At 46.6% G+C, this 232,425-nt stretch overlaps 8 protein-coding genes and 1 long non-coding RNA gene across 18 annotated transcripts; 5 read left to right on the forward strand and 4 right to left on the reverse strand.

Annotated features, from left to right (window-relative positions):
* Nucleotides 1–2,701: 2,701 nt before the first annotated feature.
* On the reverse strand, nt 2,702–5,529 carry DCLRE1B (DNA cross-link repair 1B). Its single transcript, XM_080568980.1, has 2 exons — nt 5,237–5,529; nt 2,702–5,156 (listed from the first exon to the last, which is right to left on the reverse strand). The coding sequence occupies exons 1-2, from the start codon at nt 5,391–5,393 to the stop codon at nt 4,282–4,284; spliced, it is 1,032 nt and encodes a 343-aa protein (XP_080425106.1). The 5' UTR covers nt 5,394–5,529; the 3' UTR covers nt 2,702–4,281.
* A 436-nt stretch (nt 5,530–5,965) lies between these two features.
* AP4B1 (adaptor related protein complex 4 subunit beta 1) lies at nt 5,966–13,769 on the forward strand. Of its 2 annotated transcripts, XM_080568976.1 has the most exons (10): nt 5,966–6,170; nt 6,283–6,507; nt 6,596–6,726; nt 6,990–7,137; nt 7,802–8,298; nt 9,032–9,115; nt 10,086–10,189; nt 10,407–10,614; nt 10,909–11,193; nt 11,461–13,769. In XM_080568976.1, exons 1-10 carry the CDS (start codon nt 6,058–6,060, stop codon nt 11,886–11,888), a joined length of 2,223 nt encoding a protein of 740 aa, XP_080425102.1. In that variant the 5' UTR covers nt 5,966–6,057; the 3' UTR covers nt 11,889–13,769. The 2 variants fall into 2 exon arrangements, with proteins under 2 accessions (XP_080425102.1, XP_080425103.1); XM_080568977.1 differs by lacking the exon at nt 10,909–11,193.
* Nucleotides 13,770–14,410: 641 nt separating this feature from the next.
* Nucleotides 14,411–18,640, forward strand: BCL2L15 (BCL2 like 15). Its single transcript, XM_080568981.1, has 4 exons — nt 14,411–14,656; nt 16,741–16,883; nt 17,706–17,921; nt 18,443–18,640. Exons 1-4 carry the CDS (start codon nt 14,551–14,553, stop codon nt 18,458–18,460), a joined length of 483 nt encoding a protein of 160 aa, XP_080425107.1. The 5' UTR covers nt 14,411–14,550; the 3' UTR covers nt 18,461–18,640.
* Nucleotides 18,641–19,750: 1,110 nt separating this feature from the next.
* On the forward strand, nt 19,751–40,240 carry PTPN22 (protein tyrosine phosphatase non-receptor type 22). Of its 2 annotated transcripts, none has more exons than XM_080568975.1 (21): nt 19,751–20,981; nt 24,801–24,909; nt 25,721–25,797; nt 26,716–26,811; nt 27,224–27,262; nt 27,739–27,810; nt 27,900–27,959; nt 28,376–28,518; nt 28,998–29,064; nt 29,939–30,016; nt 30,605–30,697; nt 32,155–32,231; nt 33,094–33,818; nt 34,724–34,807; nt 34,957–35,087; nt 35,622–35,649; nt 36,056–36,136; nt 36,447–36,550; nt 37,173–37,203; nt 37,929–38,006; nt 38,839–40,240. In XM_080568975.1, the coding sequence occupies exons 1-21, from the start codon at nt 20,835–20,837 to the stop codon at nt 38,901–38,903; spliced, it is 2,385 nt and encodes a 794-aa protein (XP_080425101.1). In that variant the 5' UTR covers nt 19,751–20,834; the 3' UTR covers nt 38,904–40,240. The 2 variants fall into 2 exon arrangements, with proteins under 2 accessions (XP_080425101.1, XP_080425100.1); XM_080568974.1 differs by having other exon boundaries at nt 19,755–20,981; nt 34,697–34,807.
* Nucleotides 40,241–40,389: 149 nt separating this feature from the next.
* PHTF1 (putative homeodomain transcription factor 1) lies at nt 40,390–72,460 on the forward strand. 4 transcript variants are annotated; one of them, XM_080568967.1, is made up of 23 exons: nt 40,390–40,828; nt 44,808–45,478; nt 50,529–50,666; nt 51,105–51,247; nt 52,113–52,280; nt 53,233–53,341; nt 59,831–59,887; nt 59,968–60,037; nt 60,492–60,650; nt 61,856–62,015; nt 62,830–62,955; nt 63,741–63,900; nt 64,690–64,860; nt 64,941–65,018; nt 65,787–65,996; nt 66,397–66,525; nt 66,900–67,172; nt 67,768–67,899; nt 68,032–68,118; nt 69,110–69,265; nt 69,685–69,780; nt 70,421–70,546; nt 70,990–72,460. In XM_080568967.1, the coding sequence occupies exons 1-23, from the start codon at nt 40,405–40,407 to the stop codon at nt 71,008–71,010; spliced, it is 3,864 nt and encodes a 1,287-aa protein (XP_080425093.1). In that variant the 5' UTR covers nt 40,390–40,404; the 3' UTR covers nt 71,011–72,460. The 4 variants fall into 4 exon arrangements, with proteins under 4 accessions (XP_080425093.1, XP_080425094.1, XP_080425096.1 ...); XM_080568968.1 differs by having other exon boundaries at nt 61,961–62,015; XM_080568969.1 differs by lacking the exons at nt 40,390–40,828; nt 44,808–45,478; nt 50,529–50,666; ... (1 more) ...; nt 52,113–52,280; nt 53,233–53,341 and adding an exon at nt 55,238–59,766.
* Nucleotides 72,461–72,570: 110 nt separating this feature from the next.
* On the reverse strand, nt 72,571–145,831 carry MAGI3 (membrane associated guanylate kinase, WW and PDZ domain containing 3). Of its 3 annotated transcripts, none has more exons than XM_080568966.1 (22): nt 145,433–145,831; nt 108,155–108,271; nt 106,145–106,264; nt 103,836–104,045; nt 102,391–102,565; nt 101,466–101,545; nt 99,293–99,350; nt 98,251–98,345; nt 97,259–97,447; nt 95,234–95,842; nt 94,198–94,229; nt 92,007–92,160; nt 90,739–90,830; nt 88,065–88,257; nt 86,672–86,857; nt 84,682–84,867; nt 80,974–81,076; nt 80,731–80,863; nt 80,100–80,243; nt 77,182–77,320; nt 76,176–76,265; nt 72,571–75,730 (listed from the first exon to the last, which is right to left on the reverse strand). In XM_080568966.1, exons 1-21 carry the CDS (start codon nt 145,752–145,754, stop codon nt 76,216–76,218), a joined length of 3,387 nt encoding a protein of 1,128 aa, XP_080425092.1. In that variant the 5' UTR covers nt 145,755–145,831; the 3' UTR covers nt 72,571–75,730; nt 76,176–76,215. The 3 variants fall into 3 exon arrangements, with proteins under 3 accessions (XP_080425092.1, XP_080425091.1, XP_080425090.1); XM_080568965.1 differs by lacking the exon at nt 76,176–76,265 and having other exon boundaries at nt 145,433–145,464; nt 145,713–145,803; XM_080568964.1 differs by lacking the exon at nt 76,176–76,265.
* Nucleotides 118,040–145,131, reverse strand: LOC308183218. The gene is made up of 2 exons (XR_013942344.1): nt 140,575–145,131; nt 118,040–139,579 (listed from the first exon to the last, which is right to left on the reverse strand). It is a non-coding gene; the product is annotated as an uncharacterized lncRNA (long non-coding RNA).
* A 28,874-nt stretch (nt 145,832–174,705) lies between the features above and the next one.
* Nucleotides 174,706–198,307, reverse strand: LRIG2 (leucine rich repeats and immunoglobulin like domains 2). The gene is made up of 18 exons (XM_080569031.1): nt 198,090–198,307; nt 193,789–193,860; nt 193,236–193,310; nt 192,614–192,748; nt 191,945–192,088; nt 191,678–191,821; nt 190,850–190,993; nt 190,470–190,613; nt 187,502–187,582; nt 186,612–186,683; nt 186,406–186,474; nt 184,798–184,961; nt 183,426–183,746; nt 182,218–182,499; nt 180,990–181,439; nt 180,351–180,500; nt 178,710–178,991; nt 174,706–178,085 (listed from the first exon to the last, which is right to left on the reverse strand). The coding sequence occupies exons 3-18, from the start codon at nt 193,304–193,306 to the stop codon at nt 177,856–177,858; spliced, it is 2,883 nt and encodes a 960-aa protein (XP_080425157.1). The 5' UTR covers nt 193,307–193,310; nt 193,789–193,860; nt 198,090–198,307; the 3' UTR covers nt 174,706–177,855.
* Nucleotides 198,308–214,493: 16,186 nt separating this feature from the next.
* Nucleotides 214,494–228,845, forward strand: SLC16A1 (solute carrier family 16 member 1). Of its 3 annotated transcripts, none has more exons than XM_080569216.1 (5): nt 214,494–214,622; nt 222,819–223,076; nt 225,373–225,516; nt 226,051–226,911; nt 227,237–228,845. In XM_080569216.1, the coding sequence occupies exons 2-5, from the start codon at nt 222,860–222,862 to the stop codon at nt 227,512–227,514; spliced, it is 1,500 nt and encodes a 499-aa protein (XP_080425342.1). In that variant the 5' UTR covers nt 214,494–214,622; nt 222,819–222,859; the 3' UTR covers nt 227,515–228,845. The 3 variants fall into 3 exon arrangements, with proteins under 3 accessions (XP_080425342.1, XP_080425343.1, XP_080425344.1); XM_080569217.1 differs by lacking the exon at nt 214,494–214,622 and adding an exon at nt 214,860–215,200; XM_080569218.1 differs by lacking the exon at nt 214,494–214,622 and adding an exon at nt 220,543–220,803.
* The last annotated feature ends 3,580 nt before the right edge of the window (nt 228,846–232,425 follow it).

Below are 232,425 nucleotides of genomic sequence, written 5' to 3' on the forward strand. Positions count from 1 at the left end.
TCTCTCTCCTCCTCCCCCATGTAATTTTGCAGCTCTTGTCTGTTGGTGGGGTGAGGAGCATAGCTCTGCACGTGGCCTGATCCCTACACTTCCACCTCTTACTGGCACTGAAGCCTGGAAAGCAAGCATAGGATCAGCTCCACACGGTACTCCATGCTGCATGTCTGTCATGCGTGGAGCACACATACAAAGTTAAAATGACGTCCTTATCTTCCCAGGCACCTGCTCACAAAGTCCCCAGCTCCCCGAGTCTGGGCCAACAGGCTCGCAGTCAAGTAAGGTTTGTCCCAAACAAGTTGCTGCATACCCATGGCTGCTTGTGCTGAGGCAGGCACTTGGCCAAGTGCAATGTGACAGTAGGGAAACTGTAGTAACTTCAGCAAAAGAGCAAAATTTTACCAGAAGGAATTGTGAATGCACATAAAATATCCAGGTGCAGACAGCAGCTCATATAAGGGACCTCACACGATCAGAATGACTTTGCCTTTTCTACATGTTCTATTATTCTTTCAGAAGGGTCCAAAAAAGAATGTAAAGCTAGAGATTTTAGGCTTCAAGTTAGCTTGGCACGAGTCCAACACTACAATATACCAGATAAGAAATTAAGTAAGCTCTCTGAATTAGTTTTCTTGGTGAAGATCTCCCTGTTACACGATTCTTTTTATCTAGAAAAATAGCAACGAGAACCTGTGCTGCAAAAATGCAAAGCAAGTCCACAGCATAGAAGTTGTCCTAAGTGTTTTAGCCTTGTACGATGGGAAGCAGAGTTACAAACACTCCTGAGAAGAGTGCTTTAGGGTGCTCCCTACAAGCCTGCATTATATACTTGTTTGCTGTGGAGCACAAAGTACGTTCTACCTGTGTCGCTTGGCAGCAACCTAAACTGAAAGAGTACGTTTCCTTCTCTCCATAGCATAGGGAGGGTACACCTTCAGGGTTCTCTACTCGGTTACAGAAAAGTTAGAACCAAACAAACAGTTTCATAGTATAGCAACTGGAATTCCACAGGCAGCTCTGTGGAAGGAGCTCGGCAGGGCAGCCCTGCTCCCAGAACCATAAACCTGCCCTGCCCTCATGACACACCAGTGTTTGATCACAGCTTGTTAAAACAGTTTTGAAAACTTGCCAAAGGGAACTCAGCTCTGTTCCTAGCTGCTCTGTAGGCTCTGCAAAGCCTTGGGTGAGTTGTTTCATCCCACTGGGGTTTGGTTCTCAACTGTGGGACAGAGATAAACAGCTCAAGCACGTTCTGTGCATATAGATTTGGGAGGGCTTTGGTCTGAACACTATTTTTGTTTTCCTGCAGGGATGACTGTAGCACACAGCCCTAGATATGCCATAGCCAAGCTAATACTTGGCTACAGCTTCTCCTTGTCACTGCTGTGAGCAAAACACACCTACGGTAGCAGTGTTGGCATAGTTCTGTGCAGCTGAGCTGGAAGCAGCATGACAGATGCTCCGGCTCTTGGCTGCACTAACACTTCCCATGTGAGCTAGGTTGCTGGTAGGAGGAGAGGAAAATTTTGGAAGCAAGCATGAAAGACAACAAAACCTAGAGGAGGACAGCTAGATACTACCAGACTTCAGGGGAAGCTGAATGATTCTCGGAAACCTTAGAGCTCAGCAATGCTAGTACCAGTTTTTCCCACTAGGCCGTGTTTGGTTTTCCAGGATTTTAAGATAATACACACAAAAAAAGTATTTCAACACCTAAGATTAAATGGAGGAAACACATCTGGCACCCTAAAATGCCTCATGCATTTTAAACACTGCATCTCCAACATGCTGACTGTTGGTAAAGTGTCTCCTGCTTCCACTGCCTTTTAAATCTGCGGAGACTTTAGTACTTTGGTTCTATACAAGTTGAATAATTTCTTTCTGAAGTGGCAGCAGTTACCATTTACGCTCTAGTAACAGAAACCAGCATTTCTTCAGTAGTTTTAACTAAGTGCTCAGACATGGGGAGCAGATCCCCAGCCTCTGAAGTCTTCGCAATTTTCACTTGTTTGTGTGTTCTAATGACCAGTTGCCTCTGCAAAGAATTAACATTGACAACTCCATTTTGCTCAGAGGTTCACCTGAAGGTTGTCTACTCCATTTAGGGTTGATAAAAAGAGGAAAGGCTGGATGCCACATAACACAAGCGGCAAAATGCATGAGATCTCAGAGGTCATTCGCAATATACCTAAATGGAGCAGTGACTCAGAACGCAAGCATTCATTCTGAGCAATGGAGAAGCTGCACGCTGAGAGCGGGATGTGGAATATGGGAGTGCAGGCAGCATTTCCCTCACCTGCCTGTCAAGCGAGTTACTTACATTTCAACAGCATGAAAGTACAGCCCGTGTCTCCAAGGCAGCCAGCAACAGCAACAACTGCAAACATAAGGCAATTATTTCCCTGTCAGTCTCAGATGTTACAAAAGATGCAGGTGCCTCCACTCGTGCTGACCTGATGGGGCTCTGCAGTTTAATTTTGACTGGCAAATAATCCACAGAGAGGCCTCCAAGAAACAGGAAACACAGACCACAAGAAGAAGTTTGAGTTGCCCTTGCTACCACTTTTGAAGTACATTTCTATGGTAAAATGCAGAACGCTGCTCCATCATTTCCAATATCCCATTTGCAGCTGGCAGGCAGAGTCAACAGGCAGTCCCACTGAAAGGCGCTGCTTTTATTATAGTGATCATGTTACAGTGCCTGGGAAGGCACAGGGTTAGGAGTTAGGACTCGTGTTTTCCAAGTAGCTTTGCAAACATACCCACTCTGGCAGTCATCATGATTACTGTTCACAACAGCCTTGTTTTTAAACAGGTGTGGCTGCTGCATCTATCTACATCTTTGCCTTTCATAAGCCCTAGCTTTCTTAAAGAGCAAACTTTTTTTTTTAATCTCATTTGATTCAGGAAATTCAACCAACCCATCTAGCTGACTGGCCTTGGGAAGACCTCCCAGGACACTACATTCAGAAGAGGCTCCAATCCTGATGAACGCATTTCAAACATTATTTTCAACACAATGAGACGGTTAGGAAAAGCTGAATAACAAATCAGTTTGTTACTCCCAGAAAAGTGCCTAGTGACCATTTCCACTTCACTGTCGCTGTCACAACCCTACAGCGAGCCAGTTTGTAATCTGTTGCTAGTGCAGTTCTGCAAGGATAACCACAGTGTCTTCAGACTACACAGAGGGTACCCACTGCCTAGTGACATTAGTGACGCTTCCTGACTGTGCCGGCCACGCTGTGGCTCCCTGCAATTGACCTGGAGTGGTGAAGTGCCGGGCCTCTAAGCTAACAGAGCCAATTTTGCTGTTCAGCCACAGTATTCCTTCCAAACAATGCTGCTAGGACTTAACGTTTTACACCAGTAAGCAGATGTTTCATTATCTTCCATCGCATTGCCTGCTAAGAACAAGAGGTGGATGGGGAAAGCAACGGGTCTAACAGAATGCTAACAGTTACCAGAAGCGCTATGCTGTCAAGAGGAAGAATTCAGGCTTGCAGGCTCGAGTGCAGAGGCTGCAGAGGATACAGCAATCCATTCCAGAATGTCCAGAGCACAGGAATTCACACAAGTCCTATTTTTGCCAGCCAGTGACCTGAAAAAGCTATTTACAGTTAATATGAAAGTGGTGCTTTCAGGAGAGCAGAACCGCATCCAGCTGCAGTTGGCAGGATGCAAAAGCAGTGCTGTCTGGAGGTATTACAGTGATTAACAGACTTTAAGGCACTTAATTTTCTACATTTCTTTAAGCACCAATTTTTGAACGTACCCTAACAAATAATATTTGTAATGCACCTTGAAGTGAACTGCTCATTGTCAATAAGGCATTACAGGTATGTAGAAAGAGGAATCTCCAGGACTGTTAGATTGCCCCCCTTCTTGCTTCTCTCATCACACACAAACCCATTACTTAAAGTGCAGGCAGCTCACGCCCTCTGCTGCTCAACTTGTATCAACCTGGCAAAATCTTTTGCCACGACAGGTAAACCACCGCAAAAAGCTGGTAAAAGGCACAGATGCAGTGGGACCACGCTGCCCGTATATAGCATGGGTACCCAACAGATGTAAACAAAGACATAAAAATAAATAAACAAAAAATAAAACATCTACAAACTACTTCTAGTTTTCTTTCTCCTCTAATAAGAGGTAAAGACAGTAAAGCGCCATAGCTGAGCTCCTCTCTCCTGATGGGAAACTTGAGCTCAAAGAATGGGATGCAGTATTAAGTTAGAATCACCGCTATCAGCTGCATTTGCCCTGGCAGGCACCATGCAATTTTCAGGATGCTTCTCCCCTCCTAATGAAATCTTCTACCACCTTGTCAAATTTCTGTGAGGAATTCCGCTTTAAGACATTTAAAGGAATGAGTAAGTATGACTCTGCAAACCCACTTGGAACGTGCTCATCAGAAACAGGCAACTGTCTAACAGCGCCAGGTGCTATTGCTGCTCCTGACTGTTCTCCACTCAGTTCTTCCTTCCCTTTTTCCTTGGACGCGTGACAACCAGTACAACCTTCTTTGGCGCAGAAAGCTGACTCACAGAAGTTCTGCTGAGGAACCTTAATGCCCCTAGACCCATCAGACTCCTCAGTATATTTTTCTGGGGACTCATAGACAACTCCTTGGGACACAGAGCGTCTCTTGAAAAGAGCTTGCTGGCACACAGTCCTCTGTGTCTTTGTTTTGCTTTGCTGCTGCAAAGACTCTTGCACAGGCTTTGGGATTCTGAGGTCAGGAAGTGCCTGGTGGTCAGAACTTAGGTATTTCTGAAAGTAAACCTGGCACATGTTGTCCCTTATAATTGGGATGATTGAGCAGGGTCTCAACCACTTCACAAACTCGCACAACTCTGAAAAGGATGAGTGATCTGAATATGGGATGGGGTAGATGTTGGGGTGGGTGACCTTCACGGGCCTGCCAGTGGGGAGGATAGCAATAGTAGGATGCAACGTGTTCCAGCTGACGAGGGTATCCCAGCGGATCTCAGCGACGTCCACCGCACGGATCCAGCCAGCCCCCTCCTCAGCGGTGAACACGTTGGGCAGCTCCAGCAGCCGCATCTGCTCCAGGCGCGAGGGGCTCACCACCACCCAGGTGCCAAACTCCACTGCCAGGTCCACCAGCAGCGCCTCCTTCCCCAGGCTGTACACACCTGCAAGGGAAACCGTGAGCCGCGTGCCGGGGCCGCGGGGGAGGCGCGCGCGCGCGGCCAGGGCACGAGGCGGCACTCACCGACGACAACGTGGTGGGACGGGTGCGCGCGGATGAGGCGGGCGGCCTGGCGCGTGGCACAGTGCCGCGAGGGCAGGGGCTGGCGCAGGCGGCAGTGCGTGTTGTCCAGGTAGAGGCGGTCGATGCGGCGGCCCCTCAGCGCCGGCTCGTGCTGCATGGCGCCAGTGTAGCGGAAGTCCCCTGCGGGAGCGGGGTGTGAGGGTGCGGCCAGCGCAGCGAGGCCGCGGGGGCCCGCCCCGTACCTGTGTAGAGGATCGTGCCGAAGGCGCCCTCGAAGAGGAACATGACGGAGCCGGGGCAGTGGTTGGAGTCCAGCAGCGTCACCGTCACCTCCTCGCCCAGCGCGTGGCTCTGCCCCACCTCCAGCGGCCGGATCCAGCACATCGGCACCTGCGGGCGGGCGGGGCCGTGACGGGGCCGCGCCGTGACGGGGCCGCGCCGTGACGGGGCCGGTCCCCGCGCACCTACCTGCAGGCGGCGGTGAAGCAGGCGGGCGGTGAGCGGCGAGCAGTACAGCGGCCGGCTCCAGGTGCTGGAGAGCCCCACCGTGTGGTCCGCGTGCATGTGCGACAGGAAGAAGAGCCGGGCGCCGCCCGCCCGCCGCACGCTCCAGAAGTCCACGGCGATGGGCGTGCCGGGGATCACCGTGCCGTTCATGGCGCCGGCCGGGCCCCGCCGCCCGCCGCTTCCCGCCGAACGCGGGGGGCGGTGCCGCGCAGGCGCGGGCGGGGCGGGGCGGGGGCGGCGCGTGCGCGGCGGCGGCGGCGGCGGCGGCGAGGGGCAGCTCCGCCCTGCCGGTCCCGGCCGGTCCCGGCCCGGCCATGCCGTACCTGGGCGGCGAGGAGGCGCTGCGCGACCTGCGCCGGGCCCTGGGCAACCCGCACGTGCAGGCGGACCCGCTGCGGTACCGCGCCGCCGTCCTGCGCGTCATCCGGTGCGGGGCGGCGGGGGGCGGCGGCGGCGGGGGGCGAGGGGCGGCGGCGGGGGGCGGCCGGCGGCGGCGGGGGGCGGCCGGCGGGTGACGGCCGGCGCTGTCCCCGCCGCAGGCTCATGACGCAGGGCGCGGACGTGTCGGGGCTGTTCGCGGAGATGGTGAAGGCCGGCGCGGCGGCCGACGTGGTGCAGAAGAAGCTGGTGCACCTCTACGTGCGCGCCCACGCGCCGCGCCTGCCGCGCCTGGCGCTGCTGGCCGTCAACACGCTGCGCCGGGACTGCGCCGACCCCAGCCCCGCCGTGCGCGGCCTCGCGCTGCGCAGCCTCTGCAGCCTCAGGTGCGCGCTCCCGCGGCCGGCGCCCCCCCCCCCGGCCCCGGCCCCCCCCGCCCCCCCCCCCCCATCCCTGAGCGTCCCCTCCCCGCAGGGTGCCCGGCGCGCAGGAGTACGTGCGGCAGCCGCTGCTGAGCGGGCTGCGCGACCCGGCCTCCTACGTGAGGCGAGCGGCCGTGCTGGGCTGCGCCAAGGTGCACGAGCTCCAGGGCGACTCCGAAGTGGGTGAGTGGGGCGCGGGGGCGCGCAGCTGCGGGCCCGGGGGGCGGGGGGGGACCGGCGGCACCGCGGCATCCCCCTGCCCCTGTCCTCCCCCCCCCCCGGGCCGTCGGTGAGGAGCAGCGCCCGGGTCGGGCCGCTGCAGAGCCGCAGTGCTCGCCGGCCGGTTCCCCCAGCTCAAGCCTCGTATTTGCGGTAAAGGCCCGTAGGCAGCGGTGAAACCGCGGCGTGCCGGCAGAGCTCGGTACGGGAGCCTTTGGTTTTTGCAGACGGCGCCTTGGTGAACGAGCTGTACAGCTTGCTGCGCGATCAGGACCCCATCGTAGTGGTGAACTGTCTGAGGGCTTTGGAAGAGATCTTGAAGAAAGAGGGAGGAGTCGTTATCAACAAACCCATCGCCCATCACCTCCTCAACAGGTTCGTTTTCGTCCGTGTTAGAGGTTGTGCTGGGACCTTCGTTCTACTTCTCCTGATTTGTATGCTGGTGGAGCGGGTGTCCCAGGGCTCCTGCCAAAACCTGGAGAGAAGAGTCAAGACAGACGTGCCTGTCCTGAAAAGAAGCTTTGTGCTAAGGTCTTCAGAGAAATCTTAGATGCCCTGCTTTTCCAGGGAGTCTTTGCTTCTGGTTCGTTTGGAATTGCAAGCTAATGTGATTGTTTTATCTTTTTTAATCGTGATAGCGTGCACGATATATTTGTGACATGGGTGTTCTAGTGTATATTTTCCAGTGAACTGAAAGGTATCTGATCCATTAGATATCTGTTACTTGAAGAAATTATTTATTTATTTTTTGCAAATAATTGTACATGATACAGCAAAAGCAAGGTAATTGCTGTGTCCAGGGATCTTTGTTTCTCTGGCTTAGAGCACAAGCAAAAGTGCACAATTGATACGAATTCAAGCCTACATCTGTAAATTGGTCAATCGTCTTGAGGTAAAATTGTGGTATCTACTTCTGAAATATAACATTTGATGTAGAATGGAGCCTGTAAGCAACTGAAAGGCTACGGCCACTACTCTGCACAGCACGGATCTTCATGCACTTCTTGACTCCTGCAAACTGTGTTCATTTTCTTGGCAGGATGGCCGATCTAGATCAGTGGGGGCAAAGTGAGGTACTTGCCTTCCTGCTGCGCTACAGACCCCGCACCGAGGAGGAGCTTTTCGACATTCTAAATTTACTAGACGGATATCTTAAAAGCAGCAGCCCCAGCGTCGTGATGGCAGCCACCAAGCTTTTCCTGGTCCTGGCCAGGGAGTACCCACATGTGCAGGCAGATGTTTTGGTGAGAGTGAAGGGACCACTGCTGTCTGCCTGCACTTCGGAGAGCAGGGAGCTCTGCTTCACTGCACTGTGTCATGTGCGCCAGATCCTCGGTAGCCTTCCTGGTCATTTTAGCAGCCACTACAAGAAGTTCTTCTGCTCATATTCAGAACCACACTACATCAAATGCCAGAAGATGGAAGTGTTGTGCGAGCTGGTGAATGATGAAAACGTGGTACAAGTGCTGGAGGAGCTGAAAGGCTACTGCACTGATATATCTGAAGAGCTTGCCCAGGGGGCGATCTCTGCTATAGGTAAGAGCTCTGCCTTGCCTCAGAAGCAGCTGCAGCCCTAGATCTTTAAAGTGCGCCTTTCTCTGCTAAAGTATATCCAGGCAAATGCCGAATAACTAATCTGTGCTGAAGCCCTAAGTAAATCACCCTTCCCAGGAGTGTTTCATGGGTGTTTCTAAACCATGATGATGTTGATTCTCTCAGAAGTCCTGGTATTGAACTGTTTCTGACTGAATATAATGTCTTTGAGTCTTTTTCAAGTGTCTGTTCTCTTATGAGATGCTCTAAAGAAATGAACTCTGGACTGAATTAAATCATTTCATCCCATTAATGAGTCTTAATGTTGAGTCTTATTGAAACTGTAGAGCTGCTATAATACCTGCTTGTTTGAGTTGTGATGAAGGCAGAGTTAAGGTGATTTGGGGCAGTTCAGTTTTGGTTTTGCAAGCTTTAATGTACGTAAGTTTTATAGTGTTCCTCAGGAGAAAGCCTGGGATGCTAAAATGCTTCTCTCGTGTTACGTTTAAGAAAAGTTCAGACTTCTTCTGAGGTAAAAGAAACCTTTTTCTTCAAAAAAGGAATGTATCCCTTACGTTGGGTATATGTGCTCATCTTACTACACTTCTGGAAAGTATTGTCAAAATAGAAGAGGGATTAGTTCTTTCAGATGAGATTGTGATGAATAGTTGGGCTCATGTTTCCTATTTCACTCTGATTTAAAGGTTGCCTTTTATGTTCTTTGGTGTCTCTGCAGGCAATATTGCCAGGACATACACTGAACAGTGTGTGGGGATTCTGACAGAGCTCTTGGGGTTTCAGCAGGAGCATATCACCTCAGGTAACCATCTGCAGGTTTTTTTACATGGCTTATGCTTTCAGGAAATGGCCTTGTTGGGGCTTGTGATTCCAAAAATTGAGGCTTTAGAAGGCATGTGGCATTTAATTTAATTGGGATCTTCAGGTGGACGTCTCCCTGGTGGGGTGGGAGTATGTAGTTTTCACTTCCTTGGGAAATGGTTATGGCTGTATTGATGGTCTGATAAGATATGGAGGCTCCCTTCTGTCTGCCATCTGTTGACTCGAGGAGTGAGGGACTCAGCAGAGGTATTTTAGTGGCTATTTGTGAAGACCTAGCTGGTTAAGAGTTCTAATCTTGAATTCTTTCTAACGGGGACCTTTGGCATGTGTCTTTTAAACTTTTGTGATTTCTCTTCAGCTGTCTGATTCAACTTTACCAAGACTTCTTTCTTTTTCTTCTGCTGCCTTCAAATCTAACTTCGTATCTGTGCTATTTCTGCCCCCCCTTTTTTTTAATGCTCTTGCTTTCAGCTTTCAAAGTTGCATGCCTGCAGTCATCTGTTGAATTAGGTCTTAGTAGTTGCTGTAGTTTGTACGTGTGCAACAGAGCATTTAGAATATTGACCTAAAGTTCATGAAACACATTTTGAATTGGTGTTAGTTTCAATTTGTTATTCTAACATCGTATGTCTGAGACATCATGAGTCAGTCTCTTTTTAAAGCCTAGGGAATGTCCAGAAGAGAGATTACTTTCCAGCAGCCAGAGGAACAATCTGAAGTTTCAGTGCTTTATTTTAGACTTTGTGTAACTTTGCACTGACAAGAGCAATGTCATGGGACTTTGAAGAAGGGTGTCTCAAAACATAGTCCTGAGCAATGCACCGACCTGTTTAGCTAAGACTTTGCAGTCTTTTGACTGTTTTATACATTTTTTATTTATTTAATTCTATTTGTTTTGCCTAATGGTTTTATAATTCTTGGGGAATGCTGAAAATTTTGTTTCATTGCAGCGGTAGTTCAAGCTTTTCGGGACCTGGTTTGGCTGTGTCCCCAGTGCACGGATGCAGTGTGTCAGGCGCTGCCTAGCTGTGAGGACACCATCCAGGACAGTGAGGTAAGGTGGCTTTATGCCTTGGGCTAGCAGCTGTTGAGGATGGGTGGAGTCTAACTCCTTGACTTTCCTGTGGCTTATGATTGGCATTACGAAGATCAGAAAGCTTCAAAAGATTCGTGCTCCTGTGTCACTTGATTCCATGTCACCACTGACTTTCTGGTAAACAGAGCATTGCTATCCTGGTAAGCCTAATATGTGCTTTCTGTGGTTCCTTCAGGGCAAGCAAGCACTGATCTGGCTCCTGGGGGCACACGGTGACAAAGTACCCAACGCCCCCTATGTTTTAGAGGACTTTGTGGAGAACGTGAAATCAGAGGTGTTTCCAGCAGTAAAGATGGAGCTTCTAACAGCACTGGTGCGACTTTTCCTGTCTCGTCCTGCTGAATGTCAGGACATGCTAGGGAGACTGCTCTATCATTGCATAGGTGGGTTTCCATTTTCAGCATTCTGTTTCATTACAGTGGTAGTACAGGCTTTTTAGGACCTGGTTTTGCTGTGTCCTCAGAGCATGGATGCAGTGATGGCATCCTAGCTGTGAGGAGACCACTGAGGATGGCAAGGTAAGGTGGCTTTATGCATGAGGCTGCTACGCATTCCTGGTTGGTGAGTGTAACAGCTTTCTGCTCTGTCCCTGGGACTCTGTTCTTAGTAATTAAGGGTTACTTTGGAGAAATCTGAATCCTAGAATTCTCCTAAAACTATGTTCCTCAAATTCCCAGAGGAGGAGAAGGATATGGCAGTACGAGACCGTGGATTGTTCTACTATCGCCTCTTACAGTCCGGTGTGGAAGAAGTGAAGCGGGTCCTGTGCAGCCCTAAGTCTGACCCCTCCTTGGGGCTCCTGGAAGACCAAACTGAACAACCTGTGAATACATGGGCTTCTGAGTTTAATAGTCTTGTACCTGTTTATGGCAGAGCACATTGGGCGCTTGTCACTGCTCAACAGCCAGTGGAATCCTGTTACGCTTTTTCTCCTTGTACCGACTCTGGGAACAGAGGCACAGGTAACCAGCCTCACCCACGTCTGGGTTTCAGTTTCCTCGTACATGGATTTCTTGTGAAAAATATCACAGTGCTTTGAGAGTGCTGTTTAGTGTTCTGAATATCTTGTACAGTGTCTGGCTGATCACAACCTCATTAGGCTAGGGAGATGCTGCAGAAGGTGCCATAATTCCAACCTTCTTCATCTGATGGCCTCCTGAAAGGTTCTGTGGGAAACTGGAAGTAGCGCAATATATGCTGCATCTCACATGTTTGTGGTTTCATTTCAGAGTCACTGATTTCTGAAGGGAATAAAGAAGTCCTCAAGGTTCATCCTGATACAGGCAACCTGACCTTAATTCCTGATGTTTACCTGACTGCAGAACAGTTTGAGAAGACCTGGCTGAGCCTGGACATTAGCTGCCAACACTCTGTGCCCTGGGGCAGAACTGTTCATCCAGATACCATACAGACTGCTTTTCATGTCGTCCACATCCATACTATTGCTATGAGCAAAGCTGGTGTCCAGCCATGGAAAGCTTATTTCAGTGCTCAGGATGACACTGGTTGCCTTTTCCTAACAGAGCTATTGCTTGAGACAGAAGATTCGGAGATGCAGGTTTCGGTGAAGCAGAGTGAGGCAAAGCCTGAGGCGCTGCAAGCCTTCATGTCCGTTTTCAGGACTGCCATGGGAGCAGTTGCTGGGCTGAGATCCTGATTCATCTCTGTTCCCAGTGGGATGCTTGCTCAGGGCACAGGCAGAGTTTACTTCTCTGGCTTCAGCTTGCTGTTCCTGATGCTCGTTCTGTACTTTTAAACTGTAGGAGTGTTATCAGCCTTTCCCTGGAGCAGTGTTAGGCACAGAAACCACATGCGGTATGAGGGTAGCTATGGTACAAACTACTGAGGCTGGTGAATGGGGTGAGGTAAATGATGTCTTTCCCCTGGGCTGGGGAAAAGACAAGATCATGTATTTGTTAGCCTGCTAGTTCTGATGTGAGTCACAGAAATGCTGGCACCTGTGGTGATTGTCACAAGACGCTAATGTGACTGATGGAACCAGAAGTGAGCAAGATTCAGGGCAGCGTTTTGGAGTTTTTTTCAAGAGAATTGTAACTAATTAAAAAATGGCTCTGAGACTCCAGGACTCTGCTGCTTATTGTGTATAGAGAGGCATAATGCGATGAAGGGAGAAGTACCCAGTTCTGTGTTCCCTTTGTATGTAATACAGTTTTCTGTCTGATAGATTTCGATAGTAGGCTTCACTTAAAAGTGAATGGAGCTCTGCTTTGTATGGGTGCATGGGGTACATCATGTTTACTTTTTTGAGAGAAAGAAGTGTGTTTTCTATTTGAAGTGGGTTATTCTAATCATGAATCACCCCCAGAAAAGTCTTTTCTCAGCTCCCTGTGGCAAGGGCTTCTTTAAGACAATGCAGGGGTGAGCAAGATACATAAAATGTATATGTGTGAGTTAACGCAGATTGAGTTTTATACCTGGCATCACTTTGACAACCTCAGTCAGCTGTCAGTCCTTACACCAGTAATTGAAGAATTGCTGTTTAGTTGATTAATCTGTATGGAATATCATTTTTTGATTATATTGTGACTTAATTTTTTTTACTTTTTGCTGCTGTCATTTGCAGAATTGTTTGTATTTCAACCTTATTTTTATTTGTAGTTGTGACTTACTTCTGTTAGTTTCCTGTTGGGCAACTGTCATTTCCAGGTAGTGATCACAGTCTTGTACAGGCTTATACTTCCAGACTGGACTGTATTTCTGTATTCCCCATCCCCCCCTTTTTTTTTCCCTTTTTGTGCCTAAATGTCTACTACCCCAGCTTTTTAATGTATGAGACTTTTTCTTTGTTTTTTATATACATACTTTCTGTGTTTCTTACAATTTAAGGAAAGCAAAATAAATGATCCCTGGCTATCTCAGGGCTTTCTCTTTCCACCAAATCTGTGCTTCTTTCTCTTTGCTTTATTTTCTGTTTGCTTAGCTTATTAAGTCTTTTCTGAGAAGAAAGTATCACTCACTGTAGCTGGGCCACTTTAATTAGCTAATGTGTTTTTTGCCAAGAATATTGTTACATAAACTAAACTCACCCATTTTCTTTATTTATACAAAAGAGTAATCAGAAATTACTATGACAGCAGTCCCTCTGCTCTACTGAAAGTTGCAGAGAGTTGGGCTTTGCATGGTGTCATGAAAAGTCTCCTTGTCACAGCCACGAAAACCCTCTCTGGCAGCGTAACCGTTGCTCTTCCCACTTCAGTAGCTTTCAACCAGGGCATGGAGAGAAACAGGAAGCGTTGCTCCAACTCTGCTCTGTGCAGAAGTCCATCGAGTGTTTTATACGACGGCAAAACCCTAGAGAGGGCTCCCTGGCTTAAGATTAAAGTACACTGGTTACTGTAAGTGCAAGGTGTGGCTTTGTTAATCTTATTCTGTAAAATACCTTACAATTTTTAATGACAGTATTGTAGCTGTAAATGGTGATATGCCTTTCATGCCCTTCACAGAAATGCTGCTGTCCCTGTTAAACAACAGGTTTTAGATTTTATTTTTGATTTTCCAAATAAAAACATTAATCATTCTTGACTGCTTTCTGATGTACTTATTTGCTGGTCTCTTGGCTGAAGTCTGTAGGGTGGATTCAGCCCGATGGTTACAGTGGATCCTGAGATAAGTGTACTCTGTCCTGCCTTTGTTTCACACAGGATTTGTACCTCAGCTTCCCTTGAAGCAAAGCTTTCAAGATTCCTTATCTTTAAAGATTAAATGTGCAATAAGTTATTTCAGTCTTGTACAACAAGTTACTCTAACAGGTGGGCCATCTAGGGGTGAATTCAAATGTAGTTAAGAAGTTGACTGTAGCAGGGCTCCTACTACCAGTTCCTATAAGCACAGGAATACAACATGCACATTGGGAGGTGCATTGCAGGACTCATATTACACAGTTTTCAGGAAAAAAATGATAGCTTGTTGGCAAACTGTCCTTTACTGACCAGCAGCTAGTCTGAATCTAGTATTGGTCTGGGACAGGGACTTCCAGTTTCCAGCCTTTTGTCCAGGTACCTTTCCTGAAGAATGAGCAGGTGAGCAGTGTTTGGCTTCTTGTAGTTCTTTATTTCAGTTAATCTTCAGGCTAATGGCTTATTTGAAACTAAACCACACCCATAGTTTGAATGATCACAGTTAAGAGAGCAAATATCTGCGTGCTGTGCTGTTTTGGGGAGGAGTCTTCCCAGAAGGAAGGGCCTGTGCAGTTACGGGGAAAAGGAAGCTAAAATTCAGAGACACCTGGGGAGAGGAGCAGCTACAGAGGTACCTGGTCCTGCCTTCAACTTCATTCAGACAGTTGGGAGAAAACCGCAATGACAACGTTTGAGGAACAGACAGAACATGTTGTGAACGCCTTATACTATGATCTCTTACATGGAGATGAAATTGATAATCGATGTCTGCAGACAGATTCAGGAGGTAAGACCTGAAGTTTGGTGGGAAATGGGAGAAAAATCTTGTCTGTTTGCTGAAGATGTTAGAGAAGTGTTGTGACTGAACGTTTAAAGGAAGGAGGTTGTAACTTGGCATTGGTTGTTGGGCTTTTTAAAATACAGACCTGTGATGACCTCCGAGTTAGCTCTGTTCTGGTGGAAGAGTTAGAGTGGGGTGGGGTTGTCTGAACCCCATGAAGGCCAAAGCTGTAGCCTGATTTATTGGGCCAGGGAAGTTTGGGGGGGGGGGGGGGTCCTGTTAGGGAATGACCACACTTCTCCCAGGCGATGGTGAGCACGGGGGCGGGCAGGGCAGGCACTGCCCACGGCTGGGCCCCACAGCTCCCTGCAGCCCGGTGAGCTCGCTGCCTGCTGGGGCTCCCATGGGGAGGGACAGAAAGTTACACCCGGCCAGCCTCGCGACTTCCTTTTGGAGGAGCGTGTAGGCAGCAGTCCCTCTGCTCTACTGAAAGTTGCAGAGAGTTGGGCTTTGCATGGTGTCATGAAAAGTCTCCTTGTCACAGCCACGAAAATCCTCTCTGGCAGCGAAACCATTGCTCTTCCCGCTTGAGTAGCTTTCAGCCAGGGCATGGAGAGAAACAGGAAGCGTTGCTCCAACTCTGCTCTGTGCAGAAGTCCATCGAGTGTTTTATACGACGGCAAAACCCCAGAGAGGGCTCCCTGGCTTAAGATTAAAGTACACTGGTTACTGTAATGGCCTTACTGTAAGTGCAAGGTGTGGCTTTGTTAATCTTATTCTGTAAAATATCTTACAATTTTTAATGACTGTATTGTAACTGTAAATCGTGATAAGCCTTTCACACACTTCACGGAAACGCTGCCGTCCCTGTTAAACAACAGGTTTTAGATGGAAGCTCTATGTCTGTTGTCTTGCCCAGAAAGTCTCCAGTCGGCCTGTTGCGAGTTTCTCTCTCCTGGATCAGGTGCTTTCACATCCCTGAGCGCCGTGCGATGCCCACCGAGGGCCTGCAGCTCTGGCCAGTCGGACGGAGCCGTGGGGCAGCGGCAGCCATGCCAGGGGCTGTGGGCAGAGGAGGGAGGGAAGAAGGCGGCTGGGTCAGGAAGCAACGCTGAAGATAAAGTTGCTCACTACTCTATTTTGAAAGATCCTGCTTTCAGTTCCTTATGGTCTTGTCAAACTTGGAAATATTTTTGCTGAAATTTTCAGTGATGGGTAGCTCCTTCTGGCTGAATATTCAGACATATTAAAAAATAGACTTTTTTTTTTTCTCAGTATTTTTAAGGAAAAATGCTTTAACTGAGGAAAAAAAACCACCACACGTAACCCCCCTATAAGTTGTTTAGCTGAGACATTCTAATGGTTTTTATATAAAATTTTGAAATTTGTGAAGTGTGTCTTCTGTTCCTTTGAAAACCTTCCCAAGTTTGGATCACTGTGTGACTTTGAAATGTTGCAACTCACACTTGCTCAGAAGAGACCTTGAGTTTGATATCTAAATTCTCCAATGCCTCTCCATACACAATGATCTGCAGCCTAGCAATGCTGAGGGAATATAAGCAGGACTTTGCCAGCTGATCGATGGGAGTGTGTCCCTGGAATCAAAGGAGGGAGAGACGAGGTGTTCCCCAAGCCCTCTTCTTCTTGCTTGCTTTTGGAAGCGCAGGAGGAAGGAGCTGCCTGAAACCTGGAAAGGGAAAAGAAAGGCCCTGGGGATGTCTTTGCAGCAAAACTTGGGCGTGAAGCATCTATGGTGAGAGGAGAGACCTGGACAAGTCGATGGTATGGAGCTGCCTGTGGAACCTTAATTTGATCACTCTAAATCTATGAATATTTGAATGACTGTACAGTATTTCCTAAGGACGTTGGTTTTAGATATCCTAATGTGTCTTGTCACAGGTCTACTCTGCATTATTGTCCCAAGTGCTTGAGACACTAACTACCTTAGCTCTCTTTTAAAGTAGCTTTGTGAATGGAGTATGCGTTAAATATGCTTGGTTGTAAGCTTATATTCTCCCTTTTTCTCTGCCTTTTAATAATATATTATGCCATAATCCCTTACCCTACTCTCTCTCTGCTCATTGTTTTAGGGCCTGTGCCATTTGCAGGAGAACCTCCAAGTGATTTTGACCCAGTTATTATTGCCAGTCGTCTGCGACAGATCGGGGACCAGTGCAACATGGATTTTGAAAGGGTTTCCTCAGAGGTTCTTGCTGAAGTACTCACAGGGAAGGTAAAGGATACCTTGTCCTGCCTGGCCCTGGGCCTGCTCTTTGTCTGTAGGGCAACCTGGAGGTCCTTTTGCGTTGGAGAATAGCAAAAGCTTGGGGAGAAGACCAATTTAAGCTGTATGAGTCAGAGATGTCTGAGGGAAAGGGACATGATAGCCAGCAGCCTGCCTCTGCTCATTTCTGTCTAGCTGGCAGTGTATGAGCCACCGGAACAAAAGCTAAGCAAATGACTGTAGGACCTGCTCAGTCCTTTGCCTTTTTCCAGGTGGGTGATTTCTCACAACTTTTCTCCTTGTCTCTTCCAAGGGAGCTGCCTTTTATCACCTGAGTAGCCCTGGCTCTGCCTGGGCTGATCTGTCATTGCAGTAGATAATCTGCAGTCTGGCACTGGTGGGGGGCAAATACTGTGTGCAGGAGGAAGGCTGTGATGGGAGAAGACCAGGTGCTCCAGGTGGTCTGGCTTGAGCTTGCCCTGAAGTCTTAGATCTCATGCCAGTATGGTTTTGGTGCAAATGCTGCATGTAGTTCTAGCTTAAGGTTTGTTGCAGCTCTGGCTACAGCTGTCCTCCCCAGTCCTTCAAACATGCTTCCTGATGCTGTAGTTTGCACAAGCCACAGTAAAGATAGAAGTAAAAGAGAGCCCTTTCTTGAACGTCCTATGCTGTATGGATATCACCAGGGAGTTGCGGGGCCCACCTGCTTTAGTCATAGGTAGAAGAAACAAATGCAGGAATTCAATTGAATGTTGGATGTTGAGCCAAGAGTCACTTATCCTGTGATCATTTAAAAAGGAAAAGCTCAGACTGCCCTCTTGATGCTTGCAGATGGAGAAGTTTGGGGCTGCTGTGGATTCTCTCAGCAGAAGATGGAGTGACCAGAACCCTGAGATGGTCTATGAGAGAGCTTTTCTCTCTGTTTCTGTGAAACTGATGATGTATGTTCTTAAGAAAGTCCCATCTATGTTCCATCCCAGTCAACTCATAACGGTGATTAATGGAAATGCTCAAGTGAAAAACTACATTGAGGCTTCTGGAGGATGGGTAAGCACACGAAGTTCGTTGTGATGTTTGAGCGTTTCTGGCTCTGTCCCTTTGTTTCTCTCAGCTTTCCCATGCAGTGTTCTGCCTGGCACCTATCTTGGCTGGTCACTGACATCCAGCCACCCAGTGTCCCCTCCTTGACCCGTGCATCAGCCAACTCCTCTTGTAGCTGTCAAAACGCAGCTTTGCTAAATACTTTGGTGAAGACTCACTGAAGTCAGTATCAAAATTCCCAACTGCTCCTCTGCGTCAGGATTTAATTCCTTATCTCAGTGCCTTGGGAGCTATTAAGGATTAGTCAAACAAAAAGCACTTTCCTGCTGACATAGCTCTATGGACACCACCTGGTACATTTTCTCTGTGGAACAGTGAAATCAGTCCAGAAGAGGGTCACAGTGGAAGACACAAAGCCTGTCTTGCTGTCTCACATCTTTCCCTTCATGCCAGCTCCTTTGAACTTACCTTGAATTCTTCCTCTAAAATACATACACATGGGTTGTTTTTTATTTGTTTGTTTTCAGGAGAAGTTGGACGACTGAGAGGAAGTGTTATACTACTTTCCAAAAAGTTTGGATTTCATTGATTTAAGTGGGACCATTGCTTTCATATTTATTCAGATTGCCAGAAGAATCATACAAATAAGAACTGTGTAAAAGATATTCTATATCACTACAACTAAAAAAACAATAAATATTATTTTTCTTCTTGCATCTCTTAAATGTGTCCATAAAAGTGGGCTTCACTCTTATTCAAAGGTTAAAGGCTTATGCTGCAGTACTAATTTCAGACTCATCAGGTAATATTTGCTTTAAAACGTTTCCATTAGTTATCCTAAACAGATCTGTGTTTTTTGGATCACCTGTCTCAGGTGATTCCAAGGTTTCTTTTGCAAAATTAATATTTGACGTTATTTTAACGGTGAGGGTTCTTTCAGGGTCCTTTGCCTTTTGACAGTTGGACACAGAAATCTTGTAGCTATTTACTGATTATAACTAAACTTGGTACAGATAGTCTGAAGTCTTTCTACAAAATGTGAGATATTGAAAAGATCGAGGTTGTGATACCCATATTTTGTTTTAGGTGGTTGTTTTCAATTTATTTTCATTTCATTTAGTTTTCCCCACCTATGCAAGTAGAGAAAATGGATGGCCTCAGAGAAGTTTGTATCTACTTCCCACTTCAAAATCATTTCCAATTTGCCCTGTAGGGTTTTTTTTTAGAGTACCTGTAAGTATTGCTGACAACAAGTGAGGCGAATTAGGATGGCATAGTTAAGTGGATTTTTATAGTCTTCTGGTACCAGAGGTGGGGAACTCTGGCTGGGAAAGCAGACCTGAGGCATGTTGATAGGTTTTCTTTGTTCAGGAACTGTTGTGCAAGTTCAGAAGAATAAAACGTGCAAGCCAGATTCACGTGCTCAGCATCTGTCTAAAGTATTCCTTCAGAATATTTTGCAGTTAATGTGGAAAGCAGAATAAGTTATAAACATGAAGGGGAACTGTGGATTTTGCACGTCGTTCCAGGGGCTCTTCTAGTTACACCTGTCCTGAGCTTGAAACCTTCCCCCTGGCTACTTGTCAGAGCCCCATGTGCTCGAGCACTCTGCTGACAGCTGCTCCTGATGTCCTCCTCTGCACAGGCAGCACCGTCTTGCTGGAAATCATGCTTGAAAGCTGGGAACGCTTTCTTTTTTTGGGGGGCACAATCCTAAAAGAATGTTGCACGTTGTAATTTAGCAGTTTCCCAGGTACCATTTTGCATCTTGTGCTGTGAAGCACCATTGCATTTCTGAACACGTCGGGGCTCTTTGCGTTGGAGTTGCTGTCGGTGCTGGAGCTGGGCTGCCGCTACGCACTGTGCAGAGGCAGGAGCAGCGCCTCCACCTCTCCAGGCTGGAGCCAGCTGCTGTTTTTAAGTAACTTTCCTCTTACTTTGTTGCCTGTTTCTGTATCTATTTTTCCTCAATAGGGAGAGAAATACTCAATCTAATTAGTCGGTATCCAACGCTTGTTCTTCCTGTGAAAGGGGCACAAACCTCAGCACTGGACTCTGAACCATCATAAGGAATGCTTTTCATCAAGTGTGCCAAAGTTAAGTGATGCGGGCACCTGAAGCAGGTTTTCCATCTGAATCTGTCCATTTTGCTTCCTGGTTCCTGATCTCTTTGCTCTGCGTACCTGACAGTTATTGTCTGAATCCAGGTGACAAGAGGGAATGGTGTAAGCATGTTCCAGCGCCATTGGGCTTCATGGAGCAAGCAAGCAGTGGTTCACTTCTGGCTGCTAATGCAAAAGGACCAGAAAGAATGAATTTGATGCTATTTTTCTTATGCCAAATTTAGGCAGCTCTACAAAGTCTGATGTTTTGCTCACACAGCTGTAAAGCAGCTTTATTTAAAGCTCTTGTAAAAATTAATAGATGATCCTGGATTGATATTCTGCAGCTGAGCCGATCCCAGGAAAGCAGGCTACAGCGTGGGCATGAGGAAAACTGTCCATTTGTGCCAACGCAGGATGAGGAAGACTTGTGACCTGCAGCATGCTATGCCTTGGACAAGTATCTTGGCAAAGATGATCTCATCCTGTTGGCTGCTTGTGAGACTCCGGGGGATTCTCATCAGCCTGAGGAGTCGGGCGTCAGGGTACCCAGCTCTGGTCTCCAACTTCCGACCCTCTCTGTCACGCGGGGCGCACAGGCTCTGACTCCAGGGCGGTGCTGCTCACCCTCTCCGTGGGGGCACACGTGGAGTGCGTGTGGTTTTAAAAGGAGGCGCTACGGCCCAGGGCTGTGTGTTTTGTTTTGTTATTTGGCCACGATATCTGTTACGTACTAATTTCCTTTAAGACTTGTGATGAAGTCAGTAAACCACAGCCTGCAGCGAGTGCTCTCCGGGCTGGTGCTTTCCGCTATGACATGCACTTGACATGTCCGTTCCTGGGTTCGGCAGGCCAGTCTCGCTCTGTCTCTTGCAACATGGACCAAAGGGAAATTCTGCTGCAGAATCTGGAAAGGACCCAAAGCAAGAAGCTCAACCAAGAAGCATTTGTAGAGGAGTTTTTGGTAAGTTTGCTTAAGGCACGGTTCTGTGTTTCCATTGATTTAAAGGGAACTGCTCAGTTGCCTCTCCCCAAACAGGGACATAATTTGCATGTGTTGATTAGATTTTCTATACATTTTGCAGCAGAAAGAGATGCAGGAGTTAACTAGAGTGAAAATTAAAAAAGGCATAAAGATAGAAGAGTGATTTAATGGTTTGCATTCAAAGTAAAACTGTTTTGTTTTTTTTTTTTAAATAATTAACCAAGTGCTTCCTGTTTTCTCCTTAGCGAATACATTTGTTAAGATATGGTTTCACTTTGCCTTGGTACTACAACGGGGTTATAGTAAGGAATACAGAGACAGAGCTGCTTGCTGCCTCTTCTCCCATTGCCACAGGTTACATCTGTGATGTGTTTGTTCCTGTTGGGAATCTCAAGATCCTGCCTGAGATATTTTGTTTCTCTTCTTATTTCACTAGAAATCACCCATCCTACCCCCTATACCACCCTGCAGAGTAAGCAACAGGTGTTCAGATAAATGATGTGTGGGCCTGAGGTTGTCCCGTGTCCCGTGGACATCTGGCACCTTGGCCAAGGCATGAGGGAGGCAGTGACCTGAGCAGCTGCGTCGGCTGCTTCTGCAGCCTCCAGCACTGTGCTAGGTTACGTGGAAGGGATCCAGCACCCATTTGGAATGAGTGCACATGCTCTAATGTCTGTTAGTGCTCCTTGCTCTTCCAGGAAATAAATTTCTTCTTCCATAAAAGCAAAACTAGCAAAAATTGCTGATGGCTCCCACCTTCCCCAGTGTTCTGCAGTGTCTGTCTGGTGGAGATCTGTGCAGTGCCCCAATCTGTTAGGCCTCTGCCAACTTTTGATTTGTTTGGGTGGCAGAGGCTTAGATGGCAATCCACAGTCTCCCAGATAGACCTGATAGCTGGTGACAGCTACTGATGTGTCAGCTGGAGGAAGGCTGTTCTAGCAGCCTCTCTGGGCTGCTCTGAGAAGCAAAGGCGTTGATCAGCTTCAGAAGACACAGAGAAAGGCAAAACTGGTGCAGCTGTAATATCTGAGATGTCTCAAACACCAGAATAAGCACTGCCACCCAGCCACCCCACCAGATAGGGGCTGCATCAGGCAGCGAGCCCTGGGGAAGTGCGGGGGTTACTTGGCAGTCCCCATGAGATCCAGCCCTGCTCTGCCATACCAGTGAAGACTTGCACTTCAAACGCTTGGGAAAAGCTTAGTACTTGACTTCCAGGTGTCTGGGTCAGAGGGAAGTGATTAATCTGAGCCTGCAGTAACAGTCTGTTGTTCCATGGAACAAAGCACTGTCACAAGCTGCTGAATTTCCCCCTTACTGCTGGGCTGGGGTTGTACAGTGCCATGTGAGGCAGCAGGGGCGGCGAGCCTGGGTCCACGTGCTAGTTCTAGCAGCCAAGTGTACAGCTAATTTTCTGACAAAAACAGCTTGTAGAAGTGGTCAGGGCAACGTTTCCTCTAGGCCTGGGAAGAAATCTTCCCCAAACGGCCCATGCTACAGGCCACTTTTGGAAGTGCAAATGCCTCAACAGGCAACTGAGACGGCTCGTGTTTCCAAGCTTGGTCGAAATGTTCAATGTTATTTCTCCATCCTACTGTTTCCTCTCTCTTTGTGTGAACAAGAACATGCACATACAAATTGTGGTGGTGTTACTGTAAATGACAGAGTTTTTTTTGTTTGAGTGTCCTTTTTCTGTTCATGCGGTCTCACAGCCAGAGTTTGATCCCTGCTGCTCTCACTTGCTTTGTCATATATAGTCATTTCCCAATCATTTTTATATCAGTTTATGCAGGGGCGGGAGTAAGGAGATTCAGAGCTGTAGCTATGAGAGGACTGGCCCCTGTGCTGAGTGATTCCAGCTCCTTCCATGAAAGCCTACCCCTGAAGGTGGGGTGGTGCTTGAACAAGACAGAGGGAGGATGCAAATAAACACCCGAGGAACCAGCAGGGTATAGGGATGTGCACTCTGCAAAAAACATCCTGCTGCTTGCCAGCTCCCACACCTTCTGTCACACAGTACATGCCCCTTGTTCTTGATTAATAAAGACTGGACACATGGACTGTCCAAGGCCTCCTGTGCCTTCTTCCTTACTCATTCTGACCCTTTAAAAACTCAAGTTTAATACTAAAAAACAGTGACTGACTTAGAACTGAACCTGTATTTCTGTGCACAGAAATACCGTGGAAATGAGATGTACGTTGCTTTTTATACCTCTCATCTGCAGTATTGCGCAGGGGCAGCATGGCTTGGTCAAATAAGCAGAGCTACAAAGCCCTTCATCGCCTGACGCGGCCTTATGGCAAATATCTTTGTTCTGCAGCTTCACACACGCAGGCCCTGCAGGGTGTCGCGTCCTGGCGATCGCTCGTCCAGAGCAGGCAAGGGAGCTTTTGGAAGAACTGGAATACAAGCGTGTGTGAGCCCCAGTGCAAAGGTCGCTGGTGGGCTGACCCCTGAGGCGGTGTATGTTGAGCACCCAAAAATCAGTGCCCTGAACTCCCACTGTTCCCCCTGTGCTGCCGTGTTAGAGCTCACTGCCTCCAACGCACTGAGACGGTGTTGCCTGCACCATCAGCAGGGCACGGCCATCTCCACAGCACCAACCCATTTGACCACTGAGCTATTTTGGCTCAGCAACCCTGAGACCAGCCTGTTTTTCCTCTGCTATATGGGCAGAGCTGCTGAACCACTGTTTCCACTTCCTGTTAAAATTCACGTGGGTGACCACGAAATACGTGCAAGGCACAAGACGTTCCATCACCTTGCAGCTCAGGTGTGCCAATGGTCCCTTCCCTCTGCTCCCCTGTAGAACTTTTGTTTGTTAAGGCACCGGGTGCTGAGGGTTTTCCTTGGTTAGCCTAGTTCTCTGGGCTGCAACAACAGTGTCCGAGAGGAGGTCTGTAATGGCGTGGCTCCAGGGTGGTGGAAAGTGAGAGACTTGCCCTCTGGAGTGTCAAACCATAGATACTAATTAGAGAAATGACCTTTTGTTTTAAATCAAAACCATCCCTTGTTGGTAAGAAAAGTGGCCAGGTAGACAATAAATTATGAAAGAAAGAATACAGCAAGAATGGTGCTTTCAAAGTCAATGGTCATTAACAGTGCTTGTTACTTAGGGGCTGATGTCAATGAATAAAATTCTACACTTTACAAGGAGAAATATGCTTGAACACTCCAGGAGTGCAGCAGCTTTACCCTAGAAATGAAAGAGACTGAAGATTCATATTTCTGTGGGCCTCTCCTAGGACGACTTCTCCTCCTTTCTTTGTCATCAGCACATATAACTACTTTGCTCTGATTTCTCGTGCCCCTTTTAATTGAGCATTGCTGTTTGCAGCCACAGATAGGAGCATCTCTAGTAAAGTGAGAAAAATCAATTAATTCATCTGTCCCTTCTGCTGTCGTTTATTAGAGGTAGTTTAATATTGTTAATCCTCTTATCTGGGTGCCATTTATACTGGGAAAGGTCCCCGTGTCTCACCTGCTCATGAGGGCGATGCTTTATGTGCTATATAAATGCAGCATCTCACTTCAGAAGCCTACATGCCTGAGCCTCTTGTGGGTACTGCCTCAGCACACACTTTCCATTCTTCAGAAGTTTGTGCTGAAGCTCTTAGGTGGCTTCTGTCTCTATTCTTGCCCTGAGTACCTTGAGAAAAGCCACTCAGGAAAGAATTAATGGTGCAGATCTTACTTTGTGGTGGTGAGCCTGACCCCTAGAGACCTTCACACATGCTCTCTAGTAGCGTGTTGTATGTAGCACATCTGCTGTAACTTGTTCCATTCTTCTATCACAGAAGCTGAAAAGGCAGTCAACAAAATACAGATCGGATAAAATCTACCCTACAGCAGCATCTGAGCACCCAGAGAACATCAAGAAGAACAGATACAAAGACATCTTACCCTGTAGGTTGGAAATGGCAAATGTTGTTATTCAGCCTTTCTTTTTTTTTCCTAGCTTGACTTTGCCCTCTTCCTCCAGTATCTGCCCGCATAATTGCTTGCATGTGAACATGTCACTGGCTGTCTCCTGGCCTTGAATTCAGCTGCTCAGATTTAAGGTTTTGTTTCTGACTGTTTCAAAGCATGCTCTGGAAGACTTTGGCATGTATTTCCCAGAGAATGAAGAATGTCAATTCAGTAGGAAACACATCCTCTGCTGATAATCCTTGCAGACTTTCTGGGTAGCATTGCAACCAAGACCTTGTAGAGGAATGGCTTTGGACAAGGACATCTCCATTGTGTACAAAGCAGGCCACAGGCAGGAACTGCTGTGGTTTGTCATTGCTTGGTGCTGGAATTGCCAAAGCAAATTCCGTCTTGGGGCCAGAGCAGACTGTCCCTTCCATCCATTCTAGCTTGAAAAGAAACCTAAATCCACAGATCTCACGCAGGGCAATTCTAGGTTTGGCTTGCTCCATGGTAAAGGAGGACAGTCTTGCCCCGTGGTAGTGGCAGCAGCTGCAGCTCTTGCCGGCTCTGAAGGAGAGCGTGCCGGTCTGCTGCACGCACACAGACAGTGGCAGCTCTGCGCAGGGCTTTTGTCAGTGCTGGAGGAGGCTCTGGCTGCTTGCACATCCACTTGTCGGCTCTGGAGAAGAGCTCTCTGATGCGTGTGCTCCTCCAAGGCACCTCATGCTGCAGCCCGAGGGGCCCAACTGCTAAGAGAGATGAACGCTAACTGTTGCTGCTGCTTCTCCTGCTTTTGTGCCTGCAGTTGACCACAGCAGAGTGGAGCTGTCCCTGATCACATCAGATGCAGATTCTCATTACATCAATGCCAACTTCATCAAGGTATTGCTTCTTTCATCATGTTTTGCAGTGCAATGGTGTTTGTGGCAGCTGCTAGAGCTGCCTGGTTGACTTGTGCCGGGAGGAGCAGGCCCTGTGCCTGTGGCAGTTTCTGTGCTGTGCATGAGGATAGCTGACGTACAGAAGCCGCACGCCATCAGTGAGCCCTTTAGAACACCTCTTGTACAGAGGCACGAGACAGCAGGGCAGGGGTCACACGTGTGCCGGGACTGGGGGTGGAACACTTTGTGGCTTGCAGCCCCCGCTTCCTGCCTCTGCTGGGCGATGGTGCAAAATTGCCCGCGGCCAGAGTCGCCCAGCCTGAAACCAGCAGGCAGGCAGGAAGCCTTGCACTGCAGCACCGCTGAGACCCGCTGCAGCGGCGAGCAACGGGGCAGGTCACTGTGGGCTCAGCGACCCTTCAGGAGCTCCATGGAGTTGGGACTCGCTGCGCCCAGAGCCCTTCTCTGATAGACGGAAGGTTTCCTTCGCTCTCCGCCACCGTGAGTGAGGGCTCTGTGCAACGTGTCTGCAGACGGACAGACCTTCACAGGGGATCACAGTTCTCTCTTTGGCCAGCGGCCACAGGAGTGCCAGGCTGCGCTCTGCAGAGCGGGGTCAGCCGTGGGGCCGATACCTGTAGGCTCTCCCAAACGCACTGCAAGGCAGGGGGGCCCCTGGGAGCAGATCTCGCCTCAAGCCCAGCTCCCTGGCTTTGGCTTTGCCTTTGGGAAATTTTCACATCTTGGTTTCTGGTTACTTAATTTAATTCAGGTGCCTAAAATTGAACTAGATAAAAGCCCTCCTAAGTCCTTATTGGGCTCATTGGGTAGAAGTAGTATTCAGAAAGAGGAATGATTTTTATTTCCTTTAGGGAACAATGCAAGTGTGACTACATATCTGATTTGAATGCTGTTTTAGGGCGTCTATGGGCCAAGAGCATACATCGCAACCCAGGGTCCTCTCTCCACTACTGTCATTGACTTTTGGAGGATGATTTGGGAGTATGAAGTCCTGGTAAGGTGCAGATTTGTATGTCTTGTTGCTTGTTTTGTTTTAATAAATAAAAGTTGTCTGTAAAACCAGCTAGAACTCCGTTGTGGCTAAAGAGACAGCGGTAGTATCTGGGTGGTACTCAGATGTTCTGTGTGACCTGCATCCTTCCTGTGAGCCTTTCCCTCACATACTCTGAGACATGACCGCTGCTTGTGGCTGTCTGCTTTTGGGCTCCAAGGGGGAAGGTCTTCGCACCTGGGCTGTGGATGATGTCCTCCTGGGTTTGATTTGCGTAATACTGTGGGACTCTGGGGAAGACTGTCCAAGTAGCTTCCTCATTGCTGATAAGTATCCCCAAACGATCAGTTTGATTTTTCTGCCTGGATAAGAAACTTGCCTCCAGGCTTTTCTAGCAAACCTTGTTTTTTTGCAGATCGTGATCATGGCTTGTATGGAGTTTGAAATGGGAAAGGTGAGTAACAAATCAGAGATCGCCCTGCCATGACAGTGACAAGGCAGGGTGGAGAGATGCAGATTTTTATTAAATCTCATTAGGGACAGTGAGTTTCCATTTAATACAAACTGTTTCTTGAGTCTCCTGCAGCAAATTCTTCGGCCATTTCTGGTAGTGTAACTGGCCTCTTTGGCAGGGGAGAACAAGCCAGACCCAAACACCCCGGCACCCGTTGTCCCCTCCCTTGCCACAAAGCCCTGTGCGAAGCTGCACCCAGAGACATGGTGCTGGCAGCCAGGAATGAGCACAGGTCACCTGCGGGTGAGAGCGTCACCGGCACGAGTGTGGCCCCGAGGACTCGAGGGAAGGGAAGGGTAGAGACTGGTCAGCAGCAAGAGCCGGGCCTCCTGGCGTGAGATTTGCTGGGCAAAGACAGACAGAAGATGCTGCAGGCAGGCAGCAGGGAATAACCAGACATCTGCTTCTTGCAACAGAAAAAATGTGAGCGGTACTGGGCAGACCTGGGTGACTCCTCCCTGCAGTGTGGGCCCTTCTCCATTGCCTGTGTGAGTATAGCTGCCACTAGCACCACATCATGTGCATTGGAAACTATTGTCATCTGCAGAAAACGTGACCCTAATTTATTGTTCTGCAGGAAGCTGAAGAAAAGAAAAATGAATATGTGATCAGGACTTTAAAAGTGACCCTGAATGAAGTAAGTAGGAAAGGTAGAGGCAGGAAAAGAATCTTGGTTAGGTTTGTTATATCAATATTAAAATATGGTGCATTTTGGAGAAAATTTTACACTCCTCAGAATGCTATTTTGGATTCAGAAGTAGCTGAAGGAATTAAGAAAGTAAAAAAATAATTAACCCAAAGTTCAGTTTCTGAAGCTGTTTATTAGTTGTGGCAAATTAGATCCTGGGTAAGCGAGGTTAACTGGTAATATCAAGAACATCATAAAGTGGCAAGGTGTCCTTTGCAGCAAGAACAGCCACAAAGTGCACTGCTAACCTGCAGCCTTTGCCTACCAACACAGCAGGGAATTAGAGATGTCTGTAGCACATCAGCTTGCGCTTGCTGCGCTGACAGTTAATTCGGTCTCCTGTCAGCACTTTTCTCCTCTTGCAGGAAATCCGCACCATCCACCAATTCCACTATCAAAACTGGCCAGACCATGATGTTCCCTCTTCCATTGACCCCATTCTGGAGCTCATCTGTGAGGTTCGCTGCTACCAGCCAGACGACAGCATTCCCATCTGCATCCACTGCAGGTAGGTGAGCGCTCCCGGCTCCTCCCTGCCTTCCCCGCGCTTGCTGAGCGCCCATGGGGGTGGGTGGCACAACCCGCGCAGGACTGGAGTCTCCATCCTCTCCTAGGAAGTCCTAAGGACGAACGTGTCCTCTGAGCCACTGGTATGGCTGGAGAGCAGGAGAGGAGATAGGTGACAGCAGGCCAGTGATAGCAGCTACAGCTGAGACCAAGAACACTGTGCATTCCTGGTCACCACAGGAGGACGATGTAGGAGGCCTAGGAGTTGTGCCTCCTAGCCTGCAGCAGAGCTGTGGTCAGGTGGAAGTTTATGTGCAGCCAGGTGGAGCTGCCACCAGGAGCGGGAGGGCCGTTGTGTGAGTCTGCACTGCCCAAGGTGTGGGATGCAAGGCTGTGGGTTTTTTGAAATATTCTTGTTGGAGAATACAGCGTGCCCACCACTACCCTCTACTAGCAACCCTGCTGTGACTCTCATTGCAGTGCTGGCTGTGGGAGAACAGGAGTCATCTGTGCAATCGACTACACCCAGAAGCTGCTGAAGGACGGAGTAGGTGTCAGTCCCGCCATGCATGCTCAAACGGCACGTGTGTAGCACCATGCGATTCCCTGTCTCTCTCCCTCGCCTTCTTCCTCCCCTTAGTCCCAGCTCTACCTCCCTCTGACTGCACGCAGGTGTATTTCAGATAATAACTGTGAATGAAAAGTCCCTGTAGCCCAACTGGCCAAATCGCTGATACCTGACAGCCAGTTTGCGTTGCTTCTCTGTCTGGGCTCTGCACCACCCATGCACTGCCTGTTGTTGGTGCTGCACTCCCTCCCTCTGCATCCTGGTGCAAATAGCCCCGATGCAGCCCGGGGTGTGCAGACAGGCTGGAGACCTTCCTGCTCTCTCTCCTCCCTGTCTTGGTCTTAAGATCACTGGGCTAACCTAGGTGCTGGCCTTCAGTCTTCAATACAAGTTTACTGCCTATATTTGTCTCTCCACACTTTAGTATCAGAAATCCAGTGTTTTCAAGTTAACACCTTGCTTTACTCTGACTCTTCATTAAAAATGTATGTTTGAATGTTTTAACAGTAAGTAATCCCTGGCCTTGTGCCAGATTGCTGAGATTCTGCAAAGTGGTTATTTCCTTTATCACAGTAATCCTGAATCCCCTGATCCATGAAATCAGTATCTTGTCCTTCATGATATTCCAAGCTGTTACCAATGTTATAAAAAAGGGTATTTTCTTGGAGTGCAATGCAGGAGGGAGGAGGCAAGACAGTTCATAAAGGTGGCTTGATAAGCAGGTCCTTTGTTAAAGACTCTTGCAGTAGCAGGTCTGAATCTGGGATACTGTTCTAAACATCTAAGCATCACAACGTGGAAGCTCCTTGGAATAACCTGCCTTTAATTTTTCATCTCTTCCCTTTCTTGCAAGATTGTTCCAGTGAACTTCAGTATTTTCAGTCTGATCCAGGAGATGCGCACACAAAGACCTTCAATAGTGCAGACCAAGGTACGCTCAGGAAATTTTAACAACTGGTACTGTTAATATTTCTGTTAATACTTATTGTTAATACTTCTTAATGTTCAGTACTGTTAACTCAGTACTGAAACCTCAATAGTTCCTCAGGAGGGCTTGCAGTAAGGAAGAACAAAATGGTTGCACTGCTGGGAACTAGGCGTGTAGATGTTCTGTAAGGTCCCTTTTCTGAGCAGAAGAATCATTTTGCAGAAATGGATTTCTGACTATTTCCTTGTAGACAGCTGGAATAGCTTAGTGCTTGCAAACTCACTTACTGAATGCTTATGCTGTGAAACAAGTGTCTATCCAGGAAATAAAGCGAGAACTCTTCTCGGCTGAGACAGAATGAAGAGGAAGCTTAGTGCAGAACGGTGTTGTTTGTGCAGCTGACAACAAAACAAATACTTCAGGCTCAACCCTTTGGAAATTGTAGCTTCTACTTCTGATAACTGGTCCTGCCAACAGACCGCAAAGTGTCAGCTTCTATAAGCGGCTGATGTTTGATTTGCGTAATACATGACCATTTACAAGCAATGTGAGTGCTGGCTCTCATGTCTGTTTTATTTGTCCGTGATGCAGGAGCAGTACAAGCTGGTTTATGATGCTGTTATTGAACTCTTCAAAAGGCAGATTAAAGCACTTGATGCCCAGGAAAATTCTGCTGCTTCACAGGTAAAGGTCACCAGGATAAACATACTGCCTTCTTGCAGGCTCAGGCACGCAAGCTCTAACCTAGATTCCTACTGCAGAGGTTTCCTCTGTAGACCTGAAATGAATCACCTTTTTGCCCTATTTATTCATAATTGCATTGTAACAGAAGCCTCCAATTTATGGAGGTGCTTGTGTGGCCCTAAGTATCTTACCTGCTATTTCATTTATACAACTACATTAATTCATTTCTATATACTCTGCAAGGAAGTGTATTAAAGTTACAGAGACAGGGCCCCAGCCCAAACTGAGACTCTCTTCAAGTTAACCATGAGAATCCAGCTGTTTCCTTGATCGCACAACACTTACCACAAGAGTTGGCCTCAAGCGAGAGCTAAACTTTCTTCTGTCTCAAAACCATTATATACTTTTATAATTGTTTAATGTAATGAGTGAATAGAATATTTTCAACCTTCTCCAGCAGTGGCTGATTTTCACGTGGATGTGCTCATGAAACTTGATTTCATGGAGTACTTGCAAGCAACAGAGTGAGATAATTAGCATCACAGACTGTCTGTGGGGGAGAGTGGGCTAAAACATCTTGAGAAAACCCATGTCAAAGTCTTTCAAATCTCAAACACCTTTGAGGAAGAACGACATATTCCTGGTATAAAGTTACATAAACAGGAACATCTGAAACATCCACCGTTAATCGTTTCTTTGTTCTCCTTATTCTTCTCTGACTGCTGGCACGAACGCTGCCTTGTGCACTGCATGTGTAGCTGTTTGCAATCTTGCTGAAGTAAACAGATAGCCATTTTTAAGGCTTACAAGTTAGATAATTTTGTCAGAAGCTTTTGTGTAAAGAATTGGGAACAGGATCCTGCAATGGGACTCTGCTTCAGTTTTGCCATGGTATTTGCCAGAGATCAGTGAGAAAATAGCTGGAAAGTGCCTTTTGTATGTGTTGTGGATAGGCTGTAAGCAAAGGAGATGCAAGACTAGAATGACACAAAATGCACAAAACGGTTCAAATCCGGATGTGGTTTTGTAGCTCCTGGCCAAACCTCTTGCTAAACCTCACTGCCCTTTGAAAGCACCTCACAGAGCATGGGGGGTGGTTGTGCGCCAAAGTGTCACAAATGAAACCAGTGCCTGCACAGCCATGCTGAATGTCCGAGCGGGGTCCTAAAGTCAGAGCTCTCTGCTTAAGCTGTTTTGAAGATGTTTGGCCCAGCTGGACTGTCATTTGGCCCTTGGTAATCTGATTTCAGGAAGGTGTGAACAGAAAGAGCAGTTCAGGGGGATCTGTCCTCAGTTTTCAGCTCCAAACTGGTGTTTTCAAGTTGGTATTTGTCACTCCCAAACTCCAGTAATAATTAAAAGTAGTTGGCAGAAATTCCGTCTCCTGAAATAGCATGTTTGTGTTCTTTGCATTCTTCTTCCTTACTCTGTTGTTTACTGACCTTTTCTTTCACTAGATTCAAACCAGGCATCCTGTACCCAAGCCACTTCTGACTTCAGTGGAAGATATTTATTCTCTGAGTTTACTAACCTGGTAAGGTCACAGCACAAGTATCCCGTGGGCTAGTATTTTCAGTTACCCATGTTATTTCAGGAATACATGAAATGCATATTTTGTGACACAGTTCTGTTTAAATTTTGCATTTCAATTGTCAGCAATCTCTGCAGCCTCCCTTGAGTCCCACTTTTTCTCTCACATTTGTTCCTAGTGTAATTCCTGCTCTTCTTACAGATGTGTCTCTGAGACTGAGTCTTAGCCTCTTCCCTGCATGCCAATATCTGTCCCCCTCTTTTGCCCTTCCGTCTGTTTCAAGTTGTGCTTAGAGTGTTTCACATACAAACTTAAAACACATCCAGGGCAGCATAAAAAAAAAAAGGCTAATGAACATGGAGATGAAAAACCCCCGTGCTGGTTCATCTCTGTGCTCTACCTGGAGCCACACGCCCTGTGGGGTGTTCCTAGCTGGTGCCCATCCTTCCTCTGTGTTTGCCGCACAAGTGCCTCCTGCCTAGGAATGGGGAGCCTGAGGAGCCCAGCTTCCAGACTACGGGTTCAGACTACCAGCTTCAAAGGGTGGTGAGATCCTTCCGTGGACATGTTTTGGTTTTCATGTGTGCACTTCCTGTAAATAATTTTATTTTTGAAGATAGTCTGCACTGAAGGAGCCGTTTAGCTGTGTAAAGCGGCTTCCTCTCTTCACCATTTAATGGTGTCCAAATAGGGCACCAGGGTGCATAGTCCTTTACCATGTTCATTGCTTGAGGCTAAACCAGGCTCTGCAATCTGGGGAATGTGCCTGCTCTTAGGGACAATATTGCGGGGCCTTGTTAACAGGCTAACAGAGATTTCTGAGTACTTGACATCTCTGACTTCATGCTGCTGTGCTTGATTGCAGCTCAGGGCAAGAGGACCAGAATGTGCATCAACATTTTTCTCCAGTGGTACGAAACGAAGCATCTTTGTCGTCTTCGTCTGCCAAGGGAGAGCACGGCAGCTCTGGGGGTAGAGTCCCTCCCATCAGACAGGCCATCTCCTTTGGCACTCTGAACTTCAGCAACAGCAGGAACGCAGCTGCTGCCGAGATGTGGGGCACAAGGGAAGCTCTCCAAAAACACCACAGTTTGGAGTTCAGCAGCAGGTCCTCTGGGCAGCTGCTTGTGGACCTGGAGCCGCAGAGAGCAGGAGGGAAAGGGGCTCATGGCAAAGCACCTCTGACACGGACCACATCGACCCCCTTTGTGCTGGAGCAGCACGTAGAAACCTGGGCTTGTGATGGAGCGGATGCGAAGCCCATTGTCAGTTCTCAGTCACCAAATGCCTGTTACTCAAGCTTCCAGGAGAAGCAGCAAGATGGATTTTCCCCTGTTGAGCTGAACCACTCAAGCCGAGTAGCAGAAGCCTCCCCAGGCCACAGGAACTGTGGGCAATGTCCTTATCGTTACTTCTGTTCGGCGGAAGACCCCTACTTCTCTTCACTTTCACCAGATGACCCGCTATCCCCGGAGCTGGCAGCGGGGCAGGACACACAAGGCCCTCCTTGCATGGTGGCTAGCTCCCCACCACCCAGGCCTGCATCCCACCACATTCACTACCCAAGTGCTGGGAGGACGTCCTCGCTGAGTGAGTGCTGCTGGAGCTGCTGGCTCCTGTGGGTATCGGGAGCTGGCGGGGGTGGCAAGCGCAGTCCTTCGGCATCCAGCGGGGCCCTTGAGCCGCCTGCCGGGGACCAGCTGGGGAGAGCCTTGCGCAGTTTCATCCAGCCTTACATATTTCCCATAAAAACAGACGATGCTTTTAGAACAGCATGATTCTGGGTTTCACATTATACTACTGTGTCACCTTGGTACAGCTCTCACAGGGAGGCAAGGACCGATGCTGACCAATTCTTAGAGCAGGGCAATCCGAGCAGAAAGCTCCCAAAAATGGTTTTCTTTGAGGAACCAAGGCCAAAAAACACTCCTTTCTGACAAGAGCCATGCAGGGGGATGCTGGCATCCCCTTGAGACTGAGAGAACCAGGACTTCAGTTAGTGTCTGCCTAGGTCTGTCACCTTAAAATCACCTTCCCAGTCTGGGTCTGGTTTGGGCAGACATTTCTCTGTCCGCACCTTCGGCACTGCTCAGCTCTGTCCTGCTCGGGCCCGTCAGGATGCGGTGTCATGAATGTTCTCGTTATCTAGATGCTAGAGACCTTGGGAACATCACAGGAGATGCAGTACAAGCCAAGCAGCAGTGGTACTACCAGCTGAGGGATTGTCTGTGTGCTGGGGTACATGGATAATCTTCCCCTGTGCAATAGGGAGTTCTTGTTAATGCTGCTGGGAGTGTGTGCCTGGGGCATGTATCCAGCAGCAGACGAGTTGGTGCTGAAGACTGGCTGGATTTTAGGTACAGTTTACATATGTTTAGCATAATCTCTGGTGTGCAGCTGGGTTGGAGCAGTTGGTTCTCAGTGTCTTTGCAGAGGTCTGTAGTTCTCCTGTTGTGTTGTGCCATCAGGTAATCTGACCACATCTCCTCAATTAGACATCCTGCCCCAGCCAGATGATGATGATCCTCCGCCCCTGCCTGAGCGAACCCCTGAGTCCTTCATTGTGGCTAGTGAATCGGGTAAGCGCATTTAACAGAGCAGTGACTGACACCTGCTATGAGGACCCCCACCCTTCTCACCTTTGTGTGGGATCACAGCATATGGCAGTTGCCTTTGCTCTGGCTGCTTGGGATGAGAAATGACCTCTCTTGTGCTTAATTGTTTCTAGGAGAATTTCCTCTAGCCACTTCTGATTTTCAGCTTCCATCCAGAAATAAAAATATTGGAACCTCTTTGGAGTGGAGTGGTGAGTCTCACTCAGATGTGTTTAATGACGCAGTGAGACTGAGACCATGTAAGGTAAATAAGGGACTTTTTATCTCTTCTCATTGTACTAATTTCCTTATCATGTTTCCTTCTGTGAGAAAGACCCTAGTTTTTGCAGTCTATACTTTCCATAAATTATTTCAGGGTTCAGGACTGGAAGGAAGATATGGTCTCAGTAAGGCTCCTCCTTATAAAGATTAGTTTGCTCCAAACTTTATTTCTTTTGTCCTAACTCCCATACAAGGTAGTAAAAATATCATCCCTATTTTAGAGAAAGATAACAAAGACGGGAAGTTAGTGGTCCACTGAGGTTCACAACACCCTGTGGGACAGACAGGAACAGAACAAAATTTAGGCATCTTTTGATCATCCCATGGGTGACTTATGGCTTTGTAAAGTGAAACAATAAGGTATAAGTCTGTTTTCCATTACATGAGCATGGAGGTGTGTGGGGGAGGGTGTTTGCATGTAACATCATTTCCTCATCCTCTAAGGCTTTCTTGAGTACAAGAGAACCACATTTAGTTATGTGGAATTTCAAATACTTTCCTTGTTTTTTGTTTCCAGAGTATGAAGCTTCGCAGCTCACGATCAGGTAAAGGCTTGATGTTGAGATAAACTTTCTTTCAACGTAAGGTCTACTTTTAACCTAACTTGCTTTAATTTTTCCAGATTTAATGAATGTCTCTGGGATCTTTGCTCAGTCCAACAGAAATCTTGTGTTGCTAAATACTTCTGCAACTAAATAGATATAAACAGTTCTGCAACCAAATGAAGTGGTAGTTTTATGTTTCCTAACCACCCACTGCACCACTCTGTATATCTTTATGATGATTTTCCCTGCACTCTCCTCAGGCTAAGGTTTGTCACGTCCTTTTACTGTGTGTTGTTTCCTTTGAGACAATGGAGATGTGCAGGTTAGAGTGCTGCGGCCCTCTTGGTGAACAGATATATATGTTTTTAAAGGCAGTTATCCAAACCTTCTGTCTTTTCTTTCTCAGAGACAAACCGGGATCGCTCTAACTCTCCTCCCCCGCTTCCTGAAAGAACCCCAGAGTCGTTTGTTCTTGCTGATACAGCAAGTAAGTGACAAGTTATTTTCTCGACATGTAACTGAGATTTTATACTTACACCTAATCCTGTAGATACCTGAGGTGATAGTGGCCCACTTATTCAAAATATTACCAATGTACTTAAATGTAGGAGAGTTCAGCAGGCAGGTAAGTAAGTTAGGTTCTTTTTTACTAAAAGAAGTAAATGTAACCAGGGAACACGCTGGAAATTTCTGCAGTTGCTGCATTAGAGGAAACAATAAGCAGCAACAAAGCACTTAGAAAAAAAGCGGGAGGATTCATTAATCACCACTGGAAATGTTCTGGTATATGTTCCCAGGTATGCAGCCTGCTCCAAGAAATTCTACTAGTTCTCTGGGTTTGAGCAACAATGCTTCTGAAGCATCATCAAAAGAGCCCGTGAAATGCTTTAGGAGAAGCAAGGTAAAATAAATAAATAAATAAATAAAAAATCACATAACAGTTATAGAAAAAGGAGAGGGTGAGAAGAGATCATTCTGGCTATAGCTATTGTTACTTTCTTACTGCTAACCTTGAGAAAATAACATGCTTTGAGACCATTCTCTTCTATTTTGTGCACAGAAACAAGGCTAGTAAAAATATTCTGTTGTAGAACTGTAGACAGAACTGGCGTGCAGGAGGAACACAGTCATGTCTGTGTGAATGTTTATGCCTCAGCACTCTGTTCACCCGAAGTGCTAATTCCTCTTGGAAAAATTTGCTTGAGTGGAGTCTGAATTCCCATGTAGGACAGACTCTGTTCATCACCGTGGCTCTAGTTAATTATGCTCTTAAGCAATTGTACTTTGAGATGTTATGGTTGAACAGAAAAGCATTTGAGGAAAACGGCAAGAATAAAAACTGGAGGCTTTACTGTTAGTTAGAAAAAAGCGAGAGACAAAGTGAAAGGCAGGAATCTGAAGTCTCAGATGCTAGACAAGATGCTTTTTATGAGATGTGTTATATATACATTTATCATAATAGCTGCTACAATTGCTTGCTACATTTTTTTCACAGTAGCTGCTACCTTTTTTTTTTTTTTCAGAGTTTGAAAATACTGAAAAACGTGAGAAAAAGTAAGTCTTTCAGACTAATGTGCATCTTCCTGATGGCTTTAAGCAAATATATAAAGATATATCTGGAATTTTTCAAGCACGGGCACTTGTCAAATGTGAAACTCCCTGCATATCTGCTTACTTGGGCATAGAACATTTATGACTGCACTTGCTAGTTGAGTGCCATTTCATCTGGACAGTAATAGTGTTTGTAGGAGTAGCATAATGATGCTGCAGTGCCCTTTGGTTACCTGAGGGGCAGTTCCAGTGTATACAAATTACAAATTCTTCAGGTCATTCAAACCAGTGGGACAAATACTTTCAAAATGCGGGAAAGAGGTGTTGATGGGAATATGATCAACTTGAGTCCCATCCTGGATTCTGCCCTATTTGGAGCAAAAAGAATGAGTTTCTCATTAAGTTCCCTTTGATCTAAAATTAAATGCTTATCTTGAAAATAGGACTGCGAAAAACTGTTTAAAGCACTTCTGAGCCAACGTTTTCCCAGTGGATTTTATTGCAGTAGTACATTCACTCCCTGCTATGAGCAAATAATGTCGTTAAAACTGTGTGGCTTTCAAGCTCTGGCAGTGTGGAAAGTACTTATCTTCATCTTATGCTGAAATAACATCTGTGCCAAGTGTGGTTGTACATGTGGAAGTATGTGTTTCCCCATGGATGTGTAGAAACCTAGTTTTTCAGGGAATTACGATGGTCACTGTGTCAGTATAATTTTGTATTTCTAGGCATCTGTAGTCCATCTTCACTGACAAAACCATCAGAATCTGCCCCGTCAAACCATCTGAGCTCTTTCCTTAATTTTGGTATGTTTTTCTCTTTGCATTTTGGAATAGGAGGTACCCGTTTTTTGAAAGTCTAAGTGCAGGTACCAGGCTGAATGTTAACTCTCAAATGAAGCGATACCCCAAAATAGCATGAAACTGTTTCATGCCTACATAATTTAATGTACCTGTATCCTGTCTGTACTTTTAAAAACATTTCATCTGTTATTGCAGCAATTATCTAACATTCTATCTGTAGAACATGCACAAGAAATACATCTTTGGATTTGTGCAAAACTGTGCTGCCATCTTATTGCAAAATTACAAATAATGCTTATTTTTTAAACATTTACGGCTTTATTCACAATCTGTTTAAGGAACAGGTAGGGTGGAAAACACAGACCCTGAAACCTGCCCTGAAAAATATTTCTCAATGTGTGAGATGCCTTAGCCTTTATGTAGCAGCAGAGACAGCAGAAGACATATACAAAGCTGTACCATTTCCATTAGGCTGCTGTCTAATGTTGTATAATATGGTGGAGGAGAAACACAGTTTTCCATTTTAAATTCTTCTACTTTAGAGAAGTCTTCTGTCAGACTAGGCATAAGATCTAGTTACATTCTTGATATTCATATTGTAATGGGAGTATGTGTGGATATATACAACGATAGACTGTATTCGCATAGTTTTTGCACCAGTTGACTTACAACTACAGGCTGTTGCTTCAAGTCGACTGTATCTTAAATTTTGGGAAAGCTGAAATTACAAGTATTTTCAAATACCGTGTTATTTTAGGGAATTATATGATCAACATCAATAACATACTGAATTTGCACTAAAAATAAAAAAAAAAACAACACAATTTCTTTGCAGGCTTTGCAAGTCGATTTTCAAAACCAAAAGGACCAAGAAATCCACCACCGGCATGGAATATTTAGATTTGGTGTTACAGATTTGTGAATACCTTCTGATATGCCTTGAGTGCTCATCCCAGTAAGGTTTCCATCAAAATAAATACATCAAAAGGTGTTGCATGATATATTGCAGATGAAGCACTACTTGCACATTCTTCATGAACTAAAGTTTTAATGTAAAGAAGAACAGGTAAACACGAGCAGCTAGGCACTTTCAGTTAATTTATAACAGGATGGAAATTAAAACCGGGAATAGATATTTTATAATAAATAGTGACATTTTTATTGTGTTTTGGAACCTATTCACTTCAAAATGATGTATTTAAGCTTTCTGAAACAAAACACTGTACATTGGGAATAGATTCCAGGGAGGACTGTTGACTGAAGGGACATCCAATTTGGTCCAAGTACAGACCGGACCAAATCAAAACAAGAAGCTGGAGATCCTGCCAACATAGCATCTGTGTTACTGCAATCACGTGCAGTTTTATTGTAATCAAACACCTGCATTTCCTTATACGTTTACATAAGTTGAATGAACAGAGAATTAGCATCTCAAATTTTAGAAAGAAATTATCTTTCAGTTAATTGAATGTTTTGTTTTTCCATCTGAGTGAATCCAGGTATTTTTTTCTAGATTTTTGGTTAACAAGTCTCAGATGCTGATGGGTCATACAGCAACTGAGCTCATGTAGCAAGCTGCACAATTAGCTGACCCGACCGTCCTCACTGTATGAAACAAACCAAAAAAACGCAGCAAGGGAAATGTCGATGCCTCCGAGGCGATGCTGTGTGTAAGGACGTGTGACCCTTCAGCAGACACACAGTGTGTAAGGACGTGTGACCTTTTAGCACAGACAAACGGTGTGTAAGGACGAGTGACCCTCCAGCACATACACAGTGTGTAAGGACGTGTGACCCTCCAGCAGACACACGGTGTGTAAGGACGAGTGACCCTCCAGCAGACACGCGGTGTGTAAGGACGTGTGACCCTCCAGCAGACACGCGGTCCGTGTGACGCGGCGGGCGCCGTTTCTGGACCGATCCGTGCGGTTCCCTCGCGCAGTCCCTGCGGCCCCCCGAGGCGGCCGCGGAGCGCTTTGACGCGTTGGACAACGCAGGAACTCGGCCAGCCGCATCCACGTCGGGGACCGCGCAACCCGCGGAGCGCCCCGTGACGCGCTGCACAAGCAAACGAAGTGCGCTGATGCGGCGCCTGACGCGACCTGCGCGAGCCGAGTTTATTCCCGACCCCCACGGGCCCCGCCGCGCGCCGCCACCCTCGATGCGCGGCCCCGCCCCCTCCCGCCGCCCGTTGCGGCCGTTGGCTCGGCGGCGGGCACGTGACCGGCCCCCGTGCCGCCCTCCTCGGCCGGCCGAACCGCGGCCCGCGCCTGCGCGCGCGGGCTGACTACGCTTCCCGGCACGCCGCCGGGAACTACAGCTCCCAGGGGGCGCCGCGCGGCGCCTGCGCGGTGCCTGCTGGCGCTCGGGCCATTTAAATGTGTGTGAGGGAGCCTGTGAAATGGCCGCGCAGGTCGCCGCGGTGCGCGCCGTGTCCCGGGCCGCGGAGGAGCCGCCCCCGCTCCCCTCGGGGGACCGGCCCGGCCGGCCGCGCGGCGCCGGGCGGCGGCGGCGGGGCCCTCCCGGCGAGGCGGCGGCGGGCGGCAAGCGGGCCCGGCTGAGCCAGCAGCTGCTGGCGGGGCCCGGCCCGGCGGAGCCGCTGCCCCCGGCCGCCCTGCCCGGCCTGCCCGCCGCCGCCGGCCTCTTCGCCTTCTCCCCGCTCAGCCTGCCGCCGCCCGCCGCGCTCGAGGAGCGCCGCCACCACCACCACCGGCATCGCCCCGCCGCCGCCGCCCCCGAGCCCGGCCGCCTGGCCGCCGGGCAGCCGCAGAAGGCGAGGCGGGGCAGCCCCGCGGACGGCTCGGCCGGGCGGCCCAGCAAGCGAGGTGAGCGGGGGGGTGGGGGGTAGGGGGGGGGGCGGCGGGGCCGTCCGCTGCCGCTCGCGGACCCGGGCCCGTCGGTGCGGGCGGTCCCCGGGCAGCCCCGGCGGAGCCCGCCCGCCGCCGCGGCCCTCGGAGGCGGCCCCGCGCGCCGCCTTCGGCCGGTGGGGCTCGGCAGCGGCGCCCCCGGTGCGCGGGCTCGGCCCGTCCCGCCTGGGCGAAGGCGGGCTGAGGGGCAGCGGCTCCCGTGCGTGCTGCTCGCTGAGGGCTCGCGGCGTGTGTGTGTGTGTGCAGAGCAGGCAGCGTAAGCCAGCCGTAGCTCCGGGAGCCCTTGTTCCGTCCTCTTGCAGTGATGCACGGCCCGCTTCCACCTCAGGGCTCAGTGCCGAGCCCGGGTGCGTGTGGCAAAGGGACCCGAGCAGCAGGCTCCGTGTGAGGAACGGGAGCGCTTGTGCTGCTCCGAGCCTGCTGTTATGCCGCTGCTGTTCAGAATTGCCCTCGTTGCAGCTTCAAAATACGAGTGCTTTGATAGTAAAGCTTCCTTCTTACTGTGCTTGCATTAACATATACTAGAAGCGAGAAGCTGCTGGTTTTTATTTTATCTTTTAAATAAATGCCTCAGTTCTTCGGACAGGAGCCTGGATTTAAGGTCCCTCTCTCTCTCAGTACAGTACAGGGTAAGCATTTCACAGAAAGCCTCTTGGTATGAGCACACAACGCGATCAGAAGCAATAAAGTTAATATGTTGTGAATTATGCTCCAGGAGTATACATGAAGGTTTTGTGCCAAAGAAACCTAAAACGTATGTTACAAAGGTTAGGTCTGTAGTGTAAACTTGCTAGTGCTGTCTGAAGAATGGGCAAAGCTGTTGTGGAGATGGAGATAGAAGTTGCTTTGTTGATAAAGACTAAGTGATCATGCAAAAGCGCACTTCTCACTGTTGTTCAGTGCTGCTAAACCACTGTCTTTGAATAATAGCTTTAAAAGCTATTAGAATGTAATTTTCAAATTTTAGCTTGATGAGTGTTGATAAAAGCTAAAGCAGTGCGAGGAGCATGCCGTCTTAGCCTGGGAATGCTTCTGCGTGTCAGTTCTGGGCCAATAACCAAATAAGACCTTCTTTAATGAAGGCTTAAACAGTAATTAAAATTACCGTCTGAATTCCAGATTTGCAAAGGAAAGCTGTTTGCTAACAAAGTCTAAAGCTCTTCATTATATGTCCTAGACTGCATATATAGTGGGTTTGGGGAGGGGGCTATTTTTTTTCCTTTCACTATTTTTTTCCATGCTTAATTAAGCTGCCTGTTTCTTGCTTATGTTATTCTTGTCTTTGGCCACAGGTGACAATAAACATCTCCAGTGTTTTTGCTGGTACTAGTGGTGATAATGACTAGTGCGTTCAATTACGTGATAACTTCAGACTAGCTGAGTTATTGGCAGTGCTGTTATTCTACCTCACTGTGGGAACCCGTAGTCTGCTGATGAGGTTTTTCAGTATATGAAATACTGAAGATTTTCCACTTTTTTAAAGTAAAAACTACTGTCACGACTGTTGGGCATTCACCTAATGTCACTGTCAAGCTTCCTCTGATACAGTGGTTACTTCGACTGTAATACTGGGACCCTGTTGTGTTCAGAGGATGCAGCAGTGGAAGGGGGTCTGGGTGGCTTTTATCCTGAAAATGGACCAGTGTTTGATGGATGTTCCAAAATACAGGGTGCTAAGCGTATCCCTGTTATTAGGGAATATCTTCAAACAGGAAGACGTTCTGAATTAGAACTTGTGCATATTTGATTTTTTTAAAAATGTATCTATAATTAGAAACCTTTAAGACACCTTTAATATCTAAAAATTAACTAAGAAACACCTGCAAGGAAGTGTTCCCAGCAGCCCTGTGGTCACTTGAAACTCTTTTGTAGTTTCAGCTTGGACTTGGACTCTCCGGACACATCAGGTCTAAGATCACGTCTGCTTGTTGCAGCTAGCAAAGCAGTATCTATACTTTGTAGCTCAGTGACTGAGTAAGCTTGTGCAAGCTTGACTTCTGAGACTTCCAGAGAAGCTTATTCAAAGAACTGTACCAGTTGTTTTGGTGTCTCAGCTGAAACTTCCTTCTCAAGGTTTCCATGGTTGTAATGAAAAATAAGGGCACTTGCTGTCTGTACGAGCTAAGGCATAACAGCAGTGCTGTGGAAAACTTGTATTTCAGGTCCTAGAACAATTGTATGAAGTTAGCATTAAGCAATCGACTATTTCTTTGCTTCGTGAGTAATTCTGTTCATTACACCAGGCTGTTGTGAAGGTCAGCCATCTCAAGTAAAGAGCACCCAGACCAAATTATTAATGATACAGTTAAACACTGTGGTTAAACTAAATAACTTGAAGCTGCATGTGTTTATTACAGCTTTTCCTCATAGATCAGTGTCATACAATTTTTTCTCTAGCTTCAAGTTACAGCAAGAGAATAAAGATGGAATAGAAACTTTATTGCTTTGTGGGCAAAGAAAGGAAATTGTTAGCACAAGATTTTGTGCTATGGGAAACTGGTGAAAGCTTAGGTATTGCATGTTCTAGTCAGCTATTACCATCAGCAGCGGGTTGTTCTGATCCCCATAATGGTCTTGGCAGTATGGCACTTAGTTATCAGATTAAAACTTTGACAATTGAGCTTTTTAGCAGCTGAGCATCAGCTTACTATCTCTGTCACTTCCTACATTATTTGAATTATTTCTTAACACTAAAAGATAAGCAATTAAGCTACTACATTTTGCTTGACAGAACTGATTCTTTACACTTGTTGCCTGAACCTTTTCAGTCTTTTAACTTGGAAAAACTAAAAAAAAAAAAAAAACTTAAAAAAAAAACCCAAGAACTAAGAAAAAACTACACATTTTTTAGCCCTGAGTTAACTAGATAGTTAACTGTAGAACAGGCTAGGACAAGGTGGCTGAAAATATGGATGTGATATTTTGATACTTGTGTTCTGATACAGGCCAGTATGTGGTCTCTCTGTGGATGTATGGGGCCTTTCAGCAAGCTGTTAACTGAGGACTGAATACCTTGGGATAGTTCTTGAAGAACTGCAAAGTCTATTGGCAGTTTAGCAGAGCAGACTTAAAAACACATCTAATCACTAGTATATCTAATAGGCTTCTGCAGTCAGAATAACCTCTTTTTGCCATGTACTTTGCTTTCTGCCATGCCTTGTGCAGCCTGGTAACTGTCAAACTAAGCGGGTTGTGAGAGTAGTGCTGCCAGTGAAAATCCTTTTTTGGGCATTGTCAGACAAAAGATTATGTATTAATGCACAGCACAATTTTATGATGAAACTAGATACCAACTGTGTTACAGATAGCTTTATATTGTACTTTATCTGAAGTGTCAGCTGGATATGAAACTTAATTTTGTTTAGCAATAGTGTCTTGGAAATATCAGTTCTAAACTTCAATAAGAAAGATCAGTAGCAAAAGATTTTTTTTGCCAGAAAGTTAACTGCTCTAAGTTTCTGTTTCTTCTAAATGTTAATAACGTTTGTACATCTTTGGCTGCATTCTCGTTTGCTTCTATATTTTGTATCCAAAATCAGGGAGGTATTCTGCAAGGAAAGTCTAAATGTTATGCATAGTTGTTTATCCTCTTCCCATTCACTGCCTTAAATGTCAGAAGTTAATGATGCATCTTAATTTAGATGCTCTGAAATAAGCATTCCTTTTAAAGGTATTCTAATAAAGTTGTTACAAATTAAAATATTTCCAAAATATTAAACTTGAATTTGGGAGTCTTCCTTAATTCAAAGCTTCCTTGCATAACAGAGGTGTACTGCATGTTTTTATTCTATAATTGTCTTGTAAGCCAAAAGACAAGGTGTTACCATTGGTCAGTCTTTGTGGGAACAGATAGCTTTAGGAAATGAGGGCTTCATTCATTTTGAATGAATATGGTACAATTGCAGAGCTCTAATCTCCTCTCTGTTCTTGCTGCCAGAAACTCAAGACGAAAATGGCAAAACCCAGCGAGCTGACAGTCTTATTATGAAGAAGATAAAGAAAAAAAAGAAAAAGAAACACCGGGAAGATATGAGGGGAAAACGCCTGAAGATGTACAACAAAGAAGTGCAGACGGTGTGTGCTGGACTCACTCGCATTGACAAAGAGACTTTGTCTCAAGGACATTGTGATAACTTAGAAATAAACAAGGAATCCTTCAGGTATCTTAAGGATGAGCAGCTCTGCAGACTGAATTTGGGTATGCAGGAATATCGAGTGCCCCAGGGAGTACAAACGCCATTTGTGACACACCAGGAGCATTCTGTTCGCAGCAGCTTCTTGAAAACTGGCACTAAATTTAGTAACTTCATTCACGAAGAACATCAGTCTAATGGTGGCGCTCTGGTCCTTCATGCTTACATGGATGAACTCTCATTTTTGTCTCCAGTGGAGATGGAGAGATTTGCGGAAGAGTTTCTTGCTTTGTCATTCAGCGAAAATGATAAAAATGCAGCTTACTATGCTTTAGCAATAGTACATGGAGCAGCTGCTTATTTACCAGACTTCCTGGATTACTTTGCTTTTAACTTTCCTAACACTCCAGTGAAAATGGAAATTTTGGGCAAGAAGGACATTGAAACAACAACTATTTCAAATTTTCACTCTCAGGTAAGAACTGCCTTAAAGGCATGCAAGTTGCGTAACACCTGGATTTGAGTAATTTCATTAATACAGAGTGGGGATGGCCTAAAATAGATGAGGCACAATTTTTTCCTTAGCAGGTGAAAAAGATGGTGTTGGGACTTCTACTGTGCTTGTTTCTGCTCAGAGTTCTCTTGTGTGCACAGTGTATCACATTTCAGATACCGCTAACCCTGACCTGTAGACAGATCTCTACTGGTCTTGCAAGGTACTGATTTATTTTCTGAGCTGGGAAGAACACTGATGCTGTTCAAACAATAGGCAAGTCTGTATTAAGAGTTGATTACTTTGCTTTTTCCTTCAATAGATCTTTTTTGGTTTGCAATCTTAGTATTTACAGTGACAGTGCCTTTCAGGTTTCAGTATGTCATGCACAATAGATGAGGGTTTTTTAACATCAGTAGCTGATGCAGGGTGTTACTTGGTACTTGCTTTCCAATTTCAGAGAGATGAGTGGAATGGTTTCTAATTTTCATTGAAAAAGATTTTCACTTTACTATGAACATCAAGGTAGTGTATAGGCTTAAACTACCTTAAAATCTGTAGAAGTAAAACCTTTTCATCACTGGTTTAGGGGAGAGAAACTTAGCTCTGAAAGCTAGTCACAAGAGTCAAGTTCTCAAACTATCTCATGCAACTTAACTGGATGCAACAATAGTAACAGCTAACTTTAAGACTCCCTTATGAAAACCCTTTACATTTGACTCCTGTCATGGAGCTTGGAAAAGTCTTGAATATGCAGCAATGTTACAGTTGAGATAAGTTTGTAACAAGTGGAATTAAAATCTTTTCTTGCTCAGTCTAGACTAAAAACAGATTCAAACTGATGCTTCTTTCTAAGCCCTTGGAAGAAGTTAAGGTCTCAAATACTGGTTCATCAGTTGGAAGGAGAAATCTGAAACTCCGCAGTCCGTTGCACTTCAGCACTGCTGGAACAGACATCCTTTAGCAACAGACTTTGAAACTGTAATACTTGTGGTGGGCTGTCTGGATCTCTCTGAGGATTACCAAATAGTTGTAAGCTAGATTTGCGTTGGAAAAGCAGTTACTGCCTTACCGAGTTACTGTATGGTAATATGCAGAGTCTTTTAATACTTTCCAGCACTTAGCATAGTAACCATTAAATTAGTAATTGTACTACTTAGTTTATGAACTTCTTTGACAATTGATAGCTGTGTAGCACTTACTTTAGAACAGATTCTACTTCATGGGTTAAGTAATTCCTTGATCTGACAGCTGCATCAAAGTGCTTATTACTCCAAGATCAGCTCAATGTATGAGCATACAAACAGCTGCTATCAGCAAAGAGCACTTCTACGTAATACACATCTCTGCATGTGCTATACAGATGTGAGACTTGTCTACAAGCTAGGTTTCAAAGTCTTCTGTATTAGTTACTTATACTGTGTTCTTTGATGTCATGATTACATTCTAATTTACTTTGAGTATATGTGATGGTCCCCTAAAATAGCTAAGTGGTGCCAACTGGATATTTAACAATAATACTTTTTCCTGGTGAATGTCTTGGTCTTGTGAACATGAATAGCCTGTACTATAAATATATGTGAGGAATGCATGGTAATGAGTAAGAGGCTTCCCTGGGTTACAGAGTATGCTGGTATTTCAATTCTATTTTAAGTACTCTCTAAACTTGAGTCATGACACTAGGTTCAGTTAGGTTGAAATGCCTCTCTAAACCCAGCTTTGGCATGTCTGGTTAATCTTCCCTGGCTGAAGTATGTTAGTGTGGTTCACACACTGAACAAGCATATATGGAAATAGTTGTCACACTTTTAAGACAAATGAAACATGAGTCTTTAGAGAGTATAGGCAATGCTATAGTAGTTTAAAGATTCACTTAAATGCTTGATGGCTTCAACTATGGCAGATGCATTCTGCTGAAGCTCAAGTCTTACAAACTAGTTTATCTTTAGAGGTGGCTAAAATGCTCTGCTTAAGAGAACAGGGGGGATAAGTCAGGCTTACTGCTATTCCTTGGCAGCACTAAGGAATGACCAGTTTGTTTAAGTTACGCTTTTGGACCTTCCTGTATGAGAAAATATACAAAATAATTGTACATTATAGAATGTCATGCCTTTGCAGATTAAGCATATTACAGGAAGACTGTATGCTCTAACACTGATTTTATTGTCAGTTGAGGATGCTCAATTAAATCACCTCAATTTTAAGGTGAACCTTTGGTATGTGTGAACTTGTGTGCTGTACTGAACCATACTGTGTTGTGTCAAGAAATCAAAACTTTGATCTGCAAATTGCAAATTAACTGGAAGTTAACTTGACTGCTGGCTTGTACAACATTCAGCTGGTTTTGTACCTGTTCAGACAAAATGAGTATCAATAGGGAGTGTCTTCCATTTGAAGGAAGGTCTTGAATCTGGAAGACTTCACAAAATCTAATGGTTAGCTCATTTGCAAGGTGAATTTCTCTGTCCTCAGGGCAGTGAGAATAATGCAAACTGAATAATTAAAGCAAATCACTCCAACGTGAATTTATACCATATCATTTTTTGGTTTCTGTATATTAAAATATTTAAGATTGAATGTGCTCTGATTTTTTTTGCTTGTATTGGCTCTGGCTTACTTGTTCTAATACTTAAATGCCTGTTCTTTCAGACAGCGATGAACACATTTCTTATTATGCAAGGTCCTAGTGTAGTCCATATTGTTAAGACCACAAATACTAATACCACTGAATTGGGTTAGTGCGGCTCTGAAGGAATTGAGGAGACACAAACTACATATTTGGGAATTTTTTGACACCGTTAAACTGGTGAACTCAATCACTGATGATTGAGGGGCTTGAGATGAATACCCCAGCCTGCTGGGGACTGCAGTGAGTTGGCAGATAGTTTTTAATAACTTAAAGGAATATATACACTTGAGAATTAAAAACAGGATGTGTTTACACTGAAACTGACTAAACAGAAATCTGAGATTTCCTAAAAGTATTTTTAGTGTTTTCTTTCTAGCTCTCATTCTCTTCTATTTCTTGAAATTAAAAGTAATGTCAAAGCTCCTAGTCTTCTATTCCTTTTGAAAACACTTCTTAAAGGAAAATCTTGCATATGGTGTTTACCAATTTTGACTTTCATGACAAACACCTGTGAAGTACTAGTGAACCTCTACAAGTCACTTCAGTAGAACATAACTCAGCTCGAAATAGTCTATTTCTCATTTACTTCAATAGCAGCAGGCAGTTAAACTTAACTGGCTTAAGGACCAGGGCATTTCAGTCCTTAGTTCCCTTGCTGCTGCATAGACCCAGACTAATGCAATGTTTTTCCTATACTTTTGCTCTGAATTTCATTCTAGAAAGCTGGTGAAATCATTCCACTTCAGTGACATTAGATATGAACCTTTTCCAGTAATGTTCTAATAGGATTTGAAGTCTTAACTTTCACTGGGGGTAACAGCCCCTGAAGAGCATACCTAGTTCATAAAATCTGTATGGTCAGTACCAAAGTTAGTATATGCTGATTCAGCTTTTAGTAATAGTCTTTATGGACTTGAACTCCATTATCTAGCTGAAGCACTCCGCTTTCCTGTGAGTGACTTAGGGTGTAAAGCTCTCTATCTGCAGGTAGAGGTGATGTGGTATAGCAGTGAGCTGTGGGCTGAGGAATAAAGCTGTATGTGAAATCATCTTTGGCTCCTGCTTAGCTTTTCATTGAAGTATAAATGTGTACAATCAATACAGAACTGCCAACTGGCTATACACAAAGCTAAAGAAAGAAAACTCTGGAAGAAGGAGTGAATTGAACTCCTATAATTATGCTAAGTATCTGTGGTTGCTGCTACAGGACAAAATTGCAGCAGTAGCTTTAAGTCTTTATTAATCTATCCTAATTTAGTTTTAACAACTTTACGGAGTAGTTTACAATTGTTTTATTGGCTGAAAAACAAAGTGCAATGCTTTAGAAGTAATTACTTCATACATGTCTATAAATGGAGTTACAGAAGGTATCATGCGTTCTATAAATGGCTATAAAATGCAAATTTACCTGTAGTGCTCTCCCCTATGCACCTGTCCCACCATTTTAGTCATGGAGCTGGGCTGCGACTTTTCACCACTAGAACCATGTGATGAATATAGGGAGGCTGCTGAAGGGTGATGGAAGGTTGGAGTTCAGATGAATTTGAGAATACAGACTAATTATTGCAGAATTGGTGATCTTTTAAGACTGAATTGCTGCAGCATCTACATACAATGTACTCTGTGGCAATGTGGCATGTTATATATGGCTGCAGTTCATACAAAAAGCCTAGAGAAAGATGGAATCTTGCTGGTGGTTCTCCTCTGAGAATGGGAAATTGGCAAGAAAAGTATCCAGATGACCTGAGAAAGTGGGACACTCTCTGCTGCACAAATTTTGTAACAATTTTACCATTGTTACAAATGGTAATCCTAAGATTGTAGATAAACACTGAAACATACACCTGACCACTGGATTTCTAGTTAGACCTCTCAGTTCCCAAAGTTCATTGCTGTAGCAATGTTGTCAGAACCACTACCTGCAGGGGACACAGATTTTTCACTAGTCATAGGGGAAGACCTATAGGACATGACTGAAATGAAGAATGTACGTATTTCAGTAGTATACGTTTTGAAATGTAGAAGCAATACTCAGCTGTGCTAATAAATAGGCTTTTACCAGCAAGCTTAAACTGAGTTGCAAAGAAACTTTGCATGTCAATTTTCTCAAGTCAGCCTGAAAGCGCTGAATTAGTCAAATACTAACTTGCTATTATTCAACCCATAGAAGCATGTGCTATCAGTCATTTAAACAGGAGTTATTTTCCCCTGGGATACCCTACAGATATGGATGTTCTAAACAGTCTCTTTGCATATTCTTAGAGACATCTCTAATGAAATAGATGTAGGTGAATCTTGGATTTGTATGAACACTGGGCTATGGCCTAGTGCATTATATTAAAAATTAATCTCTTGAAATTTAACTAAAGCAGTGGTGGTGTTTTTTCCTTTCTGGTTACTCAGGTCAATCGAACATACTGCTGTGGAACCTACAGAGCAGGACCAATGCGGCAGATCAGTCTTGTTGGAGCAGTTGATGAAGAAGTTGGGGACTACTTTCCAGAATTTCTAGATATGTTAGAAGAATCTCCGTTTCTGAGAGTAAGCAGTAACTTGTGGTGTTTTCTTTAAAGACCTATAGATATTTAAATGATTACTAAGTTTCATATATTTCAAAGCAATTAGAAACCTTGCAAATATTTTCTCCATTGATGTGTTTATAATTGGAGCTACCAAAGATTGAGGTACGTTCTTTCCTGTGTCCAAATGAAAGATGTTGAACTAACTCGCTACAGTTTTGGAAATAATTCAAAAATCAACTGAAGTTTATTATCATATCTCATATATACAAACATACTACCTAATCATTTATCTACTTCCCTAAAAACTAAGTTTGGTAAAGGTAGCTTGCAATATATTTTACCTCTCAGAACGTCAGTTTTTATACTATTTCTTTGACAGTAGGTTCAAACTAGTTTTACCAAAAGAACACTGTTTAATATATCCATCTCATCCAGTGCTTTGTGCTCTGCTTTTTAGATGACTTTGCCCTGGGGTACTCTTTCTAGTCTCAGACTTCAGTGCAGGTCACAAAGTGATGATGGTCCCATAATGTGGGTGAGACCAGGAGAGCAGATGATCCCAACAGCTGATATGCCAAAATCACCATTCAAGCGACGCCGGTAACGCTTTTTTTCTGTATTAAAGGAAAAACATTGCAGTTATGTATGTTTTAGATTTGAGAACAAAACTGCTCTTTTATATATAATTAGTTCTTTCAGAAGGCTAATTCACAGGCTTACGCTTTACATTTTCATTTTTCTTTAAAATTTGCTCAGTGAATTAAGCCAAATATGTTATTTATGATGGTTATTTTATTTCATCACTTTTTATTGTAATATGTCCTTGATCAATGCTTCGTTAACACTGACACCTGTTTTGATTGTCCTTCAGGAGATATGTTTATTCAGCTAACTTCTGTGGAAAGAACTAATTGTGTGGGTGAAATGCTCTAAAACAGATCAGATCCTTAACACCATTAGAGTTGGATTTTAATATTAGCGCTAAAACAGTTGTGATACTGTCTTCCTTCTCAGGAAATACTATGGTACATATACATAGACTTGCTATCTTTCTCAGAAAGAGCATGCTGTAGAACTAATTTTAGGAGATTAAGAATTGGAAGCATATTTTAATCATAATTTCCAGCAGAATTTCTGGAGGTACTTCTAAATAACTAAATAACTTAATATCTTTAAAAATAGCTCTATTCTACTTGCCATTAAATTTCTGGAAGAACATTTTTAGCACAGGTGGAAAAATATATTTTTTTAGCAATTGGATTTGTTATTTTATGAAGTTTGATCTCATAACCTGAATTGTACTTAGTTGTATTTGATTCAATCTTTTATTGTCAAATACCTAGATTAAGTCAGTCTTTGATTTTGAAGCCTGCTGTATACAATACTTTAGGAGGATTTTAATACAAGCATTTATTTTCTGAGTAGTCTGCCATAATTTTTAGTATGTCTTTTAATCATGTTATAGGTCAATGAATGAAATAAAGAATCTCCAGTACCTACCTCGGACCAGTGAGCCCCGTGAGGTTCTGTTTGAAGACCGAACAAGGGCTCACGCTGATCATGTGGGTCAAGGATTTGACTGGCAGAGTACAGCTGCTGTAGGTGTTCTGAAGGCTGTGCAGTTTGGGGAATGGTAAGTGCCACTAAAATGCAACTATTACCATGGGTGTGGGCAAGTCTAAATATTTTTCTCTCTTAAGAAAAGAAAATTCATTGGAAAACGAGCCTAATTAAAGAAATTGTCTAAAGCCTGTAATGAAATAAATGCAGTCTAGAGGTGAGAAATATAGGCTATGTATCTATTATTTTCCCTCTTGTTGAGGCAGTACAGGAGTTGTAACAGCAGTCTGCAGAAAATTTTAGTGACATACAAAAAAAGCCTCAGGATACCACGCCTGCACCATCATCTGTGATTGTTCTTTTCCTGAGCAGGTATATTAGTGCAACTTTGGTAAACAGTAATCGAAGATCTCAGTGATGTAATTAACTTCATAGCTATAATGCTTTTTCATTTTGTGTACTTAAGGCATTGCTGTTGACCTTGCATAGAAACTACAGACTTGCATGGTTATTTTGGACAATTACAGTAGAATTTTGGTAGCATCATTAGCAATATTATTAGATTTTCATATAAATAAAAGCTGCCAGAACTTCCTTTACTGATTCACAGCCATTAGATGAAAAACAGCTGACTAATATTGTCCTTATTACAGTTTCAAAGTGCTGCATTGTTACATTTCTTTAATCAGAATTACTCTGTATAATCGTACAATAGAAGAATTGAGGTAAATTTTGGCTCCTAGGATGTACAGGATACTTCGGTATAGCGGCAATTTGAACCTCCTTCTCTGACATGTCAGTATAGCATTTGTCCACAAAAATCATCACTTCTGTTGTGCGTGCATCAATAAAGTAAAATGAAAAAAAAAAACAACCTACAAATAATACCTACTTTCCTGAATAACATACCTATTTATTGAGGAGTGATTAGACTTTATGTCCAGAAGAAAACTGCAGTAGTTTGTTCAATGAAGCAATTATCTATGTCAAGTTGTTTAAAAATTCCTGTAATTATCTCTTTCTAGGAGTGACCAGCCTCGTATAACCAAAGATGTGGTTTGTTTCCATGCTGAAGATTTCACTGATGTTGTGCAGAGACTTCAGCTGGACCTGCATGAACCGCCAGTGTCACAGGTATTTAATCTTTCCTACTGACAACTTGTTCTTAGTATTTTGGAGATAGCTTCTGATAGTTTTCAGGTTTGCTCTATAGTCAGCCCTTCTGTATCCCCAGTGGCTCTCAGTTCTTGCCTCCCTTAAGCAATTTTCCTTGTTTCCTTTCCACCAAGCTGGGATCTGTGCTGTGAATCACTTTGTGTTCTTCTGCCAGTCTCATCTTAGTTTTACAGTTATGATGACTGAAATAACCTGAGACCAGCAGCCCTCACAGAGCAAAATCTACTGATCTGGGATAAATGCATTACAAAAAGTATACTGTAGAGAAAAAAATATACCACTGATATGCCTCCAGTATGAAAGTAACTTTTTTGCATAAAAGATTCTGGCAGGTATTTACTTGTAGTTGAGTCCAATGGGAATTACTTCCCAGCTTCATCTCAGATACCCAGGTTTTAACTATACACTTCGGAATTCTTGATGGGTGTCTCAGGTGACTTTTCCACAAGGTCTTTCTTTTTTTAACTTGTCCTAGGGGTTGCAGTGATTGGCACCTTGCCATTGGGACTGGAATGTCAGCTTTTATACTGTATCAATGCCTTTAAACATTCATCTCGCATCTTGACATCTCACATCTCGACATAATGCTTGTGGAATGTTTCATACTTTTAAGTAATTTTTCAACAATGTGTGGATTTTCAATTGCTCCAAGTAATAATTTTGAAGATAAGAAATGGCAGGTTATCTTTCACAGAATCACAGATTTACTGAGGTTGGAAGTGACATATTAAGATCGAGTCCAGCCCCTCTGCGCAAGCAGGTTCAGATAGGGCAGGCTGCCCGGGACTGTGTGCAGTCAGGTTGGGTTGTTATCTCCTAGCACTATTTCTGGGTGGAGGTATCTCTGACTTTAATGTTACTCATTTTCCTTCTTTCTCCTTTGGGTTCGTTTGTTTGTTCTACCTCCTGTTGGTAATAAGAGGTCTATGCAGTATCTAAGTCCGGGAGCCTGCTGGGTAGGTAGCTCCCTGTACTAGCTAGTAGTAACGAACAGTGTCTAGAATGTATATGCTATAGAAATGATTTTAAATTGATTAAAAATCACGTATGCCTCTTTCTGTCTTTTTAATACCGTGATGTTGCCTTAGGATATGAAGGCATCTAAACTCAGTCCTGGCAGCCAAAATGATGCAGCCTTGTTTCAAATCTGCTGTTTTCAGCTATGACTGTAGAGTGTTTTCAGCTGTTCATCGTCCTCTCAAAGATGTACACATTAGATAAATGAGAATTGGATTTTTTTAATGTAATTTAAAAAAATGAACTTTTACCTGTTTAAATAGCTGCATTCTGATCCAGGTACAAAGTATGTTGAAAATAGGTGGATACTGAATTGTTTACCCTGAACAGAGTATACCACTAACTTTACCATCTTTCCTTCTCTCAGTGTGTTCAATGGGTGGATGAAGCCAAACTAAACCAAATGAGACGGGAAGGCATTCGCTATGCTAGAATTCAGTTATGTGACAATGACATCTACTTCATCCCTAGAAATGTCATTCATCAATTCAAAACAGTGTCAGCAGTCTGCAGCTTAGCTTGGCACATAAGACTTAAACAATATCACCCTGTGGGGGAGACTTCTCAAAGTACAGAAAGCGATTCAAACTTGAACAGTAGCGTTCCTGGGAAGACAGAGTCAGAAGGGGAATCCCAATGTGTGAGTGTAAAAATAGAGTCTGAAGAACCAGGTACAGAAATGCAGCTTACAACAGGGGTGCTTTCTTCCTCTGTTTCTTCAATATCAGGACTTGTGCAACCAGATCAGGTGGCCCAGCCCCTTCCAGGTTTTAAAGTAGAGTCTAATCAGCAACACAATCCACAGGATCATACAGGCTCTTCTGTGTGATATGTATATAATCAAACATTTTTTAACAACTTTTTAAAATTTTGATGTGAAGTTATAGTTTTATAACTGGCTTATGTTTTATTGGAGAAATCTTGCCTATAATTCTATAGAGAAAGGTGACATTCCAAAATGTCAAGCATATCTTTTTTACACAGATTATGCAAAATTCAAGTTGTATTTTAACCCCTTAGTACAACCTGTAACAGTGGTCTACCACTTCTTTCTGTTTCAGTAAAGAGATATTGAATATCTCCTCAAAATCAGAATGAAATTCCTCCAGGAACATAAAATGATTGAACTGTATTGGTCAGTGTTATTTCCCTGTTTTTACTTTATTCTTTGCCAGAAAGTGATGTTTTTGTAGAAGGCTTGCAAAGAACTTTCCCATCTCATTTTAATTGCTTAAAAAAAAGAGAAAGCACAGCACTTTTGTTGATGTTTTGTGAAATTTTTGGTATGTCTGTTGTTGACATGTTGGTTTATATGCAAGTTGGTTTATATACAAGCTCTAGAAATTGATCTGTATTTCTTACAGTTCCTACAAAGGTGATCTGTAAAATTAACTGAAGAAAGTGTCTGATCCTGTTGAAATGCAATGACTTACTGACCTAACACTTTTCATAGCACTGCTTATTACTATTTGGTATGAGGGTTTTGCTTCCAAAGTACATCTTCCCTGAACATGATTAATACTAGTGTCAAAATCAGAGAATCTATTGGTAGTCTTACGGAGGAAACTGCTATCTTTGAGCACTTTAAGGCTTTAAAATGCTAACCAACTTGGCAGCTTGTTTTGATCAGGTCGTAATATATGTCCAATGGAACCACACTTTCCCTTGTACTGATGCACTTAATATAATAGCGTTGAGTTGGTAACTGACTTACACAACAAGAATGTCCTTATTCTAGGAAGTTCTGTATTACTGTTTCACAATAAAAAGTATTATGGCATTGGACTGCTGTTTCCATGTGTAGCTTTCGGGTGCCCAGGTACTGTGGAAAAATCAGTGGCACGTGCTAAATATGTAGAGTGTCAGCTATCAACAGTTTTTGAACAATCTTTCAATATTTCTAAATGTTAACGTGTAATCTGTATTTGACTTTTCACTTACCCCATTTATTATTGCCCTTTCCAGTCATCAAAAGGAAGAGTCCTGTCCCTCTCACCCTCTCCCTTCCCCCTACCCACATTTAGAGTACAAGTTGGGTTTTGGTGTAAGTTAAGCTGTCTCCAGATAACTTTATTTGTCCTGATCCTCAGTGGGGTAGGAAAGATTTGAAACACTATGTTAGACTAGACAAAAGCAAAGATGCTGTGTTAGTTCTGGATGCATCTTTTTAATATCAATTATTACTCTTCTCTTTATAAGGGTCTCTAAAATATGTTACTCTATGATAAATCTTACTTTGTGCAATATTGTTTGTGTAGGCTTTTATATACATATTAGCACCTCAATGTAGAGGTCACTATTTTAAACTGATAGAAAAATAATCATCAGAAGATACTGCAGTGATTAGTTAGAACCTGTATTACTCCTTATGTGTATGTATGTATTGTCTTCGGTACAAAAATGAGGACTAGGAAATATTTCAATTTAAAACTAACTTACAGATTGAAGTGGTAGTGACTTGTTTAGTAATCTGTGTAAATAAGGTGTTAGAATGGAAAGCTTTTATGATAAAATGTGATTCATGCAGGGGTGTAATTTAATCTTAGCAGAAATTCTAGATGATCCAGACTGGTTCATAAATGAGCAGTCTGTTCTCTGGTGGGTTTTTTCCACTTTTTATGTTGAGAGGAATTTCATAGCTTTAAGGGTTGTGCAAAGTAAAATTCCTCACAGGCAATAGTGGTTTCGGTTCATCCTTCACATTTGAAGATTGTATTACCCAAGGGTGTTCTTTCCTTTTAAGAAGTCTGCTAGTCTTCCAAGTGCCCGTTTTCCTTCTCACATGTGCTATTCTTTGGTTGTGTCAGTAGAGGTACATAATAAGGTGGGTGTTCTTTGACAGCCAGCACTGTACAATCACTCAGGAATGGACAAATCTGCAGATACTTCAGTGATTCCACAAACATATCTTTAATGGCACAATAAACAAATTAAGAGCCCCCATACAACAAATTGTCTACTTTATATTAAAAGCTGAAATAGAATGAAGGGGGAATCAATTTGGAAGCCCTCTGTAAATTCTAATAGCATGTTTTAAATGGATAAAGGAAGAAGACCAGAGTGGCTCATGTTGCTTATAGAATTCGAGGTTTAGTGAAATCTGTGCCTATAGCCTGACATACCACAGAAACGCTCTGGCATCTCTTTGGATGGAGGGAAGTGATCCATAGTATCACGCTCTATTTACATTCAGTTCAATTACTAATGTGATATCTATCTAATATCAAATTTAAATATAGAAATGTACCTTCAAATGGCTTGAATGTTGCCGATACTGTTCTAGCATGCTTGGAAGACTGAGGAAGAGAGGAGCAAACTGCATACAATCTTTATAAAAAGCTGTTTCCTACGTAAATTATCAGCTTTGTTATGCTTTAACCAAAAGCATAGTTTACTGCTTTCAAACTCCACCTCAGATCTGGATGTGTAGTAAGGGAGAGATTGCTTATGAAGCTGGTCACCAAACTCTCTACCCATTACTTCAGAAACACTTCAATTCCACTGAAATCAATAGAGCATAGTTAGAACAATGCCTTGATGTGAAAGATGCAAACATTTTCCACAATAATATGTGGAATGTTGATTATTTTTTTAAGCTATGGCTACTTAGAAATGAAGTAATGCATTGAAACCATTTAGTGTACAAGCAAAACAAATCTCTGGTTAAGTCAAAGTAATTATTTCTGAATATATCACACTAAGTAGCTGCTTGAATTTCTCTAAGATTTCATAAAACAGCCTATATGTAGAGATAATCAAACTGGCATATTTCATGAGTTGTTTTAATAGATCTCAGGAGTACCACCAGGAGAGATGCAGAACAGTTCATAAATACCAGTGCTGCTCAGTTACTATAAACTGCCAATTCTCCATTTATATGGCTCCTGTGATGTTTGTCTAATTTCTTTTTAGCTTATGTCATCGGCAGCTATCTAGAAAAACCCTCCTCCTTTGTACTGGGGACAACTACTCATTGACCAAGTATTCTGTCCACAAAGAGTGATCAGACAGACCTCAGGCTTAGGGTTCTCTTTTAAATACAGTGCTGTTGATAAAAACAACTGTCAGGATAAAGATGAGTGGCTCAGTTGTGCAAGAAGTGAACTAGCAAAACACAGTTTAAAGATGAAGTATCAGTTATCTTCGCTTTCCTCTCTCCTTCAGACATGCTAGAAGTCGTTCTGTGCAGATACTTGACACATTCTCTTCCAGGAAGGTGGGACACTCACTGGAGTGTTCTCAGGGGATTTATAATAACCTTTTTTCATAGGTACAGATCTTGCCATACAGAAAAAGGGCTCTGTACTGTATTCTGTCAGATCTACACATTACAGTTTAGTTCCCCTGGAGGATGCTAATTGTCAGATCTTCTACCACAAACAAAAGTTAAAGTCCATCTCCTGGCATGGCCTGCCATTTTCAGGTCTGAACCACCTGAGTGATAAACTCCTGAAATCCGCATTTCCTAGGAATGCTAAGTGCTTGTAGGCGTTTGCCTGTCTAAGGGGTGCAAGAGGAGCATTTGTGTTTACTCCCAGAAATCAGCCTCTCACCCGAAGCCCCGCGTGCTGTACTTTCGTCAGTCCGGCCAGAAATCCCCCCGTTTGCCCCTGTCCTTCCCCGGGGCAGGGCGGCCCTGGGCTGCCATAGCACATGGCCTTGAGAAGGTGTCTCACGGTGGCACTCCGAATTGCGTTTAAAGGAATCCATATGCTTCTGGTTTCTTTGTACAACGTGTAAAGAGAGTTCTGTATTGCTGTTTTTGTGGTTTGATTTGGATTGGCAGCTAAGATTTTTTTTCTGTGGTTTTAATTTATCTAAGGTCTTTGCCTACAGAGGACGTGTACAATTGCCTGGAAGACTGTTTGCTTTGTGCGGCCTTAGTATATTTATTGACATTTAGCAAGTGTTTTAAAGAGGTTTTTACGACGAGTGGTGTAAGCGGATACAGCTCCACAGCCTCTGTGTGAATACTCCTCTGACGCAGTGCATTTCCTTTAGTAGCTGACTGTACAAGAGTGTCAAACTGTTAAGCTATTTCTTTGTAAAATAGTCGAGCGGAATGCATAGATTTTTTTCCTGTAAAGTATTTTTTTAATAAACAAAGTCTGATTTTGTCCCTTCCCTGCCTCGCTCCTTGTTGCGCCGCTGAGGGGGCGGGCCGGGGCCGCTCGGCGCTCCCCTCGCGCTGCCTGCCCGGGCCGGGGCGGCGCCAGGCGGCGGCAGTCGAGCACCGGGCGGGCGGCGCGCGGCGGTCTCCCGGGTAACGGCGGCATCGGCGGGAGCGGCCCGGGGCCGGGGCCGGGGCCGGGCCGCGCCCCATGGCCGCGCGCGACCGTGACGCGATCTCGTGGTACCAGAAGAAGGTGAGTGCGGCGCGGCCGGCGCGGGCGCGGGCCCGGCCGTGCCCTCAGCCTCGTCTCCTTGCAGGTCGGGGCCTACGACCAGCAGATATGGGAGAAGGCCATCGAGCAGACCGAGATGAAGGTAACGGCGGCGGCCCCGCCGCGCTGCCCGGCGCCGCGGCGCTCGCCGGGGCTGACGGGCCTTTGTTTTCGGCTCCGCAGGGCTTCAAAAACAAACCTAAAAAGAAGGGGCACATCCAGCCCGACCTGATCGACGTGGATCTCATCCGAGGTGAGGGGGTGCCGGCGGCGGGCGGGTGCCTCGGCGGGGGCCCGCCCGTCCCTCAGCGCCGCCCGGCTCCGTCTGGGCGCCGCCTTTCGGAGCGGCAGCGCGGCGGGGCGCTGAGGGCCTGCTGCCGAGCTCCTCTGCCGAGCTCTTCTGCGGGCCTGCTGCGGCCCCCGGCGTGCCGCCGGGCGGGGCCGTGCCTGGGGGGAAAGCCGCGGGCAGCGGCAGGAGGGGTTGGGCTCGGCGGGAAGGGAGGGCTCCGCGGCGGGGCGCGCAGGTGAGGTGAGGGCCTGCCTTGGGGCGCACCTGCCCGAGCTGCGGAGGCTGGGACGTCAGGCTGTTTCCCTTTTGAATTGCAGCATCCTGGCGGAGTTTGGCCTTGGCCAAAGAGGAAGTCACAAGTAAGAAAATTCTTATAGTTCACCTATAACGACTTGTTTATTTTTCCTTTCGTTTCAAGGTTCTACGTTTGCCAAAGCTAAGCCTGAAATCCCTTGGACATCGCTAACTAGGAAAGGAATTGTGAGAGTTGTGTTTTTCCCACTATTCAGCCAGTGGTGGATACAGGTTACTTCCCAGCGTATTTTTATGTGGCTCCTGGTACTCTACGTTATGCAAGGTAAGGAGCAGCAGTAGCCTGTGCCACGATCTTTTCTTCTGCAAGGCGCCTGATACTCTTCTGTAGTCCATAATATCAAGGATAAGGCTCCTATCTGAAATTTCTTGTCCGAGCACTGCCTGCAGACACAGGGCAAAGTTTTACCCTCAGTGTGTTTGTGGGTTCCACGCTCCCACCCTTTAAGGTGATGGGCTAACTTCTTGTGCGGTGTTTGCTCTGCCCTGTCTTGCTGATAAGGCACTGGATCAAAACTCAAGAGCCACACTGAGTCCATGACTGCCGTCTTTCCTGTGGAACCTTAGCCAGCTGTGCTTTGGCATTCTGCTTTTTTGTGAGGTTGTGATGGCATATCACTGGTGTGTACAGGACGGTGGAAGATGGGGTAATCATCTAGGTGAGAAGAGTTTTGAATTTTACTTTTGTTATACTGAGGCACCCCTCTTCAGACAGCTTGTTTGTACTTACAACTCTGAGCTGCAGTGGTCTGCACCAGATGTGGATTTGATGTAGGAACATTTAGGTAAGAAGTCTTTGCTTGGTGTTGCACAGATCTGTTTGGAGAAACGTGCTTGGTCCTTTCTGACAGTAAAATCTATTTTTAGGCAGCCTCTTACTATCTGTTGGGCATTAACATTTTAACCAGTGAAATCACAAGCGAATGCTTCTCTGCAGTTCCGCTGTCATCCAGTAGCTGATTGTTTATGCTGTTCTTGATTTGTCCTTTGAAGTGATCTTTCAGCTTCCTTTTTCTCTTTGTCCAGTGTTTATTCTGTACCGTATAAAAAGTTACTTATCAAAGGTGCTTTATGTCCCAGTGTACTGGAGCATTTTTAATGTAGTGTGAGGATTTATTAGCTCAGGTTTCTTCTATCAGTCCCGGTTCTTTCATTGTTCTTTTCTGAACAGATGTGGAACTTCATCTGCTACAGCTTAGGAGTAGGTCTTTCACAGAGCACAGCGAAAGTGTGTTCTTTCAGTGCATCCAGATTCTTTTCATATGTATTTTTAATTTCCTTCTTTGTGCTTTTTCTTCCTCTTTTGGGAAGACCACTTTGCAGAATAAGCAATTTCTATGAAGCGATGCCTATTGAGATCTATGACAGTAGTATTTGCAGAACTTATAATACAGAGTAAAAATAAGTAGTTAAGACAGAAGTAAAAACTGGGTCATGCTTTTGCATTTGATACAATTTTCTCTTTTTCAGTCATAGCAGTTGTATTGTATTTCATGATACCTGTTGTGAATGCAAGTGAAGTCATGGGACCAATGTGCCTTATGTTACTGATGGGAACTGTTCACTGTCAAATAGTGTCCACACAGATCAGCAAAACTTCGGGAAACAACGGACTCAGCAGGCGGAGGAGGTGAGAGAGGTAATGGGTTTATTTGTTGGGATCAGAGCATATGATGGATTGCTCATGGGAGAAGTTAATAAGTAAATATTTTCTCTTCAGTTTTTATGTCAATGTTATTTAACTGCAAGTGTAAAAAGGAGTATTTTCTGTCTTGCATGTAATCTTCTCATAATGAAGACAAATGCTGCAAAGTTACCAGGCTGCGATAGGTCTGCTTTAGCTGGCATTTGGGCCTTCTTTTCCTAAGGTAGCTTTTTAATATAGTTCCTTTCCGTGGCCAGAGGAGGGTATTCTGCATAAAAAGGCACCCTCAAGGTTTTGCAAACCAAACCGGTGTCCTGCTTTGGTTTTAACTACACCAAATTGCTGATGTTTATTGAGAAGAGGCAAATGATGATGGATATGACTGGTGGATTCATTGTTGGCTATTTTCTTTGCGTGTGGGAAATGTTACAGGTCATCTGCTAGGTATTTGACTGTTAGATGTGTTACTCAGTGCAAATGCAACTGTCATATCTGAACAGAGAATAAGGGATGTGGTTAGATTTTTGCTGCCATTAGATTTCTACAGTAAAGACTCTGTCTAGATATTTGTCTGTTGTATCCTTTTCAGTTCCTTTACTAGTGACGCTGATGTCTTGTGTATGCATAAATTCTGCTTATCCATGTAAAATTTATTCTGTTTGGAAGTAAGCCTCCTGTCTGCATGACTCATGTAAAATAGCATCTAAAATGCTGTTCAAATCTGATTCAGATCTTTTAAGAAAGACCTAAAACTAGCTTGCTATGCAAATTGAATTCTCCTTTTATTTCTTCTAATCAGGAAATTACGCAAATCTGTGGGTGTTGATGGGAACAGTGGGTCTTCTCCTGAGAAAGCCAGTAAAGAACAGCAGTCAGAATCTGCATCCATTCTTAACAGTTTATTTGGCATGCTTTTCCGAAGGAGGTATGTGATCTTCGCTGGGTTTGGTGCGTTTGTAATGACACTGCGAGAACAATTTGATATTTGGAAAATGAGTACAAAATGTGTGCTGTCACTAATGTCCCCAGGGTCTGCCAGCTTTTGAACTAAAAGCATGTTTGGTATTGTAGGAGTCTTTATAATGTCCTTATTAGGAGATTGTACTATATCTCATGCTGTAGCTGAAATTAAGTGGTAGGTGGGTTGCAGAAAGTGACAGAGCTTATTTTTATTTATCAAATAAGTAACAATTCTTGAATGTGTATTCTCAAATTATATTACAGTTTTACCTAATTTTCAGAAGCAATTGTGTCTTCTAGTTAAGGTTGCTCGAATAGTCATCCCACTACACTGTCTTACTTTTTCTCTAAAAATAACCTGGGGGAAAAGGAGAATAGATTGTTTGGGATATTATTTCATTGTCTTTTACTGTTTTCTCAAGCAAGTTTCTAGATGAGTTTTCAATTGACAGATCCTTTCCCTTGATGCAGACTTCTTGCCTTCTGAGTTGCCCTTAGCTAGTTTTTTGAATAAGAAAATATTTCCCTCTTGATTTAGAAGTTTACAGTTACTAAAATGGTGAGAGTGAAGCAGATTTAAGTCTCTTCAACAGAATCAGGCCACAAAGAGCCTGTCAGAAGAAGACAGTTATGTATTCCCTTAGCTATTGTTTAATGTTGTACCTGCATGGCAAGTGACAGAGACCTTGACGTTTTCCTCAAAGAGCTTTTCTCTGACATAAAAGCACTTAATTTTGTTTTCTCTCACAGGGTCAGAAGGGTAAAGATGGTAGCTGAGAAAGGGACTGAGACAGAAAACGGTGTGAATGCTGTGAATAATGGCATAAAGCACAGACATGCCAGATCTGAATACAGGCTGTTGCACTTGAAAGAGAAAAATAAACTTTCCGATGCAGAAAAGAGCCATCAGGTACTGGCAAGAAACATCCATTTGAAGTGGCAAGTTTCAGTATTTTCTGTGTGTGCCCAAAAGTTTGTTGGTCCTTAAGTGTATGGATGGATCCAATTCAAGGTACTCTCTTTCCCAACAAATCTTTGCTTACATGTAGGAAACCTAAAAACCCTTTCTGCTTCTGGACTGAACAGATGGCATGTTGCTAATATTCACTGTGAGCACCTTTTCATGTGTCTGTTACAATAGTCAAGTGTGTTAATCACAGACAGTCCTGGAAAACGTCTGTTTTACCTAACTGCTTATTTAGTTACAGAGATCGCTGATCGTAAGCTGCTCAGTTAAGGAATACTGCTGATAACAATTAAAAATAAATAAATTAGAAATTTTCAAAAGCAGTTCTGTAAAATATTTTCCTTGCAAACAATTCTCACGTTATCCTCTGGAGGTTGGAAAACGAAGACTGAAATGTCCTGGGGGGGAGAGAGAGACTAAGTTAAGGCATCGTGATTGTTGTTTAAAGCTCTAAAACAAGCAGCTTTGTGGAGTTACTTTTGAGGCTCCTCTGGGTCAGTAGGGTGTTGCCTCCAATATGAAGAATATAGATTAGAATTTGTTCAGAACAAATTTCTTGAGTCCTACAGGACTGTAGTACTGTGCCGTTCCAACTTCTCTATTTCTAGGCATTTGTAGATAAGAGATTACTGTGTATCGTGGCGTAGTTGGAGCACTTGCTCTGAACCTGCGGTTTGATGCAATTCAGGTTGGTCCTTTTGGTGCCTTCATCTTATTTTGCTGCATTTCTAGGATGATTGCACCAACAGAGATGGTATTTCTGATGACCTTTCAAGTGAGGAGGATGCTGAAGCAATGGCACAAAGGATCTTACTATGCCAGAATGCAGAAGGGGCTTCCAGTGACAATAGCTATGAAGAGAAGAAAAGGCCTCTTGTTTCCCTGAACCAGGCTGTCTCACAGGTACTCATGTTGAATTTATGCCATTTTCCACGCAACTTTCTGCTATGGATCATGGGCTGTTTTTCCTTTGTTTTTGGCAGGTCAAGGAAGCCCTTAAAGGTGCCAGAGACTCGGATAGTGTCGTGGAATCTGAATTGGAATCCACAATATATAGTCAGGTATGGTGGTAAATTCACAGGCTTAGCTTTTCTGAGCCTGACCAGTGCGGGGATATCCCTCCCATCAGAACAGACCATTACTAAATAATAGTGCTTCAGCATCTTCAGGTGTAACGTGTGGCCTCCCTCCCTGCATGTTTGCAGCTTTGTGGACTTCATTCACAATTGTGACTATTCTATTTTTTTAACAACAATAGCAAAAAAAAATCATTCTACCAGCAGCACATTATGGTCCAAGCTGCCTTGAATTGCTTGTATTGTTGTTTGGGAGGCAGCACTGTATTGTAGCTTTTATGCTAATAAATTCTAATTCTTGAAGAAATAAATATTTTATTCTGTGATATATACTCACTCACTTAATTACTTGTTTATCTTCCCGACCCACCACTCCCACTACATAAAAATAAAATATAGATGAAATGTATGGATATAAGTATTTAAATAAATAAAATCTTAACATAGGTTATGCAGAAACAAGAAAAAACTTTGCATTAGAATTAGTGAGTCAGTTTTTATTTTGAAAAATTGAGAATGGAGGTGGGGAACTTATGCTATCCGTGTGACTTTCCATGTAGAAATAACAATTGCAAAAACTGTCACTAAGTAAGATTGCCCTTAGCAGCTCACTCATCAGTCTGTATCAGGTGGGTGTCACTGTAAGTTCTCAACTGAGACTGAGCCGTGGAAGCTGATTTGTCTAATCGCTTGGAGAGGGGAATGCAAATTGGGTGTGGGGCTGTACTGTGTAACTTTTGTTCACCTTCAAAGGACTCAAGATCCTGCATTAGCGTGGGATCCCGGAGCTGTAGTGTGACCCGGAGAGACTCAGAAAGTACTCGCCATGACTCTGAGACAGAAGACATGCTTTGGGATGATCTGCTTCATGGCCCAGAGTGCCGCTCATCCTGCACCAGTGACAGCGAGGAAGTGACTGTGAAAGGTACCAGGCGAGACCTGAAGGAAGATGTTTTCCAGCAGGTTTGTTGTTTTGCATGCAGTAGAGAGTACTGTGAAAGTTTTTGTGTTTTTCTTTCTTTCTTCTTCGATTCAACTACCCCCTCCCCCCCTTCCTCATTTGTCTGCCCAAATAATACAAAAGATGCATCTGAATGCTGTTGGTGTAATGTAAGCAACCTACTGCAGGATGAACCCATTCTGTCAGCTGTGCTAATCACACAGAAGGCTAGAATGATCTAAACAGAATCAACAAACTTCCCCCCACTATCAACTAGACCACTGCTACTCCCAAAACAAAGTGTTTCACTCAAAGACAACTTTGGAATCCCCTTTCGATTTAAATACTTAATAGGAAAAATAATTATTTAGTAGTAAGATAAAAATGCATCATATGCCTGTTGCATTCTTTTTTCTTTTATAGAATCATTTGTTTTGGCTACAGAATACAAGTCCAGCATCTGCAAAAGTGAGTGCACTGATCTGGGAAGGGAATGACTGTAAGAAGGTGGACATGTCTGTGCTGGAGATCAGTGGGATTATCATGAGCAGGGTAAGAGAGCTGTAAAGCATTGCAACCTTTCCCCCTTACACTTTAAAAAACAACAAAAACTGAAAATAGCTACACTGGCAATCAGGGAATGCAGTATAAAACTAGGTCCTCCCACAGCTGCAAATACAGTTGTCCTAAATGTACTTAGGAATTGCATAAACCAAAATTTATCAAGTCTCGGTAAAGACTGGTGAGCATTTTTTGTTTTTAAATTGTGGTGTTTGGACTGAAATGGGTGGAATTACTTTATGCTATGTCCTTTGAGGCAGGGGGGAAAATGAGTGCTCAATTAAATTAATGCTGCCACAGCAGTGTATGTTTCCTTTGATGCAAAAAACCTGGTTGATCATGCTGTTTTTGTTCCTGCCTGCCAGGTTAATGCCTACCAGCAGGGAGTGGGGTATCAAATGCTGGGAAACATCATCACCATTGGATTAGCATTCCTACCATTCCTCTACAGACTCTTCCGCACAGATAACCTGGAGCAGTTGTGCTCCATTTCTCTAAAGGAGCTTTTGCACATCTTTTGTGGAGCACCTGCTAGCATCCCTGTCATTGTTTTGTCTGCAATCAACTTCCTTGAACGTCTTTGCTTAACCTGGATGTTTTTCTTCATGATGTGTGTTGCTGAGAGAACATACAAACAGGTATGCTTAAATATATTGAAACTAAAATATTTCAAGAACCATGGAGCAGTGGTTCTTCCAAAACTATGCTACCAATCAGACAATGGCAAGACAAACATGTCTCAGCAAGCAGAAGTGTTGAATCTGGTAAGATGTGTGAGAAACTTAGGTAGGTGAGTCTGGTAAGACTCTATTTATCAGACGTAAGCTTGTCGATACACTTGCTACTTAGGAAAAAGCATACTTAGCTGGCCCGTTCTAAGGTGTAGCATTAGAGAGTTGGCTACATCACATTCAGCTCTGTCGTGACTGGGCAATAGCTTTGTCAAAATGGTTCTAAATATTGCATGCTATGAAGAAAGGTGTCGTCATTTGCTGGTTTAGCAAGAGCTTTGTGGCTACCCTTGTGTAGCATCAGCAGTTCTACCTCTGCCATGCACAAGATGAAGAAATGTCTGAGAGGTCAAGCCCTGCAGTTAGGCTTTCCCAGAGTGCAGTAAAGCTAAGTCTTTCTGCCAGTTACCACTAAGCAAACCCTAGCAATGTTTTTTCTTTTTATGTTTTATTATGTTTTCTAATTTATGTTTTTGTGTGTATGTGTGTTTCTAATTTGCAGAGGTTTTTATTTGCCAAGCTTTTTAGTCACATTACATCTGCTCGGAAAGCTAGGAAATACGAAATTCCTCACTTCAGACTCAAGAAGGTAGAAAACATTAAGATCTGGTTATCCCTTCGTTCTTATCTAAAGGTGAGTTCTAATCCAAGAATGGGTGCGTTTGGTTATTACAGTGAGTATAAATGAAGTCTCTAGGTACATTACATGTCTCTGCAGATCCTACATCCAAACCTTAGACCTGACTCAGTGTCTTTATTTCTGCAGAGGCGAGGCCCCCAGCGATCTGTGGATGTTGTTGTATCATCCATCTTTTTACTGGCTCTTTCAATTGCTTTTATATGCTGTGCCCAGGTGAGATTTTTTTAAAGTAGTTAAAAAAAAAAAAAAGATTATTTTCTTTTGCAGAACCTACACAACGCTTGCGTTGTAGCTGTTGGTCTCCAAAATAGTATGGGGAGTGGAGTTCTGTGTTTTTAAAAACTTTGTGATGTTTAGTTGGTAATAGATGTTCATTCTCTACTTTTGTGGTGGAAAGCTTGGATTTTGTATAATTAGGATTTCAGGACAAAGGCTTTTTGCACAAAATAAAGGACTGCCTAAACACCTCATGTGCTCACAGGACATTTTATTTAAGAGGGCTGATTGCAGCGCCATCTTAAAGAACCCCTGTGGTTGAAATACAGCTCAGTAACTATTACACCTTTTAATTCTTCACTGAACCTTCTGTTACAGTAAGTAGTGTTAGTAAAGGAGCTGTTTCTTGGTTTCTTTGGTTTTCGCAAGAGAGCAATTATGTTTTTTAGGAAAGTTCTTAATACCAAGAAGATGCAGTTGTGATGGAAATAGGACTGATGATTAGTAGATACTGACTCTCACTGCTGTGATTGCTTTTGTAAGCCACAGGTTACTGGAGAAAGCAATGACAATCCCCATCCTGCTGTAATAGACCTGATGAATAAATGCACTCCTAGGAAAGGCAGAATCAGCTTAGCATGGCTAAGGTAGTCTAAGGCCGTGTGAAAAGCACACACAAGGAAAGACATTTAATTACTAGTTAATTGGAAAGAGGGAGGAAAGAGAAAGTACAAGCTTTCAGGCTAACACATATTCTTCTTGGTGGAAAAAAAAAAAAAGGCAAATTCCAAGCTAAAACAACGTTGTAAACAAGTTTTTTTACTTTAACCTTGTTACGTGAACGAATTATACTTCAAAGGAAAAAGCATCAGTCACTATAGCGCATGGATAGCTGTTCAGAAGAGGAACGAGGGCAAGGCTTTTGCATCTCTCCAAAGAATAGGCATGTTAGTTGTTACTGATGTAGATGTTTTTGTTTTCAATACAGGTCCTGAAGGGTCACAAAACATTTCTGAATGCAGCTTACAACTGGGAGTTCTTAATCTGGGAGGCAGCACTTCTCCTCTTTTTACTACGCCTAGCATCCTTGGGATCTGAAACCAACAAGAAATATAGTAATATTTCCATCTTGCTTACTGAGCAGGTACCTCCATGCACTTGTTCTCCCTTTGGCTTTATGCCGTTTTTGGCTATAACTATCGCATTTCAAACCATCTTAAAAAAAATACCAGAATCAAATTTTAAAATTTAAAAACCAACATTTGCGCTGCACTGTAATAAAGCAATATAACTGTATAGCTAGGGAGAGACAAGCTGGTAAACATTAGACAGACTCAAATTTTAAAGTTTTAAATTATTTTTGGCGCGGGCGTTAACGCATTTGCCACGTCAATCAGGAAAATAATGATATATCACTGTTAAAGTCCTCTGCCTGTCGATGTTATTATCACTTCTTTAGGAGTGAAATTGCAAAAATGACTCTACTTTTTCCGAAGTCAGAAATTGTTTGGGGGGCTAGTGTTGGAATATTAATCTCCACTCTGTAACGTTTATCTGTCACAGATAAACTTATACCTGAAGATGGAGAAGAAGCCAAACAAGAAAGAACAGCTGTCTCTAGTAAACAATGTTTTGAAACTCTCTACAAAGCTACTGAAGGTAAGTTCATCTCCCTAAAAACAGATAGTTGCTCAGCTTTATGCAAACAGTGGCTAATGACAACAACCGCGTGGTTTTGCTCTTTCCAGGTCCATTGTCTTTTGATTAGATAAGTTAGGTTTCGCAAAGGGAGTTTTGTCTGTACTCTGACAACAGTGGTATAAGATCTAGTAATACAAGATTCATGTAGCTAATTATGTTGCAAACATTTGACTAATAGTGGCTTGCTACAATTTAGAATGTCATTGTCCTTCAGCAACTTCAAAGTGGAAGTTTCTTGTTGACAGGGGCAGGCTAGCTATTTGAAAAGAAAGGGCATAGTCTAAAAGCCACCTAGAATAGTCTAGACAAATTGTGCAGTCTGTTGCATCAAACTCTTGTTATGAAGCTAGTATTTATACAAAGGAGGTTTTTCAGATCCAGGATGGCTGTTAGAAAACATCTGAGCAGGGAGGCCTGAAATCCGTAGCAGGAATTTTTGCATGAATGTATAAGTAAGGCTACAGAGGCAGCAGAAAGTCTGCCAGAAAGCCAATATTAAGCTAAAAAGCAGATTAATTGCTTCAGGTATGGGCTAACTAATGGCATGTTGTGGGTTGTGTGGTTTTTTTTTCTTTTCTCTTTCTTTCTCTTACTGTAGGAATTAGATACCCCATTTAGGCTGTATGGGCTGACCATGAATCCATTAATCTACAATATAACACGTGTTGTAATACTTTCTGCTGTCTCGGGTGTTATAAGTGATCTGCTGGGATTCAATATCAGAGTAAGTATAATTCCCACATAAAGAAGAAAACTCTTGGGCATGCGGGTATGTCACTCTTACACCATTGCCAAATTCCCCTTCACCCAAGCAAAAAGACTTGGTTTGAATTAGGCTCCCTCTGCTTGGTAATTCAGAGAAGGGACCATCCTGAGTCAAGCTCTACCTCCCTGAGCCAGCTGGTAGCACAGGGTGGGGGAAGGACAGCCCTGTCTTAAGTTTCAGCCTTGTTCAGGCTTGCTTAAAGCCGTTAGTCAGAACCCTAAGTTCTGTCTCTTCAGAATACAGGTATGGTCCTCCTGTAGCTCACACTTTTAAATCGTAAGCTCACTGAGCACAGCATTCAGTGCAGGATGGGTGAAGGAGATGGGAGTCTTACCTGTAGATGAAAAGCATTCAGCCCTATGGCTTTCAGGTCTATACTCATTCTCAACATCTCTTTTCAGTTATGGAAGATCAAACCATGAACTGACCAAACATCAGCACTCAGCCATCTCCTCCACCAGAAGGACAGACCAGAGACCAATGGCTTGGGCAGAAAGCAGAGGCGCTCCCACATTACAGAACGATGTAACTGACGAGGTCTTCAACAGAGTCTCAGTGTATGTACTGAAAGTTGTTCCTCTGCTATACTGTTCTATAACTCTGTTGGGCTAATTAATGGTCATCTTATGGCATACGCATGTACAACAGAATAAATGGGGCTACACAGTAGTAGATGAGATTGAAAATATCAGGAATTGCATGCACATACTGTGGGGCAGCGAACGCTATAAAAGTCATGCTACTGCTCTTACTGGAGTGGCGCGATCGGTGCCTTGTTTCTTTAACGAACATCAATCCTGTGCATAAGCTAAACAAAGAGCCCTCCTGTTTCAGTCTGCATCATCATTTTCAGAGAGCTCTGGAGCTACACTGACTTCAGAGCTCTGTTCAGTTAGCCAGTACTTACTGGCAGTTACCTGAATGCGCTGAGGAGTATTTTTCTTAGCATCTCAGTGTGTTTTAGGCTTTGCCTCTTTATCCTGAGCTACTGCAGGATGCAGTGAAGTTCAGTCTGCACAAGATGAACGCTGCCCCTACACTGACAGTTGTTAAGCTTGCAGCTGCATAGTAGCTACAACAGATTAATGCTGGTTGGCTTACATTAGGCTTACTGCAAATAAATTATTGTTTTTTTGAAAACATCAGTTACGTGAGAACAACCTTACAACACAAACTACATGTAAAACAGCTATCAGCTAAAAGTATTTTGCTATGTTCATTCCCTCTAACATCTCCATTATGGTTAATCAGCGGGCAGTTAGTAGCACGTGCTATGTGCAAAGGGCATTCTGCTGTAACTTCTGACAACCAGCTTAACTCAGTGTTCTGTGAAGCTGCTGCAGCCACGCACTGCAATAGTGCCTTACACTGGAATACCTAAGGAAGCGTTCTGTTGTGTGGTCAGGTCAGTGGAAGATAAGTTACAAAGACCTTCTCACTTAAAAACAGATTGTTTAGAAAAGGCATAGGAGAGAAAAAAAAAAAAAAAAGCTATCTGTTAAACTTGCATTTTCCTTAAGTTTTGTGACTATTATCTTCAATTATATTAGCGATGGAAAAAAAAACCAACAACAAAAGAAAACCAACCTTCCCATAGCTTCATTCTTTCACTTAAGGAGTAAGAGGGCATGAGAGTTTTAGGTAGCAAATTGTTTATAGCTATTTTCTGTACAAGGAAAGGTTGTAAGGTGGAAAAGGAAATGACATTTTTATATATCAAAATGTACAAATAAACCTACAGTACAAGTATTTCATCATAAACAACTGTTTCTACATGACTTCATGATTTTTATATTACCTTCGTTGAACATTTGTTATTTGAACCGGGAGTCCAGAAAACTTCCAATAATAAATGGCATTTGTTTTCCAGAAGAGTATTATGTTTGTGGGTAAAATCTGGGTTATAGATTTATCTGTTTAAAGTATCACGCTACTGAAAGTCAGCAGACAATCTATTTTATACAGTGCAGAACCAACAAGCAATGAACTGGACTTTCTTTTTTAATATCTATATAAAAAATAATGAGCGATTTACAGGTCTCTTTCTAGTCAGAACCTCAGAAGTATGTATAAAGGTGCTGTACATTATATAAACATTTACACCCAGTACATCCATACATTGCTTAGCATTCCAAGGCCACATTGCTAAGTCATCTGATACAGTAAGTACAGATACAAGTTCTATGGAAAGAGAATTCACACACAGATAGGACAATAAATCAGGTCACATTAATATATAGAAAAAATAGAGGGGTAGTTGATGACAGGGAAATAATTTCAGTGGTGCTATTTCATCTCTGTACTAAACTTCTGAATCTGTTTCAGCATTCAGTGGTTAGGGCAAGTGCATACAACAACAAAAAACAGACTCTCTTGTTAAGAATACATGGTTAATATCTACATAGACTAACTTTGAAGTATTAAATATTTTCACAGTCATACTCCATAACATGGAGTACTTGTTCATGTTATGCTACACAACAAATCAATGGATCATCCAATGTGAAGCAGCAGAGCACAGTTCAGATCTGCTTTAAAGCCAATGTCATTTTCAAAGTGTTTCTTTAAAAAGCTGTTTGAGTAGTCATCTGTACTTCTAAAGAGTTCTTCAACTCAGAACTGAATCACTGTGCTTCAATTACGCTTTAAAAACATTACATGTTTCAAAGCCTAAACAAGTTTGAATTTTCATGAGTAAGTAACGCTTGACCTGCTACACTTCTTTTTCCTTCTGCAACCTGGACCAATACATTCCTTTTACCACCTTTTTTTTTTTTTTTTTTTTTGCAGTAATTACAGACCTATCACATCAGGAAATCACCTCTAAAACTATCATGGAAATAAAACCCTTCAATTTATGCAGTCTGTTGTTCTTACTGCTATAGGTCTAATATATGTCAGAAGATTCTGGTGGTAACATTCCCCAGTATTATTTTTTTAAAAAAATCTGTATTATAGCCCAAACAATAGATACTAGGACTCATGTACCCTGTATATCATACTATTTAGCACTCTTAGACACATGTTTAAAATAAAATATGGGAGACCTAATACACACAGGCAGGAACTTCATTTAAGGAGCTAGTATGGCAGTTGGTTCTGTCCTAAAGATCAATTGTTAGCTCTACAGAGGGAAAGAAAAAATCCAATTCTTAACTAGCATTAAATAAGTAAAGATGTGACTTTTTAGTATACAGCACCACAATGAGGCTGAAAATAAATGCACACTCAATGCTTATGTTTACAAAGAATGCTAAGGAGGACATCGTGCCACAAGTGAAACCAAAAGAATTATGCTATTTAACAGAAACCAGCATTTTCTCCTTTTTGACAGATGTTTGCAAACAGTTGTTATAAGCATCTTCATGAATCAAGAAAATAAAGCAATTTTGTTGTGTTCGTAAAAGGCAAAATTACAAAACATTGATTTATGCCAAATATAATTTTTATCTACACGATTTTATATTAGGTATAAAAATTTAAGAAAAAGACATCAATTGAAACAGCATCAGTGGCTCATTTGCTGCCCTACAATTGATAGAACCAACCCACCCATCTTCTTACTGAACCAGTAAGACATGGGTATTTCCTTATGTAAACATGCAACATGCTCTTGAGAAAATACCCATTTCGACAAAACCTTGACTTTCCTGTGACTGGAATACATATGAGAAGAATTAGATTGACTGGATACAGTAGATAACTTGGCACAAGAACAAGAAGTGAGTCATGATCACATTGGCAATATAGGCATTAAATAATTTTGTTCAGAAACTCACAATACTATCTGAGAAAGCCGTAGCAGTGCAACGTTGAGAGCAGCAGAACACCGCCTTCAAAAGGACAAGGGGACAGCAGCTTATGGAGGCATTTCATTTAAGCAATCCAAACGGTCCTTCATGCAGCTTAGATAATTTAAGAATGAATCAAATACTTTCCACCCTCTAACCAGTTTCTGAAAAATATGACAACTTTGTGAAAAGAAACAATGCTTTTAAATGATCATTATTAGAAACTTGATTACATGTTCTAAAAAAAGTGTCAGTCAAACCCGTTTTTCAGCCACACCTGCTGTATTGGTGACTTTACATGCACTTGGTACCCTCCAAGGTCCAGGAGTTATTGGTGTTTTCTTGACCGGAGAACTATTTTCAGATTTGGAAATTCCATCATCTTTGGTTTCATCAGGCAGCTCCATGTGTCGCTCTCCATGCCGTCTGTTCAGAATATCAGTCTCCTGTGCGTCTAGCCTTCTTTGTTTCTCCATGGAAAGCAGTGGAATATTGGAAAGACTTGAAGTTTTGAATCTGCTGGAACTCAGTTCTCCAGAGTTTGACTTCCTTATTTTTTCATCTTCGGATGTGTTTCTCTTAGAGTCACTGAATGGAAGGTTGCTCTCCTCAAATGCTGCATATTTTCTCTCTGGAGACCACCCTTCCTTCTTTCCAGAACTCTTCTGCTTCCCTTCTTTCCTTGTGACTCCTATTTTACCATTTCCACCTTTCAGTTGCTCAACAGTCATCTTATCACCGCCAGTTAAGTCAGGATATTCTTGTAACTTGCAGGACGCTTCTATGTTTCCTTGCTTACTGAGATGCTTTTGAGGACTGGCAGACCTGCCTTGATTTCCACTGGAACACTCTTTTTTGCTACTATTGTTCATCCCTATTTCTGTGAGTTTACTCTCACTCTTTCTGGAACTGTCAGGTTTATGTGAGAGATTGACGTAGTTTTTTTCAGGATCCCCCTTTCTAGGGCTGTGCAAACCTGTGTGATGGTGTCCCTCAGCTGCCCCTAACTTTTTTGGACTTGCAGATCTGTCTCTTCTGGTCCCTAATTCCAAACTACTTTTTGTGATTTCAAAGCCAGGACTGGAGGAGAGATCCCATCTGTTCTTTGTTCTCTGGGGAGAAGACAGAGGCTTCATCTCAAACTGGTTTTCAGTTAAAGTGCTTATCTTTTCAGGCACAGTGTTCTTTGCTTGTTCCAGTTTCTCAGACAGTTGAACTTTCATTAAAGCTTCTCCTGGTACTGGTAAATAACACACTTCAGATGGGGAAGCAGAATGTGAAGATGAAGATAATGGTGACTGTTCTTCATATATTACAGTTGATGAAGATGGATTATAACTATCCCAATCACCTGGAAGTAAACAGAGAGAGATTTGATTAAGTTTTTTAAGACTGTTTTAGAAACGTGCATGCTACTGAGGTATCAGGATATTATGTGAAAGCTTCAATTTAAAAAAGATACTGTAGTGGCATCATCTAAAAGTTTTATTTAGTCATTTTTCCATATTGCATTGTTCTACAACCTACAACAATTGTAAGGAAGTGACTTTGGAAAAAGCTTGTGCTTATGCTGGCTGGATTTCTGTGGGACTGACATGGTCTTTTATAAGCATAATTTTAGAGCCTATGCAGCCAAATTGCAAAACAAGTTCCTGACCTACATTGGTTACAAGAAAATCAAATGCTAAAATGCTTTTTTTGCTAAAAGAAAATTGAAAATAATGAGAAGTTGAGGTTATTCATAGCTTTGCACTTTAATAATAGGAAGAGATGAAACACGAGACATGCAGATTTACCAAGTCTTTAAGGAAAACCCAAGAAAAGCACTGAAAGCCCTTAATGTTGCTCAGGTTTCACGTAGGGACACAAACTGGAGGGAGCCAAACCTGAAGGAGGAAGAGAAAAAGCCCAGAACTACATACCAAAATCATAGAGTACAGCAAGCAAGAATTCAATCAGGAACGTATGATTAACAGCAAGACAAGAGGCAAAACCTTTCCCTTCTTTACAGTCACTGATCTAGTAGTCTAACTTGTTTAAGCTATCTCAGGACCTGACTTTGGCAGAGGCCTGGACCAGATGGTCTCTAGAGTTCCTGCCTGACTTTCGATGATTGTGTGTTTCTATGTCAGATTTAAGAAATTTCCATGCACGAGAGGGCCAGCAGTGGTTCCAGATAGCTCTTGTGCTGTCCTCTTGGTGCACGGTAAACATTATTTAGCATTGCTGAAATTACACCAAGCTTAAACAGCTGTTAGTAAGGAGAGAGCTAGAGGTGAACCTCACACTGGTTCCCTCTGTTCTCGCTTGTAAATGCTGATTTAAGAGGACCTCAACAGAAGTTCATCAGAACACAGAGGACTCTATTTAACTTTCACACTTAGTGACAAAGTAATTCAGTGTGAAACACAAATGAAGCCAGTCAGGAAGCTAGCAAGATGGCACAGAACAGATCTCGTAGGTCACAGATGGGCTGTTTCCATGCCATGCACTAATTCACTCTGATTTTACTGTGATGTGCAATTTGGAACAGTAAGATGTTAAGAACCATCTTCTAGCTCTCTGGAGGAAAGAAATGGAGAAACTTCTGAGCAGATTTTATCCCTTGAGCGGATGCCAGTTGCTGCCTGTAAATGACTGAACACAACAAACTATTTGGTAGTTCAAACTGTGTGTTTTGAAATTTTCAAGGGATAAACTCATGGTTAGTTAACTATTATTGAAAGGCTCTTCATCAGAAAAAGTGACCTTACAATTTTAAAGAAATTTACACAAAATGAAACCACACTTCAGATGACATACTGTGATCTGGTATCAAGCCAGTCCCTGGTCTCAGCAGCAGCAAAACTTTATTTCCTCCAGCCTGAATCAGCTCAATAGCTCGTGTGTGTGTGATTCCTTGGGTGGGTTCTCCATTAATTTCAACAATTTGGTCACCAACCTGGTAAGAAAATAACAACCAGTTCAGTTTTTATGAATCACAGCCACCATAAAATAATTTTTAATTTAGAAAGAAAAAACAGAGACAGATGCATCTGTTTTTCCTCTCTCATTAAATCCACATGAAATCAACAATAACAATACCACCCCAGCTGATTATACTGGGGACTGCTGATCATACAACACAACACAACACAACAAGGTGGCAGTTCAGAACTCTTCATGTCAGGTCTCCTATTCAGCCAGCTCAATAAAAAGTCTCAGCTTACTTTAAACATATCTTCCACTTATTTACAAGTGATGAGACAGGTACAGCCATGTTCCTGAGCTTATTTTCATTCTGGATCATCTTACAGAGGGAGATTATTGACAAACCATGAAAAACCTGGCAACATGCATCCGTATGTTTAATAAAAAACTGACTGTTACTATGGCAGAACAAGTTTCATATAAAGGGATGGATTCATTTTTCCAAGTAGGAAAGATCACCTTTATGCAGTTACCTGGGTCTCTGAGGCCAATTACCAACTTATGTAGAAGTTGGGTGGATAATTATACTTCACACCGATTTTGCAGGCTACCAGAACGGGGCTCAAATGGTATCTGTACAAAGCATCGTGAAACCTATTTTGCAATACACGGGTCAGCCAATGGATGTCACCAGTGTTTAAATTTAGCAGTTTAAAGAAACTGGGCTTTGTTAAATAAAACGCCTCTGCCAAAGAAGGTCACTAGCTGGTTACGCATCTGATAGGACAGGGCGCTCTGCACCATGCTACGTGCCTCGCATCATGCTCAGCTGCCATTAACTGGGTGAGAAATTCCTCTCCACTGTTTTAGAGTACAGCCAGAAAAATGACAGCATTTTACAGCTGCAGGAGGGACAAAGTGAACGACACAAAACCCACGAACAATCTCACACTGAGTGAGCTCAGAGCTGCGGGGGCACGCAGCGCAGCACTTCTGGCCCTGCTCCACTGCTCCCACCAGTGCCTGACCTGCAGCTGACTGGCTGCGGACGGGTCCAGACTGCACCCACCATCAGCAAATATATTCACTACGGAATAACAAAAGCACTCATGTGGCCAAAACCCGTGTCCTGAGTGATGCAACAACCAGGGCAGAAGCGGTGCAGACAGCAGCGTGATTTACTTACATTCATATTGTACTAGCACTTTGCCTCCTCTTGCCCCTGACACATCTGAATTAAGCAGCATTTTATTCACACAAATGCACCACCAGAAACGAATGAGGATGAAACACGTTAGGATTCTCCCATGCTGGTGGGACAAGCAGCTGACTCTGTTCTGAATCCACTTTTCAGATGTGATTGCACTACTGTTACACACAGCTTCAGCACAGGAATGGCGTGAGTCTGCAGATGAACTCTGCTCTACTGTACAGTCCATTTGTCTACTAGTCAAAAGTAGGACTTCTGGGAAACAATAAGATGAAACTTGAGCCTGTTGTTCATGTAGGTTTGAATCTTGCTCTCAGCACCTTTGCCACCTGTGATCACAAGGCACTCCTGTTTTACTGGCCAAAAGGTGATCAGAAACAAAAGAGTAACAAAAAAGATCTGGATGTGACTTTATGAGAAAAAGCATGAAGCTCCAGGTTTGTTTTTATTATTTAATCTGTCTGCTAGGATAGGACTCCTTTCTGTTAAGAGATGAAACTGGAAAACTCAGAAACAGGCAACAGGATGTACTTCACTGTACCACGCTGGACTGAGGAGGAAGAAACTGTGAGCATTTGAGGAGCCTCCTATATACATACATCCTTGGCACAGAAAGGTGCCTGGTGCCAAGTGGTAGGGTGGGCTTTAAAAGACTGCTGAGGAAGCTCCCCGTGGTCCCCCCTCCCTTGGGATCTATTTCTGGGCTCTTTCTTGAACACAGCTATGTAGGCAGAGACCATCGGCTCCCATCATGCTTGTCTTCTCCCCTGGTCAAAGACAACATGCAGTAAATCTTTATCTCTCTCCGAAATTTAATTTCTGCAAAGAATTAGGATAGTGGAAGTTAACAATACATAAAATGTCACATCCAATTGAGAGTCAGAATAGCTCCAGCAAGTATTGAGTGTCAGCTCCATCCTGGTAGACTATGGTACAAACGGAGGCAGAGACGTGTGTCAGTAGCCACGCACAGAGCGAACCACCAAGGGGCTGCATTTCACGGTCACCTGACTCAGTTTTGTGCTCTAGACTGTGAAAGTTCAGCTCTGAACGGAAGTCACAGATATCATGTACCATCAATTCTTTGCTATTGTACCTATATATTCTGTTTTTCCTACAATAACAGAGAGTGAATTTCTTACAAAAACATAAGCATCAGCAGAGTAATCTTTGAAAAAAATATTAGGCTTATATCTTCAAATAATGCACAGAACATCAATAGCACAATGTACACATAGAAACTCACTGACTTGGACAGTGAGTATACTTTCCGTTTTCTGCTCCACCGTGCAATTTCTTGTCTGGAGTATCCTGATTTACTGCTGCTAAGCCCAGGGACATTATTATAACTCAGGCACATGGATAGACAGATAGGTCATTTCGGATGGCCAGAGTTACATTTTCTCCTTTAAAAGCCTAGCACCACAGCATTTGCTATCGCTGCACAGTAATAGCTGAAAGGACAGCTGTCCAGATGTTTTTTTGCCTGCTGGGATCCTGAACTCATGAAAAAACAAAGTTTGTTACCACCATAGGCAAATTAAGTATGTCAAAAGGCTGACTTCTGTGCTAACAAACTGATTAGAAAAGACAAACTCACATGTACTCTCCCATCTTTGACAGCTGGTCCATCTTCAGCTAGTCGAAGGATAAATAAGCCCATGTTGTATTCCTTTCCTCCTCGAAGACTGAACCCAAACCCTCGAGGGCCTCTCTCCAATTCTACTGGGAAACAGCCAGAATTCTGTGCAGGAAGTGAGACCAAAGAGAAAAAAAAAAGATGAGGACCTATAGGCAGACATAAATTTTTGTTTCTCTGGAAAAATGCTTTACAAATTTCTACATTTTGAGAAACATGCAATATACAATTTAAAATGAATTCATCACAACTCATGTATGATTAAGTGCAATGGTTTCATTCTAAGTCTAAATATAAATAACATCTTTCTTTCTAAGTTTTAGATATGCGTAAGACTTCTTTAGGAAATGTTGCCAGAGCGTCAGTAGTAGCCCTGTTCCAAGGATTTTGTCTGAGTATTCACCTATGATAAGCAAATAAATATAAATTATTAGCAAAAACATTCTGTGAAATGCTTTAGTGCATTTTTATAAGCAACCTTCTACCCATGTCTGACATGGAAACATTTTACTGTTCTCATTTTGAATACTCTGAGGCAATTTCACTGTAGCGTCTTGATGAACCAGCATTTTGCGTGCCTCTGCATGGTTACCTGCACCTGCGAATGACGACTACCAATAACTGAAGCAATGCCAGCATCCGGTTGTGTCAAGTGCTTATGCTCGGGCCACGAAAGCCTGTAACTATTTGAAACTTCTTTTCCAGCTTCAGCTTCGGTAGCTACCCTACAGAAAAGTAAAAGGAAGCGGATGTTACCTTCGCATTTAAACAATCCCACCAGTCAAGCTTTTCTAGTTGTTTTCAGTTCCTTTTGCCAAATACAAAAGCTCTGTACCTGTCTGTGCTGGAAGGGTTCATCTGTGCTGATCCCAGAGGTCGGTGCTGTGGAGCTGGACTCTGCTTGGCAGAGTTTGTTCCCGATGGAGGACCACGATGTTCTAATAATTCAAACAAAAACAACAGTCAGAGATAATTTTCCAAATATAAAGCGAGGCACACGCAACAAGAGACCACAGTGACCATCAGTGCTATGTCTGCTGCTCTCAACTGCCTGGAACAAAACAGAAGGTTTGCATCTGAAATTTTGGGAAAAACAACCACAGCTTTCAGAGGGTGAGCTGAAAGGCAGGTCTGTGTAACAGCTGATGGGCTGCTCACAGTGATGCTACTGCCACAGTCCCTCAGATTGAGCCAAGCTCACACCAGTTACCAGGTGCAGAGGATTTCCCTAGGTTTAGTGCTGTAAGCCAGAAACCAATGGCAGTTCATCAGTTCCACAGCGTACGTTATATAGAAATTTTACTCTTACTTACACTGCTTTTTCTCTGAAAGAAATACACAATTTTAACCAAACCCAACATGAACAAAATGCTTTTAGACGGTCTGCAAGTTGATAAAGAGCAGAAGGTGTTAGAGCCAGTCAGATACACAAGGTTGGTTCAGATGCTCAATATAACAGTAATTTGTAAGGGATGAAGAACAATGACCATTTGAGAACATATCACTTTTATAAGGTAAGAGGAGAATGAGGATTTGCAGGGGCAATTAGGATTCACCGATGAAGGCCTGAACAACAGAGGCAAACTGTCAACTCTTTTAAGCTGCAACACAGAGTCTCCTATAGGCCACCTGGAAGAAAGTTTATGAAACAGTCCCAGAGCTACACTGGAGCGACCAGGTAACTGGCATGTATCAACAAGCATTTTAGTGTTCGGCTTTCTCCCAAAGGCTAAGTAAAAATTAAACTGTAATGACGCTTTAATAAAATCCTTTAAAATAACATGATTTTCTTTACCACACAAAGTAGTGACTGTGCATTTTACAATAAATCCTTTGCATTTATAAAGTAAGACGTTTCAGAATACAAAATGTCTCTCACTTAAAAGAGTAATGAACCATAGTCTATGCAAAAAGCTGCCTCTTAGCTAGAAACTTAAATGGCAAATTGTGGCCCAAGATGAACTTATGTACTGAATTATAAACTAATAGATTTATTTTCCTTATACTGTTTTTAAAAAAATCCCAAACAGTCAAAGTGCAGTTGTTCCAGTCCTCTGTTAGGTGCATCTCATTATTCATTTCTGAGTTAAAAACAAAAAACCAAACCCTAGTAAAATATATAAAGCGCTCAAGCATCTTATGGAAAGGAAAACATAATGCGTATTATTAAACTGAATTTCTCAGTTATGCTAGACCTCAGAAATCCTTCATAGGACTTGTTGGTGCTATTACTATGATGCGCCTTAAAGAGGTTTTTCTCTAGAGACAAAATGTCAACTTTTACTTCTGGTTTATACTCAGAATTTTAATTTAGAAGCACAGGCAAAAGAAATGCCATCTGTTTGTACAAATTTTCCAGTCCTCTTTCAGCTTTCTTTCTTGTGTTTCTAGCTAATACATGACAGAAGCTGACAGGCTCCTGCTTTTGTGAAAAATGTTAAAGAATGTCTTCTGGAGCATGAAGTGGAATTCGTTTATTCATATGAAAAGCAAAGACCACAGATCTGTGAAAGCCAGGAGGGAGAGAGGAGTGCTACATGGTAGCATTTTCATTGCCAGTCTCAGAGGACAGCACTGAAGATGAGGCACTGGGGAACATTAAGCTCCAGGAGAGTTTATGTTTTGTGATGCTGTACAGCTTTTGGCAAAACAGGCGTTTTTCTCTTTGGAGCTGCATATTATATTCATCCTTGGTGTTATCCACCACCTTGTGAACAATCCCTGTAAAGCTCAGCTCTCTCCCTGGCACCCCAACAGGGGGAAAGGACTAAAGCCCTGACGAATTTATAACCACTCTGGCTTCTTAAGGGATTCTGCTGCATGGAGGGTTATGCTGTGAGCTAAACTCTATTTTTCCAAGTAAATGAGAGAATTTTAAAACAGGGATTTATTCCCATTTCTGTGGAACAGGTTCTGCTTCTCTCTTTCATTGTCCCAAAATTCTTTACATCTGAAACATGCAAACTTCAGCTGTTTTAAGTCCCCCACATTTTCTGATTGGTCTCCTCAGTCTAGTGTTATCACCTTCCCCCCCCCCCCCCCAATTCTCCTCAGGCTCTTGATTTACCTCTACGTTTTGGCTCCAAATCTCTAACTGAAGAAAGGAGAAAAGCTAAGTTCTTATACACTGTCCAGGTAAGGTCATGCATAAATGAGGGAAAAAAGATTATATTCAGAAAGCTTATTGTAAAGACAAAGAGCCCCTGAGAAACAGATCTAATGCAACAAACTCAAATTTCAATTGCATTATAAACATTGCCCTGGGCAACTGCTTTGAGGTACATCCCTTCAAACTGCAATGAATTAGATTTGATAGAAATGAAAATCTTAATAGAAAAATAACAATTTATAGAAATCTCTCTGCTTTAAACATTAACAAAACGGGAAATTAAGTTTTTGAAATTCTGTATTACGGGCTGAGATAGCACGTTAAATATTTGCAATGAATGTGAAATTAGAGAACGATCTGTTGGCTGTATTCACATTCTGGCTTTAGGCATTAATTATTTAAAAGGTGACAAAAGCCAACTTTTTGGCAAAATAATGATAGCAAGTTTAATTAAACCCACAAGCAGCAATCCAGAAAAATGCAGTGGTAAGCAGGGTTAGAAAACAGCTTTTCAGTTCAAATGATTGAATTTTACATATTTATAGTGAACTGTTTGCGTAGGAACAATACCATATTGAACGCAACACTGCATGGGAGCTTTCATTACAAATATCATCTCTGAAGATGGGACTTAGCAGTCACAAACATTCATTTCGCTGCTTAGATGATACAACAGTTGTGTGTGAAGAATTTGCTAGCAGCCTGGAAAACGCCAGACAGGATTTCTGTGGTGGGATGGGACCATTTTTCAAGCTGTATTTTTAGCAGGCAAGAACTACAGGGTGTTTCAATTGTATCCTAGGGATGCAGTACTAGTTCATTTGTGTATTTTAAGACAGCAAGAAGAAAAGACTCAGACTGCCTAAGTGGAGGGGATATGAAACGCACCCAGCTCCCGCCCTGTAGCTGGGTCCTTGCACAGCCCTTGCAGAGCCGTGCCGGATGCTCCGCAATGTTCTGACAGACCACGTCTGGCACAAAGCTTCCTGACAACTACTGCAGCGGCAAGAGACACACGTACCGTCCCATGGGGTGAGGAGGTTTTCCTTCCCAGTGCAGTCCTTTAGTCTGATGTAACTCCCCCAGAAGGGACAACTTCAGTGCAAGAACACAAGGTCTGGACAGGTCGTATTTCCATGTGAGCAGCAGGATCTCTCTCATACGAGAAACCATGAGGGAAATCCCTTACCCCAGATCATGCTGGTATTACTTGTATCTTATTTTTCAATATAACCATCTCAGCAGCTGTCTCTTTCTGCCCCACCTGTGTTCGGTTCTTCCAGAGCAAACAGATGAGCCTCATTCTCCTTCCTTTCATTCCCAAACACCTTAAAATACTCCCTTGTAAGTGAATTGACTTCAGAAGTTACAAACATCAGATCTGGCACGTGTGGTAGGCCACATTCACTCAACTGGGCCGTGCATCCTCCTTACCTTCCTCAGCAACGACGGTCAGAGTCACCACATGGCCTGCATCTTTGATCAGCTGCACTATGCTGTCGTGCGAGAGCTCCACGATGGACTGACCGTTCACCGCGGAGATGCGGTCTCCCACTTTCAGCTTCCCGCACTGATCAGCTGGGCTCCCGTCTATAACACGGCCAATCTTGTGAGGAATCACTAGGGAGTCAAGAGCAGGCACATCAACTTTTTCAGATCACAAATACTATTTGTGTTCAACAAGCACCATACAGACCCAGAACTGCCACAACCATCCCAGAGACTGTCCCTGCCCTACAGGCTGTCATCGAGGTGATGATTAAGAAAATAAAGAAGGATTTGCAGCAGATTCTCTGTCAAAAATGTTGTCTGTAATAGTTATATAATAATGCCAATTCTGTTTATAACATTTTTCTTAATATCTGACTGTCCAGAAAACACACCAACAACCCACAGCAACTCTAACCCTGAACACAGGCATCTGTGCAGCATCCTGCACCAGAAGGCGACAGTTCATCCTGCACACTGCCACGGGGACCGGCCCCGCAGCGGGCATCTCCGCGCACAAACTGCGCGCAGCAGCGCTCGCTCGCCGCTGTGCCGTCTCCCACGGCACAGGCTGGCACCAGGCACTTTCAGAATGGCTGTTTTTAAAAATTCTTGCAAAGGTAGCATCTGAGCCAAGACCGCATCATGCACTAACTATATATTGGATGAATTCAGCACAATGTTAGTTAGAAACACCGTCTTCTTCTGTGTTCCTGCTGCTTTTTGTTGTACAGTAAAATGAAGTGGAAAAACAGAGGAAAGTGTTAAGCCCCAGAAGAAAGATTCACTTTCAAGCCATCATTGTATCCATCTGCAACCACTTGAACAAGTTCCAGAGCAGTGATTTCCAATAAGGAACTAAAGGAATTGACTATGGATTTCAGGAGTTACACATTTTTAATGTCAGCTTATGTGTAAACTCACTGAGCTGGCTTGTATTTTGAGGGCTGACACAGACAACCCAAACTTGATGGACAAAAGGAGTGAATCTCAGGAAGAGCATCCTACTCACGATCTCATGCAAAAAAAGTTCAAAATTTCTTCTTGGCACTGCTAGTGACTAGCAGCTATGAGCACAGGGAATACAAATCACTTGATTACACAGAGCAAAACTGATCTTGTGCAGGGGGTCACTGACCTTACCATTACTTAATTTGGACTCAGAGCTTCCTAAAAGAAGCTTCCAGCTTCTCTCATTCACTTCCGCTCACAACATGTATTTTCCTTTTAACCTTGGTTATTTTGCTGTTTATCTTTACAACTATGCCTGAAGCCGTGCTCATATACCAGAATTGTAATAGCACAGCATGCTACTTTTTCATTTTGATGTTCTAGACAAACACTATCTATTTCTAAATGTCTGACAGTAACAACTTCATTGCTTTCCTCCAAGTGCTGCAGTCTCTACTTTCTCAGATTCCCAAAGTAAGAAATTAGATAATATAAAACCAAGGTTGAAACTAGACTTCCATTTAAATACCTATGAATCAATGCAACGTGGAGAACATACATCACAAACAATCCATGTCCTGGAGACATGTCCTGAAGACATGAAGAAACCTGAAAACAATCTACGTCCTTAAGACTACCCTGTGACAAGTACTTCACAATCCTGTGTACAGACAGGCTGACCGTGCTTTATTTCCCGTGTTCCCCACTTATGTCACAGTAGGATGAAAAAGATCATAAACATGAAGCAAGACAGACTAAGCTTCAGTTGTTTGGTTTGTGGAAAACTGGGAGTGAAAGACGACTGTATCTATACAGAATGCTGTGCACATAGCACAGCCATATCAAAGAAAGAAATCACTGAAGAAACTGCAACCCTTAGCACACATGCTAGTGACAACAGCAGCTTTGGTATAAGGACCGTGATAAAACAGTCAGGCACCAGTAATGCCAGGCAGTGACAAAACCACCAGCTCATCACACTTACCACCAGGAGGAGGTTTGTTTTTTGAGGTGAGAATGACAAAGCCAAATCCTTCATTCTCCTTCCGTTGCAGACGGACATCATAGACCTCTGGGGTCTGCTGGTTTGCAAACTCTACCCGATTTAGTCGGGGAGAACCATCCTGTGTCACGACAGGCTGTGACTCTTCCTCCTCTGGTTGCTTTTCTCCTTAGAAATAACAGACAAACAACAAATAAGGAAAAAAACCAATACTGCTGTTTTATCAGGTAAATACAACGAAGCTGTACATCTCGGTATCAGCGCTGGCAAGAGGAAACACTGCCTGCCTTGGAAAGTAAGGGACAAGTTCATAAACAACAAAATTTATATCAAATGGAAATCAGATGATGCATGAAGGCCCAGAACCCTACAAAGGTGTATATAGCTATGCAAGGAAAGCCCACTGCAGCCTGATTTTCCACATCAGAACAGACCTGGCAGTTTGTAGAACAAACTTTGTCAGAGTGATGTGATGCCTTTTTTGTAGTAAAATAAAATAGTGACTTTTCTGCAAGCTACATGTACAAAACCTACAGCAGAGATCAAGCCACAGACTAGAACTATTGCTATGTTAAGCGAGGAACAACTGTTTACTTGGAATGACAAGTGTTTTTTAAAGTCTGAAACCCGGCTTTCTAATGGGAAACCCACAGAATTTTGGTCCTGAAACAGTCTGTCCATCTATCAGAAGGCCCCTTAAAGAGACTGAGACTTGATCTTAAAAATAGTTTTCCTTTTACTTGTATATATTCAGAATGAATGGTTGACTAACACATTGGAAAAGCAGTACTGGTTACTAATCAGAGCAGGGGACCATATCAGGATTCCTGAGCTCTATTCCAGCTGTCGTTCACATGATCAAGCACTATTAACTCAAGGATAAATACCCTTCCATACACTGCAGATCTGGACACTGATCTAAAACTGCAGAATTACAAGATGCTGCACTGAACCATCTCTGGTTTGAATGCACTTATCCTTGCTGCACACAGATGCCAACAGACTTCAGAATATAGCATGTTGTCCAGAAAACAGGTTGTGTTATTACTCAATTTGCATAGCATTAATGGCTGTTCTAACTAGTATCTACAAAACGGTTTGAAGAAAACGGCATTGCCATCTTAATTTTCAGAATCTTATCTGTGTGAGCAGTGCTATCCAGCAAGTGCCAAGGCGTCAGCTTACTAAATTCTGCTTTTCTCCACTTACTCAGAATTGTAGCTGACACTCCTTAATCTCAGGTTGCTCAATTCTAGTGCAGTAACTGATATGTCTCAGAGCAGCTTTAGTTGATTTGATTACAGCAATGAAAGTGCTCCTTTAGTCACATCTATTTCGTGTGGTACACTCTCCAGACAGACAGACAGACACATACCACCAAAGAAGATCTTCCTCCGGACTGTGAGCAGCACCTGACCATTCCGTGCAGCACTGGTCATTAAGTCCAAAACTTGTTTGTGTGACTTCCCTTTAACAGGGACTCCATCAATACACATCAGTTCATCAGCAGCTCGAAGCCTGCCATCTTTTTCCGCTGCTCCCAGTGGGATTATGGCTCCAATATAGATCTATCAACAGAGCAGAGTCACTGGGTTTGAATGGCAGAACATCAACTCATTAGAACACGTAATGGTTGGAAACTAGGTGAATCCAGACAGAAAAGGTCTTTTGGGAAGATATTTTAAAAGATTATTTGACTGTCCAATTCTAGCAGAAACACAGCCAGTGAGTTTGCTTTGCACTTTTGACATAAGCATAGATTACGTACTTACTACATATACACGATTTACAGACATTATTGAAATAAAAGTCTCTGTTGTTCATTCCACTTTTTAGAATTTTTACTTATTTCTTTAACTAAGACAAGCCCAGAATACCTAGGGAAGAAGCAAAAGCATTCAAAAGAACTTGAATTTATTTCTGAAAAGCTGCTCAGTCAGTTCCATGCTTCAAGTTCTTTCAGTGCACAGCTTTTGGTGATTAGATAATGAATTCAAACAGCTGCACTCCCCTTATCAATTTTGTCTACCCTCACCTCTTAAAGTGCTACTAAATATAACCCAGATAAGAAAAACACACTATTTCATATGCTCGAATCACATTCAGGTTAAATGAAAGGTTAAGAATAATCATGGCCGGCAGCTGTCTGAGGTTAAGCAATGGAGAGCAGCTTGCCTGTACGCAGCAGTCATGGCATCAGCTCAGCACCAACAGTTATGGTTGTTATGGAAACAAAACACGAAAAATGCTACGAAGTGCAACAGAAGTAAAACTCTTTGGTTTTGCTCAAGAGAGGCACTGCTCTTCCCTTTCTTTAAATGCATGTTTAAAAAAACCAAAAGGCTTACACTGGATCATAGATGTGAACAGAAAAAAAAGACACCTCTCTTCAACTATAATCAGAAAGCAATCTATAATTATCTACTCCAAAAGTTTTTCTCTCGACAGCTGAAGCAACAGCCCCTGACATATGGTATTAGTCTTACTACTTCTTTGTAGAGAAGAATGTTTGCCTTTTAGGAAATTGAGGGGAGTCTCCTAAAGCCTGCCATAACAGGAACAGACAGCCCAGGGGGTACCAGAAGGGCATTTGCCAGCCTGCCTCCAACTTTGCCATTCCTCAACAATCACCACTCACATCCATGTGAAACTGTGCAACAGCTCTGTAGGCTGAAGCCAGGAAACACTATTACACTGATGACTTCAAACAGTAATTGAACCCTAATCACTGACCAGGTTAAAGCAACCCAGGCTCTAATGAGTATGCTTCCTCTGGAGCAAACATTAGAGCTACATTTTGATGCCACTTATGAAGCAAAACAATACGTACATCCATTTGCAGGAAGAAGCCAATTTTAATAGCTTCTGCTTCAAGGCTTTTATGCAAATTCTAAAGCACCACATTTTGTATTTTCTGAGATGAGAGGGAAAAACACAAGGCAAATATTAGCCTGAAAGAGTGCACTGGAAAGGCCATGCTTGTATCCTCAAAACGAATCCACCAGAAGCGACGCAGGCTGACAAAACAAGATTTTTTTTTTGAAAATTTGGTGGAGCTGGGGGGTGGGGTGAGGGGATGGAAGGGAGGGTGACATCCTCCCAGAACTTGCCTCATTTCATCAGGTTTCAGTCAAAAGAACAGCCTGACAGAGTTTTTCCAGGGTAAGCAACAGCTTTCTTCTCATCTGCTCCCCAGAAAGCACCGACATGCACTGTAAACTGAGCACTGCCAGCGCACGTTCGGTGCCAAGACCACTAACAGGATTAGGTGGCAAACGTGCAAAGGCTGAGCGCCAGCGTGATCCTTCAAAGCATTCCCAAAATGCAACAACAGTTACAGAAACACACACCTGATGTCAAAGAAAGACTTTGGATAAAGGAAAGGGAATGTGAACCCTGCAGATTAAAGCCAGCCATGAAGAAGAAAGAAAAAAAAAAGGTAACCAACCATTTTCTTCCTTTCATTTGGACTTGAACTAGTGAGGTAGAACTGTTTCCCTGTAGCCTCCCATTCAGCTCGTGAAAACCTCCATCCACCCTGCAGCTCTTCAGCTGTGGGCTTCTCACAGACACCCAACTGATCAGAGCCCAAGGCTACCTGCTGGAGTCCTCAGGCTGTGGTCAACGCCTTCGTGGCCTCTGGGAACACACAGTGCTAGCACAAATTCCACCCAAGTGGACACTCTGACAAAGAAACACAAAACTGAATATACACCACAAAGAGTTAGCTTGCTTTCCTAGAGCACTGTTCATGCCCTCTGGCTTTAACCAGGGCTGGATTACACCTTCCAGCTTTAACTAGATTACTCAAAACCATCTCACTGACCGAAGACGAGACTATTCTCTTCTCTTAGGAACTGGAATTAAACTCAGCATGAACCTGGTAATCTGAATCAAGTTTTGATCTTAAAAGGTAGTTACTGAACTGATGATTTTTTCCATCACTAAACTACTTAGAAGGAGAGGGAAAAGTTGATGACAGAGTAGGAGTCATTCTAACAGTAACAAGGTAAGGCAACATGTAAGCAACTACAAACAGTTTCACTTACAGGCTGGTCTGGTCCATCCCCTCCAAGCACCCGGAAACCGAAGCCTGATTCTTGTTTGCGCAGGAAAACGTCCAAATCTCTTGTGTTTGGAGCTGAGAGAAAACATTTCCAAACATGTAACGAGCTATCTTTGATTATTGAAAGATTATTCCTATGTTGTGTATTCCAATTCTTTTTATTGACAGAATGCGGTAACCAGAAGTACGGTGACCAATTTGAACAGCTAAATCTTCAGTGAAGTTCTATTTCCAAAATGGAAAAAACGGTATTCAAGAAAATGCTAGAACAGGAAAGGATAGATTGATGAACACCAAAGAAGAAATCACAGCTGCATTTGTGTGGTGGGCCAGGATGAAATCCAGTCTGCAACACAACTCAGAGCCACCTTCTATAAACACTGAAATTGTCAGGTTTGAATCACAGAATCACAGAGTATCTTGAGTTGGGAAGGACCCAGAAGGATCATTTGAGTTCACCTCCTAGACTTTGCTTTGGTTTACTTCAGAATTAGGCCAGCTTAGAGACTGAAGAATTGTCAAATGGCTGTGAAAGGGTGCAAGTTCCCTCTTTAATGATCTCATACTAATTTGTAACAAATATAAATCTCCTATTGTATTCAGTGTAGTTACTGTAACTGAATTTTGGCATGTCAAGTTATTTAATGTGTCCAGTTTGCATAATTTTATTTTGCTCCACTTTCTGATGTTACAATCCTTAATTACTTAGGCTAGTTATTTACGAACTTTTTTTTAAATTGTCTGCAAAGTTATTTTATGGGCCTATTTACATATACGTATCTGTAGCAAAGCCCACCCACTTACAAACAAAATGTTCTTGGAGAAAATGTCTCAAGGATTTACACAGGTCAAACAAACGTTTCTTGATGCAATTCATTAAGTAAAGATGATGCTACAATATGCCATATCTCCCAAACTCCCATCTGTTTTGAAAGAGGAAGTCACATTTGCTTTATCATGTCCACAAATTGACCAATTTGTTCAGAAATTTCTGGACAGGAAATATCATATTAGAACACTATACCATTTCTATGATTATGTTATTGAAACTGGTTGAAACATACTGCATCTTTAAAAAAAGGGCTCCACAGTTCCCTAATTTCTGTATGAATTATGCATTTGTTGAAATATTCGTATCCATACAAGGTTAAATGAACTCAATATGAAAGTCACAGCAGTTTTACTACATATATGACAAAGAAAAAAGCCTGTCATACTTGATTATTTCCAAGCTGATGTTGAAATACTCACGTTTGTCCTCATATATAGTCTTGGACTTCAGGTAGACTTCTGAAGGGTCCAGTTTTGGAGAGCCCGATCTTACAGCAGCGGGTGGGAAAGGCATAGGTTGTGGAATGGGATCGTTGATAGCTTCCAAACTCCCTGAACTGTCCTGCTTATCCTTCTGAAACAGAGCCCCACCCCCCCAAAACATGTATTAAATCAAAAGCCTGACGGAATTTGTGTGTGCAAAGACAATAACCATCATACTGAAGTGACATGCATGGCAAAACATGGGAGTAAGGGAACAATACTGCAGGTGATCTTAGCTTTCCCAGCACGTGAGCTCTGTACGCAGCTTGCATCTGCCTACGCTGCTCAAGTCCTCCAGACAGGTCACAGATTTCTGCCAACCACCGGGCTTAGAAACAGGGTTTGAAATGACTGATGCTCAGAAATGTGTAAACCTTGCAAAGCCCCTGCCATTACCGACTCAGCGTTACACATGGCACGCTTGGCGGACCAGCCAAGCCGTTAGGGCAGCCCAGCAGCAGCACAAGGGCATTATAAAACACTCAACAGGAGGGAACAGCTGAGTATCATGAGGCACAGATAAAACTGGGAATAATAATTCCGTATTTGCATTTTTTTCTTCTGCTGTCATAGCTGCAACACTACCATTTCAAGAGGAAAGGACACCAAGTATCCTTGTGGTCTCCCATCCTAATTTCCAGTGGATTATGCACTAACATAAATCTGGAAAACTAGAACATGGTGGTCTGCATGTGTCTGTGCACGTTAAACAAAAGTACAAGCAGAACAGGCTTAGATATGCCCTTTTAAGAACAGTGGAAGAAAACCCCTCGAAGGAGTTTAGCAGTTTCACACTTCTTGTATGTTTATAAACACAAGAACTTGCCCTTTTTAACTGAATTCATTTGCCATGTTGCTTAATGCCACTGAACATTGAGTGCTCCATGGGAAAGCTGCTACTGCCTGTGTGCGTGCTGGAACGCCATTCCCGGGCTCCTAAGTACTTTTAGCATGCCTGCAGAGAGTGTGTGGACACAGGAACCAGGCTGACAAGGCTTGCACCCTCAAGTTGCACAGATTTATGCAACAATTTATTTACTGTAGGCAGCTGTATGCTTGCAAGGAACTGAATCTTCAAATCTTATTGAGTGCAGCTTGTTTCAACCATACACTTGCGCGCTCATGCTATCCCACTGCTTGGATGTGACTACGATATTTGAACTGCACAACACAGAAAAATAAACCATGCCTACATTCTAACAGGATTTTCCTAAAATGAAATAATTTGTTGTGTACAAGGAATATTTTTGAAGCAGCAGCTCTTTTCTTAGAGGTGTTCACTAACGGGCATTGACTAGGCTATTTCATAAGAGAAGCGCTCATGACAAAAATATGCATTATCATTCACATTATGAGGCTACTTTATTAATCCCAACGATTCTTTACTGAACTAATATATATTAAAGATATCCCAATGGGTCAAACTTTACAAGAATAACAAACATCCAACTAGAAACGCAAAGCTACAGACAGACTTTCCAAAAATATGGATTTGAAGATAAGCAAGCAATTTAAGAAGGAAATACGAACCAGTCCATTTTATGTGGAGATCAAGAAATATCAAAGTAGCTTAAACTTCTTTTAGAAACCCCATTTCACTTTAATACAGGTAATTAGCAATGCATTAAAAAAAAAAAAGTTTTAGATACAGTACTTTGTTTCCCCTTTAACACATACTCTGACAACATTTAGCTATGACAATGGATTTATACCAGCTAAGGGGACACGGCTTTGCTAAATCATCTTGCAGATTACCACAGGGACTAAAATCCAGAGAGGATGAGAGTAAAAAAGCAGGTCTACGTATGTACACAGATAGCAATTTCAAGTATAGTGCAAAAAAGAAGGAAATAATGAAAGAACTTAAGGAACAATGTCCTATTTAACATCACAACTGAGCAGCAATACTTCATGTATTTTCTTACAAGATCTTTGCTCTATTCTTGGTATTTCAGTAGTAGTAAGAAAGAAGAAATCCACTGCATCCATCAAATTACCCAAAAACCCTCAAAGGATTCTGTGGAAGAACTTCTGTGCTAAGTAGATCATATTAATGAGTTTTTTTGCAACTAAAGAAACCTCAACATTCTTCATCAGAAACAAATTTAAATACACCATTAATACTCACCACTCTGCCAGTTTTAGTAGGTGAGGGTGGACCTGAAGAAAATAAAATGTAGAAAGCAATTTCAATTCTAGGTCACCACAAGTTTAAACAGTATTAAGGTAATATAATCGGTTTCTCCTGAGCCGAAAATGATAACTGCTTATTCACGCCTTTTAAACTGCAAAGTGAATGTTCAGTTGACCAAATCCATTACTTAAGTCTCAAATTAGAACTGCTAGCTTTACAACAATGGAAAATGTGTATTTCTCTTTTTGCTAGACACCAAAGCACACATCAGTTCATTGGATAAGGACTCTATGAATTTGCCTGGTGGCATTTCACTTGCTACCAAAGAAATCTGATTGTTTCCTTAGCCGATTAAGAAATAGTCGAATTTATACAGAAAAAGACCTCGTTATGTTTGCAAATATGGATGACTGAAGTGACACTCTCAGGACTACAGTAAATGCTTAAAGGCACACTAAAGCAACCATGTGTCACTTCATAATTCATTCAGTTCCTTCTGGCAAATGCACACTACCCTACTAGTCAGCTTCTGGGGAGAGAATGCATTCTGGTCTCTAAAAGAGTCAATGAAGAGGTATAAATATGCAAGTGTGAAAATAATAATTTTTCTAGTCTTTTCAGCAATCAGTTCCACCTTACTACTGATGCTTCTTGCCACCTGTAATCACCTGTCCATTACAGCTACAGTTACTGGAATACATTTGTAGAGCCTCAGAAAACTATCTATTGTACCCTTCGGATTATGCTAGAGACTGCATTTTTGCTTTAGCATTCCCCAGACACTCGGAAGAGCCAGCGTTTAAACATACTACTGTAAGATTTTTGTTTAAAAAAATCCCTAGTAGCGTCTTCTCACCCCAAATACGCAGGGATATAGATTAAACCTAGAACATAATGGCTTAGAGGCATAATAAACTGCTAGTTAACTTTCAACGCTGGACGGGTTTTAAATATCACACTAAAAGGGGACTTTAAAAAAGCATATAACCATATATAACCGTATATAACAACTGTAAATGTATGTATATACCTCCTCTTAAGATAAGCAGTGGCACCTCTGTTCCTACTGGAAACTGCTTCAGTACCTCCACCACCTGCAGATGTGTCAAGCTCTGTACGTTCTGATGGCAAATCTCCTTGATTACATCCCCTTTCTGAAGTCCTTGGCACCACTGGCTGTCTAAAATCATTTTTACCTTCTGCCCTGTAGGACTGTCTGCAATGGCAAACCCAAAGCCTTTAGGCCCTTTGACTAGAGGAATGGTGACCAGCTCTGGCTGAGAGCCTCCCGAAGATGCAACAGAGATCCTCTGCTCATTTGTATCCACGGAAGGGCCATTCAGACGACCATTGACCAACATAGGGCCCGTTTTTCCATTCTGGTCCAACACGACTGTTCCTGGTATTAAATCCTGGCTGGTCAGACAAACATCTCCTTTAGTCCCAGGTGGTCCATTGATAATAGGTGTAGCTGTCACTATATCTACAACAGGGTCTTCATTGTCGTCAGGAAGAGGATAACCACGACACAAAGTCATGTTTACATATTGGTTGACAGGAACTAGCTGAAACATCTGGACAACATCTGCATGGGTATGGCCAAGGACACAATTTCCATTTATGTCTACAATGACATCACCTGTTAAAAGAGGAAGTTCAACAACATCAAAACCAAAAACAGAACCACCCACACCTTTCCAGTGTTCTGAGGCTCAGAAGAAAAGCCTAAGTGGACAAAATCTCAGTGCAGTCTTCAAAAAATAATAATCTATGCTGGCTGTGCCATTACCTGTTGGCTATCTGGTGCCAAAAAGCATAAAGGGTTTCCTCTTTGCATTTTTTTTTATGTCATCTCAGAACACAGTGTGCTAAATATATAAACTTTAATCTGCAGCAGATTAAAAAAAATGATACTGTACAGCCACAAGAGATGAAGCAATGTGCGCACACATTACTGCAAGCAGATGTTTCTGCTTTAATTCATATTGTACAGCATCCTAATCTCAAACCAAAAATAAATCAGAGTTTTGAGGGAGTTCCTATGTTTATTTTAGGACTGGCTGAACTTAAGCTAGGATTGTGCCCATGTATATTTCATACTCTTGCGCTGTTGACACTTGGTTAAGTGTGTATTTTCAAAATGAAGTGGAAGTACATGTCAGATCCTGAAACTTTGTTTCATAATCTGCATCATGAAACTTTGCACATGCAATACAATATTCCTCGGGAGTTAACTCTCTTGCCATCTAAATGCCTAGGTGTTAGTAAAATTTAGTAAAATTCTCCTACTCCACGAGGTGTAACAGGAATAGATATGCATCGAACATATGTATGCACCAAAACACAGTGCTGCACTATTGTCTTTATTTTTACAGAGGATGAAATTGAACTATGTACAAACAAAGGGAAACGTCAGGGAAAAAAACAAAAAAAACAAAAAAACAGAAAAAGGTTTTATTTCATAAGTAAATAGTATTAAATCATTGAAAGCATACACCATTCTTACTTGAAGCATTTTGCCTTTTCTAGTATGCAAACCATATGCTACATTAAGCATATAAATAACTTAATTAAGCATATAATAACAATGAAAGTGTCCAATTCTTCATGCATTGCAGGTTCTCTCATCCCTCATTTCCTCACTTGCCCACTTCCTACAGCTTTGCTTGTTCATTCCTACTGTAGTTTTTTTGTTTTGTTTTTCCAATTTTTAATATCTGGTGCTTTTTGATAGTAACAAGAGACCAAGATTCAAATGCACTGTTTTTACTTTACATGTGGAGAGGGAACAAAAACCATTCAGTAAATGGTTATGAAGCCCAAAGCTAAGACAAAACTACTGAAGTCTTCAAAAGTGGCCTCAAAATAGATTTGTCCCTAGAACATTGCTTTTTTGCACTTCAGATACTGCTCTGCACGGATCTTTCAAAAATCTGACAACTAGTGAGGTATTCATATTCAGAATCAGCGGATGGCATCATCTAACCTCCTGCATGTCAGAAGCTGCACTCTCTAAAAGCACAAGAAATGGAAGTTTAGAGAAATTGTAATTTACCTGGTGCAATTCTCCCATCTTGTGCAGCAGGTCCGTCTTTTAACACATTCTTCACCTGGAGAAACTCATCAGGCCTGTCTCCTCCAATGATTGTAAAACCAAAACCCATTGTACTTTTTTTTAGTGATGTCCGTATGAGGGCTCCTGTAAGCTGGGATGGATCTCTGGTGAAGAGAGACTTCTCTGGTCCTGTGCATGGTAAGATCCAACACAATCCACCATCAGCAATGCTGCTGTGTGGTGGCATTAAATCCCCAAATGATGCTGACTACAGGCTTGTATAGGATGGATAACCACAGAAAGAAGGAAGGTGTTTTAATGGCTGAATACCGAACCTCTTTAAGTGACTTTTGAATTATGGACTAAAAAGACATGAAGGAAGAAGGATTAGTTTTGATAAGAAAAAAAAAAAGAAAAAAAAAGAAAAAAAATTATTTTTTTTTTTAAGGTGTCATAAAGATTAATGCTTTGGTTAACTTTGGTTAACTTCCGCAGCACCCTCACAGAGTAAAGCAGACAAAATAATGTTGCTCTCATTTCACAGCTGAGTTAAGTGAATGGAAAAGTTACAGTTTTTCAAGACTGTATTACAAATTAAAACAGAACAGGAACTAAAGCTCCTACCTGTCATTTCCAATTGTACTCTCTAACTCTTGAACGTCAAGCTCAAAGTAGACCAAAAGCATAAAAATTCAAGGAGTGGCTTACCCTGCACTTTCCAACTGGCTCTTCTAACCCTCCATTTATTGAAAAACTGCTTATGACAACCAGCTTTAGAATGATTAAAATTCTTTTAAAGCAGTCTCAGGGTCTCAGTTCAATTTTAACATCAAAAAAATCATTCCAAAAATCTTACAGATTCTGGAGGGCAACACCACAATGGCCAGCAGAAAGACAAGGCTAATGCCTTCGTGAATTCCAAAATAGGTTGCATACAATGCTTACTTTTAGATAAAGATATTAGTGACAAAGAACATAATATTTACTGATACCTGATTTTGAAGGGCCGACATCAGTCTGTCCTAGCTGTTTTTTTCTTTTGGCTTCTAATACCGGGTTTTCAAACTGAGTTTTCTGGTTAATATGACTGTAGACAAAAGGTAGAATCAGGAGTTCAGAAGAAAGCATCCTGCCTACTTCACAGAAAAGAAACCACAAAAGACACCCTACAAATACTATTTTTTGTATTATTTATCTCGGATTAATACCCCAGAGGAATGAATGCTAAACTATCATAATCAACATGGAAAGCATTTTTTTTCCTTTCAACAACTTGATTTACTTTAAAAAACAATGTAATTATACTTCTTGCAACTATTAAGTAGAGTGCACATTCATTCCACTCTGCAAACTTCCAAAAGTTTGTACTAGATTAAATAGAGAAAACTTATTTCTTCTCTTGATCCCAGCAATGTGTTGCTTCCATCTACTCATAACGTTTACAAAACTAGCCGTCATCTTTTTAATAGTAGATACTGGAGTAGTATAGCAGAATGGGGAAAAAAACTGTAAGTCTGAGCAGGACTTAAACCTCTGTGTTGCCTTTGCAAAGTCAAAAAATGTTAGCTTGTTCTGTGAAGCTAATATTTTCAACTCTGCTAATTTTCCATCCCATGGTTAAAGAAAGGTGTCATTTCCTCTGACCTGAATTAGACTGAGAAGAGCTCTTACAGCAGTTACTTACTTGTGACGGGCCTTTGGAGACAGCAGTGAGATGTAAGTTACTCTTGCTCTTTTACATTTAACAGGTGCCACTCTTAAATCAAGTGACCCCATTTTTATTACAGCTAAGAAAAATGACATGAGCTCATTCCCATTAATTAGTTATTTTGGTTGCTACTTGCTTTCCTTCCCTGGAAGAAATACACTCCAATAAGTCAGTATGGTCACACTAAGGATCTTCAGCGCTTCAGAAATGTGCGCCATGGCCTTTTGAACTGTTTCTACTCAAGATAAACTATATATAATGCTAAACAAGTGCTTCGTTACTTTCTGCTCAATTTATGACTACATCAAATTATAATCAGCACTTACTCAACATAATATGTTCCATATTGTGGGTCTTCTATTTTTTCCCATCCATAAGGAAGTTCTACAATCAGAAAGAACAAAATTATTCATTACAGTTGAAAACTGTATCAGAGCTCTGCAAATATCAGAGCTTTTAATAAAGAGAGGACAGATTACAGGCTCATGAAAAACATTAATTATATAGGGGTAACTTTTTTCCCTTTATTTGTTTGAGGCTGGTCCTTCTGATGAAAAGATATTAGTCTCTTCCAGGGAATCTGGAACCTTATACATCTCACTCTTTCTTCCACTGGATGAGGAAACTTGTATTTAACAAAATCACATCACTTTAAGCCTATAATAAACTTAAAGACAAGGTACAAGTTAACGTATTTAGAGAAGAAGAAACTCTCTAAAAAAGAAAGGGGAAGAAAAATACCTTATTTTAAAATAATGTAATTATCAATCATCAGTTTGATTTGATAGCTGTTGACTTTTCTAACTAGGCAATATAAGTATGGTTGCACAGTCTCTACCCAGAAACACACAAGAAAGAACTATAAATGCCTCAGTATCACATCTCAAGCTTGTAAAACAATGCACCTCCACTCCTCTTTAACTTTCAATTTAAGACCACCTTGCAGAAGAAATGCCATCTTTATTTATTCTATTAATAACATCAACATATTTCACTGTATTCTGACAACATTTCACTTTGGAGTCAACTCAAGTAACCTTCAGCCAGAAATGTAACAGGCATAAGCGAACCTGATTGTTCTGAGGTTTACAATGTAGTGCCGACACCCCAAAACCAGCCAGTGATTGTTTAGGTCTGTCAGCATCAAATTCAGCACAGACTGCAAGGCCTGCCAAGACAACGAGAGGCAGTTCTGTACTGCTGCAGTTTGACTGCTGCTGCAGCTGTGGCAAGCTAGCTGGTAGTGCCTAGTGCTGGGACTGCCTTACACTTCCCTACATTTGGGGTCTAAAATAAAAAAAATACTATACCTTGCAAAGATTTTTTTTAAAAACTATTATAGATTTCAGAAAGCTCCTTTTCATGGCAAATACACAATCTGGTAAGACAGTGCCCAGCAACTGACCATTACCGACCAGAGGTGACAAGCTGTTAAAACTGGGGTCCCGTTATTCTACCTTTATTGTTCTAGTTATTTTGACCGTAGAAATTTAAATATTAGAATACCAGACAGAGTCAGGTAGCTAGACATTTTGAAGGATAAAATTTGTCTAATCTTGTTTGAGGCTGCCCTAAGTTTGAAGGTAACAACAATTTTCCAAGCATATGACAGCATGTTACCTCTTATTAATATCAGCATCACTCCACAGGATTTGACAAAACACCCATTGGGACTATTCATTTAAATGTTGTTCACTTGGATATCCTGCATCTCTCTCTTTAAAGTGCTCTTTTTATCCCGTGGTGAGCTGCACGTATGTTTAATAAGCAGCAGTATGAGTCCGTTGCTCCAGCTGGCTTGATTATGAATACATGATTGCTAGCCTGTGCAATTTAAGAAGACAGGCCATTCTGAGTCTGCCTCAGCTTTTGCAACATATCAGGCATTTGCTGAAGACAGAGCTATTTGGTACTCTTGATTAGCTGACTAAATTGCATGACTATGTAGGAAATGGTTGCAGGAATGTCTGTAGGTCAATCATGAACCTGACCTGTAAGTCTTAAAGCAGCAGCATGAAGAGTTGTTCCCTTTGCTTACACATTCAAATATTACATCGCAACACATGCAAGATGTGTTACTAGCAATAGGCACTATGCTGCATTTTCATTATTCATACATTCTAATACTTATGGACCTTTTCTTCCTGACATATTCCACTCACATAAAAATTTCCAGTGAGATCACCCACTGATATATCCAGCTTTCTCCTTAGCGATGATACTTATTGGAACAAAATATACCATTCTCAGGAATGCAGATATATCCATGATTCAGTCAGATTCCACTGCTCCAGGGAAAATATACTACAGTCTTTCCCAGTCTTACGTAAACTCTTATTGCCACCACACTATGGACACTCAGTGCTATACTCTGTTTGCTCCAGAGAGTCAAGTGTCTCAGGAAGAAGCTTCTACCACAGCAGTAATGGATCTTATCCAGCTCTGATAAACTCAGACATTTATCAATCAGAGGTGACAAATGAATTCTGAATATCTCACCTCCATCTTCACAATCTTCAGGAGCTTTGGCTTTCTTACAAAGCCGAGGATCAAGCCAAGTGGTTGTCTTGGTGTTGTGACTGTGGAGCAAAATGCAGCCCATTAAAAGAAGAGGATTTCCACAGACTGAAGAAATGTTGGTTTTCTTTAGCTTTTAAGTATTTACTACCTTGGGCAAACTGTAGTCTTTAGACAATTTGACCTTTATTTATGCCTCAGCCACATCATAAAATGCTAAACAGAAAAGACAACAATGCTGCTCAGAGGTACCAGCACGCTGGAGATCTCCAGGACAGATGTGAAACATTAGTGCTACAAACACCATCCCCTGCCCCTCAAAGCTCATTTGGGAATATTAACTGTTTCAACCTGAAAGGAGAAAACATTTTTAGCCTTCTCTTATGCTTAACGCTCAGTTAGGAGTTTGTTTCTTTTGCCTCAGAATTCATAAATGAGAATTCATAAATTTCACGTGAACTGCTTTCCTATCCTGATCTTTAATCTGTGCTGCTTATCTTTTTAAGCAGGCATTCCAAGCCAGGGAACACATGTGGGGAAGAAAGAATAAACAAACTCACAGATTTCAGAGAAATTTGTCATAGTAAAAGTTTGTACGGTGTTATACCTTACCTAGCAATACCCACCCAGCTTTTCACTTTGTGAAATACGTAACTCATATCACAAACAAACTGACTACTCATGTGGAATCATAAGACTTTCCTGCGCGAAGGCAATCATATCAAGTATATAGTATAATGATTATCAGTACGGAACAAAACAGCAGAAACATTCAGAATTCCATGCAGAAATATAAGGAATAAGAAGAGGAGAGGTGTAAGAGCAGTAGGCAGCTTCCCAGACTGCAGCTCATCAGCACGTCTCTCACAATGGCACAGTAACTCCTTGGCGCTGTCGGGCTACTCACTCGATGAAGTAGATCATGCCAGTGTCGGTGTAGGCCATCTCCCAGTTCTTGGGCAGAGGTTCCAGGGTCTCATCCCTTGACAAGTAATTTCTGAAGTCCATGGAGCTGCTTGTCTGGTTGTAACTGGGAACAGGTTTCATCCAGTCAGAAGAATCTGAATGTTTTTCTTTGTTTTCTGCAGTTGTTCAGGGAAAGTGTTACTATTTGTCAGATGCTTATGGTGTTTCTCACTAAGCACCACCCTCTTAATCTGGCTATGAGAGAATGTCAAATACATTCCTGGATGCGATGAGCATTTTTCCACTTTTTTTTTAAGCTATGAACTTTGAAAAGTTGACATGAAAACACTGAACTCCGTTCTGCCCCTGCCAAACAGAATTAACCTTGTATTATTCGTCTGAACCTAGGCTGAAACATCAATGCTGGCAGAAATCCAAGTTGACTACTTGGTTTCCCTTCCCACATAGTGTTTGTAATGCCACTGAAAATAAATTAAAAAAAATCCTGCTAATATTCCTCAAAGCACCAAAACTGAAGTGCGGAAAAGACCCAAACTGCCAATAAAATAAACACAACCCTCCTGCAATCCACAAGAAGAAAAAGCTCCCAAAAATCCCTGTAGAAAACTCTTAACTGCAAGCCTTGGCCCTGCAGTTTAGAGGTTATGCTCGGCGTTCTCAGCTACACGACTATGTCCATGACTTTCACACAACCACCAGCCAGGCCACCGGGCCTCTGCGTGCTGTGGTGCTGCCAGCCCTAAAGCTCGCAAGGCTCGGGCAGGTCCGGTCAATATAAGTCTTACACACACGCAAATGCAGTGTGACGGCTTCTCTCCACCGTCACTTCTTCCCCCTCAAGATGAGTAACCGTGACAGCAGAAGGAAAAGGGTGTCCTGCCAATCTCTGAAACATCCCAGCGGACACTGGTCCAGTCTCAACGTGCTCTGCTTTACTTCCCTCCACAAACACCCCCTTAGGCAGTTTCAGGTTGTGTGACAGTTCCCTTAACCAGAATAATATGAAAATTTTACAGTATGACTTAGTGTTGCCCCTTAAACTGACTGCTTCACTAAAATCTCCTGCATGCAGTAATCTTACCAAAATGAAATGATTAAATTTACAGGGTATGAGTTATATTCTGCACAGGGATTCTGTCCTACAGATAAATTTTTCCTTCCCTGTTGTAACTGGCCACTACCCAGCACTACATGTTCTCTACTGAGCAGTGCATTTTATGATGCAATTGCACATCTGGCTGAGAGAACAGCTGTTTCTTTTCAAAATCTAATTTCAAAAGAGAGTAAAAACACCCGTCTGAGTAGAAAACCACCTTCAAACTTTACCAAAACTAAGGAAGCGCTTCAAGCAAGCATGAATGCTATCTGTAATGCTTCTTATTCATTCATGAAATACTTCAGGGAATTTCTCCCTTTGTAACCAACCTATCCCTCCGCTGCCATTAACTGCTTCCTTCTCCTCCTCTTCCTCCTCTTCAGGGAGAGAACTGTCCATCCTTTGCATTTTGCTGACTGATGTGGTTCTTTTCCTTTGTGATTCAGTATCAAAGTCATTGTCAAAAAGAACTTGGTCCACTGGATCGGGCTGAAAGGGGCTGGGCTCTGCTGGAGGCTTCGGAGTACCATAAAAATTACCTGACAATGAGACAGAAATCACGATAATGAAGGCACTGGTACTTGCTGAAAGTACTGGCAATTGTAGTGAATGTTTTATTGCCCATGTAATGTCTCTGGTGTCAGGCCTTAACTCTAACTTCCTAAGGAAGACATCAGCACCATGAAAAACCAATCAATACTCAAAAACTATTTATTCCTACAATGTGGTTTTGCTCATGATTATATTGTACATCAGAGAACAAGACGTTTAATTCAAAATTTCTATCCTGCCACAGGTTTTGAAAGAAAATGAATGATTTGTTATTTTGCACGGAATTCACTAATGCTCCAGAAAGAGACTTGGGGAACAGTCTTAGAGAAGTAAAACACTGAAGATCGATTGCTCTTATTCTGTATACTGATTAACTGACTTAGGGTAACGTACATTAATAGAAACATGCTGAAGTCAAAAAACAAAACAGTATGTGCAGAAACATAAAATATCTATTTGCATTAAAAAAATACAACTGATTTTTAAAATACAGTTCTACATTTTTCTACTGACAACATACACGCTGTTAATACAGCTCCATCTAAAAATGATTTGCAGTTAACAAAAATAAACTGATTTTTTCTTCAGTATTTTCTTTCGAAACACAAAGATTGAGAATCATCTGTTGTTTTCTGGAAAAGAATTTCAGCAACTGACCTCTCTCCTGACTGCTCATATGATTTTTATTAGGGAACTGAGCACACAGCAAGAGAGCGTCCCAGAATTCCTGCTGGGTTCACATTTGGTGGCTGGATTTTGATTTGACCGTATTAAAAAAAAAAAAAAAAAAAGAAAAGAGATAACTCAGGAAAAAAAAGTACCAGTTTACCCCAAATTTTCTTAGGAGATTTTCCCAGACAAGGCAATGTTATCTGACAGCATGCAGCATGAGATACACAAAACGAGGAGGTACAGAGCGTTTCACACAATCTTCTACTTCAGACATTTGTATTTTTTTGTTTTTTGACACATCAATCAGATTAATTCAAGTGCCATTAAAACCACCGCCTACCAGAGAAGTCCTCTAGCAGCATGCTTATAGCTATTTGTATTGTATGTCAAAATCAGGCAGCTTTATAATCTGGTAAACTCAGTTTAGCATCAATGAATGCTGCACATGCTCAGCATTTCTGAAAATTTAGTTGATTTCAAATACAACTACATATTTGAAAAAACCTTAAGCCAGATCATATTTCAGGATTTATAAACTTACATAAAAAAAAGCAATGTCATTTCTTCTGTTTAAAGTATCAAGAGGTAAATTGCTCCATAGTAAAAAGCAACAGAACACAGGCAATCATTACTTGAAACACATCTGCAACAGGGGAACGCTCTATAGCAGTGCAAGGCTTCTGAGGGTTGAGCCAAACTTGTCCCTCCTCCCTCTTACTGTAAACAAAGATGGGTTTTGGGGCCAGCGCCCCCACCCCCACAATACAGCGATGTGAGGAACCTTAAAGTTATCTCTGGCTGCTATCTAACACTTTAAAACAAAAGAAAACAAAGCAAAGCAAAAGCCCATCACATGATGGCAGTTCCAGAACTCTGGATAATTGCTTCCTGATGGTTCAGTCCCCATTACATTTAAACCAACTTTGCTACAGATTTGGACAACAGAGTCTAGTGCTGTTCAATTTTTCACTGCAAAATCCTTTCTTCCTATGTATCAAGATTTCTCCTGCCTCCCGTTCTTTTGATGCATGCCTCTGAGAAGAATGTCTCTGTTGTCAACGGTTAAAAAAAACTGACTATGAATTCCTTTATGACAAAATTCTACTAAGTACAGGCAAATATTTTCAGAACACTTCCTCAGAAATGCAACATGGAAAATAATCAGATCATGTAAGACTGGGCAGTAGGAGCAGTTGTGATGCAGTAGCAAAAGCAACGAAGAACCCAAAGAGAGTTTCAAAACAAGACCTATAGTCCTCTCACAGGTACTCCAATATTGCCTCTCTACTACTCTGAGAACCATCAAAGCGGGCAGGAAAAGCGGCATCTCATGTGTGTGGGGAGCTGTGCTTAGACCACGATTTTGGGTAAGAGCACTGGATATTTATTCCTGTTCCAACAGTCATCAACATACCATCATACGTTCCACTTTCTAGCAAGGCTCCACTTTCTTCAAGTGCTTTGAACTGCTCAACAGGAATAAAATTATAGTCTACCCCAGGGACCTCCCCATCTCTGGGAGCCCTTGTAGTGCCTGGAAAGACAGAGAAAACACACTTGTAAGATACTTAAAATCCTTCTTGCTTACCAAATGCAGCCTGCTATCAAAATAAGTAAAATCAAGATATCTTATTTATTTTCAAGTTTTATACAATGGTGACCTCATTCCACTACGGTAAGAGAACATGCAAGTAAGTGAACAATAACGTATAAAAACTAGGCCAATAGCCTGCATAGGAATAACAGTTACGATATGGAGAAAGGAGCAGGAAAAAAAAGCAGGATAAGGCGGTAATTAGAATTTTTTCTTATGCTCATGGAACTGAAAACTTATGCTGTAGATGCTGACAGTGACCCGGGCCAGGCAGCAGCAGTCTGGGATTGTAGGTAGCTGTTTCACACCTGTGGTATTTTAATGCAGTTGTAGGGGTGTTTCATCTTCCCACTGTCTTGTGACCACCCGTACCCATTCAGTAATTTTTGATGAGGTCAGTGTGACTAAGCATACTTGATTATTGGGCCACCAAATCCATAACTGGGCACAAGAACTATTTTTTTAACCTTACAGTTGCAAGGACAATTCATCTGTACTCCAAACCCTGGCTATAGGTAAGCTTTTTCAAAATAATCAGTAAATTGCTGTATTAATGCAGAAGTTCTCAAAGTTTTTATGTTTATAATTAAGGGACACACATAGTTATAACAGCTTAATTAAAGCTCTCCCGGTAAGGAATTTACTGATTCATTAAATTGCTATTAGGTTAAAAGCAATAAAGGGATACATCATTTGTTTCAGGGAGCAGCATGAACAAGAGCTGCTAGTAAATAAATTGCATTTCAGCACGATTATCTTTTAAGAAATTCAGAAACTCTTGGGCATGCTCAACATGGTAACGATACTAAACTGAGAACAGAATTCCTGTAGTTACAAAAATGTCAGCTGACAAACTTTTATGTTTTTAGTGCAATTAATATTTAAACGCAATCAGCGATGTGCCTTTCAATCAGTGAACCTCCGAGACAAAGTAAAGGATGGTTTCATGGTAATTTACAAATGAAATGGCACATTAGAGTGAAAACCAAAGACAGGACAGTCGGCAGCTGTCAGAGCATCCTGCGCCTTGCTATAAAGGTGCTTGCTATAAACCCTCACTCGTGGCAGCAGTAACCTTTAGGCACCTAGTTAAAGACAGGTTGGCACCTGCGCTGCTTGGACTGGGCGACGCTAGCAGATGCTCAGAGCAGAAGGGCTGGCACGACTGACGAGACCTAGGCCCACCCAGCTCCCTTGGCTAATTCAGTCTTGCTGTGACACCGAAGGCCACGCTTGCCCTGGTCCGTCCTCTCCTTCCTTGGCCAGATTCATGCTCCCTCTTGCTGCCACCTCCTCGCGCTTTCTTCTCAGGATTAGCAAACAACGGGTCCCCTGCACCTCCTGTCACTGCAACCCCTTCTGTATGTAGCCCCTCCTGCACCTCCCCACAGCTGTGCTACCTTGCCTAACTACATGCGGCCCTCTCCAGGTCTCAGATGTGTGCAAAAAAAACAACACGTTGACAGAAAGCATGATGTGTTTGCACTGCTTGATCGTGCTGAGGAAGATCTGTTTCCCAAGTGGGAAATAATGTGGCCATTCCAACCCCAGCAATAACTGACAAACTTCCAATGAGCTAAAGAGAGGTATTCCTGAAATACTCTAAGCTTTGAATTCTCTATTTTTTGTTGTTCTGTTAGTCGATATTGGGAGTTACTTTTCATCACAACTTTAAGATACGAAGCTATTCTATCTAGCAAAGTCTTTTAACAAAGTTCCTGCTGAAAGGTAAAACTACAAACCAGATTAAGAAAGAAGACGTTTAAATCTCTTGAATTATGCGATGGTTAGCACAAACAGATCAAATGAGGCTGACCTTTACATACTTACAAGGGATGGTTCTCAAGTAGAGGTTGTCTCTGATCACTTGCTGGAGTTTATGGTCTATTGAGCCCTTCTGGAACTGAAGGCTCAAGTAGTGACGCAAGTCTTTGTTGATGACTTTTCCTTAAAAAATTAGAAAAAATAAAATAATAATAACAACTTGTAAAAATTAAGCCAAAATTGCCAACAATGACATTTCACTACTATAAATATGTCAAAAAAAAAAAAAAAGAAAGAAGCAGCAGCAAGCCTTGGGTTGTTTAAATGCAACAACTTCAACGGAAAATACATTATTAAAGCCTGATTCTCAGCTGGTGTAAATCAGGCCGAGTGATTTTAAGCATAACTGAGCAACAACCACCCAACCTCAGCATCTCCTAAACAAGACAGTGCCAATATTCTGGATGTGTTTTGAAATAAAAAGTATTAACATACAAAATCTATTACCAAAATTAAAACTCCCTACAGATAGAAAATTGCTTCAAAACATACACATAGATAATATTTTCCATTCGATTTACTGCTATTGTCTAAACACCTGAACTCGGTATTTTGTCACACGTGAGTCTACGTTCTTGGTATTACAAAAAGAAAATATTTTCTTTTTAAAAAACACCGCATGACAGAAGATTTTTTTACAATTATTCCTTTGCAATACTTCTGTCAGGTATCATTAGCAAATCTGTCATATCGCTAGATAGCCACGGCCCCTTTAGCACACAAATAACTGAGCTCTTGTGTTACTGCTTCATCCCTCTGACAGAAGGGTACAAAACAATCTTTTGTACCCTGTCATCTTCCCAGAAAGCACATTAAATAGGGTTCAGTGACCCTGATAAATTTAAGTTACGTACTATAGCAGAACACTCAGGGCTTCGGGGAAAAAGGCTTTTAGTCTTTGTCTTTAAGAACCAATACAGGAGATGGCCAGTAGCATGCCTATGCTGGTGTATCTCAATGGGAACAAAAATTGGAATGGTCCGTACTTATTTTAAGTCAGCAACAGGTTATGAAACTTAAGAAAACTGCCATATGAGTGATTTTAAAAGGGGCCTCTGAAGTCTGCTGAGACCCAGCTGCTGAAGAAACCACTTCAAAGTGCCGAAGAGAAGGGGATGGGGCATCAGACACACGTCAGTCTTAACACAAAGCTCATCTGCACCTTAAAACCAGGCTTATTGTTTATACTAAATGTCAATCTGGTGGGTGCGCTGCACAAAAATCCCTTCCACTACTACCAACAGTATTTGCCCAAACCATGTTGTCACTACAGCAACGTTCATTGCACATTTTCATCTTGCAAGTTTACACCCCCCTTCTCCATACATAACACATCAGTAATTCTACACATCACCTACTAGTACCAGCATTGTTGGGTTTGTTTGTTACATTTAAAAAAAAAAAAAAAAAAAAACTTAAGCAGTTTTAAGTCCTTAACAACTTAACAACATAATGTGGTGATCTGTCTGGAAGAACAAATGACACACAAAAGAATACAGTGGGTATGACAAAATTTATGTGGCTGAACTTCGAACAAAATGCTGAAAAATGTGGTAAGAGAACAGATTATTCTTAACACTGAATCTTGTTCAGTAAAGGAGAACTTACGATTTAAAAAAAGCTAAAATTGGTTCTGTAACATCATCAAGAACTAGTTAGAAAATATAGGTAACATGCGGGGAAATCTAAAGTATTCACACGTCTTGACATTTAAGGAAACACCTTGCCTACAGTACTGAAAACCGATTTCCAAACAATCCTGTGTTGAAAATAATCTTCAGCAATTTTCCTGTTCAATTTCCCCACGTTCTACTAAATACGTAATTGCAATGCCAGTAAGATCCCGGGACATCTCAACTCCAGGACCCGACAGGAGCAGTGCCTGGGAGTTCCACGGGACCTTCTCGCCACGCCAGGGGCAGGCAGGCACCTTGTAAGCGTCTCTCAAACGTCGCCTCGTCTGTCACCATTCGCCAACAGCCAACTGCCCGTCAGGTAGCGTCCCCTCTTCCATCCAAGCAAAACAACGGAATGGAGGAAAACATTCAAAAGGAAAACCGTGCCAGGTTACCTACCAGCCCTCCCTTTGCAGAGGTCTGCCATACAATGGCCTAAACCAGAAAGCGACCGAAAGAGACCCGAAGCCCCCAGAGGAACGAGCAGAAAGCCCACCGCACTCACACCTCCCGCAGCACACGGAGCTCAGGCCGTGCTCGGCTCTAGCCCTCAGCTCCAAAGTCTATTTCTCACCCTCATTTAATTCAGTCATTTATTTTAAAACTACATTCAGAAACATAAAAAGCATCCTACAGCATTAAGAAGACCCCACAGCATAATCCTCACAGCTTGCCAGGAGTAAAACAAATGATAAATAATTACCGCTAATGGGGGCGGAGTGAGCAGCACAACCCTCTGTGCCCTGCTCCTTCCCAAAGAGGAGACCCGCGGTAACGTGCAGTGCTCCCCTGGGTTACGCGTTCTCTGCTGTTAGGACAGCAAGCCCTGAGCTGAATTCCCCATTTTGCCATCACGAGCCTTTCTTTACAAAGCTTTGGGTTTGCTTCCTGCAGCATAATGAGCAAAACATGTCATGGAAAATGAAAACAAATGGTGTAATCTCCAGCAAGAAAAATATTTTCCATTTGTTACCACAAATCTCCTCATTGTTTGTGGACAAGATGGTTTCTCAACATTAAAAAATGTTTTACCACTGAAGCGGTCCATCCGTCTCCCTGCCAAAGCCAGATCTATAGCACTGCACTTGAACAACACGAGCACATCTCACTTAGGCAGATCAATACGCGCGTATTTCACTACGGCAGATGAATCTGGTTGTTAACCATGTTCAGAGTGCTGCATGTAGAAAAAACTTGGCAAAAGGTAAAAATCTGAAATGGACGTAGACTTGCAGAGGCTTATTCACTGATCTCCCCCTCATCGTGTTTTAAAATTTAAGAGCTCATAAGCCCTTTTCAATAAATACAACTCAGTCCCAAAAAAAGGAAAACCAAAGCTGTTAGTAAGGCTATGCCGACATTACGGGGTTAATCTTAACACTAAAAACCTTGCACATCAGACTGCATTCTGAGACCAGGAAGACTAAGCTGAAGATTGAAAGGACTGCCGAAGGAAAATAGGAGAAAGTCAAACAACATACTAGGCAGCGAGAAAATGATAGGAGGTCACGTGGAGAACCGTATGCATTAGAAAGTAGAAAAATAAAGTAACAGCGAGGATGCTTTAGGCAACCTCTAGGGCTTGTTCTTATGTAAAAGGCAGTTATTTCCTCCTTCTGGAGTTTAACATGCTGCTTTACATCGCTTCACATGGGCTTCTCGGAAGACCTCACGTATCAGACTCTGAAACGACCTAATAAATGCAAGGTTGCTGCTTGTTGTGCTGCTCAGCTGTCTCTTTTGGATGACACATGAAACACAGCGGCCAGTCGAGAGGAATAATGTACTTTATACCATTCGGCTCTCTAAGATGAACAGGCACAAGCCTCTTGCTTTCAGATTTAATTTAAATTAACCACAAGGGAACTGTTTACGTGAGGATATACACACTGCAGTTCAGCAAGGAAAACTAAGCTACTATGAAGGACAAAAAAAGGCTTGAGTAGCACCGCAGCAAAATAGAGTGCTGCGAAGCACAGACGCAAGCATGAGCGAGAGAAACAGAAGAACAGGGGCAGCGGCTTTCATTTCGCTCGTCTCCTCACAAACTGCACAGGTGAGAGCCGCTGTTGCTGCTGACCCGAGCAGGGCGACCAACTGGGAGCCGTGGTTAGAGCCAACCTGCCATGGCAGTGATGAAGCGTACCCGGTACAAACAAACGCGTACTGCTACTGCACTGCTAGAAGTCCATACAAAGAAGTCCAGTTCTGAACTACCAATGCTGGTAAAACAGCTAAGGTGAAAGTTTTAACAGGCAAGTAATTGCTAAGAATTCAGTCCGTGAGGATTTTATGTCGCTGCCCAATGATAAGCGACAGCAAAATAATTTCACAAGCATTTCTGAACAGCGCTGCTAATCCACGGAACACCTGACATGCGCCCGCACAAGTCACTTTGAAGGCCTCGTGGAAACGCCACGCTTCCTCTCAAAAGACACCGAGAACTATAAAAGCAGATTTCCACGGCTGCAGCTCGTTCGAGGCACGCCACTTCCCCGCTAGGTCGCAAAGCCGCCGGGGCTGTGCCCTCACCGCGAAGTCGGGCCTGAGGGGGCGGCTGCGGAGCGGGGATCGCGGCCCCGGGGCCCGCAGGCGCTCGGCGCGGGTCCCGCGGGCGAAGCGGAGGGGCCCGGCCCGGCCCTGCCCGACGGGGCCCGGCGGCTCCGGGCCGCCCCCTGCCGGCGGCGCGGGGCCCGTCCCGCCGGGCCCAGCCAAGCGGGCCCAGGCCGCCCGCCCCTCGCCGCGGCCTCCGCGGGGTCCCGGGGCCGCTCGGGCCGAGACGAGGCGGCGGCAGGCGGCGGGGCCGGGCCGGTGGAGGTGCGCGGGCGCCCGGTCACAGCGCCTACATCCCCTCAGCCCCCCCCCGCTCCCCGGATTAACCTCACGCAGCAGCGCCTAAGAGGGTTTTGGGGGGCATTAAAGAATGACAACGGTGCGGATTAGGTACCGCCACATAAATTATTTTGCTGCATGGGCAGCGCTCGCCAGAGGCTTCGAGCAGCCCGTACCCGCCAGAGCTCCAGGTGAAACACACCGAGGGGCAGCGACACGGCTAAAGGGCCTTGCTCAAAGGCAGCCAGCTGGAACAGGAATTGTCTGGGCTGATCAAGTGGAAAACTTCCTATTTAATTAAATCTAGGATATTATTACATAAAGTAAGATTAATTGATCTTTGACTTGAGTATGCAAAAGCCATTTAAAGACACTTGCAGGTACACAAACCAGGTACGTCGCTCTACGACACCGAAGTTATAATTAGTGTGCAAGACATTAAATGTATGATACACCCCGGCAACTATCACAGCTGATAATCCAGCACGAGTTACAGATCCAAATACATGCATTCACTGCATACAGTGTTCTTCCTAAAAGCATGAAGAAGAATCACAATATTCACAGAACAAGCAAAACAAAAGACGGAAAAGCTCAGCAGTAACAGCAGGTTTAGTAACTCGCATCACAAGGCTGCCCACCTAGCAAACATTCTGCTGCGTTCTCAGCACAACACGTAGGAGGTTCAAATTACTTCAATTAAAGATGAAAGAGAAGGCAAAATTTTGAGAATGTCTGACCTACTTAGCAGGTGCAGCTTAGCTAAGATTGCGGGGCAGAAATACAGATAGAGTGCTGTGTAGAAATCGGCTTTTCCTTCATGGCAGAAGAGGAGGCAACAGTCCTGGGACTGCCACGGAGCATGGCTTGGCAGCTGCAGACCACTGAGAGCTCCACGCACACACCTCCACCAAGCACTTCCCCGTCCCTCATCAGGGCAGTTCAAACCAGACACACGGACCAAAGGTTTGGACACTGCCTGACACAAAGAGAGGAGCTCACTAGAAAAATTCAGGTCAATAAGAAAGTCAAGGTGGCAACCAGATCTGGAACAGCAATCAGTCCGGAACAGATATCCTGGTCCAGATATGGGCTGATCTCCAATCGAAGCAATTTCTGCTTATTCACTAGGTAACAACAACTTCTTAAAAGAGCAATCAGCTGCTGCATTATTTTCTAGGGGACAACGAGAATGAAAATCACTGGGTTCAGTAGACAAAACTTAATAAGCACCTATATGCTACCCAGCAATTACAGGCTGCTTTGGAGTTAGGTTGCTGCAGGACATTCAGAAGACTAAAAGCAGATAATCACCTCAGGAATGTGACATGTGCGCTTCTGCTTGTTTGCCTTTTAACGAGACTCAAACAGCAGTAGGTCCACACTGCTCTGCTCGGAAAGTCTAAATTAATCACGTCTTTTGATTGCCAGATCTGACATCAGAAACTGTCAACCACTTACTGATGCTGAGTATTCAGCTGAGATTCTCCGAACGGCTACAGTGGGCAGGCTTTTTGGCTGAGATATCATAAGGGCATCTTGATTTGCTGTACCACTTCGGTTACGGGTAGTGACATTTAGGTTAGGTAGTGACATTTGTCCTAAAACAGAAATCTGTCAAAAGACCTAAGTTTTCCTTTGCACAATGAACAGAATAGACAAGGTAAAGAATGGAACTTGATTTTCTAGAACGAGAGGAGAGAGAAGATGTGGGAGAAGAGCCAAATACATAAAAAGCATATATATATATATATTTAATTTGAAGTGCAATTGATGTATTTACAAACACAAAACAACAACAACAAAACTTAGATTATTAAAGGCCATGAAAAAAAGAGCAAAAATATATTGTAATCTGTTCTGGCAACAGACTTTTCACCTTCTCCCTCAACGCAAGACTTTCTGGAGATTTAGATTGGGAGCAGACATAGAGGAGACATCAAGAGCTGAGCTCTCCTGAAATTATTGCCACTGCTATCAGCAGAGGGAGAATCAGAGAAAGATTTGGGAAAGTTGTTGGATAGGAAAAGGAAAAGCATCCTGAGGAGACCGGTTCAGCAGCGGCTTGGGGCCTCGCCATAGTGGTGGCCTCACTCCGCGCCCTCATCATGTGGCAGCTCCGCTGCACTTCTCCCTTGGGTCTGCACGGCGGAGGTGCGACGCGTGCAGCAGCCCTGTGCTCTGTTCAGGATACAGAAGTGCCGCTCCCACCATCTTCCTGGGCAGCACGTCCAGGATCCAGCCACCTCATGAAATTCTGCAGAACTGCAGCAAATAGCTACGTTTACAAGATTCATTTTACAAATCCCATCAAAATAACAGTGCAAGACGAGGCTGGAACAACTGGCAAGGTTGGGAAGCCCCAAAGCATCGGCACAGGAGGGAGGAAGCAGGATGGGCAGAGAAGAAAGCTGGATGAGAAGCTGCAGGACCTGCCTGTGCAGCACAGTAGGGAATGTAATTCCTCCCAGCAACACAACTAATCCATAAACTTTAACTACAATAGCAAACCTTGTTTCTTTGCACTATAAAGAAATCATGGTGAAGAGCATTTGCTGATTACCTGCTGCGTGAATGTTACTAGTGTCAATCTTCTTTAAGGAAAATTGAATTAAGGATCTTTCATGGAACTGAACTATGGCCGTGTCATTAAAGATATTCTGCAAATTCAGAAAAAGTACAGGGTAAGCATGTCAGATTCATCTAATTACATGCACATGATAGATGTACAACAATTCACAGAATAATTTACATAGGGTCTTTTGTATATAAAATCTTAAGACATGTCATAGCTGCAAGAGCCCACTAAACTAGACTCGTTTACTATTTGAAAGCTGAAAAAATATTAAAAGATTTATTTTGAAAGGCTTATTTAATTGGACTTTGTTACAGGCTGTCCAACAAAATCTTGATAATATATTTACAGAAATTATGGTAGAGAGAAGCCTTACAGTCTTAATAAACCATTTAGCATAGCTTTCAAAATACTTAGAAGTTTGTTGTACAAACTTCTGAAATAAACGAAAAAATTTTTCTCCAGATTTAAGAAATAAGGTTGCCACAAACTCAAAAATATGTACATCCCACTTCACTTTGGCTCCTCCAATTTTTGTTAGTAACCTGGCATTAATTTCACTCTTTAATTTCTACTAATGTCTGCCTGCAAAACCAGGAACCAGAATAAGCTACTTGCTTGGATCTGAAGGCAAAGCACACGTTTACTGAAGGTACTTTGGCTTTTCCAGGGCATTTTCACCTGAGCTGCATCACACCACCCCTTTGAAAGCAGCATTAAGTATCAAAACATAAAATGCGCTCAGAAAACACCAGTAAATTTGAGTTTTGACTTGTTAAGCCTACAGATTTAAGAGATTGCTCATCGCTAAAAATGATCTAAGGGGTGATCAACACAAGCCTTTGCTGAACATTGCCTTAAGATCTTCAGTGAACGTGGTGACTGACTCAGGGAGACTGTTTCTCAGTTCTCATTCTTGACCATCATGACATATACTGTGTTGTAGTGCTTCCTTGAAATCTTATAGTGGTGGAAACATTCCACCCAATATACGAGTCCCGTGTTGGGAAACCTATGCAAGAATAATTTGACTTTGTGTTTACTTATGAACTTTTTCATTAAAAGCATTTTAACTTCTGAAGATAACTAAAATATGGTTTGAAAGGTACATCCCTAAACAATCTTTAATAAATACAAAAAGCATTGGCAAATAATGCATGGTTTATTCTGAAACAACAAGCAGAGCTGAAAAGGACAAGTGATGAAATGTGAACAGCGGGAGCCTGTATTCTATCCTTCAGTTTTTTATTTTTGGCAGTATAGGAACAGCAAAATCAACTGTAACAGAAGCCTCTAGATAGTGAATGTCTGTGGCTGGGATCCTCATCTACCACGAGAAAAATCCATTGTTTAGTGCAGAAGGAAGAAGAAAGAAAATACTGGCAGAACATAATGGCATTTACAGGGATTCTTTCAGTGCCATTTGGTTGGTATATGAAAATAACACTTGTTACCCAACTAACAATTGCCTCAGTTTGCAAATAGATGTGTCATAGTTGACAATCTTGGAAACAAGGAATAAGGACCCAGCATTATGAATCCAAAAGGTTTTTCACAGATGAAAGAAGCATCTGCTACCATCTACCAAGCGCATCCTCTGCCCAGCTCCACACAGGATGAAGTCGATGGTGGGAAAGACTCCTCTGCCCCTGCCCACAGCCCGGGTGGCAGCTCCTGTCTAACCACAAACAGCAAGAAATACAGCTTTTCCTTAAACCACCTGAAGGTAAAAGCATTTACCTCACATTCCAGAACACATACCAAACGAATACAGCATCAGTAAGGCTCGAGTTAAAAGCCTTGCACTGCAGGGGCTCTGGTGGCAGAGCACCAGTGGAGCACCTTCCTCCGACCTATTCAGGTGCTGCCAGCAGCTCTTGCAACAGCGTAACGCGGCTTGACCGTGATGTGCGCCAACTGTAAACTGCAGAAGAAGTTGTAAATTAAGTCCAGCTGTATCTGGAAACATGTAGGTAGGAAATCAACATATAAATGCACTACCAGACTCAAAACCTAAACATTTTGAAATACACTAATATAATTACCTGACTCTCCTTCATCACAGCCCAGCACACTTTTGTCAAGAGGAACTCACCTCTTCATGAAAGTAAAGTATATTTAGTGGGGTTAACATGAAACGTGTATTTCAAAAAAAATGAGAGCTGATGAGAAATGCTGGTAATTACTGGTGGACAACACATTCAATTCATTATTTTTCAACGAATGCTATTTTTTCTTTTGCACATCTCATTAAATCTACAGACATTCTCAGCCTGTGCATGGTTTCCGTGAAATGACAGCAGGCATCATTTTAAGTTTGTTCTACGTGATGCACTGGTAGCAAAAGCATAGCCTGATACATTGTCTGCCTTGCCTACAGCATTAAGGATTTTTAAAATGAAAATCCTTTGAGTGAAGAACTTCAAACTTTCAGATGCCAGCTTCAAATATAATATTATCAGATATAATTACAGTAATACATTGCACACACACAAAAATCCATTAACGATGGAAATAGAGTCAGGAGAATTACAAATGGGTAGGCTTTTCTCTGATAACGCCAAGTATTTTAGTGTAGCTATTATTAAATAGGAGAATGGCAAAGCACAAAGAACTGTACAGCTGTTTCTGATATAAGATCAGAAACTGAAGGAGATATGAGTAGAACTCAAATGATTTAAAATAATGAATGGGTTTCAAATAAAATGCAAACATAACCATTTCCTTCAACTTAACAGTGGGGAAGAAAAATGCAAAAAGAACTTTCCACAAGAGAACAGTTTGACCTTTTACATAATGTATGGAGACTTTCTTCTCTCTTTGATTTCGTATTTTCTTTAAAAAAAAAAAAAGCCCTGAACAGATCAACAATCTTTCACCTATTTATAAAGATTTGCTCTTATTTGAATACATATTTTAATTCTCTATTTTTCTCAAGATGCTTCCCACACTTTACTGGGAGGCAGCATGTATCACACATCATTCATGGGAAAGATAGAGTGTTTTACAACTTTCTGAAACAACCACAATTCAAGAGAATTTGCTTTTAATTACTGTAGGGTAATACCTAAAAGCAAAGACGTACATCTTTCCTACTGCTCCCAGCTCTCAGAACAGTATTTTGTATTTTGATACTACAAGATGGTTGCGGGGCAAAAAGTCAGTGGAAGAGTTTCTGTGCGGAAAGTCACCCCTGAGATACTGCTGTTCATACACCAGATTAAGCCGTACTTGCAGGTCAGCAGGGAAAAACCATGATTCTCTCTGGCTACTGCTGGAGCTGCCCTTTTCCCTCGCCTCCAGCACTGCTCTGCTTGTTCCTGTCCTCATTTTTAGCAGTCCCCACAGTACTTCATCTGCTGAAATGGCACATGATTTCCATCTCAAATAAGATGCGTTCGCACTGATGACAGAAAACAAGAATCCAGATAAAGTGCCTCTGTCACTGTCCGGTTTGAAACAGAGAAAAGGACTTACACGGATATCCAGAAAGATCAATGAACACAGCTTGAGAGCTTGAAACACCTCACAATGCAAAACTTAGATTCGCAAGATCTAACTACGCTTCTGAAAGACAGAAACGCAAAGCGTGAGAGATGGCAGGTTTTTGACTTCTCCACAGAAGGTGAATACAAGGCACAATTAGCAGGACAGAATGCGATGCGCTGGGGGGATCGTGCTGCTGATGAAGCCTGTATGGTGACACTGCACAGGGCTGAAGCATATTAAAGGAGCACGCCACAGAAACGTAATGGGACATCACAACAACTAGAATTGGTAATACACAAACTTGTTCAAAAATTTTATAATACTGGGTTGTACTAATAATAGCACTGACTACTTTATTAAGGCTTCCTAATCACACACTCAATCTCTTGCTGAGTTTTAATCAGTGCATAAATGACTACACCTACAGAGGCTGTCTGGCAGGAGTAGTATCTGTCGCTGCTACTCTTATACTGTGAGCTACAAAATCAGAATCCTCTGTAGCTGTTAGAGGTTATAATAATACGTTAAAAAATATAAAAAATAAAATAAAATAACCCCCCACCCCATACGCAAAGACAAGCACCCAGACAGAAGTGAATTTCCTCAGGATAGCTGTGGCTTGTTTTTCCCAATTTATAAACAACCTGCCACTCATTTCCTTAAATTTCCAATGTGTGGGGTTTTAGTATATTCACACTAGAGAAAATGATTTATTGAGACTGCAAGGAAACAATTTGCTCTGGAAAGCAGAGTTAACATACACAACTGAACAGAGCGTTGTCTCAAAACTGTTCTAATGCTAATTCTTCCCTTTGATAACCTGCAGCTGATGTGTAAATTTAAAGTTACCAAGCACTTAATGAGTGTTGTTTAAATAGCCCACCCTAAGAAAGGATTCCAAACAGGGCACTTTTACAGGTTAACCTATTGCAGCGTTGGGCAACAGCTGTCTGCCCTGGTGTTTGCCCTAAGTGAGCGTCACATTTCACATACAGACATATATATAACATACCATATCTTATTGCTTAAGCAGCGTGAAGTTCTATAGAATGACACATTTCAGTCATGTCCCCAAAGAAAAATGTCCTTGCAGCTGCTCTGTGTTACACAAGCGATTTAATCTGTTTGGGACTTGGCATTGTTTTCCCAGCAGAAGGGTACATGTTCACATGCCAAGACTTTTTTTTTTCCTTTTTTTTTTTTCTTCCCAGCGTGCTCTGATTAGAACTTATTCAAATAATATACAGGCTTATTTTTAGCCTGCTTTTCATAGGAAGCAAGACGTGCAATTATACTGTGCATAATTTCTAGGCCCACTAACCTATTTCAGTCTGGAGATTGGCGGAGCAGAGTTTGACAGCGATACCGTGTTTCTGTTCTCCTGAGACACAGCAAACCCCTCCGGTGACTCAGCACCGCAGCCAGCAGCAGCTCGCCGCAGAGCTCGCCACTCGGCTCCGGCCGCGAGCAGCAGGGCGAGCTCCCTCCTGCCTGCCCTCAGCCCGGAGCCCACGGCAGCCCGGGGACACCAGACCCATCCCAACGTCCCCGCTTCACGTCGCTTTAACACAGCTGTTCTCGTTGAGAGCCCAGTCCATTTCCACAAGCTAGCTCATGCCGCTTACGTTTCCTTGTTGAACAGACAGCTCTGTCCATACCAACTCGGGCTAGAGATTTGCTCTCTTACCACAAAAAAACTATTCGCGTACAGTTCAGCTTTGCACACTGGGATCAGATCGGCCACAAAAAATGAAGAATCACCATGAACCGCATCCAAAACTGGCATTTTTCATCCTCTCAGCTTCCTCTCCCTACTGTCTCCAATTGTTCCTCACTCATCACTGACCTTTGTGGAGCAGAGCCATTTACACAATTTTTTTTTTTTTTTTTTGAAAAGACAGGGATAGCAGCTACCTTATTTTCCATCTGTTACACTCTGGTCTTCTTCCTCACTTTTAAACCAATAAAGCCCATTTCAAGCTATGTGTACCCAAACCCCAGGGCCAGGGGGGCAGCGACTGCAAGACTGTGAGCACTGCCCTGGGCTCGGACAAGCGCAGAACGGGCAGGGTCTGCCTGCCACGCACCCACCACAACTCATGTGGCAAGCAACAGAGCCGCAACGCGGCTGATGGGAGAGAACTCAATCTTCTCAGACAGGCTTTTCAAGGAATTCAGGAAATCCCAGCATTTCAAAGCACAGGCTGTGACATTCCCTAAGGATAGCTGCTGCTATGCCAGAGAGAGGCAGTGCAGCAATAAATTCAAGCTCCAGAGAACACCGCGGTGCCTCGCTGCGCTCCCAAGGACTCCCAGGAATTTAAAAATATCAGCGTTAAGTTCTAGGTCAGCCCTCCTCTGCATCAAATGAACAAACGTGCTGTGGTCACAGCCGTATTGATTACAGACATCTCAAAGTTTAATTGGAAAACAACAACAACAACACCTCCCACAAAAAGCTCCCTTTGTCTAACGTGTACACTCAGCAAAATCCCTTTAACTCCAGATGTGCACTGGCCATTACTAACACTAATGCCTGACTCACGCACATTTCACATTTCTCTCAATTTTGGAACTGAGGGAAGCGTTATTCAGTCTGCCACAGCAACTAAGGATCAGGATACACCAGCGTGTACTGTAACTCTTGGTAAGAAGCGAAGAGCATCTACCAAAGCAAAGTCCCTACAACCGCCCGGAGACTGAGCATACGGAAAGCCAACACGCGCTGCCGCAGGAGTGAAGGCTGCGAAGTGTTTCTTATAGATGTCCTCTTTTACATAAGCCTGGTTGGAAGGAAACAGGTTTGTGTTTCTCACAGATTGTTCAACACATTTCTCTGCAAAAACAAGCCGGTTAGAGGAAAGTATAAACGGTGACATTTTAAAGTTCTGGCATAAACAGCACTGCAACTTTTAGATTGCCTAAGTCATACCAATTTCATAAAAATAAAATAAGAAAAAGACTTCCTCTCAAAACACAACCTACAAAGCAGCATTTAGTGTCAACTGTAGTTAAGTCAAACCCGTAAGGAATCCAAAAAGACTTAAATTTTTTTCCCCAGAATGCCTCTGCAAATGTACTGAACATCCACTATCTAGCTTTATTGCAAGTGTATCCAAACCACACAGTGTTACTAACAGTAACCTAAAAGACAGAAAAAACACAAGACCTACCAGCATCTTTCAAAATACTTCCAATCTGGGAAATAAGGCAATTCTCTCTTTCACCTGTATGCAGACTTCAGCCACGAACACTTTCCGTCATTTCCTCGGCACCACGTCTATGGGGGAAGCTGCAGCGGCAGAGCCAGGAGGCAGCCCAGGGCCCGTGCCACCAGGCTCACCGGGGTCTGCTCCGGTTCAAAGCTCAGCCCCGGAGCAGCCACAGCCACCCATCACCCTCACAAACCTCACCGACTTCATTCAGTGAACTAGAATTTGTTCTAACTTAATTTTGAACATCTTCTGCAAGGAAAATTGTGTTTATGATCTTAACAGCATGTTGTCAAAGTAATCATGTAAGGAAAGAACATTTCTCTATGCGTTGATCCTTGTGCAGTGTTAAAAATGAAAGGAATTTATCTTATCCCTCACACAGTATATCCTATTATCTCATCACTGTTCATTTACTATGATTTATTTTCAGTTATGGCACCCAGGATTTTCAATTAAATAAGAAATACTGCTTTCTCTGGAAAGAGCATGCAAGAAGAGCTAAATGCCAGCAAAGAGGACCTGCTCAGCTTTTGGGATTCCGTTGCTTTCTAGCAAAGTACAAACAAGAACTGAAATATGACAGACTCCTAGCTCATCCTAGCACAACACTTCCCTGCAGAAGTCCAACTACGATGCAAGGCGCAGATCGGAGCAGTCAGCCCGGTGCAATTACACCGAAGGTGCTGACTCGTGACCTCCAAAGCAGGTCGGGAGCAGTGCACATCATTGCTGCTGACAGCTACTGCCTGTTCAGAAGAGCCGCCAGAAGCGACTCCACACTCGCCTCCGCAGTTCGGCCTATTAACTGGAATTACTAACAAACGCAGGCAGGTGATACAGCCCTACTCCCTCCTGCCACCCACCTGTGCTGCGGGAGAGGCGAGGTGAGGCAGATACCTGGGGTCAGCTCCTGCCGTGAGCACCCACTGCCAGCACCCGCTGACAGAATCGCGCTACGGTGAGGTCAAAGGGACCCGACCCTGCAGATCACCCGGGCTGGCCCCCTGCCCAAGCAGGGTCCCTTAGAGCAATTGATTCAATTTAAATCTGTACCTATGGAAACTTCCAGGTGGACTGTGCACAGGACTTCAGTGCAACATGCTCAGTATGTCTGATTCACAAAACCACACTCCGAAAACATGGGTTAATTCCTTCATTTAACTTTAAAATCTAAAGCACTCTCCTCCCATAATCTATTTGCATGAAAACACATCTAAAGATCAAGCAAATTGCCAAAGTAGCTATTGTGGAATCTCATTTGTTCCTCAGCACCGCTGGACAATAACTAGAAGATATCTGCAATAGCAGAAGCCAAACACAAGCTAAGAAGGACCAACAGTACTGTGCTGTCACCACTTGATTTCTGTGCTTCTGCAGGGAGGAAAATTAAGTTGTAAGTAATTACGCAACCCATTAATACCACAAACCACACAGCACATTAATTATGACATTTCAAAATACATTAAAAAATTAGAAAATGCATATTTATTCTAAACCAGGATTTTGAAGTTCTCTTCCACAGTTATTCCAATGAAATGCTCAAATTTAGCAGTATCTTAACCTGGCATGTCTGGGGAAATGCTGACACTAAAAACCATACCCTCTGAACAATGCAAACAAAAGGCTCTCTCCTTTTTCTAGAGAGAAATGTAATTCAGAACTAACATTCAGAGATTTCTGTAAATACTTCTTCAACCTAATAAATTCCCTCATACCCAACTGCTAAAAAGCAGTGTTATAGTTTCTGAAGTTGCTTAAAAGCAACTTACAAGCTTGCTATAAATTTGCTCTCCAGACTGTTATAACCTGTGATGAGTAACCCGTGAGAAAAACAGGTGCAGGGGGTAAAAATGGAAGGGTGGCAACATTCATAGACTAGCGCAAACTAAATCATTTCTCTAACGAGAAATAAAAGGCACTGCAGAAAAAAATATTCCAGAGGACAGACTACTGTACCTGCAGCCACAGCTCTGCTATATATATAGCCAGAAGGTCGTAACGATCTTTATCTTCCTCCTTCACACGCGCTCACCCATATAACAATGGCAACACGGACTTCACCTCAAACTTCACAAGTTAACTTCAGGTGGCTGCCTGTCTTTTTGTCAGTTCCTGTGTTTGCTGGTGTTAACTAAACATCTTTACCTAACAGCAAGTAAAAACTCTACAGTACTTATTTTCCCTTTCTCACAGTCACTCTGTCATTCAAATGAGGATGCACCTCATGCTTAGGAAACAGAAGCGTTACGTTTTACTAACAAAGGGTTAAGGACTTTAAGTCAGTTCAACTGACCTTGGTATGACTTACCCACAACAGTCAGCTCTTCACTAACACAGATGGTTGAACTGATGCTGCCAATGTTTTAAGCTCAGAAAATGCTTTTAATTTTTTTTTTTATTATTATTATTATTATTTCCTCATGCTGTGTTTACTGTTTTACATATGCCTCTGACTGCCAAGGAATTGTTAACTAATCACCATGAGATTCATTTTGTTAATGCACAGCTGGGTACTTGGTCATGCAACATCTGCTTCTCAGCATTTCTGCTTTTCCTTATCTATTAGGAGTTACTAAGAAAGCAGCCTCAACAGAGCATGTGAAAGCTGAAAGTGGTAAATGAGTTTATCAACAAATGGTGATTAATATTGGAACCTTCGGACTACTAATGAGTGCGTGTGTCTCACAGACTGAAAGGACTAACTAGAGCAGACAGACAGCAGGTAAGAGACATTCTCATTACCCCCTCCCCAGGCATTTATTTGAGGTTACTTCAGCGGAGGAGGAGAGCACGAGGCAGAATCGTGCAAGCTGCCCTCCCAGCAGCGGCCTCACGTTCCCGAGCAGTCTCGGCCGCAGCAGGTGTTGCACCCGCAGCCAGCGGCAGCACCGTCGGACGGGCAGCGCCAGGACGAGCCGCCTCGATGATGTGCCTGCTGCAGAGTGTGGCAGCGGCTCCTCTCCAACACCCAAGCCCCCTCAGCGACCGCCGGCACGGCTGCCTACCTTACAGAATGTGGCCCGCAGTGCTCAGCGACTTTGAACAGATTTAGCTGCTGCCTCTCATCTGCGCTTTTGCCTGCTAAATATTATCAAAAGAAGCTAAAAGAAAGACCTGTAAGATTTCCAAAGGGAGACTTTTACCAGATAATCTTTTAAGAAGTATTTCTGCTATAAAGTTTCAGAACATCTGCAATTTGAGAGACTGGCAGATTAAAAAGGGCAAGTAACCCATTCATTAAAAGTATAAATCTGGCTTTAATAAACAAAACTTATGAACATTAAATAAAACTCACTCTTTCATTACTACCTACGTAACCTTCTAAGCACAGACGCAGATCAGTTCTACAGAAGATTAAATTCTAGCAAGCTGTGTTAGCGTTCGTTCATTTATAGAGGGGTCATTCTACATAGGAAACATGGTACGAGTGTCAATTATTTTTATCTTCAGAACAAACTTCCGCTACTTGAAAACATCTTTAAACTAGAACTACCTGAAGAAGAGTGGCTGAACAAAGACAGCAATTTCACAGTAAGACAACTGTCACTTTCATTTTTACCTAGTGCTTTCTATCATAAGAATGAGGCTATGTAAGTCTTATACAACCTAAACAATCTGATTTTAAAAGGTCCTTATCACCCATGACTGTAGTCAAATACAAATAGCAACATATCACCTCACTTACTGGCAACTTCCAAGCCACTCATTCTCCCTTCTTTGTGTACAATAAATGGCCACAAAATTGACGTAGCAGCAGTGAACAAGAATTAAAACCTAAAGAAGAGAACAAAAAAAAAACCTGATCTCTGGCAGATATCTAAAATAACTGTGTGAATGATTATCTACTAGATCATCGGTGATCAACTTTCACCAGTTGATTTCAGTTTAATTTTTGCCTCCAGAAGTTCTACACATGGTAGATGTCTTAAACAAAATAGTAATGCTTGTATAGACTATGCGACAGGAAGGGTCATTCAGTTACAATCATAAAAGTTTCACATTGAGAGAGCTTAGCTCTTGGATTGTGGTGCATTCAGTTCGGGAAGCTTGCCAATCATCGTCTTCATGCAGCTGTCTCCAAAGGCTGGACTCATTTATATCTGCTTAAAGAGCTCACTAAATTCAAGACTGACACAGAAATGGAATTCTCATAAGAAAGCACTTCAAATAACAAGACAGCTTTGAAGGCAAAGCCAAATCTAATTTCTGTTCTCAATTCACAATCAATCAGAAGGCAGCTATGTATATACACCCCAATAGGAAAACCAAAACTGACAGCACAGTAGTCTTTTCCTATATTTATTGCATCATTTGCTTTTCTGTCACCCTTGTCTGACCATATAGATTCTGGAGTAATCTCTTTGAAATGCTTTAGTATTGCCAGAGTACGGTCTTTCACAGAGCAGATATTTCTGCTACCCACAATAAATACTTATTAAAATGCTTCCTTATTCAGAGCCTGTACATGGTACTTTCAGATTTACTTGCACTATTTACTTTCAGATTTACTTGCACTATTTTCTCAAGACAAATGAACTCAAGATTAAAATAAATAAACAAATAAAAATCAGCCTTGAATTGTGAATGCTCCAAAGGTTTTATCACCTCTGGAAAAATTCCATTGCCTGAACCTCATGCCTTGCTGATCTCTCCCTCCTGTCAAAAACGGACAGTGTTAAATGCAGCCTCTTCAGTTGTACAATCCCTCCAGACCATGACCTTAGCACCCAGGCGTCGCTTTGGAGCAGCCAGTCAAACAGCATGGCAGAAGTGGGATTTTGAGTTTGGTCTTGAAATGAACAGAGTCAAAAGAGCACTGCCACCTTTATTAGAAATGCCAAACTGGAGGAACTGCCGTAACTGCTTTCCAGCTTTAGTTGACCTTTAGTACCAAATTTGCATTTCAATCTATGTAATATCTATTTAAGCATGGCAGAACTACAGAGAAGAACACGGAAAAAAAATCCACAACTATCGCCACCTCCATAGGCCAGAATGAAGTGAAATATTAACAGCAATCCTCAGAATATTTCCTGTAATTTCAGTAATCCCTTCAGAGGTTAATGGGCTGCTCTTTCTTATTCACTCTTTCCTGACAACGGTTGTTTTCCAAAGTTTGTAGTGGATTTCTGCTGTATTTGAAACACTTCCACCTGGCTCTATCCTGATGTCAGTAAAAACATTCTGAACCACCATTTATCTGCGAGACTTCTCAAGATGCCCCAGAGCTGAGGCCCGACGGCCGCAGGCAGCCAGGATGGGCAGGCAGCGCTGTGCAGCTGTGCCCGCACCTTGACAACGGCTGAGGAAAGGCAGCCAAAAGGGACACAATCATAAAGCATTAGCAGCTGCACCTACAAGGTGAAAACAAACCAAATACACCGGGTGAGATCCTGTTTTCACTAAAGATGGCAGAAGCTGCACAGTAAATCCAAAGGGGCCAAAAGCTCACCTCTCCGTTTTGGGGTCAGGCCGCCCAGCACGACGGGCCCATGGGCGCAGAGCCCAGGCCTGGCTGCTGCCCGCTGTGCCGGCTCACAAGGCCTCACCCGCCTCGGCTCTCTCCAAAGGAACTCATTTTCCCTCCTCCGAAGCAATCGAAGGTACCAAGAAAGGTACAGAATTTGGAGGTTTATTTATATATTTCTCTTCACAGAAGTCAAATAACTCTTTGTGGGCCTCTGGAGCAATCTAAACAGAGTTCCCTGTCCCCTGTTTCGTAACACTGACACGTGTGCCACTACTTCCCCAATACAGTCACTCTACTTGACAGGTTTTTTCCCCTCAAAGGCTGTAAGAAATTTCCATCTGTTCACATACTTAGGCAGAAAATATGCAGGAAATCCAAATAAGATGCAAGAGGGTAAATACAGTTTTTACCAGAAATTAATACACTACCCAGATCAAAATCTGCCAAAAGGACAAGTCCTGATGAAAAATACCCAAAAAACTGCAAGTTGCCATTTTATTTGGCTGTAGAATGAATTTGATGCATGAAAACAAAGACTAAATGCCAGCCTGCAAGTTTAAAAGCCATCGACCTGGGCAGTTACACCAAAGACGTGGGACAACCTTCAGGCAAGCTCAGCAGGACTTACTTTGGGCACAGAAACCACGGCTTCAAAATGGCAACAGCTTTAGGTCAGGCATTTTGCAAGACTAAGCAATGCCCCAGTAAGTGCCCCAGAAAACACCCTACCTTTCTTCTCCTAACAATTTTCTCTTCCTTCCTAATTTTACTCATCATATCGATTCATAATCAGGGAGTAGTTGCATAGCTAGTACTTCCTTGTTATTAAACAAAAGCATTTGAATTCCAAAATTCACAGCTCAGTCCCTACTGGCAGCTATACAGAAACAGCAAAGAGAAGAAAACAGATGTCTTGCTGTTCAAATAAATAATGTGCTGAAACAAAGACTAGCTTTTCTTTGTCTGCCAGTTTAAATTCTTAATAAGAATCTAACTGGGCTTTCCTGAAGGCACTGTCAGAACATGCAGGTGAAATCAACGCTGTATGTGTTTGGTACGATGGACATCAATATATGCTGCGAAAGCTCAGCACCTCTTTACACTGTGCACAGTGGAGGGGTTTACTGTGTCAGGAGGAATATACCTGAAAAGAGGCAAATGCCTAATTTCTTACTGTTATAAAAAAATCCATGACCGACACATAGGTTAAGAATAAATTTTAAAGTGCAATATTTCAAATATCCTCTGCTTAAACAGCAGATTTTATTTTTATCTCCACATAGTTATTAAATATAAGAAAATCTGCACACCTGGCATTTACAACCTCTACTTCCAGGCAACAGCGAATACTAAATCTTTCGAGATCACTGCAACTTGCCAGAAGTAAGGGCCCAGTGCATGTCTGAATTCTAAATTCCTCAGGTAAGATTCAAATTTTTGTCAAAGACTGCCTTAAAAAAAAAAAAAAAAAAAAAACACTTCCTCATTATTTTTTTTAATTCTACATCTTTTATATATTCTTTTTTTTTTTTGCTATGAAATGCTGAATATTGATTTTCCATTTTCTCTTCATAAACTCTTTTGCAGAGTTTCTTGGTTCTGTGTAGGATTTTTTTTTATTGTGGCTGTCTTAAAATCTCTCTCAAAACATCAGGTCCCATACTGTGGGTATACTTTACTAAAATTCAGTTTCAAAAATTTTGAGGTACTAAAAAGCTAAAAAAACAGCAAGCCTTTAAAACTACTTTCCCATTTTCCCATAATGATTAATTCTGGAAATAGAAAAACTCGTCTCTCTCCTCTGTTTTTAAACAAACTTTAAACAGTTTTCTTATGCTTAAGTAATAACTGTAAATACTGAACAGCATAGAAGTTACCATGCATGAACAGGCATAGTTTTCCTTTGCAGTTTCCTTAATATCCAACATCTCTGAAACCCTACAAACCAGAAAGAGCAACAGACCTCTTAACAACATAGTTCAATTAAGAAAAAAAAATCAGATGTATTTGCCAAAAGGCAACAAATAATGATTTCAGAACAAATTGTATGCCCCCTGAAGGTGATTCAACAAAGCAGAAATTGATTTAAGTCTTTCTTTTTTTTTTCCTGCACTTCACCCAGTGCAAGAAGAAAAACACAGAAAGAACTTCCTCGGGTAAAAACCCTTTTACTGTTCCTACAGTATGACATTCCACATTATGTATCAGAGATTGATGACTGAATGGAAGAATATTCCATTTTAGTAAACTCTTAACTTGAAAGAAAAAGCAGAGAACGGTTGGTAGTTTCTGAATACTTGAAAACTTCCCTGTGGATGTACTACACACACTCGTGTACAAATACAGACAGATAGAGAGGTTACCAAAAAAAAAAAAAACAAAACAGGATACAGTAGCACGGGGCTCCTCCTGGCCCCAGAAGGGACCACCAAGATCCCTGAGTACTCTGACAGATGTGCTACTTGCATCAGTCCTACTCCTCACTGTCTGAACAGCGGTCTGCTCCCAAAGGCCAACATTCAGATTCTTGGACCCTTCAATTCTGCAATTAAGCATCCCCTCACGCTCATTCCGTCTCTCCTTTGTTATTTGATACATATTTTCTTAGCCTAAGACTTTTTATGTTTATGGTCATCTTCCAGGACTATAATGTCTTCCCTCACACTTTTCAAAAATGTTGAAATAATTTGATTTTACATAGCATTCAGCACTATATATTAAATAGCAGCCCATTCACAAGCAATTCTATAAACGTTCGTGTTTGTTCCTGAGCAGCGTAGTTCCATGCCTATGGATGAACCAGGAGAAAACCATTACTTTCCCCCTTCCTAACAGACACACTCATGTTGCCATTTTTTTCTTCTGGAATTTGTGCTAAAATCAGAACTGTTTCACAGCTAATCACAGTTTATTAAATCAAACCAAATTACAGGCACAGTACTAGTGATCTCCAGTCACCAGAGAGCTCCAAATCTCAGTAGATAAGGAACCATCTGAATAGCACAAACATTTCTGATGCTCTTTTCAGAAAGGAATTCACAATTCCAATGGCAGACGACTAACACTGGGAAGCAGCTTTACTTCACTGATTCTTCTGGTGGTTGTCCTGTAACAGCATCTGCTCTCTTTAATACAAGAACGAGAGAGGATGAAGATTTTCATTTAAGCAAGTGTCTTCCAGTACCAATGTTCTCTCAAGGCTCTTATATGTCTATGATCACAAATAGATTCCAGTTTCCCTTGGATCTCACATCAAGTTACTTCAATTTACATTAGAAAGGTGGATTTTTTTTCTGGTAATTTCTGCTGGATATTGAACTTGAGTTTACAGGTACCATAATTTCCGCATAATAGTTAGGAATTTACCCTCTTCAAAATGAAGGTAACACAGAAAGTTCAAAATTCACGCAAACAATTTTTCTAATAGAAGTAACGCGATAGTAGAAATTCTATAGTCTAGGAAACACAAGCAGAAAAAAAGGCCAGTGTGCAAATGCATTCATTATCATATGCAAGCAGACAAAAAAGAGATCTAATGCAAAGTTAGATAAAGTGCCAGGAAACATCAAGCAATTAATCACTACATGACCGCTACATGACCAGTATTAAATTAAGAACTGTGCAAATCACTTATCCATGCTCATATCTAAAAAATGTACTAAGAACGTTGTTACAACAAAACAAGTTATCTGTAATTTACAAATATTCATTACTGAAGGTTCAAACCACAAATGTGCATGTTCCACTAAACCCAAAGCAGACCCTGACACAGACAAGGCCTTATAAATATCCACCTACGGGAAGACACCAAATGCAACCCGAGCTGTAACCGCAGTGCACCTAACCAGCTTTTCAAACTGCTACACTTCACTCATCATTTCATTTACATGCGAGGTTACATGTGGGTGACACAATGCATCTGTACTAGTGGGCTGTAGATTACCTAAACTCATATTTATATGATACAGAGACCCTGAGGCAGAAGACAAGTAGTCCACCACTCTCCCACTGCCTTTTGCAAGTTATTTACAAAGGTAGAAAGATTAATATGAAAGATTCGTATTAATCAGACACCAAACTAAGTGGCAGCAACGGTACCTTAAGGCTGAATAGAAAACATACCTTTTTCCCTTACGTTATTCGGTAGCACAGTGACAAAACAGAGAAAGAAATTTAGAGATTTATGCTCAAAACCCAGAACTCATTTTGAATCCATACACTTTACATAAGTTAGAAAAGATGTTACTGGCTCAGGGAGATCCAGATGTCCTGAAATATTTTGGAGAATGGAGCACAACAAAAAGATATAACATGCAGTATAATATAAAACCATACAGTCCCCTGCAATTATTCACTGTTTTTATGAACATTAAGTGTCCTACCCTAATGAATTCATTTAAGTGCTAGTAACATCTCCTAATGGGCATTAATTAAACTTTTCCAGCACCTCTACCTTCACTGGAGAACAGTAATTACTCACTGCTGTCCTACAGAGAGGGAAATAAAATCCACAAGATTAGGTATTTTTACACTGAGTAAGTAGGGCAGACAGGAAAGCCTGCAGTTCAGAGGCAAATTGCTATAGTCAGTAATTTCACTACATGAGCAATACTTCAGGCCTTGCACTGAGAAAAACAGTTTTCCTGCTGCCCTTCAGTGAGCCACAAACTAGGGTTTGATAGCACATCGGTCTGTCAAGGACATAACTGTCCATCAAAACATCACATAAAACAGTTGGCCATCATCCCAGCTTTTTGATGAAGTTTAACCACAAGTCAGGTAGACACGTCAACCTTTCATACCTATCAATGAATACATTTTAAAATTATTTATAAATATAGCATATTAATACTTCTACAGTAAGTGATTTAAAACAGGAAAAAAAACCACATACATGAGTAGCAGTTGAAGATGTCAGATCTTGAATAATGGACCAGAGTAATTTTTATTTATCCATACAAAACTGTTTTACACAACAGGGACTAGCTCTCAACCTGAAATATAATCATAGCAATTTTGTCTTCAAGCTTAGGTCATTTGTATTTTTTGTCATATACCAAATACATTGCATTAAAGCTCACATTACAAACATTATCTTCCAAAAACATTGCAAATGTGAAGCACGGTCAGGGTAATACAAATTTCAAAATATTACTCAGCAATGGAGTGACACAGCTTTTTACACATGGGCACTTCCACCTGATGGTACCCACAGCACCAAGCTGTTTTCACAAACACAGTTCTCCCAGCATCAAAGCATTTACAATCTAATCTCACTGCAAAGAAGATTAGTGAAATTACTGAGCAGTAATAGTTCCAGCAACAGAGGTAAAAATACTTCACTGGCACTTTTGGTCAGCTGATTTCTGAGGAATTCTTTAGACCAATAAAGGACAAAACAAGCCATTAAACATCATTCCCCTGGATTAATGTGGGACCCTGCTTCCCTCTTACATAACGGGATTTTGAAATTCCTCTGAAGTACATGCATTAGGAGGAAATCGTCTCTACAGACCTAAAACTTTAGGGCTTAGTTATTTCCTGATAGTTTTGTGGTTTTAGAGGAAATAAACTGAACGTTAATCCTCTTGGATTTAATGAGTAGTGCCAGCAAACTCTGCTTCTGCCTGTTAGCAAACCTTCAGCCTGGGAGAAGGTCACTGTAAACTTGGCCTATAACCAAACCAAAGTTGCATCTATTGGCAATGAAATCTTAAAGACAGGGGGAAGGCTTACGTGATTTGGGTGTTCTTGTTCTTTATTTCAGCAAAAACTGTGTCAAAATTATTTAAAAATTCACCTATGTCTAGACTTTTTCATACAAATCACTTAGCACAGTAGAAAAATACCTCATCAGCATGCTGACTTACACTGAGCTCAAATTATTTGTCAATGGTTTTATATATATATATATATTTTTTTTTTTTTAATAATTTCAGAAAAAGAAATAACTTACATAAGTGCATCTCTGAATTCAGCTGCAGGATGAAGCTGGTAGGCCACCAGCTGTGCAAACATAAGAAATGTGCCAAACAGAATAAACCAGCCCTCATTCCTACTTCGATTGTATTTACGTTGCGATCTTCCACTAAATCTTGCAGGAAAAACGAAAATTTATACTGAAGCAGGCGCTTTTGCTTTCTATTTTGATCTGTTTTCCTGCTTAACGCTCACTGAAGTTTTACTCTTGACACTACCCACCTCCTATGCACTTCTTCCTTTCAGAATGCAGTGTATGGGCAAGACACTATACAAATGACTTTTTCTAAAGACTACTACAAGTAGAGCAACTATTTAAGATAAAGAATGCCTTTTAAAGGGGCTTTCTGTACTGAAGGAGACAGCGAACCAGCTAGTCATCTAAAGATTAGCTACACTTCATTTTGCTATCTTTAACTTTTGTTAAAAACATTATGCAAAACAAAAGCACAAAGTTGCTCATCAGTTGCTTTGTCTATTTCTTTTTAACTTTTACTACTAGTCTTAACCACTACAAGAAGTTTATTTTCCAGGATCTTACACAAATAATTTATTTGTGCTTAACACTGAATCAGATTATTTTTTTCTTAGGATATCAAAAAGTAGAACTGGTTTAATTATCTGGTTTCTTCCAGTAGCCTGATTTCATGAGTTAAGAGAACGTTGCAGATCCCCTAAGATCTATTTAATTGCAGATCCAAATACCTTGGGCCATGTTTTAAACTCTACTGGGACCACGTTGGTCAGTCGTTAGCGGCCGCACCACTCTCCGCTACAGATGCTCGGCAGGAGGGGTTCTCAGCTCACGGCCACTGAAGACTGAGACTCCCTGAGTGACTCTTGCAGTGTTCACAAAACGTTTCAGTAAAGCAAACAGACCGAAAAGGGGCTTAACTTTGCTATACGAGATTTGGTGACACTAGAAAATAATGAAGAACCCACAGAGATGAACAAGTTGAAAGTTGCTGCTCTAGAGCAAACACACTTTCTACCCTAAGATTATTTCCACTAACAACTTAATTTGATAAACTACATCACCATATCAAGCCGTAATTAAGCAGCTACTTCAGATGGAATTTTTCTTCTCATCTGTTCTTTCATCATCAACATGAAAGAAGATTTTTTTACAAACATGTTTCTTCTGGCCAAGCACAAAACTGCTGCATATTTTACTGGGCGCCGCTCCCATCTCCACGCGGGCAATCTGCTGGCACGGCAGCGGCGTGTCCGACCTGAGTGCTCCTGGCTGCAGCTGAGCCGGGGCTCGGGCAGATGCTTCTCGCCCCAGCACAAGCGCAGCATTTCCACACCACGTTCCCTCTGCACGCAGCAGCGCAGCACTCGTGCCCGCGCCCCGCCTGCCACAGGTTGAGAGAGACGGCTTTGGAAGACCCTCCGTCCCACCTCCCCGCACCTTCTCCAAGGCGAGGGGAAGACGGCACCTGGAAGATGCCCGTAGGCCGCAGCTGGATAGGATTCCAGCACAGTGCTGCAGGGAGAAATCGGCAGCCACAGACCCACAGAGGAAAAGCCCGGGGCTGGTCACAACAGCCACCGCAGGCCCCAGTGCAACCACCCCTGATTATGCCCACAGAACATGCAAAAGCTGATGAACCTTTCAAATGGCGAGCAGATGAATCCTGGCAAACTGGTCTGCATCAAATCACATACTATGCCCTCCCCTGCATACTAAAGCAGTCCTTAATAGAAGGGACACAATTTGAATCCCAAAATGTAACGAACGCTGAAACTCTCTCAAAACACAACTGTGAAATGATCCAAGTCCAAGGGAAATGCAATTTTCCCTAAACGCTTTGTCAAAATTCCTCTGACAAAGGCACTGGGGACATTTCAGTAGAAACTCAGCTCTAAATCTATTCTTCCATATTTCTACATTCATAGCCTGATGTGCAGGCTACACTACCAAGTATCTATAGCTGCTTTCCAGGGCAATTTTTGGCAGATGACTGCAGAGATCTCCTGCCTTACATTGTAAAATCCAAAAGGGCCTTCAGTGTTCTTCATAGCTCATAGATAGTGGCAGACGTTGCATACCTTAAACTGAATTTGCTTACCAGAAAGTAAACAACACTGGAACATACCAGCCATTCATTTTTATTTCCATGACATGAGATCTTTATTCAAATTTGCACTACAAAGAAGTGAAATGTCTAGTGGCCAGGCTTAAAAATGCACGTGGGTTGTTTGCTGGGTGGGCAAGGAGGGGATCATGGTTGTTCTTTCAAGTGACTTCAACGTTTAGTCTGTGATGGATCTTAAATCAAGAACTTCTAGAAGTGTTTTTATGTAAACGCATAATAGCCTGCGGACAGCTACTGAATGTTGCAAACCTACAAGCCAAGAATACGGGATGGATTAAATGTCACTCAGATTCATATTTTCCAGATGCAATAACATGCATTTGGTTAAACAATCATTTAAGAAGGCTAGTTTATTTAAAAAAAATAATAAATCCAATTTCCTATTCTTTACTTCCTGTTAGCAAACCTCACAAATCACCCTCAGAAACAGGCAGGTCTCCACCTGGGGTTGCCCTCTCCGCCACAGGACCGGCCACAGTCTTGGGGCAGTTGCCAGAAGCAGCCCTGCACAGTGCCCCCGGGTGCTGCGAGGCTGCAGCCCGGTTCGTGGCTCCTGCAGCAGCACCACAGCCGGGCAGCACCAAGGACGAGGAACCGGGAGGTGAACACCTGGGGCCTGCTGCAGCCCTGGGGCCCTGCGCCCAGGCTGCCCTTGCCCCTCAGCCCTGAGCAGCTACAGAAGGCCCCTCCAACAAAACCAAGGTGGAAGGATATCACATCCCCACTTCACCCAGGAAACCTCAGACACACATATGAATGTTGAGGGCTGCGGTGGTTTCTGGGCGACTCTGACAGACATTTCTGTGATCCAGCCCCAAGACTTGGGGAACAGGTTTTAAAACATCGACACAGAAGCAGCCAGGCTCTGCTCTCTGCTCAGTGCACTTCAAGAACTTTACCCAGGCACAGACGTGTCCGTATGTGTGGGGATCCCACAAGTTTCTACAGCTCCCACTTGGCTGACAAAACGAAGAAGTTGTGAATAACAGTGCATGGGAGGGAAGTGTTCCCAAGTCTTCACTTTGAAGAGTAAACAAAGCAGGAGATATACAGGAATCATAAGAAAAAAGCTAAACATCTGTGCCTTTCTGTACAGTGTTCTGAATTAGCATGTACAAGTCAGTAAAGCTGTAAACGTTACAAGGCTTAGCCAAAGTTCAAACAATTACTGAATCTCGATGAACCCTACTTCAGTGGCTGCTCTAGGCACAGTAACACCTGTAAAAGCATTTTCTGTTATCACCAATTATTTGCTGTCGCTTACCTCCTTCTATTTGTGTTGCGAGAGGAGCAACAAACCCCTAGTCCTGCTCTTCTACACTGCACGTTCCCGTTCCCCGCATTTGTTTCCTTCATGCTCTGTTTCCACCCTTCTCTGTCTCACGGCATAGGGCTTTTTCCACGCGGCCGGCGATCCTTTTCTTCTCATCTCCTCTACCCGTGGCTATCTGCGGTGAGGCGAGCAGTCACCCTCCGAGCGCCCCATGCTCCGACAGCCGCTCGCGCCTTGCTCCGGCCGTGCCCCTGCCAGACCCAAGGCGCCCCACGGACATGGGGCTGCTGCTGGGCTCCTCCGAGCAGTACCGGGCAGATCGCGGCCCGGCCCGGCCGACCGAGCACACCACACACGTAGGAGCTTTCTGGCAACCGCTGCTGTAGTAAGCCTTTGGTTTAGGTTCTCGTTAGGACAATGCTAGTCTGGATTTATAAGAAAGCATTTTCTCTCTTTCCCAGTGGAGTGGGTTCAAGAAGACAACTTTAGTAATGGGTAATTCACATACAATCACATTAACCTCATGGATTGTCTTCACCACCTTTTTGAAAGAATAATTACCATGCAGGTAGAAACAACATTTATAGACAGCCATACCAAAAAAAGAGGATAATTCTGATACTTATATAGCATCCACAATCCATATTCATAATACATCAGCTGTTAGTCTGATTGTATTTATTACCAAAAGCCAGTAATGAAGCAGCACTGAAGTAGAACACAATAAAAATCAATATTCAAGTGTACCATGATCTGACAGACCTGGAATTCAAGTTTTACTTTTTTAATACAGGTAACTGAAGAGAGATGGTTATCCAGAGCTTAAAGGAATTAACGCATTACTTCCATATTGTAAATTATTTTCATGAGATGAATCAACTTACACTAGCTAGACTACTATTCAGCAACTGAAGAGCGACACAGGATTGATAATAAACACACTAGTGATTTTCAATTTGAGGAAGTTACATTCAATTAAAAGCAGCCAATAATTCACAAAAAAATTACAAGCTCATGAGACATACATATTGAAAAATAGCTTCAAGCAAGCATTTTTGACAGCTCACTCGGAGAAAGCCCACTGTCGTATCTAAAAGCCTTGGTGTGCTTTGCAAATGAAATTACATTTCCACATAAGATCATTACTTTAATACATTGCATTTGTATATGACAAAAGCACGGTGACATAAGTTTGAACAAAGGATTGCTATGATTTTATTTCATCTTGAAAGCTACACCTGAACTAAATCACCCAAATTCGCATCAAATAGCACTGATGCAAATTAGTATAGCTTGTACAGAGGTTTTGACTAGTATGGAAAAATTAAACTCCAGTGTCCCTGCACTCGCAGCACCCACAGTAGCAACCCCTTTCTTCCCTCAGTGCCTTGACAACAATCTCCTTGTTACCACGCAGACGAGCGCCCTTGCTGGATTACTCCCCTTTCCACCAGAAGAATACGCTCTTGATTTTAAGACTGATGAGCTTGGAAGCCAGCCCAACATATTCAGCTACTGCTCGCATGTCACCTGGGAGCTGGTCCCATTCCCACCGCAACCCACTAAGGGCCCAAACCAGAATAATTCAGCACAGACTCTAATACCCATCAGCAGCAGAGAAGGTGAATTATGGAGAATTCTGGTTTCGAAGACTGGTATAGCAGATCAATACAAATCTGCAGTCTTCCCACTGCATTTCCTCTCACCTCCTGTTCAGCTGAACTAAATAAGGAATTTACTCTCAAATACAAAGTGCTCATATTTTTCTTAATCCAAATCCAGTACTACCAGGAATACCATTGCCTTAAAGAAGAAAACTGTTCCCATTCAGGGAACAATGTGCAATTTAACTCACAGTCCATGAACATTATAAGATATTTCTTAAAAGGAAGCATCTTGAATTAAAAACAAGAACCAGAAGAATGAATTCAAAAGACTTTAAAGCAGAGCAACAATCAAAACTAGAGTAATTTTTTCAGCTGTCAATTTGAATGCATAATCCTTTTTATATTTTTAAGACATTTTAAAGAACAATATCTTGAAGCAGATGTTATAATAATAAAGGAGCATGGTGCAAAGCAAGTTAAACAAGCACAGCTTGTTTATTTTGGGAAAATTCTAAAATGACAGTTTTGTTTTGAAGCGCCTTCTAAAAGTAAAAAAAAAAAACTTCTTTGAAAAAATTAAGGAAATTGAATCTTCTAAGACAATAAAAAGAATAAAAAGACAGCCATTTTCTACAACTGACTAGCATTTCATTAAAGCCAGCCAGGAATTCAAGAGCAATACTTAGACAAGAACTATGAAGTAATCTGTAGTTGAAATCACAGCTTCTAACAAAGATTCACGTTTTATTTCATTCTTGGCTTCATTCACATAGAAAATAAAGTCTCCTGCTATTGTAGAATAGTGGCAATGGACAGTTTCAAGGATTTCAAACAAGTTAGTTCTATGCCAACGTGTAAACCTAAGCTGCTTTTCTTTTTTTTTTTTAAAGGAAAAAAACCCTCTCCTTATTGCAACCAATAAACATATGTGCAAAAACTTCAATCAAAGCTGTCTACCTGAATAAGAAAATTTTCCTTCCAGGAATAACTGGAATACAAGTGCTCAGTTGTTCAGTTCTAGTGTAATTCCCATGCCCCACAAGGAGGAGACAGGGACACTGGTGGCAGCTTTGAAGCTCACAAACTGGGAGAGCAGACGCTGCGCTACCGGCTCCTCCGCCAGCTCAAGGTAAATGCTGGTCTTACTCTGTGCTGTTCTGCCAGGTCTCTCCTGAGAGACATCAGCGAACAAACAGGGAACAGAATGGCTCTCCTGAAGGGAACAAAAAAGTACAAATTAAAACCATGGTGTTAAGCAGCACAGTAGCAAAAACCACATGAGGCCTCGTTATCATTTGAAACTAACACGCTAAGAAAGAATAGAATAATGAGAGCCAGTGAAATCACAGTACTTATTGCAGTGAGATTTAAACAAAGGAGCATGTGAAAGGGAATGGCAGCACGTTCTATGCCAAGAATAACATGTTTATATAAAGATGAATAGGAGAAACAAGACTACAAATTACATACACATACTAATGCTAATACCAATCCCTTGGCAAGCGCTTGATGGTCCCCTGCATCCACACACCTGAGATGCAAACTAAGAGCTTTTAGTGCAAGGTGGCTCTCGCAAACTGCTACGTGATGCACCATTGCTCTTGCCAATGCTGGACGAAAGTGACATCGCCCAGCTGAAAGTTTCTTATTCAGGTTTCTTTATAAAGATAGCACATCTGTCTTCTGCCCACTTTCACTAACCTGAGATACCCTACACATTTGTTATAGGGAACAACATGTATATTTATTTTTTATGTTTTTACCTCCAAGTGTGGTAAAATGAATCAACCTTTTCTTTTTTATGGGTCTTTCTCAAACAGGAGGGACCGTTTTTCAGACCAGCACCCAGAAGACCACTGCCCGGTGTGCACGAAGCCTGAAGGACCCGAGCCGACTTCCTCATCTCCCCGGACTAGCACAGTAACACACTGGTCTGTTTAATCACCAAGCTGGCCTACTGCCAGCTTTCAGAGAAACACAGAATTAGGGTAATGCCTTTCCTCAGAGAGGCAAAATTATCCTAGTGTGTATTCTGATCTCTGTTTTAACACGGCACATTTAGAATTCATCAGATTTTGTGAAAACAGCCTCTCAGTGCTGTGTGCGCTCCTCTCTGCCTTAATTGCCAAACATGCAAATGTTTACCCCCACACAGAGGCTCAGCGCCTACCTCAAGCACAAAAGAAAATGTAAATCAATCTTACGTACTCAGCTGCAAGTATTATGTCTGAAGCGCCGCATCCTGGCCTGAGTCACTGCACTGTCATCTCACGCCTCCGGCTTCAGGGGAAGGACCCCGCGCACAACTGGCCTCTGAACGCTTCCCTCCACTCCTTTTGGTAACGGGCACTTCACAGATTAATTACTACACAATTTCACAGTCACGTGAGAAAATGCATCTTACTGTTTTCTGGTAAATCTGTAGTAGACTTTGATCCGGAGAGCATTTTGGTTAGGTAAGGCCTTGATATCCTCAAGATTCCTATATCCTGAGAACGTTACATGATTTAGTGAAAGATATTGACACAAAAACCAAATTAGTTCGGTACCGAGAACTTCAGAGTTCTACATCCACCCGTCGGTCATCTCACTGTCTGTACAAACGCATCACAAGCCAGAGTAAAGCAACAGACCCGAAGCCGCAACGGACATCGAGAGGCTGCGGGCTGGCTGAGTGCACGCAGCAGCAACGCGCCTTGGCGCCGCACCGGGGGGCAAAGGACCGAAAAAGATCCCATGATTGTGAACGGGGAGGTCCTCCAAAAGCCCCATCTGGTAAAAAAAAAAAATATATATCCTAACCTGAACTGAACTTACTGCATATGTCAGAGAATCCCCAGTGGAGGTCACCGATAATGCCCCCGCTGGAGAAAAAGTCTTAATCACAGCTGAAGCTGTGACAGTCAGCTATGAAATAAACACATAGGAAATCAAGGTTTAGTAGTTTCAGGAGCACCGAGACTTTAAAAAAAAAAATAAATCAAAAGATAGTCTGAAGGGGACTTTTAATCATTTGGAAGCTCACTGCGTTTCTTGATTACAGACCAATTTAGTTACAACAGAGTTGATATCCGTTCTCCAATAATCAAGGGACAAAACTCCACAGGGTTTGGAAGTGGAAGAGCAGCATGACTCTGCTTGTTTCTTCCCAGATGCTAGTTACATGAAACCATAATAATTGCCACAGAGTAGCTTTATGCATCGAAGCTCCTTAGTTTGGAAGGAAAGCACATTCCTTCCTACATAGTATCTGGCAACTCAGGCTCCAGAAGGAGGAACTTGCAGATAACCAGTAATGCTTGCTGCTTTACAACTTTAAGTCTGCAACCTACTTTTGATGCATTTTAGCCACCATGCTGCCATAAAGAAAAAACGCATTCAAAGTGAGATTGTTAAGTATTTTAGCAAGTAAGCTCAGCTTCACGTACAAATATTTTTCAGGCTAAACCTGAATGTCGCATGCAACCAGTCGGTACATTTACAGGATGAGCTGAGCAGTCGGAAAGATGATGGACTGACTTACTGCAAGCAAAATGCTTCGGTTTTTCCATAATGCGAATAAAAAAATCAGAAACAGTGCCAGCTGCTTACAGGGCTAATACAAGTACTAATCCAAGTGACATTGGACAGGGAAGGTCCTTGAGCCACCTGGCAGCCATCGTTTGGATGCACATAAGCAGGTGATTAGCTTGAAACCAGCATTTAACAAGTGTGGCTAAAATACAGATGCGCTCATTATGATGAGCCTGCTCATGTTAGCACGCATGCACGTACACACAAACACCACGTAGCACAAAGAGCCTTACTGCTCTGTACGGCCGTTTTTCCTCATCTGATCAAGATGACCAACGATACAAAAATAACAGCACGGTTGTAATCTCAAGCACCAACTAGAATGAAGCAATACCTAACTTTCATTTGAACAACTCCAATCCCGACATCGGTCCAGGAATACTGGCAGGAAACTCGAGAGCAGCCTTCCTGCAGGCCTCACTGCACGGCCCCTGCTGCCGAGGGGCTCCCAGCCCCAGGGCTGGGCATCTCCCACCGCCTGCGGCCCCGGCCCAGAGCGTGGCTGTGACACCAGCACTGAGCCCCGGTCTGCAGCACACTGGTCTTGTTCTGCTTCACGAGGAAGAACAGAGTGAGAGGGAAGGAAGAACTTCATCAACAAAATGGTCCTTCATTTGTGATGTGCAGTTAACAGATGGTGTTCAATTTAGCATTCATATCTTTCAAGTGTCTTATCAAACAAGACTAAACAGCATCTTGAAATTTCCATTTTAAATTTTCTATGAGATTGCTAGAAGTATCACAGACAGATTTTACTGCTGTCAACTAAAGCTGTTGCTGCCTTCAACGAAGGATGCTCAAAATAAAGCACACGTCCAGGCTCCTGACGTGCTGTCAGAGGCCACTGGGACACCTGCACCAGATTTCACCGAGAAGATGGAGCCAGCTCTCAAACACTGAGGTTGCACTTCTAAGATGTAGATGTAGGCACCGAGCATCAAGGCCTCACACTCTCCCCAAGATCAAGGGATGAGGCGACAAATTCCTCCCTGCCAGGCGGGCGGCAGCAGGACGCGGCACGGGCCCGATGCAGAGGTCACCCAGAAGCAGCGCGCTGCCTGCCAGAGGCTCTCCCTGCCTTGCAGCGCATTCGAAAGACAGCATTTGGGGCTGGAGAGTAACATGGAACACGGGACCTTAAGAAGTCTGGCAACTAGGGTCTCTGAGAATTCAGCCATCCCACAAGCACCACACACCACCGCCCCCACAGCCCCTTAGCCATCGGTGCCCGTGGAGCCACCTCCACCGTTCGGGTCAGCCAGCTTGGACCACCCCGGGGCCGCTGTGGATAGAAGGGAAGCCAAAGCCAGAGTCGTGGTGCTTCTCTGAGAACGCCTTGCCAACAGCTCTCATCACACATGCCCTAATTGGAGTACTTCCACCGAGTGCTACTGTGGCAATTGAAAAAAAAAAAAAAGCAACAAGAAAAATAGTCTGCTTTAAAATACCGCATTTAAGGACACTGAGTCTAACACCGAAAATGACTGCCAAAATCATCTGATGTGGTAAATAAGCTTGCAATATGTTCTAGTATGGAAAAACTGCTGGATCTGAAGCATGAATTTGATTTGTTCCAAAAGTTACATAAAATCAGCATAAAAATGCTACTTCTCTTTACACAACTCAACCCAGTGTTTAGTGCACAAGCCCAGAATGACTATGCCTAGTAACACCGGTCTTTGCAAGACACCAGCAGGAGTTTCCTTCTGCTGAGAAAACCGCTTCTACCTTTTAGCCAGTTCGTAATCCCCAGGAGAATTCTGCTCTCACCTTCCACCAGCAACACCGGCACGCAACAGCTCCACCCGCACCCGATTCAGTGCCTGGTGATACCTCACCGAAAGCCTGCCCGAAAACCCAGCTACACCAAATCACGTCACTGAACCAGCTGGAGAGCCTTTGAAAGCTAAACGGACTTCCTCCCACAGAAAGAACATACACTACTCACTACGCAGCGTTTATTCACGCGCCCGGTACCTTCGTTCTTCACCATGGCTTTAGCCAGCGTGCTGGCATCAGCCATCGGTGCTGCCGGTTTGCTGGAGCCCAGCACCACCGTCCAGCGGGCACCATGCTCTTCACCTTCTATCCCTCTGCTCCACAAACGACTTAAGGAACAGAACCACACTCCTGTTTAGTGCCTCACGTTTACGACTCCTAAGGAGCATCATCTGGCTCTGGCAATTTTCTGCTCTTCATTGCATGCATTTATTTCAAATCTTTTCTGCCAGTTTTAACTTGAAAGTTTGAGACATCTCTCTGTTACGGAAAGTCCCAGTACGGGAATATCCCATTTCCCTCCACAGTAAACACACGAGAATTTCATTTGATATTCTTAATATGGTTTCATCTTCCATTAAGGTTTTTTTTTTTTAAAAAAAAAAGATTTATTATTGTCTTGTCTTTAACAATTTGTTCCTTTATTTATTCTTTTATTTAAATTTAGCTTGCAGCAGTTTGTTCTTTTCTAGTTTCTTCATTCAGACAGGATTTCCAGTTTTTGAAGACAGACATCTCTCAAAGCCTAGCAGCCTTCTGTAGGTGCTTTTAGGTGCTGCAGGTTTCATTTTTTTAAACAGGCGATACACATCAAGACTAAGTGCTCAATCTCCGTAGCAAAGATAACTTTTAATTAGCGGTCAAAGGAGGAAACTCTGATTTAAGATACGTGTTACCCAGAGTCAAAGAGCAACCCGGGTGTTATGAAAGAAGCACAGAACAGGTGTTACACAGAGAGGCTGTAAAAGAAGTGTTTCAGGTTTCAGCCACTGAAATACTGCTATCGGTTGGGATTCAGACAAGAACAGTTTTAAGACAGCTTCCGCAGAACGCATCGAGCTCACCCCTGGATTGTGAGCAGGAAAGCAGCAGGTCTGCAGCTCGTTACGCTGTGAATCATTAACGTGTGCGATCGCAGGCACTGGTTAGCGCTCAGCACTAACCTGACGTCTGACAGACGCGTTGATAAACGGGGCTTTAGCAGCGCGATCTGATGTCACTCATTAACCGAAGCGCGCTCAGAATTAACCCGAACCCGCGGGGAACGCGAGCACGCGGACCAGGAGCTCCTCCTCGCCCCCCGCTACCGCCGGGCCCCCCCCGCCTCCAGCCGGGCCGAGGGCGCCCGGGGGCCGCGGCCCCGTCCCGCCGCGCTCCGGGAGGCGCCGCGACCCCGGCCCCGGCCGCGCCCCGCGCCCACGGGGGCGGCACCGGGCGGGACGCGGCGGGCCCCGGGGGGGGGGTTCCGAGGGGCAGCGGGAACCCCCCCCCGACCCCGCCCAACCGCCGCGCTCGCCCCGGGGCCCCCCGGCCCGCCCCGGGCCCGGCCCCAGCTCCGGGCAGCGCCGCCGGAGGGAGCCGCCCCCCGCCGTCGGGGAGCGCGGCCGGGCCGGGCCGCGGGGCAGGGCCGCGGAGGCGGAGGCGGGCACGGCCCCGCCGCTGCCGGGCCCCGCGCGCTCCCCCGGGCCTGCCCGCGGCCTGCGGCGCGGCTCACCTGGGCGCACGGTCTTGAGGCGCACGGGCTCCCTGAAGTGCCGGATGACGGCCAGCGCGTCGCGGTGCGTGAGGCCGCTGACGGGGGTGCCGTTCACCTCCAGCAGCACGTCGCCCGGCGCCGGCGCCTTGCCCGAGAGCAGCGCGGGGCCCGGCGCGCCCTCGCCGCCCGGCGGCAGGCGCCCCGCCAGGTACGGGAACTCGCCGCGCTCGGCGCCGCCGCGCAGCAGCTCCGGGTCGGGGCCCGCCGCGCCGCCCCAGGACACGACGCACTCCTGCACCTTGCTCAGCCAGTGCCGCTTCTTCCGCAGCGTCTTGGACATGCCGCACCTCGGCCGCCGCCCGCTCCGGCCGCCGCTGCCGCCCGACTGCCGCCCGGCCCCGCCCCTCCCGAGGCCCCGCCCCTCCCGAGGCCCCGCCCCCTCCCCGGCCGAGCGGACCCCGCCCGCTGCACTCGAGGGGCGGGGCCTGCGCGTCACGGGCAGCGCGGAGGGCGGGGCCCCCACGGAGCGAGGCCCCGCCCGCGCCCCCCCACCCCCCCCCCGGCCGCAGCGCCTGAGGGGCTGCCCGGGGCTGGGCTCTGCGGGGCCCGGCCCTGAGGGGCTGCCCGGGGCTGGGCTCTGCGGGGCCCGGCCCTGAGGGGCTGCCCGGGGCTGGGCTCTGCGGGGCCCGGCCCTGAGGGGCTGCCCGGGGCTGGGCTCTGCGGGGCCCGGCCCTGAGGGGCTGCCCGGGGCTGGGCTCTGCGGGGCCCGGCCCTGAGGGGCTGCCCGGGGCTGGGCTCTGCGGGGCCCGGCCCTGAGGGGCTGCCCGGGGCTGGGCTCGCTGCCGGCCCGAGGGGGAAATTTCCTCTCACACCTGCAGAGTGGAAGCGAGAAGGCTGAGAGCTCTGTGGTGCCCAGGACCCGGACGTTATGCTTTAGGCCCCCAGGGTTGCCGTGTATCTGTCCCGCCCAGCAGAAGGCTCGCCTGCGCTTCACCTCATGAAAACGCAACTCGACCCTTTGGAGTCAGAAAACTTTAGTCGCCCAGTAAACAGTGTTGCCAAATGTATTTGTTTTCCCAACGTCGTTCCGTAATCACCAGTCTCCTCCATAACACCCGGGGTGCAGACGCACGAGCGCGCTGTGCAAATTAAACAGATGTGCAAATTAAACAGATGTGCAAAGCCTCTCTCGGGCAGTGACCACAGCCCCCAGGTCTCCCTGTGGCCCTGCCCGGGGATTCCTGCTGCCAGGGTTGGTGCTGGAGGCACCACAAGCCACAGGACTACGTAGGAAAAGTGTTGAATTTTTTTCACACCCAGCTCCATTCTCTCCCAAGATTCTGTTTATCCTTTTGCTCACCATGGCATGTTAGGAAAGGCTTTGTCTGGCCATCTACAATGACTCTCACATCATTATCTTTTGCGTTATACTTAATCATTCATCCTGCTGTACGTTCCCTCAAGGTTGCGAGCGTTCAGGGATGCTGCCATTGAGCTGTGCCGGAGGGTTTCTTCCTTGCTGCTTCTTCCCCACTGCCCGCTTCCCCTCCCTGTTTGCAGGCAGACAAACTACTGAGAACGGAGCACTGCCAAGCAGTCAAACATTAACCCTCCCCGAGTCCTACACCGATGTAGTCGCATGTGTCTATATCTGTGTGTGCGTCACAATATATTCCGTACATGTGAAAGAAAACAGTTAATTTATCATTAAGTACATGAAGATTTTTATATTCTCACTTCTGACTTCCAATTTAATTGCTAACTGAGACACATTGCAATATGTTAACAAACCTCATTAGCCACACATACACAAAACTGGCTGGCCTTACCTCACCTCCCTACCAGGAAATGAAACCAAACCAGGCGTTTTCAAAACTAAAAACGTGACAGGGAAGTACAGAGCAGAATGATTAGACTGGTATTTTGTGGATTTGTGTCAGTCTGCCACCTTTGAAGAAATCTGCCATGGAAGATATTCAGGGAATGAGTTCCTAGACAGAAACTAATACCTCAGTGAAATCCAAAGTAATTTAATGAGTCTGAATTGCTATAAACCGAAAGCTTTATTTACTTCATAGGTATCAGCAAAGACAGCTCCAAGAATCTGTGCTAAGATCAGTGCTCTCAAACCCACTTCCATTATAGCCCTTCATTTTATGCTTTGTGCGTGTGACATTTGCCTTTCTGAATTTAGCTCTGCTTCTGTCGCTAACAAACTTCAAAACGTGAGCAAACTGCTCAGAGAACTGACTGACAATTTTAATTCTCATTTATGCCACGTGACGATGAGTACGTTCGTCCTGCATTCTTTCTCCCCTCTAATTACTGCAGCTCACAGACGTGTGAAGTGTCTGCACCGCCTCGCAGTGATCAGAAGGAGCGGGCTGCGCACTGCCGCCAGCCCCAACCTACTGCGGTGTGAAGAATTAAGTGTTTACTGAGCGCTAGCGTTTGAAATCTCAACTAGCTAAAAGGGGCCATCAAAGCAAAAACAGCGCTCCAGCATCTCCAGTTCATCACATCACGCCATGGCAGCTGCCATCCTTCTCTGCTGTTGGCATTAGCTCACAAACGATGCCATGAAAACACGATGCTGAGCTCTGCTGTATCAGAACTAAGGGAAGAAACTGCTTCAAGAAGCTGCATCTTCCTGGTAGGCAGGGAAGCAACGTTTGTTTATCACAGTGCCAAAGTTCAAAGGCAATCAAAACTGCAAAAACATGTCAAACTGCTGTTTAATTAGAGTGTGAAGACGCTTTATTGGAGAGGACATAAAGGGAATTGTGGTGCTACATTTGGACTCCTACAGAGTCGTTCTCCTAGTGCGCAGCACTTGCAATGCAACTGCCTGTGCTACATGCAATTCGTCAGTCCTGTGTTTAAAGGGAAGACACCCAGACAGAGACAAATACTCATGCAACACTCACATACACAAAATAGGAACAGTTCCACCTCCAGCAAGGACAAAATGAAAGCAAGTTGCACCCATACAGAGCTATTTGTCTGTGTAGAAGTGTGATGCTGTCTGTCCTCCAAGGGACTGGGCACACAGGAGCTCCGTTTCACAACAATATTGTCTGAGTGCACTGCTCTTAAAACTTTTGGAAGAACCAGCGATGATGGTTGACTGCCCTGCATCAACGGAAAACAAAAATAATTGTCAGGGAGGAGCAGCAGGCACAGTGCTCCTCTCTAGGAGAAGCACTCATCTCAAGCATGGGGTAACAAATTATTCAGTAAGCTAAGTGTCTCTAAGGAAGCCTAAACAAATCACAGTTGGATAGAGTGGTTCAAAGCCAGACACTTGCTATTCTGTAGGCAGACAAATCCAGGATTGTCTATTCGAAAATTGCATTACCCTAGGATACAGTTATCTGATGGTAAACTTTTAAACACATCATAAATTAACTCGGATGGCAGCAAAAGCTGCTTTGCAAGCAAATCTTACCAGTGAATTTTGTCACAATTCAAAAAAGCCCAGAGAATAAACCCACGTCTTAATAGAGATCTGTGTCAACCAGGGCTGACTAAGCCCCGGTGTCTGAACCGCTCACCTGAGAACAGAAAATGGATCAGCCCCAGCAGGCTGCCGATCAGCATCAACGAACGCCTCACCAATACAAAGCCGCTCTGTCATTCTGTGTTTGGTACATGCCACCACCACAGCATGCAAGCAAGAGGCAATACCAGCAACAACAGCATTCATGCATCGTTTTGTCTTTCTCTCTTGTCTCTGCCCCCCTTCCGAAAATAAAAAACACCCTTGGGCATTGCAGATATTAATTAGTGATCATTACATACAATAGGCACTGAATGACTCTCATAAATAACCACGTTAAGTTTTCAAACAACAGGAGCAGTGGTCTGGGAATTTACTGTGTTTTGGCTAAGATGTTACAGTAAATTAATTCCAGTCATATCTTCACTATGCCTCAATTTCCCAGCCGCATATTCACCCCTATTTCATTCCTGAAAGACCGCGAGTTCCTCTAAACTAATGCTTATAAAATGAAAGAAGCCTCTATGAAAGGAGGCTGTGTATAGGCAGATCATTGCTATGGGGAACGTTTAAAAAACCAATAGTTGGTGTGCTTGCTCAATACGGGCATTTTTACCAGCAGGTGAAAAGCGTGGACAACTGACGAGTCTGCTCCTGCCCTGTGCTGCAGACGCGTTGTGCAGTGACAGCTTAGCTGTCCTCCATCTGGCAAAAAAAAAAAAAAAATGGGGGGAGAGAACAACAAACAAGGCACTGCTGCAAGAGGGGAAACAATTCCCATCAGCACCTGTAATGGAGATACGTACAGAGCATGCAGCGATATGCTCTCAAGCACTGCTCATCTACTTTGCTGTTTCCTGTGCAGCTCGTGCTGAAGTCAGAAGGTACAAAACAAAGAAGAAATTACAGAGATCGCTCCACATATGCCTGCTCTAAGTGCAGTTGGCTGCCGCTGTAGCTTTCTGTATAGCAGAGTTAAAGAAATGAACTAAGAGGACTTGTCAATGTGAATAAAGCAGCAGCCTATGCAAATACCCCTCTGCTGCTCGCTCTGGGACACACGCTAAATGTCTGCGATGCAATGTGATCAAGCACTGGGGATGCCGACAAATGCAAAGCGGGGATAAAGGCCCAAGCAGTGAACCGAGAGAGTCACGCAGTCGCACAGAATCACAGCTAAGCACGGGTTTGAAGTCTGTGTGCTGGATTTAGAGCCTAAAAGTAGTAATGGAGTGTTTAAGTCTGGATCTAGAGCTTAGTGCTTTGCAGAACAATCGGGACTGGAAAAAACCCGTGGGATGCTGAGAGATGACTCTAAGGCAAGCAGGACTGAGGGCTGCAGGGCGGCCTGAGGGCTGCAGTGCCTGCCTGCTCCTGAGGGTCACCCAGGCACCTGCAGCCGGGGCACGGCCAGGAAACAAACGTGATCCCGGCTCCTAGCGAGACCTGACCAGATCTCAGCTGTCCCCATCCGTCACTCGGTGCTCTCCCTTCAGCCTCCCTGGGGGGAGATGTCCCCCTTTTGCCTTGCTGAGGCGCTGGGACCATTTTGCAAGCAGCTACAGGCTTTCACCCACTCTCAGGCCCTTCCTCTGCTGCAGCAGAAGTCCTCCTCACCTTTCCACACGTCATCAGCACAGAGGATGCATGGCTTTTGCTGAATCCATTAACTGGCAATTGGCTGTGCCGACAGCAGGATGTAAGCCCTGGCTCCTGGGTGCTCCAGGCTTGAAGAGCAGCTCTCCCCTGCACCCAAGCCTTGCCAGCTCACCACAGACCAGGGCGGTTTGCAGTGGGTGCCCTCAGGCCTGAACACTCTCAAAGCCTGCTGCACGCTCAGCCTGCTAGGCAAAGGAAAGGCAGATCTTTACTCCCTACAGCATTTTCATATGCTGTATTGTTTAGACTACTGCAAGATCAGGAAGTACCTTTGGACTCGAGCGAGACAATTTAGGCATTGGGAAACCTGGTTGGTCTCTTGCTCTTTCAAACTGGGCTCGCTTGTTTGTCCACTTGCATACTGGAAGGAGAACTTTTCATCCGTGACCCCATAATCATTCACAGGAACAGAATCAGCTGTTGCAAACATTGCCTCGTAAGAGCTTACCTAAAAGAAATCAAACTTCAGAAGCTATCGGTTTTATTGAGTATTACTGTGTTTACCAATTCAGTCGTTACACTCCATTTCTGCGTGTCTCTGACGATCACTTGCTCAAATCCTCTGCTTGAACCTTCTCCCTGGAGTCAGACGACTTCACGAGAAGCCGGGTTAGCATCCGTAAGCAGTTCAGCTCTGTCAGTGGTTTTACATCTTTAATGGGATCTGAAATATCTGAAGCTGACTTGTCAAGTTTCGTAGCCCCATTCACAGGGATTTGGGATAGCTGACACGGCCCAAAAGCCTATCCCAGTCTCTGCCTGATAAATGTAATCCCCAGCTCCTTTCTGATTCCTTTCCACCAGACACTTTCTCTCTCATAACTGGGTATCAGCTGCATGGGCAGCTGGGGAAACGAAGAGGAGCAGCTCACGGTCGCAGAGCAGCACTGCAACCTCTCTGTTATACACGCGATCTTCCCTACAGAATGCAGAGGGAAAAGCCGGTTTCTTGAGCATGGGTGCCCACTCCTACAAATCGCTGCCTTCCAGGCATTGGACCCCAGTAGTCCTACAAGTATTTAAAGGCTGTACTGCAGTCTGTTCCCGTCTCTGAGAGACAACTATTGCCATCACAACAACAAAGCTGGATGTGAAGTAGAAATGGGGGGTGAGCAGCCCACTGTCCAGGCCTCTCCAGTTACACCGATCCCACTGAAAGAAGAGCCGTCAGGGAGGAGAGGGGGGTTAAGCTGCAACAGCAGACAGACAGCTTTCTTTTTTTTTTCTAGAAGACAGGATGAAGGCAAAGCAATGGCTGGCTGGGAGCAGAGACCCAGGTCTCCTTCCCCTCCTGCCCTCGGGAGGACCGGCTGCCTCCTCTGCCCGCGGCTGCGGGCCCTGCAGCCTTCTCCGGGGGTGGCTCCCTGGGAAAGGTGAGCTCTGGCCCGACACAACCGGCCTTTTGTGAGGCTGCTGCCGAGCACGTAGCTGGCTCTGTCGCTGCAAGGATCTCTTCCAACAGCATGGACATTTCAGAAAGGCTCATCTGAGCCAGCAAACCTTGCCCGGCTGAAGAAGGCTGGCCGTGCTGGTTATTCCTAGCACCATAACAACTCATACCTGGCTACATTATTCTGTACGAGGTTATATGATTAAAACATTTCTTGTTTTTCCATGACTAGTATTTAAGCAGCAGCAATGCCATACAAGATTTTTTACAGGCATATTTAGAAAAGGCTGTCCCCATTGTTCTTTTTTTTTTTTAATGTTAATAATGTAGTTAGAGTCTCAGTAGATCTGTCACAAAAAATATTATCAAAGGAACTAAGATAAGTGCAGAATTATTTGCTGTTTGGAAAATCCAGACACATCACAGAAAGCAATAACAACACAAAATAACTTTGATAAAAGTTTTAAAGATTTTTTTTACAGCCCTTGAAGTAATTACAGCTTATACTGAAATAAGCTCCTTACACCGAGTTTAAGTTAATTTACATTTTAGCAGAAGAGATCAAATAATGTTCTGACAGAATAGACTTTTCCTTGAGGGAGGGGTCATCCAGATAGAGCTATTGTAGATGAAGAACTTGGCAAAAAATATACCTAGGGCTCAGCAGAGATCCGCAGAGAGATGTTTGTCCCCTCCGTTTTGCTCCTTAGCAAACGGCAGCAGATGGCAGAACAGGGGCTCCGAGGACCATGCCAGCAAACCCTCCCCAGGGCCAGCGCTCGCCTCTCGGTGGCTGCTTGCTGTGGGGCCGGGCGCTGAGCACCCGCTGGCAGCACGGGGAGCGGGCGCCTTCCCCTGCACCCTGCTCGCAGCGGGCCCAGGGCCCTCCACGTCCCCGTGGCCTTCGGCAGGCTTAGGAGGCCGTCCCGCTTCCAGAGGCCATTCACAAATCCCACCGTTCCTCAAGGAGCACCGGTGAGACACCTTGCTCTAAGATTTTTTTTCCTTCCCTTCCTCTCCATTAGGACATCTGTAGTTCTTGAAGTCCTGTTCTATTTTAACTCAGTGTTAGAATTATTGCTCAAAATACAACAAGAACTATTTTCTAGATTCTTTTTTTTTTTTTTCCCCGGTGGTGTTTGTATAGCGATACATGTCACTGTGGGCCAAAACCTTATTAGTACTTCTGGTTTTTGTTATCAAGTTAATAGCAAAGGACTCCTTTGGAATAAATGGGACATAATAGCAGCTTCATAGATTTGCCATTACGCTTTACCATTATCATTTAGAGCTAGTTACTTTTGTAGTCATTAATGAATAATGACAATATAATAATCTTCAAAGCTCACTATTCCAGCACCAACCTTTCCTCCAACTTATAATTAAGATGTCAAAATTAATTTCCCTATCAGAAAGCAGGGCCTTTTTCTCCTTTTTGATGGATATTTTGCAGATATCGGTTCTCAGCTTCACCTCCCTGTAAAGGACTGCGTGGTTGAGTGCATGGTTCTCCATTTTTCAGTCTGTCCTCCAAAACCAGCCTCATAAAGAAAGAAGGAAAAGAGAAGGGCCTGTTGGTCTGTGGCCTCCCTGGGCTTTGGAGGCTCCACCGCCACAGCAAGTCCCGTTCTCTTCTCCCACATGCACCGTGAGCATTGCAATTACCTTAGCATCTCACGGGGCAGGGGGGGGCTGCAAAGCTTAATTAATTTGCAGGGCCTCAGTGGGGCCCCCGGGGCCCAGCCACCCGTACTCCACCACCCGCCCAGCCCACGGGGCACGAGGCTCGGGGAGGCCGCATCGCGGCCCCCAACGCCTGCAGGCATCGCTGTGAGGAGGACCAAGACACCGGTGTGTGACGGTCAGAGCAGGACGAGGGGATGCAGCACCTGGAGGTGAAGCCAAACCTCTCCTTATCGCACTGCAGCCTTCGTGCTCAGCTGCTTATTAAAGACCTATCAAGACAAAAATGAAACAGGCCATTAAGCAGCACTCCGGTGGATTAACGTTAGTCTGTCTCCCTTACGCTGCAGGATTTCAAAATTCCTTTGAAGTCTGTGTATTAGAAAATCACTTTCCAAGCCACATAACTTTGAGCTTTAGATGTTTCCTAACAATTCTGGGGCTGATGAACAGCTGACTAATCCTTTAGGATTTAATGAGGTTAACTAACATGCACAGCTTTGTAGGGGAGCTGTAGGTGGTATTTTGGTAGCAAACAGGAAAAACAATGACAATAAGTTGTGCTCTGTAAAGAGCCATTACAGGATTGCAGTATCGATCAGTAACTTCTGCCGAAGCTCCTCTTTCCTTCAAAAAGCACAGGTAGGGGGTTCTGGTCTTGTTCAATCACAACAATTAAGAACGAACAGCTCTGTTTGCTTGTAACTCTCACTGAAGACAATAGGCTCACGCATTTCTGCGCTCTGGGTTAGTTTCTGCTTTGCTGGCATGCTGATGGAGCAGCAGGGGCATTTTGCTAGCAGACGGTAACTTTTAGCAGCTGGGGCAGGTGGCAGAGCACGCCCGGCCCGGGGCTCCGACCGGAGCCTGTGCCCCGCTGGTTGCCCAGCCGAGCCCCAACCTGCTGCCCTGCGAGGCCTGGCACCGAGCCCGGCTCTTGGCAGAACGCTTAGCACGAGGAAGAGACCGCAGCAAGGAGCCCAGGCTGCCTCCGTGCTGCTGCCCGCTGAGGGCTGTTTGTGAGGTTACTGGCACCCCGTGCGCCCTGCTGCTCCTGTGTTGCGGGAACACAGCTGTGCTCGGCTGGGGCTGCGCGGGGGCACCTGTGCCCTGTGTGCCTGAAGCCTGAATGGTGAACTTAATTGGGTATTTACAGAAGATGCCAGAGTTTACACACAGATTCATTAGGATGCAATTACAGAGATCAGAACTCAGGCTACTCAATTATTCTTAGCAAGAACGTGTAATTAACTGCAGGTTCACGTCAAATGCGACCTAGTGCCTTGGATCAGGTTCAGAGGATTGGCTTGCACAGAAACAACCAGCAATGGCGTTTTTCTAAGTACAGCCCCCTGGCTGGGGGGCAGCAGGTTAGTGGGAAACAGCAGCGGGCCAGGGAGGGGGCTTGCTCGGCGGGAGGAAAGCCTGAGCGAGGAGAGGAACAGAGCATCTTGTCCGCCCCCGGCAGCCTCCCCCCGCGGGAGGGCTGTAGGCACCCCAGGATAAACAAGGCTCTTTACCTGTGAAGGCACAGCTCCTGACGGGTGTGTACAGCAAAACGTGTGGGAATGACAGAAAGCGTGAGCCTGCCCTGATGGCACTGCTGCGAGTCCCCAGGAGGGACTTCAGGTAACAGGAGGCAAAAGAAGAGGCACTTGCTGCTCATCGGATTGTTCTGACAAACCGGCCCACACTGTGTTCATAGAGACCAGCAGAGGGAAAGGGTGTGATATGCAGGCTGGTGACATCGTAAAAGCTTAAATTGCTTTCCTGACTGAATGCGCATTAATGAGATGCTAACCAGAACGGACGGACGAATACTCCAGTAGAAAAACTGCTCTTAGCTGAAACATCCTCATCACTTCCAAACTGCTGCTGCTCAATTACCATTTCAACAAAGGCACTCAGCCTCAGCTCACAATGTAGATTTCAAGGCTAATTTTCCTACATGGAGGAGGCTTTGTGTAGCCCTGCTGCTCCATGTAACTGCTGCACCATCAAAGGGAGCTGCAGGGACTGGGGCCGTGAGAGCACACGGGTGCATGGGGCTGATTCTGAGAAGCCCTCGGGAGGGAGCTGTTCCACCCCGGCCGCACGGACACCTCAGACATCTCTTACCTGGACACGAGCAGGACAAGGAGCAGAAAACCAGGCGAGTCCCAATGCTTGGGATAAGCAACAGACCCATCCCGGCTACTCCAGGGAAGCGAACCAAGGGTACTGTAAGTGGGTCGAGTATTCTTGCCTCTGCAATTTTGCTGCCTCATGATTAAACACCATAAGTATTTATGATTTATTGCTGCTGCTTTGGAAAGATCTGCCTGCTACAGCTCATAGATCATAGTAGCACTAGTGGAAAATAAAACTCCTTAAAACTGTTTGCCTGTTGCTCATTTGTAACTCTCCCCTTCAGCTCACAGGAGCCTAGAGACAGAGGCTGTTCTGTACAAGCACTGTTTCCTCACCATCTTCTCCACTCATGAATTATTTCACGGGAAGATTTCTTTTAATAATAGGAGTGGAAAATTCAGTGCATCCAATTAATATCTCAGTCACCCTCAGGCCTTCACAGTCCCTGAAAAAATATAAAATACCCAGGTAAAAATCCCTTACAAAGCAGTAGCCAGGCAGGTGATTTTTTAGGGCCTGGACATGAAAAGAAGAAAAAAAAAGAAAGCAAATCTTTCAGGATTTACTGGATGCATAAAGCAGGAAAGTAGTGTGGGCGTGAGCAGCGTAACAGGACTTGGGAGATGGGCGCAGTGCCTTAATTTGGTTAATTGTCCAGCCCTCCATCCCCACGGCCCTACCTCGGGGCGCAGAACTCCTCTCCCCCCACTCCTGTCTCAGCTGCTCAGGAGGAAGGCTTCTGCAAAGAGCCCAATCTTCTCACATCTTATTTGCAACTGGACTTTTAACAGACTCCTACCGTCTGGCGAACAATAAATAACAAGCCTTTACACTGCAACATCCCAGTTATTGTGGAGAGCTTTAACCAAAGCCTAAAGAGAAACTGATTTAAAGACGGTTGCGAATGCAGCGCTGCTGGGAGCCACAGCACCTGGGTGAGCGCCTGCAGGAACACACCAGAGCGCAGTGCACAGGCAAGTCCTCAAACACAGAACTTATTTCCAGGCTTAAAGCCATCACTGGAGAGCTTTCATGTGCAGCGATGAAACGAAGGCATGCGAAGCGTTACAGAAAATACCTTATTACAGCAAAATCACGCAGCTCTGGATTTCATCATTTCCCTTACGCTGGGGAAAGCTCTGCCAGGAGGCAGCGGGGCAAGGGCAGGGCGAGTGGCGGCAGCACCTGCGCCGCGTCCGGGCGCAGAGCCGTGGGCAGCCGTGCGGGCAGAGCCAAGCAGGCCCGCAGGCGCCGCGGGGCAGCGATGGGGCACCGGCCAGCACCAGAGCAGAGCGGAGCCGAGCCCGCGCGCCCACCCACGGCCAGCCCCAGGCAGCTTGGCGGCACCCTGCTCCTGTGGGAGAGCCGTCAGTTCGGGCACCGCTAGCTTGTGCGCGTCCCTGCTGCATAACCCACACCTTTCTAGCAGAGGATGAAAACTTCACAATTGCTATTGTGCAAGTGCCCATTAACGTGGGGACTGTCAGACGGCCCTTGGATTTGGGAAGAGCTTTTGAGAAAGAGCCAAAGCCTGTCCTCTGTAAGCAGAGTTTTGAAAGCTGCTGCCTGGTAGGTAACAGGCTCCAAGCAATTCTCTGGTGGCTGCTGAGCTGCCGCTTCATCTTGGAGTCTCTGAAGAACTTGGAGCTTCACAGAAGCAGAAATAAAGAAATAGACCATTCCCTTTATGTGAAGCTGGGTGCTGGATGTGCTGCATTGTTCCTATTCCTCTCCTTCACAGAGCCGTAAACCAAACACAGAACGGATGTAAGAGCATTCATTCCCACAAGTAACACAGGATGAAAAACAACCTCAGAGTTGTGTTCTGTGCAAGGTTGTTTATAATGCCTGTAACTATTTTTAAACCTGGGCAATGAAGGGCTGCTAGCTGCAGAGAGCCCTTCTGGGCAGGTACGTGCGCTGCTGGCAGCACAGGAGCGGGCGCTGGGTGCGGGCAGGGATGGCCGTGACACCAGCAGGGCAGGGTGACACCACGTTGACCTGCCTTCACGGGGACACCACCACAAAACCCTTCCCAAGGACACCACTCAGGGTCAAAAGCGGTTTCTGGAGCTCAGAGGAGAGGAGGAGCGTGGAAAATCCTGCCAGGTGATGCCATCTGCTGCGCACGACCATCCGGCAGGAGGGAGGCAGGCCGGACAGGGCGGCTGCATGGGGGGACAAACACGGCACGCGATGCGCCGGCTCCTTGGCAGGGCAAAGAAGAGGGCAGGACGGGCAGCCAGCCCCTTCTCTCTGCATCGTCCACACGTCAGCTCCCAGATGCTGACAGCAGCTATTTTGAACAGCCTCTGGCACGGGTAAAGCGAGAAATCAATTCCCAGAGCCAGAATTCCTGTCTACGGCGTTTTGGAGAGATTTGAGGCCACCCAAGCTCAGGCTGTGGATACCACTGCAGAGCTGCAAGCTCTGTGACGGCCCTTCCCACCGCCCCGGTGAGGGCGATTCCCCACCACCGCTGCAGGGCTTTGCCACGGAGAGGCTCAGCAACCGCGGCGAGGTTCTGGCTTACCGGGGAGTCAGGAGCTGCTTGCAATCTGCTGTCACCTCCTGAAGGCTTGGTGTGTGATCATCAAACTGAAAGGGATTAAAAGAGAAATGAATATCGTAAATATCCTAAATGAGTTGGATCTATAAATGCTTTCCTAGCACACTGTCAATATATGTTACAGTATTTAAATTATAAGTTAACAACTTTTGCCTATAGATTAAAATATTTTATTGAAATGTATGCTGATTATGAGGCAAATATCTTTGTTCTAATTATCTTAATTACAGGCTTTTAATGGCAAGAAGCTGTAGAAATAAAAACACACATAAATGGCAGCTTATAATGATGATAGCTGCACCTGCTAGCACTTCTACTGTGTTGTCAGGGTAATTAATGCACTGATTCCCACCGAGGCCGAGGGCTGCGCCGGTCACGTGCAGCCAGGGCGGCAGCTTGGGCTCAGCACCCCCACGGCACAGCGCGTGCCCACGGGGGGATTCGCTGCGCGGAGCGGCTGCTGTGGAGGGAGGGCAGGGGAGGGAGCGCGTGCCGGTGCGACCCACGGCACCACGGCACCCCGACACGATCCCGGCCAGGGCCCTCCCCGCTCCCCCCGGCACGGGCAGCAGCGGCGTGCCCAGGCGCCCGTCCTGGTTCTTCGGCCCCAGGGTCTCGGCCGGGCCACGTCTGAGTCTGCTCCGCTGCAGGCAGCGGCAGCGCCCAGCTTTGGCAAAGGCACGGAGAGGAATTAATTTCCATTTGCTCTGCTCCACTGCTAGTGACTGCATTCAACCTTCCGGGCTCCTGACTCCACTCCCATTGCCTACGCCTGACAAACTAATGAATTTCCTTTGATTCTATGTCTGTGCTGCGTCTACCACCTTCGCTTTATTCTCATTTTACCTCCTTATCTTTCTTCATGCTCCCTTACCTTCAGCCTGTGAATGGCTGCAGCCTTTCTGAGTCGAGGCTGCGTGCCTTGCTCAGGCTCTTTCTCATCTCCGAGAGCACAAGCAGCGATCGCCCCATTGCTGGGTGCTGCACAGCGCCCCCGGAGAGCCAGGACTGGCCTCAGCTGGGGAACACCACCTGGCTGATGAGCAGGGAAAAGAGCCCTTGCGACGCAGGCCCAAGCTGAGGGCTGTGCCTGCAGGCCCGGCTGGCTGCACCGCTGTGCTCAGCAGCTCGGCCGCTGCAGCTGGCTCCAGAGGCGCGGCGGGGAGCCAGCAAGCCGCGCACGGGCAGGGGCTGCGCTCCCGCACCCGCTGCTTGGAGCCACACGAATAAACGCAAAGCGCTGGGAGCAGAAGCGCCCAGGGGGCACCCACCTCTCGTTGGCTCCTGATGGCAGAGCATTCTGCAGGACCAGCAGGAGGGCTGTGCCACCTCCTGCTGCTGCAACTCGTAACGGTGCGGACACGGTTTCTGAAAAGCGCAGACCAGAAACAGATCAGAATCAGGTTTTATTTACCTTCAGCTTTATGCAGGCATGGCCATTTTTGCTCTCCAGCTGTGCATTAACCCGCACAGCCTGGGAACATGAAGTCCTGGCCAAACTATTGAAATGGTACAATTTCAAACTGGATTCCCTGTCCAATAATTGCAGATTTTCTGACTCCTTTTCTTACACTTTTGGGCAACCTGCTGTCTTGGCCCAGCTTAGGTTTATTCTCATATTACCAGAGGTACTTAACATCACTCAGAAAAGCTCAGCGCCACCTGTTTACACTCAGTTGCAGGGACATTTTACCTGACAAGGTATTGAGCAGCGCTAGAACCCAAACATGCAAAAGGTTAACTCTGCTGTTCAGAAAAACCCAGCCACCCAAAGCACCATGGGGAAACAAACGCAGCGACAACACTCAAGGCCTGGGTAGCCACAGTTTTTGTCCTTGAGATGAACATGAGAAACCTATTCAGAGGGTCCCACAGCTCATTTATGGCTGGGGAGAGGCGCCCCAGCGCTGTGCATGGCAGAGCCTGGGCAGGTGCCAGGGCTCCTGGGCCCCGGAGCTGGGCATCGGCCCCATGCTGTGCCTCGTGCCCAGCGCAGGATGAGACCAGCCGACGAAGCACCAGCCGTGTCAAGGAGGAGCTTTATGGGCCAGGTATTCGCAGAGGAAATCACCAGTTTGGAGTTTCTGAAATACCATGGAGAGTTTTCAAGTTCCTTTCCCAAAACGTCAGATGACAGGTTTCTTAATCAGGGAGACAGCCCCGATTTCTGGGTACCCATGATGTTTTGCACAATCCCGTTGTTCACTTGGATGGTGAGCGTCCTGCCAGGTCCTCCAGCACAGCGTGGTGCTCGTTTGTTTTGCTTGCCTTCAGATATGCCCCTGAGAAGGGTTCCTGTCCTTTGCACGCGGCTTTGCAAAGCGTTCTGAAGAAAAGCAGTATCGCAGGAGTAGAATGGCACACAGACTTCAGGTTGTTTTTCTTTTCTATCTGGACATATTGATGGAGGAAATCTTTGGAGACCTTGAAAAAGAAAACTGCCTCACTTTGAATTCCTGAACCAACAGCAAGGCTAAGAATAGCCTCCGAAGGGAGCGACGCAGGAGGAATTCAGCACCTTTTCTTACTGTCTAACGTTCATGAAATTTAAAATACCATACAGAATGAAAGAAAAGGAATAGCCAGTCACGTTGAGGACATTTGGAGGAGTGTGCTATTATGTAAAGCGAGCCAAGGAAAGGTTAGTAAATACCACTCCTTCCCCTGGGAGCTCTTCCCTTGCAGGAGTCGTTAGTGCACTGGCAGTATAACAGATCCTCTCCGCTAACTCTCTAGGTCATAAGCAAATTAAACAGCAAAGCTGATCGTCTCTCAATCTACATTAGGCACGGCTGACCAACTCACCTGCCTGCTAGCTGCCACTGTTACAGCAAGGTTAGGGCTAGAAATATCAAGCTCTTGTCATCAAACCAAGCAAATTTTGCTCTTAACTGTCAGGTAGACCAGGCCAACGGGGCCTTAGAAGACTACAGGGTGCTTGTCCCCATGTGCTCACACCACGATCCGGTCCCTCACGTAACCTCATGGAGGTTACACTTGTACTAAAAAGGCAGTTTTATTCCAAAAAACTGTGATTTCAGTGTTTGCACCATCAGCCTATGTATATAAAGATGTTCATCATGCCACAGCGGCTAAGGAGGACGTTTAACTTTAATAATGTATTTTTTCACCTTTCTGTGAAGCTCTGCCCATCAGCCCACGGCACTGCCCTCCAGTACTGAGGAGCAGCAAAGCCGATCGCTGGAGCGAGCTGGCACGGGGCCAGCCACATCCCACAGGCTGTGGCAGGTCTGACCGCCGCAGACCCGGGCTGCCCGCAGGGGTGTGCAGGGAGCTCACACGGCTCGTGGGAAGGATTACGTGCAGGCCTGGCACATCTCCCCCACAGGAACACAGTGCTGCTCGCTCCGCGAGGGCACCCAGGAGGGCAGGGTGCCGAGCCGGGGGCTGCCGGGCCCCGTGGCTGCAGCCCACCCGGGAACTGCCTGCGAGACGCCGTCGGTGCTGAGTGCCGCAGGGCTTCTGTCGCGCTGGCTCAGCAGGAGGGAGGTGGGGCCCCTCCTGCTTGCGCTACCTTTGCTCCTTCCCTAAGCAGTTTGGTGCAGAGCCCACGGGTGGCTCGGTGTCTGGCCACCCGGCAGACCCCGGCCAGCACCGCCCCACGCTGCGTGCACAACGCTGGCCGTGATCCCTGCGAGCCTGGGCAGCACGCCCAGCCCCACGGTGCTTGGAGAGGCTTGCGCGAGCACTTTGCCGCATGGCAGCTTTGGGGAAGAAGCATCCTTCTTGCTACCTTTGCCTCTGCAAGTAACCTCCTGTTCCAGCTGCTGCAGGACACCGCACAGATGCGCCAAAGCCTATGGAGCAGCAGAGCCAACTTCAAACAGAAACGCTGCCTGTGAAACCTCTGGAGCCGTATTTGCAGTGAACAAAACCACCCACCTGCATGCAACCCACCGTCTCAAATCCTGCCTTTAATCTCGGGTTCCAGCAACAGCCTTCTCTCCATCCAATTACTTGTCTTACAATTGACATCGCAATATTAAATTCCTAAGAAGTAAAGCACTTTGAAAATATAACCTACTTTAAAGCAGACAAGATTTATAGCAGAAGTATTTACTTTCTAGTCCTTGACGCTATCAAAGTCGCTGCTGCCTGATCAGCAGCCCCTAAGCGAGGCCCCCAAGTGCACAGGCTGCAGAACACGCGGCCGCCGAGCACGCGTCCCACGGCAGGCAGCGTCTGCCGAGGCGCCCTGGGGGCTCTGCTCCCCCAAAAGGCTGCGGCGTGGTTTGTGGCTGCGCTGCAATTTTAGCACTTGAGAGCAGCACAGAAACCACACAGAGAATGCCTTTGCCATTGCAGTGAAACGAGGTCATGGCAGCAAACCTCCGGAAGGGAGGCTCGGAAAAGCCTGCAGCGAGGTGCCGGTCAAGCAAGAGGGTGTCGGGCATGGAAAAGGACTGAAGAGGTGCCCAAAGTGGGTGAGGGGGGCAGCGAGGGCCCCCCAGTAATCACTGGTGGCAGGAGCAAGACAGTGGTTTCCCTCTGCTGCTCCCAGGAACTAGTAAAGCAGCCCAGAGCCACAGCTCTTCTTGCACTTCTCTCCTGTGGCAGCAACGTGTGTCGGGGCTGAGCTGGCAGCCTGAGCGCCACATCCTGCACGGTGCGAACGCCTGCGAACGCCCGGTCCTTCTGACCCTGACAGCCACACGCCGCGGCAGCGTGCCCCCGCAGCCCCTCTCCTGCTGCCGCAGCCGCCAGCGCCTTCCAGCCCAGGGGCGAGGGCGGCACCGCGCTGCCCCACCGTGCTGGGGTGCAGGGGCTCTGGCACCGCAGGCCTGTTACCACGCAGCTGTGACACCCAGAAGCAGCTCAGACGTAAAATGGGAAATCTTTCTGCTGGTGCAAGCGGAAAGTCTCCAGCCAGCAAGGCAGACGGTGGTACTCCTGGTGCACTTTTCTGCCTGGCCTCATCCCTAATCATATATTGCTGCGCTAACCTAAATGGAGTAACATTAACTTTCACTCCTGAAGCAAGGTGCAATTAGTTGGGCATAAAAGAACACTGAAGTGATGCTAATTACCCTCTAAAAGATGAATAGTATTGAGCCAGAGAAGCAGAAAATTACCTTTGCGGGAAATCAGTCTCAGAGTCTATACTGAACCAGTGGCAGCAGCAGGACAGGCACGGCACGGCGCGGCGCAGAGCTGCTTCTCCTCCACGTCCAGCCAAGCCCTGAGCAGCCGAGGAGCTGCAGCAGCAGCCGCATCCCACCCGCGCTGCCCGATAGCCCCAGAGCGAGCCAAGACCCCCTGGGCACAACGCTGACCGGACGGGGTGCTGGGAGCACCCGCTGCTGCTGGGTGGAAGGGGCCCGGCCACATTGCCCCTGTTTCACATGGCACTGCTCTCTAAAGTATACGGAAGAAAAACACATCAAGCAGCAGCTCAGGGAGGCCACAGCCCTGCAACTTTGCCTGCAGCAGCTGCAGGAACTGCAGCTTACCTGGCGAACACACGCGGGAGGGGCTGTGCCACCGCGGCTGCAGCAGCGCCTGATTTCCTTAACCAGCAGCGCAGGACTTGGCGTGGTGCTGGGACACCGCTCATACCGGTACTGCCATCCCGGCAGCGGGATTCACTTCGCAAAGGCAAACGTTGGCAGCAACCTTACATGCCTCCGTCCCAGCTGGGAGCACGCACAGGGCTGCAGGGCATTTGCAGAGCTGGTTTCTACTTCCCCGTTTATAACAGAGCTACCTGCGGGGCTGCTCCCCGTCTCCCACGGCGCAGCGAATGCGATGCAGCAGCTGCTGTCAGCCGCTGCACGGAGGTCGTGGCTCCGCTCTGCAGGAGATGCACAGGCATAGGAGGCTGATCGGGAGGGATTGGGAGCAGCCGTGGCTGCCCAGGGAGGGGACATCTGCTCGGGGGGCACTGCGCCCCTGGCCAGGAGGATGCAGCGCGGCGGTGGCACGTCAGCTCAAACCCCTATGTGAAAAAGGTCTTGTAACAAGAGTTCCCTGTTTTGTTTGTTCCTGGAAAGCATCCAGGTTTTTAATTAGACATTAACTATTCCTTACCCATTTAGCAGCATTCAAAGAATCCAATGCATTTTTTTCCCCTACCATCCAGCAGGTTCCTCAGTTCTGCCTCACGGCGCTTTGCTGAGCAGCACTTGCTTCCAGTAACAGAACGTAATTCCTCGCCGGCAAACCCCTCCTTCCAGCCTGCTCAGAGACGGACAGCGGCTCAGCGGATGGGCAGAAACCCCACGTTATGGGACTCCTGGGGAAGAGGAAGTTCCTCCAAAGCACCGCACAGCTTTGCCACCAAACCACCCCACAGCAGCCCAGTGCCCCAGCTCCACATCCTGGGGTTTGCTCGGGTGCTGCCCCGCGACGGGCTCGCCTGCTGCTGGGGGGCTCCTGCTGAGCAAAGGGCCCCGATCCCTGAGCACACGCAGTGGTGACAGGACTGACAAAAACTGGGATACGCTCCCAGGCTTAATCTCTCGCAGACACTGGGAAATCTGTCCTTATGGCAGGAATCCAGCCACACTGGAGTCTAAGGCACCTTTCTGATCTTAAATCCTTTTTTTAGAGAGGTCTGCATGGTGGCCGTGTGCCCAAAGCAGCCCAGGGCACCTGCCCGGGAGCTGGAAACCTAGCGGGACAGCCTCGGGGCTCACACGAGCAACACAAGGTGCAGCAGAGCCGTGCCACAAGCAGCTCCTGCGGTGGCCCTTTGCGCATGTGCTTTATGCAACTTCCACGGCTGAGCAGCCGAGGGGTGGCGATGCTTTTACCCTTCAGACTACAGCAGTGAGACTCGTGGCTGCACCCAGCTCCGCCGGGTCTGCAGAGCGGGGAAGTCCCCAGCGTGCAGGACAGGCCTGCCCAGCACGTCCCGCTCCGGACTGGGCCCCCCCAGGAGAAAGCCTGGGGGCAGGGGGCCTCACCTAGTGCAAAACCACCTGCACCCGAGACCTCAAGGAGCTTCACCCCCATCTGTTCCACTGCAGGCAGGCTGCATTCGATACTCTGCAGCTCCCAGGACTTGTAATAGTAATTAACAGTCTGTTCTGCTCGAGTCCCAGTGGTAAGGGGAGGCAGCCTGCTGGGCTCTGAAGCACGGCACGTACCAGGACAGCTCTGACATGGCTGAAAACGCTCCTGAGAGGGGGCAGAGACCTGTCTCCCTCCGAGGGATAACACCTCGGGAGCCTCCTGCTTTCCCTACTGCTCTGAGTTCATACATATACAACCTGCGTGTTCCCATCAAAGCCTCTCCCTGATTTATGCTTAGGGGAGAAGCTCACGGAGTATGTTGTGGGAACTAAAAATTTAAAAAGGCAAATTGAAAAGCAGTTCAGAAAGCAATCTGCTCCCAGGTACCGTTGCCGTCTGCTCTCCCTGCTCCACCAGACTGGCTGTACCTGCAGCACAGGCTGTTTGTTCCAGCCATGATGTGAACGCTGTTTTCATTTATAAGATGCATTATTTACCAGTCTGACACGCAGCTAATTTAAAAACAAGATTTATCAGCCAAAAAGCAGTGCTTGCTATGGCAGCTTCCAACAAGCGCAGCAGGGCTCTTCGCTGGCCCGCTGCTGACCGTGCAGATTCCTGCCCCATCCACCACCAAACCGCCCTGGCCCGGTGCAAAGTGGCCCCAGGGCTCATCCCCCCGTGCCCAGGGCTCCCCACGCGGTGCCACCGGCCTGCAGCCCCCCTGAACTTGGGATTTAAACAAACGGGTCAAGGATGCCTGCACCAAGGGAGTGGCTTCACAGCGTCGCAGTAACTCCCATGCTAGCAAAGATCCCAGATCCGACAGTCCGGCCCTTTTGGGGGAGCTGCAGCTTGAGCCCGAGGGCAGCGTCACCCTCCTGCAGCACTGGCGAGGCAGAGGGCAGCCCACAGCGCACCAGGGCTGCCGCACAGGGGGAGCACCACCTCACCACGGGGGTGCTGGCCTCTGCCAGCCCCGGGGAGAGGGGCTGTAGAAACAGCCGAGCACGGGCCACGCAGTTACCTGACAAGCGAGGGCATGAAACGTGCGTGGGAAGGTAGGGGCGCTTCCCGCAGAGCTGGGGTACCCCCACCACTGCTCCCCGCCTGCCCTGGCGCTCCGAGCTGCTGTGTTCCCGGTGGGATCTGCCCTGCTCCACTGCTGCCCGCCCCGCGGCGACTGGGGCGTGCTTGCCTTTTGTACCCTGCTTTGCTGGTAGAAACAGCTCCCTCCAGCTCAACAAAGCCGGAGGAACTGCTCCGGTGCCAAGGAATTTTTAGCAAGCCGTGGGAAGTGTCAGTCGCTTTGCAAAGGTGCAACCGTTCTCAACGAGCAAAGCGTAACCAGAGCTCATCGACAGATCAGGATCTGCAACAGGAAACCGGTACTCAGAGGACCAACGTCCTCGCCCTGCGTGTCCCCTTCCTGGCCAGCACCCCACTGCTCCCACTCCTGTGCGCCCAGCTCCTGGGGCCACAAACTTCCCCCCCTCATCCCTCTCCTCTCCCTGTCCTTGCATCGCTAAGCCAAGGGAAGACGCCACCCTGCTCGCTGGGGTTCATGCTCCCCGCACTGGTCCGAACACCCCGGTGCTGTGCCCGCTTTGAACGGCCGCGTGCCCCGAGCAGCCGGGGCCGTACCTGGGGCCGGCGATCCCGAGGGACCCGCTGCCCCCTCCGACACCCCTGCACAGTCACTCGGCCACATGCACGTGCTCGATCCTGGCACTGCCGCCCCTCCTCAGCAGCCCGGAGCTGGAACATGCTGTAAACACAGATAAATGTTTAATGCTCAGAGCAAATTTTTTGCAGTGACCTGGATTTCCTTCCCCCAGACTCCACGCTGGGGCCCGAGGGGATTGTGTGGGGCAGGAGCACGGCACAACCCCCAGTGCTCGTAGCAGCCCCCAGCCCACACAACAGATTTGCCCTCCCTGGTGCCCGGTCCTCTCGCAGCTCCAGCCTGAGCCAACGCTGGTGCACGCCCACGGGTGCTGCTTTCTGTATCTGCAACGGGTGAGCACAGAGGAGGGAGGCGAACGCCCCACTTCCTCGCAGGAGCGAGAGGAGCAGCCGGGATGCTCTGGGCAGGACCAGGCCATTTCCCACAGCGGGGGGCTCCCAGGTCAGACAGAGGCCCGCCAAGAGCATCCTGCTGCTCCCTGACTGCCAAAGCCGGGGACGGGCTGACCCCGAGGAGCGCACGAACCTTGTGCCAGGGCGGCCGCAGGGCCCAGGGCTGCTGCTCCTGCACATCGGCACGTGGCCGAGTCACATCCTCCAAAGGCAGTGCTGCCCTATCAATAATAAAAAGCAATTTCCCCGGACAGAGCCGGGAGATTATGCAGGCATTCGCGCTCCTCATCTGCTGCTGACAGGATGGGAAGAACTTTAATAAGATGTGATTTGACAGTAACACAAAACAACAACAGCATTAAGGGAAGAATAATGGCAAAGGCAGCTGTCAAAAACCTCATGTTCTCTAACCAGGAGAAAGAAATCAAAGCTGTCAGGCCTCGGCGGAGGAGCAAAGGGCAGCCAGGACAGGAGCGGGTGGCCAGGTAGAGCTGGCGGCCCCAGGAGGAGGCGTTGGGGCTGGGGACGGGGAGGCTGAGGGGCCCCACGGGGGAGCCCCAGCCCCACCACTGCCTGCTGCCGGGCTGCAGCAGCTGAGAGCGGGGAACGTCCCCACGCACAAGGAGCGGGGCAGGCGAGCAACACTGCGTGCCCCCCATCAAGCCGGCGCTCGCGTCACCGTGCACCCACCTGGAAGCTGAGCACCGGGGCCCCGTGCGCTGTGGCCGCTGCGGGGGGACAGGCCCTGAGGGGCAGGCTGGCTGCGGAGGGGGATGGAGCAGGGCCAGACGCTTCTGCGCCAGCCTCTGTGAGCACGAGCCAAAGGACAGCTGATGGATTGAAAGACAGGGAAATGAAACGCATCCAGGAGCCAGGCTCTGCCAGGCTGCGCCAGCTCACCGGCTCCAGGAGCTCACAGCGAGGATTCGCAGCACCCCAACACCTGCAGCACAGGGAGGTCCACCAACACGGCGGGGACACACCAAAGCCCATGGTGGGAAGGAGACCCTGCTCAGCTGGCAGCACCAGCAGCCCCTGGACCACGGCAGGGCTGCAAGCACTGAGCAGCACCCAGCAGTAATTGCTGGCAACTGGGAGGCAGCTCCCGGGGCTGCCTTCCTCCCTGGGCCGCGGCTGGAGCAGATGCATCACCACTGATAGCGCCGAAGCACAGCGCCGCACGGCTCGAGGCAATTAGACCTGCCCAGGTTAGGCATGGGGCAAGAGTCCCCATAACAAGGTCACTGGATTTACAGATGCTCGCCGATTTCCCGTACTTAATTTGAGGTCATGCTCAGTAATTCAATTTTGCTCACAAAAGTTCAGATTACATTAACGGCTGCTCGGGAGAAATCTGCCCGGCGCAATCAAAGCTGCCAGCTGCTCATCAGAGAGGAACCACCGGGCACTGCTGCGCTCCTGGGGAATGCAGATTAGCGGGCGTCACCCACACAGAGCAGAGAGGTTCAGGCCAGACGAGATCTCATTAAGATTCCATTGTGCCTTGATTCTTATAATTAAGAAATGAGGGTGAGAAACTGAGAGGCCCCGGTAAAGACTAGACACCCCCCTCTCCTTTTAATACAGGCTGCGTTTTATGAACCACATTAATACAAAAAACACAGAAATACAACTCTGAGACCTTGGAAAAGTGCCCTGCCCATGAAAAGCAGCACTGCTAGAGCATTTCTGCATGCTATTAGCCTCCTTTAAGTGAGAAAATCCCGGCGAGAGGTTTCTGGGCGAGAAAAGCACAGAATCCATCGCTGAAGCTCACCCCAGGCCTTGCAAGGGCCTCTCTCCGCTGGACCGGGCGTCCCTGAGCTTCGCCAAGGAGGCTGCGACACCCGTAGCTGAGGATCCCGCCCCAACACCCGTAGCTGAGGATCCCGCCCCGAGCGCTGCGGGGTCCCTTCCGCAGGGTCCCACGGGTGGCTGCCAGGGGGGCCTGCCCAGGCCCCAGCCCCAGGGGCAGCTCTGAGCTGTACGGACGCACGAGGCCAGCTGCCTGCAGCCCCACCAAGAAACCCCTCGGCCAAAGCAGCAGCACAGTCACAGCCCCGTGACACGGCTCCCCGTAGTGAAGAGAGCATGGGGAGGACAACCAAAGCACGGGTAAGAAAACCTGGGGTTCCACCCGGAGGGACGGCAGGAGCCTCGAGAGCGCTGCCTGCATCAGAAGCGCTTCCCTGAGCAGGAACAGCCCTGAGGAGGACGCCGGGCTCCGATCAGCAGAGGCTCCACCAAAAGCTTCCCTGTTATCGCCCCAAGGAGCGGGGGCTGCCCCGTGCCGCACGCCCCTAACGCAGCCCCGCGGTGTCTGCTCCCATGCGGCCGTGCCGGAGCAGCCGAGGGCAGAGGCCAGAGCCTGCCCGAGCCCGGGGAGCCGCTGCCAATCCCAGAGACGTTCAATACAAACCAGTGAAGGGTTTTGATCACGTGTGTGCCTGGAAACACAAACAAACAGGGCTTAATGAAACCTTTATTTTTAAAATATGTTTTTTAATTTAAATGCAAATTTGGTGCTGTGTTATCTGTAAGGTCATTTGAACTGACATACTGCTTAATTAGCAGGGATGAGTCTCAGGAAGCAAAAGCAGCTAATGGCTGGCCCTTTCCTGTGCATTTGTTTTAAGTTAATTAAAATTTTTCAGAAAGGGATCCATCCTGCTCTGCAGAACGGCTCCTGACTCCGTCCAGCCAGTCCTTCCCTAAGCCAAGCGTGCTGCCAGGGATGCTCTCAGCAGGCCATTAGCTATTAATCAAGCAGAGCACATTTATTTCTGCATCCTGAAATCCCCTTTGGCGAGTCACAAATCACAGCCCACCGCTCGATAAACGCGCCTGCAACATCCAGCACCAGGCAGAGCGGTATCAGCAATACATCAGAGCAAGGATGGGGGAGATTTTTCTTAATGCTGGGATGAATTACACGTATAAGTCTTCAGAAGAGACATTAAACCTAATATGAAATTGAACCTTCAAAGCGATGAGCAGAGCAGTTACCCCGTGTTACACACAAGTTATGCGCAAGAGGATCTCATTTAGAGAAAATCTGCCTTTGCCAAGAGAGACGAGCTGGAATCGAGAGCTGCGATCCGTGCCCGTCAGGGACCTGCGTCACAGCTCTGGGGACGGAGTTTAACCCTTCCCTCAGCCCGCCTCTGCCTCGTGCCCCCGTAGCCCGCTGGCCGTGAAGGGTTACAAGCAGAGATCGGGGGCCTGACTGGAGGTGGGAGACGGGGGAACGGCACCGGGTCGGCGGCCACAGCTGAACAGGAGCTGGGCCCCGGGACACGGCTGGGCCGGCCCTGCTCCGCCGGGACACAGCCTGGCCTCTGCAGCACCGTGGGGAGAGGTGCAGCGAGCTTCCCCTCCCTGCGGGATGAAGCGGCTGCCAGCTTGCGAGATAAACCCCGAGAGGAAACGCTACGGGCAGAAGGTAGATGCAGAGCGGGAGCGGCCTTGCAGCAGCGACGGCTCTGAGGGTGCACAGAGCGTGGCTCTCTGCAGCACGCGGCGCGGTGTGTCAGCCCTCCGTGCTTGCCAATAAACGCTTACAGTTTAATCAGCATAAACCCCTTCACAGCGCAGATCGATAGCCTCTCATTGGGAGAAAATGAGATAAACGGCGGCCTTAATAGCGCTCCATTTCCCTGCAAATAGGGATCCCAATCAGGGTCTGCCTCCCAGATGCAGGAAGAAAAGGCCCTTAATTAAAAGCCCTGCTCGGAGGTTGCCCGCTCTCCGCAGCGCTGCGTTTCATCCCATCTCCTGTCCTGACCCGCTCCGTGCGGCGGAGCAGACACGGAAATATCTGGGTTCCAGACAGAGGAAGGAAAACCAGGCAGCCCTTACGGCTGAGCAGGCAGAGCACGGGGCTGAACCCAGGGCACACATTTGCTGGGTTTCTGGACAGGCTTTGTGTGTCCATCTGCAGCAGTAAGCTGGAGGCTAGGAGCACACCCGCCCTCTGAAATCCCTGGAAACCAGATGTCAAACACACAGGCAGGAGCTAATAACCGCCTCGCTCTGCTCGCCTGGGATCCAGGGGCAGGTGGGCTCGAGGGACAACGAGCACTGTAACGGAGGGAAGCGGGACGGGCTCGCCCGCTGCCCACCCAGCGCTCCCACGGCCCCCGCACCTGGCTTCAGGCAGCCGCCTGCGTTCTGGAGCGAGGTAACCTGCTTCCACACCGCCGGTTTCCCCAGCTAGCTGTACTTCGGGGCAAAAGCCTTAAAAACTAGGATTTAGATTTCATTTGCTCCCCGTATTCTTGGCTGCCTACAAACGACTAGTTTCACTCTGAAGAAGGATCCCGCATTTCCTCCCACTTCCGACATGTGGCAAGCAGCAGCCCACAGCCCAGGGAGGGCTCCTGGAGCAGCCACAGCTGTGCTGGCACCAGGGTTCCCCCTGCCAAAGCCCTCCCAAGGCTGGGGCTCCCACAGCCCAGGCCATCCTGTCCTTCCGTCTCCATTACTTGCTTATTCTCTTATCCAGCACGTGCCCTAAGGACACAAAAGGCTGGGCTCAGAATCCTAGAACACCCTGAGTTGGAAGGGAACCGCAAGGATCATCGCGTCCAGCTCCTGGCTCCACACAGGACCACACAAAAAAAATAATAAAAAAAAAACCTACAGCTGAGAGCGGTGCTCCAACAGTTCTTGAACTCCACCAGGCTTGGTGCCATGAGCACATCCCCGGGGAGCCCGTTGCAGTGCCCAGCCGCCCTCTCGGTGAAGAACCTTTTCCCAACACCCAGCCCGAAACACTTGACTTGGCAGAAGGCAAAGCTGTCGCCCCAGGAGAAGACCATCACAGCTGGGAGCACAGCTGGGACCCCCGGCTGGCTGCACCCTCAGCTGCTCTGAGCTGGACCCTGTGCTGCTCCGTGGGCACAGCACTGTTTCAAACCACTGAAGGATTAAAGCAAGGAAGGGATAGGATCTTCCACGAAAACTGAAGTCGTTAGCAAAGCCCGAGGGTAGATGCAATTGTTTTCTGTTTTTTCCTCTCTTTGATGACCCAGTTTTTTATTCTCATCAGCACCAGGCTGCAGTGTTAATTTTTAAATATGCTTGGGTAACTGAGAACATTAACTATTCATGATCTTATCTTCAATAGCTGCCGGTTCTCTGACACTGTGCCAAAGTTGAGATGTACATAATAAACCTGGGAGAGCTGAACTTACCGGGAAAGGTGATAGCTGGTTTTTCCTGAGCACCCTGTTGAAACGATCACAGGATGGGGTGGGGTTTCACAATACTTCTCCATAAAGCAAGGCTTGTGGGGCAGACTTGTATCACTGAGGTTATCTTCCTGCAATTACGGTGGCTTGAAAATACTTAGAGCATGCAAAAAGCTGGTATCTGGGGAATGCTGTGGACACACTGTGACTGCTTCAGCTCCAGTCCCCTAGGAAAACCCAAAGCATTCTGTAAATACCAGGCAAGCCTCCAGAGGCAGCTGCAGGAGGCAGGCAGCGCTGTGTCTGCTCCCCAGCCAGGGATGGCCCCTCAGGCCAGTTATGGGCACTGAGGAAACCCTGGTTAGCAGGCGTGTGTGCTGACAGACATAAAAGTCAAGAGCCTTTATACAGAGAAAAGGCAGCCCTTTAACTCTTGCTGAAAAAGCAAAGGAATGCAGCATTATGGCAATAAAAGGAAAGCAAAAGTACTGACATTTGCTTACAGCCTGGCTTTGCTTTTTGGTTCCCGCAGTGCAGGACCTCCGAACGCGACACGCTGCCCTGCTTGTGGGAGCAGACACAGGCCACGAGGAATCAAGCAGCACTGCCAAACACATCGCATGCTGCCGCAGAGAGCCGGGCAGGGACCCAAGGCAGGGCTGCCAGCAGCTGAGCCCCTGCTGAAGAGCGTGCTCCGACAGCTGCCGGCAAGGCAAGGCAGGAGCCTCCGCAGGGGCTGGCCGGCACTCCTGGGAAAGCGGTGCCGAGAGCTGCATCTGGAGCTGCTCTCTGCCAAGCCGCTCCCCTGGGCTGCATCTGGCTGCCACGGCCAGGAGAGAAAAGCCCTGCGCTGGAGGTTGCCACGTGCTGTGCTTCCAACAACAGCAGCGTGCCAAGGCGGGTGGCTCACGTCTGCGTGTTGGGCTGGGGTGAGCTCTAGAGACCCGTGCTTCATGGGCCCGGACTTTGCTGGTCAGCAAGAAGAGAGGACCAGGCAGCCACAGGAGCTCAGTTAAGTTTGGGAAAAACTATGTAGTGCTGACAGCTGCGAACAGGTAAAACAGGCAAAATGAAGTGCAGGAACAGTGAAGGTGGTTATCAGACATGAACTAGCAAAATACTGTAGCGATAAAAATAGGGTAGATTATTCAAAGGAACAATAATAAAAAAAACTTACGCAGGTTTTTAGGAAGGATGGTAGCTGGTAGGGTGGGAAGCAGTCGCCTCTCCTCCTGCAGCAGGTATATGGGGACATGCTGTCACTAACTCATTTATGCTGTTGGTCTGTTGCCAGAAAGCAAATCACTTTTGGCACTTCAAAGGATCCGAATAGCAGGACGACAGTGCTATGAGCACAGAGATCGGTGAGTCTTCTCGCTCGGAGACAACAGCCCCGCTGTTGTACGTTTCCAGAAGTACGGTGTGCTTCCTAGTGGAAAACTGAAATAAGAACTATTTGGTAACAAAATCTATTTTTTTAAAAAGGCTTTAATTTTGAAAACAATCATCTGTCAGCTGCCTCCCACCTAGACACAGAAAAATTGGCACCGTTCTCATCTCTCACAGGCAGCAGGTGCCTCAGGTAGCATACACAAGGCACTTGAACCAGGACTGCAAGCAATGAGTTTTCAAGAGAATTGACAACCTAGTAACAAATTCAGATCTCACCTCTGTAATCTTGCTGCAGAATTACTAGTGAACCTATTGAAATATAACATTTTCCTTCCAGACTGCCACTCACCTTCACTCATTTCCTTCCCGCTTGCTCCGTTTGCTCCATGCCTGGGCTGCAGCAGTGCCCATCACTGGCAGAATTAGCCAACAGCCCCATGCCCTGGCGCACAGCCTCTGAGAAAGGGCTGCAAGACCCAGTTCATAATGCCAGCTACCACTTTGTTACCATGTGTGGAAGCTAATTCGTGAGCCAGGCTAAATACCAGGTGCTCTTCCCGTAATGAAAGGAAAGGATTGGTATAATATTCGTGTTAAGAAGACCGGAATCCTACCTGAAACTGCTTTATGAGGCTTACTGCATTTTCTTCCCTACAAAAATTAAGTATCATTGAATAAACACACATTATTTAATCTGCAAACTAACAAAAGTTACAGTGAACGTTCAATGTATATAGCATTTTATTGAATGAAGGTATATTACAATAGACAAACATATATTACACATGCTATACAAAATATACATTCTTATGTGAAAAAAAATATAAATAAACACTAGGAAATAGCAACAGGGAACAAGAGCGTCTTTGCTCATGCTGAACCCCCAGTTCCTGTACCGTTAGTACTTTGGCATTGATTGAAGAAACTGTATTTACTGCAAACAGAATGGCCACTCCGCTATTTGCACCTCCTGGAGGAAAGGGTAAAGAAAAGACACCTGATTTTTTTCTGCAAGTCTGCCTAGTAAGTTTTTCCACAACGTTAAGTACAGCAACATGTTTACCTGTAAATAGCTGCGTGCAACTGGTTTGTGTACTTTCATAGAAGTCAGTGCAGCTTTAGCTCCTAAATTCTTTCAAGAGCTAGGACTTCAGTTTGTTCTGGTGCAGACAGCATCATTTTAAAGCCTTGTTCTGGGCTAAGCACATCTTAATGACCTAACACGAGTTTGATCATACTAGGCAGTTGTGCCTTAAGTACACCTAAGGTTTTGGATGCCCCCCATGCACATCAACAGTTATAATGAGACAGCTGAGAGATCTGTATTAGCTTAACCCCACGGAAGAGAAGGATGAAAGAAAATAAAAGGTAACAAGCATTTGCCAAATGGTGATGGGAGACAAGGCAGCAGTAGTGGTGCTACTTTCTTGCTAGTGGGAAACCACAGCACCGCACATGCTAAGAAGCAACTGTCACATCAGCTTCTGAATATCTGAGTAAAGCAGCAAGAAGCCCAAACGAATGTGTCTTTGCTGCTGCCGTAGTTTCATGACCTGACCTTTCTCATCTGAATTTAAACTGAAAGTTCCTGCAACAGAAACAGGTTTGGATTGAAAATAACCACTAGGTCTTAAATGCTATCTGGGAATGAAAAGCCTGGAGAAAATAAAACCAGGAAGGAACACCCATAAGATTCTTCTTTTAGCATGTATCTTACATGTAAGCCCTTAAAATATTTCAGATGTCAGAGGTCAAAAAGAATTTAACACACCTGTTTCTCCACTTTATCCGAAGGTCAAGGAAAATTAGATCCTCTTCCTACTAAAGCTGCTGGCTACCAAAGCCACCATAGCTGCTTTCAAAACAGGCTAAGAGCCATTAATAATAATTGCTCGTTTGCATAGATATGACTACTATTCATGCCCAAAGAGCTGTGGGAAAATAATCACTATTCCCAGCACTTCCTCACTCTTTCACTCAACTAAACCACAGTCTCAGAAGGTTCAGCTGTGATTCTGCAAGACTGCATCTGATAATGCAGTCCCACACCCTTCTATTTAGGAACGGATCAACAGGAAGTCTTACATACTTCTCTTGGGCTTGTCCAAAAAGGTTTTTGTCTCTATAAAAATATACCTTGCAGCTGTTTTCACTTTAGTGCATATCCTATGGCTTGAAAAGATACAACAATGACTAGGAAGAAGGCCCCTTGCTCTTCAAGCCAGGCTATACAGCGTAGCATAGAAACGCTCTACCTCCGAATGCAAGATACTTGCTGAAAACCCGCTGCTGGTGGGTCATTAACATATTCCACACAAAGATGTATTTTCTTAGAAGAACTTTTCAGGAAGCCCTTGGAATGTTCTTCCTCCCAACTTTGTCAGCCATGCTCCACTAACAAGTGAAGTTTCTTTGCCTCCTCTGCTTCTCTCAACAAGTACTGGTCTTTCATTAGAGGGGTTCTCTCCCATGTTATTTCATTGCTCACCTGTCAAACACTTACACCTTTTTGCCACCCTGTGGTCTAGGGAACTATTACAGAGTTCAATATGGCAAGAATTTTGCCTGATGTTTTACAAAAGAAAAGGGTGCAAGTGTTTTAAAGTACACGTGCTTCTTGGCTGTGCAGAAGAAACAGAAAATCTAGTGTAGTTCACAGATAATTCATCCAATGCTTCTCCAATTTACCTCATGTTCTTCATCACATTATTCTTTTTAAAAGTTCATTTAACTGTCAGCTATGAAAAATACACATATACCTCTCTGCAACATACACAACACAAAAGCTTTTTAAAGATAAAAGCTTAGATGAACTTCTGAAATAAACCACTCAAAGCTCCCACCTTAAAGCTATTTTAAGAGATGAAAAGAAACATGTTGTGTACTATTTTTTTGTTTGCTATTTACAAAAGCTTCTGAGAAGTTGGATAATACAGCCTGTAGTATAGGCTAACACCGTTAATGCAGGGTCCATTGGGCTTTATGCTCTGCTAGAAAAGATAGGCAACCTAATATAGAAATTTAAAGGCTCACTCACCACATTAAAGTGTGCCGAACTTGGAATTCTGCTTATCTAATGAAACTGATCAGCTGGCAGTCAGGTCAGCCAAGCTTAATGCGTACAGAGTTGTATGTGACAATGAAATTCATCAATATCACAGTTGCACCACATATCTATAGTAAGTTCACTTCTTTCCAAAACAAAGAAATTTTTGTCCCCCTCAGAAACAAGCTTTCAATACCACAAACAAAAATATGGCTTGATATGCAGCTGTCAAGACTAACAGTATAATACATACTTTGGCATAATAAAAAATATATTTACATTACAGCCAACACATTTATATGCTTAGTGTATACAAAATATTTATAAATGCAAATTTATTTACAACTAGAGTCCATTATTCATAGGAGAAAACAAGCCCCAAAGTTAGACTGGTAACAAACGCCTGCCAATAGTCTGAGGAACAAAAAGCTGGCCAAGAGTTTTATGCTTACAATTACTGGGGAATTCCATGAGGAGGCCCTGAACATTTGTTTTCAAGCAATGTACTGTGAAATAGCTATGCATTCTTGAGAGATTTTCAAAGCATGCACCAACACAAAGGCTGTTTCCAACATCAGAAGATCCATGTTTTAACACTGTTCTTGTGGATATCACTAATCACCATGTGTACGTCCCACATTCCAATACGGTGAATCCAAGCAAAAAGGGCATGTGCCACCTCCTTCTAGGGAGTCTGTCTTGGTTTACTCAGCCCGTAATTGTAGGCACACGTACAAAAGCATCTTTGGCCTAGGGGTTAGTCCTGAGGTAGTAAATACAAAAAGTCAGTTGGTATGGATTTGCTTCCAAGACTTCATTTTAGTGTCTTACGTGGTTTCGCTATAGTCATGAATGTTCCGTGTCCTATTAAAATCAAAGTTATGTTCACGTAATCTGTGGCAAGGTCGGGGTGAAGCAGCTTGCTCCCGGTCACTGTCAATAATGCCCTCACTTCGAAGAGGTCGTGGGGTCTCACGGGCTGACTGCTGATGCAGGAAGTGTGAATGAGAGAGCGCTAGATCTTTGTTTACTCCCCATAAAGGAAGCTGAAAGGGTTCTGAGGAAGAAAAATTAGCAGATGAACAGGAGTGGGTTCATGATAAATACATTCTAGAATTTAGACAGATTTTTTGAGTTGTATTGCTTAGCAGTAACTGTCTTCCTGAAGTTATTTTCTCTGTTTTTGAGAGCATATTTTAACTGGATACTCTCTCAGCAACCTGTTACAGTAACCAGAAAGCAACATACACCGTTTCAGCGTGAGTTTTTAAAAAGGCTACGTGAAAAAACTCAACATAAACCCAATTAATTTACCAAAAAAATAATTTGGAGCTGTTTGTAACTCAGCCCAGCTCAAAAAGAAGGGCCGTTTGAATTTCCTGTGTTAAGCCTTAAATCATGTCTAACAGATGTCCTTGAAGTACATGCAAGGGATCACATTTCACGGGCTTTAAGAGAGGAATTAAGAAATACCATCTTTAGTAACATCACCCGCTTCAACTCTTTGGTATTGGATGCAAACAGAGCTAGCTCTGAGAACAAGTGGTTAACAAACAGATTAATCACTCCACTAACTATGGTATTTGTAAAATTAGCTGTGAACCAACACTGAAAGGCAGCACAACAAGGGCCAGCAACACCAGGGAATACAAAACATCAGAAAGGAAAAGGATATGCTCACCATTAATATGCTGGGAAGAGATTTTCTTCTCACTTATTCTGTCATGGTTGGTAAGGAAGACAGACATGTCTCTGTCTGCTAAAAGATTATCAAGAGTACTGGGTTCATGCTGGGTGCGTGCTGTATACGTTTCCTTAGGCATCTGTACCATGAGATTAGGGAGAGTTTGATCCAGGGGGTCCTCTTCTGTGATGTAGGCATAGGGACAGTACTCTCGTGTCCTGGAGTAGATGTTTGCATTGTCGTAACAGTCTGAGCAGATCACCAATGGCGCTGTACCACCTGATAAACAGTAAGAAGAAACAAAATACTCTCAAAGAGGATAAGGATGCTTAAATTCCATCGACTTTCATGTATTAGGATGATTTCATGATTAGGATGGCATTATAGCAGCACAGTGTGAAAGGCCTCCGTATAAAGTTAACACGGTAACAGAGTATTCAGCTCGACTGTTTACCGAGGAAGTCACATGAGAAATGTTCTGTTTGTCACCATCCGAATTCTCAATAGCATAGCCTTTCAGAAGCTGATTACAAAAAAAAAAAACACCACACAAACACAGGAGTGAAAGAATAATCTCATGTTTGCTTTCCTGTTTCAAGGGCAGAAGGGTTCCAGCAGGTCCAACCAGCTTAGGCACCAGGCTGAAAGAGTACTGGAATCAAAGCTATCCACACAGGTGTGTGTTGAAAAGTTCACTTTGTATCAGACAAGGCACCTTGGGCTATACCTGTGCTCTGCTATGCTCTGGTCTGAGTGGATGATGAAGTGGTTACTGAGACAAGTTGCTTCTCAACTCCTATCCTGATACAGGCTCTAGGGACTGACTGGCCTACAGACTACCGGAATAGATCACGGGATGCATGTGGAAAAACTTGTACTGACGAATCACTTTTGGAAGCCAGGCTGTATAAGGACTGAATGGCTCCTCAGTATTTGTATGGTAAAACATCTCTGTAGACTCAACATCAATATCCTGAAAAGTGTCCAAACAGGGCAGGGAAGTACTGTAGACCCTTTGGTTGTAATCTTAGTCAGCTGACCAGATGTCCAGCAGAGGCAGTAATTTTAGGCTAAGGACAAAAGGTACAGCAAGTCATCTTCCATGCAAACTTTGTTTACACCTCTGTTTCTTATTATTTTTAAGATGCCAAAGGAACGTAGCAGCATAAAAACCTACCTTGACATTTAACCTAGGAATTCTCTAATGGCATCCCTATCTTGCTGGACAGATCACAAACCCTGAAGCAAAGAGCCTCTGGAGGAAAATGTACTACTCTGGGACTTGAAGGATGGCAGTCATGACATCTACATGCAAAGGCACTGAGAGCAGAGCAGATGTGAGCCCAGACATTGCTGGACCAAAGCTTAAACTACCTGCACGGAAAGCAGAAGCTTCGATCACAGAAAATAAACAAACACTAAAAGAGAAAAAAAAAGATGCCTCAAACTCAAAAGAGTCAATGGAAACTTTATGATCAACCTGAATTCTTCTCTAGGAAAAGCGAAGAGCTTTCTACTCTACTAGAGCATTCTTCTCTACTATCCTACATTGTGCAACACTGCTGCCAGCTATGAGGACTAGAGGGTGCACTGGCATCCTGCTGAACTGCAATTGATACATGTGAGGACTTGGCTTACCATCTGTGCCTTTATGCACGTAGCTACCAGCTGGAGGCATAAGCTGCTGATGGCTTCCTGCCTCTGAGTTACTGTAGCCTTCCTGAGGCTCCGACAGAGTTCCTTGAGAGGATAAATAACTGGGAATGTCTGCAGGTAGGTTCATCTCCTCTGCAAGGCAGAATTAACACTGATGACATTAAGAGCTAAGTAGCACCATCACTATTATGCACATCAACAAAAATATAATACAGAACTTCAGCTCACATATGGTTATCTTTTCTCTACCTCAGTGATCAAAAATCTGTATGTCTAGTTCAAAACTAACAGGGACAGAATAGCTATTTACATACACATTATTCCAGGTCTTGAAAACATTTAAGTTAACTCAAATATTTATTTTCAAATTAGTGTTTTCCCTCAATGCAGAACAAATCTAGTGTGTCAGGAATAAAACAGACTGCTGATACTTAAAAATAAAAACCTAAGCTCGCCTCTTCCCCTAACGGATGAAGCAATTTGAGCAAATCCCTGAATAGATTTTAGAAGGAAATCTTCAATGCTTTGATCTTATCCAGCTGTAATGAAACCAGAAATATCACCACTCTTAAGTGTTTTGGATTAAAAACATGTCTGAAGCGTGTTGATTTGGCACTTTACCTGTGTTAGTGATGCTATAATCCTCATTCTTCCTTCTCATGTGGTAGATCACAATAACCCATACCAGGGAAGTTCCCACAACACAGCAAACCACAACAATAATTACAATGCCTACTGTTGCCCAGCCATCTTCCTCATGGACAATGCCACTCTGGGATGAATCACAATTTGGGGAAGCCAGGACATTTAGGTAAATATGACCACGCTCAGTGCCCAGAGTGTTGGACATAATGCACGTGTACTTTCCAGCATCCTCTAACCCAGCATCCACAATGATAAGGAGTTGATTGGCTGCTGCAAAAAAATGCCGTTCCGTGACTGTCAGAGGCCCATCGTCTTTAGTCCAGTTGAGGCGAGGGGCAGGACTGCCACCAGCTATGCACTGCAGGACAGCAGTTTCACCTCGGGTTACTGTTCTGTCTTCTAGAGGCCTAACAAAGGAAGGAGTTTCTGTAGCAATAGAGGAGGGAAAAAAAACCAGTTGTAAGATAACTTCACTATGCAAGCACCACTGTGTCACCACTGGGTATTCCATGAGATTTTAAATCTGACTTTACAGCCTGAACATAAACATAAGCAATGAAATACAGGATTCAGGAAATCCTGTGACGTCAGTTATTCTATGGATCACTGCAACAAATGCAAGTACAGCAAACATCCTGAAAACTATGCTAGCCACATTCTGCTTTATGAATTCCAATTCTAAATTTGCCTGTGACTGTAACGTTAAGTGTCTTCAAATAAGACTGCACTCTAGAAGGAACTGTCCTTCCATTATTACTCAGCATGCTGCCTGTGACTAAATTTGTTCCAATACAACAAAAATTCTCATTTACATTGCTGGACTGAGGTATCTCCCTCAATTCTCTCCTGCAAAGATCACACTAACTTCACTGGTCAGCTTTGCTTCTAAAAAGCCTCACTGTTCAGAAGTCTTCTTGAGTGCAGCGGTCAAACGCCCCCAAACTCTACAAAGCAGTTAAGAGACGCTGTTCCAGAGGCAGCATGTTTACAGTTTGGTGGGGAGGGTTGCGTGTGGTGCAATCACGGGAAAAGAGTCTCTTGTTCCTTATTACAGAATACCATTAGCATCTAGAGAAAGAATATACTATGCTCTTTGTATTTTAACTTGATTCTTTAGGACTTAAGCCTGCTACTTACATATAAGCTACACTACCATTGCAGAAGTGAAATGATCCATGCCAGCAGAGATAAGCACATCACTTACCTAACACAGTCAGCGTGGCATTTGCTGACAAACCGCCTGCAGTGTTTTGTGCCATACAGCTATAGATACCCATGTCTTCTATTTTTACATTTGCAATAAAGAACACATCATCCTCAGGCATGACGTGCATTCTCCTCTCTCGTGCAGCAGGGAAGTCTGTGCCACCATCTTTCTGCCAGGAGATCTGAGGAGTAGGGTGGCCCTCTGCAGCACACTCCAGCCGAGCCATAGCCCCAGTACGGATAGTAAGATCCATGGGGGTTTTCAGGAAGGAAGGCAGCTCTGGATCAAAGGAGATAATAAAGCTTTAGTAATTTCAGTAACAGGAAAAAAGCAGCAAAAGCTCCACAGCACAGAATATCTGAAAACAAAAATATGGAATACCTATAGATTTCCCTGGTTAAGGTAGATTCTTAACAGCGACACAAATTTTAGAAGCGGTCACTTCTAAGAGCCTATCCTTCAAATTTAAATATAACACCTATGTTGTTCATTTAAGATGATCTGAACGGTAACATTTCTCATGGGGAAAACACCGGGAAAAGCTTTAGCCTTCTTCATGAGCCCTTTGTCACACTTTTTCTTCACTGGTAATAGGGAAAGCAAACTTCCATCTCCACAGTTGCACCTGTTTTATACAAGCAAAAGCAACACATGCACCTCTGCTCTCCAACACAATGGGGATCAGTGGTCTACTCACTGATGTAAACAGCGTCTTCTCAACTCTCTTAAGTTAAAATAGGGATCCTCTGTTACAGCCAAAAAAAGGGACTTCATGATTTGATTTTTCAGTTTGTTTCCAGCCCCACAAGTTACTTTTAGTTGAATCTTCCCTAGCTTTACAAACACGTGGGGAAGGTGCTTAGTTATGAAGAGACAGCAGAGGGAGCTTTTAGTTAAGAGAGTTCTACCTTCATTCAGCCAGATGAACAATTCAGTTCTAGTGAAAGCATGGGAGATATCTGCCCCTTTTCAAAAGTAAACAGAAGGCCTTTCACGCCCAATATCACTTATCTGCTTTATAAAGAGATGTTTGATGCATTTAAATACAATTGAGACACTATTGCAAGGCTATTTTGAGCCAGCTCTATCTGAGAACTAAGGAATTCTAATGAGAAAGGAATTATAAATCAAAATGAAAACAGGAAAAACAGACTCGTTACACTTCAGGGTAAAAACATTTCTTCTTTGTTACTGTTATGGCTTACCATTAACGGTCAGCTTGGCTTTGTTGGAATAGTTGGAGCCAAAGTGATTGGTGACAATGCACTGATACCTCCCTTCATCAGTGAAGTTCACATTGAAAAGATGCAGGACAGTGGTGTACTCAACAACCTCACCACTTTGCTGCTGATATCTGGCAAAATTCTCAACCTCTGCATCATACAAGACTTCGCTGTCCTTACGCCAGGCTGTGGACATGGGCGAATCACTGCTGCTCACAGCAGTGCAAGTCAGAGTCACATTCATGCCTCGCAGAGCAATCGTGGTCTCAGGATGTACTCTTATCTGTGGTTTAGGGAAATTATCTGAAAAGAAAAGCACCAATATTAGCTACTTTGCTCTGTGACATGCAATTAATATTGCAGGAAAACTCACTGAAAAGACAATGTAAACAGAACGAAACCTGTAGGAACAATATGTGCATCCCAAGCAGGATATCTATGTTATTTCCATATTTTCAAGCTAGAAAAAGGATTAGAACCACAGGCAGAAGTACAGAAAAAGCACTGAGGTCAATATAGAAGCATGATCTTGAACAGCACCCTGCAATTTCTACAACTGTCTAGAACTTGCTCTATTTAGATTACAAACAAAGACCATGCTTGGCTGAAGAACTAGGTTATTTTATGAAAGACTGAAGACTTACTTTCAGAGAGTTTATATATCTTGAAGAGTCTTTAAGTTATACAAATAAAGAATAGCAAGCTAGCAGGTCACACTGAAGTTACCTCGACACCTATTATTTCATCGAAGGCATTCTCACAGGTACACAGTGTTCAGTGTCAGGCACAATGGTGGTAACCTTAGAATAGGGAAGCTGATGCTTGTGCCTACATGATGGTATTGTAGCCTTTGCCACAGAAAGAATGAAAGAATTATGCATACACAAGTAACAGTTGTTAAACTGTTCATCTGGAAAACAGAACACCAGACTATTTCCAGGCCTGCCAGAGACTTCACACCTGATTCTGTGCAAAGAGTCTCTCAGTTTTCCATCTCACAGTTTTGTTACAGAAATAAATAGGCTTATATTTGAGACTGTAGTGGCACAGAGACAGGTAAATGTTACGGATATGGAGCATCAGAAAATATACCAGAGTATTAAATATCCTAGCCTTGCTGGTAGGGACAGGAACGAGTAAGAAAGTGCCAAATAGCTCTTATAAAGAGAAAGACATTCGTAGTCAGGAAGAATGGAAACATGATCAGTTTTTAACAGTAATCTAAATGAAAAACAATGCAGTCTTACAGAATTAAAGACCAAGCACCTGCAGCTGTGTTACAGCTGGGTTCCAGAAAGGTACCTGCACAGATTTGCGTTATGTTTTGATATCAAAATTCATTAAAAATACAAACCACAGACAAAGTCATCGGGGTCCACGCTGAGAAGGCTTTGTCCTGCTAACCATTCAGGATGAGCACAGCTAACATTTACAGCCTGCTGTAAATGACTGTCAGTGAGCCACTGTGGCAGCCATTTCAACTGGCAATCACAAAGCAAGCTGCTAGTGTTCAAAAGTCTGCAGAAACAACGCAAAATGAAAGTGCGATTAAAGTTTATGTATTTCACAGTCCTACATGTGATTTCACTAAGCAAAACAACTTTAAAGCATGTATTTCCAGAAATTACAAGATTTACAGTATTCTTTTATGCCCATGGGTGTTTACTATACCATGTTAGTCATATATGCTATAAACAGTCCAGGAAAAAAAAAAAAACTTTCCTTCTACTATCAGTGTTAAAACCTTACATTTCTTTTTAATTCTAAGGAAATTAGCCTTGGATCTGCAGCTTCTAAATATATATGTATGGTCTCTCTTTAAAGCAATTAAAAAACCTGTAATACTGCAGAGCAGCTCTGTATCTCAAACTAGACACATTATGAAATGAGTCTAAGTCTCAATATTCGTTTTCATACCAGCTAATAAATATTTAAGAACTAAAGTGATTTGTTTCACAGAAGCATCTGCTGCAGATTGTTTTCTTCTCTGCTCCACATGAAAACTGAGGAGGGAGAAGAGGAAACAATGACAGGTCAACTTTTTCCTCACTGCCTGCTTTCAAAATTTCTTAAATATTATATAGGAACATAATTGATTAGAGAGAAAGTACAGTATTGTAACAAAAAGCGATCTTCCACTTAGATGAATCTGATAGAGCTGCAGTGAGAGAGTAGAGGCACACAAACAAGCCAGAACTCTAAGCTGCTGTTTGCCCATACATACCAGTGATTTCTCACTTTTAAGATAAATAAGAAAATCCAATGGAAGTCTTGTCTTTAACACCTAAAATGTGTCTCATCGCCTTCCTCCTCAAACTGTCAGACCTTGCAGACTAACAGTCCATATGGCCAAGATTATCTAACTGGATAACAGTTTTAAAACAGATTATATGATATTCAGAGACCTTATCTCACAGAGACGACTGTGTTACACTAGGATTAGTCTTGGGCGTGAAGGTCACTTCACATAATACTTTACATGTCTGAAGATCACAAGTCTCTAGCAGCTTAAGCATCTGCTGAGCAACTAAAAGTTGTTGTCGAGCTTTGATTTTTAAGGCCTTTCCCTAGGCAAAAAAAGGGAACAACAAAAACGTAGGGTTTGTTAAACCCCCTGAAAGACTCTTGATGAATCATTTATGTTCATTGTCTAAATACTAGTGTGTTCGGAGTTTGCTGCAAAATTTTAAGATACAAAAACTTACGGTTCACTACGTCAAGAAAAAAATCCTTTTCTACTAAATTGCAACTAAGGAAATGGATTTTCATATTTTTATCAAACCTCAAACCAAACCAAGTATACTGCCGATACCTTTTAGTTGATAATTTATTAGCTTTGTTTTACATATTTCAGGATGAAAATGGGATGCACTACAGTCAACTTCAGCTAATCCTGCAACAGCTGAAGGATTCTTAACACGGTAAAAATTGTACAGAATCTGTAAAGAACTGTCAAACTTACAGCTCCTTCAATTGAGCCTGTGCAAACGCATTTTCTTGGATGGACATTACTGCGTTGTTGCTTAAATCTCTGCAAGTTAAGCAAAGAACAATAACGTAAGTGTAACTTCATATGCTACCTTCAGTTTAATTCCTGAATATTTGAGAGAGAATACAAGGCTGAAGTTGATAAACAACTGGGAGTTCTACACAAAGCAGAGTACTTACAGATGTTCAAGTCTTTCAAGACCAGAGAATGCTTTCTTCATAATTGATTTAATCTGGTTTCCTTGCAAGATTCTGAAAGACAACCCCCCCCAAACCCAACAAGCAGCTTGAATGTCAATATGAGCTCATAAGACAGACATAAAAAGTTTTCCTATGATGTTTAACTAAAGTTTTCTTCTTTCTAGAAGAGATGAATGACTGAATACCATTTTCTGAGCTTGAAGGCTCATCTAATTTTCTTATGGATAGTGTTTCTTTTCCATCCTTAACTTTGAGATCTGGGTCTGAGATGGGCCAGAAGATAACTCAAGCCAGCAGAATGGAAAAGCGATAAACAGAACTTGGGAGCAGAACAATAATATCCTAATACCAATGTGCCACAACCACATTAGTTCCTGAGACTGCACACTCATACTATTTGTTATAAACAGCGTCTGTAGTTCCACAGGATTGCATAGCTTCCTGCAAAGCACACAGCACCGGATACAAAGTGCATAGCCAAAGTACTGAAAAGCTGCTAAATCAATATTGTCTCATATTTGGACCCCCCCCCCAAGAAACAGTAACTTTTACCAAACTAAAGCAAACAAAAGTAACAGTCACCATACAAGACCGTGCTGTTCTAATAATAAATGCAGTCAAATATTCATGCTTAATTTCTTCAATATGGTCCCATAAAATGATCCAGTACTACTACACAGATCCAATGCACGAACATGGAACCCAAGCCTCTGAAGGTCATAGCATGGAAGGGGAAATACACTGACTACAGCTGCCAATTAGAAAGTCTTTCTGCCTCATATCATTGATTTCACAATTAATATTTTGCATTTTCCCTCTGTTCTGTTTGCCTGAGAAGTACTGTCATTACAACGTTTTGTAATACATACAGTTTATCCAGCCTGCTGAGTCCTGCAAACGCTTCATTTGCATCTTCTATGGCCCATGAGATCTCATTGTTCCTCAAGTCCCTGCAGGAGCAGAAGAGCCTGATTACAAACCTTGCAACATCATTGTGACCACTGCTTGTGCTTAGCTATGGAAGAGAACTTACTGTTATTTATGCCTGGTAATGGTGTTCTGGGTCAGGCACCCGAACAGGCTCCCCAGGAAAGTGGTCACAGCACCAAGCCTGCCAGAGTTCAAGAAGCGTTTGTACAACGCTCTTAGACACGTGTTTTAATTTTTTAGGAAATCCTGTGTGGAGCCAGGAGTTGGGAGTGATGATTCTTGTGGATCCCTTCCAACTTGGGATATTCTATGATTCTATGGGACAGTGTCACCTGGAAGGTCTCAAAACTTGTATAAAACTGTGTTTGTCAGAAGATGACTATTCCATTTCAGAGATGCAAGGGAAAATAGGATTGTTCAAGATCAATGCCTCAGACAGAACCACAAACAAATTCTGAAGTACAAATTCTTGATGTGGTATTAAAGGAAAGACCCAGTCTGACTCGCAATTGTCATGTGATGGACTGTTTACCAGAAGCTGGGAGAGGCTCCTGAAGCAAGTTGGTTCATGTAAGCGAATTAACCAATACACTAGCAGCATTAATCCTCCTGAGTAACAGGCTTATAATAGCATTAGCATATTAAGAGATTACACACAGGTTATAGTGTAAGGCTGCCAAGCACAATGTAGTAGGTTTTCAGAATGAAGTTGATATTCTGCTCACAGATCTTGTTAGCAGCTAATGGGATTTCTGTTTGACCTCTGCATAGCACTTTTGCCCCTCACACAGAACAGTGGCCTAAGCAGAAAAAGCAATATAGCAGCACTGTTTGTAGAGAATTACACGCTTTTTAGAGAGAAGGTGAAATAAATCCAACAGTATTTTTAGCTGGAATAGCATGGATTGAGCAAAGAGTTTCTGATAAAGCCAGTTTTCATCTGGCTTAATACAACCACACATAGAATTGCAGGCACTTGTGTGTTTAAAGGTACACTGATGAAAAGTAGTCTACGCTGCGCTTTATCAGATATTATATGGATCAGCTTGATAAAGCTTCTGAAGAAGTTATGACACAGAAAGCTAACTACCTATACAATTGTGTGTGTCATCTCATAGAAACACTTCTTTCCTTGTGCTAGTGGTGGAAAAATGCAGCATCTACTTTTCCTTGAGTGAGATTGTAAAATGTGTAGATTACTATTCTGGGAGAGACTGGGATCAACCTCCAGGATGTCATCAGTGGTAACACGTTGTCATTTTTTTCTTACTTTCAAAGACAGAATGCTTGTTTTTAATACCTTGGAGGAGACATTTCCACAATACGTGTACTTTAAAGATTAGGACAAAAAGAAAAGAGTGCTTGTAATTCCACAATTCATGTATTGCAAGGATCGGAATACAGCCCTGAAGCTTGCTCATGTTAAGATTTTTCCTCTTTGAAAAGTATTCAGCTTAATGTACTGGACACTGAAATCATCTACCGAGAAAAATGACGAGATGAGTAACATGCCTAATTTATTTCCAAGTTGCTTGCTCTTGTGATTTAAAAGTAGTTTCTATAATTCTCTCCAGGTCTGCTTCAGAGTTTTAGATTGTGAATGCATGAGTGGTATCAATGCCAAGCTAAAATATTACGAAGTAATGAATGTTTTTAAAATTTAGAACTTCAAATCTTCAGTGCTATCCTTTGATACACCTTCAATCTTTTGCTCTTATTACCTTGTGGTTTATATACAGTTTTTACAGTTTGTTCTAAGTTATTAAAGCTACCTTGCAGAACAGTGACAGGAGCTGAACATACAGAGAAATACTTATGTCAGCCTTAGCACGGAAACAAATACTATACAGGCAACAATGGAAGTAAGCCGACAGCACCACAGTATCTAGTTAGAAGTGTTTTTACATTCAACTACTCCAACCACTTAGCCAAGCGAGTGAGCAACCCAAAAGAAAAGCCCCTCATTGTGTAAGCGGAGGAGTTGGCTCCTTATGCTTGGCTGGGCACGAATGCTTGGAGCTTTGTTCATCACCACTGCCCTCTGTCCTGCACATTCCAGCCCTGAAGCAAACGGCGAGCTTTTCAACTGTTTGTCGCCCCTCAGGAGCCCAGGAAAACCTACTAATTAATCTGCTCTTGTTCTTCTTCATCCTACTCTAGATCTAAGAAATTAGTTTTAATTATTCCATTAAAAGGTTGCATTAAGGCTAACAGAATATGACCGCTTACATAAGTCTGATAAATTTGCTTATTTAAGCATTTATTTAATGAACTGACAGAGGGGCTATAGACTTTCACTCCTTTCTCAGCCACCATTGTTCAGGATGACTACAAGTTTTCAGATCTACTTGGGAAGTGTTTTTATTATTATTAAAAGCCAGGACTGAGTTTTGTAAAAAAAAAAATATTGAACGGCTAGAGCTGGTAACAAAAGTCCTGACAAAAGCAGAGCTGTGCCTCAGATGGCGAGTAATCCTACTCCTCTCCTACACCCTGTGTGACTTCCGCTCACGTGCAGGGTGGGCTAAACAGCACCTTCTGTGACTAGCAGGATTCACAATGTGGTTTGATAGTTATCCAACCTTGAGAAAACCACCTCGAATAAAGAGAGGTCCAGACTGGCATTTCTGCAAGCTGACTATCCACACCTTCTCAGAACTGGTAGGATATGCAGCTGAGTGCTTAAGGTCACTAAACCACTGTTTCTCATCACCACACTAAGCCAGAATTCTGTTATCTCAGCATACCAAATGATGGTCAGCCCCTGCCATACCTGAAGGCAGGACAGCATACACCAATGCCAAAACAATGATTTCGGACCATGCCGAGTGCAACATTCATCATCATTACTTCCAAAAGTGCTGCTGCATTAAATTGAGATTCTAGCTAGAGGTTTTCTGTACTTACAAGATTTGAAGATTCGTCAGACCTCTGAACACACCATCAGCAATATGACTAATGCGATTGTCACCCAGGTTTAGTTTCTCCAGTAAACCAAGTCCCACGAAGGCAGATTCCTTGAGGCGAGTTAGCTGGTTGTACGACAAGTCTCTGAAAATATTGAGCAAGACAAGTGGGGGGATTAATACTATCGAACTTGATTAACTATGGAATCTTGATAAATTTCTACTAGAACACTTATCAGAGAAGTAAAACACACAGCATTACCATGGGCCTAACACAGAAATTGAGTACTTCTCCTTCAGTAACTCACTCTTACTATGTACTATCCAATACGTTACTTGCAACATTACAAAATCCCCACTGAAAAGCAGCCCAGGACTTACAGCTCAGAAAGTCTTTGGCAGAACTCCCATGCATCTGGACTGATCCTGTTAATGGCATTCTGGCTAACTTGGAGTTGTTGCAATGTCCGCAGACCATACAGCCAGCCCTTGTTTATTTCTGTTAAGTTATTATGTTCCAGTTCTCTAAGGAAAATAGATGGAAAAACATTTGCAAAACAGGTAATAAATGAAAACATATTTACAAAGTTTTACCTAGTGGATATTGAAATGATTTACTAACATTAAGCCTTACAGAACTTGAAATTCATGATTGCATTCGTTCCATGGAAACCAAGAGTGAATAAAAGTACACAAAAAATCCAGCAGCAGAAGTGAAATTGTAGTTTGTCCTAGAAGATTACTTTTAAAAAACAACTTTTGCTAATGTTGCATTGCATACCCCTGTGCTATGTCAAGACATTACCTGATAAAGAACCATCCCACACTACAGAGAACACAAATGCTTTCTTGCAAAGCAAGAAGTGCTGAGTTTTGACTACTCCTGTATTTGCTATCCTACTGGTACTAAAGTGGAAAAAGCAATTCAACTAAGCACGCTAAAATCAGAAAACTGAAAAATATTCACAAGTACACAAAAAAAGCTATCGACAGTGACAAAGCGTTCTTGATCACCGAGTGGAAAGAAGGTGGAGAGACACAGTATCTTTACACCTCTAAAGTAACCAGATGTGATATCAACATAATGGGAAAACGCAGATCTGTAAACTCTCATCTTGTGACACTCATCAATATTTCAGCAGTCTCAGTGAGGGTAACAATACAGGACATTACCCTACACAAAGAAATTCCAGGACTGGGTATACTCACAATTCTTCTATGTTATTCAGGCCAAAGAATGCTCCATCCATTAGTCTGCTAATCCCATTGCGTTGCATTTTTAAAGATTTTAGGGACTCCAGTCCTTGGAATGTAAGACTTTCCACTATTTTAATCCTGTTCCTCTTCAGTTCCCTTATATAAAGATGTCAGTAAAATATTAAGATGTATTTAATAAGCAACATTTTGTGACCATCAAGAACACATACCGAGATAGCGTAAACACTATCTTTTTAACCTTTCAAGACTGCTACTTACAGAAACTGCACATGAGGCAATTTGAAGATCTTTGGTGGGATCACGCTAATCCTATTTCTGTTCAGCTTTACCACTATTAGAGAGCTAGATAAATTATCAAGACAGCCTGCTTCTAGGGTAGTTATTCTGTTGTTACTCAGATTCCTGTGGAAGAAGAGGAAAAAGGCCTTTCAGAATGTGCAATATTTTATGAACAAAACTGCACAAGCACGTTGGAGCAACCACTTATTACTAGAACTCAAGTTCCTTGTGAAGTCATATCAGAAATCTGAGTCCTAGCATAACAGAAAGCTGCATGATTTTTTTCCCCAAAATAACCCATGGTAGGAGCTGATTTTGACTGCATGCCATGCTTCAGTTAGACATGGTTAAGACAATGTCAACACGAATCTACACAAGATGAGCTGAAACCATTCCACGTCCCTGCGGGCTGAAGTGCCAGCACTTTGGTAACAGCAGTTATTGTTTTCCATACTACCTGAGGAAAAGCAATACGGATTGCTATGAAAAGTATTTAATTTCAAGCACATTTGTAGCTACATTGAGTGCTCCTAGCAGTTCAAAGCCACACAAGGCAGCCTGCATTAAGACAGTAACTTAGAGTAGATGAGGTATTCAACAACGTTGAAGAAACAGGAACCCCAGACATGGCAGACCACTCATACTTACAGGTACTTTAGTTGCATCCGTGGAAAAGAAGCAGCTTTAATTTCTGAGATAAGATTAGAACTAAGATCTAGATTTTCCAATGAAAGGTAAACTTGGAGTTGCTCAGCATTTATTTCTGGAATGGTATTGTGTACCCTGAAAAAGACAAGCAACAGAGATGGTTACCAAAACAACCCATCCTTCACACCGCATGGCTATACAGCTACAGGATTCTGTGTATCAACATCACCAGTGAGTCTCTTACGCTGGAAATGTAGCACGCACTGCAGAACATTAATTCTTAAAGCAATACTGAAAATCCAAGACCGATTTGCCGCTCTGACATATAAATAGATTCAAGTTCTGGGGACTGTAACGGGGCTGTATCTCATGGGAACTGTCAGTGCTAGACTGAATCCCTCCCCTTCAAAGCTGCCTGTCTTGGTGGACTGCATTTTATCGATAATTTAGGGTGACTTGATTGTCTAACTGATTTGTATTTCTTTAAAGAGTGCTTACATATTCCCTAAAGCACTTTAGAGGAGTAGCATTTCAGACGAAAGAAATTACGCTTTCCTACAACTCGACAGCAAAATTCTCACTTTTGTTAAAACAAGAAAAAGGCAGACAAGCTGTTACTTACAATGAGAGAAGAGTTATATTTGAAGTTGTTTCTCCAAAATAAGGAATTTCACTTAGCTCATTGTAATTCATTTTCCTTAAAGAAAAGTTAAAAAAAAATCTTTACTGACACCTCTAAGAGAAAAACCCTTCTATATACAGCAGAAAACTCATATCACAAGACATTTAACAATTTAATGTTAATAATAGTCGTTGACAAAACAGGTTGTGTAAGAGCTTAAATCCTAATAACTTGAAAAACGTAACAGTGAAGCACACAAGTTTTTACCATTTTTAATGGTTACTACTACTTCTCTTTAACTTCAGACCAGCCATAGTGAAAACAAACAGCTCATTTCTTTTTAACATATTGGCCTGCTAAACTTTTATGAAAAAGCATTCTGCACACAAAACACCAGTTTTACATAAAATTTGCTGCCAGCAAAGCATCCATTTTTAATTAACTAGCATCAAATATTTTTGCAAGTCAGACCAGACAGCGAGATATGCAATGAAGTGTACTAATCAGAATCACGGAGGAAATCTTCAGTTTATAGTCATAAAAACCAACTTACACTTCTTGTAGCGTGCGAACAGATAAATCAATGCTCCAGTTGGACGACGACAGATGATTATGACTTAAATCCCTAGAGGAAAAAAAAGAGAAGTCATTCTAGAAGTTATTCTAGATGGCACTCGATCCAGCAAAACAACCAAGGCCTTTTGACGCCTTCCTGGCACTAGCCCAGAACAGAGATGAGTCCCAGACACTTGTGCCGGCAGCCCCAGCATCTCTGTTTGCTGGACGAGGCCCGACTCCGAGACGGGGCCCGCGGCACGCTGCCGATACCCTTGGCGCAGGGAGCACGCTGCCGATACCCACACACGCACCTCAGCACTGCCTAGGAAATCAGGGAGCCCGCCTGCGGCGGCCAGCTGTGCCTATCGGCGCGGCACCACGCTGGCCACGCCACTTGCAATCCTCACACCACGCGCGGGGCTACAGCGAGCTGTTTCCAGCAACAGCTGTTCGCCTCCTGATTAATTCCTCCCTGGTGCAGCCCTGTGGCAGGGATTCTCTCTCACGACCACGGATGTAACAGCGCGCTCGCATCGCGGCTGCTTTTATCATCGTCAGACAGGGCTGCGGTTACGCCGACACAGGAGACAGTTATCCTTTAGGAACAGAACTGCCACGGATCTACTAAAAACACTAAAATGTAACCGGCCACGGTCAGAAATATTTCCGCTGACGAGCAGGCCCAGTGACAGCACCCCGGGCGCAGCCGCTCCTGCACTCTGGACCCGGGGACAACTCCACCTACACCGAGATCCGGCAGGACGCGAGGCTCTCCGGGAACGACGATGGGGGGGGAGAAAACAAAGCCTGCAATGCCCCTGCTGAGGAGGGGGTCCCAGCACGGATTCAGCCCTCACTGGGCACAGCGAGCGTCCGCGGGGTTGGCGCAGGAAGGCCTCCCAACGGGGGGCGGCCCAACGGGGCCTGGGGGCTGCGGGACCCTGCCGGCCACCGGCCGGGAAGTGCCGTGGACCCAGCGGAGACACAGTTCTAGCAGGGAATTACTAAAATCTTGGGAAATTGTGAGATATATCTCTATTGCGCTCAGCAGTGGCTTAAGTAGCACAGGAATAGGCGAAAGTTTAAGGTGGTTCCTGGCTTTGATTTCAAAAAGGTCAGAATTTTGAAGTCCTGCTGCCTGTATTTGCTCAAGATTTGCAGTTTACACTTAAAGAACCAGCGACATACAAGCCAAAATTCAGTTACAAATGACAACAAGAAACCACATTTTAATTCCCACGGGGTTTAATTGGGTCATTATGGTAATGCAGCAACCTGTTCTTCTAAGACAGTTTTTCAGCATGTCAGTTATTTCCCCATGAGGCCGCTGCCTGGTGCCATCCTCAGAGAAACACACCCGTTCTGCACTGCAACAAACGAAACACCATCGTGAACAGGATCTAAGAGATGCCCAACTGTACCCCAAAAAATCTAAGCTAATGTAAGCCAGAAAGTCAGCCGACCACATGAAGATCTGCTCCTGTCCCAAGTCACCCTTTTCCAGAAGAAACTTTCCTACCACTATCGCACCGCAGGAGCAAAGGGTGCCTGAGGTGCCCCGAGGGAACCTAAAAAGCAGGGACAACCGAAGTGAGTAAAGCCCGAACGTCACTTAACAGCCACAAACCGTTCCAGCCTACGTAAGCGATAAAGCAAGCAGGCACTGAGGAGAGGTTCGTAGATGTGGCCACACGGACTCCCGGATCCAGGCTGAACTAGTTCCCTCTTCCTGTAGCTCTGGACGATGTCCTACGGCTTCGCAGAGCCATGGCCTCGCAGTGGAGAGGCCGTGGTGCACGGCTGCGGCCCCGGTTCCTCCCCGGTGCCCGCCGGTGCCGGGGACCCCCCCGTCCCCTAACGCAGCCCACCCATCCTGGCACCACACGTCCTGTTGCAATGGCAGCCAACGCTTTCTTCCGTGACCACCCCTAACGCCCTGGTCAATGAGTCTGCCAACAACCAGGTACCCTTCCAGAAGCCTACTGCCTTAACAGGAAATCAGAGGTTAGGATTTTAATTTAGAAAGCCCAGGAAGAGCACGCCCCAAGTACTGAACACGTTTGGACTATGCCATAGTTTTCATTAGGTCCTCTTTCAAGAAGTTCTGTATGTAGTCCATACCTAAAACAGCTCTGGTGTTATTTGTATCTCATTACTGTTCCTGATGCTTTCCTTTTTGAAGTAGAACGATGGATAGCTAAATACTAAATGAAAAACATTGAATGATCGATCTATAAACATAAAAAAAAAAATCAGACATTCACATGGCTAAGTTTTCTGCTTTCATACAGAACCAAATTCCCATGTCCTGAAAAAGCAAAAAACCAAAGCAGCCCTGTCATTCTAAAAGCACTTGGACTTTTACTGCAAGGCCCGCGTTACAGAAGATGTAGAGCAAACACGCAAAACTTGTATTTTAGAGACTCATCTGGTATTGTATATAAAATCATCTAAACATTCATTTTGAGCTGAACTGGTGTTCATCTCTCACGTAAATAAAACGGAACCCAGACAGCAGATTGATTACCGCGTGCCTAGCCCCGGAGAAGGACGGTAACTCAGCCCAGCTGAGCACGGCCGCGTCCCCCCCACGTCCCCGGGCAGGACAGGTGCTGCTGCAGCCACCCAGCAAGCCGTCCGCGCTGAGAAGTACACAGGCTAACCAAAACGCACCGCTGCAAATGGAACTGTTACTGACTTTATGACTGTTAACACGCAGACACACCAAAAAGGGTTTGCTGGCTCCCTGACTTCTCTACACTCTTCGCCACGCTGCAGGTCACCCACAAAGCATACGCATTTCAGCAGGAAAAGTGCAGTTGCCTGAATACTTTCACTATGAAGAAGAGCTCTGAGGGTGCTTTCCTGGCTGTAACAGCACAAACCACCACCACACTGGTAACATCAGCTGCAAGGAGCTTAAGAGTTATGAAAAACAAGATTTTTCAGTCCACAAAGTTAGGTGAAGCGAGAACTGAGAGGGAAAAGCCCATCAGGGACTTTTTCATGTGAGGGGAAAAAAAAAAAGCTTTGATTAATTTTAAACAGCTTTTATGTATTACGGCTCATTTAGAGTCAGAACTGCTAGAGCTGTCTTAGGGAAGAAAAAATTCCCCCCCCCCACATGCTTCGTGTGCCAAAATCCTGAAAGCCACAACAGAGAATATACACTTAATTATTGTTTGCAGCATATGGCAGATTGCATAACTTAGCACAGCGCCAACACCACTTCTTCCCATTGCAGTTTGCGCCAAGCCATTTGAAACGCACCCTCTGTTGGCTTGGAGAAAGATACGAGCACTCCGAAGCTTGGAAACTCGCTCTCAAATACAACAGTTATCGGTTTGCCTGTTAGCCACCTGATGAACTTCCAGCCTACCTGTCCAGGCCCTGACAAGTGCTACGTTAAGATATCCTCGTACCTTTCTAACGTGAAATATTTTAAATGACAAATTAACTGCATTTCTGTGCTGAGCTATACGTTTCCTCTTCAACGTTTCTGATTGTTTATCGTATGGGGAAAGAAGAGAACTACAAAACCAGAAAGTGGCAATGAAGTGACAAACTCCCTTATGCGTGCCCAGCTTTTAGTATAAACCAGACTCTTAAGTCCTGCCAAAAGGGACTCCTGCAGCTACCCGAACACCGCCTTCTACACTCCTGGGATCTACCAGGCCAGTTCTTTACGTTGCCCTGGAGCACCGTCCTTCCAGCCTGCTGCAGGACAGCTACGGACTGGGAATCACGCTGGCTCCAAGAGGGGCTGGGGACTCCTGTGAGCAGAGGGGGATCTGAACACCCCCGGGGCACGAACCGGCGGCGAGTGCTGAGTAACGGCCGGGGGCACCCTGCGCCGGCCCTGGGGGACACCGCTCAGCGCGGCGCCGGTCACCCCTGGCGCTGAGCGAGGGCTGCCACCCGCCTCCGGCTGCTGTTTCCCTTCCCGAAGCAGCAGCGGCCGCGGAGCCCAGGGCAGCCCGCAGGCTCTCCCCGAGGGAGGCGAGGCCCAGGCCGCCCGGCAGCGGCGGAGCTCGGGGCCGGGCGCTGCAAGGCGCGGCTCGAGGCGCCGCCGGCAGGGGCCGGGAGGGGCCGAGGCCTGCGACGGGCCCGGGGGCACCCCGAGCCCCGCTCCCGCCCCCCACCGCTCCGCCACGGGCAGAGCCGTGCCCCGGGGCCGCTCCCGCCCCGCCCGCCCGCCGCCCCGGGAGGCGGCCGCAGGCCCGTTAGGCCCGGCCCGGCCTCGCCTCGCCGCCGGGCCCCGGCCGGTCCCGCCCCGCCCCGCGGCCCCCGACTCACAGCGCCGTGGTGCCGGCGGGCAGCGGCGGGATCCTGCGCGGGCCGGGCCCGCCGGGCAGGCGGTGCCGGCTGCAGTCCAGCAGGCCGCGGCGGCAGGAGCAGGGCGCGGCGCAGGGCTCGGCGGCGGCCCCCAGCGCCCCCAGCGCCGTCGCCGCCGCCGCCGCCAGCAGCAGCAGCAGGGGCACGGCCCGCGGCAGCGCCCCGCGGGGGGGCCCCGCGCCCGGCCCCGCGCCCCGCATCCCCCGGCACGGCGCGGCCCGCACCGCTCCGCCCGCCCCGCCCGCCCCCCGCGTCACCGCGCAGCGCGCCGGGGGCGGGGCCGGCGTGTGGGGGCGGGGCCGGCGTCTGGGGGCGGGGCCAACGGAGGGGGCGGGGCCAACGGAGGGGGCGGGGCCAACGGAGGGGGCGGGGCCAACGGAGGGGTGCCAACGGAGGGGCGGGGCCAACGGAGGGGCGGGGCCAACGGAGGGGCGGGGCCAACGGACGCCCCGCCCCCTGCCCGCCGCCGAGCGGCGCAGGGCGCAGCCGCCGCCGCGGGGACCGGGCGGGGGCGGGGCCGTGGCGGGGCCGGGGGCGGGGCCGTGGCCGCGGCCGCTCGGGGGGCGGGGGGCGGGCTGCCCGTGGCTGCCGGTTCCCCGTGGTGCTTGGTGCCGGCGTGCCCGCTTCCCGGCGGTGCTGGCGGTGCCGCCGGCTCCCGGGGTGCCCCGTGAGGAGCCCCGCTCGCAGCCCCCGCGCAGACGCAGCCCCCGCAGTCTCCCCGACCGCGGCTCCCCGCCGTTCGCCTTTCTGAGCGCGGCGCCGTGGCGGCCCCCATCGGCACGTTCATGGGGGCCGTCCCTCACTGCCGGGCCGCTCCCCACGCCCGCTGTGTCCGGGGGCCCTGCCCTCCCGCCGGGCTCCCTCCGGCTCTCCCAGCGCCCCGGCGGGCCCCCCGAACCCCCGGGGCCGCCGTGGCTGCGGCCGGGCGCGGCTCTCCCTGTCCCCGGCCGCCCTGCCGGGAGGGCTCAGCCTGCGCCGGGCCGGGCCTTGGCCGCTGGATGGCACGCGAGCCCCGGCGGAGGAGCCCGGGCCGGGCCTGGGGCGCTGCGCAGCGCGGAGCTCTGGGCCGGGGGGGGGAGGGGGCCCGTACCGGGGGGGGCCCGAAATGCAGCGCTGCGGCTTCGCCCCGGTGCCCCTCCGGTCCCCGGGTACCCCGGCCGTGCCCGGGAGGGGAGCGGGCCGGAGGATGGGGGCGCAGGATGTCGCCCTGCCGCCCTCAGCCCCGTCGTTCTCAGCGTCAAGGGGAGCTGGGAGAGGAAACGGGGGTTAAGGAGGCGCCGAGCCCCCCGCTGCTGGAGGGAAGACGAGGAGGGAGGGGGCAGTACTGGCCTTCCTGGGGTGGGCGCGGGGGGGATGCAGCAGGGTCCCCTGCGGGGTGCGAGAGGGACGGCGGGGTGTCCCCCCGTGTGCTGCCACGCACACGGCGAGCGGTGACAGGGAATCCACGGGATCCTCAGGCGATGGTGTGTTCAGGCCAGACTTTGTGAAAATTTAAAAAAGATGCAAGTGGCTTGTAGGGCCTGGCCTGAGAAGCCATGGGGAGGCCTGGCACTGCGGCGGGGGCTCCCTCACGCACAGACCCGCCCTCCTGACGGCATGGCGCTGGCCAAGGAGCGAGGCCGGGCCACAGGCTGGGGTCTCGGTGGGGCGGCCCCTTCTCCTCCAGCCTCTCCCCAGGGTGGCAGCCCCAGCCCGGCCCCAAGGCACGAGATGCTGGTGGGCAGCCACAGCTCCGTGTGCCCGTGGCCCGCATGGCTGGGGGCAGTCAGGTTGGCCTGCAGAAAGGGGAGAGCGCTGCGGGCTGGCAGCACCAGGGCCCCTCTGAGCACCGCCGGGATGCAGCAGCACGCTCCATGCCCGCACCGAGAGCTGGGCTCCCGATGTCCTGCAGGCACCCTGCCCGCAAACAGCCCCTCAAAGAGGGGTGGCAAAGTCCAGAGGACAGAGGCCGTGTGCCTGGCCAGGGCTCACAGGTCCGGCTCAGAGCACGCACGGAGACAACCCCTGGTCCTGCAGAGTGTGCTGTGGGAGCCGGGCACTGGCACCCCATCAGCTGCTGCCACAATGGAGCAGGGAGAAGCAGAACTGCAGTTCTGCATGAACGCATTGCCGTTTGCTGTTCCTGGCCTGGGCCGCACCCTCTGTGCTCTCTGCTCAGCCACCTTCCCCAGCCCGCTGTGCCCCAGGGCTGCAGCTCTGCCGGTGCTCTGCACGGAGCGGCAGCACCCACTGGTTGCCCCTGCTGACATGAGCAGTGCTGTGTGCAGCGTCTGCTGCCTGCCTTCCACGTTTTCTACTTATGTCTGCAATGGACCCCTTTGATTTGCAGATCTTAGCTCAACTTCCTTGCATGGCAGAGGCAGACATTAAAGCGCTTTCTGGTGTCTGCGTTTGCCTCATCTCTCGAGTCGTTCACAGTATCATTCATGACATCTTTGTAAAGTAACAGCAAAAGCTTCAAACACGCAGCCCTGCAGCCTCCTGTGGCTGCCCCAGCCATGAATCCACACCCTCCTGGTCATAAAGCACTTCCCAGGAACAGTGAGGAGATCTCCAAGCCTGTTTTTCCAGGGAAATGACTGCAACATAATAGCATCTTCAGCTGGAGCCCGGCTCAGGCTCTGAAGACATGTGGCCAACACCTACAGCCCTTCCTCTCCCTCCCTTTCCAGTGGTTATGCTTGTTTCCTTGAACATGTATGGGTCAGCCAGAGTCAAGATTGCTAATGAGCGGGGTGATTATGGCCCAGAGCACTTCTCAAGCCATTCCCGATGGGGTGCTGCACAGAGGACAGGGACGGGGACGGGGATGGGGATGGGGACAGGTCAGCCTGGAGAAGGCTCCCGCAGTGCACAGTGGTGTCGGGCAACCCTGCCTGCCTGAGGCAGCCCTGGTGCACTGCGTGGCATTTCAGTGGTAGTGAAGGCCCTGGTCAGGCTGTAAAATTGGGAGTGAACTTTCTCCCTAAGTCGGGTTTTATGAGCAACAAATTAGGAGCAGTTCAATATTTATCCCAGCATGGAGATCAAATACTGTCATAAACTGAACAATAAAATACAGCTGTTATATCATAACCTTTAAGCTATATTTAAACTAAATGTAAATCAATATTTTAAAAGATCTGTTTTTATTCAGATTTACATTTCTATTACCAGATTAGATCAAAGGATTTCCTGGGGAAGATTATTTTAGGAACGTTTTTGGGCCATACACCTGTGGCGCTGCTCTAATTTGGACCAGTCATGGCTCTTCCTCAGTGCCACCCAGGATTAATTCCAGCAGTAGAATAGGAGTCACCCCATGGCTCTGCTCTCCTGTGTGGAAAAGCGCCGGATTTGGGCAAGGATACCGATGAACTCCCCAGCACCTCCGTCAGAGCACCGCACCATGCTCACCCCGGCCAGGGGCCCAGCACAGGGGGAGTTGTCAAGCCAAAGGCTCTGCAAAACCATCCCCTGGTCCCCTGCTGCTGGCAGGTCCTGCTCAGAGGACTCAGGGACTGGTGACGATCAGGATCAGAGCAGCCAACTGTAACGGCAGAGCTGTGTGAGCCTGGGGCCTTCTCTCGCCCGTCCGCCCCGCGGCGGGGTCCTGCCCGCGACCCTGAGGCCCCCTCACGCTGCGGCCATGGGAGCTCCCAGAGCCGGTGCGGGATCCAAAGAGCACATCAACGTCAGAGCCAGGGCAAAGTCTGGCAGGACGCAGAGAGGTGTGAAAGGCAAAATGCCATCACATGTGTACGGTACACATGACTGCCAGTGGAGGACCAGCGCCCGCACCGCCTGCCGAGTGCTCTGCAGTGCCCTGTCTGCATCCTGGCAGCGTGCTGGGGCAGCAGGACAGCAGGGCCAGGACGGGGACATGTCCCACCAAACACGTCTCCTGGAGCTGGCAGCGGGAGAAGGAGAAGCATCCTTCTCTGCCACGTACCTGTGGCACACAGTTGCACTGGTGCTGCGGGCACCTTGCGGCTGTGCCGTGCGGTGCGTCCCAAATTCACCGTGGCCCCCGAGCTCTGCCCTGGGATGACCGCGGCACTGCGGGCTGGCTGCCTTTTGCCAGCGGGGTGCAGGGACGAGCGTGAGCATGTGAGGGTGCCTGAGCACCCCAGCCAGGGCATCGTCTTTCATGAGGCTTTGTCTGCACCATCACTAATAATATCAAGGTGTTCTGCCAAGTTCCTTCCAGCAACCCCATGACTTCATTCAAAGTGACAGGGGACCTGATTTATTATACTAACGAGCCACTGATAAATAAACATGACCTGAGAGAATCCCAATCCCACAATTCCATTCTTGTTCGGTTCCTTGAGGGAGATGAAAGGTTTCCTGCAATTTCCCAATGCTACCCAGAATCTCCCCTACTTGGTCTGCCAAAGCTTTCTACTGCTGTCGAGCCTGGCATTTGATTGAATTGACAGAAGCAGCTTATTAATTGCACTAATGAGGGGCTCAGAAATATGGAGCGGTGGAGAGAGTCCAGTGTGGCTAATAAAATGCTCAAAGCTGAGCAGAGCATAAGGTCACCGTGTTGCCAGGCTACTGGCTAAGCTGCCTGGAAAAATAATATGTGAACCAGTAGGTGACTCTGGGAAAAATATTGCTCCATAACTCACATAATTAATAGGACAGTGATGCTTTATTTTCTTAGGAAGAATATACAGTAGGAAAGTCTGAGCGCACAGATGTCGCAGCCTTCCTGCTTGGTGCGCAGGGGCCGGCAGGGGCCGAGCAGCTGGGGCGGTGGGGGCTGCGGCCAGGCGGGCAGCGCTGGCCCTCGCTGCGTGCAGGGTCCTGCGGCACCGCTGGGCTTCTTCGGGCGGCTCCGCTAACCTGTGCGCAGTAATGGCACAGATAAGCAAGAGCCCCAGGCCAGGCTCCAGAAAAAGGCGGTGGGAAGGTATCCACACCATGAACCATCTCCGTGTGTGACCTGAAGGTAGATTACAGATATCTGGTAACATCGAGGACTCTGTCCTGTGTTTGACCTGTGCTAGTTTCCCAAATACCATCACAGAGAGAGATAAACAAGGCTGATTAGAGCTAACAGTAACTGTAAATTTGGCAAGGGGATGTTCTCGGGACCTCTGATCTCTTGAGACATTGACTCCCACTGGGAGTTTACCATACAGCTCCTCAGGGTTTATAGCAATAAACAGGAATATTTTTGCTCCAGTAGGAAGGAAAAAGGAAAAAAAAAAAAAAAGGGATAAATACCGATCTTAATCTTTTTCTTTGCATTCAATTTTGGAGTCCCCATTCAAGTTCTCCAAATTGCACCTCACCAGGGAGCTCATCCTCATACCGAGACTGTTATCTTAATGAAGCCCTGCACAACAAGCCCTCTGGTTTGCAGTGACAGCCCTGCCTAAAGCACTGTTCATTGCTTCCCCTGGCTCTTTCAGGCTCGTTTGGGCCTTGGAGCCGTGGCACTGGGGGCTGCTGTGCATGCTGTGGGAGGGGAGGTGCCCGGCCCCGTGTCCCTGGGGTGCTGTGACACCCGTCCCAGCAGCTTGGCATGGGCATCGACTGCGGGGCAGTGGGGTGCGGACATGGGGGCAGGAGGCAGGAGGAAGGGCAGCCTCACCCCTGGGGCTGCCGAACAATGGCAGGGAAGGCAGCAGGGCGCTGGGAAGCATGGGGGGGGGGGGGAGGACACAGAGCCTGGCAGGCTGCCTCCCTCCCCACTGGCCTGCCCTGCTGACCCCTCCTAGCCATCCCCATCCTGTCCTGGCCCCTGCCCCATGGCCCCTGCCCTCTGTGCTTCTGGAAGCCCGAGGGCCTGTGACCCCTCTCCTCCCGGCCCTCTGAGGCAGCTGCCTGGCCCTTCCCTCTGAAAGCCTTTGTTTCTCTTCTCTGGAGGGAAATGGAGCTACAGCTCAGGTTTCCAAGGTGGAAAAGCAATGTCTTCCCTTGCAAATTGCCCCTATTTTGTTTTGTTTCCTAATCACTGCTGACTGGGCTTGCACAGGCCGGGAGGACTGGGGGCAGCTGCCTGCTGTGCAGCTCACAGGCGCCATGGTGGCTGCCCGCCAGCCCCAGGAACAGCCCCAACCCAGCGCCCGCACGCTCCCCACAGTTCTTGTGGCACCATGGCCGGGTGTGGGGAGCCCTGGGGCTGGCCCTGGGGAGCTGGGGCACCCCTGGGCTCAGCTACTGCAACCTGTCTGAGCACAAAGCTGCAGCTGCGACGTGGGGGGTGCCCGCGCAGCGTGGGGTGGGCACACAGCACCTGGATGTGTCTGCAGGGCCCGGCGTGGTGCGGGTCAGGCCCAGCCTCAGCCCTGGGCTCGGGCAGGCATGTCAGTGTTCACAGGCTGGGGTTACAGCCCCCTGCCCAGCCGGGGGCTCCAGCCCAGGGACACAGGCTTCTCACCGCGAAGCCATGTGCGGAGGGGCCGCAGGGCAGGGACAGAGCGGGGCAGCGGCAGGGCTGGGCCTGGGGAAGGGGGAGGCAGGGCTGGACCTGCTGGCTGCGGGGCGCTGGGATTTTCGCTTGTATTCCCACTGCAGCTGAGGCGAAACTCGAGGTTTCCTGGCACGAGGGCTCATCCGGCCATGCTGCAGCCTCTGTCCTGCCGCCCAGGGTCTCCTGGGCAGGGCAGCCCACGCCACTGCCTCATGCCCATGGGCCCCCGCCAAGCTCCCTCTGCTGGCTCCTCTTGCCAGCTTGAAATTCACTTGGGAAAAAAAAAAAAACAACACTTAAAGAGACTAACAAATAACAAACCTGGCAGATGGCCAGTGATTGAAGGGCTCCAAAAATGAAGCCTAAATTTGCAGCTGGCCACGCTCCCTGCCTGGTTTGGCAGCAGCGCTGGTGTCTGAACACCTGCCAGGGGCAGGAACAACTGCGCAGCCTTCGGCAGGATGCGCTGCTCGGCGCTGGGGCAGCCGGCCTGCCCTGGCTCCGCCGCTGTGGCCACAGCAGGCGGGTGTACTGGTGTTACCAGTGCCCTGGGCTTTATTCTCACAGAAAGGGACACGCTGGCTGCAGGGAGCAGGTGCTGGGCCAAGGAACATGCCCTGCAGAAACGTTTGCAAACAGCTGGGAGAGGCACGGTGCGTGCGGCAGGCAGAGCAGCGGGGTTCGTCTCAGCCACGGCAGCGAGGCTCAGCGCAGCCATGTCACACAGCTCCCCGAGTCCTGCCGGCCTCCAGCCCGGCCGAGCCAGCTCTGCTCCCTGCCCTGGACAGACCGGCATCACCGGGCTGCCCAAACACTGCCAGATCTGGTGCTGCCCGGGGCCGGTGGGGAGGGAGGCACGTCCAGACCGGCTGCGTGGTGGGGAGGCACATGAGAGCTGCCGTCGGGCCGGCGCTCTGCGGGATAAGGCAAACTCTGCTAATGCCAAGTGACACCGAGATGCAGAGGTGCGAGAGGGCAGAGGGGCCGCGGGCTGCGGCCAGAGGAGCAGTGGGAGGGGGGGCGCTGCCTGGCCTCCCGCTCCCGGGCACGGTGTCATGTGAAACGGTAATTGGATCCCGGGATTTGCTGAATGATACCGTGGATTATTTCACAGCCATCATGTCTCAGTGTAATCTTGTTATGGTATTACGCAGCCACGTGTACACACAGCTCTGCGGTGCCCACGGCTGGTGATGCATGGGGACCTGCCCAGCATGCCCTTTTTCCAAAGCTTGGTCTGAAACCAAATGGCAGAGGTGGCATTTGGCTGCTGAGGGTGGGTGCCTCCTGCCACCCTGCCTCCTGAAGATGGGCTGGCAAGCTGCTGCTGGCTCGGTGACAGATAATTCCTCTCCCTCGGCACCCTGCCGTCCTCCTGAGCCACAGCCAGCCGATCCCACCGCTGGGACGGCGTAAATGCTCCCCTGACGGCGCAGTCCATGGCGCTGGTGAAGCGAGTGTTGGCAGGTTTGCAAGAATAGTACTCGAGCTGGGACAGAAAAACAGCCTCCACCACAGCTTCCTGCTGTGGTCCAGCAGCCCTGTGGATGTGGAGATGCTCCCTGCGTTTTGGAGAGCCTAGAGCCAGCTGGGGGCTCAGTGCTACAGTGGAGCTCCTGGGCAGAACGGGGGGCACTTGCCAGGCTAGCACAAGCCCCTGGGGTTCCAGGGGCACGGCTGGAAACCTCAGGGTCCTCCTCCTCCCTTGTCCCTCTGGTTTGGGATGGGGAAGTGGGAGCCATGGGGCAGCTGCGTGAAGCGGCTGCAGGCTGAGCCATAGCACAGCCCACGCCCTGGGCACAAATTCTGTATTTTACCGAGGGATTAACGATCTTTGGTGCTTGTGTCCCAATGAACTTCCACCTACAAATAAGTATTTGCGCCTGGCAGCAACGAGTTTAATCAAAAACAAGCTTTTATAGCATTTTTTTGGTTTGTTTGTGCCCAGCTAAAACATTGCAGATGCAGCCAACTCTCCCACAGCAGATTTCTAGCAGGTTAACTTTGGACTAAGATGATAACAAATTATCTGCTAAACACACATTTGAAGGGAAGTTAATGCTAGCATGTTTGACATGTCTCTAGTTGCTCCTACTCTAATTTTCTCTGACTTTTTTTTAAGCCTGAAAACCAGGGGAAGGGGTACAGTGTCTTTATCCTAAGATGGAACATGACCTCCTGCTTAAACACAAGGCTGGCTTTATTTATCCTGAAGTTGGGCTTGAGGAATAACAGAAATGTTTGTTGTCCCACAGAAGACTAGCTTATCAGCTGTTATTAGAGCAGGGATGATAACTCAGAATGAACAATTATTGGGCACATTTAACCCCATTCTATGTTTATGAAACATCTGAGATTTGTTAAGATTATAACTGTGGTCACTGCAAGAATTTTCTTCTGAATCCCTTTGGAGCCAGCACATGCATGTGTCCTGCGTGTATGCCAGCATTCTTGCCATGGGCTGTTGTGTAGCTGTGACTGTGTAGGTAGGTCAAAAGACATTTCATAGGGCACTTGTCCAGGTGAGAAAGCAGTTCTGGCTTGTACATAGGAGTCATTAAATTGTTTTATGTAACTTCTCTTGCCTTTACAGCCCAACCACAAGAGTTTGTGTAAACTAAACACAAAAAGCACATGAAGAAAACAGAACTGAATTGGTCAGCAGTGAGAGCTAGCTTTCACAGGTACTTTGCAGTATTTACCCAAACCTTATCCCTGGTAATGTGGACTTGGAGGGCAGAACTCAGGGTGTGTTTTGTGTTGACTCCCCCATCACAGCTTTCTTGTTGCTCACCACTACAGACAGCACTATCTCACAGAGAGCAGCTGTTGGGCCTGCCGCTCAGCAGTACAAACGCTGACAGCGTTTCTGTGAGGGCATTTCGGATGAAGTACAGACAGGGGAGTGGGATTTGCTGAACACAGAGAGTCCGCAGCCAGAGAGAGCAAAGCATCCCTGAGGGGAGGCAGGAGGGAGGTGCGGACAAGCGGTGGGATGCAGCAGGCAGGGCCCACAGCAGCTGGCAAAGCAGCAGCCGCTGCTCGGGCAAAAAGTCACCCTACTCTGACTCGCTGCTGGCAGAGCACAAAATCCTGGCCTTCACTGCAGCAAAAGGCAAAGTCCCATCGGCTGTACCAGGGCCAGGACTTCCTCCAGCGCTCAGTGCACTTTGGTGGTGCTGGACTTAGGCCTGTGTTTGCACAGGGACAGGACCTGACCCGCTTCAGAAGGTGCCGGCTCTGCACGGGCATCCAGCCAGTGCCCAGGGCGCTGCCGCCTCCTCTCCCCTCTGCCCCACCGCAGGCACTGGCCTCGCTCGTTCTGTCCCAGCGCTGGGGCTCGCGGGGACCCATGGGGACCGTGCTGCGTGTGGCCACGGGGAGCCGTCAGGCTGCCCAGCCCTCGGCTGGGCTCACCAGGACTGCTCGCGCGTCAGCAGCCGGTATGTGTTGCAGCACGCAGCGGCTGCGAGCTCCTCTCCAGGGATCTTTCCTCCAAGTAAGCAGAGTTGAACAAAGCCAGGGGATAGAGGCTTTCCTGACATTGTCCATCCTGGCTCTTTGGGAACAGAACAAGTGGGGTTTTGGAATGAGCAACGCAAATGTGTATTTACACATGCACACAATAGGTCGTGTGCTCACCAGTGCTGAATGAGGAGCTAAACGTGGCTGTGCTGCTGCCAAATCCTGCCAGCAAGGGGAAGGCCAGGAGAGCAGCACTGGTACGCTCAGCCACGAAGAAGCTGCCAGCACGTGGAGCACTGCGTTCGCTTTCCTTGCACCCGTGCTCACATCCGTGCAGCCTGGGAGGCTGCGGGCGAACAGCAGTGTATTTAGAAACTGCTCCTCAGCCTCACTGCTCCTCCAAGTTGCACTCTACCATCCCCAGCGCCTGGCTGATCTCACACTGCCGCCGTCCCCGTGGGCAGGCAGCACCACGGGGGCAGCGGGGCAGGGCTGGCAGGGGACAGACACACGGACCAATGTCCGTGCTGGCTCTCCATGGCCCCAGTGGGGCCCAAGCCCAGCCGTGCAGCTGTGAATGGACGTGAATGTGCTCTATCAGCCCCAGAGCTGCCCTACTTGGACACCCAGTCTGAACAACCAGGAGCTCACCTCGGGATCTGCATCCCCCTGACTGGTGTAGGACACAATGAGCATGTCCCTGACCTCCTCCCTGCAACTTCTGCCTTCCCTTCCCAGATGTCACCTGGGTGCGGAGCAGCCCAGGCTGGGCAGTTCCTGGGGCTCTGCCCTGCTCCCAGCCTGGCCGAGGAGGTGCCTCCTGCAAGGACAGGCACTCAGCCCCACTGCTTGCTGCAGGAGCATGCACGAGGCCCAGGGCCTGTGAGCACAGCCATCCGGCAGGTGACTTCCTTCCCAAAGCACCTTCCAGCTTGGTCACCTTCATTCACCCCACGTGCGGGGACCAGGGCTTCCCAGATGGTGTGGAGGGAGCAGGCTCCTTGTCATCCACAACCAGTGTGCTCAGACCAGGAAATCCCAGCCCTCTGGTGCTTGCCAGGCTCCAGGTTTAAAAATACTTAAGGAAAATAATCCTCCAGCCTTACTGAGGCCAAAAAAAAATTCTGGGCAGGTTTCAGAACAAATATTGGTGGTTGTGTTTCGTCTCCTCGGCAGGCTCCCGCGCTCTGGCCCTTGGCTCGGCGCTCGCTGCCTCCCCGGGGACTTGCGCAGCAGCGACGTCCCGGTGGCAGCCCTCGGCCACATCTCGACGTGGGAGGGGAGCGCGCCAGACAAGACATCCGCTGCGTGCTGCAAGGCAGAAGTGCGCGGCCATGCTGACGAACCAGGAGCAGCCCCATGGTGGCTGATGCTGTCGGTGGAGTTTGGGACTTCGGCGTTTCACAGCCACAGCTGTGATGTGAACCCAGCCGGTGCTCACCCTCTGCTCCAGCTTCCCCTGGAAGGCAACTGCTGGCCCTGCAGCCTGGCCTCGCCGCTGCCTGCAGTCAACACATGCAAACGCCAAAGCACAGAGCAAGCGAGGGCGCCTGGGCAGGGGAGGAGGAGGAGCTCAGTGCTCTGCTGCCAGCTCCCTGCACCGGCACTGGCGGTCAGCTGGGGCAGCAGCAATGCCTGCCCCCAGTGCAGCCCTGGGCAGCTGTGAGGTGGGACCAGTGCACCCAGAGGCCGAGAGGCTTCTCCATGGTGTCCTGAGCCAGCCAGGCTGTGCCCGGAGGGAGGCTGTTTCACACCTCTGAGAGCGTGCTAAGCTCCCCCAGGATGATGTAGAACCAAAAATATCAAGTATTACACAGAGCAATAGTGTGTTGTGCAACATCTCAAGGAAACAGCTGCTGCAGCTGCTGCAGTGCAGGGCTGGAGCTGGAGAACAGCCTGGAGCTCCAGATTTTCCCCTTGGTGAGACTATCCTGAGATCATCACATGAATAACCGAACTTGCCATCCTCCCAGGAGCAGCCCAGTCACCAAATGTGCAGGCAGCGGAAGCTGACCCTGGTGGTGCCTTGTGTGGAGAGGGAGCAGAGCTGCAGCCAGATCGAAGATCAAGGGACATGGCAACGGATGCCACCAGCATCCGACAGCTGTGGGCCACCCAAGGCTGAAACAGGTTCTCTGGACGGGGATACAAGGGAGAGTACAATGCAGGTGAGGCAGTGCTATTGACCCATGAAGTTATTTGATGTGGAATATGGTTAAATTATTTGCAGAGCCCCCACCTTTTCCTCCCCACCCCAAGAACAGGAATAGAGTCATTAAAACAGCATGTTCTGGGACAGCAGCGATCCCGCGGGAGGGCTGTACGCGGTGAGAAGTACGCCCACCGCTGTGGCCTGACGCCGTACCCCTGCCTCCTCCCTTGGGGATCCCTAGGGCCGCCCGAGAGCTCTGCGAGGAAGATCATCCCAGTGGCTGGTGAAATGTCACAGAATGGGATCCTGTGGCCGGTTGGACTGGTCTGGGTGTCCCTGAGGGCGCTGACCCCAGTGTGAGGGGGACGGCGGGTGGGGTGTTCCACTGCCTGCACCACCCTGAGAACGGGGTCTCCGTGCCCTGCACAATCCCGGTGCCGTCCCATCCCAGGACACAACCCCGCTGAGGTGAGATTCGCCTCCAGGCAGAGCTCCGAGCCGCTCCTTGCCAGGGAAAGCTTTGGCCCCTCAGGTGTGGAGGCACTGACCCCTGCCAGCCAGCCCGCAGGCGGGGTGCTGCCCTGTGCTTTCCCCAGGGAGAACACTTGAGCAGAAGACCTGGCACTGCCAAGATGTGCTGTCAGGCAGCCAGCACTCGGGAGGCGAGCATGGAGAGCGTGGAGGGAACGAGCTGCTGTGCCGTGAACATATGGGGCAGCAATCTGCAGGGAAGGACGGCAGCCCCCACGTTCCTGGAGGAGCGAGCAGAGACCTTTCGAGTCCCCACAGAGCAGGAGTCAGCACTGAAAGTACATCGAGCACCAGCACCTTCCCCCGGCTGCAAGGACAGCAAGGAAGGAGGAACAGAGATACAATTTCTTGTGCCAGATAAGCTTCTTGGCAAAAGACAACAGGCTGCTATACTCTGTACCAGCAGCGGCCCAAGGAGACGAGCCAGAGCGTGCTCACCTCAGGAGACGAGGAAGAGGCGCAGTGCAAGGGTCGAGGCAGGACCACGGTGTGCACATGGCATCTCTTAGGGCTTGCCGTGTGGTCTCCACGTGGCCAAGGACCCCTTACTTCTAGGCAAGCGCCCTGCCCCGGCCTCGAGGACCCACACGTGCGCAGCAGGCGAAGGATCCCCCCGGAGCAGCCGCCCTCAGCCCCGCACCGCAGCGTCGGGCCCAGCCGCAGGGGGGTCAGGGCTGCCCTGGGAGACACTCCGTGAGGCCATCCTCTGCCTGCTGCCGCACGTCGTCTGACGCCCAAGTTAATGTATTTGTCTCACCACATGCCCCTGCAACTCATTTTTGTAAGGAATTCGTTCTGCTGCCATTGTTAACACGTACTGGTGCAATTAATATGGTGAGGGAGGGTAAGAAAAATGTCAACTCCCATCCCGCTGGCAGGGCAGCAGATGCAGCTCTCTCTGAAGCCGTCATTAGCACCTGGACTCGGGAGCACGGGAGCACTTTGCAGAATACGATCCTGTTAATCCTTCGTTTGCTTCCCAAGGGAGGACGTGTTTGTGTACCTGGGAGCAACCAAGTTCCATGTGAGCTGGAGGAAAAGCTTCTTCACTCGGAGGGTGACCGAGCACTGGCGCAGGTTGCCCGTGCTCGTGGAGTCTCCTTCTCTGTAGGTATTCAAAGCCACCTGGATGTTATCCTGGGTAATGCGCTCTAAGGGACCCTGCTTGGGCAGGAGGGCTGGAGTGGATGATCTGCAGGGGTCTCTTCCAACCTCACCATTCTGCGATTCTATGAAATAGGCAGAGGACAGAGCAGGGAAGGAGCCCAGGCCCTTGTCTGGATTGACTGAGAGCAGTGTTAGCCTCAGTGAGCGTACAGAAGACCACATTTGCAAAGGTTTTCTATTGATTATTAGTGGCCATTTAAAACATTTTATCAACAAACAATTTCTTCCTAAGACATATTATTTTCTAAACAATGACAGAAGCTGTTACACACCCCTAAACAATGTCATGCCTTTATCATCCGACGGAGGCAGACCCCCCACGCTCCCCAAGGACGGCGCTCCGACGCCTTCTCTTCCACAGCCATTGTCACAGGGTCGCGAGGATGGGTGAACTCACGGCCTGGAAGCTCAGTTAAAGTTAAATGTGAACCCAAAAGTTCAGAAAGCCTTTTTTTCCGAAGCCTAGTCAGGAAACTAGAATGGATATCTTGAAAGAACAGGCTTTCCCAAGAGATTTCCAATAATTCCTGGATTTGGACTCCTGTTTGTTACCTCTCTTATCAAGCAGGACACACGTATTCATCACAGATGAGAGGGATAGCCTTTTACACCTGTTGGAGACATTAATTCCAATGGAAACCAAAGCTAGTGATTATATTTTAAGATTACTATAAGTCCTTAGTGTTTACAATGGGATACAGAAAACCTGAACTTGAATTACTCTGCTGTGACCTCTCACTCATTCTGGAAGTAAAATGGCTTGGCTGTACCCAATTTTAAACTCGATTAACAACAAACGCAGCCAGTAGTAAGGACTGCAAGGCTGCTTATAGTTGCTTTTCAAGGGCAGCTTTGTTGCCCAATATCCTGAAACAATATCCTGTTTTCCTCACAAGAAAAAAATTCCTGAAGGGATTAATATTAAATCTGCCTTTTAAAGGAGACAGAAGAGCAGAGGCACAGAACATGGACTCCTTCCCGCTGTCTACAAGATGAAGCAGCAGCAGCAGCAGCAGCAGCACCGTCCCACAGCTTCCACCGGCTGGCCAAGCCCGTGCAGCTCCGGCAGTCCCCTGCCCCTGAGCTCCGCTGTGCCTGGCCCCTTGTTTTCTGCACTCCCCCAGCACGCAGCCGTGCCCGGGGGGCACTGTCCAGCGGTGCCCAGGACATGGTGCGGCCTCCCCCGTCACGACGGCACTGCGTCCCCGCGCCGCCTGCCACGCTTCTTCCAGGCGGCGCAGAGCACTGGCTCCTAGTTAAGGTGTTACAGGATGACAAAGCTAAGTGGCACTTCGAGTTTGATCCCAAATCGCCCTTTTTAATTATTATTTGTCTTGTTGTCTAAGCAAAACGGAGTGCGGACCTACCCCTGTTTACTAAGTTGCACGGTAGATGCACCAAGAAAGCCTTCCACCCGCCCACTCCTTGGTTCACGTCGTCTTGCTTCAGAAGTGGGTGAGTGAGTTTGCTGCAGTGCCTGGTGTTCTTTTATCGAGTGCACCTGGCCCATTAAGTGCCTTGACACAGAGCACACCCATGCACACGCTTGCTGTGAAGAGGAACCGTGGTTGCCTTTGATATGAAAGGGATTGCACCTCCCCTGCGGCTGCCCCAGCTCCCATCTGCTGAGTGTCACTGCCTTTTTGCCTCTCATGGCTCCGAGGTGAACTACACCACACTTTTCTGCTCTAAAACAAATTAGAGCATTAGACAGGCGACCCAGAAGACAATTAACTTCATTAGGCCGCAGGAGCCAGCAGCTCCAGGAAAGCACTCACAGGTAACAGCCCCCTCGTGCAGGATTTGTTACGCACGGGGAGCGCGGTGCTCGATGCGTCGCTGCCACCATTTTGCATCCGGACAGCGAGGGGCTCTGCGCGTGGGCAGCTTCCAGCACCTTCCAGCCCCTTCCACGCTCCGTCAGTGAGCCGGCCGGGCCTGGGCTATTACCTGCGGAACCGACGGGCACAGCCCCAGAATCTGCGAGGGGCGAGCGGGGCGCCCGGCAGCACGTCCCAGCTCCCGGCCCAGGGCTCCGAGCACGGCCCTGCGCCGCCGGGCCCCAGCGGGGCCTCTCCCGGCTGCCGCCACCGGGCTCCGGGGCAGCGCCGGGGGTCGCGGCCTGCGCGGGGCCGGCCCGGGGCAGGCTCCCTGCTGCGGGTCCCGCTGCTCGCCCGTCCCCGCCGACACCCCCGGGTCGTCTCCCGCTGGCAGCTCCTCGCCGCCTTCTTGGCAGCGCTGCCCGCGGCTCGGCCGGCGGCACCACCGGGTCCCCCGGCGGCCGGGCTGGAGGGGCTGCGCCGCCGCGCCCCCGCCCGAGCGGAGCCCCCCGGGAACCAAACGGAGAAGCCCCGGGGGATGCCGCAGCGGGCGGCCCGGCGGTGCCCCCACTGCACCCGTCCCGGTCCCGGTCCCGGTCCCGGTCCCGGTCCCCGCGGGGCTCAGGGCAGCCGCGGCCGGCGTCGCTCCATGTGCCCGCTCCGCGCCGGCGCCGCGTTTCCCGCCCGTCCCGGCGGATGGCGGTGGGGCGGGGCGGGGCGGGACGGGGGGCGGTAGTGGGGGGGGCCCGGTGCGTGCCGGGGCACACGGCGGCGGCGGAGGGGCCGGAGGGGGCTCGGGCGGGGGCCGCGCGCTGGGGGCCGGGGCGCGCACGTGGCGGGGGGGCGGGGCCGTGCCCAGGCCCCACCAGCGGCTCCGCCCGCCGCGCGGCCCCGCCGCCCTTATAACGGGCGGGGGCGGGGGTGCGCTCGGCTGGCGGCTGCACGCGCAGGTAGGGCCCGGCGGGGCCACGTGGCGGGGGCACCGGACCGGACCGAGACGGGGCGGGGATGGGGGGCCCCGGGTTGGGGGGCTCGGGGCGGGCGGCGCGGCCCCGCGATCCCGGTGCCCCGGGGCTGCCGCTCCCGGCCTGGCGGGGGCGCGGGGCGCTGCCGGGACCTCGTGGAGGGACCTCGTGGAGGGCGCACCTGCGGCGGGGACACGCGTGGCCGGGAGAGGGACGCGAGCTCCTGCGGGCCGGGCCGGTAGCTGCCGCCCCGTGCCGCCGGGGGATGCGAGGCGGCCGGCCCCGGGCCCCCCCTCGTGGCCTGCGGGCACGGTCTGCGCGGTGCCGCTGCTCCCTCCCCGTAGCTCCGGGGCCGGCCCCCGGACCGCGTGCCCGGGGATCCACAGCCGCCGGTCGGCGCCGGGCCGGGGCGCTCGACGCGCAGCCGGGGATGTCCAGCCCTCGTTCCGTGACCTTTCCCGTTAGAGGATTCCGGTTCCCGGGCCCGCGTTCACCCCCTGCCCCCGCGAAGGGCCAAGGGCAGGCGGTGCTGTCCGACGGAGCGCCTCGGGAGCCGCCGAGAGGTGAACGGGGACCGGGAGGGGCGCCTCGGGGAGCGGCCGGTGACCGGCGGGGCCGTGGAACGGAGCCGTCCCGGGGCGCCGCAGCCCTCGGGCCTCCCGGTAGCGGGGAGGGCGAACCCCCACCTTGTGAGAGGCAGATAGGGGGGGGAGCCGGGGCTGAGGCGATTACAGCCCGCTCCGGGCGGCCGATAACAGCGGGGAAGGGGACCCGGGGCCCGGCAGCGCCTGGGGCCCGGGCCCGGGGCGGCGGGGGGGTGACCGGGCCCCTTGTGCTGCTGCTCCTCGCCCGTGCTTCCCGGCCCCCCAGCCGGGGCCGTCGATACACCCCCGACCCGGTGGCTCCGGCCGTGCTCGGTCGCTCCGCAGCGCGGTTCGGGACTGGCGGTGGGCCCTGGGGGGTCTGTGGGCAGCCTGGGGGCCTCCGGCGAGCTCCAGGAGCGCGGTGCTCGGGGGTCGGAGCGGGGCCCGGGGGCCCCGAGCTGCTGGGGGTGCGCGGGCCCCGGCCCCCGGCACGGCCCGCGGCGGGGGCACAGCGTGCGGGGGCGAGCGGCGCTCACGGGGCTTGCGAGCGACCTGAGGAGAGTCACGAAGGGGGGGGCCACGAGGAGAGCTGTAGTTCCCCTTGGGGAGGCTCAGAGGGGACAGAGCCGTGTCCTTTGTCCTCCCCGGGACAGCAAGTCCTCAGAGCATAACGCCTCAGTGCTGTCCTCCCCTCTGCCAGGCTCCTGCTGCCCCCTGAGCTGGGGCGGTCTGCACGAGGTGTTCTTGGGCTTTAATTTTCGAAGGGGGAGGGGGCTAAAAAACAAGTCTTTTTTAGTTTCATCACAAGACACCTGAAATCCAATGATACTGTTTTCTTGCTTTTCTGTGTGCCTGGAGCCTTTCTGTGGTGCACAAGCATCCTATTTTCATGCTAAGTGAGGTAATTTAGTGCAGGCTGACTCTCCTGGGCGTCTTCGCTCTGAGGCTTTTTTGACTCTTCAGAAGTGCAGGGCTGAGAAATGCGCTGGTGCGGGGAAGAGCCACTGCGTGCCTGGGCTGGGCGGGTGGCTGGGGCTGCAGGCAGAGACCCCGCAGCTCCTGTTTGCTGCCTTTGTGAGGAGTCTTCTCACTTACCCACCGGTGTGGTGGATCCTCTGGTTACAGGCAAGTGTTTTGCTCCTGCGCTGCTAACTTCCCTGCCATGCCACGAACGGGACCGTATTCTTTCTGCCCTGGCCCTTCAGGCAGAGGGGTGAGAGCATCACCCCCTTCTGTGAAAGCCAGGAGGTGGTTCCCACTAAAAAGGTGCCAATGGCTCATGTGACTTCTGCTGCACTCAAATCTCTCACTTGTCTTGATTTAATCTGGCAGCTAAGGTGGAAAATACCCAGTGACTTTTATAGGCTGGAGACTTCCAGTGCTTTACTTTATATATCCCTTGTGAGGAGTTGAAAAGTTGCACGTAGGCTACGCAGGCAAGCTGTATCCGAGCATTATAGCGCTAATCTCACAGTTTTATAACTTCTATTTCCTTCTGTGGAGTCAGCCTATAACAGTAATCTTTCTTAAGAAGGCAGGAGCCTCTTCCCATTATTGTCTATAAAAGTCATTATGAAATTGCTTCCTTTAAAGCTGTTGCTGTATAATTGTGCTGTAGCCCAAGAAGGTCTGTGTGAGGCTGTAGTTGATTCCTGAAACCACAGTCACCCAGGTGCTGTCGGGTGGTCTCATCTGTGGAGCTGGAGCTGCTTTAGCCCTACTTCGGAGGCTCTAAAGAGGCAAGGATACAGAGGTGGCTGAGAACAAAGAGCTCAGGCTGATGCCCTTAGGAAAAGGAGCAGTAATGTTTTGACTGTAGCAACTGTGTGACTCTCTGGATTTCTGCAGCCTCACGCAAACGTGCTCTGCAGCGAAATCTGGAGGGGATGTGTCTTTGGTATTGATGTCTGATGAAAGAATGCTGATGCTACTTGGTACCACATTTTTCTCATTCTGAGCATTTCTTGTTGAGGCACAGGTCATCTCCGAGGCTCTGAGGAGGAGCCCCTGGCACCCAGGCCCTCGCTGCCTGCACCTGGGACATGCTGCCGCACAGCCGGGAGGTGCCGGGCTGGGGGGCTGTGTGTCTGCAGCCCTCACAGCTCCGGTTGTGGGTGAGCTTACGGCTTCGTGCCGGGGACACAGCACGAGAGGCACAGCCATGGAGCCTGGCAGCCCTGCCTGGTGCGGGAGGCGGCTGTGCCCGGGCTGGCCTCTTGCTGTTGTGTTTGCAGGGGCTGTGCTGGGCGTGCAGCTGATCTGGGCAGTAATGCTCCTGTAACCTGTGCGTGAGGTTTGCCTGTGGTTGTGGGTCAGAGGGTTCTGGGAGAGCTTCGCTTGAGTCATGGCAATTGCCAGGCAGCAATGTAAGAAAACAGCCAAGGTTTTCCCCTTGATCTTTTTGATAGCTTGCTTAAGCTTGCTTCATGCTTTCTCATACCAGTGCTTGGTATGAGAAATACCATACTCCCATACCCTCGGACCTTGCTCAGGCAGGCTGAGCATCACTGGTGGTAACAGCAGCCTGGAATGGGTGCTTGTAATGCACCCATTCTGGAGGGAGAAATCGTTGCCTGTTTCGTTTGTTCCCCCCCAATCCCCCCTTGTGCTCCTGACAAAGGGTCTCGATGTCCCGCTCCCTCAGCCAGCTTGCTGAGTGGTCTCAGGAGGGTGGGCAGCGCCGAGGGCTGCAGACAGCGAGGGTGGCTGGTGACCTGTGGCGCAGCCTTTCTGTAGCCTGCGAACCAGGTGCGGTGGCTGCTGTGCAGGGGATTATCTTCAAATCCCTGGCGTGCTCTGTCCTCAGCAGACGGTGTTTGTAGTGGCTGATGTTCAAGGAGAGCCTCCAGCGTGCGCGGCAGCCCTGCCCAGGTGAGTGCTCGCCCGCCGGGTGCCGGTGAGTGGGCTGCCGCGCACCTCTGCTCCCGCTGCTGCAGGCTGGGGCTTGCACCACTGCGGGATCCAGCTCTGAGCTAAAGATGAAGGCAGCTGCCACTTGCTCCTTCCTTTATGAGTGCAAAAGTCTTGCCTTTTGGCGTCTAGCTGTCTGCTCTCCAGGCTGGCTCACCAGGCTGGCAGACTGGAGCATGTCTAGGGATATGCTGGCCGCTTTCTGGTAGAGGAGGGGTGCTGAGCAGGCTGTGCAGCTGCTGGCAAAAGAACCTTGAGCTCATCTGTGTGGGCTGCTGTCCTTGGGCAAACTCTTTACATGCTGCTGACCTCGCTTCACCCTGGGAACAAACGCTTCAGCTGAGCAGGACCTCAATTGAGTATTGTTTTGGTGCAGAGCCCTTGCAAATGCTGGGTCGTCACGTATGCCATGTACAGCCAGGTTAAACCCTCGGCTGGGGGTGCTCGCTAGAATTACATCCCCATGCTTAATTCTGTAAACCTGCTTTAAACCAGTGGAAGCAGCATCTCGTTAGCTTATAACAATCTGTGTTTGATCTTTCCTTTAGCCAGAAAAAGTCCAAATCTGAAGCTATGAAGCGTTATTCACCATAAACAGCTTGCAGCTGCTAGCAGCTCCGTCTCCCCAGCAATGAGCACAAGACTTCAGCTCAGGCGAAGGGATGCTTGGTTTCTGTTGTGGGTGCTGCCTGCCTGTGGCTGCCAAGCGAGTCCTGCTGCTCTGGGAGAGGTTTTAAAAGCACCCAAGGCAGTGGGTGCAATGTGGATGTGTGCCTGGTGAGGTAAAACCCTGAGCTGGAAGGATGGGAGTGAGAGGGGACGGGCGGGGACCTGCGGGGAGAAGCCTCTTCTCTTCCTGCCCTGAAAAAGCATTTTGAGGATACTTTGCTAAAGGGCTTGCCCCAGAAATATTTTTCAGCATTTGCAGTGCCTTATAAATGTGATCCTCTGTCTTTCTGCTGTGGAATCCTGCCAATCTGGGGCTTATAAAAGCACAGTAATTTGCTGCATTATGTAAGCAGAAGTCTTAAAATCTTCCTGATCCAGGCAGCTTCAAGGAAGGAATCGCAGTACCAGTGCGTGGGACCTGGGAGGAGGAAAGGATCCTGGTCTTCTCCAGGGCCTGTTCCTGGATGGTACGGTGCGGATTGCCTCAGTTTCTGCTCCCACCATTGCTATGTGGGAAGAGGGCTTGCTGTAGGCTACCCATTCCTGCAGATTTGTCAAGAAGTTTACAGGCTGGCAGATGTGATACTTGCAGTCATTACTCGGGCTCATCAGTCTTAATTACTGCAAATATGGTTATTTTATTTCCTAATAGGGCAAACTGTAGCTGCTGCCTGGCAGCTGTGAATTTGATTTCCAAACACGTCTTACACATTGCAGCTCTTCCAAAACAGAACTGCAAATGTCATAACTACGTTGTTTTTTTCAAAGGGGAGGGAAGCTTTCCTTTTGGACTGACTGCCTTGCATGTGCTTTTTTCCACTCATTTGAAACTACGTCTGTGTGGGGGCAAGGAGGAAATCAGAAAGAAACTTTAATGCGGTAGAACGAAAAGCTTTCTAAAACTGGTCTGTCTTAATAAGGATTTGTAATGAGTCAGGGAAAAATGTTGTGGCACGCAGAACTCATGTAAACCCTCTGGCGTCAGACTTCGGGAATCTAGCTTAATGGTCTCAAACTTCCTAGAGCTGCTTTCAGGCCAAGGCTTTTCACCAAGCATTGGCAATGCAAGAGAGGTTATGTTTAACCCCCCAGAAGTATCTTCTTTTATAGGAAGATGCCACCTGAACAGCCATAGGAAGAGGAATGCTGCTTGCAGAGGAAGAACAAATAAATGAACCAAGCCACAGTAATTTTGGCACAGCTGAGCTTCTCGGGAGTGATAGAAGAATCAAACCTGTGTTCTGTCTCAGAAGCAAAGTGGAAAAATCCCTAACCTCATCAACACCCCCCAGCTTTTTTGATTTGATACCTTTTATTGCCAGTAGCTTTTATTTGTGCTATCGGGTAGTTCTTACTACTTGCTAGTAGCTGGTAGTTTTTAACAAAATGTGCTAGTTTCTCTTTTTTAAGAATGTTTCAGGCAAATCAGGATAGTTAGATGATGCCTTAAATCTTACTGAATGCTGTGAAAGCTCAGTCTGACTCAGAAAGCAAGAGCAAGCAGGAAACTTCAGTGTGCACTGTCCGGGAGGTGGTGTTAAACCCCAATATTCATATCAGCTTTCCAGAAAGTACGTAACTTCTGGGTGAGTTGCCTCAATGGCCAGAGGGCAAAGTGCACGGTGGCTGCTTGTTGTGCAGGGCTTGGCTGGCACCGTCCTTGCCCGTGGCTGCGGTGAGTCGGGCCGATGGGGGGGCTCGCTTTGGGGAGCATCCTGTCAATGATTTGTTTGTTTGAAGGGGCAGCGTGCTTGTGACAGTCATGTGCCGCATTGGCCAGGGCGCAGGCAAAATACCCTTCCAGCAGGGAAGCTCCGTGCCTGGGCCAGGCTAAACCAGTCTTAAGGGCTTAGGGAAGGCAGCCTGCAGCGCCGCCTCCCTCCTGCTGCTGCTCAGGGCGTCCTGGGCCTGTGGCCGGGAGGCCTCTGCTCGGCAGGAGGAGCTGCGGGGCTCCGGCGGGTGGCGGAGTGAAAGAGCAAATGAAAGCGATACGGGTACCTGCGGTAACGCATGGGCTGCCAGGAGCAGGAGGGAGTGCGCCAGGTGGATGCTGGCATGCAAGTGGCCGTGGATGAGATAGTAATCGCCGTGAGCCCAAACGGATGCGTGCTATAAATAGGACACGTTGCAGCTTTGTTTGACTTAGCATGCTGCTTTGCATTTGAAGTTACCGCTGCGTCGCGTTGTGACTTACAGGAGCTCTGAAGAAAGGTCTTGTGCTTGAAGACGACTTTTTCTTCAACGGAAAACCTGAGCAGCAGAGCAGAAAACTAGCAGGAGGGTTTAGATTCTGCCAAAGGAGCCTGCCGCCCCCTCTGTGGCTCGCAAGGCTTGGTCTGAGCAGAGCGTGGCCTGGCGGTGCTGCAGCCGTCGCAGTGGGCCCGAGCTGCCTGGCTCTGAGCTCTGCCTCTCCCTGGCTGGGCTGTCTGCTGGCCTGGCCGCCTCCAGCAGATGTCCTGCTGCAGCAGGCAGGATCCCGGCACCGAGAGCATCTTGAAATCTGCAGGGGCACGCCGGAGTTTCAGGGACTGTGGCAGTTCCTGCTGTTTTGCATATTGTGAAATGTGTATGTGAGCAGCTGGTCTGGTTGTGCTTCCTCTCTGGGGTGGTTTGTGCTGCTCTCTGCTGCCTGGAGCAGCCTTGTTTTTTTCAAATAACCACAGCTTTGGTGTGTGAGCAGGCTGTACAGCAAGTACAGGAGCTGCAGTACTGGAAGTGCATGAGCAGCCTTCCTCTTGCACTGAACCAGCCTTTCCATGTTCTGCCTCTCTAAGAAGGATCCCATGGTTCGGCAGATACAGCTGAAATTTATTTTGTTTTCTAATCCTGTCTGTTTTTGAACTTCTAAGGTCAATGCTGCTTGTATTTGGGTGCTCTCATGAAATCTACTGCAGCTTTTTTTGGTATCGGAGAGGAAGTGTTTGGCTATGGCTTGGTTACGGGGTGGGTGTGGAGATGTCCTGTAGGGGCAGAGCCCTGGGGAGGCTGGCCTGGAGCGAATCCACCTCCCGCCCCGGGGCTGCGGTGAGCGCAGGGAGCCCTGGCAGCATCCCGGGAAGCTTCTCGCTGTTGTTGCTCGTGGCTAAGTTTAGCTGCGGCCTGTGACCTTCAGGGGGGTGTGCTGGGGTGGCACCTGTTTGTCTGCCTCTTCTGTTTTTTCCTGGTGTGCATGCACTTAATAACCTGGGTGTGCTGCCCCTGCTCCGGGCAGCCCTCCAGAGCGTGGGGTGGCTGCTCGAGGTGGCCTCCTGGGGTCCCTGCCTGCCTCTGGGGTTTCCCCTCCGGCCCTTGCCTGCCTGCAGGGGAGCACTTGCCACTGCCTGGAGCGCCGGCGCCTCGCTGGCCTTCCCTGGGTGAGGGTCAGGAAGGCTGTGGACCTGCTGGGACACTGCTGGGGGCTGTCAGGGCTTGGTTTTAGCATTGCCAGTGGGGGTTAATTAATGGGTCTCACTGATAGCAGATTTCATGAAAACCTGTGTGAGCAGCTCAGTGCTGGGGGTGCCCAGTGCCCCGCTCCCGGTGTGTGCTGGGTGGTTTTGGCACTGCCCCGGGGCCACGCCAGGGACCGCGAGCCCCATCCTGATGGGTGCTGCCCTGGGGGACCCTCCGGGGGCCCGGCCCGGTGCTGCTGGTAGCATGGCCCTGCTGTGCGGCCTCCTCTTTGTTGCTGTGCCCGGCTGCTGTTGGCAAGGTCACTGCCTGCCCTTTTCGGCTTATAATAGCATATCGTGTCTTCAACCTGTTGTTTATAAATACTTGCTTGCCAGGGCTTTTAAAGGCCACTGGTGATTTGAGCCTGTGACTTGGGAGAGCCTTCTGGGGCCAGCGTGCTCACGAGCCTGGGGTGCGCCATGCTCAGACCAGCTCTCCTGGAGGGGATCTGGGTGCTGGTGTCGCTGCCTGGCAGCACCGCGGGCCTGCTTGGTGGCGTGCTCACCTTGCAGGCAGGGCTCTCCGCGTGGCAGGGCAGCGGGGACGCAGTCCGCGCTCAGCCGAGACAATACTTTGTCCTTTGCAGGTCTTTGAGCCCCGACCGAGTCATCACCAGCTTCGTTCAAGATGCCACCGGCCGTTGGAGGCCCTGTGGGATACACTCCTCCTGAAGGAGGGTGGGGATGGGCTGTGGTCATCGGAGCTTTCATCTCCATCGGGTTTTCCTATGCCTTCCCCAAATCCATCACTGTGTTCTTCAAAGAGATTGAGGTCATCTTCAACGCATCTAGCAGCAAAGTCTCGTGGATCTCCTCCATCATGCTGGCTGTTATGTATGCAGGAGGTAAGTGAACTGGAGACAGCGGTGTTGGAGTATGGGGTGCTGGGTCTGATTAATTGCATCTCGCTGTAACAACAACAGCCAAAATTTTACTAAGAGTTGGAGCGTTAAGTGAGAACAAAACTTCCCTTAGCAAGTTTGCTTGAAGTAGATTGCTCAAAAAGTTCTTTTTAATGCCCAGAATGCAGAAGCTGGGTTAATCTGTCCTTCTCAGCAAAGCTGTAGGTAAAATCTTTCCGGGGAATTACAGCTTGTGTAATTCTGCACTTGTTACAATGCACGGCTGATGCTGTGTCTGCCTCCAGCACCCACCAGGAGGCTGGGGGCACGGCTGTGCTGAGCGGAGGAGCCCTGTTCACGGGGTCTGTCTTTCTCTTTTAGATAAGACTTTTTTGAATCCAGCAAGCAGTGGCTGTCTGTAAGGATCTGTTCCCTTTTCTGATCAGCTCTGACTGCTGAAGTTTGATGTCTGTTCTTCCCTGCTGGTGCTGAGCAGTGCCTTAGACAGCTTGTGCTGGTTGGAGATGGCAGAATGCACTGGAAGCACAGAAACACGAGCAGAATAAAGCGAACTACTTAGAGTGAAACAGCTCCCCTCCCCGTGCTTCAGAAACTGCTTGGAGTCTCTTAATCCCCAGGCTGTGCATTCGGTGTTTCTTTATACCAGCTAGGAGCAGGCAGCCTGCGGTCTGCTGGGGCGATGCATTTCCAGTCCTTGCATCTCCTGTCCCTAAGTCCCAGTGCCTTGTACCAGCTTGCAAATGCAGTTTTGCACCGGGTAGCCGGGCTGAAAGAAACTCTTATTGGGACACTGCTGTTGTGTGTACTTCAGAGGCAAATCAGAGCTTGTACTGCTGCCATCCTAAGCTGGCAAAGTGCCCGAGTCTTATTTGCATTTGTGCATTAGAAGGAGCTGACGTCAGCGGCCTGGCTGAGCGTGAGGCTTTTCCTTTGGGGGAAACAGGCTCTGCTTTGTCCTTGCTTAGCTAGCGAGGCGACCGGCACATCTCCCTGCTCCAATGTTATAACAAGCTTGTAAACCATGTAGCTGCCTTAATGAGGCTTGATCTGGGCCATTCCTTCTCCTGGTGTGCTGAGAACCAGTCTCGCTGAGTGCCCTGGGGGCTACAGTGCCTGGTGCTCCTCATGGGCTTGGGTCTGGGGGGCTCCCTGTCCCTTCTCCTTGCTGACGCTGCCTCTCCTGCTCATCCTGAACAGTTAGCACCAAATCCCAGCAGCTCACCTACCTTGACCTGTTTGCCTGTGACCTGGTAACACAGGTGCTGCCACCCACACCCAGGCAGATGCATCCCTCTGGCCTCTAGGAGAGCTGCTGCAGCAGCAGCCAGGGTTCCCAAATGTTCTTCAGGCTTTGTTTAAACTAGGCAGAAAGGTCAAGTAGCGTCTGAGGACCCGTGAATAACATGTTGACAGCCTTGCTATCTGTTAATGGTAAAACTAGGTTTGTTAATATTCAATGGATGTTCATTCAGTTTATTTAAATACATCTTAGTATCTGTAGAGCATGCTTCACAGTATCTAATCACTGTTTGCTTTGGATTAAAGCTGCTGATAATGAAGCACTTAAAAGGCAGGTGTGCAGAGCCATTGGGCTTTTCCTACCTCAGGGTAGCAGTGAAAACAGAAGCTGCCTTTCCCCTGTGCCTCCCTGGTGCAGCACAGTGGCCTTTCCTCCTGCGAGCTGTTGGGGCACTTTGCCCAGTGCCCATCGAAGCTGCTGCTGCTTCACAGCCGTGTCTGGTTCCCATGGGAAGCTGGAAGGGGGCTGTTACCCTGTTGGGCTTTGCCCAGCGCCTGGGCTGTGGTGGTGCAGATGGTGGCCCATGGCCACCGGCCCAGTGCTGGGAAGGCTTTGCCCTGGCCCAAAGCCCTGGCTGTGGGGAGCAGGTGGCCCAGGAAGGCAGCTTATCGTGGCCCACAGTGTTGCTGTGTGGCCCACAGAAGGCAGCTTGCACAGGAAAGTCATGGCTTTCGGCAGCTGTAAACAGCTCCTGGTGCTCAACAGAAGCCACAGCCTACAGCACTTGCTGTAGTCTCGCTTCTCCAGCTGGGATTTCAGCGTGTGCTTTAACCAAATGTCACTCTTATCTTCAGCTGTCTCTGCACCTTCCGTCCTTTCCCCTTACCCCGGTTCCCTTGCTGGGTGAAGCGTCACCATGTGGGAACTGGAAGCCTTTAGCTGTAGACCTCCTAGGTGCTTGTCTGTCCTCCTGCTCGTCTGTCTGGTCTCCAGTGCAAAAGTAACTCATCTCTGCCCATATCTCCTTTGCCTTCCCAGGTCCCATCAGCAGCATCCTGGTGAACAAATACGGCAGCCGACCCATCATGATCGTGGGTGGGTGCCTCTCCGGGTGTGGTTTGATTGCAGCTTCTTTCTGCAACACTGTGGAGGAGCTCTACTTCTGCGTGGGGGTTGTAGGGGGTAAGTGACATTCTGCTACAATGGGACTGCAACCAGGATAAGTCCTCTTCGGAGAAGGAACTTCTACCTAGTAATTCTTAGGAAACATCTACCCTGAATTTGCATGTGTGCTGATTCCCTCTATGTACTTTAGCTTAAAGGTGGCCCTGGTGACATAATGCAGAAAGAATGTAAGTGCACAGGCACTTGTATTTGCCTACTTAAAATAGAAAGCCTTCCATTATTGCTGTCTCAGGTTAGGATTGTGCCATGCCAGTAGATGTAAGGCTTGTTACGGATTGTGGCGGTTCTCCTTTTGCCTCCCCTAACTCCTGCACACAACTCCGCTGCCCTAGCTTGTCCTCCCAGAAACTGCCAGGAATGGGTAGCGAGGGGCTGCATGTTGCTTATGTAAGCTGAAAGCTAAAACAGCAGAAGTGGTACTCCTAAATTGTGAGAACTGAAACCCTGTTCCTCTTACTTGGCCCCTCTGTCAGTGCTGCTGGCTTGCAGGGGTTGCAGAACTCTGAATCCTTCATTTCTTCTCTTTTTCAGGCCTCGGACTTGCATTTAACCTGAACCCAGCCTTAACCATGATTGGCAAGTACTTCTTCAAGAAGCGTCCCCTGGCAAATGGACTGGCTATGGCAGGCAGCCCCGTGTTCCTGTCGACCTTGGCGCCTGTGAACCAGATGTTCTTTGGTATATTTGGCTGGCGAGGGAGCTTCCTCATCCTCGGTGGTCTGCTGCTGAACTGCTGTGTTGCTGGGTCCCTCATGCGACCAATTGGCCCCAAGCCAGACCAGCTGAAAAAAGAGGCTGCTAAAGAAGTGTTGCAGGAAGCTGGGAAAGCGAAAAAAGATGATGGTGATACTAGCACAGACCTCATTGGTGGGAAGGCGAAGAAAGAGAAGAGCACGCTCTTCCAGACGATCAACAAGTTCTTGGACCTTTCCCTGTTCACGCACAGAGGCTTCCTGCTCTATCTGTCGGGCAATGTGATCATGTTTTTTGGGCTCTTCACTCCCTTGGTCTTCCTCAGCAATTATGCGAAGAGCAAGAAGATTGCCAACGAGTCTGCAGCCTTCTTGCTCTCCATACTGGCCTTTGTAGACATGGTAGCCAGACCTTCCATGGGACTGGTGGCAAACACCAAGTGGATCAGACCGAGAGTCCAGTATTTCTTTGCCATCTCCGTGATTTACAATGGGGTGTGCCACCTCCTGGCCCCCATGTCCACCACCTACGCTGGGTTCTGCATTTATGCTGGCTTCTTTGGCTTTGCCTTTGGCTGGCTTAGCTCCGTGCTCTTTGAAACCCTGATGGACCTGGTGGGAGCACAAAGGTTCTCCAGCGCAGTCGGCCTTGTGACCATTGTGGAGTGCTGCCCGGTGCTTCTGGGACCCCCTCTGCTCGGTAGGGTGCCCACGCGTGCAGCCCCTCTGGTCTGGCCTTACGGGGGGGTGTGGGTCCCAGCCGTGGGCAGTCTTCCTGCTGGGTTCTGTTTCTGGGTGGAGATGAGGGGGGGTGAGCACCAGCCACTAGAGCTTCCCTGGAATTTGGGGGAGTGGGGGTGGGCTGAGCACTGGCCCAAGTTGGGGGAGCAGGGGTCAGAAGGAATAAAGACCTGAAGCAAAGGTGATAGGCTTGGGCTGCTCTTGGGAGTGCTTTCTCAGCCTGGAGCAGTTCCCTGTTGGTGCTGGGAGTAGTTTTGCTAAGTTGTCCCTTCTCTGTCTGTCAGGTAAGCTCAATGACATGTATGGTGACTACAAGTACACGTACTGGGCCTGTGGGGTCATCCTCATCGTCTCTGGGGTCTACCTCTTCATCGGGATGGGCATCAACTACCGCCTGGTGGCGAAGGAACAGAAGGCAGAGGAGAAGACGAGGAATGAAGGGAAAGAGGAGGAGACCAACATCGATGAGGCTGAGAAACAGAAAGAGGCAAACAATGATGTGGCCACCTTGCCACAGAAGAGCACGGAAGACGGTGTCAAAGAGGAAGAAAGCCACATGTGAGGGACTGGTTTTAATCCCAGTGTGTTGGGGGGAAGTGCCGCTGCCCTGAAGCGGTGTCTGGGGAAATGCTCTGCTGGTGTTGAGCGGCTGTGAGAAGTGTTTAAACCAGGTGTTCATTTTTAACCAGGCTCTGAATTGTCTTTCCATCTGTGTTCAACAAAGGTAACAGAGCTATGTGTGCAGTATCCTCGCGTGTTTGGGGTGGGGGTGGGGGAAGGGATGACTTTTTTATATTCTGGCTTTTTAACAGTAACATGATTGTACTAATACGTGCCTTACAGTCTTCATATCTAGCTGAATCTGGATGAGCCTTAACTCTACTCTGTAAACCATGCTTTAGCTCTGTATTCTGCTCGGGGTATGGTGTGTGTGTGCGTGTATTTTGAGGAGTTCTGTTGTTAAAAAGCCATAAAAAGCAGGATACTGGATTTGTTGAAGCACAGGGGATGTCAGGGCCAAGCCCCGGATGAATACTGCTTCACACGCTTCTTACTGCGGGCTATCCACGGGGGGGAGATCTGGGCAGGGGGTCTTCAGCTCCTGTACCAGATGCCTCCTGACTCTGTTAGGTGGTCTTTAGGTATGTTTTGAAAACACTTTAGCTACTGTAGTTCTTTAAAAATCCTTCTTTTGTAGTTGTGTTCTCATGGGATATTCAGGTTGGAAAAGGATGGCTGGAGTTCATGTCGGGCGGTGTCTTCTGTGCGAGCGTCCTTCGGGCCTGAGCAGCCCTGGTGTGCATCAGCCCTCCCCGCGAGGTGCCACCTGTGGAGGGTTGGGGTCTGTGCCCCCCGTGGGTGGGAGCCTCCTGCCTCCACCTCTGCAGTGCCTCTTCTCGATGTGATGCGACCCAAACTGGGCACTGGCATGGGGGGCACCAGTCCACCGGCCCATCTGGGGGGGCTCGCAGGTGCTGCCCTGTCTGTGGTGTGGGTTTCTACCTGGGAACCGCCAGCTCAGAGTCCTGACAAGACAAGTGGGTTTGGATGCTTAATGCTTTGCAGGCTGAAGGGGCCAGATAGACCGGACTATCGTTGATACATCCCTGAGACAGGTATTCTGCTTTTGCTCTTTTATCTCTTAGAAAAACCTCTTCTACTTGCTTCTGTTCAACTAAGATATTAAGGCAATGGATGCCAAACCACTCACATCTAGGATGTGTAAGGGGGTGGAAAGAATTTGTACGTATTTATTTTTTATTTTTTAGTGTTGGAAAATATCTCAACGTATGTGGAGCAGGTTAATGGCTCTCAAGTTCTAGTAAATGTTGATCAGAAATCTTGTAAGAGGCTGAGTATTTTTTCAAATAAACTTGTTTTTTTTACAATTCACCCATCAAATGTTGAACTCTTCTTTCATACTTACAGCCACGTTCCAGGAACATGCCAAACAACGTATATTTGGGGGGTTAGGGGGAGATGAAGTGGGGCTAAAGCAGCCTGGCTGGTCAGATATGGTGCAAAGCAGTTCCTTAGCCCAGGTCGTGGTGTTGTGAGAGGAGGCAGCAAGGAGACTCGGTGCTTTCCTTTAGGGGCTGGTTCAGCTTCCCTGTGCAGATCTCTTCTGGCAGTGCGAAGCTCCTCAGCCTGAAACTCCTGCCTGCGGGAGAGGGTGCCCTTTCCCATGGGCACACCGTCAGCCTTGCCAGGCTGGCTGTGTGGGAGTGCGTGTGTGTGCATGCCTGCGTACATGTCTTACTGCTCCGGTTGCAGCCTTTGCATGTCAGGAAAACACAGCCTTGGGGAGATCCTGGGTTCCTACCTGCTTTTCCAGCTGTACAGAGCTCCTAATTTGATGTACCCTACCTGGGGGGGAAGCTGCTGTGGTTCCTGCAAGGGATGAAATGTTTCGCATGTCTTTCAATCTCTTCAGCTGCAAGAGGAGGCTTTTGTTTGGAGTTTGCAAGATGGCCACAACTTGGTCTTCCTATTCTTTTTTTAGAGACACTCTCCCACCCTTTTTAAAAGGATGCTTATGAATGCCTTAATGTTCCTCTTTTCTATGGGGTGTGTGTAGGGGCACCCAAATGTCTGTTCTAGGGGCAGGGCTGTGATGAAGAGGCTCTCCCTGCCTGCCCAGGCTGGCAGCCTGTGGTGCTGTGGGTGCTCTGGGCCTGGTGCTGGTGGGATGAGGGAACCCAAACCCCTCCTGGTCAGCCTCACACCCTGCCCCAAGTATGCCTGGTGTGGCATCGTGTGGGGTTGCTGACTGCTCTGATCTGTGCTGCTGCTGGGGCTCTCCAGCTGTGTGACAGCCAGCTCCAAATCTCACGAAACTAGACAAGGTATTTCATACTGTAGAGAAACTTTATAAAGCCAACAGTATTTTATACAGAAGGTTCTTATTGTACTGAGAGGCGATACTGGAAAACCAAGTAACTGTATTTCCATAAATGCTGTGTCTGTTGTAGCTACCGTAACTGGTTCCCATCGCAATAAACTAACCGTGATCAGTTGAGGTGTGGTCCCTGTTCCTCTAGGTGCACACCTGTGTTGTGTTTCCAGGGGCTCTGTGCTGGGTGTCCCCTGAGGGTGAGGGGGGCGTGGGGCTGCCCCGAGCTGGCAAGGGGGGGTATGGGGGCTCGGCTGGTCACTCCTGCCCCAGCCCCTGGTCTGGGGACCTGCAATGCCCCTGGGGGTGTTGGGCAGCTGCTGGCTGTGGCCCTGCAGCTTTCTGCCTGTGCCCCTGCAGCTTCGGGTGATGTTGATTTCCTCTGGGACGAGAAGCGCTTGGCCCTGTCTGCTGCTTTCTTCCTATGCTTGACCTTTGTTAGCTGCCTCATAAAAACAGGTGTCCTGTTTTCCCTGGGTTCTGGTAGCGTAATAGCCGATGTATGCTTTACCGTAACTGACACGACTTTCCTGCCTCTGGCTTCTGAGAGGCTTGCGCAGCCAGGGCAGGGGGCCAACTTGGTCTTCTAAGGAAAAATGTTTAAATAATTTCCTGCTGTTTTGACTTGGCTAGCTGATAAGGTCTTGTTACTAAAACCTCTGATTTCTAGGGGTGGCTTCTGCCCCACGCGTCCCTCAGGGCCCTGTGCCAGCCCCCTCCTGGCCGGGCTCCCCCTGGGCCTGCCCTCGCCTGCTCTCTCTGGAGGCCTGGAACTGGAGCCCCGCTGACAGCAGGGCGCTGGGGGAGGAAGGGGCATTGGGTGGTTTGGGGAGGAGTGCTCCTGCCCCGTTTCGGCAACGCAGTGACTCAGGCTGGGGATCCCGTAATGCATCCCGTAATTAATGGATCCTGTAATCAATCACTTGTGAGGCACGGGCAAGGCCGCCCTGTGGTGCAGGTGGCTGGTGCGTGACGGGGCTGGCACCGCGGCCTGCATGGACTCTGCCCCGCAGCACGCTCGGCCCCAGCCCTGACAGTGCTGCCTCCTCACCCCGCTCCTCCCTGGGGGCTGGAGCCTCGCAGAGGGAGCGGTGCTGCAATTAGTCATGGTGCCGCAATTAGTCACGGTGCTGCAATTAGTCACGTCCAGTCTGCAAGCAAAGGGTGGCTGCAGAGCCGGGCGCTGCTGAGGGGCTGCTTCTCCTGGGGGCTGCAGAAAGCCCGTGGTGGGTGCGGGCAGGGGCTCCCTGAAGGGTGCTCCCGGGTCAGCGGCCACAGCGGCATGCCTGCCCCCCGCTGCAGCTCTTTGAGGCTGGGCTGTGAGAGTTATTGCACAGATTTCCTTAAAACCCTCTGTCAAGCTGCCTTCCTTCCTCCTGGGGGAAGCAAAATAAAATTCTCTTCATAGCAGGTAGAATTGAGGAAATACTTGGGAGCTAATTCCCATGTAGTTTGTTTTCCCAGACCTCTGAGGTCTCTGACCAGAAATGCTCAGCGGTGGCTGGGGCGGGGGCTCTGGCTGGTGGCCAGGAGCCGGGACCCCTGCCAGCTGCTGGCCACGGCACCTGGGGAGGCTGTGCCAGGGCTGGGGCAGCTCATGTAGGGTGGGGAGAGCGAGCAGCAGCAGCCCCCCAGCCCTCCCCAGCAGGGGACATGAGGCCGGAGGGACTGGGGTCAGGAAGGCGGTGGCAGCGGGTCCTGCTTGGTCCTGCTCGCCCCGTGTCTCCACATCCCTGCTGCCTGGCCTGTTCCAGGCGATTTGGGGAATGCGGGGCGAGGTCCCGGTGACCCCGTAGAGGCGCAGCCTCTCCAGGAGCTGCCCAAGCGTGTCCCAGCCCCGCAGGTGCCCGGAGCGGGCTCTGCCGCCCGCGCTGGGCAGGAGTGGGTGCGAAGGCAGCGCCCTCCCTGCTGGGTCGCAGCAGGCCAGGGCGGGCAGGGAGGGGTTGAGCCCCACTCCCTGCACCAGCCCTGGAGCCTTGCACGCACAGATCCTCCTGGCCTCACGAAATGGCCTAATCCTCCCCATAATACACACAATCCCCTTCCGAGATGAAAGGCGTGAGCCCAGCCGCAGAGCTCATTCATGTGACAAGCATGAGGAGAGGATCTGGGTCCCTGCCCGCTGCACGGGTCCGGCTCTGTGCACAGGGGAGTTTATTCAGGTTTTTCGGGAGACTTGAGTTCTGCTGAGTCTGCAGCTCCGGCTGAGCAGTCAGGGCTGCTGCTCTGCAAACAACCTTTTCTGTTCCCAGCCGCCCTGCGAAGACACTGGCATGGGTTATGCTGATGCTGTGCTGGCGAGAGGAGGCGGGAGGGCTGCTTGGCCAGAGGGCAGCCTCCTAGAAAAGCTGAGCCTGGCCAAGGCCGAGATGGGGGCCGCAGGCTGCCTCCGTGCCAGACCTGTCTGGAGCCAATGCCAGGTGCCTGCACCATCCTGTGTGTGTCGGGGGATAGATGAGCCGTGCCAGGCTGCCCTGGGGCATGGGGCCTGCCTTGCTGGGTGCGCGCACAGCCTGGGGGCTCCCTGGCTGCAGTGCTGTGCCTGTGACATGGCGGAGATGGGCAGGAACGGACACGGCT

This window comes from Anser brachyrhynchus (genome assembly GCF_964034855.1).
Source record: "Anser brachyrhynchus genome assembly, chromosome: 27".
In the NCBI taxonomy this organism is placed as follows: domain Eukaryota; kingdom Metazoa; phylum Chordata; class Aves; order Anseriformes; family Anatidae; genus Anser; species Anser brachyrhynchus.

What these genes read in the sequence shown, in the direction of transcription:
- LRIG2 (XM_080569031.1), bottom strand. Translation starts at nt 193,306, where the DNA reads ATGAATTACAATGAGCTAAGTGAAATTCCTTATTTTGGAGAAACAACT. An exon ending in TTGCCTCATGTGCAGTTTCT is followed by an intron (nt 191,822 to 191,944) that starts GTAAGTAGCAGT and finishes TCTTTATATAAG; the next exon opens with GGAACTGAAGAGGAACAGGA. An exon ending in TTATAGCATCACTAACACAG is followed by an intron (nt 180,501 to 180,989) that starts GTAAAGTGCCAA and finishes TCTGCCTTGCAG; the next exon opens with AGGAGATGAACCTACCTGCA.
- PHTF1 (XM_080568967.1), top strand. Translation starts at nt 40,405, where the DNA reads ATGGCCGCGCAGGTCGCCGCGGTGCGCGCCGTGTCCCGGGCCGCGGAG. An exon ending in AATCCACAATATATAGTCAG is followed by an intron (nt 65,019 to 65,786) that starts GTATGGTGGTAA and finishes TCACCTTCAAAG; the next exon opens with GACTCAAGATCCTGCATTAG. An exon ending in CTGAGAGAACATACAAACAG is followed by an intron (nt 67,173 to 67,767) that starts GTATGCTTAAAT and finishes TCTAATTTGCAG; the next exon opens with AGGTTTTTATTTGCCAAGCT.
- BCL2L15 (XM_080568981.1), top strand. Translation starts at nt 14,551, where the DNA reads ATGACAACGTTTGAGGAACAGACAGAACATGTTGTGAACGCCTTATAC. An exon ending in TCTGCAGACAGATTCAGGAG is followed by an intron (nt 14,657 to 16,740) that starts GTAAGACCTGAA and finishes TCATTGTTTTAG; the next exon opens with GGCCTGTGCCATTTGCAGGA. An exon ending in CTGAAGTACTCACAGGGAAG is followed by an intron (nt 16,884 to 17,705) that starts GTAAAGGATACC and finishes TGATGCTTGCAG; the next exon opens with ATGGAGAAGTTTGGGGCTGC.
- AP4B1 (XM_080568976.1), top strand. Translation starts at nt 6,058, where the DNA reads ATGCCGTACCTGGGCGGCGAGGAGGCGCTGCGCGACCTGCGCCGGGCC. An exon ending in GCCGTCCTGCGCGTCATCCG is followed by an intron (nt 6,171 to 6,282) that starts GTGCGGGGCGGC and finishes TCCCCGCCGCAG; the next exon opens with GCTCATGACGCAGGGCGCGG. An exon ending in CGCAGCCTCTGCAGCCTCAG is followed by an intron (nt 6,508 to 6,595) that starts GTGCGCGCTCCC and finishes CCCTCCCCGCAG; the next exon opens with GGTGCCCGGCGCGCAGGAGT.
- PTPN22 (XM_080568974.1), top strand. Translation starts at nt 20,835, where the DNA reads ATGCACTTGACATGTCCGTTCCTGGGTTCGGCAGGCCAGTCTCGCTCT. An exon ending in TCAATGCCAACTTCATCAAG is followed by an intron (nt 25,798 to 26,715) that starts GTATTGCTTCTT and finishes ATGCTGTTTTAG; the next exon opens with GGCGTCTATGGGCCAAGAGC. An exon ending in TGGAGTTTGAAATGGGAAAG is followed by an intron (nt 27,263 to 27,738) that starts GTGAGTAACAAA and finishes TTCTTGCAACAG; the next exon opens with AAAAAATGTGAGCGGTACTG.
- MAGI3 (XM_080568964.1), bottom strand. Translation starts at nt 145,754, where the DNA reads ATGTCCAAGACGCTGCGGAAGAAGCGGCACTGGCTGAGCAAGGTGCAG. An exon ending in AGAAAGTGGAACGTATGATG is followed by an intron (nt 104,046 to 106,144) that starts GTATGTTGATGA and finishes TCTCATTGTCAG; the next exon opens with GTAATTTTTATGGTACTCCG. An exon ending in TGAAGATTGTGAAGATGGAG is followed by an intron (nt 99,351 to 101,465) that starts GTGAGATATTCA and finishes TTCTGATTGTAG; the next exon opens with AACTTCCTTATGGATGGGAA.
- SLC16A1 (XM_080569216.1), top strand. Translation starts at nt 222,860, where the DNA reads ATGCCACCGGCCGTTGGAGGCCCTGTGGGATACACTCCTCCTGAAGGA. An exon ending in GGCTGTTATGTATGCAGGAG is followed by an intron (nt 223,077 to 225,372) that starts GTAAGTGAACTG and finishes TTGCCTTCCCAG; the next exon opens with GTCCCATCAGCAGCATCCTG. An exon ending in TCTGGGACCCCCTCTGCTCG is followed by an intron (nt 226,912 to 227,236) that starts GTAGGGTGCCCA and finishes TCTGTCTGTCAG; the next exon opens with GTAAGCTCAATGACATGTAT.
- DCLRE1B (XM_080568980.1), bottom strand. Translation starts at nt 5,393, where the DNA reads ATGCAGCACGAGCCGGCGCTGAGGGGCCGCCGCATCGACCGCCTCTAC. An exon ending in GTCCCACCACGTTGTCGTCG is followed by an intron (nt 5,157 to 5,236) that starts GTGAGTGCCGCC and finishes TTTCCCTTGCAG; the next exon opens with GTGTGTACAGCCTGGGGAAG.